General features: G+C 41.3%; 5 protein-coding genes, 1 long non-coding RNA gene and 2 other non-coding genes across 17 annotated transcripts; 5 read left to right on the forward strand and 3 right to left on the reverse strand.

Annotated features, from left to right (window-relative positions):
• Positions 1-69,029: 69,029 nt before the first annotated feature.
• On the reverse strand, positions 69,030-129,771 carry gpam (glycerol-3-phosphate acyltransferase, mitochondrial). Of its 8 annotated transcripts, none has more exons than XM_052027420.1 (24): positions 129,594-129,747; positions 126,223-126,324; positions 118,685-118,762; positions 101,417-101,538; positions 98,914-99,036; positions 96,618-96,691; positions 95,365-95,478; positions 92,781-92,930; positions 90,175-90,274; positions 87,107-87,243; positions 86,155-86,254; positions 85,378-85,590; positions 84,605-84,718; positions 83,924-84,009; positions 83,147-83,262; positions 82,124-82,194; positions 81,062-81,326; positions 79,425-79,561; positions 78,762-78,839; positions 77,470-77,595; positions 76,252-76,372; positions 75,516-75,584; positions 74,487-74,545; positions 69,030-73,888 (listed from the first exon to the last, which is right to left on the reverse strand). In XM_052027420.1, exons 4-24 carry the CDS (start codon positions 101,516-101,518, stop codon positions 73,775-73,777), a joined length of 2,469 nt encoding a protein of 822 aa, XP_051883380.1. In that variant the 5' UTR covers positions 101,519-101,538; positions 118,685-118,762; positions 126,223-126,324; positions 129,594-129,747; the 3' UTR covers positions 69,030-73,774. The 8 variants fall into 8 exon arrangements, with proteins under 8 accessions (XP_051883380.1, XP_051883381.1, XP_051883385.1 ...); XM_052027421.1 differs by having other exon boundaries at positions 126,219-126,324; XM_052027423.1 differs by lacking the exon at positions 118,685-118,762 and having other exon boundaries at positions 69,036-73,540; positions 73,760-73,888.
• A 2,159-nt stretch (positions 129,772-131,930) lies between these two features.
• sfxn4 (sideroflexin 4) lies at positions 131,931-148,091 on the forward strand. 2 transcript variants are annotated; one of them, XM_052027378.1, is made up of 14 exons: positions 131,931-132,260; positions 134,121-134,186; positions 135,400-135,474; positions 136,959-136,985; positions 138,329-138,383; positions 138,764-138,789; positions 139,583-139,636; positions 140,581-140,643; positions 141,365-141,433; positions 142,712-142,802; positions 144,456-144,571; positions 145,438-145,523; positions 146,526-146,643; positions 147,951-148,091. In XM_052027378.1, exons 1-14 carry the CDS (start codon positions 132,222-132,224, stop codon positions 148,026-148,028), a joined length of 963 nt encoding a protein of 320 aa, XP_051883338.1. In that variant the 5' UTR covers positions 131,931-132,221; the 3' UTR covers positions 148,029-148,091. The 2 variants fall into 2 exon arrangements, 1 of the variants encoding a protein (XP_051883338.1); XR_007957275.1 differs by lacking the exon at positions 144,456-144,571.
• A 7,024-nt stretch (positions 148,092-155,115) lies between these two features.
• Positions 155,116-169,936, reverse strand: dennd10 (DENN domain containing 10). Its single transcript, XM_052027377.1, has 10 exons — positions 169,720-169,936; positions 169,517-169,599; positions 167,144-167,340; positions 165,049-165,128; positions 159,563-159,711; positions 158,603-158,714; positions 158,080-158,180; positions 157,723-157,830; positions 156,261-156,355; positions 155,116-155,286 (listed from the first exon to the last, which is right to left on the reverse strand). Exons 2-10 carry the CDS (start codon positions 169,554-169,556, stop codon positions 155,116-155,118), a joined length of 1,053 nt encoding a protein of 350 aa, XP_051883337.1. The 5' UTR covers positions 169,557-169,599; positions 169,720-169,936.
• Positions 169,937-172,853: 2,917 nt separating this feature from the next.
• Positions 172,854-205,737, forward strand: eif3s10 (eukaryotic translation initiation factor 3, subunit 10 (theta)). Its single transcript, XM_052027244.1, has 22 exons — positions 172,854-173,000; positions 176,890-177,080; positions 177,962-178,098; positions 179,931-180,094; positions 180,904-181,103; positions 184,453-184,661; positions 186,391-186,562; positions 188,199-188,303; positions 189,107-189,205; positions 190,932-191,048; positions 191,610-191,795; positions 192,201-192,548; positions 193,347-193,451; positions 194,803-194,916; positions 195,072-195,194; positions 195,374-195,527; positions 195,619-195,803; positions 196,650-196,750; positions 198,786-199,045; positions 200,273-200,405; positions 201,360-201,547; positions 202,245-205,737. The coding sequence occupies exons 1-22, from the start codon at positions 172,952-172,954 to the stop codon at positions 202,442-202,444; spliced, it is 3,540 nt and encodes a 1,179-aa protein (XP_051883204.1). The 5' UTR covers positions 172,854-172,951; the 3' UTR covers positions 202,445-205,737.
• Positions 184,715-209,359, reverse strand: LOC127576659 (nanos homolog 1-like). Of its 2 annotated transcripts, XM_052027245.1 has the most exons (3): positions 208,568-209,359; positions 186,249-186,279; positions 184,715-184,756 (listed from the first exon to the last, which is right to left on the reverse strand). In XM_052027245.1, the coding sequence occupies exon 1, from the start codon at positions 209,340-209,342 to the stop codon at positions 208,578-208,580; it is 765 nt and encodes a 254-aa protein (XP_051883205.1). In that variant the 5' UTR covers positions 209,343-209,359; the 3' UTR covers positions 184,715-184,756; positions 186,249-186,279; positions 208,568-208,577. The 2 variants fall into 2 exon arrangements, with proteins under 2 accessions (XP_051883205.1, XP_051883206.1); XM_052027246.1 differs by lacking the exons at positions 184,715-184,756; positions 186,249-186,279 and adding an exon at positions 197,078-197,162.
• On the forward strand, positions 188,776-188,906 carry LOC127577043 (small nucleolar RNA SNORA19). The gene has a single exon (XR_007957312.1). It is a non-coding gene; the product is annotated as a small nucleolar RNA SNORA19 (small nucleolar RNA).
• Positions 190,347-190,477, forward strand: LOC127577044 (small nucleolar RNA SNORA19). The gene has a single exon (XR_007957313.1). It is a non-coding gene; the product is annotated as a small nucleolar RNA SNORA19 (small nucleolar RNA).
• Positions 209,360-209,650: 291 nt separating the features above from the next.
• Positions 209,651-211,325, forward strand: LOC127576660 (uncharacterized). Its single transcript, XR_007957263.1, has 3 exons — positions 209,651-209,929; positions 210,330-210,390; positions 211,191-211,325. It is a non-coding gene; the product is annotated as an uncharacterized LOC127576660 (long non-coding RNA).
• Positions 211,326-288,358: the final 77,033 nt, after the last annotated feature.

The raw sequence follows: 288,358 nt of genomic DNA on the forward strand, positions 1-288,358 counted from the left end.
TGGTGGAGTCTTGGGGGGGTTGATGGGAATATGGAGAGAATAAAATGGGTTAGGGTAGCTTTAGTGTAAAAATGGTGCTCCATGGGCAGCACGGACTCCGTGGGCTGAAGGGTCTGTTTCTGTTCTGTGTCTCTCTACAAATCTATGACTCTATGATCCCCATTCAGTCCTCAAGTACATCCCCGAGCTTCAGCTCGCCTGCCGTTTTAATTCTCCACTCACCCACTCTGACCTCTCTGACCTTGGTCTTCCATACTGTTCCAATGACATTCAATGCAACCTCATGGAAAAGCATCTCATCCTTACTAAGCACATTACAGTCTTCTAAACTCAACACTGAATTCAACAATTTCAAATAATCAGCATCACCAGTACTTTTTGTCCTATTTCAGATTCTTGGCATCTGTATCATTTCAGATAGTATTCTGCTTTTCCCACTTATCTGCCCCATTACCAGCCTCTTTCACCTTGCACCACCATCCCTATTGTAAGTTACTTTCTCCTGCCTTCTTCCCTACCCTTCTCTTTCACTGAGCCTTATAACCTGTTTATCTCTAAAACTCAGCCAATTCTGATGAAAGGGGATCAAGATGATTCATCAATTCTGTTTTCATCTGCAGAAACCATCTTGGTGCAGTTAGTTGTTTCAGAAAAGGGGATGCAACACCATTTAAGGCAATGCACAAAATTATAAACCATTCCTGGAGTTCAGAGAGAAAAAGTGGTAGATTTGATTGGAGCTCTGTTATTACCTGAAGTACAGCCAGCCAAGTCTGGTGGAATCCTGCCAAACTCAGCATAACAGTGAAGTAAGTGAAGACTGAAGGTAGTCTGCCTATCATTTTACCCAACAGATTTAACTTCGTCCTCATCCAATTTATGGATATTTTTACATAAAATTGTGAGGAAGAAATGTTTCTTTCGAGTGACGATCTTCTCTGCAAATGCTTGCAGCTAAAAGCATGGGGTGGAAAAGAGTAACTCAGAGAAAGAGAATCTGAAATGCTCATAACAATTACATCACAGTGAAATATTTACTGCAATGTATTCTATAAATCTCAGCTGAAGTCCATTGTAAGCTCAAAGCAAAAAAATTTCATTTGCTGGAATTTGATATATGAACAGAAAAATCTTAAAGCACACACTCAGCAGTTGGGAATCTGCTTTGCACTAGCAGATTCCCATTAGTCCTGAGTGCATCTCGCTCATCAAAACGCACTAATGTATTAACACACCAGTTAGGAGCAGAGGTAGGTCACCTGGACCCTCAAGCCTGCTTCGCGATTTAATATGGTCATGGCCATATTCCCATCCACCTGTTGTGACACTTCACCATGTACTTATTAAGTATCTGTCTACTTCTGCCTTTAAAAAATTTCAATGATTAACAGAGTTTCAAGGATCCATGACTCTCCGAGAGAGAAAAAATTACCCCACCTCTGGGTGACCTTATTTAGAAGAAAGAACAGTACAGCACAGCACAAGAAAAGGCCCTTCAGCCCACGATGCCTGTGCTGAATACAATGTCAAATTAAACTAAATCTCTTCTGTCTGCACATGATCCATATCTGTCCATTCCCTGCATATTCATATGTCTATTTATCAGCCTCTTAATGCCACTATCGTACCTGTTAGCCCATTCCAGGCACCTACCACTCTGCATAAAAAACTTGCCCTATACCTCTCCTTTAAACTTTCCCCTCTCACCTTAAATGCATGTCCTCTAGTATTTGACCTTTCTGCGCTGGGAATAAGATTCTGACTGTCTATTTCTCAACATCCTCTCTATACCCACTCAGTCAAAACTCTTGAGGATCTCAAATGTTTCAATCAAGTACCCTCTCACTCTTCTACACTATAGTGGATATAAACATAGCCTGTCCAAATTTTCCTCATAAAGACAGCCCTCTCATTTCAGATATTGCTCTAGTAAACCTCATCTGAACTCCTTCCAACACATAAACAACCTTCCTTAAATAAGGAGAGAAAGATTGTACACAGTCCTCCAGACATAGCTTCACCAATGCCCCACATAACTGAAGCAGGACCTCTCTACTTTATATTCAATCCCCCTCACAATGAACAGTAGTATTCCTAAATATTTGCAAATCTTGCACCAGGACACCCTGATTTCTCCACATCTCAGAACTTGGAGTTGCTCAGACTGACATTCTTCATCCGGTTTATCAATAACCTTCACTCCATTGCAAAAATACAGGTGGAGCTATTTACAGAATTCCTCCATTAATAAAGCTAGACTACAGCAGGAGCTTGATGATGTCTAGACTTGGCCTTTCAACTGTTACCTAGCAGTTGCAACAAGATTTCATAAGTGTCATGTCAAGCAAAAAAAATGTTAACCATTTCTCTCTCACCATCGAAGGAACCACCATCTCAATTTCCCATAATTAACTCTTTGGGGTTCAGCATTGATATTAAGTTTAACTGCATTGGCCAAAGGAAGACCATGGGTTCAAGAGCAGAGGAGAGGTTTACAGCTGTGAAGTTCAGCTCACTTCGTGGCCCCACAAAGCTTCTCCATCACTCACATGACTAAGGATAGGAATCATATACCTAACACTCACCTGGATGGATGCAATCACCTTTTAGCACCTTTCAACAGAGAAAACTTATTTGGTTGGTATCACTCCCCCTTGACCCAATATCTAACTCCTCAGTATGTACCAATTACAGCATGCAACTCAGCATTTCACCAACAAGTGGCAATCCTGCAATCAGTACCATCTGGAAGGAACAATAGCAATAAAATCATGGAAACACCGAGATTCACTAATAGGAGAAGGAAACTGCCTTCCCTACCCAGTTTACCTATAAGTGACTCTAAACCATTACTATAATGGTCGTCCCAAATCATACATTACTCTCACTTGGCCATAAACTGATCCTCTTGGGATGCTGATGGAATCCCTGAAAACTCCAGCTACAGTGATCACATAGTTAAAATGCCAATAGCAACAGTTCAAGCCCTACAACCAACAACAACATCTGGTGTGGACCATGACCTCCACAACCACTAGCTGGGCCAATTGGCCTGGTTCTGTGCCGTTACATTCAGTCTAACTCTGTGCATCAAATTGGTTGTTTATTACTCTCTCCACCTGGTAACTGTGTTCCGTTAAGTACAATAGGACTGAGTATCAGTGTGGGTGTATCACAGACAGACAATAAGATCCTGCACATCTAGTGCAATGTCCAGAGTGAATTTCTGCCCCATAAGATTCAAAAGGTTTTAGGCTAATTTCTGAAAGAGCTCTCCTCTTAAGTTCCTGGTAGAAATTTGTTCTCTGTTGAATGCACCAAACACAAGGTAATGTGCAGGAACATACCCAGCCCCGAGCTAGAGATTATCACAAAGCATCAGCTTAAGAGCTTCACAAAAACAGGCTCCAGAAACTTTGCCATGGAAAGTATTATAGAATCGTAAGTGATACCATTAGTATTAAAATTAATGGAAGAGGAGCCGGGATCTGTGCTGGAAAGAGGAAGTACCTTTGCAGGATGCTTTGTTTGTTTATTTCAGGCATTTGTAACATACACATTTTGGAATTCCATTGACTTCATTGGAACTGAATTTAAGAAGCAGGGTTCAAGATGCATATGATGCACATTTAACACATAAGGATGAATGTCTACTCTTCCTGTATAGTTCCAATTTTCTTAGAAAATATATATCCATTTGACTTTAAAACCTAATGAACCCTGCCTCCACTAGAATTTCTGGTAAAGCATTTGGTTCAAAAGAAAGATTCCATGACCAACCTTATCCTTCGTTTGATCCTTCCTAAACAAACCTGCAGCAAGGATTTGTAATGAGCTCATCCATTCAGTCAGTCTGTTCTCTCGGTAAGGAAAGTGTTATTCATTTTTTACTCAATGAAACTGCCAGGGATGACACATATGTGTTCTCTAATTATTGCCCCTGTACCACACACACAAACCAAAGTTATTTTCCCATCACACTGCTCACATGGTGATAGCTTTATTAAACAACTCACATCTCCATGAGCCTAACCATGTATTTTTTCTGTCAATCTCTCCAATCTTGTACTAATTCACAACATCTCCATTTCCAGCTTTTCTTACCACTGCTGGATGTTTCTTGCCAAATATGCCTCTCCCAGCCTATCCAGAATTATCTCATTCTTTCTTCCCTGTCTACCTTCCCAACTCCTTTCCAGGATCTCTGAGGTATACAAAATGTCATGTTGGACAACTCACTGAGCACCCATTCATAAATCTTAATGTCCTCTCCCCTTTAGCAGGCCAATGATGCTCCAATGTTGACTATAATGGGCTACAGTGCTGAAGTATATGAGATAATGTAACACATAGAAATAACACAAAGAATTTACAGCACAGAAGTTGGCCTTTCAGCTCAAATGTTCTATGTAAATATAAGAACATATAATAGTTAGCCATGCAACTTCTCAAGACTCCTCTGGTATTCAATAACATCAAAGATGATTTATCACCTTGCCACCCAGTCCCTATATCCTCATATTTCCTTCGCATCCAAAATCTGTCAATCACAGAATATCCTTAAAACTGAGACTCCACAGTACCCAGTGCAGGGAATTCCAAAGACTGGAGCTTGTAACTTGGGGAAATGGAACAGAATGGATTACTCCACAAGACACCGGTGCAGTTGGGCTAAATGCCCTTGCCTAGATTCTGATTCTGAGAAAATAAATTTCTCACCATCTCAATCCTAATTAACTTATCCTAAACACATCTCTCCCTGGTTCAAGGCTCTATGCTCAACATAAACCCTTCTCCTACAGAACCTACTGTCTGATAAGGATAGGTTGAGCAAGCTAGGGCTTTTCTCTTTGGAGAGGAGGAGGATGAGAGGTGACTTCATAGAGGTGTACAAGATGATAAGAGGCATAGATCGAGTGGACAGTCAGGAATTTTTTCCCAGTGCGACAACGGCTAACACGAGGGGACATAATTTTAAGGTAAATGGAGGAAGGTATAAGGGAGATGTCAGGGGTAAGTTTTTTACACAGAGAGTAGTGAGTGTGTGGAACGCACTGCCTGCAGGGGTTGTGGGGGCAGATACATTAGGGACATTTAAGGGACTCTTAGATAGACACATGAATGATAGAGAAATGGAGGGCTATGTGGGAGGGAAGGGTTAGATGGATCTTAGAGCAGGATAAACTGTCGGCACAACATTGTGGGCTGAAGGACCTGTACTGTGCTGTAGTGTTCTATGTTCTAACATGTGGTTTGTTGCAAATGGATCAAGAATGAAGATAAGGTCCATCCATGAAATGAGGCCCTGTGTGTATTTTGCAGACAATGACTGACTCACTAAGAGTTTCAGCACCTTCATCATTATACTCCTCCCCAACGGTCTACCTTTAAGAAAATCACATGTTTAATATATTGGAATTTGGGTCAATACAATATCAGGCTACACAATTCATTTTATTTTAATTTTGTGATCTGAAGCTACTCTAATTTATTTTCATGGCACAAACTGCTTTTTCTATTTACTGCTGATGATGCATGTATGGGTTGGCCAGGTTATGAAAATCAAAACAATACTGCAGATGCTGGAATTCTGAAACACAGTGGAAGCTCTCAGCAGGTCAATTAATGCTTCAGGCTGAAGCCCCTTCATTGCACTGCTCCGAGCTGTGGCTCACTGAGGGGTACCTTCACCTGTGAACCAGACAGCTCCACGTCGAAATCCCACTCCACACAAAACTCAAGGCTAAAACTCTGGTGCAATATTGAAAGACCAATCGAAATATTATTTCTTGGCTGAGTCAGAGTCAGAGAGGGATGCAGTCTTGGCCTGTATCTCTCTATGATTTTAGCCTACTGAGTCCACACTACTATCAAGCACTATTTTTAAACTAATCCTACTCTAACCCATTTTATTCCCATCAACTCCCACCTTGCAGATTCTACCACTTACCTCAACACTAGGGATAATTTACAGAGACCAATTAATTTGCCAGCCTGAGGCCCCTTCTGCTTTCTCAAGTGGATGTAAGAGATCTTGTAACACTATGTTAGAGAAGAGCAGGGAAGTTTGTGTCCTGGTGATAAAATGTCAGTCACTCAAAAATTACTGCAGAGAGGTTTTCTTGACACTGTGTTTTTTGCTAGAACTTATTATTTTCAAATTGCTTTCTGCATTCCCTGAATTACTGGACAACAGTTATTACATTGGAAAAGTGCTTCATTGCTTTTAAAGTACTTGGGACAGACAGAGTCTTGAATTGCAGTGTATAATTGTAGGAATTTCTACTGAATTCATGGAGATTGTTGTAAAATCAGATAATGTCTTATATCGTAATATCTATGAAAGACAAGGTTTTCACTGTACCTCGGTACACGTGACAATAATAAACCAATTTACTAATTTACCAATTTACAATTAAGATATATGAAATTGTACAGCACAATACCAGCAGGGATAAATTTTGATAGATTTTAACTGTGTAATTTTTAAAATGGGTGATAGTGACCCAGTTTATATCCCTCCTAATATTTACTTCTAGTTGCAAGATCAGAGTGCTATTTATTAGTAATAAATTCTCTTTGGTTTCATATGAATTTTGTCTCATGTTTCAACAGCTGAATTGAGTAATTCGTGGGCCAGAGATTTCCAGCTCAAAACTTTGGAAGTACAATCATATAGCATAGTTCAGCTCATGAAGAGAATAAGTACAGGCATGTACCCTCAGCAATAAGTCATTAATGTTGCAAACTGCATTACACTGAAACCTTCAAACCAACATGATAGGTTTTATGGGGGAGCTGTTTATGGAAGTATTAGACCACCTGGGCACAGTGCGCAGAGGCAGTCTGTCACCACCATGCTATGTTGCTACCCAGTTTTCCTCTATGGTCTGCATTCAAGTGATTCATTGTTGGAAGTCTGCCCTGTCTCTGCCCTTGTCGATGAAGCCCATTCACAGAGGGAAAGGGAGGTAACCCAGTCCCTAAACTTTTAAAAATTAAACACAAAAACTGTATTCAGAAATTTACAATATACCACTCGTAAATGCCACAGCTTTCACTACAAACTTCAACTAAGTTACTACAATGGGACCCTTAGAGAGTTAAAACAGATCGTATGAATTGGAGTCGTGATTGCATGCTCTGATTGACTGCATGAGTGAGTAATTGTGTGGGAGAGATGGGTATCAGAGAACTGTAGGTGGGAGGTTTGCCTCCCACTAAATGCTACCTAGTTATCTTAGCAACAGGGAATGGCCCATTATTAAATCATTGGCATAGCAACAGGTAATTAATATTATGATATGCTAACTGACAGGTATCCCAGGTGACTGGCACCAACCCAGCTTGTTAAGGAACAAGTCTGAAACTGAAGGTGCACATTTGCAACTGTCCTCTTTAATGCAGAGGTGAATCATGATAATTATAATACGTCTTAATCAGGCAATCGTTCACCTCTGTTAATGTGCTTTAGCACATTAAAGCTGTAATAAATCGCAGCCCTCCAGTCAGTGATTGATCACTCAGCAGTGCTGGTAACATTGATTTCCCACCTATTAAATGCAAGAGGTGGATGTGCATTCCAGGACTGCCAGAAGTACAATCTCCCACTGTAGAGTTCAGCTCTTCCCTCTGTATCAGCCCAGATCTTTTAAAGTATCTCTGCCAAAGGAGTTCTAAAAGATTCTTGCACAACAGTTAGGAATATTAACTATTAAGCAACACACGTAGAAAAAGTGGTAAAGAAGGTGTATGGCATGCTTGCCTTCACTGGTCGGGGTATTGAATATAAGAGTAAGGAAATCATGTTGCAGCTGTATAAAACATTGGTTATGCCGTGCTTGGAGTATTGTGTGCAATCCTGGTCACTGCATTATATGAAGGATGTGAAGTCTTTGGAAAAGGTGCAGAAGAGGTTCACCAGGATGCTGCCTGGATTAGAGGGTATGAGCTATGAGAAGAGGTTGGACAAACTTGGGTTGTTTTCTCTGGAGTCTTGGAGGCTGAGGGGAGACCTGATAGAGATTTATAAAATTATGAGAGGCAGAATAGGGTAGACAGTTAGAATCTTCCTCCATGTCAAATACCAGAGGACATGCATTTAAGGGGAGAGGGGGAAAATTTAACAGAGATGTGTGGAGCAAGTTTTTTGCACAGAGATTGGTGGGTGCCTGGAAAGGGCTGCTGGGGGGGTGGTGGAAGCAGATACGACAGTGGCATTTGAGAGGCTTTTAGACAGACACATGAATATGCAGGGAATGGAGGGATATGGATCAGACAGAATTTGGCATTGTGCCCAGCACAGATACCATGGGCCGAAGGGCCTGTTCCTTTGCTGTGCTGTACTGTTCTATATTTCATGTTCTAATGATAGGGCTAATTTTGTTTACATTTAGAACAAGACCAAGCCACACCTTACTTGTATTACCATTTCTACAGAGGCAGATAGTTTCTTTCCCAACACCCTAATATATATAGGGCTGTCTGCCAGTCAGTGGTTCTGAGGAGAACTGCTGGCAAACTATGGCACGTATGTGAAGTCATTCTGGGCTTCCACTGTAGTGCAGAAATATGGAATGCACTGGAGATCAGCCTCCAGCACATCTGACCTCTCCATCATACGTTGGCGCCGGAAGCGTGGTAACACTTGCGGGCTGACCCCAGAACACTCTACTCAAAAGATGCATTTCACTGTGTGTTTCGATATACATGTAACTAATAAAGATATCTTATCTTATCCATCCAAAGCCTGGATTCAGCATGGAGCCCAGGGCGGTTCCTGATCACACTGAGCTGAGCAACAGGCTGAACATCATATCTAACCCCTCAGCTTCAAGCCATCAGAAGCTGGTACACTGAATGTGGCCCATACATTTGAAGAAAGAAACCAACTTTAATTAAAAAGATCAATGATTGCAAGTGGTTTTCTTACACAATTTTAACCAATGCTTTTAATTGAGTTACATAAGCTGTTTATAAAGTTGATCAAATTTAAAATGTATTAACTTGATTAATGTTTTTTAATTGTATATCAATTAAATTGTTTATCAATTTATCAATTGTATATCAACTAAATTGTATACCAATCAATTGTTCTGAAACATCTCCAATCACTGGAGGCTTTGCAAAGACAGTGGTAAAGCTCTGGCAAGTGTGAGGTGCCACAATGAGGAGGATCAAGTTTCCGCTGCCTTCAGCTTGGTCACTGATCACAGCCTACTGTGCCTGTCCAAATGGCCAGTGGGGCCGATGGGAGCCACATGGGTGCAAAACGTGACCCCAAAGAACCACATTTGGAATATTGTGTGCATTTTTGGTCACCTCACTACTGGAAGGATGTGGAGGCTGTGGAGACAGTGCAGAAGAGGTTCATCAGGATTTGCCTGGACTGGAGAGGATTAGCTATAAGGAAAGGTTGGACAAAAATGGGATTGTTTTCTCTGGAGTATCAGAGGCTGAGGGGAGGCCTGATAGAATTGTGAGAAGGATAGAGAAGGTAAGTCAAGTCATGTCTATTTATTTTCATGTGCACAAGTAAGGTGAGGTACAGCTACAATGGAAAACCTGCTTGCAGCAGCATCACAGGTAGGTAGGTTCAGTGGAAATGTTTAAATACTGGAGGGCATAGGATTTAAGTGAGAGGGGGAAGGTTTATTCACAAAGCAGGTTTTTTTTTAACAGAGAGTGTGGTAGATGCCTGGAACGTGCTGCCAAGGGAGGTGGTAGAGGCAGATACAACAGCAAAGTGTCAGAGGCATTCAGATGGACACATGAACAGGCAGGGAATGGAGGGATACAGACCATGTGCAGGCAGACGGGATTAGTTTAGATTGGCATCATGGTCGGCACAGACATGGTGGGCCGAAGGGCCTGTTCCTGCGCTACACTGTTCTATGTTCTGTGTTCTAGAGTGAGCTGTCCCAGTGAGCTTGGGGTTGTAGTAATTCGTTCTCTGCATTGGTCTGGTGTGGACCTTCCAGTGCCCAGATGGTGCCAATTGTATGTGCCACAACCATGCTGTTTCTTCCAACATGGTCCTAGGCACAGTCTTCCACCAGAAACCAGCTTCCAGCCTATGGCACAGGGCACAGAGTACCACCCAGTACAGGTGGCTAACAAAACAACACGACCACCCGATGAGATACACTGGCTGTCAAAGCTGTCGTCATTGAATGTTTGTGAAATAACTTCACATTTACAAACATTAAAAATTCTTTCAGCCCTACTCAAAAATGCTAAGAAGGTTAAAGCATTTAAATTCTATGCACAGAAAAATCCACACACAAACTTAAAAACAATGCAACAATTAAGTTAATTGGATTAAATTGAATTAAAGGCTGTAATTACCTTTCCCCTGGTGGCCTGCCCCTCCCAGTTATTTCAATGGGATCAGCGTGTTCCCTTGTCAGCAACAGCATAAGTGGCCCAGGGTTGATGCTCTGCTGAACAGAGGGCTGTGTTTCAGTCTGTGTCTGGGATGAGCTATATAATAGTTTTTTTCTGCCAAAAACACAGTGGTGCAGTTAGTAGAGATGCTTCCTCACAGCTGCGGTGACTTGGGTTCAATCGTGACCTCAGATACCGTCTGCATGGAATTTGTACGCAGTGTGGGTTTTCCCCCGAGCAGCTTCCCCTCCCCACAAGATCCACAGTTTCTTCCCACATTCCAAAGACAAGCGGGTTTGGTAGATTAATTGGCTGCTGTAATTTGTGGGGGCATAGGTGGCTGGTAGAATCTGGAGGGGAGTTGGTGGGAATGTGGGGGGAATGAAAGGGGATCACTGCTCGATGGTCAGTGTGGATTCATTGGGCCGAAGGGCCTGTTCCTGCTCTGTGAGACTCTATGACTCTACGAACACAGGAAGACCTCAGGGGGAGATCATTAATGTACCCACGTTGTTCCCCGCTTCTGAAATCCATCTGCACTGACTTCAGTGGTGTGGGTTCAGAAGCAGAGTAAAGTATGCAGACGCTAATCTATCCAATGTTTAGCACAGGTGAGCAAGGATGTTTTTCTGCGGATGGCCTACCACAAGGTACAGAGATTGAAGGATTTTTGGGTATTAAGTGAATCAAAGGATGTGGGGTTAGTGCGGGTAAATGCTGCTGAAGTTAAAGATCAGCCACTGTCTCATTGAATGGTGGAACAGGCTGAGGGGCTGAATGTTTCACAGTGTTCACAGGGCAGGCACGGTAGTGTAGTGGTTAGCGTGACGCTATTACAGCGCCAGCAACCAGGGTTCAATTCCAGCTGCTGTCTGTAAGGAGTTTGTACGTTCTCCCCGTGTCTGCGCGTGTCTCCTCCGGGTGCTCGGGTTTCCTCCCACATTCCAAAGGTGTATGGGTTAGGAAGTTGTGGGCATGCCCTGTTGGCGCCGGAAGTGTGGCGACACTTGCAGGCTGCCCCCAGAACACTCTATGCAAAAAAGATACATTTCACCGGGTGTTTCGATGTACATGTGACTAATAAAGAGATCTTATTTTATTCCTTGTGGACGGTCCTTTCCCCCAGCTCCCTCCATCCAACCCCACAAATCCCTCCAGCCTTCCTCTTTCCCCCACCAGAGTCAGAGAATCTGCAACTCCCCCCGTTCTCCCAAAATAAATCACAAATAGTTGCTCCAAAGGTTTTCCCGTGATCTAAGGCTGCATGTCAGACCACCCATCAACCTCTCTGCTTACTGAACAGCAAAGAAACTTTCTAAAGAGGCTCTGCTGCTAAATTTATCGGGGCCTTTGTGTTCCAGGCCTTGTAGAATTTCTCCCCACATTGCCATCAACCTTGAGAATCTCTTTGGCCTTGGCCCAATTCTCTGGTAATTTATTAGAATTGCTCGATCTACAGGAACTGTAGAGCAAACTCTAGGGCACTTTGGTCAGAGATGCTCCTTTCACTGCCAAAAGTGCTGGTGATTGCGCTCTGTATTCTGTGGTCTAACCAGAGTTTTATAGAGCTGCATCATTACCTCGTGGCTCTTAAACTCGATGCTTTGACTTATGAAAGCTAACACCCCATAAGCTTTCTTAACTACCCTATCCACCTGTGAGGCAACTTTCAGGGATCTGTGGATATGGACCCCCCAGATCCCTCTGCTCCTCCACACTACCCACAATCCTGCCATTATCTAGGTGGTCAAGGTGTGCTGTAGAACCAGTGTATGAGTCAGTGAGCGAGTGCAGTGATATGTCCACTTGAGACAGAGGGTGAGTGGGACAAGAATGGGGACAGAATATCTTCGATTTGTGAGTGAGTGAGAAAGAGTGAGGGAAGGTAAGAAGGGATGGGGGTGCAGGGAGCAAATAAATAGGAAGAGACTCTCTCAATGAAAGTTTGAGGGTATTGTAGAATCTTCTTGTCCTGAAAGTCATCACTTGCTTCAGGGAGAATCTCATTAATTGACAGCCCTAATTACCCTTCTGAAGGCAGTGGTGGGCCACTTCATTGAACTGCTGCAATCATTCTGGTGAAGGTACTCCCCCAAGGGGAGAGAGTTCCAGGATATAGACCTATCTCTAGATATTGCTATATCAGGAGCTTATTGGATCAATAATTGGGATATTATTAAAAATGATACTCGTGGATCATGGGGCACAGGATAGAAAGGTAGAAAGACATATGTGGAACAAGCTGCCAGAAGAAATGGTAGAGGTGGGTACAATTACAATATTTAAAAGGCATTTAGACAGATATGTGGATAGGAAGGATTTAGAAGCATATGGGCCAAACATCGGCAAAAGGGACTAGCTCAGGTAGGCAACTTGGTCGGCATGGATCAGTTGGGCTGAAGGGCCTGTCTCCATGCTGTATAGCTCTATGACTCTAAATACAGGCATTGTGGAGAAGAGATTTTGGGAGAGGAATATGAAAGCTTTTATGAAACACACAAATTACTCTCTTGGATAGATCTAGAGATATTTTTCTCATGGAAGATATTGTTGAAGCCTCTTAATTAGTCATGCAGGGAAGGTGAGTGAGTTTGTGAAAAGCCATGAAAGAGAGAAGATTTCCCTGAGATAAACCATAGCCCGACATGACTGCTGAAAGTGCCTCAGATGAACAAGAATATTTCAGAGCTTAAAGCAGCCTGGAGTGATGTGAATATATAAAAAAACACGGACAGCAGCAGAGTGAAATCTTAATGAGCTGGTGAGAAGGTATCTGTGTGGTATGGACTTTTCTATCCTCCTTCCTAAAACCTCCAATGAACAGCGATAGTTATGCATTAGTTTCAGTAAAACACACCAAAAGATCTTGCAGCAGAGCGCGAGAAATTTGTAATGATGGAACGATGAACAAGCTGCTGGAGGAACTCAGCAGGTGAGGCAGTATCTGTGGAGGGAAGTCGACAATTGACGTTTTGGGTCTAGAACCCTTCACTTCGACTGAAAGAGTAGAGGGGAGATAGCCAGTATATAGAGGTGAGGGGGAGGGGTGAGCTGGCAGTGACAGGCAGATGGAGGAGGGAAGTACAGAAGCAGTGACAGAGGCTGGGAGATGATTGGTGGAGGCTGCAGATGATGAAATCTGATAGGAGAGGCAGGGGGAGCACGGAACCAAGTGAGGAGGTGGGGACAGCAGATGGGACCAGTAGGGGGAGAGACCCAATGGGAGGAGTGTGTGGGTGATGGGCAGATGGACCGGGTGGAAGAGGGGAAGAGGGTAAAGGAGACAGGCTGATGAGCGGGCAGGCTGTAAGGGGATCTGGGTAGAGGAAAAAAATGGTCAGAGAGGGAGCAGTTTATCTGAAAGTGGAAAATTTGCAGTCTGCAGATTCTCCAATTTCTGCCATCTCTCACATATCTGTAATTATGGACTACATCCCTCATAGACTCTTGTGTCCACCACTGGGCCTGTAAGCCTATGGTGCAAACTGTGAACTCCTCTAATGAAAGGCTCATAGTCCTTTAAATAGACTGAGCTGAAGAATTCTCCTTTCGTTACTTTTAAATAGGAGGGGAAGAACCGTCCACATTAATGGGAGAAAGATTAGTTAGTGCTAATTCAGTGACTTCCACAAGGTTTGCTTATAAGGTTAATCCACAGAAAATCCAACCAACAATCCTTGACACACCTTCCTATCACACAACCAGCACAAATTCAAGTCTCCAAACACATTGTACTTTTACATTCATTTTCTCAGTATCTGAGTAATTTCATAGTGGCTCAGCTCATGTTGTCCATTCCAGTACTTTACAGATTGGTAATAGCATCATCATTATATTTAACTAAGTTGCACTTCTAACTGGTTATTCATCCAGTTTGCAATTTCCATGTCATATTAAACTTGCTTAGTTGGTTAGGGCTTAGAACGTGCTGCCATGTGCAGTGATGGATTCGAGACTGGCCATCAAAGGAGAAATGGATAATTGCTTCAGGAAAAGAAATTGTAGGGACTGGGGGAAAGAGTGTGGAAGCTGAACTAATTATTTGAATGAGTTAGCCCAGATTCAATGGGCCAAATGATTCTCTGTACTATCCTGTTCTATGAACAGAAATGGCAATATGTGGCAGAGTAAATCATTGCATGGCCCATATCAGACTGAAAGTAGGATGAAGAGCTACAGGTTGAGATGGTGAAGTGGTGACTGGTTGATTTTAAAGTGATGTTATAAAGGACAGGGAGAAACTAAAAGCATAGCATCCAATCGAAAGGTGCAAGGACAGCAGGATACACAGAAGGTCAGAGATTACAGAGAGATGAAGGATGAAGCCATGACGTCAATACAAAATCATTAATAAGCCACGAACCTCATTGTTGTTTGGGGGATCCTGTGGTACTCAAAACAATAGTCATAGGACCTCAAAGCAATGAGTTATAAAAGCTTTATAAAACTTTATTTATACAGCATGGTAACAGGCCCTCTCGGTCCAATAAGTCTGCACCACCCAGTTTTTTTTTAAACCCATGTTAACCTACCCGTACGTATTTGGAGTGTGGGAGGAAACCGGAGCACCCGGAGGAAACCCACACGGACACGGGGAGAACGTACAAACTCCTTACAGACAGCGACGGAAATTGAACCCCAATCGCTGCACCATAATAGCGCCACACTAACCGCTACGCTATGTTCTGTACGAATCAACATGATGGTGATGTGATGAGGTGTTATGTCACTGGAATTATTTATTACATATCACACAGATGGTCAGGTGGTAAATTTTGCTCAAATGTTTTCACTTTTTGTAAGGATTGCAATCTAAGAATAGGCCAGGGAAAGGTGTAATTTCATTGCAATTTTAGATTTGTTTGAATTAAAAACAGAAAATGCTGGAAACACTCAGCAGTTCATTAGAACTGGTTCATTATTTCATCACCTAAGATAATTCCCTCTGTTTACCTTTCCACAGAAGTTGCCTGTTCTGGCACTCACTGTTCTTATTTCATTTTTCCACCCTCCACAGTATTTTGCATCAGATTTAGGTTCATTATGTTCAGGTTATGGTGAAAGAAGAGCTATATATGAATTCCAGAAGGTTTTTACTTAGTGTTGACTAAACACCAAGGTACTGATATTGAGCCTGGGATTGGTAATTAGTTTATTACTGTCACATGTACCAAGATACAGTGAAAAGCTTTTGTTTGCATGCCATCCAGGCAGATCATGCAACACTGAGGTCGTAAAAAGGAAAACAGAATGCAGAATATAGTCTTACACTTACAGAGTAAGTGTAGTGCCCATAGACAAATTAAGTGCAAGGGCCACTATGAGGTAGGTTGGGAGATCAAGGCTTCATCTTTTAGCATATGAGAGGTCCGTTCAGGAGTCTGATGACAGTGGGACAGAAGCTGTCCTTGAGCCTGGTGGTACGTGCTCTTACACATATTCAATGAGCTTGAGGACTTATTTTGTTCCATTAACCTGCCACAGTGAATTAAAAGCAATGTTTCCCCATATATTTTTTCATGCAAACAAAGTTGAGTTGTCATGCATGTATATTTTTTGAAGCTCACTAAGGCATTTAACTTTACCAAGGCTGTCCTTTCCAGTACAACCTAGGCCAATTTGCTACCATATCCCTAAATCCTCTTTCCTTTATTACAGGGAACAATCTGATAATCTGAATTATCTGAAGCCCATATAATGGCTGCTTTATGTGACCAACTGCTCCAACGGATATACAATCCTGTCTGCCAAGATTTAGTCTGCATGCAAATTTTCAGAACAGAAACTTTCATTTAAATTTCCAGTAATAAATGCTGGCCTTTCCAGCTATGGTTGATGGATATTTTAAAATAAACAGCTGTTTGACCCAACGGGTCTGTGCTAATGTTTACACTCCACAGGAGTCTCTGCCAGTTCGCGTCATCTAAACACTACCTACATGTTCTTCTATTCCTTTCTCCCTTGTGTACTTCATCAGTTTCACCGTGAAGGTATCCGTGTTATTCACTCCATGAGGTAGCCGTTTCCACTTTCTCAAACCCCTCACAAAGTTAAGCAAAAGTTCTCTTCACTAAGTTATGCTTGTGTGTTATTAACATGTACACTATGGTCTTGTCATGGACGAATTAAGCAACATAGTGTTAATATAACAAGTCAAATAAATGCTTGTCTAAGCACAAAATGGGCAAGAGGAAACGATACCTTCTAGATGAAGGAAAATAGGTCAGGGTATGGAACAGGTGGCTGGATCACTAGTGTCCATTTCCACACACCCTCACACTCTACCCATCCAAACTGCGCTTTTTTAAAATGTTGTTTGCGCCTCTCATTATTGTTAAAGATCCACCATACAGTTTGGTCACAAAAATGCACGCACGCACGCACACATACACGTGTGTGTGTGTGTGTGTGTGTGTGTGTGTGTGTGTGTGTGTGTCTTTGTATCTCTGTGTCTGTGTGTACCTGTGTATATGTGTGTGTGACCAGAATATGGACAAACCTGCTTACACATCATAACCCAAAGATTGTTATGCCTGCTATTTTTCTGTTGTGTACTTTTACCTACGTTTGTTTACTTCATATGGTTCTATATAAATCCTGCTAAAGTTGCAGTTATGCAGTTAGTGCACATAAGTATCTATAAAAACCTGAGGGTACATGACAACTCAGTCAAATGACTCCCTGGTGGCTAGGTAAGTACTGTGTGCTAGTTTCAAATGATCCAGACTACATAGGTGCCAGCTTTAAATTCACAGAGGGTGTTACGTTAGCTGAAAGCTTCAGCATCCCTGGATTGGGGTCTTGGGAGATCTGCACGATTTCCCTCATGACTGCACCTTCTGACTCTCACTTCATGCGTGTGCATGTGTGTTTCTTGTGTGTATGTCTGTCTGATGGATGAGAGCAGGATGTGTTCGTGTGTGGAGGAAAGGGGGCTGATTGAAAAGATGCTGAGACTTCCCCTGCCCATTGATGCGTTTGTGATATTCTCTAATGAGGATTGCCACATTCCGCAACTCTGTCCTCATAATTCAATGCTTTAAGTCCCAGAACTATCTTCACAGCTCTTCTCTAAACTGCATAACATAGTCAGGTGGTAACAGGACTAGTGTGAGTTTCTTCCTTAATAGGCAAAGCATTTGAGCCTCCTTAATGCAGACTTTCCACTCCCCTGATGCACAATAGGAAATGGGAATCCAATGCAAGAAAAATCAGGAACTATAGTCATAGAGCAATACAGCACAGATACAGGCCCTTCAGCCCAACCAGTCCATGCCAACCACAGTGTCCACCCAGCTAGTCCCAATTTCCTGCGTTCAGCCCATATCCCTCCAAGCCCCACCCCTCCATGTACCTATCCAAGTGCTTCTTAAGTGATACTGTTGTACCTGCCTCAACCACTTCCCCTGGTAGCTCGTTCCATATACTCACAACCCTCTGCATGAAAAAGCTGCCCCGCGGGTCCCTTTGAAATCTTGCCCCTCTCACCCTAAATCTATGCCCCCTAGTTTTGGACTCCCCTACCCTGGGGAAAAGTCTGTTATCATCCACCTTATCTATGCCTCTCATAATTTTAAACACTTCTATAAGGTCGCCCCTCATTCTCCTATGATCCAAGGAATGAAGACCCAGCCTGGCCAACCTCTCCCTATAACTCAGGGCCTCCAGTCCTGGCAACATCCTCATAAATCTTCTCTGCACACCTTCCAGCTCAAAATTACTGAAAATTGTCAGAAAAGTCTTATGCTTTAACATTTTTGTTTCTGAATAAGATTGCTATCATTTGAGAAGCCCAATGGTTATAGGATCTCAGAAAAAGGTTTCAGCTACTGAAGACTGAGATAAAAAGCAGTTTCTTCATTCTGAGAATGAATCATAACCCTAAAGGACACTGGATGCTCAGATGAGTATATTCAAGGCAGAAATTCAAAAGATTTTTTGGCTTTCTGAGGAATCAAGGGATACGGGGAAGGTGAGGTAGAGAGATGAACAGTGACAGACTAGTAATGATCAGCCAAAATGGTGTGAAAACTTTATGTAGCTAATGGAAATCTTTACTATAGGTGAGTGTTGTGCAATAAAATACGACATTTTAGTACATTTCCTCTGCACTTAGCTTTGAGCTATAATCTAACCTTTAATATATAATACTTGCATTAGCAAACTTGAACATTCACTGATCAATTTTGTGACTATTGGAGAAAGTGTTCTTGATATTAAGCACCAGAGATGGGATTTTGTGCTTTGAGTGGTTTAACATAAGGTGCATAAATCACAAGTTGAAGCAGAAACTCATTTTATTCATTGAGTCGTTTGATCAGGTATCAGTGAATGAAAAGGTTTCTACCTCATTTACTTGAATAAGGAGAGTAGGTCCCGTTAGAATGTATAAAACTCTGGCAAGGATCAACAAGATGTTACCCCTTGCTGGCGATCTAGAACTACGAGGTCCCAGGAGGTCCCAGGATACGGGGTAAGTCAATTAGGACTGAGATAAAGAAAAATTTCTTCATTCAAAGTGTGGTAATTCTGTGGAATTCTCTACCACAGAGGCTGTGAAGGCTAAGTCGCTGAGCATATCTAGGAAGGAGATAGATTTCCCTACACAAAAGGCATGAAATAGTATGGGAAATGAGGGCTAATTTAGTATTTTGGCAATGGATCAGCCATGATTGTATTGAATTGTAAAGGCCCAAGCCGTCTACCCTTACTCCTATTTGTCAAGGTTCCTATTTGCAATGAAAATACTTATGAAGTGTCACCATTTATATGGTTCTGGACAAAATATAAACTATCAGCCCTCAGTAAGAATTGGAAATTAGAAATAAAGAAAACCAGGAAATGGAATAGGTCATTTGATTCCTGAAACCAGCTGTGTCGTTCAATAGATCATGGCTAAACTGTAGACAAAAGTGTCTACAAATGCTGGAAAAATAAACAAACCGCTGGAGAAACTCAGTGTGTCAAGCAGCATCTGTGGAGGGAAGCGGACAGTCGATACTTCGGGTTGAGACCCTTCATCAGGAATGAAAGAGAAGAGGGGATAAAAGAGTAGATGAAGAAGTCCCTTCTATTCCTTCAGTCCAGATGATGGGTCCCGACCTGAAACATTGGCTGACCATCTCCCTCTACAGATTCTGCCTGACCTGCTGAGTTCCTCCAGTAGTTTGTTTTTATGGCTATAGTGTAACACAGTCTTAAGGTCAGTGTTACAGAAATAAATCAGAAATTATCCCTTGATTCCCTTAACCAATAATACTCTATCAGTTCCACTTTGTAAAGGACCAAATGGCCCAGTAGCCAAGACTTCTTGAGGCGGATGTTTCCAGATTCCCACAAAACCTTTCTGTGAAAGTATGAATTGATGAAAATGTGACACAAGTAGCCCTTGAACTCATTTTACTCATTGCTTGTTGCAAAATTGACAACTTTCCTCAAGTAGAGGTCTCAACCAGATTAACTTCCAATTGTATGCCTGGTATTACTGTGGGCATTACACGGCCTAAAAATATGGTCAAAAACCATGGACATCCATGAACACCAACAAATAACCAGAGACTGTTTGCCATTGACGTCCATGTCAAGTGGTCAGGTCTATGTGCTATAAAAACAATGCTCTATTTAATCTCAGAATGATCAGAATGTGTGTTGATCTTTCGACTGAGGAAGGAATCAATGAAGCCCAGAATTGTTCTTGTAACCTCTCTAGCCATATTTAGCTACATAAGCACAGCTAACCATATCTATATTACTGGGCCAGATCGCAGCAGAGTAAAGGCATTTTGATAGAATTTAATATTGCAGCGCATCATGGAAGAACTAAGAACTGGCACATTCCAGGCTGCAGGAGAACCTGCTCAGGGACACACTGAATCTCAGTGCAGCCAATGCAAAGGCTCTGTGGGGAAGGATCACAGTCTGGGCTCCTTCTGCTACTGTACATGGAGGGGCTGAGTCAGGTGGGGAAGCCCCTCAAACAATAAAATGATGTATCACCACAGGGGGTCACATGAGTGGCAACGGTGCCTTGATGTCAACACTACTGAATGTATTGACCAAATGACATGAAGAATGTAAAAAGTTTTTTCACAGTGTTTTTCTTTTCGTATATATATTTTTAAATGAATAAAGTTTACTTTAAAATAAAGAAAAGATGTTATGTCTCATCAGAAAGTTGGCAGATTGGCCCCTGGGACAGTTATGATTCTGTGGGGCTCAATTCATACCAGAGAGGGGCAGGGAGGGAGAGGGGGAATTGTGGTGTCAGCTATTACAGATAGGACATTGTTATCCCTCAGACTCAAATAAAGCACATCAAAATAAGGAAATCGGGTCCCTTGCTATTTGTTAATCCATGCCTTGGACTCTTGCAAAGACAACAATAGTTCAATCACTGATCCACTCTCAACATAAATAGGCAGGGGGAAACATCAGTCCTACTTTCCCCAGGCCACACCTCATTTGAGGAGTACAACAATCCTTGGCTAGTGGCCAAGCTAGCCCAATATAGGAGAGGGAGGGCACACAATCTCCAGGGCTCCATTTCTGAACCCTGTTTAGCACCCCACAGCCTACCAACTGGATGCTGATGAAGCCAATGCCATAGCTACCACTTCACTGTAGGTGTGAGCAATCAGCTGGAGCTTGCAACCAATCAGCTCCCTGAAAGGCAATTGACCCAGGTAAATGAATTATTTATCTTTAAATAAAGGGCTCCAGAATAAGATATACATTCAAAATTACATGCCCAAGATTCCTGTTCACCATTGAATTATTGGGTCAAGCCCTGTATGTGGATACTTTCAGTTCCAATTAGACTTGGCCTTCAGAGAAGCTTTATTTTATTTCAATATCCTGAAGTTGCAACTTGATGATTATTGATTAAATGTACAGGTTTGCTTAAGGGGTAAAAGATCATCTGCCCAGCATTGTGTGGGACATCATTCATTTATGACGTTCTCTCCATCAGGAATTTCCAACAAAATTCAGAAATGCCAACAGCATCCGTGATGAATGTTCAAAACTGGTCCAAGTTTCAGCGTCCGGACTCATTTCACCATCGCCTCTCTATTTCCTATTAAAGAGAGATTTATGCCAATCAAATATCTTGTGATAAAAATCTCTCTTTCACGGGACCACAGAGTTTTGAAGCTTCATCCTATCTTAGTTCAATGTAAAGTCTCTTGCCTGTGGAGTCCTGGTGAGAAATGATTATAATGGGTCTCTACATGTGTTTCAAATTATGGTCTGCTTCATGTCCATCTCTTCTGACTTATTGTTTTTACACTCAGGTTATGTACACCAGAGTATTCAAGCAAACCTGCGTCACAAGTTCAATTGATCTGGGCAAGAATGAGTGACTCACTAAAGTACAAAGAAACATTCATAAAACACCAAATTTCCTCAAACCCCTGCAATTATACATCCTGCTGATGATTCATCCAACCATGGTCATCAGCCAAGTATTCTGTTGATAGACTTTGCCATCTGGGTTTGCTACTGTATGTAGGTCAAAAGCATCTGACATTATGGATTGCCATAGAAAGTTGCCAGGATACTGGACAACACCCTTCATCAGTTCCTGCATTTGGTCATGTACCATCTGTGTTCATATGTGGTGCCTCAAGTTATGTGTATACAGTCAGTGGCACTTTGCACCAAAGGGAAGCCTGCAGTCCCACTAAAAGTTCTTTCTTCTTCCTGGTCTCCATATGGAAAGAATAGAACGCACTTACTCTCCGTGAACAGAGAGCCACAGAGATCACCCTCGGTTACGAAGCATGACAAACAAGGTGAAGTTGCAATTACCTCCAGCTCTGGCCTAGAAGAAGTCCAATCTATAAGATATTTATCTCTACAGTAACCTTGGCAACTCCTGGCAGTGCATTCCTGGCCCTGCTCTCAGAGTGCAGTGCAGCAGGTAATAAATTTCAGTGTCAACATCTTTACCAAAACACAGAACCTGTGTTCCCCGAACACAGAGCCCTTCTGACACTGGTGCTGCAATTCCTTCTCCTCCTCATTCTCCTCCTCCCCTCACAACTTATCCTTCTCCTCATGCCCTTTGCTTTCTCTCCAGCATGCAAGAGAAGTGCATACTAATACTGCAAGCATTAACCTGCAGTAATCAGCCAGTTCCAGCAATAAATAAAGGGCACTTCGCCTTTCAAGAGGAAAGGGATTTCCCACAGTCCAGTAGGCAGGCTGCCAATGACCAGTACAAATAGGTCTAGCATATCATCCATCATGTGGTAAAGAGCTACGGTTTGTACCTGTAACAGGTGACCCATTCACCTTGTGTCCATTTAGGAGCAGTGTTGAAAATTGCAACCAATGAATTGATGTAATTCACATCCCTTCAATCAAGATCACAAGACAAAGAAGCAGAAGTAGGCCATCCGGCCCATCGAGTCTGCTCCATGAGCTACACTAAAACTATTCCTATCTAGCCCCAATTTCCGGCCTTGTCCCCATATCCCTTGATACCTTAACTAATTAGATACCTATCTATCTCCTCCTTAAACACCCCCAATGATTGGGCCTCCACAGCTGTACATGGCAAAGAATTCCATAATTTCACTACCCTCTGACTAAAGAAATTTCTCCTCAAATCAAATCAAATATTTTAGTGTGCAGGCTTGAATTGCGTTGTGCACACAACCATAACTGTACAACAGCAAATTACAAAAGGATAAACTAATAATCAAATTAGATTTGTTTGAATGATTGGAGATAAAGACAACTCAATCCCCTGTTGATCAGTTTCTCTCGAAGGACAAGCAAAAGTTTTTGCAAATAACAGAAAGTACTAAAACATTTATTGCTAATGCCTCCACTTGAGCAGTTTCTGTTTTGTGTAGTTTCTGTAATCCCAGCACAAATGGACCAAGATAACTCTCTCATCAAATAATGGCTAATTGTTCTGCTCAATATGATGGGGACTATTGATCTATTTTTCCAAGAAAAGAGAATTCACTCTCCTGAAATGGAATGAAATGTCACTGTGATTCTGGTGTTCATTTGTCCAGATGACCTGTAGAATGAAAACATCTCAATTCCTTCTGCGTGTCCTTTGAATTCTAGTACATAATTCCCCTATTCTTGAGCTTTTAATTAATAACCTATCTATAATAAACTATGAGTTGAAAAGCAGATACAAAATATTACTTGGTAATTGGTTAATTATTGTCACATGTACTGAGATACACTGAAAAGCTTTTGTTTGCGTGCCATCCAGAGATATCATTCCATAACATAAGTACATCAATGTAGTACAGAAGGAAAAACAACAGCAGAATGCAGAATATAGTGTTAGTATTGCAGAGAAAGTACAGTGCAAGTAGACAAATAAGGTGTAAGGTGTAATATGTAATATGATGAGGTAGACTGAGAGATCAAGAGTTCATCTTTATTGCACAGAAGGTCCATTCAAGAGTCTTATAACAGTGGGACAGAAGCTGCCCTTGCGCCTGGTGGTACGTGCTCTCAACTTTTGTATCTTCTGCCTGATGGAAGGGGGGAGAAGAGAGAATGAGAGAATGACCAGGGTGGGAGGGGTCTTTGATTATATTGGCTGCTTTCCCAAAGCAGTAGGAAGTGTAGACAGAGTCAATGGAGGGGAGGCTGGCTTTCGTGATGGACTGGGCTACTTTCACAATTATCTGCAATTTCTTGTCGTCTTGGGCAGAACGGTTGCCGTACCAAGCTGTGATGCATCTGGGTAGGATGCCGTCTGTGGTGCACCTGTGGAAGTTGGTGAGGGTTATTGCAGACATGCCAAATTTCCTTAGCCTTCAGACAAAGTAGAGGCACTGGTATGCTTTCATAGTGGCCATAGTGTCTATGTGGCTGGACCAGGACAAGTTATTGGTGATACACCCGGAAACTTGAAACTCTCAACCATCTCCACCTCAGCACCATTGATGCAAACGTGCTCTGCCCCTCTTCCTGAAGTCAATGACCAGCTCTTTTGTTTTGCTGACATTGAGGGAAAGGTTGTTGTCATGACAACATGTCACTAGTCACTAGTTACCTTGTTCCATGTTATTAGCTCTAACAATTCATTTTGACATTGGTTGCTTTACAAATTTATAAACAAAACAAAGTCCTTGAGGGGCAAGAAATTCTGTCACGCAGTGTACACCATTCACAGGATTTTAATCCTGGAACCAATCACTAAATCCTCTTTGTTTGCAAGTTAAAGGGTTTCCAAAATTCGTTCTGGATGATGTGCATGCTCACTGAGATTGCCGAGCACTTGCAGTGATCTCAAACCATGTCATTGGCACAACATTTATTTGTATGTACAAGGTTTGCACATAATGGAGGCCCTGCAGCCCAAACATGTCTTCAAAGAAAATTTGATGTCTGCTTTGAAGTTACTTAAAGGGGAACAAACTTCCTGGTGCGTGACCATGAGTCTAATCATCGTTAGCTAGTTCCTGCTTTAAGAACCCTGCTTAAAGATTGGAACCACACACCCCCTCGCCTCCCCACTTTCTGCTGATACTGCTTAGGTTAACCCCAACCCAGTCCTGGAACTCCCTACCCAACAACACCGTTAGACCACCTACCACCTACCACCTCCACCAGAAGCAGTACAGCAGTTCAAAAAAGTGAGTCACCTAGAATCATGGAATTGTATATTCCACTCACCACATCCACGTGAGCACCCTCCTGCATTAACTCTATCACCCAGTATTTAGTCCATAGCCCCCTTTGCCTATGTGATTTAAGTATTCATCTAGACACTTCTTAAATGCTGTCAACATCCCAGCTTCAACCTCAGGCAGTGCATTCCGGGTGCTTACCACTCTCTAGGTGAAGAAAGTCCCCTTCATATCCCCTCTGGATCCTTTCCCCCTTACCCTAAATCTATGTCTGCTTGTTTTATCCACCTCTGATGAGAGGAAAAGTTTCCTGCAGTCTACTGTATAAATGCCCCTCATAATATTATATACCTCGGTTATGTCAGCCCATAATTTCCTTCGTTCCAGGGAGAACAGATCTAGCTTCTCCAGTCTCTCCTCAAAACTGAACTGTTCCATCCCAGGCAACATTCTGGTGAATCTCTTCTGTCCCTTTCCAGTGCTATCAGATTCTTCCTATACCATGGTGACCAGACCTGCACGCAGTACTTCAGGTGAGGTCTGACCGGGTTATATAAAGTTAGGTCATAACCTCCCTAATTCTGCATTCAGTGCCCAGACTAAGGAAGGCCAGTATTCCGTATCCCTTCCTAAGCACATTGTCTACCTGTGCTGCCACCTTCAAGCATCAATGGACTTGCACACCAAGGTCCATCTGTTCCTCAGTACACCCAAAGACCCTACCATCCATGGTGTATGTCCTAGCCTCATTAGTGCTCCCACCTCACATTTGTCCAGATTAAACTCCACCTGTCATTTTTCAGTCCATTTCACCAACACATTGCCCTCTCTCTGCAGCCTTAGACGTAGAACATTAGAGCACAATACAGGCCCTTTGGCCCACGATGTTGTGCCAACCTTCCACACTATCAAAAACTCCACCAATCTTTGCATCATCTGCGAACTTACTGATCTTGCCTCCCATATCCACATTGAAGTCTTCTCAAGGGCATTAGGGACTGGAAGCAAAAGTTGTCAACATCTCTTACAGTCCATGAGCCAATAAAATGAATGCGAAATTCTTCATAGCTTCAGTTAGCCTGTTCACATCACTGGAATTTGAAAGCAGTGAGAGGGCTCTTTATTTCTTCCAATTTGAAAACTCATACCTTTTCACTTTCTAGTGCTGGTCTTGAGGGGTGCAACTTTGCCACAGGTCTCACCCACTGTTTCAAATCCTTTGTAATAAAGAGATGAGAGACCTTATGCCTTTCCACATCACTGTTATTTCATTGCTTTGCTAATCCATGGTAATAATGAAGCTGAAATTACTGAATACATTTTCCTTCCCATCTGCAAAGAAAGCACACTGGGGGAGAAATTCATCTCTGGTCTCAATTATTAAATATATGCATGAATATTGTCTGCGGGTTGTACTGGGCTCTGTTGACTGGAACTGAAGACCCCAGAAAGAAGGATATGAATTGAGGAATAACAGGCATATGAACACAGAGGCAGATCCATTAGTACATGAAGAAATGACCGAAGGCATTGGTCTTGAAAAGTTTGTACAAAAAAAGCAAAGTCTCAAAACAATTCAAAATACAATAGAACATTCTGATTCTTCTAAAAAATATCAGTTTTATAGATAATTCTGTGGCATTACTCTATCATACAAAAGAGAAGACCACTCAGCCCCTCAATCTTGTGCTGCCATTTATAAGATCATGACTGATCTATTGTAATCTTAGCACCCCGTACCTCTTACCCATGATTAACCCCATGCTTATCAAGAATCTATCTATCTTTGTCTTAAAAATATTCAGATTTTGCTTCCATTGCCGTTTGGGGAAGAGTGTTTCAAAGACTCATGAGTCTCTGAGACAAGCAATTTTGCCCCATCTTTATCATAATAATGGGCAACCCCTTATTTTCAAACAGTGACACCTGCTTCAATCTCCTCCCACAAAAGGAAACATCCTCTCCATAGCTACTTTGTCAAAACTTCTCGGGATCTCACATGTGTTAATTGTCCCCTTTCACCTGTCTTATCTCCAGTGGATACAAGCCCAGACTATCCAATCCTTCCTCATAAGACCAGCCAACTTTTCCAGGTATTAGTCTGGTAGACCTTCTCTGAATAGCTTCCACACTTTAGCATCATTTCTTAAATAATGCCATCACTCTTGTACACAGTACTCCCGGTGTGGTCTCACCAATATAACTGAAGGATTCCATGCAAATGTTATGCTGGACTGTAAACACATTGGGTACAAGATGCCAATCGCACAACCACACCATACAAGTGATAAAATGTGAGCAAAGGAATTGCCAAATGGAACAGAACTTACAGAAATTTGTATAAACATTTGCAATAATAGCAGACATTTTAAGTTTTATTGTTCAACCATTGGGGCAATTTATAAATTTAGATATGGATGCAGAATAAGATGGAAATCTAGAGATGCACTGGAGAGATTTAAATGAACGATTTTCACAACATGCTCGAATGCAAAATGTACCATTTGGTGTAACTTAATGCAGCCTTGTTTATCTTGCTCAGAAATTCATCCCCTGGTGTCAGAACTAAATCTGCTACTGACTTCAATGGAATGAATTATGGAAGCAGAGTAAAATGTGGTGGAGCTATTGTATTTACCAAGTTAATTCCCATTGATAGCGCAAGTTCTATTCTGCTTCCAAAATATATTCCTTTGATTTCAATGAAACCAAGTTCCAGAATCAAAGTCAAGTGACAGTCATTCGTTTATGTTGCATCCAGCAGGGATGAACTGTGACAGCTTTGTAATCCTTTAGCAGCACAAAGGGAAGCATAACCTTTCTTGTCATTTGTAAAAGATGCCTTGAGCACTATATTTAAATATCTGAGTTGAGCAATGTCACAAATATGCATAAATGTTCGCTCTGGAGCCAGCACTCAAATCCAGGCCAATGCTGTGAAACAACTGTTCATCACATTGTGGAAAATGCATGAATCTCCCATCCCTAGCCTTGGACAACTGGAATAAACCTTGGGGCTACTTCCCCAACATTCCCCCCACTGCATCCAACTGAAAGCTGCAACAAACTTGTAGTTTAAAGCTGTCAAAAGCCTTGAAAGGAAGTAACTACATATAAGAAACAGAATTCTCTGTCACTGTTACACTGCATACAATATTTTTACTCAGCAAAGATTATTCCAGTTTTTATTGGTTGTATCAATTATCTAAAATTCATCTTGGAGATGTAGGGGCCTCACCTAATGCATCAAGCCAGATTGGTTACCCCAGGCAACCAGCCATCACACATTTGTTGACATCAAGTGTCGCAGAATTGGGGAGCTAATTGCCAACAGTCCCCTTCATTGCAGTGTGTGCAAGATGTTTGCCTAACAATCCCAAGCCAGTATGACCAAAATTCTAATTCCTGCCCATTTTCTGGACAGCTATCGTGAGACTAAGAAGCTTCTTAATATATTATACTGTCTTCCTGCTCATTATTGTCCCTGGGCATAACGATGATGGCCCCTGCTTCATTTGCACAGGTAATGAGATGCTTCAGATGGTTATGATGCCCGTAACAGAAATTGCTTTTGCTATTATGAAACAATCTGATTCCTCTCAATGCAAAAGACTTTCCCTGATGTTTTCTCCTTCTCTCAATTTCCACAGACTCAGTTTCTGCTGAGTTCTGTAAGTGTTGAAGAGGTGATAAAGAGGGGGTTTTAAGTAGGAGAGGAAGCAGAATACTGCAGATTCTGGCAATCTGACATAAGGACAGAAAATGCTGCAAACAATCAGGGATCAAGTGTGTAACAGAAACAAGGTTTACAAAAGCCTTTTGACCCAGGGTAGAATCGTCACATACTAGAGGACTTAGCGTTAAGGTGAGAGGAGGGAAGTTTAAAGGTGCAGGGTAAGTATTTTACACAGAGAGCGGTAGGTGTCTGGAACGCGTCTTCAGGGGTGGTGGTGGAAGCAGGCACGATAGGGTCAGGCATGGTAGTGTTGCGGTTAATGTAACGATATTACAGTGCCAGCAACCCGGGTTCAATTCCAGCCACTGTCTGTAAAGAGTTTATACGTTCTCCCCATGACTGCGTGGGTTTCCTCCGGGTGCTCCGGTTTCCTCCCACATTCCAAAGATGTACGGGTTAGGAAGTTGTGGGCATGCTATGTTGGCGCCGGAGGCGTGGCGACACTTGCGGGCTGCCCCCAGAACACTCAACGCAAAGGTGCATTTCACTGTGTGTTTCGATATACATGTGTCTAATAAAGAAATCTTATTTAAGAGGCATTTAGAAAGGTACATGAGTAAGCAGGAAATGGAGGGATAGGTTCTGTTTAATTTGCCATCATGGTCAGCACAGACATTGTAGGCTGAAGGGCCTGTTCCTGTGCTGTACTGTTCTATGTTCTATATTCCAAGAGTTAATATTTCAGATTGACAAGATGTTGGACCATTTCATGATGGACTGAGCCCATGCCTCGCACACCAGCATGTGACAGTGGGAGACTTCTGGAACCACTCACTTGTTCTTTAAGGCAAAGCAGACAGTGAGTGGAGACACATGAGAGACTGCAGATGCTAGAATCTGGAGCAGAAGAACAAACCGCTGGAGGGACTGCACCACCCCACATTCTGCTGCTGGTTTTACTCCAGCAGAGCTTTGCACATGAATGGGCTTCACGGTCATCACCATTCATGGTTCCATCATGGTCTGGTACGGTAATTTGAATGCGCAGGAATGTAAGAAGCTGCAGTGGACTCTGCAGTACATCTCGGGCACATCCCTCCCCACCATCAGTAGTATCTACAGGAGGCGCTGCCTCAAGAAGGCAACATTAATCATCAAAGATCCCCACCATCTGGGCCATGCTATCTTCTCGCAGCTACCATCAGTGAGGAGGTACAGGAGCCTGAAGACCCACACCACCACATTCAAGAACAGTAACTTCCCTTTAACCACGCAGTTCTTAAATCAACCAGCACAACCCTAATCATTACAGTTTAGCAACACTTATGGCCACTTTGATCACTTTGCACTAATGGACTTTGCTTCTTTTTGTGTTCTTTCTTGTAAAAATTGTGTATAATTTAAATTTAGTTTATGTTTTTCTTGTGAATGTTGCTTATATGATGCTATGTGCCTGTGACGCTGCTGCAAGTGTTTTTCATTGCACCTGTGCATGCATGTACTTGTGCATATGACAATAAATTCAACTTTGACTTTGACTTTGGTACAGCGCAAATTTGGGGAGAGAGCAGAGAGGCAGCAGCTGAAGGAAAAGGCAATGATTCAAGACAGGGAAAAGCAACTTCAACTAAGTTAAAGAGTCAGTCTCCAGATCACTGAGCAAGTATGTTCCTCAGCAATGGGACCCTGGTGAAGCAGTCCAAGTTTGCAGTGTGGATAGATACTTTGACACAACAGAAATAAGGCCAGAAATGTCCATGTCAATCATTGGACTACAGCAAGAGATGTAGTTCCAAAGATCCCGAAGTAACGTGTGATGATGAATTTATCCCTGATATTAACATAGACCTAGGTACTAATGCAGGGCGACAGTATAGCAGAAAGTGAAGCTAAAAGGTCGCAAGCTCTTGAGATCAAGGAACTAATGCAACATCACATTCAAGCACAGAGCTGAGAAAATCAAACCGACTAAAGAAGTCAGTCAACAGAATGAATCTGTAATGAATGTGTGCAAATGTTTCCGAACAGGGAAAGCCATGTGGTGCATTTATATATAATATATAAAGGTCATATGGTTCTAGAATATAATTACATGATTATACGTATATACTGTATGAAGTAAGCATCTTGTGTTGGCGTGCCTTGCTCTTCCACTAGAATAGAGTACATATCCCAAACCCTGAAATCTATTTCAAAAGGTGTTAAAGGGAGAGACGTACAACCTGAATTATTCAACCCAGTCAAAGAAAATTAAAGTGGTGATAAACAGACAGCTAGCAATAGATTTTTTGAAAAAACCTTTCAAAATGAACATTATTACATTTTATTTAACAAAAATAACCTCGGCAATTCTTAATTCAATAAAATTACAAATGCTTTTAAAAGTGAATCAGGTGCCCTGGCAATCAAAAGATGGACTTGAGAAATAACTATTCCTCAGTTGCTGGGGAACAAAGACAATTATTTGCCAAGTTCCTCAGTACATTTTAAACAATGAAAGCAAATTATTTCACATAGCAACAGAACTTGTGCGCAAACACCAACCGTAGTATGTCAGGGTTTATGGATTTTGTGTACATTTGCAGTATTCTCCATCATGTTAAGATAATATGTGTTAATTCAGTCACAAGAGGTATTTGAGAGAACAGATAATTGTATTCATCACTGAATGCAGCTACACTTATATACACATATCCTAACAACTGGAATATAGTTTTGTCTTCTGTTATCTCTTGCTTTGTTCCAATATATAGCAAGCCAGAATGTTTTTTGTGAGATGTCTTATTTATTTCTTTTATCCATTTGGATATATCGATGATTGTTCTACATTGCAAGCTATTTGCCATTTGTTATTATACAATTGAAAGGCGGGGGTATTATTAACTGGACTAACAACCCGAGTTCCAGACTATTGATTTAGAGTTTATTGAGTTCAAATGGCAGGCAAAAATTGCAAATTCAGATCATAAAATAAATTTGGAATTTTAAAAAACCATCTTGATCTCAATAATGGTAACCATGAAATGATCAGAATTGTTATAAAATGTTTATGGTTCACTAAGGTCCTTCAGGGAAGGAAATCAGGCATCAACATCGATTTCTCTATCTTCTGGTAACCCCTCCCCTCTATTTTCTCCTTTCCTCCCCTTCCTGCCCCCCCTTTGTTTTCCCCCGTTCCTGTGGCCCCCTCACCCTTTCTCTTTCCCCTATCCCGCCCCTATGGCCTGCCCATCACCTCCCTCTTATTCCCCACCTCCTTCCCTTTATTCCTAATGTTCTCTTCTACCGGATTCCTTCTTCTTCAGCCCTTTGCCTCTTCCACCCATCACCTCCCAGCTTCTCACATCATTCCCTTTCATCCCCCCTCCCTTCCCCACCCACCTACCTTCCCCCTCTCACCCAGACTCACCCATCCCCTGCCTGCATTGTGTTGCTTCTCCTCCCCTTACCTTTTTTATTCTGGCTTCTGCCCTCTTCCTTTCCAGTTCTGATGAAGGGTCTCGACCCGAAATGTCAACTGTGTAGCGGTTGCTACCGCGGAATAAAACAAGACTCTACTCGGAGGATTGCCAAACAGAACTGGTTTCATTTTCCCGCCTTGCGTGGGCCCTTTAAGGGAGAATGTTCCCGCCCAAAACAACCGGCAATGAGGTAAATCCTACGTCATCAGGACTTTCCCGCGCGCGGGTTCTCCCCGTCGCTCGGAAAGACGAGGCCCGCCGCCATCTTGGGCCTCGTCGCTCCGATGCCGCGCGACCCGACTGCCGAGCCGGTTCGCCCGACTAGACGGTGAGTCGCCACAACTGTTTATTTCCCTCCATAGATGCTGCCTGATCTGCTGAGTTCCTCCAGCATTTTGTGTGTGTTGCAATCAGTTGTCCTTACCTGGTCTGACCTCAGACCCATTAATGTAGTTGGCCCTTAATTGCCTCTATTGACTTTAAGAATGGAGATTAAATGCTGCAATTACCGCCAACATCCATATCCCAAAAACATATATGTTTTTACAAACTATTTTCCCAAACATAACCACCAAACTATCTTGGTTTATTTTCTTCCTTTACGATTTGATTCTTTAAGGAGTATTTTTAGGTGACACAAAATTTGGCCAAAGGAAAAGAAAGCAAAGGAAAATAACACTCCCAAATATTTACAATCTCTTGGAGGAACTCAGCAGGGCGAGCAGCCTCTAGGGGAGGAAAGGAAAAGTCAACGTTTCAGGTCAAAACCCTGCATCAGGACCTCAATTCCTTTCATCCCACAGATGCTGCTCATGATAGTGTGAACCATTAGGGGAGAGATGAACGGTAGATGGAACCAGGTGGGGGAACGGTGGGGTGGGGGGGGGGGTGCGGGGGGGAGGTAGCCTGAGGGTGAACTGTGTGCTTAGTTGGTGGATGGAACTTGGGGGGGGATGGGGTTAAAAATGGGTTATTGGGATCTGAAGGGGGAAGGGGGGCTGGCAGCCTTTGTATTCCTGCTTATCACACTCTCAGCTGTCTCCACCTTCACCCTCCCCGCCCCCACCTCACTCCATCTGCCTCCTTTTTTGTTTCTGCCTCCATCTGTCATCTGGATCCCACTCCTCTCCCTCCCGTGTCTGGCTCCATCTGACCATCATCCTTCTCCCTTCCTTGGTCCACCAATCACCTCTGGCTCATGTCTCATCACTCCCCGTCCCCTCTTAATACCGGCCCTCTCCCCTCTCAGTCCTGATGCAGGGTCTTGACCCGAAACGTCGACAATTCCTTTCCCCCCACAGAAGTTGCTCAACCCGCTGAGTTCCTTCAGCAGATTGTTTGTTACCCCAGGTTCCAGCATCTGCAGTCTTTTGTGCCTCCATCTTTTACGTGCCATTTGGGTCAGATTGCAGCACATGCACCCTAAGGAGAAATGGTTGACCTTAGAGGCAGTGTAGATAGACCACACTCCAAGGGTTTAATGATGAGAAGAGATTACATGAACAAGTTTTGTGTTCCCTGGACTTTAAAGCTTCAAGAGGAATTCAATGAAACTTCCTAAGATATGAAGGTGAATTGATATGGTGGACATCGCCATATTAATTCACCTTTCAAAACAGTAAGAGAGAATTTTTTACTGTTTTGGAGACTGGAGTGGCAGAGCCCAAAGATTATCGCCAGAACCTTCAAGAGTGAAGTTAAAGAACACTTGTACATAGAGAGGATAATGGAGGTTGGGACTCTCTTTCAAAACTTGAACTGATTTTCAGTCAGTTGTGAAGCTTGACATTGATAGATCTTTGCTAACCAGGGGTGTTACAAGGATTTTGAGAAAAGGCAGGAATGTGTTATTAGGTTATTGATCAGGCAAGATCTTATTGAAAGACAGAACAGGCTCAAGGGTTTGAAGTGTCTACTCCTCTACCAATATTCCCATGGGCCTGTTTACAGCATGTATAAATAAATCAAAATCAAAAGTATCCTGTCCATTTTACTGGCAAGCTTGGCTTGTTGATAGCACCCTCAGCTCTGTGTTCAGACAGTCTCACTCTAGAGACTTGACCACTCAACCTGAGACTTTGATGCAGTACTGAAGAGAGACCACATTGCGGTTTATGCCAACTTTTAATCCGAGACCTCCTTTGCCCTGTTGGGTGAATGTAAAGGATAGCATGGCACTTTTCCAAAGGCAAGCAAGCTAATGGCTTCACCAATCCCTCAGTTGACACCAGCAACACCGACTCAACAGCTATCCCTTCAACCATTCCGTTCTTGAACCAACCTGCACAACCCTGATCACTACCTCAGCCTGGCAACACGATTATCACTTTGCTCTACAATGGACTTTTTTCTGTTCTAATTGTGTTCTTTGTTGTATAATTTTGTATAATCAGTATATTTTATACTTCTGTCATGAACATTGTGTCTCTAATGCTATGTGCCTATGATGCTGCTGCACCTGTGTACACATATACAGTATTTGTGCATCCAACAATAAACTCGATTATGACTTTGCTTGTGGATCTTGCTCTGCACAAATTGCATTATTTGCTTAAACACTGACTTCACTTTAAAAATAATCCATTGGTCAGAAAGTGATGAGAACATCCGGCAAAGTACTAGAATCAGATTTCCTTAATTAACACAGAATACAAATAGCATGTAGTTTGTCCAGTGTGTTTCTGAGTTTGACTTGTTCATACTTGCTTTGAGCCACCGATAGCAGGAGATCGGAGAACCGGGGAGAGAAGCGGGTCTGTGGGAGCCAAGAGGGGATAGAAGAGGGAATGGCCAATCAGTAATGAAGGGAGAAAGAGCTGAGGGAGATGAGGTCAGGAAAGTGAGAAGACTGAGGGAAACAGACAGGCGAAAGGGGTCAATGTCAAGAGGATGGATGGGTGGAGGAGCAACGTGTGTGCGAGATGATGTGTTCGTGCTCATGAGAAGCAGGGGGTCAGGGTACCTCGTTATTCCTTCTTTTTGCACTATTCATTTATTTTTGTAATTCATAGTAATTTTATGTTTCTGCACTGTACTACTGCTGCAAAACAATGTTTCATGTCAGTTAAATCAGTGATGATAAATCTGATTCTGATCTGTTTGTACTTAGAGTTTATGTGCATGTGTGTGTGCATGCATGTGTATGCTAAGTGTGTGCAATAGAATAAATAGGTACATAGGAATAATAGTAGATTATTCAACCCCTCAAGTCTTCTCCTACAGTCAATGGCATCATCCATGACCTACCCACTTTTTTGCATTTACCCTGTATTCCTGAAAACCTTCGGTGATCAAAAATTAATCAATCATAGATTTAAAATTAACAGCTATTCAAAACCAATTTTGCAGATAGATCATTAAATGTATGCAAACATTCCCAAACTTTATTATGTTAAATATTGTAACTGCTAAGGTGCATGAAACGTTGCCAAAGAAAACGTCAGCTTACCCCTGAATTCTTGCAATCTGCTAACTACATCATTGACATTCAATCATTTTCAGTAACCCCACATCAATCAATGGTCCGAATTCACTCCCCTCTTAACTTTGGTTTGTGTGGATGAAGGACACTTTCTAAGAAATATAAAAGGGGTAGCTCTTTTAGAGCAGCAGGTCTTATATATCTCCATGTCAATCTAACGCGTTACTACACATCACACTACCATCTATTTTTTAGTGTTATTTTTGCAAATCTGGATGTTATTCCTGATTTTTAAGCGTGCAGGTGCCTGTGAATGTGTGTGGGGATGGGGAGGGGGCAGGAGAGTGAAGGTGGCAGGTGCTGGAAAGGAATCCCATGCATTTCATTCTGAGCACATTCTTTTAAATGATAAAGGAATGAACTCTTAACTGAAATAACGGTGCGTAAACTGGATGTGAATGCTCCTCCCTTCCTGCATCACTTTCCTGATACACAGATACTCACTTTTTAAATTGCAACATAATTTTATCTGGGTGACTAATCTCAGTTACCTTGTACTGAAGATCAATAACGTCATTACTAATTCTCATTCCATTGTACAGATGTTTCTTTTTCCAGTAATATTTAGGCACTCATCTTTGTCTTGGGAATGTCGCGTTCCATGGGTGAAAAACTTCGCTGGCTCATGACTCATCTGTGAATAAAAAGTCTACCGTGATAGTGTGCTTCTGTTCAACAATTCCTTTCAGTTCCTTAGTCCTGCTCAACGTGATATCCTTTCTTCTTAATGTTGCCTGCTGCCAGCCAATAAAACGTACGTGGAGAGGCTAGAGAAGTAGCGGTTGTCCTCTTTAAAGCAGAAGCTAAAGGGGTGACTTGAAATGTCAAATTCACATAGGAGTTTGACAGAGAAAATAAGGGCCACAATGGCAGAAGGATTGGTAAATGGATTAAAGGTAAAGGTAACATGAGATGCGGCATTCTACATAGTGAGTTATTATGATGTGAAGGTGATGGAGATAAGGATTTTGGAACCAAATTGAAGTGTAAGTTGAAAGTGAGGAAACTAAAGAGATGTGCGGAGAGAGTCACGGGAAGGACTGACTGGATCACTTTCTCAAAGAACCATCATGAACTGGATAAGGTAAGATAAGATAAGGTATCTTTATTAGTCACATGTACATCGAAACACACAGTGAAATACATCTTTTTGTGTAGAGTGCTCTGGGAGCAAACCAGAAGTCTCGCCATGCTTCCGGCGCCAACATAGCATGCCCACAACCTCCTAACCCGTACATCTTTGGAATGTGGGAGGAAACCAGAGCACCTGGAGGAAACATATGCAGACACGAGGGGGGAGAATGTACAAACTCCTTGCAGAATGCGGCCGGATTTGAACCTGGGTCGTTGGCGATGTAAAGCATTACACTAACCGCTACACTACTGTGCCTACCTACATGGAGAGGATTAGCATCTGAGGACACAACCTCAGAATAAAGGGACGTGCCTTTAGAACTGAGGTGAGGAGGAATTTCTTCAGCCAAAGGGTGGTGAATCTGTGGAATTCATTGCCACAGAGGGCCGTGGAGGCCAAGTCATTGGGTGCAACTAAGGCAGAGATTGATAGGTTCTTGATTGGTTGGGGGGGGGGGGTAAGGGTTAAAGTGAGAAGGCGGGAGAATGGGGTTGAAAATAAAATCAGCCATGATTGAATGGCGGAGCAGACTCAATGGGCCGAATGGCCTAATTCTGCTCCTATATCTTATGGTCTAAGCACACTGGGATGGCTGTCCTTTGGTGCTGTAAGAGGACACCTGATTCTATTTATGTGGGAATAGCTGTGACTATTGTCCATCAGGGTAAATGACAACATAAAAGGTCACATGATGTAAAAAATCAACAATGTACATCTTTTGTTTCATCACTCTACAAATCTTTCCGAACCTGTGAGATCATGTGTAATAAGATGAAAGCTATTATCAGCATTGCCTGCAACCTGATAAAATCTCTCCTTCTTCCTTAACGTAACTTTCACCTATTCTGGACCTTCCAGTACTTTGAGGGCAACATATATCTGTGACAACTAATCCAGAGTTGTAGCTCAAATCAAAACCAAGGCACAGAGAATATATCTAATAGGGTGAGGACAAGACTGCTATGGGGATAAGTTGTAGTGGTTAACTGGGAAGTGGGTTAACAGGGCTCCTTTTCCCTCCTCTTCTTACTGCACTTTCCCATTCTCCCAAAGGAGATGCCGCATCTGACCTTTTACCTCTTTCCGACCCACCATCCAGGGACCTAAATGGCCCTTCCAAGTGAAGTGATTTGCTTGCACTCCTTCCAATCTAGTGTATTGCTTTTGATGCAACAAGTAGTCTGCTGGAGGAACTCAGTGGGTCAAGTAGAATCTGTGGGAGGAAAGGGATTGTCAATGTTTCGGGTCGAAAACCTGCATCATAATTCCTTTCCTCCCACAGATGCTGCTCGACCCACTGAGTTCTTCCAGGAGATTGTTTGTTGCTCCAGATTTCAGCATCTGCAGTCTCGTGTCTGCATTGCTTTTGATGTTCACAATGTGGTCTCCTCTTCATTGGAGAAACCAGACACAGATTGGGTGACTGCTATATGGAGCCTGTGTTCAGTCCATAGAGGTGATCCTGAGATTCTTGTTGCCTGCCAACCACTCCCACTCTGACCTATCTGCCTGTGGCCTCCTGCACTGTAATGAGGCCCAGCACAAACCTGAGGAACAATACATCATCTTCCACATGGGTGTATTGCAGTTTTCTGAATTCAGCATTGACTTCCACAAGTTCAGGTAACTCACTTTCTCTACCTGTATCAGAATGGTCATTTCTACTGTAAGTTATCCATCTGTGATATTGGGTCAGTTTTACTCCCTCCATCAAACAGCCTGATCTGCTGGGCACGTCCAACAGCCCTGCACTTTGAAACATTATTATTCTCACTCTCTAACTGCCCTCATCTCATAGCTTGCATCCAGATTTTTTCTCTTTAACTGCCCCATTAACCCAGTTCCCAGTTAACCACTACAACTTATCCCCATAGCAGTCTTGTCCTCACCCTATTAGATATATTCTCTGTGCCCTATCCATCCCTCCCCAACTTTTCTGCAACTTAAAACTGACTTGTTCTCTCTCCTTCCCAGTTCTGACGTAGGGTCTTCAACTTGAAACGTTAACTCTGTTTCTCTTTTCACAGATGCTGCCTGACCTGATGAGTGTTTCCAGCATTTTCTGATTTTATTTCAGATATCCAAATCTGCATTTTTTTTGAGTTTCACTCTCTCCTAACAGACTAATTGGGTGTAATAAACCATCATGGCTGAGGATTTCAACCCATGCTCACGTTTTCTTGCTCAATTACTGAAATGGACTTTTGATGCACATTAAGTTAAATTTGGTGAAATGTTGGGAGACACCAATGAGTGGATGGGAGGGTTTGAGTGAGAAGAGAGGTGTAGTGATGGAAATTTATTTTTTTCTTGAACTATTAGTAAACTCTGAAACAATATTTTACTATTTTCTCCAAAGTAACACTATATACCATTATACTCCATTATATAAGTGGGTTATAAGTCCATTATATACTCCATTATACCATTATATAAGTAACACTATACTCCAAAGTAACACTATATATACATTATTGTGTTTAAGACACACAAGGACAGAACAATATATGGCATGTTCACACACTTACACATGGATCTCACAATCTACTTTGCAGGAAAAGTCCCTTTTACACCTATTTTCATGACTGCACATAAGAGAAGGTGATAAAAACCCTGTTAGTAGTATTTTTAGAAGATGAAAATGGATTTATTTAATAGAGCTTTTATTGACTTTATTTTAAGAAAATTAGGACTGAAGGAACAGAAGCCATGTCATTAACTAACATCATGACTGATCCTCCAACTCATCCATTTCTTGGCCAAACGCCACGCTGCTGGATTCCACTAGTAATAAAAATCTATCAATCGGTGTTCAATATACTTTATTTATTGATTGTCGCTGCTCACTTTTCCCTTACAGTGGCTCAATAATTCACTTTACCATCAGTTGCATGGACCTAAGCCACTGTCAGCAGTGGGAGGGAGTTGCAGTTCATTGTTCCCTGACAAGAAGATTGGTCTAATGGTCAGGCACCACCCTGTGTTTAATGTTTTGCAAAGAGATGCCATTAAAAGTACAATGACTCCAAGAAGAACGTTTAAGCAAATGATGCATAGGAAGGTTTGCTTCTGAATAAATTGGCCTTGACAGAGACCATCCAAGGGATGCAGTTATCTAGAGCACAAGAAAGCCAAGGAAATACCATGTACTTATCAAGCCAAACCTATGAATTTGTTTCCATGCTCCTCTGTTCGACATCTGTCACTGTATCAATGCACTAACCTTTAACCTTTGTACTCGATGGAGTTCAAAAGGATCAGGGGAGAATCTCATTGAAACCTACTGAATACTGAAAGGACTGGATAGAGTGGATGTGGAGAGGATGTTTCCATTATAGGAGAGTCTAGGATCCGAGGACACAGCCTCAGAATAAAGGGAGGTCACTTTAAAACTGAGATGAGGAGGAATTTCTTCAGCTGGAGGGTGGTGAATCTGTGGAATTCATTGCACGGAGGGCAGTGGAGGACAAGTCATTGGGTGTATATAAGACAGAGATTAATAGGTCCTTGATTGGTGAGGGGGTTAAGTATTACGGGGAGAAGGCAGGAGAATGGGGTTGAGAAAAAAAATCAGCTAAGATGGGCCAAATGGCCTAATTCTGCTCCTATATCTTATGGTCTTATGGATACAGGTAATCTCTAGTGATAATTTCAATGATAAGGTTGGATCCATTTATCCTGTCAATTTAAAAAGGTCCTACAAGGATTAAAACAAATAGATTTCCTAAAATACTGGCGGCTGTTAAACTCCATAACACACTTATCTGGCTTCATAAGTCCTCATGAAAAATGGTGCAAAAGTCAAACCACCAGACGAACTCAGCAGGTTGAGCAGCATCTGTGGGGGAAAGGAATTGTCAACATTTCGGGTCAAGACCCTGCACCAAGATTCTTTGTGTCTCCATGAAAAATGGCTTTTAGTTTCAGGCAAATGCTTGCATTGGCATTGTGTTTAACGTCAGTTTTCCTGCAGCTGCAATGAATTTCGGGACTTAACTGATGGATTCTGTGGTGGCACATCCATCAGTTCAGTCCATCAGTGGACTCCATGGTGTACAGTCAACAGCTGCCTGTGCCTATGGGAACCTGACAATGCCAACAAGTCCCACTGCACTGCCAATCACCTGTCCAACAACTGGAGTCAAAGTAGATGACATCACTTCTACATGAACACACATGTGACCTCCGCGATGCCAGCAAGATGATCGCGATGTGGCCGAGAGCTGCTTGGGATGATGCCATGGCAAGGAACATGAGAATCAATATGGCTCAAGTGACAAAGAAGAAAGTAGCATAGAACATAACCAAAATGTTCATGTTTCACATTGAAGGTCTTCCATCAGAACCTGTTCTGATGAAGGATCTTTGACCTGAAACATTAATTCTTGTTTCTCTCTTCATAAACACTACCTGACCAACTGAGTGTTTCCAGCATATTCAGTTTTTATTTCAGAGTTCCAGAACCTGCATTGTTTTTTATTTTCATTTCCTGTGTTGGGAACTGGCATGGATCCAGTGGGAAGAGTGGCCTTCTTCTGTGTTGTAATAAGTGGGAATGAATTTCAGAGGCAGAGTGCAATGTGTAACGATGAGCACTACTGACCAGGAATTAATGTCTAGGCACCACTTACACAGAGTGACTCATTCAGAGGTGGCACAGTAATGTAGCGGTTAGCGTAACGCTATTACACTGCTAGCGACCCATGTTCAATTCCTGCCACTATCTGTAAGAAGTTTGTACATTCTCCCCGTGTCTGCGTGGGTTTCCTCTGGATGCTCCAGTTTCATCCCACATTCCAAAGACGTAAAGGTTAGGAGCTGTGGGCATGCTATGTTGGCGCTGGAAGCGTGGCGACACTTGCAGCCTGCCCGCAGAACACTCTATGCAAAAGATGCATTTCACTGTGTGTTTCAATGTACACATGACTAATAAAGATATCTTATCTTATTACAAGGTGAGAACCATTATTTTGTTAATGGTATCATTAATGCCCGGAGTGGGAATCACTGTTCAACCAGTGTTGCCACTGTTTTTGGAGGGGTCCGCACCTGTACTAGTTCCAGGTCATTCTTAAACCTTGTGCCACAGTGAAGATGTAGCCATCAATTCTGCAATTAACTGTAATCAAGTGTGCAGGGCTCAGCAAGTGCCTCTATGGGCCCAGTCTCTCCTGAAGCAGTGGTGTAGCATGCTCCCTCGAACCTGGAGTGGTGGTGAGAGGGTGAGCTGAGTGAATTTGGGATTTGCACTCACACACCGGTTGAAAATTCCACAACTGTTGAACAAGCTGACATTATTGGGTTTTCTGACCTGTTGCTTTGCTGTAACCCTTTGGGGCAGGCAAGGTAGTGTAGCAGTTAGCATGATGCTATATTACAGCGCCAGCGACCCGGGTTCAATTCCAGCCGCTGTCTGTAAGGAGTTTGTATGTTCTCCCCGTGTCTGCGTGGGTTTCATCCCACATTCCAAAGACATACGGGTTAGGAAGTTGTGGGCATGCTATGTTGGCGCCAGAGGCGTGGCGACACTTGCGGGCTGCCCCCAGAACACTCTATGCAAAAAGATGCATTTCACTGTGTGTTTCGATGTACACGTGACTAATAAAGATGTCTCATTTGATGAAGCTACAGTGGGTGCAGAAAGGATTCAAAAGGATGTTCCCGGGACTAAGGCTTGAGTTATAAGGAGAGGTTGGATGGGTTGGGACTGTTTCCCTGAGAGCAAAGAAGGCTGAGGTGTGACCTTATAGAGATTTATAAATCATGAGGGGCAGAGATAAGATGGATGGTCACAGTCTACTTCCCAGTGTAGTGGAGTCTAAAACTAGAGGGCATGGGTTTAAGGTGAGAGGGCAAAGATTTAAAGGGGATCTCTGAGGCAAGTTTTTCACACAGACAGTGGTGGGTATATGGAACAAGCTGCCAGAGGAAGTGGTAGAGATAGGTACAATCACAACGTTAAAGAGACATTTGGACAGGTACATGGATAGGAAAAGAAGGATATGGCCAAGTGCAGGCAAATGGGACTAGCTCAGGAAGACAACTTGTTTGGCACTGGAAGGGTTGGGCCGGAAGGCCTGTTTCCATGCTATACAACTCTAAACATTAAAACATCATCTTACCTCTCAGGCGGATGTAAAAGATCCCAATATGTTATTTCAAAGAAGGAAAGAGGTGTTATCCATGGTATCCTAATTAATATTTATCCATCAACCCAAAGTATTGTGGGTTTTTTGTGGCCTTACTGTGCATAAATTGGCTCTTGTATTTCCGGCCTTACAGCAGTGACTACATTTTCTGAAGTGCTTCAATGGTTGTTCCTAAGCCCCTGAAAGGTGTGATAACAAGAGGAAACCTCGCCTTTTAATGCACGCCTTTTCCAGGGTGAGGGAGAGCTCAACAAATCCTTTTCTGAGAGACAAGCAATACAGCAGAACTCAATAGTTCAACTATACTGTATGCCAAGAGTAGACAGTGTGAATGGATTTTCCTCTGCTCACTGAAATAAGCTCTGCAAGATTTACTGGCAAACTCTACCTGATATTATAACATCATTCACTTCGTTTTCATGTACTTAGAACACAAGAAATATGGCCAATTTTTTCACTTTTTAATATTTTAATTTATTTCCCTGTTTAGAATATGCTTAGCTCTCAAAACTTTATTAAAAAATGTTGATGAATGTCATTTTATTCTGTTCCTCAATTGTAGATTCTTAATATTTGTTTAGCATTTCAGTAATAAATATAAAAACAATCTTTGAGACTGAAGGATTTTATCTCAATGTTCCCTCACAGTTATGTAAAATGGACATTAAAGTTATTTTGAGGTAAATTGCTCATGAAATAAAGTAAATATCATTTTTTTGGTGGGCATTTTATTCACGCTGAACTATGTTTCTGTCCACCCACTGCCTTGGATATAAATAAACCGAAAAATAAATCATTAACTATATGATGCAGTACTGGAGTGGTGAAGTTATTTAACAAACAGCCAGGGTTCCAGCCCAATGATCTGGATACATGGGTTTGAATACCACTCAATAACTGCTGGATGGTTGTTAAAAACTTATTCGACTCATTTATATACTTCAGAGAAGGAAATTTGCCCACATCACATGGTCAGGTCTATATATGACTCCAGATCCACCAATATGTGGCTGACTTTTAACTGTCTCCCCAATTCAAGGCAGGTTACGGACGGATAATAAATGTTGTTGAATTGCCAGTGAAGTCCACATCCTGTGAACAAATCAATGAAAATAGAAAAGGATGGATATACACAGCTGGTCAGTCAGCATCCATGTATCTTGTTTATTAACCAGCTGCAACACTTTGTTGTCCATTGGGTGAGTGAGCATAAAAGATCCCACAGCATACTTCAAGGAAAGAGAGACAATGTTTCAGGTCAAAGGCCTTTCATCAGTTCAGAAATATTGACCATCTTCCTCTTTCCACGGATGTTGCCTGACCTGCTGAATGTTTCCAGATTCCCAACATCGACATTCTTTTTTTTAACTTTTCAGCCACAATAACATGTTCCGCAAGTAGCTGGTAATTGGTTTATTATTGTCACATGTACCGAGATAGAGTGAAAAACTTTGTTTTGCACGCCATCCATACCAATCATTCCAAAACCTAAGCATATTGAGGTAGCACAAAAGGGAAAAACAATAACAGAATGCAGAATAAAGTGTTACAGTTGCAAAGAAAGTGCAGTGCAGGCAGACAGTAAGGTGCAAGGGTCATGACAAGGTAGATTGTGAGGTCAAGAGTCCATCTTATTGTACTAGAGGACCATTCAATAGTCTTAGAACAGTGGGATAGAAGCTGTCCCTGAGCCTGGTGGTGCGTGTTTTCAAACTTTTGTATTTTCTGCCTGATGGGAGGGGGGAGAAGATCGAATGACCGGGGTGGGAGGGGTCTTTGATTATGTTGGCTGCTTTCCTGAGGCAGCAGGAAGTGTAGACAGATTCGATAGAGGGGATGCTGATTTTCATGATCATGCTTGTAGTCATTGCTCGAAACACTGGAGAGAAGAATTCCTCTATTGTTGGCACACTTTCTCTAATCTATAGTATTATTGGAAAGCAGAACGATACTGGAATCAGGCTTCATGTCTTGTGATATTCCTTCAGTGATCAAACATGACATTGCCCGGATGATTGATCACAACCAATCCCTTGCTCCAGTATCTCATTTGGCATTCCATCCATTCTTGTAGCTCTTTGATGAAGTAGGCTTGTGACTGCCAATCTAAACTCATTAATAAGTGGCTTAGATTTTAGTAATAAATATAAAAACAATCTTTGAAACTGAAAGATTTTATCTCAATGTTCCCTCACAGTTATGTAAAATGGACATTAAAGTTATTTTGAGGTAAGTTGCTCATGAAATAAATAAATATCATATTTTTGGTGGGCATTTTATTCACGCTGAACTATGTCTCTGTCTACCCACTGCCTTAGATATATACAAAATGAAAAATAAATCATTAACCATATGATGCAGTACTAGAGTGGTGAAGTTATTGAACAAACAGCCAGGGTTCCAGCCCAATGATCTGGATACATGGTTTGAATACCACTCAATAACTGCTGGATGGATGTAAAAACTCATTGGATTCATTTATATCCTTCAGAGAAGAAAATCTGCCCATATCACCTGCTTGGGTCTATATGTGACTCCAGACCCACCAATGTGTGGCTGACTTTTAACTCTCTCCCCAATTCAAGGCAGGTTACGGATGGATGATAAATGTTGCTGAAATGCCAGTGAAGTCCACATCCTGTGAATGAATAAATGAAAATAGAAATAGGAAAGGATGGAAGTACACAGCTGGTCAGTCAGCATCCATGTATGTTGTTGATTAACCTGCTGGAACAGCTGCTTGATAGCCAAAAGCTGGAGAGGTCGCATTTAACCTTGCCACAGAAGCAGTAATTTTGCGTGAATAAAGTTCACAGTAGTATTCCAACCAAATGAATGCCCGTTGTCTCCATCATGGACAGTGCACCCAGTCTATTGTAATTTTGACAGAAGCATCAGAAGTTTTCTTTCTTATTCCATTATACCTTTCAGTCAAACAAAAGAAAATTAACACCAATTGAAAATCAAAAAAAAAACTGCAGATGCTGGAAATCTGAAATAAAAACAGAAGATGTCAGAAATACTCAGCAGGTCAGGCAGCATCTATGGAAAGAGTAACAGAGTTGATATCTCAGGTGGAAGACCCTTACTCAGTTTGAGTTGGGCTTTCTTACTCTGAGTATGGGTCTTTCTTACCTGATTACAAGTACAGGTCATGAGCGTCTCTGAAAAGGGAAAAAGAGTCACAGTCAAAGACCTTTTGTTGTTTTAAATTCCCACCATTTCCAGTTTTATGGTCTTCAGCCACATCAATAAGTACTTGTAATGGTGTAAGAGTGACTGATACGTGGATAAGAAAACCCAGCAAAATCTTACGAAAAGTTAACTCGATTTGTCCTTCCACAGATGCTGCCTGACCTGCTGAGTGTTTCCAGCATTTCTGACTTTATTTACGAAAGGAAATTAATCCATTTTTTGACTGAATGGTGCAACTAGTTCTCCAAAGAAAATTCAAGCATTAGTCTTGCATTCTTGTTACGTCAATGAACCAACGCTGCTCAAACTGTATTACCCTCACACATATCCACCTTGCCATTCTGGCTCAGCAGTGCCGAGAGATGCATTCTATTAATCCCATCCAACGTTAATTAAATCTGCATTCCAACAATTATCCAAAATTAAAACCACCTTGAGCTACAACTGGCTTCAACAGCAAACAAATCTTTGTAAAAAATGTAAAAAAAATCCATATCTCTACATTTGTTTTAGACACATTCAGGTAAACACGTTGAGATGTTTGGATATCATTGGGAATAATGGGCCAAGTGGCCTCTGTCTGTGTTTTATCATTTAATGACCTGTGCCAACTGGATATTTGAATTTGCTTTCTGTGATAACTATTTTTTTAAATAAGGTTATTCTGAAATTCTAAGTTTGGATCTTTCGGTTTATAATCCAGCTGACTAATCCTTTACATTTTAAAATGCATTTTTGTTCTCTTGGACTTTTGAATAGATATTCTTCCACTGCACTAAATCGTTTTCATTTTGTTCTTCCAAGCATTGATCATAATAAAAGTTTCAATGCCACATAAATAACATACAGCAAGCATAAAGGATGAAAACACCATCATCTTTTCCTTCAACTATTCTGCTTGCAGGAAATATTATCTTTGCTAATTAGTTTAGCTTTACAACAATTGAAAGTACATTCTGAGAAGTTAAATCACCTCTGCCCTGAGTCACGTGCTGAGTGATAAAGGCAGAGCTTTCTCTGACTGCAACTTGCAAGCCCAATGCTGTGATTGTAATTTGATAAGTCAATCAACACTGCCAGCCCTTGAATGCATAATTAACTTCACCGATTGCTATTTCAGAGGAACATTTTGCAGCGATTTATTTGACTCAATAAGGGTAAAATAAAAGAAGTTTCACTTCAGGCAGCAGAGCAGAAAATCAGGTCACATTTGTAGAATGATGCCAAGTACTGCAAAATGGGATATGCGTTAATCATGCAAGACGGGCTTCAGTACTCCTTAATATAGAGGCTTTTTCAGGATTGTGGTAGGAGGAGGCAAAAGCACAGGCAAAGTTATCCTAGGTTCAGGGCTGACGGAAACCTTAAATGGGTAAAGGGGCAAGGGAATTTTGGAAGAGAGTTACAGGGGAAGACAACACGATGAAAGAGTCATTAAACACCTAGAAAGGATTGTGTATCCAGCAAACAATAAATCCATCCATCCAAGGGAAAGTGCAAGAAGAAACTGCAGAGGTAGGTTCTTTACAACTTTAACTTTATTTATACAGCATGGTAATAGGCCCTTCTGGCCCAATGAGCCTGCACCGCCCGATTACACCCATGTTAACCTACTACCCCGTACGTCTTCCTTATGTAGACACAATAGACTTGCAGATGCTGTAATCTAGAGCAAAAAACAAACTGCTGGAGGAACTCAGCAAGTCAGGCAGTATCTGTGGAGGCAGAGGGATGGTCGATGTCTTGGGTTGAAACCCTGCATCAGCATAGACCACCCCTCTGCCTCCACAGATGCTGCCTGACCTGCTGAGTTCTTCCAGCAATTTGGTTTTCTGGTTCTTTATATTGCTACATACAAATAAACAGAGTTAGAGTTATGAGCAAAACATCCTTAACTGAAAACAGTAACTCTCAGCCAAACTGCAGTATCTGGGTATGAGAATGTATCAAGTTTTTTAAGTGGTACAAACCAGCTGTTAAAGACATTCTACACATGTGGTGTATACACTACAGCAGGGTAGGGGAAGGTTGTGACCTGGAGGATGAGAATCTTGCTGGTGATTTGTGAACCATACTGAATCCAGTATGGTTAGTAGAATAAAGACAAGGGATTAATGAACTGAAATGAATGAGATGTGATAATTGATTTGTATTTTGCAGAAATGTATCAGTTGGATGGAATAGCAAACTCTTGGCAACATGCAGCATCTTAAAGGGAAATTTATCAATGCAAAGTGGGTGGGGGAAATGTTACGAGTTAGCAATTAGGTCAACACATATCAGAGTGGCTGGCTCTCGCTTCCGGGGACCCAGGTTCGACACTAACCTTGGGTGTTGTCTGTACAGTTTGCGAGTCCAAAAAGAGCTACCAGCCTAACCCATCAGCCAGTATTTGGTCTGTAGCCCTGCCAACCCCAACTGTCTGCACACCCAAGTGCTTTCTAAATATGTAGAGGGCTTCTGCATTAACTGTCCATTCAGACAGCAAGTTCCACACCCCTGCCACCTCCTGGGTGAAAAGATTTTGCCTCTTGTTTTTCTACCAATACTTTAAATCTATACCCTTTGATTTTTGAGCACTTTGATAAAGTAAATTTATCCTTTTTATTTACACTATCTTGGTACTTTATAACATTATAAAGTACCAAGATGGGGTAAATAAAAAGGACAAAGTCGAAAACCTCAGGTATGAGAAAAGTGGGATAGTTTGAGGTGTTTACTCTGGAACACAAGGGCTGAGGGGAGACAACTGAGGTGTATAAATGTTATAAATGTTATACACCTCAGTTGTCTCCCCTCAGCCCTTGTGTTCCAGAGTAAACACCTCAAACTATCCCACTTTTCTCATACCTGAGGTTTTTCAGACCTCACAACATCCTTGCAAATCTTCCCTGCAGCCTTTTCAATGCAATCACATTCTTCTTGCTATATGGTAACCAGAACTGTATGCAATGCAGTGACCTAACTGGTATTGCATAAGTTCACTCTTAACCTCCTTGCTCTTATATTCTGTATTGATTAATAGAGGAAAGCACCTTGTTTAACCACCTTGCTGATCTTGTGGATCTATGGAGGTACACTTCAGGTCCCTTTGTTCCTCCACACTACTCAACTACTTTATAGTATACTCCCCTGCCTAATTGAACCTCCCCAAATGTATTACCTCACACCTTTCTGGATTAAGTTCCATTTGCCGGTCAACTGACTGGACTGTTTATATCTTCCTGCAGTCTAAAGCTTTCCCCTTCACCGTCAATCACATGGCCACCTTTTGTACCATCTACAAACTTCTTTATCATCCCCCTTACCTTTGGGTCTAAATCATTAATAGATACAGAAAAGAGGACTGAGCCCTATGAAGCTCCATCGGTAACAATCCCCTAATCACGAAAATAACTGTCAGCCACTGACACTTGAACCAATTTTGGATCCAATTTACCACCTTCCTATGGATTCCTTGGGCTTTTTTTTTAAACCAACCTGTCACGGGGGATCTCATCAACAGTGCTGGTCAAATCCATGAAAACAGGGCAGGCATGGCAGTGTAGCAGTTAGCGTTAACGCCTTACAGTGCCAGTGACCCGGGTTCAATTCCGGCCACTCTGCCTGTTAGCATCACTGAGATCCTCTGGAACTTACAGCAACAATAGTTTCCAATAGTGACAAGGCAGTGTTTTTTTAAACAATTATATGAGTTGAGGAGGCCAAATTTAAACCGTACCGTTTAATACTTCAGTTACAATGTGAGTGCAAAAATACAGGGATTGAAGGTCAAAGCTGCAACTGCACAGCCTATATAGCCACTTTTATCCAATAGATCAATTTCCTGGGTATTATGTGCCAGACACATGATTTTTTATATGATAGCTTCCAAAATCTTACACCTCCTGATGCAGCCAATAACATGGAATTAAAGAACAATGAAAATCTGCAGCATTTTCTACGTGCCTTGAATCAAAGAGACTGCAAGGAAAACACGTGATTCAATTTTAGAACAGCTTCCTTTACTAAAACAGTTGCAGGACTTATCTTTAAAGAATAACTTCTGCGAACTCTCTTTGAGTAAAGGCATTTGAGATTAAACATAAGATTAAAAGACCGAATTACAATGCAGGCAGATTCTTTACTGAAAGCAAACATTTCAAAGGCGATGTGGAAACCTAGAAGTCAAGGAGCAAAACAAACTGGAATAAATTTCTCGACTGCGATTTATAGAATATTGTTAGGTGAGGGAATGAGCGGTGTGACGGGCAAACAGGTACAGGTCAGCTGTTGGCTTTTTGGGATTGAATGGGCAATTCCTCTTCCTATATATTTACTAAAATACAATCCACTCTTGTACAGGTAGCCTGCAGGAAAGTGTGCCCTGGGCTTTTAGGCAATGAAACCGCCTGAATCCTTCCCTGAAGCTTGGCCAGCAGAGGCACCTTCGGATGTTAGTTGGCACAAGCAAAAAGAGGCAAATCATTCTGATCAAGGTTTAGAAAGAAAATAAAGCAGTCAGTCAATACGGGAAAGTTTCAGCCACTAGGGAAAAGTCTCAGTCACCATCCAGTAATGACATGATCTCATGAACTGAATCACTCAAATAGAATAATACAACTTTCACACACCCGTTTCTGTCTTGCATTTGAAGACAATTAAATCCTGTTCACTTGGGTGGCTGGGATGAGTTCTACAGTCCCGACTTTGGCTCTTGTGAGTTACACAAGTGGGGCCCAGGGAGCCTGAAAACCACTCAGCACTTCTACAGCATGAGGCTCAGGAGATTCTAACAACTGCGTCAGTCTCATTCTCTGAGGCGCTGGGGATAATTGTAAATTAATCCAACAATGTGCTTTATTAAACAACAGGATTCATAGTTTTGTCAATAGCTCTTCTAACACCATGTATCAGTATCACTCACCAAGGTGCTGGAGGATGGCACTAAAGTAATTCCACAACATATTTTGTTAAACAATAGGATTTTATTAATCAGCACTTCTGAGACCACATATCAGTATCACTCTCCAAGGTGCTGGAGGATGGCCAATAAGTTTAATAAACAAAGTGCTTCATTAAACAAATGCTTGGCTCCACACTTGCCCCAGTAAGAGGTAAGAATGGAGGAGATCTTTACAAGGACAGGAGGTACTGAGCACCCACTGGATGGAGCACTTCAAAGATCTCCCCAACCAAGACGCTGCTTTGACATGGGTTTCCCTGACTCCATCCCACTGCTCCATTGTGTCACAAGGTTGAAAAGGCCATCCAATAGGTTAAAAGTACAACAAGGCTCTGGAGCAGATAAATTCTCTTTTGGCAGGAGTTCATCTGGGAAGAGGAGAGCAGGTCAGGGACTCAGTGATGCCAGAATCGAGACCATCTCAAGAAAAGTAAGAAGTCTGATGGGCAGGCACGGTAGTGTAGCAGTTAGCATAACGCTTTACAGCGCCAGCGACCCGGGTTCAATTCCAGCCACTGTCTGTAAGGAGTTTGTACGTTCTCCACGTGTCTGCGTGGGTTTCCTCCGGGTGTTCCGGTTTCCTCCCACATTCCAAAAACATACGGGTTAGGAAGTTGTGGGCATTCTATGTCGGCGCTGGAAGCGTGGCAACACTTGCGGGCTGGCCCCAGAACACTCTTCGCAAAAGATGCATTTCATTGTGTGTTTCGATGTACATCTTAAATCTTATCTTAAATCTTAAATTACAGAGTGGTTCTCTTGCTGTCTTTCACAGGGAAAGTGGTCAAAAGAATCCTCCTCACTCTCCTCCCAGAGATGCAACCCAGATTCTACCCATCAAGAGCTACAATGGATACGATCTTCAGAAAAATATAGAGAGCATCACCATGAACTGTCGGTGGTCTTTCTGAACCTTGTAATGACTTTCAACTCCATCAACCAAGAGGGGGATTTTGTGACTACTTATGGTGATGGTTTTTCTTCAGTAAATGTGAGCAAAATGGACGGTCAACACCAAACACTATCTGGTCCTGTGATGAATGATTGGGTTGCTGGCAGACACCCCCCTGAGACTGGGCACTGAGGTCCAGTGTGGGGAGAGAATTGAGAGAGCCTGACTCTGTTTAGAGTCACGCAGAGCTTGTCCTGGGACATTCAGGGTAGCATGGACTCTGAAATCAAAAGGCTCCAGTTCTACACCCCTCGCCACACCAAATACATCTGAAGGAAAATGTCAGAAGCACCAGGTTCAGAAGGAAACAAGGCATTTTTTTTCCTTCTTTGATATTGTGGGATTGGAATAAACTTTTGAAATCTGAGGCACTACTTGGTCTTCACTTCAAGAATTGCTGAAATTGTCCTTAATTGTGCAACTTAAAAGCCAAAAGTACAAAGGAAAATGATACCAAGAAATAGAAAAATGTAAGGAAAAGGCTCAAGCCCAAGGCTAGATTGGAGTTACATATTAGATTACTGCCCATTCTGAATTTAATATGACAGAAAACCCTGTAATACAGAGCTGCCAATGGCCAGACAGCAACATGAATTCACAGTGCAGGTTTAGTAATTCTCTTTAAAATCCTGCAAAAGTAACTGCCATCATTTTCTTAAAGTAGAAAGAGCTTATGCTAGTTTGAACAGTGCTGTTGCAGTATGGTTCGGATACAGAGTTTTCCACAACCTTATCGTCCATGGAGTCTTAGCTCCTCTTACAGAGCCCTGAGCAATTGTGATTGAAGTTTGTGTCCATGTGAGCATTTTTGTTTGTTTCCAGGAGCTGAGCATCACTGGCAATACCAGTGTTGATTACCCTTGCCCCACTGCCCTGAACTGAGTGTATAACAAAGCTGTCTGAGAGGACAGTCAAGAGTCAACTCATAGAACAGTACAGCACAGGAACAGGCTATTTGGCCCACAGTGTCTGACTGAACACGATGTGAATTAAACCAGAATCAGTATCAGATTTATTATCACTGATATATGTCATGAAATTTGTTGTTTTGCGGCAGCAGTACAGTGCAAGACATAGAAATTACTGTAAGTTAACAAAATAAATAAATAAATAAATAGTGGAAAGGAAGAATAATGAGGATTCATGGACCATTCAGAAATCTTATGGCGGAGGGGAAGAAGCTGTTCCTGAAATGCTGAGTGTGGGTCTTCAGGCTTCTGTACCTCCTCCCCGATGGTAGTAACGTGAAGAGGGCATGTCCCGGATGGTGAGGATCCTTAATGATAGAGGCCGGCTGCCTTATTGAGGCATCACCTCTTGAAGATATCCTTGATGGCGGGGAGGGTTGTGCCTGTGATGGAGCTGACAGAGTCTCTGCAGCCTCTTTCGATCCTGCGCATTGGAGCCTCCATACCAGGTGGTACGCAACCAGAGTGCCGTCCATTGTCCCTCTATAGAAATGTGTAAGTCTTTGGTGACACACTAAACTTCCTCAAACTCCTAATGAGGTAGAGTCGCCAGTGTGCCATCTTCACGATTGCATCAATGTGTTGGGCCCAGGATAGATCATCCGAGATGTTGACACCCAGGAGCTTGAAGCTGCTCACTGCTGACCCCTACTAAATCTCTTCTGTCTGTATATGATCCAAATCCCTCAATTCCCTGCATATTCATCTGTCTAACAGCCTCTTAAATGCCACTATCATATCTGCTTCCAGCACTACCCATGGCAGCCTGTTCCAGGCACCCACCACAGTCTGTGTAAAAAAAAACTTGCCCTACACATCTCCTTTAAAATTTCCTCCTCTCACCTTAAATGCATGTGCTCTGGTACTTGACATTTCTACCCTGTGTTGCTGTGGATCTAGAGTGATTTTAAGTCTAGACTGGTTAGAACAGCAATTTCCTTATTGGACATTAATGGACCCAAATGGTCTTTTAAGCTGCGGTAGGTTCATGGTCACCATTACTGATGCTTGCCTTAGCTGCATTCCTAAATCTCTCCATCTCTTTGCCTCTCTCTTTCCTCCTTTAAGACAGTCTTTAAAACCTATCTCTTTCATAGAACTATTGGCCATTTGTCCTAATACCTCCTCATTGCTTTGCCATCTATTGTTGCTTATTAACACACCAGTGAAAGATTTTGGGTCGTTCTTCCTCCCTTAGATGTTCTGTGCATCAAAAAATACATAAGAACATCGGAAATAGCGAGCAGGAGTAGGTTATTCAACTCCTTGAGCTTAGATGCTATTCAATAAAATCATGGCTGATCTTTTTCCTTAACACCACCCTTATGTCCCAGTCCCCTATCCCTTGACTCCCTGAATGCTCAGTTTGGATTGCATACAATGAATAAACTTCCAGACCTCCCACACCCCCAGGATAAAGAAGCCCAACAATTCACTGCCCTCTGCGTGTAGAAGGGCTCACACTTCCAGTGGAAACCACAGCCTGAACGCTAGGTCTTAGACACACTGGTCCATGCTGACATGCAGGAGATGCCAGGAGGTTTCACACCATGCCCAGAATCTGCCACAGTGGGATGGGAGGGGGGAGAGAAAGATTCCATTAAACGGCACTGTCACTCTGTGCCAGGCAAATCTGAACTGATGGAAAAGAAGTCCCACATGCCAACTTCTGATCAGTTTTGATTAGATACTAAAGGAAGAGATGTTATGATCTGGTTTTGATTATTTCAATACTTCAGCTCCATCACAGGCACAACCCTCCCCACCATCGAGGACACCTTCAAGAGGCGGTGCCTCAAGGCAGCATCCATCACAAAGGACCCCCACCATCCAGGACCTGCCCTCTTCAGGTTACTACCATCAGGGAGGAGGAACAGGAGCCTGAAGACCCACACTCAACGATTCAGGAACAGTTTCTTCCCCTCCGCCATCAGATTTCTAAGCGGTCCATGAACGCCTCCTCATTGTTCCTTTTTTTTTGCACTAATTATTTATTTTTGTAATTTATAGATTTTTGTGTCTTTGCACTGCACTGCTGTCGCAGAACAACAAATTTCACACCATATGTCAGTGATAATAAACCTGATCCTGAGGTTCCTTGCACCAAGCTTAAACACTGCTCTATTGCCCCCCTGTGCTCCTGTGTTGGAACTGCGTGCTGGCTCACCCTGCTGCTCTTGAGCTGGAGCTGCAAATGCTGAGTACTGCCACCTAGAACCAGAGCAGGTACTGCAGACAGATCTTCATGGTAAAATAAATAGAACTTCACAGAGCACTATCTGGACCCATCTCGCTGTCACCCAGATTGACAAGAAATCAAAAAGGTCGTATGCCAACTAGAAACAACAAAGTCTTTGGAGCAGACGGTACCTTTACTAAAACTTGCTGGAGAGGAACTTTATTCACAAATTCACAACCTTATCTTCACACCTGTGAAGAGGACGACACACCAGGGGAGCTCAGAGATGTCGTATTCATGACCACCTTCATGAAAGGAGACAAATCTGGGCACTGGAGCTCGATGCAGCCAATGCAAAAGCTTTGTGGGGAAGGACTGCAGTCTAGGGTCCTTCTGCCTCAAGACAGCGAGGGGTTAAGCCTCTCAAACACTTGAAGTTTGTGTCATCCCAGGAGGCCACAAGAATGGCGATGGTGTTATGTACACAAAATCTGCAAAATCCACCAAGGTATAGAACCGATAATTACCATGGATGTATCGACTGAACAACACTGCGGATGTAAACTGATGCAAACTCTGATTTTTGTAAAGTTATTTTATGAATAAAGTTTATTTTTTCAAATAAATAAAAACTACAGAGCCACAGGGAAAGTCACTGTCAGGGTCCCCCTCAACTGCTCCTCCCAATGTCTAAACAGCAGCTCTCCAGATGACAGTGTAGATTCTGTCTCTCCAGAGGCGTGATCTTCAACTCCAAGGGAAATACGAGGATAGCATCAACCTCTATACATTGTCTTTTCAACCTCACAAAAATCCTGTCAATGGAGAGGCACAGTGGAGCATTCTTCTCAAATTTTCTGTGCATAAAATGTTTTCCCATCTTACATCTGCTACTCAATGGCAGACAAGCCACAATCTCAACATATGGATCTCCAACCTCAATGTAGTCTGGCGTCAAGCAAGGCTCCCTCATTGCCAGCAGGCCTGGGCTATAATAGTCCTACAGGGCAAGTCATTCAGGAATCTCACTTGAACAGATTGACCATGAACAGCTTGTTCAGGGTTAACAGCTGGTCCAGATTCTCCCACTTGCTGTCATCTAAAATCTCAGAATCAGAACCATTATCACTGACTTAGATAAGGTGAAATTTGTTGTTCTGCAGCAACAGTACAGCACAAAGACAGAATTACTATAAATTACAAAACAACTAAATAATGGTTCGATAGGGGTTCGATTCCCGTCGCCGTCTGTAAGGAGATTGTACGTTCTCCCGTGTCTGCGTGGGTTTCTTCCGGGTGCTCCGGTTTCCTCCCACATTCCAAAGACATACAGGTAGGTTAATTTGGGTTTAAAATGGGCGGCATGGACTCATTGGCCTGGAAGGGCCTGTTACCATGCTGTAAATAAAATTTTTAAAAAATTTTTAGAATTTAAATTTTAAAAAAATTTACGTTTTAAATGCAAAATAAAGGAATAACAAGGTAGTGTTCACGGGTTCATGGACCATTCAGAAATCTGATGGTGGAGAGGAAGAAGCTGTTTCTGGAATGTTGAGTGTGGGTCTTCAGGGTCCTGTACCTCCTCACTGGTGGTAGTAACAAGAAGAAGGCATGTCCCAGATGGTGAGGGTCCTTAGTGATGGATGCCACCTTCTTGAGGCAACACCTATTAAAGACGTCCTCAATGGTGGGGAGGGTTGTGCCTGTGATGGAGCTGGCTGAGTCTACAACCCTCTGCAGCCTCTTGCGATCCTGTGCATTGGAGCCACCATACCAGGTGGTGATGCAACCAGTCAGAATGCTTTCCATTGTCGCTCTATAGAAATTTGTTAGAGTCTTAGGTGACATACCAAATCTCTTCAAATACCTAACGAAGTAGAGCCGCTGGCATGCCTTCTTCATGAGTGCATCAATGTGTTGGGCCCAGGATAGATCCTCTGAGATGTTGACGCCCAGGAACTTGAAACTGCTCATCCTTTCCACTGCTGGTGTGTTCTCCTAACTTCCCCTTCCTGAAGTCCACAATCAGTTCCCTGATCTTGCTGACGTTGAGTGCGAGATAGTTGTTGTGACATCACTCAACCAGCCGATCCCACTCCCACACGCCTCCTCATCGCCATCTGAGATTCTACCAACAGTGGTGTCATTGGCGAATTTATAGATGGTGTTTGATCTGTCCCTAGCCACACAGTCATGAGTGTAGAGAGAGTAGAGCAGTGGGCTAAGCATGCATCCATGAGGTGCACCTGTGTTGATTGTCAGCGAGGAGGAGATGTTACTACCGCACTGACTGTGGTCTCCCGATAAGGAAGTCGTGGATCCAGTTGCAGTGGCCCAGGTTTTAAAGCTTATTGATTAGTACTGAGGGAATGATGGTGTTGAACACCAAGCTGTAATCGATAAACAGCAACCTGACTTATGTCTTGGGGTTGTCTAAGTGTTCCAAGCAAAGTGAAGAGCCAGTGAGATTGTATCTGCTGTAGACCTGTTGCATTGGTAGATGAATTGCAGGGGGTCCAGGTCTTTGCTCAGGCAGGAGTTCATTCTAGCCGTAACCAACCTCTCAAAGCACTTCATTATGGTAGATGAGAGTGCTACCGGGTGATAGTCATATCTTCAAAGTAGAAAACAGAAGACTCAGGGAGGATGTGCTGTCTGTGACCTTTGGATCATATAACCCGACACAGAAAGAATTGCAGATCCTTAATATATCAGGCTGCAAGGACATTATTAATCTATCCTCTTGCATAAAGCTATGGATCACAGAGGGCTTAACACAACCTATAATGCTCCTATAATTACAATAAACTTTACAGTGCTGTAGATGTCAACAGAAACATCAGAGATACTGTAAAATGTGCAGAGTGTTAGCAAATGACAATTAATTTATGTGCAAAAGAAATGATACTTCATTTTACTTGATCAGTGCTAATTAAATAGTTTTTAAACCCGACACAGAAAGAATTGCAGATCCTTAATATATCAGGCTCATGTACAAAGAGGGTTTTAAGTTGAGACGTATGCAATGGCAGGAGATCATGAGCTAGTGAGCTGTTTTTCATTTCACATAATTAACACTGCTGCATTTGTTTTTAAGTGAGCACCAAGTTGTTGCGTAGTGAAGTTTACTAATGGTTTCATTCCTGGTTCTCTAAAACTACAAAGGCAGATAAGAGGATGTAGTTTATTATTAACTACAGAAACCAGCTTGAAACAATAAACGCCAGTTACATAGAGCATTACAGCACAGTAAAGGCCCTTTGGCCCACGATATTGTGCCGACATTTATCCTGCTCTAAGATCTATCTAACCCTTCCCTCCCACATAGCACTCCATTTCTCTATCATTCATGTGTCTATCTAAGAGTCTCTTAAATGTCCCTAAAGTATCTGCCTCCACACCCTCTGCACGCACCCACTACTCTCTGTGTAAAAAAAACTTACCTCTGACATCCCCCTTATATCTTCCTCCAATCACCTTAAAATTAGGCCAGTTGTTAATAGAAACATTTCATTTATTTAAGCAACCTAGTTCTATTATTCACTCATGAATTAATGGGAGAGAAAAAGTATCTGTTGATGTAGCTGAGGCAATAATTTGTAATCCATGGGCATATGTAGATATGGTAGATACAGAGCTGTAAAGAACTATTCCCCAAAATGTGAGCCAGTGCAACAGTGCTTTGCGTGGGACTGAGCCTGTAATTTGTGTTTCGGGCGGAGACCCTTCATCAGGACTGGAAAGGAAGATGGCTTACTCTGCAATGGGATAAATTGTTTTCTTTAAAAATGATAACACACTCTATTTTTACTTAAACACAAAACATAAATGGGGAGCATAGTAAGTTGCTTGTTATATATCCATGAGGATGACTGTGAATGTACAAGATGATTTGCAGGCTGTGTTCTATAGCAGAGAGCAAACAAAATGCATAAATCAAAGCTTCTGAGGATGCTAGCAAGATTAGGTTGAGGGCAAGGAGATTCATCAGTCGGACTCAGCAAAACTGGCCTGCTATCACCCAATGTAGAGGGAAATATATCATTCTCCTTGTAAATCTCTCCCCATGGAAACAACATCCAGGAAAATGATTACTGCCGGCCATGTTTCACAAACAAACAACATCTTCTGATTCACAAGAAATTCTGCAGATGCTGGAATCTGGAGCAATACACAAAAAGTGCTGGAGGAACTCCGCAGGTCAGGCAGCATCCACGGAAGGAAATAAACAGTTGACGTTTCGGGCTGAGACCCTTCATCAAGACTGGAAGAGGGCAGAACGAAGAGCTGGAGAGCAGACGAGATCACGGAAGCCATCTTCCTTTCCAGTCCTGATGAAGGGTCTCCGCCCGAAACAAAATCTTCTATTGTAGGGGGTGAACGTGTACATTGATTTATTAACTTGCTTCTAGATAGCTGACATTCAGTACACATTTAGTTACCTTGAAAGCAATAAAGGTGTCTACTACTACTAGCAAGAGAAGACAGAGGTCACACTTGATTTACATGCATTACAGCTTGTGTTACACAATTCACAATCCAGCAGTGTGAAAGACCAATAGGATGGCACTCTGGGACCAGGAATTCAAGTTACTGCTGGTTCCAAATCTTCCTGATTCACCTCACACTCTTTGAAAGAATTGCACCTGAGACATTGATAATTTCTCTCAAACATCACAAGGCTGACTAATTTTTAATATGATTCAACTCTGCCAACTGAAGGTTTATACTTAAAATTGTTTTTTTTCCCGCAATACTCTTGAAAACTTCATCATGCTCTTGGTGAGGGAAAGGGGCAAGAAAAGCATTCCGAAACTTTGTCTGTTTATTTCCCTCCATAGATGCTGTCTGACCTGCTGCGTTCCTCCAGCATTTACATTCCAGAATTATGGCTTTTTAGGAAATGGCAAAGCCAGTGTTTATTGCCTGATCCCAAATGCCCCTTGAGAAGGTGTTAATGAGCCATGTGTAACTGAGAGGCCTGTCATCTCAGAGGGCAGTTAAGATTCAATGACATAGAGCTAGTCTGGAGTCACTTGTAGGCCAGACCGGGCAAGAACAGCAAATTACCTCCCCTAAAAGACATTAGTGAACCAAATGGATTTTTATGATAATGTGAAAATTTTACTAACACTAGCTGTTTTTCCACGTTACTAACAAAACTTAAATTCCAAATATACCATTTGACCTCAGACTTATTAGTCTAGGCCTCTGCCTTACCAGTTCAGTAATTTAACCACTTCACCACCATCATACCCATACATATAGGTGCTGGAGAAGGCTACATGGCCCATCACAGAGACAGAAGAGATTCTGCAGATGCTCGAATCTGGGGCAACACACACAAAATGCTGGAGGAACTCAGCATCTATGGAGGGAAATAAACAGTCGACATTTCGGGTCTAACTCTGCTAACTAATTCAACTAACTCTAGAAGCCAGAGCCAGAATAACATTTAAAGCAGTGTCTGTATGTATGCTATTGCCAATGAATCTTGGGAGAATAAAATGGGATTTGTGTTGGAATAACGTAGAGGGTTGTTGGAGGACTGGCATGGACTCAATGGGACAAAAGGGCCTGTTTCTGTGCTGCGTGACTCCCTGAAACAAATGTATAAGAACAGCAGGGGTTCTTATAAAGATTTTTCAATGTAGATATGCAGGGTCAGGAATATACTTGTGAGGGAAATTTGCATGATATTTTATGTCTAATAAATGCAGTCAGAAAATTCTGGCTTACAGCTGGAAACTTCACATTTCTGGCACCGTTATTACGTCAAACACAATGCCCAGACAGGAATCAATGGCAGTCAGCAGACTTCTTGGAACACCCTGCACTTCTAGATTACCCTCCTGGTCACACACTATCCTGACTTCAAAATATATCGTCGGTTCTTCATCATTGACTCTAAATCCTAGAACTCTCTAACCAGTAGCAATGTGGCAGGAACTTCACTGCAAGGACCGCAGTGATGCAGGAGGCCAGCTCACCATCACCTTCTCCAGGTCAGTTAGGGATGGGCAGTAACACTGGCCTTAACAACACCACCTACATCCCATTAAAAAATTTAATATCTTTGAAGTAACATTAGAAGTAGGATCTTCAGAATACAAAGACTAATTCCAGCAGCTCTATTTAAACTCTTCACTAATTATCCTGCTGAATAATTTTGGACTGCAACAAATAACTGCATCAATTTACCATCTCGTAACAAGTGATGAGTTAGAACTACTTCCAAAACTCTCCATATTCGAACATTACAGTTAAAAATTTGAACTGCAAATGTCAATTAAACCAGGTACTGAATTAGATCCAATATGAATAAATCAGGCTGCTTATTCAGAATATTCGAACAGCACACTTCTCATTGGGCTAAAAACATCCCTTCCCCACCCTCTCTGCAACTTAAAACTAAGCTCCTGCCTCACCATTTCCCCCTCCCCTTTATACTGGCTCCCCTCTCTCGATACTCTCAGTCCTGATGCAGGGTCTTGACCCAAAACATCAACCATTCCTTTCCCTCCACAGATGCTGCTCGACCCGCTGAGGTCCTCCTGTAGTTTATTTATTACTTTCTCTCCTTCCCAGTTCTGACAAAGGATCTTCAACTTGAAATGTTAACCCTGTTTCTTTCTCCACACCTGCTGCCTGACCTGCTGAGTGTTTCCAACATTTTCTGTTTGGAAAGAGAAGCAGAGTTAACATTTTGCCTCAAGATGTCAGGACCGGGCAAGAGAGTTAGTTTTAAATTGCAGAAAGTGTGGGACAGGTAGGGCAGTGGGTGAATCTCTGATAAGGTGAGGTTAGAGATGTCATGTGAATAAGTTGCAGCAGTTACCCAGTTAATGGGGGCAATGAGAAGAATAAATAAAAGAACAAAAGCAATGAGATGAGGACAGAGAGTGAAAATACAGACAATGGAATAGGAAATAGTGCAAAATGCAGGGCTGTAGGATGTGCCCAGCAGATGTGCTAATGGAGAGAAAGACTGCAGCAATGTCAAAGAAGGATGAGTTACAGCAGATGTGGCCAGTTCTGATACAGACAGAGAATGTGATTTACCTGAAGTTTCAGAATTTGTTATTTAGTCTAGAAGTCTGGAATGTGCCCAGACAGAAGAGGAGATGCTGTTTCTCAACCTTACGTTAGGCATCGTTATAGAAGGAAGCCACTGGGAGAGAGGTCAGAGTGGGATTGGGATGAGAATTGAACCGACAGGCAACAAGGGGGCTCTGAGCTGCCCTTGTGGACTGATTGCAGGTGCTCCACATGGCGGTCACCCAATCTGAGTTTGGTTTCTCCAGGGTAGAGGAGACCATATATTGTGAATACCCAATGCACTACATTAGATTGGAAGAAATGCAAGTGAATTGCTGCTTCACTCGGAAGGTTTGCTTGGGTCCCGGATGTTGGGAACAGGTAGAAGGATGTATGTTGCATGTCCTGTGGCTGCATTGGCAATAACCATATGAAAGGGAGAGGTTGGTAGGTACAAGAAGGGTGGACAAGGGAGTCATGGTGGGAACATGCTAAAAGAGGAAGCAAGGGGAAGACCTGTCTGTTGATGAATTCTTGTTGAACTTGTGCATTCTTGTGGCAAAGGTATAGCTGAAGTGCTGGTGGATAAGGAGTGTCAGTGTTTAGACCCAGTGACAATGAAGGAATAACAATATTGGAAAATGTGAAGGACTAGTAATCTCCTATTCCCACAAATTCAAACTACTCTCAAACTTAAATACAATGATCTAAAATTCCTTTGAGAACAAAAGGACTACTGCAATTAATATGAGATGCACAAAAAATATTCACCTGTAAACTTATAAAGCAAATATCCTCAGGAAACTGAGTGAACTAGATGTGTAGCTTCATCACATATTAGCTCTCAGTGCTGTTGCAAAGTAGTTATAGTCATGCTGTTTCCTATAACAAACAACTTCTTCTGACCCCTCAACCTCTTATCACTGGAAAGAGACCGTGTGCATTTAATTGACTACTGACAAACCATTCTGACTTGGAAACATATTGCTATTCAGAAACATATTGTTCCTTCATTGTTATCAGATATAAACATTGGCACTCACTGCCAAACAGTACTGTTGGATTACTGTCACCACACAAAACGCACGAGTTCAAGACAACTCATCTCCTCCTAAGGACGGCTAATGTTATTCAGTAAACGTTGGCCTTGTCAGTAAAACCACAATTCAAATGATTTAAAAAAAATAAATAACAATCGCTGACCCCGAAACAGAGTCTCAATATTGCTGGGTTCCATGGCTTCCATCAGGGTCATTCTGAAATAATAGATTATCTCAAAATGATAAACTTGGAAATATATGGTTTGATGGCCATTAACAGGGGTATTAGTAACAAATTGGAGTACCTCCCGGGACCTAATCAACCATTGTGAATCAGCAGCCTTGTGAAATGCAGCCAATCTTCTGTCATCTGAGAGTGTTTTTTGATGAGATCCCAATAATTGAATCATGTCTTGGCTGTTTATGCAGCCCTTACCTATCTGCTAAAATTGGGAATACAAGGTGTTCTCACTTTCCATTAAGTAAAGTCAGGCAAACTTCCAAAGAGTTTGAAAGTTATTAGACCTACTTGAGCAGTTAATTGGGAAGAATTCCAGTTAATTTTCTTTGGCTCAGTTTTCTATCGTTAAATGGTCCCATTATATAAAGATATGTTGGCTTGTGCTTCTAATTGGCCACAACATTACTAATTGGTGTTCCAATGGACCTTCTATTAAGCAAGTCTTAATTTCTCCTTCTGTGGATTGGTATCAAAGTATTTTTTTATATAACACATTAAGCTCCTGGGACATTTCAGATGTTAGAGACATTGGGTAATTGCAAGACTTTAATCATTTGTATATTTGGAGTCAGTTGCAAGATGATATCTCAACTCTGAAGCTAAAGAGTATATTACAAGGTAGTTTTATCTTTGGTTTACATTTGTGCACAATTAGCTCATTTCCTTGTGGGGCTGTATACAATTTTAACAGAAATGGGAGAAATAATGAGATTTTGTTTTTGCGTTATTAATATTATTTCCTTTCCCAACCAACTCCACCTCCGAACCTGCCCATCCCTGCTGCGTCACCTGTCAATCCCATGCACATACTGCCTTTTACCTCTTATAAGCTGGAGAATGCCACCAATGCCATTTGACCACCAGACGTAAAGACTCATCATACAAGACCCTCAACAAGTAGGCATCAACAGTCTCTTGGACTGCAGCACGGTACATTTCAAACGTTCATATCCACGCATTTAAAGGCATCCCCATCAGAGGTCATTCAATGTGGAGGTTAAGAACAACAACCCTAGGTAGAATTCCCTGGTAAATCATCACACCATCAATAGTGTCCTGCCAGAAATTGGTTTCCTTCACCCAGACCAGTGATTGATATCCTCCTCCTTTATATATAAAACCACAACATACTGACTATAAAACTACTGATTGAGTTACCTTTTAAATATTCACAGTGGAAACTCAGTTTCATTTCAATCATTGCATTATTGAAAAATCTGCAATGTTCCCCAAGTCCTAAGACTGATCTTTATTGCGCATAGCTGCTTCCAATTGTTTCATGAAAAATTTGAGCATTTTAATCTCTACTCCTCTATCTGCAAATGTCCATTGCAGGTACTGATCATTTTTTTTTGCATGAAGAACTACGCAGTTTTGTTATTTACATTTAAATTTTGTGTGGGTCATTCCCTGAAATGTCTTTGGCCAAAGTGCAGTAAATTTAATTTTCTGCCCTGAATATTGGTTTTCTATTCAAAATGTTATGGGCAGCTTTAGCTCACTCTCAGTAGATAGTAAATCATGGCATCAAATAATTTTATTAAAATATCACAGAAGGATTGATGCAAGTGAATTTCTCTCATGAGCCTTTGATCAAGAAACGTCTAACAGGCTTGACGTGCTCAAACTTTCCTCATAACACAATTCTTTTCTCCCAAGAGTCAACCAAATGGAACTTCCCTATAAGTACATCCAAGTGCTGGTAAGTTAATACAGATAGGTACTTGATGATCAGCATAGATATGATGGACCAAAGGGCCTGTTTCTGTGGTGTATGACTCAATGACTGTACCCTCTCCTTAAATAAGATCAAACTGTAATGACTATAGTCTCACCAATATCCCGTACAGTTGCAGCAAAACTTTGCTACCATTACACTCCATCCACTTTGTGAAGACCACCAACATTCTACTTACCCTAATTACTCGCTGCACCTGTGTGCTAGCTTTGTTTCACATACAACGACATGCAGATCCCTGTACCATGCCATTCTGCAGGCTCTCTAATCTACTTAAAGAAAATTCAGCTTTTCTATTCTTCTGACCAAAGTCACATTTCCCCACATTATACTCCATCTGCCAAATTTCTGCTCATTCACTTAACCTATTTATAGCCCATTTTAGATTCTTTGCATTCTCCTCACAATTTGCTTTCCCGCCTATCTTTGCACTATCAGCAAATTTGACTGCAATGCCCCCAATCCTTTAACTACTTACAAGCTATATTAGTGACATAGATTAATGTCCCTGCACTGATGCTGGGAGCCCAGTTTGCCAAAGTGAACATCATCCATTTATCCCAACTTCACTTTTTGTTGATTGGCCAATCCTGAATCCATGCTAAGATATTACGCCCAATGCCCTGAGCTCCCCAGCAAGCTCAGTACCTTTGAATCTTCCTACAAAAGCAAATGTATATTCTACCTACGTTGATTGACAACCAGCTTGGCATGTTCTAGTCTGATACTTTGTCATTTATGCCAAGGTTGACAAAAGTGGAGTCTTTGCAACAGAAGAGTCTGGAGATTTTCTCCCTAGATTTCTGCAACTGAAGAACCTCTTCAAAACATTTTAATTTTGCCTACAGGCATGTTCTTGATTCACTTAAGATGTGATCACCAGTAAATTTTCCAGCTATTCTACATGATCAAGAAGGGAAACATTACTCCTGTGGGTGGATCTCTACTTGGTATTATCAAGGTGGAGCATCATTGGATGGTTAGGCAGCATTTACTACATGGGGCTGTGCAATAAGGTCTACATTTGATACCACAGCCTTCCCCACCCCCTTCCTCTCACATGAAATAGTTCAGAACTCCAAACTATAATCTAGAATGGTTAGCAGCCCTATTGCACCTGATGAGGCTGCTCACTGAAATCTGCCATTTAACAATAAAAATCAAACATAAACCCAACATAAATGACCCAGAACGTTTTGAATTTTCAAGTTGTACTTGCCCCTGATGTAAATGGTAATGATCTGGCAAAACATCTGATGGAGTGCAACAAATAGCTTCCTTTTGCAGAAGTGTAAAGGGTATTTCTCAGTTTTTCCTTAAGTACACTTAGACTAATAGTCCGCAGTGCAAAAGACAGCCAAGTACCATGAAGAGCATCATCTACAACCTGATTAGACCATTTATATTCCAGTGGATAGTTTGACTCATGTACCTGAAAATGTTTCTTCTTCAATTGAAATGCTCACTTTAAACACGAATTGAATTCTAAGATCAGCTGATAATAGACGAAGCATATTATGGAATGTAACAAGTTCAGTGAATTAGGTGACCATTTCTTCAGGAGGCTCTCGAGGTCCACTTCAGAGGAAAGTCAAGAGGTTTTTGGCAGTGAAAGGAAATGAGAAGTATAAGTATGTAACTCAAAATGAGATAGCTGATGTTGAAACAATCCATTGGCCTGACAAGCTGTCTCTGTTAACATCTTGCCAACAGCACGATGTGTGAACCCAGAATCACCCTCAGACTTGGTGCTGGATATGTAACCCTCTGTGCCAAGTACAGATGTCACTTCCTTTAACAGAAGGAATATGCACTTTCAAAAGGATAAAATGGTTCTGTCAGCTCATTAGAGAGAAGAACATTATTACTGCGGACACACCAGGATAAATGCAAAAGCAAAATCCATGCCTATGGAAACAATATGTCTCATTATTCAAGTGTGACGCCTTTTCGCAACGTGGCTGAGATGGCCTGAGTGAAAGTTTATATATCTTAACGTGTTTAGAAAAGTTTAGCAATCTACTTGGTCCATACGCAAGTGTACTTCCAGGGTTACCACACTGCATATTATACTGTACTTTGGGATCTGGTGAGTAAATTCCATTGCCCAGCACACTTGGTGATTTTAAATCAAGATCTAATGTGTTAATGCCACAACTGTGATATTTGTTATCTCCATTGAAGCCGATCATGAAAGACTGATGATGGGTGGGTAGTTTGAGAGATGGTCTGTGCCTTCTGTGCATACTCAGGGACTCCATGTACTCCCGATGCATGGCTTCAAGGTTCTCAAAATCATCTCAAACGTTCCTTCTCCACCTTGAGTGGCCATGGGCTAGTGGGGATATTATATTTCCTCAAGGAGGCTGAGAACATTCTGAGATTTCCTCTCTGCCCTGTAAACTCTTCCCATGAGAGCTCAGAATAGAGTATCAGGTTCAGGAGTCCGGTGCGGGGCAGTGAATAACATGGCCTGCCCAACACTGCTCAACGAGTGTAACTAGGGGCTCAATTCCAGGGATTTTGATCTGGGTTCACATGATCTTCCATTGAATTTGGAGGACTTTGCAAATGCCGTTACTAGTTGTCAAGTATCTTGAATTTTCATTTCACTTTTTTCATGTTCTTCACTGGACAAAGCCAGGTTTTGCTCGCCCTTCAGAGGATGGTGGCTAACAACTGAGTGATTTGCTGGGTCATACAAGACACTCAAGTGTCAATTATATGAGGTGGGTCTGGAGTCACATATAGAGCAAACTAGGTAAATTTGACACATTTCCTTCCATGAAGGGCATTCGTGAACCAGTTGTATTTTAAATAACAATCTGGTGGTTTTTGTGGTCATTGTTTCCCAGGCTGGTGGCTGTTGCAAATTCAAGAGTAATAACTGAATTTAAATTCCACAGCTGCAATGGGGAGATTTCAATTTGGTTTCTGGATTACTTGTGAAGTAACTTAACTGCTGTGCCACCACCATTCCAATCATTTTAAAATGGATAAGAAAAACACATGGCATTGGGAGGCCAATAATTAAGCTGCTTTAGCTCTTAGTGGATGAACGTACAGAATGGGTATGCTTGGTGCACATTTCAATGAATGAAATTTGCCTTTGCATAATCGAGGTTATTGAACAAGGCAGGCTTTTTTATTGCTTTCAAAGGGTTTTCTTGCTTGAGAAGCAAAATAAAAAATGAACTTGCAGCAAAGCTGATATTCTGAGCCAAGAAAAGTCCTGGTGAAAAATCTTGAATGTAACCTTGGTTAATAGAGGAATCATTGTAACTAATCCAAATCAGTTGGTCAATATTTATGAAATCTACAACAGTGTCAGAAATGTTTGAAATAAGCAAACTTGGTCCATCTTACGAGTGTCATTGCTCTTTGAATGAAGCTATCCAATTCTCGACATTATTTTGCATTGTTCCTTTTCAATTATCTATACAAATTGTGGTCTCTGCCTAATGATCCTATTTCTTTTATTCTTCGAGTAACAATCTTCCTCCATTATTACAGATTTGTCCACCAATGAAAAAAACCCTAAGTATAACCCAAATATTAACTAAAAGACAATTACATTAAGTTATGGCTGAGAAATTTTCTTTTATACTTCATTCCATTATATATGAAACTTTGCATTTATCTTTCCCCATTTTATTTGAGCTCCAGTCTAGGGAGAATTGGAGCTGGATACCATGGAGTAGACTTTCTCTCCTGTGTACATGTCCTGAAAAGCATAGTCCTGCACAGCAGACTGTTTAACTGAAAACCAGTAATGCAGGGTGTATTCAGACATAAATCACCACTCAACCAAAACATTGAAAACAATGCATCAATCTGTTTTATATTTATTTTATAAAAGTGACAAAACAGTTCTCCTCAAACCAGATATAGGATCTTTGAGATCAGTCTCCTGCAATTTGCATTTCAGACAACACAACACAATAGTCACAGAAAAAAAATGTTTTAGTGCTTGCACATTTAATCATTCCCCTTTTCCCATTCCCATGACAAACCCTACATACGGATAGACAACAGCTCAGAACCATACAGAGAAAAATGATAGTGCCCTCTTTGGCTCTGTGATAATGGCGGTATCTTGAGCAGAACATGGTTTGGACCACATTTCCAACCATTCTCAAGGCAACTATCAAGGGCAAAAACAGCTTTTGCTTTGTACATTTGGCTTTAGTGTTAATAATCTTCAAACTGCATCGCATTAATAATTTAAATAAATATTTTAGCACAAAGAATTAACCAACTATGCTTGTATTATAATGAATAATATAATTAAAAGGTGTAGATCTGATAAACAATATATATTTTAGTCCTAAATAGCCTCAGACCTTCTGCAGACATTTGTTATAGACAACTATTCAGACCAACACTGTTGACTATTGCAGTTATCAGCACTGGCAGCAAAATAGGCCACCGATTCAAAGGTACTGAGACTACAACCTAAATATCCGATCTTAACATTTCACTTTCTACTGCCAATCAGTTTTGCAGCTTTCCAGGACTGAACTAAATACTGTATTAGACTATCACCAGTTTGCTTTAGAAAGGAAGCAGTAAACTCCTCGATTAAACTTTTATATCACAAAACAGAAATTATTAAGCATTTCGCTAAAGCAATATGTAGGAGATTGACCTGTTAAGGGAATATGCAAGAATGTTTTGCCCTTGAAATTCACAACCGTCCCAAAGTCATTCACCAGAATATGGACAAGACTGCTTACACATAATAACCCAAAGATTGATATACCTGCTATTCTTTACCTGTTTTGTACTTTTACCTACATTTCTTTTCTTCATATGGTATGAAGTAGATCTTGTTAAAGTTGCAGTAATGAAGTTAGTATACATCAGAAACTATAAAAACCCAAAAAGGTATATGACAACTCTGTCAGATGTTTTCAAATAATTCCCCTGTGGCTCAGAAAGTACAGTGTACTATTGTGTCAAATGATCAAGGCTGCATAGGTCCCAGTTTTAAATTCCTGAAGGGTGCTACATTAGCTGTAAGCCTCAGCATCCCTGGATTTGGGTTGGGGCATTGGGATTTCTGCACCTGATGTCCACTACATTTTCTGGCTCCCACAGTGGAGCACGCACGCTGTGTGTCTCTCTGTGCGTATGTGTGTTTGCAGTTGCTATTATCAAGCAAAGCCAGGACTTCAGCTGGGATAGCCAGCGTGGATGAAACACAGCAAGCCAACACTCATTAACCAGATATTCACGAGGAAAGTATTGGAAGGCTGATGGAATTGATGCTACTTGGATCCTGGCAAGTTAATCTTCAAGAGAGCATGACAGGAAGTTGGTGGTAAGAAGGGGCGTGTTATTTCAGGATGTTTACTGGTATTACCACACAATTAATCACCCCATAAAGCTCATTGATTGGTTGAAAGCAGATACCAATTTTAAAAAAGTGATAAGATCATCTCTAGGAGACCATTCATTGCCACAAAATGTAAAACATATTAAAATAGATTCAGACTTTATCAATGTTTCAAAGAAACAAAAATCACACTACACGGTTAAGAAGACCTGTGAACTGTTGTTAATATTTTGTGTTTCATCCATGAGATTTATTCCTTGTATGGCTTTAATAATGGTTTAAGCTCTCTCTTTCTCTTTTGGAAGCACCATATAATTAAGGCTTCTTGGAATCTAGGTTATTTCACAGTCCTGAGCTTAGCAGATCAGTGCAATTGTTGCCAGCTAATGCTTTTCAGCTCATTAAAACCCTCTGTATATTCATTTCTTTACATAAAATGTTTTAGTTTGTACCACAGTTTAGAGAATTTCACTAGACACAAGAAAAACATGTATAACCCAATAGTTCTAAGCTACCTGTACAATTAAAATTTCATACCCCTTGGAAAGAAAGCTTTCCCCTTTTTGAACCACAGTACTATAGATCAAAAACAGAGTTTAAAATCCTGAAACAAGTCAAATGAAGAAAAAACTCATGGCATAAAACAATTTACATGGCTGATCAAAAGCAGTTTTCAAAAGAGAAAATACAAGATAAAGTTTCTGTTTTTATTCTGCAATATATGTTTTTGTTTACTTCCAACTGTATTCCACACCTGAAATTTATGATACGATTACTCCCCACCACCATCCCCTCTGGAGATCTGTGACCCATGAGGCAGCTGAGTCATTTACAGGTTCAGCAGTCACAGAACCAAAATATCAAATAATGCAGCATGTAGCATCGTCTTTTTACATACATTAAATAGCGTATATTAGAAAGGGAGACATTTAGTTTTAGAATAAAAGAACAAATACATGTTAAAATACAGTGTGACTAACATGGGAGGACTCTTTGGTGTAACACAAAGACGATGAGTGATTTGAGTAGCTGTTCAGGTATAATATGGGACATTGACAATATGACTCACAGTTTAATTTAGCTCAAGTTTGCTTTAACGCACTTAGGGGAGGGGCAGCAGCAGAAACCTTGAATAAATTATAATGAAACAAAGTATTAACTGTTAATGCCCCAGAGTATTTACGGATTTTACAGTAACATAGTGATATCCTAATCTCAGCCTTAATAAATGATGCTGCAGCACTTTATTTCTTTAGGTTTCTAAAGTATTAGGTGGCACATCACTGAAATTTATCATTCTTTTGCTACAAATATTCAGGGTGGAAATGCAGCTTATATAAATGATCTTCTCTTACTGAAAGCTCTTGATATTCCTGGTGTAAAATTTATAAATTACCAAATCCCCCATTTTGGACGAGAAAGATAAAATATTGTCGTTATGAATTTTATATCCATGAACAGGGAAACACTCTAAGGGATTAGTGTGTGAAGTCGGTCACATGAAGAGCTGAGCCTTAGCTCATCCTTTCAATGGAAGAAAAGTCAAAAAAAGAGTTCAATTCTCTAGCACAAGTTTTTCCAGTATTTTGTAAACAGTGGTAATGCTACTGCACACTTCACAGGTACAAGGGTTGATCAATGATCGTCTGACAGCAGATGCCCATCCAAAAGCCAGGGATGGTTTACACATTGTACATCTCCTCTGATACAGTGAAATTATTTTATTAAACAGTGGCTAGTCTGAAAGCAGTGGGAGAAGTGTCAGGTTAGCTTCAATGCCTGTTAGGGCTGGATTTGAATTTACAATGTTTAGATTAGAAGTCATAGATAACTGTTGTCACAGGACACCGCTTGCCACAAAATGGATATAATTTTTCCAAAGGATTATCTTATTGCCAAGTTACAATCAATGCCTATCGCAAACATATGACCTTCTTGAAATCATATGGCTTTTGTTTGGTTGCTAAAGACATCTATTAAACTTCTTTTTCAGTAAACCTAAGGCCATCTATAATTTAAGACCCAGCACACACAAGATTCAGACTGAATAACCATTAATGGAATTTTAGTCATCAATGCAAGACTGTGAGTGTGGATCAGCAATTTTGACTCACCAATCAGCTCAAGAGAGGAGGATTGAAAGAGAAAGCAAAAGGGAAAAACCCACAGATTGAGGGGGTACAGAAGAGCCTGGATTACTTCTACATCTCTCTTTGCAGCTGAGGCACATCAACTCACAGCTTCTGGGCATAGCTGCTTCATACAGTATTGGCCGACCAGATCACATGCTCTCCTACATTTGGGAATCATGCACGGAACTGGATGTCAGCTAGATGGAGGTTAAAAAAAAACTTTATTAAGATTACCATTCTGCAGTTTGAGCAACTTTACCGAACGGGGGGGAAAATCAGAGCCATGCTTGGTAACATCCCTTCTGAAAGTAGCAACAATCCTCCAATCACAATCATTATCTCCTTCTATAGACTGGTGCTCTACAAATGATTAAACTTTAGATTGTGCTTGGTGTTAGATCTTACAAAGCTCGTCGCCAAGCATCTGGATACCCTCCTGATTGAAAACAATCAATCCGTTTTGAAGGTACAGTAATGAAATCAGGAGGATGGCACATTACCAAAAGAATTGTTTTGTGCAGATAAAAATCCATATCTTAATGACACAGAACTCATGATGTCTGATCAGTCAAATTCTAGCATAGAAGAATCTCTTAACGTATGACTTTCTCACATCACAAGTCTGTCCAGAGTACCAACTCAGGATAATTTGATACCCCTTTCATTTTCACTGAATTTGGAACTCCAATTCATGGCCAACAACCACAGCCTAACAGGAATAGAGGAGCCACTTCAAATTAAATGAGCATATATCACATAAGCAGTACAGGTGAGACAAACTTCTGTAGTTTCCATATCTATCATAACATATCAGTGTCATCAACAAGCCAGCAGCAATGATGGCAATCACCTTTTCGTGGCTTACTCTTCCACATGCCTGCATCAAAAGACACAGATGACAACACTAAATGGAATGGTACACCAGTTAAATTACTTTGAGGGAAAGCAGCCAAACCAGTCAGCCATATATCTTTCACTAAAACAGTGAAATAAATCATATTAGAGAATGCAGCAAGTAAAATATTCATTTCAGTTCTTAAATGTCAAATAATTGATTCAAATGGGTTAATTAGTCCATGTCAATAAATTACCACACCTTGTCCAGCATTCTCTATAACACAGTAAAATTAAGAATGTACTCCAGCAACTTTTGTCGATTGATGAGAGGTAGAAAGGCGCTGCTCAGTTCTAAAGTTGTACTCCCACTCTTCTGTGCTTTAAAAACCTGCAGAAGTAGAATTGCTACAATTTAAAATAATCACTATTTTTACGCCAGCTTATAACTTGCAGTAGCCACGGTATAGTTCTCTTCTTGCAATTACATCTTGACAAATATTTCAGAAAATAAAAAATTGGAGCTCAGTAGGCCACAGTCTTTTGAGTCTGATCTGTCATTCAACAAGACTATCAATAAAGAATTACAAGTCCAGCAACTACTTTCAAGACTAATTTTTGTAGAACCACAATTTGACAAGGTAGCCGTGAGGAGGTACTGACAGACAGTGGTGATAAAATTATTTTGCTAACCCATAATTAATGATTGTTAATGATACGTCTGCAAGGCTAGTGCCAAGAATTGCCTTTTTTGGTGAGTATTTCTGTTGCTATCAGAACCCCTAGATTAATATAACTAACATTATCTTTTTGATGGACCACACTGTTTCTGAAAGTTCGTGGGTCATATTGCTATCGTAACAGCAAAGTATTCAGGTATAACTTTGCAGCCCTTGCCCACATTTCACACTCTGAGATGGCTGTTTTATAACTTAATAGCCCATGGTGGCTCAGAACTCAAATGGAAGACATCAAAGAAAATATCTTACCCCAAGATCCTTAAGAGTTTTCACTGCATTTTTTGCAAGACAGAAGGTCGCACTCTCCCCTAAAGAACAAAATATATTAAACAAGACCTGTTGTGGTAATGCAAATGATAAATTTGAAGATACATTAATTTATAATTACAAGAATGGGACATCCTACGTTATTTTGTTGCTAAGACCACAAATCTAAATGCTACGAAAAAAAAGTCTAAAGTCAATCTGGATTTAATTACTAAGTGGCGAGTGAAGTTTGCAATGAGAATTTTGTATTTCCAGCTTTAGATCAAATGGGGGGGGGGGGGGGGGGGGGAGAAGCTGGAGGAGCAGCAGAAGGTATGAAATGGCCACATTTTGTTTAATACTTTTGACACTTCTAATATCTGAAGAGGGCCAAATGCTTTCAAACCTTTTAACATTTCCAAGTAGATATCCCATGACATAGGCAAGTTGTACCACGGAATGCCAAATGTGTTACTCCACTATCAAAGTAGATTTGTTGTGCTGGCTTCTTTCAGTTAAAATACTGAAGTCTAATTGCTGCTCGAGGCTAATTAGCAATCAAATCACTTAGAATTTTGTAAAGTGGGAAAACTTTAAAATCTTTTGGTCTGGGGTTATGTTTCTTTTTTCCATACCCTTCCTTCATGGGGTGATCCTTTCAGTCACAGACCAGACAACATCCGAGTCAGAAAACTGGGTTCAAAGCTTCAGTCCAACATAAGGCACAATATCTGTGTCCTTGTTTCACTGCAGCTCAGAGACTGCTGTATTGCCAGAAGTGCTATCCTCTAAGTTAACATCCACTGGATTAAACGTCTACCCAAAAGGCCTGAAATATTATTACTGCATCCCTTTAAAAACTTTGGAAGGAGTTTTATTTTGACGCACAAGCATAAATCATGGAAAAAAAGGAATCTGAAATAGTTGGAGCTATGAATAATATTTGTTTACCTTGCAAGTTCACAGATGAAGTTTATAAACTTAGTGCAAAGGAAATTTGATTTGAAATGATATTATTTACTCATGACTCACCAAATACTGCAATTTTCATTTCGGTTCGGGATAAAAGATACTTGTGAAACTTGCTGATGTATTCATTTTCTGAAAAGTAACACATTTCTAAAAGTTGTTGACCAATAAAATGCTTTTATTGAGTAGAATATTGAACAGTGCTTTTTCTTTTCTAGATTTTGAGCCAAGTTCAACCACTATAGCAACTTTGATTCAGTAACTGGTTTTATTGGTGCTGAAGATGCCTTACATATAAAAGCAGCACAAATTCAGCAAACCTAGGATTCGGCATGCACAGTTGTATTTGGATGTTATCTATTACGGCTGATGTTTAAAAATGGCTTGCCACAAACCAGAATTTCAGTTATTCAGGTTAAATACACAGCAGGAGGTCTCGTTTCCGTTCATTAAGGCGATTCACTCATTTATTCACAAAGGCAATTACACAGTGGAATACAAGGATCAATTCTTTCACAAATAAAACTGAGGATAGCCCCTTCAAATCATGTGCCATCCCATCTTGGAATTATATTGCCATTCCTTCATCGTCACTATGTCAAAAGCCTGGATCTTCCAACCCAATAGCATTAGCACCATGGGATGACCTTCAGAGCACACGTCACAGCAGTTCAGAAGGACAATTCATGATTACTTTCGCCAAAGCAATTATGATTGGACTATAAATGCGACCCTCATCAGAATAAATCTTAAAAGTCACAACTACGAAAGCACGTGTGATGTGCTCAGTCAAACCTACCTTCAACTTTAACTCTGAAGCTTTGAATATAAACAGCAGCTGAAAAGTAAGCTTCCAATAAAGGGCCCAACAGTCTTTGCAAGAAAATGATGAACTCCTGGTGATTCTGAGACTGGCTCACCTAGAAAAGATAGTTTAAAACAATTCACAATTTTATATTGAACGGTTCCCTAGTACAATGAGATGGACTCCTGACCTCACAATTTACCCTTTTGTGATCTTGCACCTTATTGTCTGCCTGCACTGCACTCTCTCTGTAACTGTAACACTTTATTCTGCATTGTTTTCCCTTGTACTACCTCAATGTACTGATGTGATGAAATGATCTGCATGGATGGCATGTAAAACAAAATCTTTCTTTTACTATACCTCAGTACATGTGATAGTAATAAACCAATTTAAAGGAAGCAAGAAAGAACTTAACCAAGAAATTAGGAGCGCTAAAAGGTGGCGTGAAATAACTTTGGCAAGTAGGATTAAGGAGAATTCCAAGGCACTGCTGGCAGAGGTTGTGGGGTCAGATACATTAGGGACATTTAAGAGACTCTTAGATAGACACATGAATGATAGAGAAATGGAGGGCTACATGGGAGGGAAGGGTTAGATAGATCTTAGAGCAGGATAAAATGTTGGCACAACATTGTGGGCCGAAGGGCCTGTACTGTGCTGTAATGTTCTATAAATATTTAACTACACGAGCTATGTGTGGCATTGCTCACATGCAATTATTTGAACACTATAGAACATAGCTAGAAATACAGCTTGCAATCTTCTGCTTACAAATGGTGAAAGCCACCTAATAGAAAACCCATTCAGTTTGGTATTATTTCTCATGTCTATTTATGACACAAATGGTGTTCATTCAGCCAACTTAGTCCATGCCAGCTCTCAAGGCAATCCCAACAATCACACTCCCTCATTGATGTCCCTGTATTCTATTCTCTCTCACATGCCCATCAACTTCGCCTGATTCCCAGACTTTCTTCTGCACAAGGAGTAATTTACAGGAACAATTAACCTCCCAACAATGGACAACTTAGATGGGAGATTTAATTCAATCTATTGCACTCACTTTGATTGAGAAAAGGTAAAGAAGCAACTTAGAATTTTCCACTGAATGGCACAGTATTATGAGCAAATAAACCATCCTTGCCTTTGAGTACTTTTTTTTTAAGAATCTGGTAACTAAATTTGCCTGAAGTGTTTTGCTTTTTATACCTTTAGGTAACGATCACGCTGCTCTTCCCCATAATCACTATCATCTTCTTCATCACTTCTCCACGACAAGCCATCTGGGTACTTATTCGCCCATGTCTCCTCTGTAGGACTGGGGCTGAGATCCTCCTGTCCAATCAATGAACAAAGACCCGGTATTATTTGGGAGATACCTATATTATTCACTAGCTAAGGCTGTACTGCATTATAAATAAGGAAGATGACAGGATAGCAAGGGCATACCCGTAAGTACATGTAGAGAACTTGCAACATGACACTATGTTCATTCCTTTTAGTTTTGGCTTGTTAAATCTCACGAACTGAGCTACCGTTGAAAAAGAATTAGGTGTAATAATAGAGGTGAGCCCAACTTCTTGTTGCTTTGCAGTCTGTTCAGTGAATGTACTCCTACAGTGCTGTTGCTTTGGTAGTTCCAGGATTTAGACATAGTAACATTGCAGAATTGTGATACGTTCTCAAATAAATATAGTGTACAACTTAAAGATCAGATCCCTGTGCATGGCCTGATTCCACACTACAAGTATTGGAATAATCTTCATTTCAATAGAAATACTTTGGCCAAAAGTCATCAAGCTTCAGAAAGATATCTCAGGGATTAATAAAATTAAACTTGTAGAATACAGGAAAAATATCGAGAAAAGTTGACGTTGCAGAAGACTGGAACTAAAAGACCATGCATACAGCACTGTGGGAGCAGAAATACAACAAAAAAAGTGCTAGAAACATTCTTCAGATCTGGAAGTATTTCCAGAAAGAAAAAAGTTAATTATTTGGGACAATAATCTTTCACGAGAACTGAGTATTTCCAGCATTTTCTCTTTTTGTTTTAGTTTTACAGTATCTGCAGTATTTTGCTTCTATATTTTGAAACCTGAGTGTTTTTTTTGGAAAACAATTTGTTCTAGATATTGGCCTTGCTCAGCAACTTTTTAAGGACATTACAACTCTCTTAATCGATTCTGGATAATAATAAAGGAATAACCTATGCATTCCATGTGAAAACCATAGCCGAGAGAGAATAAAACTAAATTATAAACTTTACTGAGTAACAAAGAACACAGAACATGATACTTGTATGTTTTTCTTTTGTAGTTCAATCAGGTTTCTTTTAAATGTAACCTCATTGGTTCCCAGTGAATACTACAGGCTGAGAAAGCTCGACTTGTTTTGATGGGTTTAGCATTATGTAGTTCTTATCTTACTTCACACCTGTCGTTGAGCCATCAATGGTGCAGATTTTTAAGCACTTAGAGTTCAATGAGTTGGTTTCTCACCTCTGCCACCAACAGGATGCCGTATTGAATGAACTTTCCGACAGCATCATTGAAAACCTGGTATACTGCCTGACAAGGCTACAAATGGAAATAGACAGAATTAGATTAATTAGATCAATTAATATGGGATTAACAATCTCATTGCTACAAAATCTTCTAAATATAATGAAGATATTGTGGAGTGACACACAAAATGCTGGGGATCTCAGCGGGTCAAGCAGCATCGATGGAGAGAAATGGACAGTCAACATTTCAGGACTTGAAAGAAAGAGGGCAGATAGCCAGTATAAAGGGGTGGGGTGAGGGGGTGGAGTGAGCTGGCAGGTGATAGGTGAATCAAGGTGAGGGGGGAAGCTATCACCTGTCAACTCTCGCTCCCCCTGCCCTTTTTTTTACTGGCTATCGCCCCTCTTTCTTTCCTGTCCTGAGGAAGGGTCTTGACCCAAAATGTCAACTATCCACTTCCCGCCATGGATGTTGCCTGACCCGCTGAGATCCCCCAGCATTATGTGTGTCGCTCCACGTTTCCAGCATCGGCAGTCTTTCTTGAGTTTCCATGAAAATATCGTGGCTGTGTACCACATTACATTCCATAAGAATTCTTCAATTACCAGTTAAATCAAGATTGTATAATGAAAGTTTGTGCACTCATTTTGCACTTACCAATCCTACAATCACCTCATTGGAAAGGAGGTGACACAGATCAGCAGCTGTACGAATGAGCCTTTCCTGACTGACTGCTGAATCCAATTTGCCTGGTCCTGAAATCTTCTCCTTTAGTATAGCATAGAGGGAACAGGCTGTAATAGAATGAAATAACATACAGCAAGAGGAAATAGTGAGATTATCAAGTTACAGTGAAGGATAGTTAGGTTTTTTTTAAAAAAACATTCATGGTCACCTTTTAAATAGCATCTGCCCACCCTGCAATTACTATATACCCAAAACACATTGCTCGTAATAAAAATTCTTTGTACTTCATTTTGCATTAGTTGACACCTAATCAACCAACAAAACAAAGACAAATTTACAGTTTACCCATTAGATACTGTGTGCTGAAATGACTGATGCTTTGACATCATGTTGCTTATAGATGATACAATCCCTAATAAAAATATCAAATGTCTAAAAATAAGTATATTAACAACCAATTTCTAACAGTGCAGTGGGAAAAACAAAACTTTTTCCATCTTTCCTTAGTATGTACTTGTAAGGAACTCCTCTGGAACACTGTTCTTTTTTTATTCCAAAATAAACTTTATCCATCATAAAAAACAAACTATATACAACAATAAAACAGCGCAAACCTTTACATTTGTGTATGGATCAATCATTAGTGTTACCTTTTTATAATAAACAAAACCACAGCACCTATGCCACTCATGTGGCTCCCTGGGGTGCTACCCCAATCCCATATTTACAATATTTAAGGGGCTTCCTCACCTGTCCCCGCCCCTCCCTCTCCAGTGGCAGAAGAACCCTAGACTGTAGTCCTTCCCCACTGAGCCCTTGCATTGGCTGCACCCAGCTTCAGTGCGTCTCTCAGCACGTACTCCTGCAGCCTGGAATGTGCCAGTCGGCAGCATTCCCCTACGGACATCACGCAGTGCTGGGAGACCAACAAGTTTCGGACAGACCAAAGGATGTCTTTCACCAAGTTGATGACCTTTCAGCAGCAGTTGATGTCCGTCTCTGTGTGTGTACCCGGAAACAGCCCGTAGATCAGAGAATCCTCTGTTAAACAGCTGCTGGGGATGAAATGCGACAAGGACCCCTGCATCTTTTGCCACACCCTCCTCGCAAATTAGTCTATGTACATTGGCATTGCAGCAACATTTCATGAGGATGGTCGGTGTGGAAAGGGACTGAGCAACGATGATATTCTTTAAATATGTGGAGATCAGCCATGGAATCTTACAAGGTGAGGAGACAGTTTCTAAGCTGAGTGTTTGAAGGAGCCATCCAATTATTTTCATTCCTTTGGTACTTCAATGCAGCTCTGCAAACCTCTACTTAAGGAATGAATTAGGGATTCTAAAATAATGAAAGGAATTGACAAGGTCATTAGCTAAGTCTCAACTATTGAATATCAGTAGTTTAATTCTGTAGCTTGCACATTGACATAATGCTCCACCTGGCTAATAATAAGACCCCCAGGTTCTCCTGCACAAAGCTTGAATATTCTGTTTAACCAAGTGGCTTAATTAAAAATTAAGTTGAAATAGTCAAATGATAAATGGAAATGCCAAAGGATATCCTAATCAAGCCCAAGCGCCAACATGGATACGCTAAGCACTTACCAACTATTGCTTCTGTGAGAAAAACCTGGAAAATGCCATTGCTGTAGAAATTCAGCTCAAACAGGGCTGGAATTGTTGTGGTTGGGGCAATGAAGAATTCACTATTTCGCCGGGAGCTTCTGACATTGACGCAATCACCCAGTAAATGTAGGGCATGCATTACAACATCTTCGGAATTTCCAGAAAACCCCAGATCAAAATCCCGAGCCAGCACTACCTCCTTCATACAGAAAAAATCTTCTACTAACTTTGATAAGTGGACACCCTGAATAAAGAAAAGTGAAATTAATGTCATACACATTCACTTTATAATCATTCACTTTATATCAGGTATAATCACATTCACTTCTTACGACTGCAATTATTGAGAAATTTTTGAGAATTATTAAGCGACATTGCTCATACTATTGCATTAGTCAGGTAGAATGTTGATTGCAAATACGAAAATCTGTCACTGCCTACAGCTCATGCTTCTTCCAAGTCAAACCAGGAAATACACACAATGTATCCTGAGGAAAGGCACAAAGCCATTTTAGAAAGGGATGCATGACCCCTGATCTTGTGTGTTTTTCAACTGTTGCACTGTGACAGGAAAGACAATCTACACAGCAAATATTCAATTACCACTCAGGGCTAAGTCAAATCCAAGTAAATTAGTGGCATTGTCTTCTCAAAGAACCATCATTATAACTATCTTGAGAAAATATTATTGAAAGATTGTGTTAGAGTGAATTTATGGAAAAAAATTATATTTCATACATGCATAAGCTTTTTTTGAGAAATGCTGGGATTTGTTTCATGTAACTGTCGTAAACTGTATTGCAGACTCCTCGCAACAAGCAGCCAGCGTGATGCACTAAAGCATTTGTTGCAAATTACTGGCAGCTACTCATTATATTTTCATATGTTAAACAACTTTAAATTGGTCACTCCCACAAGCTCAAAGTGGAACTTTCATCTCCCTAAGTGCTGCAAAGAAACAAACACGAAGTAAACACTGCACCTTTCACCACGTTGTTATGTGCCAGCTTTAAAGGTAGCTCGCAAATTCAGAACTCTCACCTCTCTATGCCGGTAAAGCAGCAAACATGCAACAATGTGAGTGGACATCACAGCAGAACATCTACTGGCAGCTGGAATATAAAAATTAAATAACAATAAACAACAAGACAACTTGTAGAAGACTTGGACAATTGATCAATTATGTTATAGTTTTCCTTATGTTTTGCTAAAGCTTCCTTTTCGAAATAAACCAGAATTTTGTAACCAACTAAAAGATTTGCTGAAATGGTGAAATATTACCACTCAAAATGTTTGCAACTTTGATTACATTTCTTTCCTTAAGTTTTTCACTCTCTCTCATGAGGGCAACAACTCATGCTAGAACATAGCAGGCATTAGCAGCTCTCTGATACTTTGATCAAATCTCAATTTCCAGTCTGAATTGAGACTGTACATCAGTAGGCATTTTAACTGTGAAACCGTTGGGGAATTGGGGGAGAGGTTGCGTGTAGACTGCATGGCAGGAGGTAGGGAAAGTGCATGACCAGCTGAGCCCAATTCTGTCCACACACTTTCCTGTATGACACTAACCTACAACTGGAAAGGAACACCAGAATGATTTTTTCCCCACTCTCTCATCCATGAGACTCAAGTATACAAAACTTGCTGCTACTTTGTACAAGATTGGAGAATATACTGTGAATTACATAGAATTTACAATGCAGAAACAGCCAATTCAACTCAATTAGCCTATGTCAATGACTATGTTCCACATGAAACTTCTCCTGTCCGTCATCTAACCCTATCCGCATATCCTTCTATCCCTATCTACCTCATGCACATGTAGCTTTCAGTTGAAATCACCTGTGTTATTTGTTTCAATTACTTCAAGTTCCACATTCAAGTTGCATTTGGAAGCACCAACTAAAACATAGTCCGTAACTTCAGCCATTGCCTTGATTAATTTTTTAATTGTATTGTTGATTTATAAAAATAGCATTATTTGTTTCACATAAAAGTGAATGCTGAATTTGAAATCAACATAGAAAATTCACAATTTAAAAGGATTCCACCCATACTTACTGTAAAGTGCATGTCTGGCTACATTGGAGATCAGCTGCCGCCTGTATTGTTCATCTGAGAAATCTCTGGAGTTTACAATTGGAGCAAGATCTTGCTCAACATGGTTGAGACCTGGTCTATGTGGATAAAGCAGAGCGGAATGAAACATTATCGGATTTTTTAAATTATAAAATCCACTCAGATATATTAAAAATTATGAAAATATTGCATAGCAATTAGTCTGCAATTAAAGTGCATACACTTAACTATGATAAAAGGGACTCTAAAATTTTGTTTTAATTTGGCATTAATCCTTTGAGGTTTCTTTTTTTGGAGAAAAATTTCTTCCAGAAATTCAGTGATAATGCAATCTTTACAGAAATAGAGAAATGCTTTCAAAAGATTTCTTCATAGATTATTAACCAATGCATCACAAGGTGTGATGCTGTGTGATAAGATTTTCTATCAAAAAGCTATTTGTTTCATGCTGCTGGAGGTGTGGGTTGGAAACTCACGTGATGCAAAATACTTCCTACAGTTGTTCCATCTGCTACCAGAATCAGAGGCATCATCTGAATCTTGTATGCATATCACTTAGAAACACAGTAAAGCTATGCAAACTTGCACACGTGCAGTTTTTTTAAAAATGTGTGGAACACCACCAATTCCTCAAGTGTTCACTGTTATAAGTGAAAGTTCTTGAAGGCTACTGTGTAAAGATGCTCAGCAAACCTCAGCTATTTGTTGTATAATAATGCAAGCACACTGTGCGCTTCCTTTCACAAACCCAGTGCTTACCTTTCCGTGATAATAGTTGGAAGAAGAATTTCTTCCAAGGAAAGGGTTGCAGGCAATGGACGGTTCCTCTGAGCATCAATGTATTCCTAAGAAACAAAGATTACATTTTTGCATTACCATCTTCACCTATGTTCTAAACCACTTTTAAGCGTATGGACAGTGAAGTTAGTATTTACAACGGAGAACTGAGATACGAGTTTTGAAAGCGCCAATTAACAAGGTGTCAAATAATTACAAAAATAAGCTACGTTTTGTTTGGCTATGAAGACAAACAGGGACTTGACTCCAAAACCAACATATCAAATCTCCTCAAAGGAAAAGGAAAACAAATTGGCTGATGAAGACATGGGGAATAATATCTAGGTGGAAGAGGGTCTAACACTCCCACTGGATATTCAGAAGGCTCACAAGATACAAAAAAATTATGGGAAATCAATGATCCATTCCATGAAAGTAAAACAGTTCCTTAATTCCAACATCAATTATTTGTCTTTTATATCACAAGACCCACTTCTACGAATCAAACCATATATTTGAACTGCACTATTAAAGTGAATCACAATATAAACATGCAGTTAGCCAGAAAGCACAAATCAGTCAGTGAAATGATTAGTTTGAGAGTATTGAATAGGTTAAGGCTCTAAGTGCTAAAATCAAGAGATTTTCAGTTTTATCACTCACCTTAACAGAAAATGGCTGCCCAAAGTCTACTCGGACGCAGCCAAAGTTCTTGCGAAGCATTCTGAAGACTCCTTGTGCAACACCCCAAAGGCTTTCTTTCTTCTTGGGCTTCCCCTAGAAAACAACATCTTTCAGCATTACTTCATTAATTTTAATACTGAACCAGTGACTGAACTTTTTAGGTTAAAGATCACTAAAGTCTGCTTGGCACAAAAATAAGGTGTTAAATATTGTTAAGTACTCCAAATAAAAGTCAATACAGAAAGAAGAAATTATGTTAAATTATTGCTTGTGTATATTGCCCTCAATGGTTATAAAGATTAGGCAGTTCCAGCATCTTCCATTCACTTAAACAAAACGTAAAATTTCAAAAGTACTAAGCAGGTCAAGTAGCATCTATAGAGGGAATCAACATTTCAGGTCAATAAGCTTTCGACACTGGAAAAGCGAGAAAATGTATGTTTAAAGTTGCAGAGAGGGATGGGGATGGAGAGGATTTATATGTGATAGGGTACAAACCAAGGATCTCCAGGTTACACAAACTTTAATGAGTCAAGAAAACAACTCATCACCACTTTCTTAGTGTTATGTAGAGATGAGCATTTAAGTTAATCTTGCCAGTGACCTTCCCACGAATGAGTAAGAAGAAAACTAAATAAGCGATACTCCTATTTCCAGACTTTCTACACTACAGCAAAACAAACATAATTCAGGAAAGCAACAGGACGTGTGTCTATCATCAAAAGAGAATTAATGTTAAAAATGTTACCCACCAGCTGTTCACTGTTGTAATTGCCTTCAATGATCCGGTCATAGGAAATTCCCACTGGAATAATCATGACATCAGTAACAATATTCTCATACAGACTGTCAATCACAATAGAAAGAAGTCCTGTCATGGCCATATATGGTTTACCACTGCGAGACCGTGTGCCCTCCAGGAATATTTCCATAAATTGCCGCTGACGCAGAAGTTCCTCAATGTACTGTCAAATGGAATAGATATCACTCATGTAAAAATTAATCAGTCATGCCATTATTTACTGGTATCCTATTAACTGACTGTACAACTAACTTCTTGCACAATCCAATTTTGAACATCTAATTTGATCTAATATATTTAAAAAAACTATCAGCACTCATCTACTGATACATTGGCATTGAACAGTGGAATGCAGTACAGACTCATGAAAACTCAGAGTTAGAAAGAAATAGTAGCAAACGTATACCAATAAATAAAGTTAAAAAGTTATTGTGATCCAATGAACTGCCCAGCATCATCTTAAACACAGCTTCTCATGAGGCTCATTCAATGAGCCAAAATACAAAGTAATGCCTCCAGAAGGCTATATAATGACACAGATGTAAAACTACTACGCAACATAAAGGAATGAGTACAAGTGTAAAACTGTTTCAACTGAGATTGAAACAAATGAACCTGTGATACCAAAAACTAAAGATCAAGCAATTGTATGCCTGCAGAAAGTGTGCACTGGCAATATTTCCAAAGATTTGCTTCCAGTCTCCCAACTAATCCCATCACAACCTACCACACGCAGGACAGATCTATACAGAATATCCTTCCTTCCATCTGCACCAGTATCCAATTTTCGTCGAATGAAGAAGCCACCAAGTTTTCTTATGAGTGTGCTGTAAAACCAACAGATAACATGTTAAAATGCCATGGCCATTATCTGTTCTATTGTACAAAGTCAGAGGTCATTTTCATAACCGCCAGTGACAATTACAATAAAATGTAATCTGTCTGCCACTTTATTTTTTTTAAGGTTTTGATGTTAAAACTGCAGAGCTGGCCCGAGCAGGGAATAAATTCATAACTCAACCTCTTCCATTCAATCCAGAACCACACAATAGATCTATTATATGATGTTTGGTGGCAAATGGAATAAAAACAGAAAATGCTGGAAACACTGAGAAGTCAGGCAGCATTGTGGAAAGTGAAACACAAGTAACTTTTCAGGTCTGGGACACACTGAACACTGACTTGTTTTCTCTTTTCCCAGTTCTGAAGGAGGATCTCAGACCTGAAACATTTCTCTTTCCACAGAAGCTGCCTGACCTGCTGAGTGTTTCCAGCATTTTCTGTTTTTGTTTCAGATTTCCAGCATCAAGTTTAGATCACATCAATCAAAGGCTTATTAATTCCAATTTCATGTTCTTTTCTCACATTGTCTAATTGTCTTGTTTTCTAATTAAGTACTTATCTCCATTTTAACTACCAATTGATTCTGCACCCATGGTTATCTAAGACACAAGATTTCACAATCCCACGTGCATTTGATTGAATATTTATTTTCTGTAGTAATCAAAAATAGTATAAAAATAGAAGTGAATCTTATAGTGAATAAAATAGAGTTTCACTGGGTTTGTGAAAGTACTGTTTAACTACAGAAAGGCACAAACAAAAATACAGGAGCTGATACATTTGCATTTAGAAGGGACTTGGATAAAAAGAAACGGGCTTGACTTCATTCCACTCACCTGAAAATGGGGATATTCAGATTATTTCCAGCAGCGATGTGGGGTGCTTTGATGTTATGACAGAAGAGAATGAAAGTAAGCAGCAGGTAGTCAATGTGAGATTTGTGAACTGGTAGAAAGATCAGTGGGACATTCTGCTATAGAGAAAGCAAAAAAGCAAAAGATCAATGAAAACATAAACTATTGTTTGAGGAATGCACAAGTTCCTTCCAACATCTGGCTGAAACTTTTCCAAATGAAATGACAATCAAGTTGAAGAGAGGAATCCCTGTCATATTGTTCCGTATTTGCATTATGCTTTCTAAACAATAATATAAAACAAGTATTGAAATCAGTATTGTATCTTATTCATTTTAACTATCTTATGCATAAGCTCTCAGTACCACAATTGTTCAATGACAACATGTGCGTCTATAACATGCAGTCATAAATAGATAAATTGTATTTGCATTGCAAAATATCTGGAGGAGATGATTTCATTTTATTATCTCAGCTTGGGGTTCACATGAATAATACCATTCTCTGAATTCCTTTCACTTGCTCAACATCAAATATTCACCATTTAACATTCTTTTTTAAACTTACAGTACAGCCATTGTATAGCATAACATAGCAATGATAAATCTCATTAACCAATATAAAATTGAAATTTAAGAGTCAGATCAACCATGTACAAACAATGGGTGCAAAGATCTACGCTCAGCAGCAATGATGCCAATTTGAAGGAAGAAAAAGCAAATGAATTGAATGTGATTTTAATCAGAAACAGAGTCGAAAGATAATTTAATCTTATGAGTTCAGATGATTGCAACAAGACATTCAACCTCTTGTGCTCAATTTAATAAGGTTAGTTAAAAGCCGAATTAGATAGGAATGTTAAACAACTACCAGCATCCAATGTTCTAAAGTTAACTCACACTAACAAAAAAATTAACCATCTCCTATCTCCCTAATGACTGGAACAAAATGAATGCATAATTTAACAGGTGATCTAGGTACAGGAGGAAAAAAATCATTCTATGCCAAGAGCCGTAGGGGCAAGTTGGTACACGATTTCGTCTGCTCAAGTTTTTGTGATGCCTTAACCAAACCTGTCATAAGTTAAAAATAAACAATTACATTTTTTTATTTTGTAGCTCATTATAAGACACTTTCTTTTACTTCAGAGCAATTCAGTGTACATGGTCGTGTTCCAAGGTACTACAAATGAAGACAATGCCACTAATCTGCCAAGAATACACTTTAGTCAGACAGTTTCATAAATATTTAAATTTCTCAGTCTATTGGCATTATGCTTGCTCTCCTCTTCCACCAGCCCCACAATCCTGCACCACCACCCACCCCAGATAAAAATGGGGACTGATTTCATTCAATTGACAGTATTCCCTGCCTCACTGCTCATTCTTGGTTGGCAATGATCTGTCCTTGGCAACAATGAAACTGCATTCCACAGATAATCTTCCAAATAAAAAATGTCAATCTAATGAAACAAAATAAAGGAACTAATACAGACAACCCCCACACTACGAGAGGGGGGTTGTGTTCTTAGCAAATGATCCATATATCAATCTTCCATAATACAAAGAAGTGTCATCTGCACATGCATCTAGAAACGCGAGTTGAAGGAAAATTAATTTTGAGATTATTTATTTTTTCAATTAAATTTCACAAATGTTTTATTCTGTATCCCAAATATTGGGGCAGTGATCTGTGAATTCCACAAGGATGAACTTCCGTAACTCAAACGGCCGTAATGCAAGAGTCTCCTGTACTTTGATGATGTGCCCAAAGTAATTTCAAATAGGACATAATGGCCTGGCAACTCAGACAGTGGACTCTTATATTGACAATGCAACATAAGATGTGATGTGGAAGGGGATGGGGTGGGGATGGTGGGCATGGGATTCAATAGCTTGTAAAACTTCAACAATCCAGCACCCTTGGATTTTGATGGTGTCAGACAGCAGATTTTCTGGTCTAAAAATCAAATAAAATACAGGTGGTGGAAATCAGAAATAAAAATAGAAAATGGAAACACTCAACAAGTCAGCCAGTATCTGTGGGAAAAGTAGTAAAATTTTTGGGTCTGGAACTCTTCATCAGTTCTAATGAGTGCGTTGATCCGTTGATAACATTCAGAAGAATGAGCCAGAAGCTAAACCATTGGGATTTCCAAATAAACAGAGACTGGATTATTGGAGTTTTACTGTACAGACTGATTTTGCAGTTCCTTTCACTCTCAGGGAAGCCTTTCTATTTCCAGTCAGACCAGTAAATGGAAGTATTGCACAACAAAGGCTGCAAAGAGACAAGGCAGGGAGAGCAGTCTGATTCAGTTCCATGCCATACAAGCACACCTCATGCCAGCCAATATCAAAATAACACCAGAGGCAGATAAGGAGACTTGGGCCTCCACTGTCATATCCTCCAGAACTAGGATTGGTGTAATTTAAAAGGAAGCATTTAAATAAAGAGGCCATGTAAGAAACTGAGTAAATTCCTCTCTACACCAAGAAAGCCTCTTATTTCTGCTACTTACCTAATTGTTGTTATTTCATAACACTGGTTTCCATCCAGATTAGCACAGATAAAAAGTATTTAGGTCACATGCATGCCCTATCAGCTCTATTCCACATCTATATTTCTCTCCACTCTCAGCAATTAAAATAATACTTGTAAATTGTTTCCAATCATCACCAAAGTTAAGCAATCATTTGTGCAGCATTGTTAAACTTTACACTATTGAAAAATGAACTTTGGCCGCGCTTAAGTTATTTGGGAGTGATTTTATTTTGTTTACCCTCAGTGGTTGTCAAAGTGTTATAGCACTGTCAGAGTAATCTGAACAATAACATGCTAAAAGTTAATTCCCCACAGAGCAAGTGAGCAATAGCAAACAATTCATTGGGAGTCAGTGAGCAGGATCCAGGTGTTTCCCAACAAAACAAATTAGTCTAATCACACTTGCTCTTCTCTTAGCAACTGACTTTAAAAGCAAGGGAAGCAGATGTAATGGCCTATTCCAAGCACATTGCACTTCATTAAGTTGCTTATTTTTAATTGCTTACCTCTGCAGCAGCTTTCTTAACCATCTCAAGCTGCCCTTTGTGAATCTGTATGCTCCAAAAAAAGCCATTGAATAGCTTCAGTAGCACCCAACCTGTCAGTCTAAGAAAACAAAGTTGTGGGTATTTAAACAAATGTTTAAGGTATATAACTTAAACCTCGCATTTCTATTCCTTTACTGCATACAAACTGAAGCTAAATGTCTAGGGTATGGCAATGACTTTGGTGATTGAGAGCCAATAAGATTTTAAAAATTGACATAAAGAACACTTTACAATGAAAAATGTAACAGAGCCAAAACAAAGAATGTCAACCCACCAGTATTCCACATTTTATTTTTAATTCATTCTTTGCAAAATGCTTCACTAGCACAGTCAGCATTTATTACCTACACCTGATTGCCCTGGAGTCGATGGCGATCAGCCAGCTTCTTGAGCTTGTATTGGAGCAGCAGTTCAGGATTTTGAACTGGTAACAATGAATATTCATTGTACTTTATCTATCCTATTTTCTTTTGCATATTACATACTGAATCATGCACCTGAATCTTGCTAATGTTGACAGTTCTATTTAGAACCACTGACATATAGTCATTTAACATGACAGTAAGTTCTTAACTTTATGCATGTGATGTCACAGATTAAAAGACAAAAAGGAAGTACCTTTCTATTAATTATTTCAGTTTCTCATAATGTTTTTAAGTACTGTGCTTTTAAATAGTTTTTTATTTATAAAAATAATTAATTTTAATAGCTTTCACATATATCAAAATGTCAGACTGTTTTAAAAACTCTTAAATTATTCTCAGCTTTTACAGCTGGCAAAGTGGTGGCAGGGTTTTCTGGTTGTCAAAGGTTTCAGTGGCATTTTGGTTGTAATGTTTATAATTAGAAATGATTTTATGAATCCAAATGCCAATATATTGTCAATAAGAAATGAATTATGGATAATTGAATTCTTTTGTCCTCCAGCTAGTTGCTGAGCAAGATTAAAAAGCCAGAAAATGGGAATAAAATAAATGTGAACACCAGCTAGATTGCCACCCACCAAAACAGACTGTTCATGATGACAGTTGTTGTTAACATCATTTGATGTGTTGAGCATATATTAGAATAATAAATGTCAAATATATGCAGTTTAAGTTAAATCCGCAAGAGTAAATAATAAGTTAACAATATACCTGATTAAAAAATGCAACCATGCATTAAAAAGCAGCCATAATATAAACCAACTAATGAAACAGTAAAATACTAAAATATTATCCATAAAAGAAACATAAAATATTAATAATACCTAGGACTAGCAAATATGAATAGTACCCGAGACTTAGTTGCGAGTTATTTTGCTTTCTAAGGTAACTAATCAGAAGAGTGTATAATGTTGTGCAATTAGGATTATCTGTTCCATTCAGCTTATATTGCTAATATCGCAATTTTCTGTAAATTTTGTCACAATAGTCTTCCACGTAGCAAGTGAGGAAGGGAAGCTGTGGTGAGAGTGCTGGTGCTTAGAAAGAAGCTGATTGTGCACAGTTCTGGTTGCCACACTATAAAAAGGATCTAGTTGCGCGGGAGAGAATGCAGAGTAGATTCATCAGGATGTTGATTGGATTGGAGGTTTTTAGTTATGGCGAGAGATTGGGTAGGCTGGGTTTGTTTTCCCATCAGTGAGAGAGGCTTAGGAGTGCCCTGACAGAGGTGAATAAAATTATAAGAGGCACATATAGAGTAGATAATCAGAATCCTTTTCCCATGGTAGATGTATGAAAAACAGAGGGCACCCATTTAAGCTGAGAGGAAACTGCTTTAAAGGGGATTTAAAGGGAAAGGTTTTTCTACACAAAGAGTGATTAATATCTGGAACTCGCTGCCAGAGGAGGTGACGGATTCAGATGCAATCACAATATTTGAGAGTGACATTTAGACAGGTACTTAAATAGGCAAGGCACAGAAGGATGCGGGCAAATGAAGTTAGTGTAAATGGGCAAAAACATCGGCATGGATGTATTTCTGTGCTTACAACTCTGACTCTATGGGGAGGAAAGGTCTGAAATAAATAAAGAACAATGTAACATAGGCATGAACTTAGGAACAAGAGCAGGACAGAACAAGCCTGTATGATGAATACCTATAACCTTGAATTCAGAATTAACACTTAACTACACAGCTAACATGCACTGTTTTCTTCAGTTTAATAGTTGTCAAAATAGAGAGGTGAGAATCAATTCTATTCTTATCCATGAATTCCTTCCCCCAAAATCTTCTCAAAAGAAGTTCCATCAACTCTGGATTTCAGAACTTGAAAATACAAAGCTTATGTGATAGCTTGGCTTACTTGGTTGCACTCTTGCCTCTGAATCTAAAGTTGCTGTGATAAACTTTATTCCAAGACTTTGAAACAGGACACAGGCTAACACTTCATTGAAGTGCTGAGAAAGCGCAATGTGTTCAGAAGGACAGTCACTGAAATCAGATATTCATTTAAACAAGCATTTTCAATGGAAAATGACAAGCCTCCCAAATTTAGTTCAGATGGTTTTGCAAAACATTTTTTTGAAACATTAACGTTGGTTACTAGTAATAAAATTGATGAACAATTTCATAACTACCTGATCACAGCTGGTGAGATGTTAGCTACCATTTGCTGAAGGATTCCTCTAGCTTTTCGCTTTACTTTACTCACAGCTTTGGGGTCTGGCTGGACAAGAGTTTCCACAGGCATCCGATCAGTCACCGTATCTACAATGGCCTTTTGCACTCTGCAGTTCACAATAACAAATAACATTTGATAAAAGTACATTTCAAAGCAAGTCTGCTCTACCCTGCAGTTTTCACCATGGACTTGTCAATACTCAAGATCTCTTTTTATTAAATGCTTCCTAAAAGACTCGCAAATTTAACCACCTGAAGATGTATTTAAAATTTCTTGGGAAGGAAATATTGTAGAAACTGAAAAACTAAAATAAAGGAAATGCTCAGCAGACCAGGCAGCACCTGTGAAGAGAGAAAAAAAAGTTAACTTTTCAGATCTAAAAACAGAAAAGAGAAACAGAGTTAACATTTCAGGTTCAACACACAAAGCGCTGGAGGAACTCAGCGGGTCAGGCAGCATCTATGAAGGGAAATGGACAGTCGATGTTTCAGGTCGAGACCCTTCATCAGAAGATCTCAGCCCGAAATGTCGACTGTCCATTTCTCTCCATAGATGCTGCCTGACCTGCTGAGTTCCTCCAACGTTTTCTGTGTTGCTCCAGGTTTACAGCATCTGCAGTCTCGTGTCTAACATTTCAGGTTGGTGACATTTCAAAAGAACGCAAAAAAATTAGAAAATAAGCATGTGTTAAGTTGAATGGAAGGAAGAGGAGTGGAGAGGAGACAGGTTATGTCCGTGATAGGGTGGATTCCAAGAGAGGCTGATTGGCACAGATGATGCTGGTACTGTTTGATGCAGAACACAACAGTTGCTGGAACTGTGTAATAAAAGAGAATGCTGGAAGTATCCAGCAGGTTATGCAACAATCTCTCTCCACCGAGTTCACCAGAATATCACGTCAAAAATATCACTTGCAGGGCAAGTTTTGTACACAGAGTGGTGGATGCCTGTAAAGCACTGCCAGGGATGGTGGTGGTGGCAGATAAGTTAGAGACGTTTAAGAGGCTCTTAGATAGGTATGTGAATATGCAGAGAATGGAGGGATATAGACCATATACAGGCAGAAGGGATTAGGTGTCATTATCTTCATTACTTCAGCACAACATCGTGGGCAAAAGGGCCTGTTCCTGCGCTGTTCCATGTTAGAGTTAAATTTCGGGGACAGTTTGATTTGTACCTTTGAAAGGTGAGAAGTAATCTAAGCAAGTTTTTCCCATGTAAATTGTATTCAAAACTTGGAACTCTTACCCATATGGGTGTGGCTGCTTTGTATTTAAAACAAAACTAATAGGTTTTGTTAGCTTAGGGTTAACTTAACCCTAACCCTAGGGGTTTGGAGTGAAAGCAGATAAGGGAGATAAGACACATGATGGTTGTGACCTAACTGGATGGCAGAACATCCTTCTGGGGCTATCCCAGTTTCAATGTTTCCACCTGCAATTAGTTATATGAAGCCCACCACGTCATCAACACAATTATAAACACAACAATTAATTTAGCCTCCTCTATAGGTGCATCAGTGCTAAAGTCTGTACTGATCTCTAGTTGGTTATTGGTCACTTCAGGATTGAAAACACTGTGATTGAAGGATTGCAGTAAGCACTGTTAAAAGTTTAACATAAAATTATATATAATTTCACATTTTTGTTCGGCTTCTTCCCATTTATGCTCAAGAACAGATGGCTGCCAATCAATTTTAGAAAAAAAATTATGTCCCTTGGCTGCTCGAGATCTGCCCATCTTGACTGTCCTCTATGCCTCAACTGAAAACTTATCACAAGATTACAATGGCAAAGTCCTTTGATGCACCAATATAAAGTACTTGTAGAGATCACAATAGAACCCCAATCCCAATTTCTGTGGCAGGATTCCTTGCTTAACCGCAGAAAATAACCAAAGCAACCATTTTAATTTGCTTGTTTCACATAAATCCACCAGAGATCTTACATCAGTTTAAGAATATCTCTGATGTGACACTAAAGTATAACCATTAACATGACATGCTAGTGTCTGTACCCATTCCATCAAATCATCCGTGCATTATGATGGCAGAAACAAAGGATCTAAAGGGCAAATGCACTTCATTTCAAGTTGTTTTCCCCTTTCATAGTAAGCAACAACAGCTGAAAATCTTAATATTTGTTTAATTTAGTCATTATGATCATATCTGAGATAAGGATTCACTTCTTTTGTTCTATGAAGAGGTTGATGGGAGTTTCCTTGTGCAGCCCTCTGCATTTGGGGTACAACTCTGAACTGATCTAAGAACAGACATGCTTCAGAAAACAGAGCATCAGCTGAATATTCCACAGCCCCAGCTGAGTTGGAGGTAAATATGCATGAATTTTCGATCTGGAGTTTGTTTTGTCTTGTCACTGTCCCCATTACTTATGTGGTAATGTTGACAAGTTTGTTGCAGTTGATGAATAAAAATCAGACATTGTAAACAGGGGTAATGGCGGGAGAGAGAGGCCAACGTAGTATGTTGGGTTCTGTACCGTTTGTAAATTTTCCAAACAGTAATATTTAGCTCTCCATACCTGTTGCTGTTTAAAACATTCTCAATCACATTCCTTGGAAACATATCACGATGCACATCTCTTTCCTGAATAAACAAGACGTAGCAGAGACGTCGCGCCAACCAGCCTCGGTATCTAATCAATAAATAAATATGGAGTAAACACTGAACAATGTAACCACTGCCTCAACCCAGCAGATAATTAATGCACTTGCTCACTGATAACATGTAACATTTCTTCCTGTTGGCTTTTAAGGGTTCAGTTTTAAAAATGATTTTAATAAAAGTATAAGTAACAAAAATTCTGCTGGGCCATAATTTAAAAAATATTTTTCACGTTGCACGCTGTAAAATCCCTAAGTGCCGTTGGGAACAAGTACACAACAGCTGTCTGTTGTAATTCAAGTTACTTTCTTCCCATTACTGGTTGTTTTTCTGCTTTCTTTAGCTCTCACAGCACTACGCACCATTTCCCATTCAAGGATGCAAATCGGATAGGCAACCTGTTTTCAGGAAGTGATAACATCACTTCCAGCTAACAAGGAGTAACTACCATTCCAACTGATGCACCTAGTCTATAAGAAACAGCTGAACGTCTCACTGGGTGCCATTGACGAGCTGGTCTAATGGAAAAACCTCAGATGTTAACCACTGTACTAACTTGTAAAATTCCAACAATTTTAGCACAAATTAGTAAAGATCTGTATCTTAGGTCATTACTGTGGAGATCACATTTCTCTTAAAATGTTGTCATTGCTTTGACAATTTAGACTCGACAAAGACTTGGTGGTAGAAGAAAGTCAACCCATTTTCAAACTTCTCCAGCAAACAAGTTGGGACCTGCTTATCAATTCAAGAAAACCTGATGCAATTTTCTTGCACAGTTTAATATGGGTGTTAGCTCAACTGACTTCAAATTTTAGAAACCCAAATATTTATCTTTCTGTGTTATACATGCCCACTGCTGCATTTTTTTCGGACCAGGAACAAAATATAAAATCTCCTTTAAGTTAATCAGAAGACTTTTCTCCGTAAGGGGTGTTATCTTATTGAGTTCAATGATCTATTATTATACACCATATATGATAACATTGAAAAGACATCAGGATGAACTTAACTATGTTCACACAATCAAACATGTGCTGTTTCTGATGACGTGTATAAATAGAATGAGGCAAAATTATGCTGGATCAGTCACACAACCAAATTATCCTAAATTATATCAATATGCTTGATAAACACCAATTTATTAAACAGAGAAAATTCAGATCATACCTGGTGTGGGTTTCATTAATATAAATAACATTCCGTAGTCCTTGGGAAGGGATGCTGGTATTGAAAAGTTTATCCTAGGTAGCAAGAGGACAAAACACTGAAGTCACATTTATTGTGTGTGTGCGCAAGGTGCATAAGCAAAAGTAATTAATTTCAATCAAAAGTATTTCTGTAGCCACAGCTTGAACACTCTGAATAGTCCATTAACACACATTGATATGATTAAGATATGGTACACAAGTCTTTCACTACTGATTTGAGTTAGAATCCAGACCAGATCTTTGGGATAACTTTCTCCTCTTTGCTGTCTGAATGAGTTCCAAGTGAAATGAACATGGCCACTCTTCAATTTTCAACAATTCAGTATTATATTGGCAACTTCAATCTGAAAGGGTAACAACAAAACTAGCTGGTGTATCCAATAAAGAGATAATATTCCTCAGTAACAATCAAACAAACTTTCATTCACAGTGCTATGATAAACTATCAAACTTGAGTGATAAATGTACTAGTGGCTCTATAATGGAGTTAGTTTCATAGATTAGGGAGGCAAAGATTAACCAGTGCTTCTACAGGTGAATGCTATCCACCAAAATCTACTTCAAATGCAAGTGTGCACATCAAACTAGGGCAGAATTAGGCTCAACAATGATATTCCTTTCATTGAACAGCCTGCTAAGACTATCTGGGTGTCAGCCTACACATGTTCTATCCAGTATTGCTCAATTTATCTTCCCTTCTCAATGACTAATGTAGCCTTGGCAATATTCTAACCTGTAGCCCTGAACTTCTCATAACTTTCTGAATTAGAGGGGATAAAAGATCACATGTTTGCAAAGGATTGAAATGGTCATCATTCAGGCAACGTCCCAGAAGCAAAGAATCAATGTCTGCATGGGAAAAGGAGGGGAAAAAAAAAACAAAATGACAAGGAAAAGATGTGTAGGTGAGGCAATATGGGCAATTTTACTCTGCATTTACCCTATCCTGTACTTGTCCTACACTCTGGCAGTGGGTAAATGTGGAACTTATTCCATTTGTTGGCTCAGGCATTACTTACTTCGACAAGCACAAAGTCTGCAGGATGATGTAATACAGTAAAATTCCCACAATCCGCTATCCCATCGTTCAGAAATCCTGATGGTTCGGCATCTGACTCACTGGTCCCTGGTTCCTGTGCTCTTTTTAAACTCACCAGGACTCTAGTTCCCATGCTGCTTTTAAATTCACTGGAAATTTTATTATACTGCTATAAAATATTTGTACAACTATTGCACAACTTTTAAAAAAAACAAATTAAAAGTGTGTTGGAGTATTAATAGGAGGAATATCCAATAGCCTGAGAAATCTGTCAGTCTGACATCAAAGTCCTAAGGGTGCTGGGTTATTGGAGCTTTACTGTATAGAATAAACCTGTAACTTTCTCCTTCTGCTCTTTATAATGAAGTTACTTCAAAATTACCACTTAAAAGTAGTCACAAGAAAAATATTAAACTAAATACATTCATCTATAAAATTACTCTATCCCCTTAAGATAAGAAAATACCAAAAAAAAACCAGATAATTAGCGAAAGTTACCTCATCCATTTGCCAAAAATTCAGTGGCACTTCTTACACAGTCTCCTCTCACTTTTCACCCTCTTCATTCTAATTCAATCTCCTACCTTCTCAGTGAAGCTAAATGATATTTTTTTGCATTAGAATTAAGTCAAGACTTCTTTGGAAGGAAATCTAAAGAAGCACTGACGTGCTGTGTGTCAGCCTGCAAAACATGTTCGAGCAGTTTATTTTCCCTTCTCTATGACTCCTGCAACCTTGGCAATGTTCTAATCTGTAGCCCTGAACTTCTTATAACTTTCTGAATTAGAGGGAGAAAAAGAAAATCACATGTATGCAAAGGATTTCATTTTATATTCCTACTTAATTCTTAGTGTTATCATTATGCTCCTCTCTGAACCATATCCCATACTCAAAAGGTAGAATTCTTACTTCTACGACACTAGGAACCAAGCTTGAGAAAATGTGTAACAAAAATCAGACAAGTTCATGTTCTAATTTTCCAGAATTTGGCTCCCCAGTTAAAGCAAGCTGATTAAATCAATGCACATAATGGATTAATTCTGCTTCAATGGTCAAAAAATGCTTTCTGGCGAGTCATTTCAAGTGAATGCCAATGCCAAATTAATGGAGCTAAGCAGCCAATATATTAACTACTTAACTGTAATACAATTCACACATGGTAAAGACGCAAAGGTATTTTATCACTGCAGTTTGCCTAATACGGCACTACAATTACCCTGCTTAATGGAGAGCACACATGGCAGCACCGTCCAACAAACGGCCGCTTTCTGCTCAGAATTGACTCCTTTCCGGTAGCAGCTGCAGACTGAAACACACCAGAACTAGAAGAGTATTCTACCTATAAAATATTACAACAGAATAAGAAAGGCATGAGAGGAATTCTGATGAATAATGCAACTGAAATTAAAATGCCCTCAAGGACTTAAAAATGTATTGTAAGTGCCAACGTTTCAGACACACCTGATTTTTTTTTAAAAAAAGGAAAGCCAACACAGGTACAATTTTAGTCAATGTATTCCCCCATAACTGTTTGAAACATACAAACATATTAGAAGAATGCTCCCCACCACACCACCCCCCCCCCCCCCCAATCTCTGCCCAACAACAGATTTTTACTACCACTGAAATGGACTTTGATAGAACCTTATTACCTCTAAACTACCTTGCTGTCTCAGTATTAGAGCAGGGTAGACACCTAGCTAATAAAATTCAAACAAGGTATCCTGGGTAAGAAAAAATTTATTTAACATGACTGGAACACACTGCCAGCAGAGGTGGTGGAGGCTGATACATCAGGGACATTTAAGAGACTCTTAGGTAAGCACATGAATGATAGAAAAATGGAGGGCTATGTGGGAAGCAAGTGTTAGATAGATCTCAGAGCAAGATAAAATGTCAGTACATCATGGGCTGAAAGGCCTGCACTGTACTGTAATGTTCTATCACAATTCATTATTATTAAAGTCACATCTGTACTGGGGCCCTATGGCTTGGGATAGTGAAAAATCAGCTCAAATTATCCTGTGTCAGATCCTCCCCAGGTTACAAACGCCCAACCTGTACAATCCGTGCATATGAATGAGTGTTTGGGAGACCAGTGGGATGGATTTGCCAGCTGCTGCAGGGCTGCAGTTCCAACTTGCGAACTGTTTGGGTTAACAACAGTTCTACAGCAACAGAACCCTGTCATAACCTGGGGAGGACCCATTTACCAGTCTGGTGACAAAATCAAGGCCCCAAGCAATTAGAGAAATGTCTTCTGAACCAAGGGTTCCTTTAGCCAGCAGTGACAGGGAATATGCCCAAGTATACTATTTTTATGTAAAATGTGTAGTAGTACCAAGAACAAACAATTGTTTTTGTAGGCTTCAAAGAATATTTCAAAGGAGTGGAGGTAGAGGCTGTGAAGTTCTGAGAGGGAATTCTAGACCTGAAGCGCCTTGGCAGCTGAAAACAGTTGCAACTGATACAGCAAGAATGATCAAGGTGTCAGAATGAGATGAGCAAAGTTTTCTCAGGAGTTAAGAGGACTGGAGAAGGTCAGAGAAATAGGGAGGGGCAAAAACAAAGATTCGAATTTTAAAACCAACACAGTGCTTATCTGAGCCAGTGCATGACAGCCAATACATGAGTGATGAACTGGCAGGATTTAGTATCATAAAGGAAATGGTAGCAGAGTTTTAAATGACCTCAGGTTTACAAAGTATAAAGAAGGAGGCCAACCAGGACTGCACTGCAATCGTCAAGTCTAGAAGTAAAAATGGCATGGTACAGGGTTTTAAGTGCAGACAAGCTGAGGCATGACTGAGGTTGCTCAATGTTATAGAGGAGGAAATTGGTGGACTTGGAGATGGTACAACCACCTTGGGGCAAAGGTGCTGAACAACATGGTTCTATTTTAATCAGTTACCAGGAAGAGAGATGAAGTTGTTAGATAGGAGACAAAGTTGAAGAAGCTGGTTAACAATGATGGCTTTGCACTTCCCTATAATTAACTAAATGGAAATTTCTGTTCACCCAGTACTGGATGCTGGATGAACAGTCTGACCAGGTAGAGATAGTAGAGAGTTCAACAGGGATGGTGTTGAGGTAAAGCAAGGTCAGTACAGCATGTGTGGACACCAATGACATGTCTTTGGATGACCTTGCCAGTGGATAGCATGTAGCTGAGAAATCGGAGGAGCCAAGGAAAGATCACTAGGGAACTCCAGAGGTCTCAGTGCAACACAAGAACAGAAGTTAGGACTGGTGATTCTCCTAGATATTCAGCTGAACAACAGTAGTGAGGCACAGGAGGAGGATAGTGTGGTCAACTCTGTCAAAGGCTGTCTGCAGATTAAGAACAGAGAAGGATAGATACCTTTGTCGCAATCAAACAATATGTCACTAATGACATCAGAACTGCTTCAGTATTGTGGGAGGGATGGAAACCTGATTGGTGGGATTCAAACAAGGAGTCCTGGGAAGATGAGAACCATTTTACCACATAACTATCACAAAGTTTATGTTGTAAAATGAAAATGTATTCCAGATTTTAAACAATGTGAGGAAGAGGGAAAAATAATTACACGAAACACGTTTGCCTTTCTAGAGCCTCCTAAATAAAGTTTTCTTCTTTTGCAAATTCCAACATACTTTAAATTGCATACATTTGTATTGAAAACAGACAACTTAATAGAATAACTGTAAATTGGTTTTACATTTGGAAGTTTGCTTACCAGCTCATCGCTGGAAATCTTCATTCCATTGCCAGCCTGTGCTCGAGAGTTTGACAAATAGGCATTGTCAATCACTGAAGTTATCAGCACTGCATCAGCCATGCCCCCCGTTTACTCGAGTACTGCAAATAAAAAGTAAAATACACCTTTTAAAAACAGGTAAATCTTCAGCAATAAAAGTATTAAAAAAAAAATTAACCTAACTTCCATATATTTGCGTATAACTGATTCCTTAATTCCTGAAGGACAGCAACTTTAGCTCAGTGAAGGCACGTTACCGCCAAGGCTGCAGATTCAAGCCCCACTCTGGAGCCTGACACTGCAGTGCAGTAGTGTGGGAGTGCTGCACGGAGCAGTAACATCTTTGCTTAGTCGAGAGGATGTATAAAATTTTTCAAGGACAAACAGAGGAGCTCACATGTTGTGGACTACATTTAATCCTCAACCAACAACAGTAAAACAAATAATCTGGTTACTGAGCTCACATAAATTTGGAGTCACAGGATTATACATATGGAAAAAGGCTCCTTGGCCCAAGTCTACTTGGACCACCAAGCACCCATTTACACCAATCCCATTTTATTCTCCCCAGTAATATCAAGTAATTTGCAAAACTAAACTGATTAAAACTAAAGATAACACATCTCAGAATTATTGTCAGGCGTACAATGGAATACTTTTCACATGCCTGGTTGAGTATTGCTTCAAATCATTTCAGAATTTCAAACCATTCAGAACATTGCAGATCATTTGATCAACACGCCATTCAGCACCAGAGCAGTCATTCCCTCTTTCATTTAGCCACACTGTGCATCATCTATTTAATGTACAAGAACTCAACGTTTCCTTTAACAGAACATTCAAAGACCTCAACTTTTACCACCTGGGACAAGGGCATCAAGTGCAACGGGAACACTGACATTTCCCAAGTTCACATCTCGTTCCCACTTGACAATACATTGTTCTTCTTTCTGTGTCACTAGGTTAAAATCATGGAACTTCCTACCTGACAACACTGTGGGAGTGGCTTTACCATTGACCAACCGAGTTCAAAAAGCTGTCTCTCAACCATCTTAAGAGGAACAGATATTAAATCTGGCTTTGCTAGTCAAGACCATATCAAATAAATGAATACAAGGACAGCTTTCTCCTTCAGGAAAGGGAAGAGGAAAATTGTTTCTCAACAATAAAAAAGCCCGAATTCCGTAGTGCATTGAGGATATTTTCTGTCAGCATTAAATAAATTCAATGCACTCGCACTCCGTGAGACATTTATCCAAAACAAGCAAATGAATCCTAAATACAGTCCGCTAACATCGATTTAATATTTTGTTTGTGGGCCTATCAATTCAACATATACAGTAACAAACCTTCTTATCAAAATGTTACTTGAAACACAGCTGGAATTTTTATTTTGCAAAAACTCCTGTGCAGTGTACAGCTAAACCATGGAAGCCAGAAATCCCAGGTTCAACAGTTCTGCCTTGACGTCAGTTGAGCTGGCAATAACTTGCAATGTCCCTGACTGATGCAAATTAACTTAGCAAAATCAAAAAAGCAATTCAAAATCACCTTTATCTGCATGACTTGGGATTGTGCTGATGGATAAGTAATATAGTTTGATCATTAAATACGGTATTAAGTGAGTCTTGCATTACCACAGATGATAGTCCCAATTTAGTGGCAGGGAAGCGGAAAATGGAGTAGAGACAGCTTTGTGGTCAGGAAACCAGAAAAAACAGGTTTCTCATTGGGCCTGCTGAATTTAAGCTCAATACTCAAAAGGTGAAAGGGAGCAATCTTGTGCTTACCAAACCCAAAACAATGGGTTTCCCTCAGGACTTGCTTGATTTAATAGCAGGAGCAGGTACAGGTTTCTCATTGGGCCTGCTGAATTTAAGCTCAATACTCAAAAGGTGAAAGGGAGCAATCTTGTGCTTACCAAACCCAAAACAATGGGCTTCCCTCAGGACTTGCTTGATTTAATAGCAGGAGCAGGTTACCATTGATCTGGTTGCAGCCAACCAGATTGAGAGAATATATCTTCAACACCAAGCTGCATCCAGGAGGTGGAGAGGAGGAAGGGACAGGATTGGGGTTGAGAGAAGAGAGATCAGCAATGAAGGGGAGACACTGAAAGGGTAGGGGCAAGGAGGAAAGAGACAGAGAAGAATGTGGGAGGGGTTGTTGGGGGAATTGGGAAGAGAGTCCGTCTGGTGACACACAGGAGAAGGATAGATGCGTATTCATTCATGGGACGGAAGGGTAAGCAAAACAAATAAATTGTATCCAGCAGGTAGGTGAAGCAGCACTTGCTTCTCGAAACCAGTACATCTCATTATTCTTTAGCTCCAAGCCAGAGCCCAAGGGACACTGAGCCAAGGTTGAGTTTAACATGGTGATTAATTCTGAGGCATACAGCCTCATCATATTTACAAGACCAACACGCCTTTGTAGAAGGACTAGATTCCCTGCACACACCTCCCCAGCTTGGTTAATACCAAAACGAGCAGGTTGAAGACATCTTCACATTCTTGTCAGTCCAAATGGACATTTTTTTTCAGGAATTAAAATTCGCTCTTTCTAATCAAATGACAACACGAAGCCACTTTCGCTTGACACAAATTTCCAATGACATTAGAGCTATTCCTTGATTTTAAATATTGATATGTTTACCAGCAATGAAACAAGTGAAATCAGGAAGGCTGGGCAAAATTTGCTATATGAGATTTGATACAATGCAGATAAGGTGGTGCGCTATTTGTAATAGTGAAGAATAGCTTTGCAAATTAGACATATAATTATATTTGAAGAGCAGGAAAATCATCTGGTACTTTATCAATACGATTGACACAGTTTTAACATGATTCATCTCTTTTACAGTTTGTGGGACATTGATATCGCAAAGAATTTGTTGTGTTATTTTTACTTACCGATGAACGGCACTTCATTGGCTATGAATTGTTTTAGAATATCGAGGATGGCAAAGGCAATATATGAATAGATATATTTTCTTAATGTCATTTTTATCAACTCAGCCAGCCCTGAGAAAATATATTCCAAGAACACAAATGTTGGGGCAAGTATCCTGCAATTCCTCAGAAATTATTTGGAATCTGACAACTTAAAAGGTCAACAGTACATGATTAAAAATAAACTTGTTATTGGAGAATGTAACTGAAACAAAATTTGCAGCCTCTGGAAATTAGACACAACAGAATATAATGTAAGCTTTAGGCAAGGCCATTATTTACAAACATAATGCTAAAAGAATTAGTGAGTGGGAAACAGATGACCGCACAGAGGGTGTTGGCAGTTTTATAACAATGGAGTAAACACCCAGTCATCTGCATTCAAAGTATCCTCAGTGGAAAGTCTGGTGTTCTCTGGTCAAGATCATGAGCCTAATCCAAAGTTTAATGCATACTTAGCAAAAGGAATCACAGATTTGTTCGAAAAATACTACTTTTAAGACGAGCTCTTCCAATATTTCAACAGATCATGTCTGATCGTTACTGAACAAAATTATCTCAAAAATGCAAGAGCAGACTTTCATTCTCCTTGACTAAACATAAATACACTGGGTATACACTAATAATTACTAATGTGTGCTTGCTGTTGAAAATGTATGGGTATGGATGACAGTAGAAGACAAAATTTGGATCATTTTATACATCCTTAGTGTTTAGACATGAGTGAAGAGGGTCACCCGTCCACGTACAGAAGATTATTGGTATCAACCCATGGAACCATACCCAACACAAGGAGACATACCCAGCCAACTACACTACAGCTGATCTGTATCAGCTGAATGAAACAAAGACTGTAATAATTATTCACTGCACACCAACTATTCTTCCGGTGAGGTTGGTGCAGTCTTCTACTGGGAGGTTGGCCCTAGGAAGCACAAGGCCTCTCCCAGTGTAGGTGACCAGCTGCACACACAGATTGGTTTGAACAGCAGGAAAGGCCTTGCCCGCCCACCTGCTCATCTCCCAGCACAAGACCTTCCACCATCCACGCAGGTTCAAAGCTGCCACTGAAACAGAACATTTGTAAATGCTTTTGGCATTCAAAAACACCCATGAACTATGAAAATGTAAATTACAATTAATAGTAACCACCAAAACACTGTCACATTGAAAAACAATAATATAGTTTTAAATAAAATGAATTAAATTAAACATTATTCTCTTGGCAGCTGTTTCTTCCCATTGATTCCAATGGCATTGCTATATTAGCACAGGCTCAGTAGGGTGATTTCCCAGCTGGAGAAGTAAGAAGTCATTGGATTTCATGAAGAGCCTGCTGATGGAGTAAAGGTTGGGTAGCCAGCAGAACAGGCAGCAACACTTAAGGTGATGCTGCCGGCTGAAGCTGAACTAAAGCTGGACTCCAGGACATCTCTGGAGAAATGCAGGTAAACCTGACAGAAACACTGCTGCCTTGGTGAAAGAACTGCCACAACAAATCACTTCCTAGTGCTTTATCAGTTCCTGCAGTTTCTCAAAGCATTTCACAGCCCATGAGTTACATCTGAAGTGTTGTGTTGGCAAACAAAGCAAGTTAATTAAGATAAAATATCTTTATTAGTCACATGTGCATCGAAACACACAGTGAAATCTTTTTGTGTAGTGTTCTGGGGGCAGCCTGCAAGTGTCGCCACGCTTCCGGTGCCAACACAGCATGCCTACAACTTCCTAACTCGTATGTCTTTGCAATGTGGGAGGAAACCAGAGCACCCGGAGGAAACCCACGCAGATACGGGGAGAACGTACAAACTCCTTACAGACAGTGGCCAGATTTGATATTACAAAGAATAATATCAAACAAAACAGATGGTAGATGGAGAATCTCCTACCGCACTGTCATGGAATTAATAAGGCAGTCAGAGAAAGATCTTTGAAGTTTTTTTTGGAGGGGTCAAGGTTCTGTGGAGAGCGAATTTACAGCAGAAGTTAATTCCTTCAGCAGAGGGAAACTTCCATCTTAAAACTGCTTCTGTTCATTGTCCAGTTTTGAATTACTAAAAAGAACAAATTTAGAAAAGGCATTCTCAAAAGTTTTACAACAATGAATTGTTTTGCAAAACACTTATTGCAGCGAGTTCTTCCTCTAAATCTTGGACTCCATTCCAGACATACCCAACATCGGTGAACACACACAATTATCTAATTACATTTATGTAGGTAGGGCCACACCCTTATGACAAAGATAATTCCTTAAAATACATAATATTTACTCTTCAAAATACAAAGGCTCATTTTGATCTCTATTTGCAGAACAATGACACCACCATTTGAGATATGGAGTCTGATGAGGAAAATTTTCAACAAATTTAATAGATTTGTAGTTAAACAGCAGAACCCTTTGAAATGAAATCTTGCCTCCTGTCAGAATGTGTCACTACTTGCAGCCAGCTATACAATTTGGCAAAATAAAGCACCACTCTATTTGGTGCTTCATTTGATTTGAAACTTGATAAAGCCCAATTCATATGTAAAAAACTCTCCTTCAAAGAGGAAGTGGCACTCTCTACACTTTCAGGGAGTGACCCAGCCTGGATTATAGCCTCAATGCCTCCTGAAGTAGCTATTAATACTTTTTAAGGTAGGCTGACGTTATGCAATTACTTGATGATACAACTGGGGACATACTGTTTCAACTCGTTTATGTTGCAGGTTAAATTTCACTTTAGGAACACTGCCATGATCTCAGAGGGGGTGGACTAGGACAACTCCACGATTGAGGAAACTGAGTTACGTGCAGAGATTGATAAACTGGGATTGTTTTCCTTGAAGCAGAGAAAGTTCAGGAAGGTTCATAGATGCATTCAGAATTATGAGAAATTTTGGCAGAACAATTAGGGAGGATCTGTTTTCACTGAGAAGTGGGTTGGTAATTAGAAATCATAGATTTAAAATAATTGGTAAAAGAACCTGACCTTTTTCCCCTCGTTAAGGATTACAATGATCTGCAATATGCTACCTGAAAGGAAGGTGGAATCAGATTCAACAGGAACTTTTAAAAGACAATTGATCATATATTAAAAGACCAATTTGCAGAGTGATGGGGAAATAATAGAGCGTGTAACTCAATTGCTTAGCTGTAAGCCCTGGCAGGAATACGACAATTTCAAAGGCATCCCTCTTTCCTGTGAGGATCTTTGATCCTCTATACTTTGCCCTTTACCTTGAATTCTCTGCATTTTTCTAGCCTTCCGTAATGGCTGGATATGGAGAGAATTAGTGACACCAGCAAGTGAATATCAAGTCTGCAAATGGGCCAAATGCAGCACTCTCCTGATGTCAAAAAAATTAGATTAGACTTGGACACAGCATCAGAAACTAGAACTGATAAGCGAGTCAAAGTGAGCTAAATGAGGCAGGGCAAGCACAAGCAGGAATTTTATGACTTAATACTACGAGTTCCAGGCTTTCTATCAGCTGTGTAACCATGTTCTCTGCTATAAAACTTGGATAATGGACATTGTTTGGAGGTGCTCAGATTTCAAAGACCACAGCAGAACTACTTCTAAGCCAAGTTCTATCTTTAGAACAGTTTCCACTCCCACTTTTGACCAAAGGTTCCTTCCTCAACTTGCTGTCTTCTTTAAAATTGTTCACGTTAGTATCCAAACAAGATTGTACCTACAAACTGATCGACTCTTCCAAACTGAAGTCCAGAACGTATAGAAACCACTCCCCACAACAATCTCCTGGTCTACCTCATCATTTTAACACTGGTTAAAAAATGCAGCTTCATTTAACATTTAACAGATTAGAAACTGTGTTACTCATTTTTCATCCGATAAGCATTTTGCTTATAAGCACTGCAAGGACATTCCAGTGGTATTTTTCAGCCAATGCATACTGCATGCCAACTACAAAGAAAGAAAAGAAATACATTTAAATACTCGTTTACAGATTTCCCAAAAATGTGACAGCTTTTAACCCCTTCAGCATTGCTCACTTGCTTCTTCTTAGGCAGTCCTTCACAATCAGGGGTGATAGATTTCCACTCTGGTTTTGTGGCTTGAGGTGACTGATCAGGCCAATGTGGGAACCACAAACTGTGGTGGAAGAGGAGAGACCTGATGGAGCAGGCAGGTGTGTAGTTTATGACAAAATGTGCTCCTTCCACTATTTGCACTGGGTTTCAACGTGCACCTGTTGCAAGTTCTTGCTGTTCTCAATATCATTGTGAATTACTACAACCACTATTATTCCACTGGGTCCACAACTTAACTCAATATATAACTCAATATTAAGAGCAATAGAGTAGACAGCCAGCACCTCTTTCCCGGGGCACCAATACTCAATACAAGAGGGCATGGCTTTAAAGTAATGGATGGGAAGTTCAAGGGAGATATCAGAGGAAGGTTTTTTTACCCAGAGTAGTTGGGGCATGGAATGTGCAGCCTGGGGCGGTGGTGGAGGCAGGTACATTGGTCAAATTCAAGAGATTGCTAGATATGCATATGGAGGAATTTAAAATAGAGGGATATGGGGGAGGTAGAGGTTAGATAGTCTTAGGTGAGGTTTAAAGGTCGGCACAACATTGTGGGCCGAAGGGCCTGTATTGAGCTGTACTGTTCTATGATAACTGTACATTGCTATAAACAATCATACAAGAGCACATATTATACAAATAGATGTCAAATAGATGCAAAATCTAATTCAGGAATGCCAATAGCCCAAGAGACACAGGACAGGGAACCAATGACCTTGGACTCACCAAACACAATTTTGATCATGCAAAGCAATGATCTGCTTCATTTTTTCTTGTCATCTTTTACTTAGAGCCTACATTTTCAAACAGAGCCTGGAAAATTGAAGTGTTGGGGATGGGTTGGTTGGGAGCTGCAATTATAAAAGCAAGCTGTTTTATTCATTGCTTATAATTAAGGTGGGGGGGGTGGGGTTACAAAAAAATTCTCTGATGTGGCAACAAAAAGAGTTTGGTAATCTGACTTGCAGCACAGTGAAGAGGTTATCTTAACTGTGTGCCATAGAGCGTCATAGACAAGATAACTTATGTGATGGTATTAGTGATGTATGTGACATAAAAAATGCATCACAAGTTTATCTGGTCTTATTTCTAATGTTACCAGATTAACCTTCGGGCCTTGACCTCAATAGCTTAGAATTAACCAGAGGACAATTGACTCTGATGTACATGCCACATTACAAATAGACAGTGGATTCCAAGACTTAAGTGTTTGAAATTATTCAGGTACAGAACAAATTATCAATAAAGAGAATGGAATAGTAAGTTGAGAAAGAAGTAAAATCATGCATCTTTCTTAGAGTATCACTAAGCATTGAAGGCTATGGACCAAGTGCTGGTAAATGAAATTAGTATAGATGGTCAAGTGGACACAGTGGGCTGTTTCTGTGTGATATGACTCTACATTTTGAATGAAATAGAGATTACGTCAGTGGAATAAACTTACTCCCTTCATATCAGTTCTGGTAAAAGGAAATTAACCCAAAATGTTAAACTGCTTCACTCCCCACAGACACTGCTGAGCATTTTCATCATATTGTTTTTATGTCAAGCAGCGCCCACAGTATTTTGGTTTTGTAAAGTTATTCTGAACTTTGGAGAAACGTTACTTTTTCACATTTAATTTTTAATTTAGTATCAACATTAAAAATCATATAGTAATGGATTAACAATAAAAGTTGATCAAAGGAGAGCAGAACTGTCTGATCTTGCTAGCAGTTTGGATAAATGTAATTAACTAGGATTGCTATCGTCACTGAAACATTGCGGAGTTAGAAGTTTGCAGGTTCTCGAATCCTTCTACATCACGTACACAGGTCCCCTGCCATTTTGGACAAATCAAACTCTCACAAGCAGCCTCTCTCACTCAACTACCCCCATCCTAACCATCATCCCCAGCCCCACACTCCCACATAACTGGTAATTGTTTAGAAGGCAAAGGGTCATTCTTTGGATAGTGCAACAATGAATGCACTAATGCAGGCATATTTAGCATTATTTCATCTAAATGTTAGATGGAAACACAAGTCTACAGACTCAGGTATTTGCACAGCCTGGTATAGTACTCCATCCCAAGGTCAACCACTTTGTTAAGTAACCTCAACAGTGGAGACTCTATAGCAGACGTAACCTGGTCATGGTAGTCGATGGGAGCTCCCGTCTGCTAACGGGTGAACTAAGTCGGCAAAACAAAGCATGAGCAACCTCAGTTCATTGAGCACTTACAAGGTTGGACTCATATAAGACAATCAAGCCATTGTGCCGGAGACTGGTGACTGTGACACTGCAGTGCTACACAAGTTACCACCTGCAAAGGGAAGAGGAACAAAAAAAATGTAGTTTCCCTTTTCTGCCACAATAGCCTCCATACAGTTCAGTGAAACCTCCAAAACCAAAATGCAAATAATCTTCACGAGGTTGAGAAGATGATTTGTCAGATAGGAAATGACTGCCAATAAGCCTTGCAATAATGCCATATCCCACACAATGTTGGAAACAGAATCATGGAATGATAAACAGGAAGTAATTCACTCATCGTGCCTGTACTTCGGAAGAGCTATCGGATTAATCTCACAACATTTTTCTCTTCCTGTGGCCTGTAATTTATTTTCTCTTTGAGCAGAGTCTGTTTTCACTATCCTTCCAGGCATCCATTCTGGATCACAACTTGCTGCACAAAAAAATGTTTCCTGTCATCTGTGGCTCTTTTGTCAATTGTAGCTCTCAACTCTCCTCCTAAACTCCTGACTTTAGAATCTCAAATCGTTTTCTTCCCATGTCATTGATTTTCTAGATGTACACAATATCCAGCAATTTTCTTTTCCACATCAACTCTATCTGCACTTTCTATGTGACATCTTTTACCCAGACATCACGGAGACAACAAATCCTAACAGACACACCTCAGTAGGTGCCGAAACACCTGTTCATCCTCCTATTATTGGATGCCCTCAAGCACTGCATTTCTACACTTTGCTGTGCTTCCCTGGAGAGTCATTTGGCCAAAGAGCCATGGAGATGCTTCAGGCTACAATGTTCCTCTCATTCTCACCAGAACTCAGCTAGAAATCTGGTTCCGAGTGTCAGGCAGCTGGATAATTCTTGCACTCTCTCTTCCCACCTTACACAACAGCAAGCTACTTACTATTCTCTTGAATTCTCTACTGTTGCAGATGACCAGCTCATAAAGGTGTATTCCAGGAAATCCTCAACCTCCCCCTATGCCGTGCAGTTGGTGTAGGCGTCCAGGTTCAGAAACTCCGAACTCGAATTCAAACAACCAGAGTCAACTCCACTACATTTTAGCCAGGACTTGTGAAATCTCCTGGACTTCTCATATGGCACAGGAATTATAAGCAAAGCATCTCCCATGTGCCTTGCAGTGAGTGCAAATGGTCAGGTTCAAGAGCTTGAACTTAAACAACTGGAGTCAATTCCATTACATTTTAATCAGGACTAGTGAAGTCTCCTGGAGTTTCCATATAGCACATGAATGACAGGCAATGTGTATCAACTGCCACATTAATTTGCTTAAACTCTACCTTCTTATGTAATGTGTACACATTTGGTTTGCTATCCACTTATTCCCATTTACTATCTAATTCCATTTGATAACAACACTAAATCTGTACCACTTACCAATAAATTCCTGCTCTCACCAACTCCCCATTGTCACTCAGTTTAGCAGATGCTCACAGCTTAAAAGTAAACTTTATAAAGGTGAAATACTATCTGTTCCTGATTCCAGGCATTGCTTCATTTATTACATCACACCAGACATTATTTTAAAATGTTCTAACCAAGGTCATTTCTTGGAAGGTTGTACTCTCAGTGATAAGAGTCAACCTCACCAGATAAAAGTTCACACCCGATTGGCTGACACTGATAACATGACAGATTGACCTGAAATAGCTAGGAATGGGCAGTTTCATGACCTGCGCTTTATCAGATTATTATTGGATCAGTAAATCTTGACTATTTTAGGTGGCTTCACTTGGCACCCAATCCCTGACCACACTGATTATAAGATTCTAATTATTTAAAGATCTTTTCATGGTCACATTTCAATCTATGCCTGTAATCTTCCTCAGCATAACAATCCAAATTGTATCTACCACTGTCCTGAGGTTAGACTACCACTTATCCTCCTCCCTATGCTCCCCATTATTGATAGAGACTGCAGCTATCACTTGCATTCTGGTATTTCCTTCTGAATCTCCAAGTCTGATATCAAGGAGGTGAATTGGCTTACCCATCCCCTTGACTAGCTAATGCCCTATTTCTATATAAATTTGTATCAACTTGTGCCATCATATGCCCTGCAGTCCACAGAAGTGTCCTAGATTCCATTCCCCCAATGTGTTGTCACCCTTTAACCTTCATTCCTCTTCCCGATTCTGCCATCTACCCAATTGAGCACCTTGTAAAGCATTGTTTTTTTTACCTAAAAGGCACTAAATAAATTCCAATTTACATCACAGTTCTCACATGTCCCACTGTTCTTTTCCAGTAAGGCAGTGAGTCTATTGGTGGGTAAAAGATGCACTTAAGATCCCAGAGGTACCAAACATCAGCAAAGAGCTGTTGTTTAAGTAAAAAATGAAATTTTGTTCAAATTCAGCACAATCAAATGTTTCAATGAAAAAAAACCTCTTTGTAGTGGTAAGATAGGGTTGCTTTGGTAATTGGGTTAAATGTATGACCCTGGGGCAGACTTCAAATTTGCAACCTCAGGAACAGTGCTGCCCTAAGAGATAAACTAGAATAATCTTTTGCTTGCGTTTTAAATGAACTGCATTAGCCTATGCTCATTGAATCTTCATTGGCTCGTTCTCCTACGTATGACACTCATCCCTCAAACAATCTGACATATTACCAAACTCAAATTTTAAAGCCAAACGTACTTCCAGACAGTAATTAATTGCATAATTGTAAACAGATCATGTTGAAACAGAGTACGATTACACTCCTGCCATCTTGTTTGTCTCTTTATAACTAATACATTTTATTCAGTTATCAATAATTTTTTGGATTCCTTTCAATTTATCAAACTAGACTGAACTACTAGACAGTTCATTACCATGCTTAAACATTTTGTGAGCAATGTTACTTTGACTTCCGAATGACCTGACAAGGGTGGTGATGCAAATTCATTGGGAACTTTCAAAGTAAAGTTGCATTTATATTGAAAGCAAATATTTTGCAGCATTATGGGGAAAGATCATAAGACTAATTAGATAATCCTTACATAATGCCAGCACAAGCACCAAGAACCCTACAGCCTCTTTCTGTTTTGTAAGATTCCAAGATTTTAAGGAAAAGACCTGCACACAAATCTCTTTTCATTAGGCTCTTTTTCATGTCATTTGCACTCTACTAAAACCAGTATGTCATCTATTTGATGGAGAATATGCTGCCCTTCTGATGTTAAACACAACCACCTAATGAACTTCTTCACTGGCAGAGCAGGCATCAGTCAAAATACAGCCAAGAAACAATATTTTAATGTTAATGTGACAGTTCAATAGATTTCTAATAGTACTTCACTAGCACTGATCAGAGTTGAGAAAGAAAAAGAGCAAGGGAATAACAGGTTCTCTCCAAGTGGATTTCGATGAAAGATATACAATTTGAAACACCTAGCAATTTTGCTTGGTCTATTTGAAAACTTACAATTATAGAATCTAGAATTGCATTTTAAAAGCTAAGAAAATGCTGGGGCCAGGTTATATTGAAATATTTTGTTTTTATCCTTTCCCACTCGGGGAGAGAAAAGTAAGACGTACACTTTAATTTTGAAAAGAAAAATCTTGGTAGGAAAAGATGCAAGTCACACTATGCTTAGAGCCTACACAATGGAATAAAGAATTAACTGCTCACCTGCCAACAGCATAGGCAGATAAGGTGGTGAAGAAATCTACGGTATACTTGCTTTCATTAGCCAGGGCTTAGGACCTGGAGATTATCATAAAATATTGTTTATAATAATCAGTTAAGCCACAGCTTGAGTACTGTGAGCAGTTCTGCTCATCACACTATGGGAAGGAAGTGACTGCACTGGAGATAGTGCAGAGGAGATTCACCATGATGTTGCATTTCAGTTATGAGGAAAGATGGGATAAGCTGGGTTTTGTCTTCCTTAGAGCAGAGAAGGGCAAAGGGAAACCTGATAGAGCTTTAGAGTCAAATTCAAGCAGGAAAGATATCAGAGAAGTGAGAAACATTTCAAAGCCCAACATAGCTCCTTCAGAAAGAAACTATAGCTTCCAAATGCAGTTCCAAACACTTGCTACATTAATGGCTTACCCATATACCAAAGTTTATGTGAAAACAGAGTAACAAAGGACTGCAGATGCTGGAATCTAGATGAAAAAACACGATGATGCTGTAGGAACAGCAGGCCAGGCAGCATCCGTGGAGAAAACAGACCGTCAATGCTTCAGGTCAGGACCCCTCCTCAGAACTGAAGATAGGAAAAGGGGAAGCCCAACAATAGGAGGGAAAAGCAGAGCAGTGATAGGTGGACAAAAGAGGGGAGGTGGGGTGGGCACAAGGTGGTGATAGGTAGATTCAGGTAAGAGATAGTGTTAGGCAGGTGCAGGGGAGGAGGGGTGAGGGAGGTGCAGGTGAATCTCTGTCTCACTTGAAAGGACTGTTTTGGTCCCTGGATGGAAGTGATGTAGGAGCAGATGTTGCACCTAAAGTGGGGGCAGTGGAAAGTTCCCGGAGTGGGAGCAGGATTTTGGGTGGGCAGGCGGGAGGGGTGGGAGTGAACTAGGGAGTTGCAGAGAGAGCATTCCCTGCAAAAGGCAGACAGGGGTGGGGAAGGGAAGATATGCTTGATAGTGGGGTCTCGTTGGAGATGGCGGAAGTGGCGGAGAATGATGTGTTGGATATATAGGATGAAATGCAAGGACAAGGAGGACCCTATCCCTTTTGGGTCTGGGAGGGGTGGAGCTGAGAGCAGAGCTGCAGGAAATGGCAGAGATGCGGTGTGAGCTCTCTTGATCACAGTAGGGGGGAAGCCATGGTTAGAAAAGAAGTTGGACATTTTGGATGTCCTGGAGTGGAAAGCCTCATCACGGGAGCAGATGCGGCACAAAGGGAGAAATTGAGAAAAAGGGATCGCATCCCTGCAAGAGACAGAGTAGGAAGAGCTGTAATCGAGGTAGCTGTGGGCGTCAGTGGATAAGGAATCTCCTAAGATGGAGACGGAAAGATCGAGGAAGGAGAGAGAGTCCGAGTGAATTGGAGAGCAGGGTGAAAGTTTGTAGCAAACTTTATGAAACCGTTGAGTTCCACATGGGTGCAAGAGGTGGCACCAATGCAGTCGTCGATATAGCAGAGAAAGAGTTGAAGAATGGGACCGGAGTAGGCTTGGAACAGAAGAGACTGTTCAACGTAGCTAAGGGCATAGCCATACAAGTGCCCATAGCTACACCCTTGGTCTGTAGAAAGTGAGAGGAAGCGGAAGTGAAGTTGTTTAGGGTGACGACAGGTTCAGCCAAGTGGAGGAGAGTTAGTGGAAGGGGACTGGTTCTATCTCTGGTCAAAAGGAAAAGCATACAAAAGGTACAGAGAGCTAGGTAATGTTAGCGATCTGGAGGAGTACAAGGCCAAATGGAAGGAAGTTAGGAAAGAGATTAGGAGAGCCAGAAGGGGACATGAGAAGGCCTTGGTGGGCAGGATTAAGGAAAACCCCAAGGCATTCTACAAGTATGTGAAGAGTAAGAGGATGAAATGCAAAAGGATAGGGCCTATCAAGTGCAGCAATGGGAAAGTGTGTATGGATCTGGAAGAAAGAGAGGAGGTACTTAATGAATACTTTACGTCAGTATTCACCATGGAAAAAGATTTGGGGGATCGTAGTGGGGACTTGCAGCAGCCTGAAAAGCTTGAGCATGTAGATATTAGAAAAGAGGTGGTGCTGAAATTTTTGGAAAGCATAAAGTTAGATAAGTGGGATTAGAATAGTTTTTTTTTCTTTTTTTTCTTCCCCCATTCCCCATTTCTATTTCCCTTTCCTTGGAGCAGACTCGATGGGCCGAATGGCCTGCTTCTGCTCCCTTGTCTTGTGATAAGTCGCTGGGACCGGATGAGATGTACCCCAGGTTGCTGTGGGAGGCGAGGGAGGAGATTGCGGAGCCGCTGACGATGATCTTTGTGTCGTCCATAGAGACGGGAGAGGTTCCAGAAGATTGGAGGGTTGCTGATGTTGTTCCCTTATTCAAGAAGGGGAGTAGGGATAGCCCAAGAAATTATAGACCAGTGAGTCTTACCTCAATGGTTGGTAAGCTGATGGAGAAGATCCTGAGAGGCAGGATTTATGAACATTTGGAGAGGTATAATATGATTAGGAATAGTCAGCATGGCTTTGTTAAGGGCAGGTCCTGCCTTACGAGCCTGATTGAATTTTTTGAGGATGTGACTAAGCACATCGATGAATGGAGAGCAGTAGATGTAGTGTATATGGATTTCAGCAAGGCATTTGATAAGGTACCCCATGCGAGGCTTATGGAGAAGGTGAGGAGACATGGGATCCAAGGGGATATTGCAGTGTGGATCCAGAACTGGCTGGCCCACAGAAGGCAAAGAGTGGTTGTTGAAGGGTCGTCTTCTGAGTGGAGGTCAGTGACCTGTGGTGTACCTCAGGGATCTGTACTAGGACCTTTACTCTTTGTGATTTTTATAAATGACCTGGATGAGGAAGTGGAGGGGTGGGTTAGTAAGTTTGCAGATGACATGAAGGTTAGGGGTGTTGTGGATAGTTTGGAGGGCTGTCAGAGGTTACAGAGGGACATAGGTAGGATGCAGAGTTGGGCTGAGAAGTGGCAGATGCAGTTCAACCCAGATAAGTGTGAAATGGTTCATTTTGGCAGATCAAATATGTTGGCGGAATATAGTACTAATGGTAGGACTCTTCGCAGTGTGGAGGATCAGAAGGATCTTGGGGTCCGAATCCATAGGACGCTCAAAATGGCTGCGCAGGTTGACTCTGTGGTTAAGGCGGCATATGATGTATTGTCCTTCATCAATCGGGGAATTGAATTTAGGAGCCGTGAGGTATTGTTGCAGCTATATAGGTCCCTGGTCAGACCCCACTTGGAGTATTGTGCTCAGTTCTGGTCGCCTCACTACAGGAAAGATGTGGAAGCCATAGAGAGGGTGCAGAGGAGATTTACAAGGATGCTGCCTGGAATGCGGAGCATGCTTTATGAAAGCAGGTTGAGGGAACTCGGCCTTTTCTCCTTGGAGAGACGGAGGATGAGGGGGTACCTGATAGAGGTGTATAAGATGATGAGAGGTATTGATAGGGTAGATAGTCAGAGGCTTTTCCCCAGGGCTGAATTGGTGGCCACAAGAGGACATAGGTTTAAGGTGCTGGGGAGTAGATATAGAGATGTCAGGGGTAAGTTTTTTTTTACTCAGAGAGTGGTGAGTGCGTGGAATGGGCTGCCGGAAACGGTGGTGGAGGCTGATACGATAGGTCTTTCAAGAGACTGTTAGATAGGTATATGGAGCTGAGTAAAATAGAGGGCTATGGGTAACCCTCGTAATTTCTAGGGTAGGGACATGTTCGGCACAGCTCTGTGGGCCAAAGGGCCTGAATTGCGCAGTAATTGTGCTATGTTCTAATAAAGAAGTGGAGGGCCCCTAATTGTGCTCGACTACCTTGGCCATAAGCTATAACATTCTATTTGCTTTGACGATTATTTCAGATGAAGTTACACATGAACATCATAATGAATCTTTTAAATTTTCAGGTCAAGATGAATAAAACTGATGATCCCCACACTGGCCACCTTCAACCACAGTTTTAGAGTCCAAATGGAAAAAAATCCTTTAAATGTTCCATTGACCTTCTGGACTCACCGCTCTAAGGAACTTGTCTGTTAACATTTTAACATAACTACACAATTCTGTTGCAAAAGTTCAGCTGTACAAATATTTAACTCTGAAGAAAGACATCCCCTGTCAAAATTCAGAATTAAAGTTCTACCAAAGTTAGGCTAGAAGGATTTTGTTTAACTAGAAAGCCCCAAACTTGTCTCCTCATTACGAAGTCCCACACAATCCCACATGCAGTGTATCGAGGATACAAAGGCAAAGCTAATACTTAGGATTTCTGGATTTTATCTGGTTGTTCAATAACGAAACACCCCAGCTGAAGCACAAAGTACAGATGTGTGAATATGTTGTAATAAAGTTATTGTATAGAAGTGCTGAAATCTGGTCTTATTTACATTAGTTTATAGATACCTAATTAGCCCTCAGAACGCCTTGGCAATAGGAAGAAAATTCAGTCAAGGAGCTTCGTAGTCCTGATCCACAGATTTCCTGGATAACACAGATACAAGGAGAGAATAGGCTTGAGCTGTGAAAACACTGCAGTTGAATAATCACCTGGTGTTAAAAATCACTCATGAAGCTCCCTTTTCTGAACACTTAGAAGGAAGTTCAGGATTCATCGATGAGGTATTTCTTCATAAGTGATGTCCCCGAACTCCACTAATGGCTCAGTTAGTGCATAGCTGCCAATGTGCCATGGTATGTATGGTTCAGGAAGGTTATGAGTTCATAGTGGTTCATACTAAGGGAAGATAACTGAACAAGTGAGGTGTAACTGGGCACAGTAATCTTGGATAGAGAGCAAACAATCTGCCAGTGGCTCCCACTTTCTTGTCTATAATCATCTTGCATATGCCCACAAATGAAGAGTGATCAATCAAGTGAAATACTGAAGGTCACCCGGCTACCATCCACCAGTCTTATTCAGTGGCAACACAAAGAAATACTGATATAAAATACACTTTTTGTTTAGAAATATGATTTAAATATACATAAAATCCAACAGTTGTTTTACCTTCAACATAAAGTGTAAATTTTAGTAACTTAACCAGAAAAGACAAGGGGAGCTGAAGAGTACATAAGCCATCTGTCATGCAGTGTATAACTTGCTGATGAGGAGTTTCCTGCTGCAGAACTGAGTGTGCTGAGTCTACAGAGCCTGTATCAGCTCCGCAAAAAGTCACCAACTTCCCTGCCTTCCATCCTAGCCTTACAAAGGTTTACTGAGGCAGTCAAATGGAAAGTAACTATCGTCTGCCAACTGTGTATATTTATTTATGAACTGACACACTGGGTATCAGCATACATCTCAACATAAAGGCAATCACAACAAAGCTACACTGCGTCTTCACCTACACAGGAAACACCTTCAAATTCAGATGGCAATTAGGAATAGGAGCCATTGGTAGATTTTTTGCTCTGTCCAAGATTGCTGTGCCTAATTACACCATCCCTTTCATCACTGGTCCAGGTGTCCTCAACTAATATGAACAATTTTGAACTCAAAACCTTCCAGAACCACATCATGGCAGAGTGGCCATCAGTGGAGTTTGGGGACACCACTTGTGAAAAAACAGCTCACAAATGATCCCCGAAGCTCATAAGTACATGTTCAATAAACGGAGCCTCATGAGTGATTTTACACATCAGTTGTCAACATCAAGTATTATGAAAGTGTTACAATCAACCTCTGAACTATATTCCAACCATCAAAACTAAAGCAATTTTACATCATTCCTGGTGAAGTAAGTTCTTATAGGTTGAAATCGGAACAGCTCAGAAAATTAAGTAAAGAAAACTACACTGTTTATTCTAATGTGATGTACAACAAAAATGAGATGGACCCAAATTAGAGTGACAACTATGAAGGCAGCAGGCAAAACAACCTCTTTTGACAGTGTGGCACATGCATCTGAAAAATCAGATTAGCCGAGTATCACATTCTCTGAGGTGAACTGACCACAAGCTTACTTATGAGCTAATTATAAAAGTGTGTTAATAACTGACATTTGGGCAGAACACAAAGCTCATTGTCAGTTCAAACAATAAGAAGTCTATTCCAAGTACTGGGATGTTCAGTAACAAGTATCTGGAAAAAATCCGAAAGAATGGATTTGGCCAGGATCAATCTTGTGCGCCTTGGTAAAACAACTTCTCTTGTACCCAGTTCATCTGCTTGTACATTCCAGAAAGGGAACTTAGAAAATGGCCCTTAAGATATACAATGCAGCAGTGTTGCTGAAGATAAGCTAAGATATCTTTATTAGTCACATGTACATTGAAATACACAGTGAAATGCATCTTTTTGCACAGAGTGTTCTGGGGCAGCCCGCAAATGTCGCCATGCTTCCGGCGCCAACATAGCATGCCCACAACTTCCTAACCAGGTTACAATTCCACTGACAGTCCTGCCACATACAATCACCATTCCCATCTGAAGCTTCTACTATACATATTCCAATCAATTCTAGGGTTGTTTCACTTCAGAATGGGGAAAACACAATGATCAGCCACAATCAGTACAATTTTCAGAACATGCATATCATCCCATTTTATGACACTGAAAAGGAGCTTAAGAGGAAAAATATTGTATAAACTGGTACACAGGGATATTTACTTTGGCATTTTTTCCATGATTTTAAGGTTAGTGAACCTGAAAATAGGGAGTGGAAAACCCTGCCAACTGTTCCTGCTGTGATCATCTGAAACAGCGTGGATCAAAATCAACCCTGGAGCCGCTCTGGGTGAAATGGCTCAAATATTCAGATACTCACTTTTTTAACTGGCTGATCATTGAAGACATCTACTAAAAAGTATTTTATTTGAACCACTAGGCAAATTTCAGAACAATTTAGAATGAAAATGGTTCCAGGTAGTGAGGATTTCAGCTACGAATGAGAGAAGTTAGGGTTAATCTCTAGGGTGAAAAAAGGTTGACAGAACTCAATAGAGACGGACAAGATCATGACTGATTTATATAGGATAGAAAGAAGCCGACAATTCAAGGACCAGTGAAGATTCAAAGTGATGGGCAAAAGGTATGGGAGGAATGTGAGGGGAAACCTTTTTTCAAGCAGAGAGGGGCTATAACGTGAAACTTAGGGTAAAGTGGTGATAGAGTCAATTAGAGCTTTCGAAAGGAAGTTGGATAGGAAGTTGATGGAAAATAATTTGCAGGGTTACCAGGAAAAAGCAAAGGTATAGGAATGACTGGGCTGCTTGACGAGGTGCTGGCACGAATCAACAGGTTGAGTGGTATCCTGCGCTGTAATGATTCGTAAGGAGTGCTAATAGGAGAAGGGCCTCATATACTTGGCACTACTTCCTCTACTACTTGAAAGAAAGTAAAGTGATATCCACAAGTAAAGATTTTATGAAGAAATTTGGAAACTTCCACCCAATTACCCAAAGTAGTCACATGAAATTCCAGGGCATCGATCCAACATTCCACAAACCACTGCCCCAGAGGTAGGAGCCACAGGCTCTGGAGAATATCTGATCCCAACTTGGACTCCATTACGACATTCAGCTTGATTTTTTTTTATTTTCTTTAAATTTGCTTCTCATGAATGTGCCCACTCCCTGCTTGGGTGCAGGTCTCTGGGTGTTTCCTGATGGATCATCAAGTTTCCCAGGTAATTTTAGTGTTTTTTCTGGCTATAGATTAAATTTTAATAAGAGTGAACTTTTCCATTAAATATGCAAATCCCAATTTATAGCCAATTACCTTTTAGATTGGTAACTGACTATTTTATGTATTTAGGTGTTAAAATTACTAAGAGACATAAGAACTTATTTAAAGCTAATCTACTGCCTTTAATTGACCATGTTAAACAATTATTTACTAAATGGTCCCCACTGTTTCTATCATTGGTAGGCCAAATTAATGAGGTTAAGATGAATATTTTACCAAAACTTTTATATTTATTTCAAGCGATTCCAACTTTTGTTCCAAAATCTTTTTTTGACACTATTGATTCTAAAATTCTTTCATATATTTGGCAGAATAAAAACCCAAGACTAAGTAAGAAATATTTACAAAAACTTATGGCCTTGCCTAACTTTAGATTATATTATTGGGCAATCAATATTAGATATTTAATTTTTTGGATACAAGATTCAGATGTAATTCAATGCCCCAAATGGGTACACCTCGAGTCCCAATCAGTACTTAAATTTTCATTAGTTTCTATTTTAGGAGCTCCACTCCCTTTTGCACTTAACAAATTAAGTAAACGTATGATTAACCCAATTGTTAAACATACAATACGAATATGGTTTCAATTCCGTAAATTTTTTGGATTGAATAAATTTAATCTACCAAGTCCCATTCAATCCAATTTTTTCTTTCATCCATCCAGAGTTGACTCAGCTTTTTCCATATGGAAAAGGAAGGGAATAGTACATCTTCGTGATTTATTCATTGATAACTGTTTTTCATCTTTTGAACAATTGTCTAACAAATACAATTTGCCTAGATCACACTTTTTCCGATATTTGCAAATTAGAAATTTTTTAAAAGCTACTATATCCTCTTTTCCCACACCTTACAAAACTGAAATTACGGAAAAAATTTTTGGTTTTAATCCTTGTCAGAAGGGCTTGATAGCAATAATTTATGATTATGATTATGATTATGACAAAATTAAGAATGAATAGGAAAGTGAACTCCAGACACCTATACCTACAGAGATTTGGAAGAAAATTCTTCATTTAGTTAATACATCTTCAATGTGTGCCAGACATTCTTTGATACAGTTTAAGGTAGTTCACAGGACCAATATGTCAAAAGATAAGCTAGCTCGTTTTTATCAACATATAAATCCTATATGTGACAGATGTAAATCAAATGTGGCTTCTTTGACACGTGTTTTGGTCCTGTCCTCTTTTGGAAAAATATTGGAAAGATATTTTTAACATTATTTCAAATGTATTGAAGATTGATTTACAACCTCATCCTATCACTGCAATTTTTGGTTTACCAGGGATAGAATCTGGCCATCTATCTGCCTCCGCTAACCATTTGATTGCCTTTGTTACATTAATGGCCAAACGATCCATTTTGCTTAAATGGAAGGATTCAATACCCCCTACTACTTTTCAATGGTTCTCTCAAACTATATCATGTTTAAACTTGGAAAAAAAATTCAGAGTGGTAGTGTTGATCCTTCGCTTAAATTTGAGGAAGTTTGAGTCCATTTATTCAATATTTTCACATGATATAGATCCCCTTATAATAACCTTTCAATTTAGAGGAACGGAGTTGACGACATAATATTGCTCTGTTTCTATTGAGAAATTTTAGTCCAGCTTTTTTTTTTGAATTTTTTTTCTTTAGCCTAGTTTGGTTTGATATATCATTTAAGTTCTCTTATTGTTTTGGGGATTTTTTTTCTTTCTTTTATATTTTATAATAAATCTTTTTCTTTTATATTATATTCCTTCACTAACAGATAGTTGGATCTACAGATTTTTTTTATACTTTATTGTTCTTTATGATTATCCATGTCACGATTGTTCTCCTGATCTCTTTGTATTACATGTATAAACATTGATATATTAATTTGTATTAATTTGAAAACTAATAAAAAGATTGAAAAAAGAAAAGTTTCCCAGGTAAATTAATTAAGCAGAAAGCCAAGTTCTCAGTAATTTCTCAGCCTTTTGCCCAAGGCCAAGTATATTGAGAAACAGGTTGTTCCTGAGAAATGGGTTTTTCGAGTTAGCTTGAGTTGGGAGAATGCCTTTGATAGAATATTGCAAATGTATCTGATGAGTGCATTCTCCCAAATGTGTTTGGGGAGAGAATCTGTAACTGGGTACAACTGCTCTACACACTACATCAGTAGCACAGTCTTCCTTAACAGGTGGGAGGATGGGAGCATCTCAAACAAATCTGGAGTCAGATAATAATACTGCCCTCTCTGATTTGAATTGTTTTGTGTTTCCATTGAACCTTTTGCTGAAAAGAAAACCGGGAAGAACACGGGCATAGGAAGGGTGATGATCCCAGACAGCTGCTCAAAATTAAAGCCTCCTGTACATGGATGCCTTCTGCTCTAACATATTGTCCATCCACAGTTGGATGAGTATCTGCAATCAATCTGAACTGGACTCGGGGCAGAGTCAAATGTGCCAAAAGCGAGGCCATGTTCTTTAGCAACCGGTCCAAGTGATCTTTCGTTCCCTTTGTCATCAGGCCTGATTACCCGAAGGTGCTGGAAATCTGGTGTGGAGGAAGCTGGGCACGCAACCAAGGTGAGACCACAGTTGGGAACGTGGGAGCGGCACTCCTTCTTAATGGTGGGAAAAAACTGGATCAACAAACACTCTCGGTGTTGCTGTACGTGGTGCAGGTGTGCTCCACGTTCCCCTCCTGTGTTGCAGTGGCTACCCGAGCCACCTTTCATTTGGAGCTCCAAAATGGATTATGTCCACAGAGAGGTGATGTGTAGACAGGTCTCCAGGGGAAGTGGGGAAACTTTACATCCAACGTTGTGTGACTGCATCGAGCCAAGTCTGAAGTGCTGGGGTTCCACCTGCAGTCTGTGTTACAGAAACTGGGCCTGGCCTCATTGTTGTGGAATGTTCCGTTCGTTTGGACCTTGCTGTACTAACTGTCCTTCATAGGAAAATTTCTGCAGGAAAACACCTTCACCCACACATCAAAAGCACAACGGTCTCCTTGGAATGTCCTCGAGGCCCGGTGGGAGAAGGAGATGGTGGATCCTATTGGACCCTATTGGACAGTTGCCCGAGCAGTCTGTCAAAGTCATTTGGTATAAAGTTTCATCACCAGAACTTTAATACAAGGATCAAGGCTTTACTTGGTTGGTGTTAAGCAGCGATCTCCCTGACATGCAAGCTGGAGTGTCTATCCTACTGCAAGCTGCCCTCGAGGTGGCTGTGGAGTGAATAAGACAGTCAACCACCTCCTCGTGGACTGTGTGCTTGTCAAGGTCTGGGAAGGGATACCGTGATCTTTGTCGAGGTTCACCCCGGGAGCTGCATATAGCAGGACTTTGTAATCTGTGAGCGGTTCCCAGGGAGACTCACTGAGGCAAACACTGACTGCTTTTGGATGATCATCAACTCAGTGAAAGACGCATTCCCAGTTGCAGGCCTACACGCTGAGAGATACTTTGAAGCTTGCTGCAGCTGCTGTAAAGGCTGTTTAAGGGGAAACGTCACTGTCTAGGGTGTTCCCGCCACTGGATACAGAAGGGCTAGGCCCTGTTTAATAACCTCTCAAAGTCACTACCAACAGAATGCCTGGGACTTAAAATATAATGACATGTTGACATTTTGTCAATATTATAAATGACTGCAGAGATAAGCTTGGTACAATGAATGAAAATGATGCAACTTTCCTTATTCTACCACTGCAGATCTTATGAATAAGGTATATCTTTTGGGGAAAAAAAGCATGGCATACCAAATACCAGCCAGGACCACTGGTGTATACGGCAGCTCCCTGCTGACCTTCCAAACCCACTCAAAGGGAGATAAACTAACAAGATTGGATCTTTGGAGTGTCTTGACACACTGGCTTGGCTATTCACTTGGGGGTGCATTCCAGCACCGATTTCTGAATTTGGCAATGATTTACACGACACACATTGTTTCAGATATAAATAGGTTTACAGTCTGAGGCAAGAAAGTAGGTCAGGGAGCACTACAGCTTTGTTGTAACTCAATGTGATCTTGCTCTGCTCATTAACGTACTCAAAACATTCAGAGAAATAAAAGGAAATGGAATTCCAAAAGTTGTACCTTCTAGTTTCTAATATTTAATATTGAGAAAGACAACATTACCCTGCTCCTGCCCCCACCAATCCCTATTATCAGTGGCACAGCCTTTAACCATCAAGTCCTTATAGTCTGGAACTCTGTCCTTGTTCCATACACCTTCAGAAGCTTCCACCAAACCCAGCCCTTTCACTACCTGCCTGTTATCTTCTTTCAAATCTGCTGTGGTATCCAGTCCTCAGGAAATTTCAGAGCTGCAGCATTTCTTTCTTCCCTCCGGCGCAGTGCCTTGCTACTTTTCACTGCAATACAAACACAAGGAACTGGTGTTGGAAGGTCATCACCTTAAGACAAAGCTCTTTTTTTATTTACATATTAACCGTATTTTGAAAATGCAAACAAGCATATTTAGAATGGGTCATATTTTCAACCTTCACAGCAGACCATCTGAGCCAACTAAAAGGATCAATGATATCAAATATGCGTCACTGCAGAACCAGATTAATTGGATATGACAGTAATTTTTATTTAGAGCGCAAATAGGACACAGGTCTAGCGATGAATGAACCTTGTTTTCAGTGCCAAGTTATAGTTTCCCTGAAGAGACCTTCTACTCACGGGGTATGCAAGTAATACACTGTGCTACTTGCATAGAATGCCACTGAGATAGAAGTGGCACATGGTCCTCCCCAGCTCATCACCTCCCACACACAGAAATCCAAGGGATTCTGTTAAACTTTCATGAAGTTTAAAATATTCCAAATTCTTCCAAGAAGCGTCAAACCAGATCTGGCAGTGAGTCACAAACTTACACACTATGAAACGATTCTGTACATCTTACAGAACGCAATTTTTGAAACATTGTAAAAATTACATTTTTTTTTAAAACAGCAAATCATACAGCTAAACCATACAGTTTATTTTCCAGTGAAATGTATTTTAACTGGTATTTATCATCCCATAATTTGTGGCTATAATGACAGTGTGATCCTGTATAAAACTAACTTCTGGAGAAAGCGTGTGTTTGGTTAAACACAGGAATCCAAGGTTGTTGTTGATGTAACTGTGCCTCCACATCCAGCGTGTTTGTAATATTCACAGATCAAAGCAATATCAGTGAACTTCAAATTTTTTTCAAACTATTCTTGCTGTAAAAACTTGGGAAATGTTTGGCTAAGTTAAAAGAGGTGTTGCAGTTGTTAAATGGTCTGGTACGTTGTTAAATGGTCTCAAACAATTTGAATGCACAGGAATGTAAGAAACTAGTAGTGAAGTCTTCCCAATACATCACAGGCACATCCATTCCCACCATTAAAAGTATCTACATGAGGTGCTGCCTCAAGAAGAGAACATCTATCATTAAAGATCCCCACCATGCCATCTTCTCGCAGCTACCAGAAGCCTGAAGTCCCACACCACCAGGTTCAAGAACACACACTTCCCTTCAACTATATGGTTCTTGAACAAACCTGCACAACCCTAATCACTAACTCCTTAATAACAACAGTATGACCACTTTGCACTACAATGGACTTTGCTTTTTTTTGTTCTAATTGTGTTCTGTCATTAAAAAATCAATTTAATTTATGCTTTTCTTTTGAATGTTGTGTATCTGATACTATGTTCCTGTGGTGCTGCTGCAAGTAAGTTTTTCGTTGCACCTGTGCACACATGTACTTGTGTATATGACAATAAACTCGACTTTGACTACCACTTTGTCCTTGTAAGATTAAACGTTACAGGTCCGGAGTCTCAGTCCCTCCATTTGCTCATAAAAACTGATTTCTTCTTTCATTCTGTGCCTAATAATGAAGTCTTCACTTTTTTTTAATCCCCCCTCCCTATTTCTGACATACACAGCTGCAATGTTGTTCTTTTTCTGAATTTCTCCACCATTCCCTCATTACGGCTCCTCTAACCCCAGACCTCTCTACTCTGACAGCCACTCACCCTCCACCATCACCACCGACGGTCTCAACAACCACCTCTTCCCTGTTCGGAACACCTTATATTCTCTCCATAGTTCTAGTGCTCTTAAACCCTCTCCTTGCCCGAGGATGTCCCTCTACTTCTCGTCTCCCGAGGGGTTCGCACAATTCCTCTTTGTCTGAGTGGTGCCTCACTCTTCTACCCCCCCCCCCCGAGGCGGTCCCTCACTCCCCACCCCCCTCCGAGGCGGTCCCTCACTCCCCACACCCCCCCCGAGGCGGTCCCTCACTCCCCACCCCCCCCTCCGAGGCGGTCCCTCACTCCCCACCCCCCCCCCCGAGGCGGTCCCTCACTCCCCACCCCCCCCCTCCGAGGCGGTCCCTCACTCCCCACCCCCCCCCTCCGAGGCGGTCCCTCACTCCCCACCCCCCCCCTCCGAGGCGGTCCCTCACTCCCCACCCCCCCCCCTCCGAGGCGGTCCCTCACTCCCCACCCCCCCCCTCCGAGGCGGTCCCTCACTCCCCACCCCCCCCCCCGAGGCGGTCCCTCACTCCCCACCCCCCCCCCCCCTCCGAGGCGGTCCCTCACTCCCCACCCCCCCCCCACCTCCGAGGCGGTCCCTCACTCCCCACCCCCCCCACCTCCGAGGCGGTCCCTCACTCCCCACCCCCCCCCCTCCGAGGCGGTCCCTCACTCCCCACCCCCCCCCCCCGAGGCGGTCCCTCACTCCCCACCCCCCACCTCCGAGGCGGTCCCTCACTCCCCACCCCCCCCCTCCGAGGCGGTCCCTCACTCCCCACCCCCCCCCCTCCGAGGCGGTCCCTCACTCCCCACCCCCCCCCCCTCCGAGGCGGTCCCTCACTCCCCACCCCCCCCTCCGAGGCGGTCCCTCACTCCCCACCCCCCCCTCCGAGGCGGTCCCTCACTCCCCACCCCCCCCCCGAGGCGGTCCCTCACTCCCCCCCCCCCCAGGCGGTCCCTCACTCCCCACCCCCCCCCCCCCGAGGCGGTCCCTCACTCCCCACCCCCCCCTCCGAGGCGGTCCCTCACTCCCCACCCCCCCCCCCGAGGAGGTCCCTCACTCCCCACCCCCCCCCCTCCGAGGCGGTCCCTCACTCCCCACCCCCCCCTCCGAGGCGGTCCCTCACTCCCCACCCCCCCCTCCGAGGCGGTCCCTCACTCCCCACCCCCCCCCTCCGAGGCGGTCCCTCACTCCCCACCCCCCCTCCGAGGCGGTCCCTCACTCTCCACACTCCTCCAAGGCGGTCCCTCACTCTCTCCACACTCCTCCGAGGCGGTCCCTCATTCCCCACCCCACCTCCGAGGCGATCCCTCACTCCCCACCCCACCTCCGAGGCGATCCCTCACTCTTTCCAGCCGCTGTCACTCTCCTATTTCTGGGGGGTCTCTCCTCCCCTCTGGTGCAGCCTGGCCCATTTCTGGGGGCCTGATGTCTTCGTCCAGGCGAACAGCCCGCGGCTCCAACAGTGCGACGCGGCGCGGTGCGGCCCGCCGGGGAGCGGGAGCCGGGGCCGGGGCCCGACCAGCCGGCGTGCTGCGGGACCCACCCCCCCTGGCCGGAAGCGGCGCCGAGCCGGTGATTCCCGGGCCGCCCGGCCGCATGTGACACCCACCCACCCACCTCAGGACATGGTGAAGCTGCCGGCGCCGAGACCACAACCTCCAGCCCGTTGCATCGCTGACGACGACTGACACCCACACACGCTCATTCACAACAGCCACCGACGCCGACACATCGAGAGCTCCCACACTGGGCACACGCCGTACCGCATGGGGGCGGCGCTGCGACCTCACCTCCCGGCCGCGCGATGGCGCTGTCTCAGGTCCTCCCAGCGACTCTCCACCTCCCGGCCGCGCGGTGGCGCCGTCTGAGGTCCTCCCATCGTCCGGTTAAATAGAGCTTGAAGACCACCCCCCCCCCATTCCCTTCCTCCCTCTATTCCCCTCTCCTCCCCTCCTCTCCCTCCTCCTCCCCTCTCTCCCCTCCCCTCTCTCCCCTCCCTCTCTCCCTCCTTCTCCCCTCCCTCTCTCCCTCCTCCTCTCCTCCCCTCCCTCTCCCCCCTCCTCTCTCCCTCCCCCTCTTCCCCCCCCTCCCCCTCTTCCCCCCTCCCCCTCTCCCTCCCCCTCTCCCTCCCCCCTCCCCCTCTCCCTCCCCCCCTCCCCCTCTCCCTCCCCCTCTTCCCCCCCTCCCCCTCTCCCTCCCCCTCTTCCCCCCCTCCCCCTCTCCCTCCCCCTCTCCCTCCCCCTCTTCCCCCCCTCTCCCTCCCCCTCCCCCCTCCCCTCTCCCCCTCCCTCCCTCCCCCCCCTCTTCCCCCTCCCTCCCCCCCTCTTCCCCCCTCCCTTCCCCTCTCCCTCCTCCTCTCCCTCCCCCTCCCCTCCCCCCTCCCCCCTCCCCTCCCCCCCTCCCTCCCCTCCCCCCTCCCCCCTCCCTCCCCCTCCCCTCCCCCCTCCCCCCTTCCCCTCCCCCCTTCCCCTCCCCCCTCCCCCCCTCCCCCCCTCCTCCCCCCCCTCCCCCTCCCCCCCTCCCCCCCCTCCCCCTCCCCCTCTTCCCCCCTCCCCCTCTTCCCCCCTCCCCCCCTCCCCCTCTTCCCCCTCTTCCCCCTCCCCCTCTTCCCCCTCCCCCTCTTCCCCCTCCCCCCTCCCCCCTCCCTCCTCCCCCTCTTCCCCCCTCCCTCCTCCCCCTCCCCCCTCCCCCCCTCCCCCTCCCCCCCTCCCCCCCTCCCCCCCTCCCCCTCTTCCCCCTCCCCCCCTCCCCCTCTTCCCCCTCCCCCCCTCCCCCCCTCCCCCTCTTCCCCCTCCCCCCCTCCCCCTCTTCCCCCTCCCCCCCTCCCCCCCTCCCCCTCTTCCCCCTCCCCCCCTCCCCCTCTTCCCCCTCCCCCCTCCCCCCCTCCCCCTCTTCCCCCTCCCCCCCTCCCCCTCTTCCCCCCTCTTCCCCCTCCCCCTCTTCCCCCCTCCCCCTCTTCCCCCTCCCCCTCTTCCCCCTCCCCCTCTTCCCCCTCCCCCCTTCCCCCTCCCCCTCTTCCCCCCTCCCCCTCTTCCCCCCTCTCCCCTCTCCCCTCTCCCCCTCTCCCCTCCCCCCCTCCCCCTCTCCCCTCCCCCCCTCCCCCTCTCCCCTCCCCCCTCCCCCTCTCCCCTCCCCCCTCCCCCCCTCCCCCTCTCCCCCTCCCTCCCCCTCTCCCCCTCCCCTTCCCTCCCCCTCTCCCCTCCCCCTCTCCCCCTCTCCCCTCCCTCTCTCCCCCTCTCCCCTCCCCCTCTCCCCCTCCCCCCTCTCCCCCTCCCCCTCCCCCCTCTCCCCCTCCCCCCTCTCCCCCTCCCCCCTCTCCCCCTCCCCCCTCTCCCCCTCCCCCTCTCCCCCTCCCTCTCCCCCTCCCTCTCCCCCTCCCCCCTCTCCCCCTCCCCCCTCTCCCCCTCCCCCTCTCCCCCTCCCTCTCCCCCTCTCCCCCTCTCCCCCTCCCTCTCCCCCTCCCCCCTCCCCCTCTCCCCCTCCCCCCTCCCCCCCTCCCCCCCTCTCCCCCTCCCCCCCTCTCCCCTCCCCCCTCTCCCCCTCTCCCCCTCCCCCCCTCTCCCCCTCCCCCCCTCTCCCCCTCCCCCCCTCTTCCCCCCTCTCCCCTCCCCCCTCTCCCCCCCTCCCCCCTCTTCCCCCCCTCCCCTCCCCCCCTCTTCCCCCCCCTCCCCCTCCCCCCCTCTTCCCCCCCCTCCCCCTCCCCCCCTCTTCCCCCCCTCTCCCTCCCCCCCTCTTCCCCCCCCCCCTCTTCCCCCCCTCTCCCCCTCTTCCCCCCCTCTCCCCCTCTTCCCCCCTATCCCTCCCCCCTCTTCCCCCCTATCCCTCCCCCCTATCCCTCCCCCCCCCCCCTCCCTCCCCCCCCCTCCCCCCCCCCCTCCCTCCCCCCCCCCCCCTCCCCTCTCCCCCCCCTCCCCCCCCCTCCCCCCCCCTCCCCCCCCCCTCGCCAAACCGGCATCGCTCCTCTCGACCGTGCGGTGGCGCTGTGTCCCCGCCTTGTTCGGAGGCGCGACGTCGGTGCGACAACTCCTCCCAGCCGCCGGGCGGCGCTGTGAGCGGGCCAGCGACGCTCAGTGTGATGACGGATGTGTGTGTTTACCCGGAGCACCACCTCCCGGGGACGCACCACCTCCCGGGGACGCACCACACCGGTGCCACCTGGAGCTGTGTCCCCACTGCCTGAGTTCCGCAGACAAATGACTCCGGGCGGGCACAGCTGAGGTCCAGTGTTGGTCTGTCCAGGATCCCATGGCAGTGGATGTAGATCGGTGGAGAAGGGAAGGGCAGGTAATTGATTATCAGTTAAGCTCGCTGGATCATAGCTGCTGCTTAGCATTTTGTGTTTACTGGATGTATTTATATTGCCATTACTCCTCCCTGCGTCCTGTGGATCTTGCTCACCTGAATCCTTGTCCTTCAATGCAAGGAATTCAAAGTCAGCATCTTCATCAATAAATCCCTCCATGGCTTTGAGCTCTTCCTTCTCAGCTCTGCAGCATCTTCCAGGGCAGTCCTCTAGGGCAGAGGATGGTTTGTGGGTTCTGAGAAGGCTAGTGAGGCTGATGTGGAACTGGCAGACTTTTCTTCAGACAGATTAGGATGTAGCTGATGGTATAGGGGGTTGGGTAGCTTGTGAGGTGATGTGCTCCTGCCACCACATTCACAGACTTCTATGACCCCCCAATGTATGGCATTGATATTCAGAATACTTCCTCAATGCTTATTCTCAATTTTGAATATTAATAGGCCAGAAGTTCCTAAGAATCAGTGGGGAGGTCTTGGGTAGATGATGTGGCCTGCCCAATGAAACCAACTAGGGCCTCCATGCTGGGGATGTTAGCCTGGGAGAGAACACTGGTGTTGGTTTGCTTATATTTCCTGTGAATCTAAGGATTTTGCAGAGATAATTTTGGAGTCATCTTTCCAATGCCTTGAGGTGCCTGCTGTAGGTAGTCCAGATCTCAGAAGTATGTAGGAGGACAACAATCACCACTGGTGCTTGGTCCGCCAGGGTATCCTCCCAGTCAAAACTTGTCCAGGTCTTGTATTTGTTTCCCTACTGGGGAAAAAACACACTGTAACTCTTTGCGATTTCCATATCCTTGCTTTAGCCCCTCCCCTTGCTCTATTTCCATCTCTTGCTCAGATTTACAAGCTTACTTTACTAATGATGTCTGTTACTTGGCAAGGTTCTTGTAATTGTGAACTATTCTATTTGATACAGATTATTTAAAAGATTCAGAGGTAACAATGTAAACAGTAAGTATTTGGAGACAACAACTTATAACTAAAAAAATACAAGAACTGGCTGCAGGACACCGTCAGAGATGAACAATGCACTGTCTTTTAGCATATGATTCCAATTTCACTAAGACTCATTAAACAGGAAATTATTTTTGTATACTTGTTGAAAAGACGTAAGTAATAGAGCAGTGTGAATTTCTGCTCTGTCTTGTGTAGATCTGCAAATCTATAATAATTTTTGAATAGTTAAGAGTGAACTTGATTAAAATGGGATTGATTCCCAAGTAGTGCTTGCATGTACTAAACAATAGGAAGGTTAATTTTTAATATCTGTGTCTCTAACGTGGGCAAGGCTGCATTTTTATTGTCCATCCTTGGTGCCTCTGAGATGGTGGTGGAAATTTCACTTGAAGCAATGGGAGTTCCAATGTTTTTGACCAAGTGGATAGGGACTGTTAGCAGTTAAGGTGATATGCAGCTGAGGGGAACTCGAGTGTTCTTTACTGGTAGAGGGTCCACGGAAGGAAGGTGCTATTGAAGGAACTTTGGTGAGTTAGTGCAGTGCATTTAGTGGTGGTCCTTGATGTATAATCCCAGAGCAATATTTGGCTAAATGCTGCTTTAACCACCAGCATCTCTCTTTCGATTTAAGAAAATAGCGTTGCTTATTCCAGAGTCAAAAAATAAGGACAACAAGGAAAAGATGGTGTTGGTAACAAAATTTGCATCCAACAATAAAACCTTGCTGCAAAAATAGTGAAAATAATCCGGCAAACGGTTGCCAAGTATATCATCAGGTAAAGAAGCTTCTAAATCTCCACACTAATAAACAACTTGCCATTTTGTTAATACACGTTTGCTTATGTTATTTTGTTTCATTTGTTTAACAGTTGTGTTCTTTAGTCTTTCCTCCGTAGGTTTCTTCAATGGCTGGATATTCTGGATCCTACAATCTTACTAGCATCAAATGTAAGCAGAATTTTATTTGAAACAATCAAATTTGGAGTTATGAATAATTTTTATTTTACTCAAGTGTTTGAATTACATTGAAAACCTGTGAAATTAATTATATGGTCAGAGGTCATCAGCAAACAAGCCTATTTTTGTTTTTGCTAACTGTAATCCTCTAATTGTTTGCCGATAAAACACACAGTTGTGGGATGTTGCCAGAGCTGGAGTTTGCTGCCGTCTTCTGTTTCCCAACTGACAGCGAGAGAGTAGTAGAAAAGGCAATTCTGAACTGCATGGATTCACAAATGTCCTGCTACTCTACGAGCCAGTGGGTTGTTGGCATGTAACGGACCCTCACACAACCCTGGCATTCTGCAATAAGCTCTCCTTGATGCAGAGAAGTCTTATGTACAGAAACTTAGTCGTTTAAAATAATTATTGATATAATATATAGTTTTCCTTTTACTGCCCAGGAAGTCCAGAGCACTTCTGATGTGAGTTTTAATTGTGGTAACTTATGCTGTATGGAATTGCCTTTGCACACAGCAATATCCCACGTAGATTAGGGTGATAAGTGATGAGATAAACTTTTTTTTTAATGTCGTATTTCAAAGGAGCGTTTATGAGGAAGTGAGAAACAATTTCTCATTTGGAGCTGAGAAATCATATAGCAATATCATTAGTAGCAAACAATCTAATTCATTCATGAGGTGTGTTAACAGTGATTAAATTTAGTGGCCTTAAAAGGACTGCCCAGAGTAAACACGTCCCCATCTCAGCAGCAGAATGTGGTTTTGCTTGTTATGTGGAAAATGTTCCTGTCATTATGAAACAATATTCATCTCGTTCACTTTGAGCAATGCCATGGGAGATCGCCATGCATTGGAATGCAAGAGTGGATTTTCCATTAAAAGTGGAATTGAAGTTGGCAATAAGGTAGATATTTTTTTGTATGATTTCATTCACTTTGCAAACATGAAATGCTTCTATTTATTAGTTTATGCAAGTTAATCACAAGGTTAGAATAGAGTTGTAGGAATTGTACCTGGCTTATTGAAGTAGCATCTGTTTTGTCATTGGGTAATTGGACATTCCAACCTGAAGGTTAAAATCCAAACTGGGAGCAAATTCAATGCCTTTCTTTTATTTCCCACATGTAGTGGTAAGGACCACGAGCAAAGCCCATGTTTCCTTCGAGCTTATTAAATGCTTTATTTCTCACTTTCAACAGAAGGAAATAGAAAATGCTCAAACTCTGCTTCAGAGCACCCACCGCAACCTAGAGGAGCAGGTGATAGATGAAAAGGTAAGTCACACTCTCAGAGCAAAAATAACCTGTTGCGAAAGGCAGCTGTACTCTTTGATGTGTCATTTTATAGTTGGTAAATTGGTTTATTATTGTCACATATACTGAGGTTCAGTGAAAAACTTTGTTTTGCATGCCATCCATACAGATCATTTCATCACATCAGTACATCGAGGTAGTACAAGGGAAAAGCAATAACAGAATGCAGAATAAAGTGTTACAGTTACAGAAAAAGTACAGTGCAGGCAGACAATAAGGTGCAAGGCCATAATGAGATAGATTGTGAGGTCAAGAGTCCATCTTATTGTATTAGGGAACCATTCAATAGTTTTATAACAGTGGGATTGAAGCTGTCCTTGAGCCTGGTGGTACGTGCTTTCAGGCTTTTGTACCTTCTGCCCTATGGGAGGGGGGAGAAGGGAGAATGTCCCGGGTGGGTGGGTCTTTGATTATGCTGGCTGCTTTACTGAGGCAGTGAAAGGTATAGATAGAGTCCATGGAGGGGAGGCTGGTTTCCATGATGTGCTGAGCTCTGTCCACAACTCTGCAGTTTCTTGTCGTCTCGGGCAGAACAGTTGCCATACCAAGCCATGATGCATCCAGATAGTTAATTTACTTTAAGTTATTTGGCTAGTGTCCAAAACAGAAGAGCTGGTCATTGACTTCAGGAAGGGGGGGTTGGCACACATACTCCTGTCTACATCAATGGTGCTGAGGTTGAGACGATTGAAAGGTTCAAGTTCCTAGGAGTGAACATTGCCAATAGCCTGTCCTGGTCCAACCATGTAAACGCCATGGCCAAGAAAGCTCACCAGCACCTCTACTTTCTCGGGAGGCTAAAGAAATTTGTCATGTCCCCGTCAACCCTCACCAATTTTTATCAATGCACTAAAGAAAGCATCCTATCTGGATGCATCACGGCTTGATATGGCAACTGCTCTACCCGGGACTGCAAAAAACTGCAGAGAGTTGTGGACACAGCTTAGCACATCACAGAAACCAACCTCCGCTTACGGACTCTGTCTATACTTCTCACCACCTCAGTAAAGCAGCCAGCATAATCAAAGACCCCACCCACCCGGGACATTCTCTCTTCTCCCCTCTCCCATTGGGCAGAAGATACAAAAGCCTGAAACCACGTACCACCAGGCTCAAGGACAGCTTCTATCCCGCTGTTATAAGACTATTGAACGGTTCCTTAATATGATAAGACGGACTTTTGACCTCACAATCTTCCTTGTTTTGACATTGCACCTTATTGTATACCTGCTGCCCTTTCTCTATAACTGTAACATTTTATTCTGCATTCTGTTATTGTTTTACCTTGTACTACCTCAATGCACTGTGTAATGAATTGATCTGTGTGAATGGTATGCAAGACAAGTTTTTCACTGGGCCTTGATATATGTGACAATAATATTCCAATTCCATGTGTTTAAGCTGTAGTTGTGCATATTTTAATAATTACCCTTTTCCTCTTTCAGATTAAAGGAGCCTTGAAACTTACTCTGGTGAGCAAGCATTAGTGAAAACTAGTGGAATACATCATGAGCAGACTGAGTCAGTAACTTGATCATGCTGATTACTAATCAGGAAAATACCTTTGAAAATGTTAATGTGAAAGACAGAACGTCAACGTGTACAAGTTAGGCTGGACAGTTTGATTCCACATTCTAGTTCCTGTGAGCTGACTTTCATGTAGAACTGACCTTTCACATCCTCAGAGTGTCCCTTTAAGACCAATTAATTATATTTGAAGTGCATTCACTGGTGGGTTACAACTGAAAATGGGAACTGGCCTCAACACAAGATCTAAAAACAAGCAAGATGAATGATCTCTTCTTGGTTTCTCACACTGCAACAAAATCTACTCCTTGAAAGAACATCATTTGGTATAAAACACTTTGAGATGTGCTGAAAGGGATGTGAAGGGTGATATGTAAATCTTTTTTTCTCTGGAGAGAACAACTGTAGAATTCTTGTTGGATGCCCCCAAGCAATGGCCATCATCAGCTTGCTGATCAAAGATTAATAAGGTGGTTTGAATTTAGACCAGAACTCTGAACACATCAATAGCTGCAAGGAAGCCAGGAGAAGATGAACTTCAAAATCATATTGGCAGCTTGAGTAATGGCACTTTTGCTCTTGTAATTCCCACACTTAGGTTTCCAGTGTTGCTGAGTTTGTTTTGGTCTGTCAGAAAAGACATGTCAGCTAAAGATTGGATGTTTCTTCATCACTAAGGGGATTGTTAAATGTTGGGCTATGATGCTTCAGCATGTGGCAACTCCACTGCTCCCCACACCTGAAAATCCCAGTCACTCTCCAACCTTATGTGCTCAGAAATAGAAACTTTAATTTGTACAGTGTACCCTCCCAATGCAGCTCTAATATTTAACCCTCAAGGTTCATCCTGGTGAACATGTCCTCCACCATACTTCTACAAGATTATTGCATCCTCCCAGAGGTTCAGCGTCTAAAACTGAACACTGCGCTCCAGTTAGGGTATAACCAAGGCTCCACATAAACAAGGCATACTGTGTACTCCAGTTTCCTTGAGCCAAAGATGAACATTCCAATGTCCTCAGTGATTACACAATGTCTCTCTCTGAGACACCAGCCACAGTACTTGACCATCTATTACCTGTGTGCAACAGTTGTTGGTGCAGGCGAAGACTCTTGTGACTTCTTACATTGTGTGCATACATTTGTCTGTCTTTAATTGTAACTGTAGAGAATATGTTCACTATGATCACATAAACTAATTGATTTTAATCTCTAGTTATTTCTGTCAGTGCCCAGTGGTGACATAGTTAAAGTAATACAGATTTCTCTACCTCACTGTCCCCTTTAGTCTTCAGTTCATCCAGACACAGGTAGCGTGCTGCCGACAGTGTTCCGTGCTTCAGGTGAGCATTGTTCACATCATTCACTATTTATTCATCCCCTTGCTTTAAAACTAGCAGTGATTTCTTGTGACGTTGCCCAGGGGTAGTCTGGAACACACTAATGGTGATTCGGTGCCAACCAAAAAGTTGCTGCAAGTAAGTATAACCACAAGACCAACCAGATAGGGTTTTTCTGTTGGTTGGCTGCTCCTTGTAAATCCCAGGCTGCCTGCCAAGGTTAAAGAAAAAATAATTACAAAAGACAGACTTTCCTTTTCAAAACAATTTGCATGCATAACGCAGTGTGATCATGTATATCAAATGTTTTGAGATGCACAAGATGTAACTTGGGGAAAGAAGTGTCCATCTATTCATGGTTTCTCTTTTGCTCCCTCCTCCAGCATTCACACCACTTGTTGCTCCTCTGGTAGGTACTGAAAGCCCAGTGGGTCAGTATTTCATTCAAAGCCTCAAATTGTCATGAGCTCTTTTTCTCCCTGCTTCCAAGATAGTTTTACAATTGAAAGAGCATAAGCCAATTGACAGATTTGTCTAAGCTGATCTAATAAAGCAGTTTCCAAATTCTACAGTAAATGGGGTTGCTTTGGAGAGAGTGCAGAGGAGATTCGTCAGGATGTTGTCTAGGTTGAAGGACTTTAGTTATGGGGAGAGATTGGATGGGCTGGGTTTGTTTCCCCTGGAGCGAAGGAGGCTGAGAGGTGACCATTTACAGGTAGAAGAGGCATAGTTAGGATACATGGTCAGAATCTTTTTCCCATAGTAGGCATATCAAAATCATGAAGGCATTGGTTTAAGGTGAGAGGAAAGAGTTTTAAAGGGGATTTGAGAGGAAAGGTTTTTTTTTTACTCAGAGAGAAGTTGATATCTGGAACTTGCTGCCAGAGAAAGTGTTGTTATTCAGACAGGCACTTGAATAGGTGAGGCAGAGAAAAATACAGACCTAATGCAGGCAAATGAGATTAATGCAGATAAGCAAAAAGAACCCGTTTCTGTGCTGTACAACTTTGACTCTAAATAACACTCTTATTTTAAGATGTTATGGCAGATTCTTGTCAACCTTCCAAAGAACTTATTACCCACACTCAAAGTATTTTAATACTTTCCTTGTCAGCAGAGTTAGACTCTGAATACTAAACTTGTGTAACTTTGCAAGATCTTTCACATTAATTTCTCAATGTTTAATTCTCCCTTACTTTCAGATTCTAGCTATGCTTCTGCCTCACAAAGGGATGAAACCAGCTCTGTTTTGGCAGGTAATGATGTTCCCAGATGGGCTGACTTTGCTTACCTTAAAGCAGTCCAAATAATGTGAAGTTTCAGTGGGAGCTACTAACTGGAACTAATCACTCACCACTCACACATGATCTGGTCAAAGTGGTGGCTGTCAGAAAGTAGGTGACATAAACTTGTTTCTTTAAAAAAAATATATTTGACAGGTGGCAAGAAGTGGAAAGAAATGGACAAATGAGCATTGGGAAGTGAAATTTAACCCTGGGTTCTCATTAGATGTGGCATATGTAGACAGACACAGAATTTTGTAATGAGTTGCGTTCTTCCCGCTTCTAAAATCCATTGGGTTACTGCCTTGGCTCACATTTGGATTGCATGTTCGGAACCCGGCTGTGGAGCCTAGAACCAGAGGTCACAGTTTCAGAATAAGTGGTAGGCTATTTAGGACTACTAGCACAAAGGAAAAATTTCTTTATGCAGAGGGTGGTGAATCTTTGGTACAGACATTGCATTCATTCAAAACCACAAGTGATAGATTTCTGGATATTAAGGGAATTGGGGTTGTGGAAACATTGAAAGAAAGTGCTGTTGAAGCAGAAGATCAGCCACGTTCTTGATGAATGGCAGGGCAGGCCTGGAGGGCCAAATGGTCCACTCCTGCTACATTTAGATATTCTGATGAAGAGTTTACACTTTGAACATTTTCTTATGTGTTGTTTCAACCCATGGTATTTGACCTGCTGAAAGTGTCTCGGTTTCAGAATTCTTCATTACATAGGCCATCAATTAGACCAATAGATTAAACAAAAATACCAAACCAGGAATACACACTGTTTCTGGATGTTTCCCACCAGCCTGCTGGCTCTGGTTATACGTAAAAGGTATATTTAATGTGATGTTTGTTGTATAAATCTTAACAAAGCTTGTCATTAGGATATGTGGTAATATTATTTTCTGCACTCTGTAGCTCCTCTTTCAGTCATACACTGCAGGATACAACTTAGCAAATGGAAATAAAACCACCTGTAAAGTAAGTGTCATTCCTTTCAACTTGGGTTGTATATGTTTTCTTTAATACATACATATGTACATTGACTTCAGAATGTGTTGGTTACAAATAATTGGGAAAAAGTAGTAAAACTCCAAATTATTGTGTTAATGATAGAATTCTGCCGTCCTTGCCAAGTTTGGTCTGTATATAATTCTAATGCCTCATCACCATATTGACTCTTAACTATTTTCCAGAATAGTATTAAATCTCCACAAAACATAGGATGTGACAGATCTCTTGCCTGTGACCCAGGCATCAAAATGTGGTCATGACTAAGGCATACTCCACACTATCAACTTTGCAAACTCTTTGATAACATCTAAGCAGTAGTGCATGAACAGTTAGAGCTGCTCCCCAGACAGGGGGGAATCTAACTTAGATGAGAGCAGATGGCAGATGAAATCTGAAGAGCTTGGGCAAGACAAAGTGCTTGGGAAAAACAATACACTGATGTTGAATAGAACCTTTAATTACACACATGGTTTTTCACTTTATCTCATTCCTTCAGTCTTGAAACAATTGATCCTTCAGATCCCTCAAATCTTTCTTTAAACATTTCTGAATATGGAATTGCATATAGTTTTGGAAATAACAGAGATTTCAATAGCAAAGATACTTCAAAAGTAATATTTTGTTAATTATTTTCTGTATTATATTTGAACCAATGTCATGCTTTTCAACAATGTTCTATTTTTTTTAGGATGACAAGATTCCTCTAAATAAAGTTCTTCTCCTGATCGGAGCTGTGTCTTACACTACATGTTTGGGAGTATGTGATAAGAATAATATGTTTGAGGAATTATCTAATGAATTGTTTTAACAATTATGATATGGAGGTGTGCCTTAGCACATTTATATTTCATGCAAAAGAATTACTTTATCATTACTTAATCTCAAAAATAGTTTCATTTTGGACTACGAGGAGCAAGAAGCAAGCAAAACCATTTCTGGCATTTAGATTGCATGTGTTTCGCCTGCTTTCCCAGTTTTTTTTTGTTTGAAGAAATGCTCTGAGCATCAGATTCAATTACAAAATGCAATTTCAATACCTGCTTCCTGCACCTACCCTATGTTCTTGAAGTATTCACTTCACCAAAATTCAAATCGGCATTTAGCAATTCTTAATTACGCTGAAAACATGTACATGCAGTGAGGGCTGGTGATCACATGGAACTGGATGTATATGCATCCAATTCGTTTGTGGCCTTGGCCTTTGAATGATCTGGTGTCATTCTGCTAATAACCCCACATCTTCCCCCATGTGTTATTTTTCTCTGTTCTGAAGGTGTAAGTGTGATATGATCTGGTTCCACTGTTGAAGGGAAGGCTTTCAGTGGTCAATCAAATCCATGCTCTTCATGTCCCCCTGCTCTAGAAAAGATGCCATTAAGCTGGAAAGAGTGCAGAGGAGATTTACGAGGCTTTGAGTTTTGGAGAGCAGTTGAGCAGGTTGAGACTTTTTTCAATAGAGCATAGGAGGATGAGAGATGATCTCATAGAGGTGTATAAAATCATGAGCGGCATAGATAGGGTCAATGCACACAGTCTTTTTCCCAGGGTTGGGGAATCAAGAACTCGAGGGCATAGGTTTTAGGTGAGGGGGAGAGATTTAATAGGAATCTCAGGGGCAATTTTTTCACACAGAGGGTAGTCAGTATATGAAATGAGCTACCAGAGGAAGTGGTTGAGGCAGGTATATTACCAACATTTAAAAGGAATTTGGACTAGTACATGGATAGGAAACGTTTAGATGGGTGTGAGCCAAACACGGGCAAATGGGACTAGCTTAGATGGGAATCTTGGTCTGCATGGACCAGTTGGGCCGAAGGGGCTGTTTTGGTGCTGTATGACTCTGCCAAGTTGAATGGTTATTAAACAATTTGGGGCTCTGATCCTCACCTGGTACCCACATACACTTTCAGCAGGGATTGCAGATGAGTAATAATTCCAAAACTACTGTGGGTCTTTGACTGTCACTCACTCCTACATTCTTAAATGAGTTTGGATTTGTACATCATTTAGAAAGATTTTCTGTTCACGTTTTTAGGTCTTCCCTCAATTTATGGTGTATCGCTATAGATTAAACAGTCCAGCAATGTACACTCTCTTCAGGAAGGTGCTGCCAGTTCCTGTATTTGGTAAGTGTGCTGTTGCTACTTGGGATAAGATAAGATGTCTTTATTAGTCACATGTACATCGAAACACACAGTGAAATGCATCTTTTGCGTAGTGTGTTCTGGGGGCAGCCCGCAAGTGTCGCCACACTTCCAGCGCCAACATAGCATGCCCACAACTTCCTAACCTGTACATCTTTGGAATGTGGGAGGAAACTGGAGCACCTGGAGGAAACCCACACAGACACGGGGAGAACATACAAACTCCTTACAGACAGCGGTGGAAATTGAACCCGGGTCACTGGCGCTGTAATAGCATTATGCTAACCACTACAGTACTGTTCTCTATTCCCGAGGGATTGCCTGACTTGCTTCCACTCCGGTTCTGTGCGTTCTGAGATGGCTGATGAGGCCAATGTGGGACCCACGGACCACCACCACTAATGTGCAGGCCATGCCTGCTGGGATGAGCACTTTGGTAGGTGGTGCGCTCCTTCTGCTCGCAGTGGGTTCCTGATTGTTCCCTGCAAATGGACTCAAGGTGCTCAATTCATCCCAAATGCTCGCCGTTCATTTCCAGTGGTCGTGGGCCGGGGTTCCCATGAGCTGATGGAGATGTTTTCACTTTCTCTTGCAGGCTTTGAGAACATCTTTGAATCTTTTTGTTTGTTCATTTGGTAGTCTCTTGCCATGGTGAAACCTGGAATGGAGCTTGGGTGTTTGATGGCTAGCATGCAACGATTATGGCCTATCCCTTGGATTAGAGCTGGTGTAATTAGGTAGTCAATGCTGGAGCTGTTGGCTTGGGAGAGGGTATGGATGTTGGTTCATTTATCCTGCCAGTAGATATGGGAGTATTTTGCAGACCTTGTGGTCATACCTATTACAGTGCTTTGGTTAGTCCATAACTGGTTAGAGCAGTCAGACAGGCCACTGGGGTCAATGTTCTTGTGAAACAGAATGAAACATGGGTGCTATCAGAGATTGAGGAGAAACTACACTGCTGATGGGGCCTTCCCTCCGCACCAGCACTTTGTCTGCCTGTAGCATCCATGGTAGGCAGAGAAAGAAGTTTCGCATTCTTGTATTATGGGTACATAATAATATTCACCCAACAAAATGGCACAGATGCTAGCTTTAACAGGAGTGTTACATTTAACATTGAAAATCAGTATTTTAACATGGCAGTTTATGTTACACTCTATGTCCCTTTTACATTTAGGCTTTGTGTTTCTTTTCTGCTGTAGTCAGACTGTGAAGTATGACTTCCCACAAATACAGTCAGGGAGTTTGTCAACTGGGATCCAATTGTCTTGCTGCCTTTGAATGTTGACTGGAAGGAACTAGCCATGTGTTTGAGTAAGTAGTTAAATTGCCCAATGTCTCATTGCAGGGATTTAGGTGGAAGTTGTTTGATGGCCAGGGAGTGATGTTTCTGCTCCTCTGCCTTTTAGTCATTACTAGAAAGCAGGAAAAGCCAATATAATTCCCATATCAGTTTTTTTTCCAGGGAAGTACTCAAGCTTGATTAGTTGTATGTTATTGGTGTCTATCACTCTTATAAGATTTTAGACTCAAGAACGATTCAAGGAATGAGGTAAACTGTGTCAACTGCTGCTTCAGATTGTCATACTTGCTCAGGGCCAGTTTTGATTTTGGTGCTCTCTTTGCTAACAGCAATTGCAAGTGCTCTCAATGTGGCTGCAGTTAGAGGATCTGAATTTGAGAAAGGCATTGAAGTTACAGATAAAAATGGAAATGTTGTAGGAGTCTCACAAACAGCCGGAACTAAGGTAAGAGTGCAGTGGTTGTGATCCTGGACCAACAACATTTGTGAGTTAAACGCTCGCCGCAGTTTCTTGTAAAGTTGCAGTCAATTTTCAAGCTTGAATCAGGGAAAATATGCTGTCAAATTAACAAAGAAAAAGCAGTTGTTCACTTTGTGTGCAATTTCCAGCCATCTACGTTCTTTAATGTCACATTACATTATGTAAACCAGAAAGAACAAAGTTCCAGGTCTCAAATCCATATTAAGTCAATAATACTTGATTTGTTTCCTGGGATAAAGGGGTTGTCTTGTGACGATGGATTGCATAAATTGGCCGTTCTCCTCTGGAGTTGAGAAGCATGAGAGGCAAACTTAATTAAGCATGTAAAATTCTGAGGGGCACGACTAAACGTGGTGCATGCTGGTGGAGCATTAAACTTGGGAACATGGATAAAAATCCCCATCTGAGACAGGGTGAGATGAGTGATTTCTTCTCACAGAGTTATGAATTCTCTACTCTGATGAGCTGGGGATGCAGAGAGAGGTATTTCATCTCCAAGGAATTGAGGGTTATGGGAATAGGCAGTGAAGTTGTGATCAATGATCAGATCAGTCATGATCTTACTGAATGACAGACCAAGCTTGAGTAGCATGACCTACTCTTACTATTTTATTGTGTCTAGATGATGGTTTTTAGCCCCTTGAATTACAAAAAGGAAACAAACCAGAGATGGCCTGATTACGGTCTGGTGACATTGTTCACAAAAAGCTGCAGATATTGCTGTGTCTGAATATTGTAAAGAATTAAGTGATCATGTGGATCAAATGAAAGAGACTTTAAGAGTTGCATCCTTGACTATAAGAATTTTCAAGGTTTATTTTTCCCTCTAGGCTGTAAAAGACACAGCAGTTTCCAGAGCAGTATTAATCGGAACCACAGTTGCTGCACCAAACATGATTGTCAGCTATTTGCAAAGGTATGGAATGTTTCTGAAAAATTTCTTCTTCTATTTTTGAGTTACAATATAGTGTGTATCCCCGCATTCTTCTCCTAACAGTCATGTTACAGTTACAATTTTGAGAAACTTGGGGGGGGTGGAATCTGCGTAGTCCATTCAAATGGTCAATTTGATTTGATTTTCTACATTTTGTGCTACCTTCACTTTTTTTTAGCTTTTCTTCAGAAGACAAAAAGCAACAGGAATATGACCCAGTCTCCCACCACTGTTATGAAGTGGCCTGGAATGACTTGCTCTCTAATTTTCCATCCTTGCTTGCAAACATATTCCTAGCTGGGATATGGTATTCCCCAAGAAGGTGTGGTTGACATCATAAACTCCCATTGTGGGGATTGATAACTACAAACTCATTCTGTCAATTGATGGTGCAGAATTTGAGTTCCAAGTGTGATACCACTCAGTAACTTTCTTTGTAATCTATTCTTCAATGTACCAACCTATCAGCTTCACATGTGTTGGTCGATTAAGTAAATGTTTATTTTAAATAGTGTCCATAAAAATGATACAGAGTCACTTGGCAAGTTCCAAACCAGATTACAAGTGTGCAGTTGCCATCATTGGGCAAGGTAAATGGGAAGAAGTATATAGGAAGAGACAGAGACATGGTTTTAGTCAAAGAATCAAAGTTGAGTTTATTGTCATATTCACAAGTACATGAGTGCACAGGTGCAATGAAAAACTTACTTGCAGCAGCATCACAGGCACACAACATTAGACACACAACATTCACAAGAAAAGCATAAATTATACAAAGTAAATATACAGAGCAATAGATGTGGTGCTTCAGCTGCCTTAATATCAGATAAGACTGACCAAATAAATGGACTGTTAATCATTTAAATATATAACAGATCATTGGTCAGCAAGCTTGATTAGGACAGGGTAGGTAGGCATGGCAATTGTATAAATTGATCTTTGAATAATACATTTTTGTTACCATTAAGTGCTCTTTCACTCTAGGACAAATTTCGTACGAAGATTTCCATTTGCTCTAGCTCCTTTTAGACACGTAACGACTGTCTTGATCCTAGGATTAATGGTACCTGTTTCCTTCAGCCTGTATCCTCAGATGGGGAAGGTATGTCCTGAGTTTAACACTTGCCATTTGTCCTGTTACTTCATGTATTTCCAACTGTTGTATTAGTCCTTTAGAACTAATATTTTCCTGTAATGGTCACAGATAGTTTCTAACAGGGTTTTCTTGGGGATCGATGAGTTCATCAGATTCATTCTCCACATTAGATTCGTGTTCTACTATACGAGTTGATTATTGTTGTTATCTGTTCACTTTGAGACACATAATGGCTTCTTGCTGTAATCTGAGTACATATTTTACAATGATCTAGTTCTAACACCCCCATGACATGTCCATATTTACAAAGGGTTTTTGGGACATTAGCAGTTTGCAGCCTCTTTTACTCCCCTACTGTGCTGCTGAAGGTGTTAGCAGCTGCAGAGAGTGGCCTGGACAGAAAATCCTGGAACCTGCTGATGTAAACCCATAGCATGCGTCGGGGGAGAGGCAAAGTTGAAAATTTCCAAAATTTCTTCTATTTGGCTGAAAGATTGTCTTTAGTAATAGTAACTCTGAGAAAGGTAAATGTCAAATCCACAGATCTAACTGCGAAATTTGTACATACTTCATGTATCTAAAAAAAACACAACATAACTTGATAGGGACAGGAATACCCAGTTGAAGGTAGGATGGAGCCTTGATTATTATGAGGCATTTCCATCTAATAAGGAGATGAAAGCAAAGATGAGATGTTCAGAAAAGAAAGAAGTTGGATCTGGTGTGTTTTACGCGGCTCCCGATGATAGATTATGTAGCAGCATTTGGTGTTTGGGCTCGGATAGTGTGGCACAGGGGGATTTAATGTGGACACTTATGCATTTTGAGTTTGAAGAGTGAAGTTTGCAAATTTAGAAATGGGATGTGTCTGTTCCAACAGCTCAATCTGTATCAGTTCTTTGCTATTTGCATTGAATTTTCTGGGTCGAGGAGCACTCAAGTTTGACCCCTTGCCTGTGTTAATATTTTCGATAGCACTTCAAATGATACTGAGGTAACTGTCACAGATTTCAGTATCCCTTATGGGAAAGGAAGAAAGTGAGCTTGGTTGACACCCTTCCAGTAAAGTGCAGATGTCACAAGATTGGCAGATGTTTTGCTTCATCAGTTCATACCTTGGCTCAGGCATTAACCAAAGCTTGCTGAGTGAGGTAGCAGAGGGGTGCCCATGCCCTTGGATCCATACATAATCCCAAATGAGAACATGGAATGGGGGCTGGTGAGAATCGTAGCAGGGAGTAAAGGGGAAAAACCCAAAATAATTAGAATTGCACTCTGCAAACTAAGTATATTTTGTTTTGATTTTATTTCAGATAAACAGGAACAAACTGGAACCTTCGATTCAATCAGCCACAACAGAAAATGAACTTTATTACAATAGAGGCTTGTGAAAGCAGGGCACAGAATCGGATTGCTGGGTTGCTTTCTGCGGGACGATTATTTGTTCATCTGCATAACATTGTTAAGCATAGATGTTGGCACACAACACGAGTACCTCAGAAGCCTGATCATTGTGAAAATTTTACTTTATGGTAAAGAGCTTAAAATAATGAATGCAGAACATTGAAATCTATTGTTATACTTGTGAATTAAATATTTTGTTTTAATATTTTGCTTCTCACATTATTGGTTGTATTTTCTGACATATAATAGTTAAAGAACCATTCAGAGATCAGACATTTCTGCTCATAATGATGCTTTATTGGCACCTTTTATTGTGATGGTGTACCAGTGTTATCCACTGAAAGGTAGTGACTTCCCATGCATGGAGTTTGCATACCAATGGGAGTGAGCATTGTTCATATGACAAGATTAGTTTTGACAAATGTTCTACCTGTGGAGACATCACATTTCCAACCATCTCCCTCTCTCAACATCCAATAGTATTGGGTGGTGATAGTGCAGTATCCATGCCTGATTCCCACCCAATTCCCTGAAATGAGAGAGGCCTATCAGATAGCACTCACAACTGTTCAGAATGTAACCAGAAGTACAGACCTAACCTGGGACCCTTGTTCTGCAAGTGTAGATCAGCACCACACTAGTTGGTATATTTCATTACTAAATCATTGAGAAATTTACCATATCCTTTCAGGGGTCAGATAGATACATACCTGCCTAAAATCATCTGACGTGGTACTATCTTCCACCTATTCTTTTGGTAAATGTGGACCTTGGGCAATTCACATCTGCAGATAGCAGAACAAATGTTTACCTTGCCCAACATCCCTAATAGCCTCCCTCATGAACCCTTTCTTCCCCATCTCCCAGGAACCTACTATCATCAGGAACACCACTGGCCTAGGTTCATCCTCTTGATACCAATGACCTGGTTCTAGATCCCCAGGTGTTGGCCACAGATCATTGACAATATGTTGATAGGGCCTGCAGCCAAAATACAGATGAGCTCAGGTTTTCACACCAAAATGGCTCAAAGCTAATTCAGCCCTCACTCATAAGTGCTTATCCATCATGCATTCTAATAACAAGCATACTTAAATTTATTTCTTTTCGGGTTGGTAGTTTCACTGTTCATTGGAAATGATCCGACTTTGAATAGGTGCCTGTTCTGATTCTAATACTTGAATGGGTTAAAACGGCCAAAGTGTTTGAGAACCCTCCCATCTATGTTTTTCCAAGTCATTTGATGCATTGCAATTAACAAGTCTGGAATGGGTTTATTATTGTCACATGTACTGAGGTACAGTGCAAAAAAAGTCTTATTTAAAGAATAACACATCATTTACACAAGCAGTACTAACTCAACAGTTAATGAGGATTAATGAATCCAAACATACTATTTCTCTGTTTATTGAATCTTTTTCAAAAGATGAGTTTGAAAGTAGCTTCCACTGAAATTAATTCAAATCCTCAATATCATCTCCTAATCACAGTCTGTGTTCTATTAAAACGGTAATCAACAAGTTAAAAAAATGTGACAAATTATACAAATCTCTTGTTTTGAGCTGATTTAGAGCACCAGCCACAATACTGATGGAGCATGACTCAAGAATTGAAAAATATCAAAGGTTTAAGATGTAACCTAGTAGAATAAAAAGTCTGCTTTTCAGTTTGGAGGTTCATTATATTTTATAGCAAATAAGGTTGGAACTAGCCTGATCTGGCGCAAGATCTCTGAATATGTATGATAATTTTCCATCTGATACTGAGCTTGCTTCCAGCTAGCATGGAAGTAACGTTGAATCCAGCTGGCAGCTGCTCTAGGTCCAAGTAGGCATAAGCATTCAGCATCTGTGGTTTTCTGATTATCGTTACTGAAGTTTTCCTGAACCCTGGTAAAATTTACGGGAAACTAACCAACACAAAACAGTACTCTCCTTATATACACCTAGTAAATATATTGCTTTATGCTTTAAGTTTATTATGGATTATTTTCTTCCTATTCCTGGTTCCACATGCTACATTATTTCCTAACATCTTGCTGTGTTAATGCTTGCTTTACTAATTATTCCTTTATTGCTTTATTAATTATACATGGTAATAACAGTTATATTTATTTCCACCACACATTTCCGACTTGGCTCTCCCAATGGCTTTCTGTAAATTTGTTTTCGAGAATAAGTGAGAGTCATTTTGCAAAGGATTTTCCAGGTTCTTTTCCACAAATAGTCATTGCAATTGATGTTAATTAGTAAGAAATGTTTGTGTGAAGACATCATGTAAAGCTAGCATTAAAAATTGGCTATCACATACATGTGCTAAAATAACCCTGCCAATATCAATGCCTGGAAAGGGAGTGAAAGAATGGGCACTTGCCATACAACCTGAAAAACTCCCTTCGGTGAAGAAAAATTGGAATAATAATAAAATTCTTTAATGGAGAACAAAGTTCTGCTTTAAGAAAACGGTTCATTTAAGTTCTTCTCGAGGAAAATGTGCAACAGTGCAGTTAAACAGATGGAAACAACGAGTAACATTAGACGGATTGTGTTCCAGGAATCATTTTCACTCATTTGCTATAATTTCTACTTGAAATAGTTTGTGGAAACTGAGCACTTTTTCTCTTTGTGTAGATTAACAATAACTTACGAGTTGTAATGCTAGGTTATAAAACAAGTACAATCATGGAAAAATAAAATTAGCTAAGTTTTTCAGGAAATACTAGACTTTTTTTTAAAAGCTGGTGATATGGAAAAGCAAAGTCCTTGTTTTGGATGTTACTTTGCCAATCGCATATTGGCATGCTTGAGGCATTAAGTATCAAGTTTAATATGGTTCTTACTACAGTTGTCCAAGTCTAAACATTGTTTGAAAGGCAGGATATTTGTACAAATCAAACTATATCAACATTGAAACCATTCCCGTATTATCCTCAGGACATTAATGGTGACTACCATTAACATTCATATATTTCAGAACCCTTCTAGTTCTGCTGCAAGATTGAAAGGCAGGATATTTGTACAAATCAAACTATATCAACATTAAAACCATTCTCGTATTATCCTCAGGACATTAATGGTGACTACCATTAACATTCATATATTTCAGAACCCTTCTAGTTCTGCTGCAAGATGACATAGAATTTACAGCACAATATAAACCATTTGGCCAACCTCATCATGTTTAGTATTTACACTCTTTATGAGCACTCTCCACAACCCACTTTTGTTTAACCCAGTTAACACGATATCTTATGCTTTTCCCCTCGAGCACTAACCTAGCTTCCCCCTTATATAAAACAAAACTTCCTGTGCTAGATAGGACAAGCAGACACTTAAAAGCTTAAAAATGCCAAAAATCTAAGATTTTGAGAAGTCTTAAGAAAATGGACCTTTAACTTGCCTACAATTCAACAGATGGATGGGTTCTGATTCGGTCAGTCCTGGAAAGAGCTTAAAGGCTTGATTTATAATTTCTCATCCTCACCGTAGGCTTCTCATTTCCTGCCCCAATCCTGATTCACTGAATTTAAGAAGCTGAATCTGCTCGGATCCTCTTTGCCTTTGCAGATCAGTTTTTGATGATTCACTGGGCTTCATGCACTATATTAACTCACGGAAGATCATTGAGAGCTTCACTGCCAGGAAACATCTATCAGGAAAGGCAGCTGAATCCAAGCATAGCCAATAAATTGAGCTTTATGTATATATATATTAAAAAAATTCATTTTCTTATGGTCAATATGGAGGAGTGATATTGGCCCCAGGTTAATCTCAGCTCATTGTGTCTTGGCCACACACACACACACACACACAACTGTGTCCTTTGGGGCTCTCTGGGTAGAATTTGTACATCCTCCTGTGACTATGTAGGTTTCTGATGGATGCCCTGGTTTCTTCCAAAGATGTGCTGGTAGTTTAAGTGACCTCTTAGTGTAGGTAAGTGGCTAAAAGAAACAAGAGTGTTAATGCTCATGTGAGAGAAAATAAATTGTAGGGCTAAAGGGGGGAGCAAAATAGGTTTGATGGGATCATTCTGCTGGGAGCTAACATAGACCCAATGGGCTGAAAGGCCTCTTTCTGAGCCATAACAACTCACATAGTGTGCTGCATCAACAGATTTTACTGTCCAACTTCACAGCCAGCTAAGCACTTGCCATCAATACCCTGGCTGCTTTATCAGGGGGTTGAGACACAGCAATGCTAATAAGACACAACTTAAAAATAAGCCCAATCTGCCTTTGATTTTGCCTTACTGCCATTCTGTCTTAAAGTTAAAACTGAGCTCCAAGTGTCCAAAAAGGAAATATTTGCTAAATAATGTCTTCAATGTTTTATTTTGGTTAGATTGGACTTGGAGTATTGTGTGCAGTTCTGGTTGGACACTATAGGAAGGATGTGGTTATACTGGATAGAGTGTGGAGCAGATTCACCAGGATGTTGCCTGGATTGAAAGGATTAGAGGGGAAAGAGGTTGATATCTGGAACTCAATGCCAGGGAAGGTAGAATCAGATACAATAACTATGTTTTAAGAGACATTTAAACAGGCACTTAAATAGAATACAGTCGTAATGCAGGCAAATAAGGTTGCATCACAGCCTGGTATGAAGGCTCCAATGCACAGGATCACAAGAGGCTGCAGAGGGTCGTAGACTCAGCCAGCTCCATCACGGGCACAACCCTCCCCACCATCGAGGACATCTTCAAGAGGTGGTGCCTCAGGAAGGCGGCATCCATCGCTGGGGACCCTCACCTGGGATGTGCCCTCTTCTTGTTACTACCATCAGGGAGGAGGTACAGGAGCTTGAAGACCCACACTCAACAATTCTTTCTGTCTGCCATCAGATTTCTGAACAGTCCATAAACCCATAAACACTACCTCATTATTTCTTTTTTTTTGCACTACCTATTTTGTAATTTGTAGTGATTTTATGTCTTTGCACTGTACTGCTGCCGCAAAACGACAAATTTCACATCATAAGACAGTGATAATAAATTTGGTTCTAAAATAATGTTAGTAGGCAAAAAGGTCAGCAGGGACATGATGGAACAATGGGCCTGTTTCTGTGCTGTACATCTCCATGACTCTATTCAATGTTGAGAAATATATCAAAATGGTTCTTAGACCTTTCTCAGCTTCTTCCAGAATGATATGTGTAATCTTCAATAACAATCTTTTTGACACTAAGAGCATCACAGCTCATTTTCAATGCATTTACACAGCGCTCACACCTCAGCCTGATCCTATCTATACAATTACAATCACTTGTCACTGAAGAAGAGATGGGGCTCTGTATCTGATGAATCACAAAAATGCATAGCAAGCTTGAGCATGGAAAAGAAATAGGGTCAGGATACATCAGCACTCTGTCAAAAGACTGTGTTCTGTGATGCACATTTGTGCATGTAATCTTTAACCATTTTATTCCAAGGAGCAGATAATAATTTATTCACCCTAGAGTTCATTACAATTAAATTAACTAAATTAGAAATATGTTCTTATCAGTTCTGATCCCGGGAGACGGTTTACATGCATGCACCTCACAATTTATTTTCCAGCAATGTGACAAATAAACAGATACATAGCTCAAAAGGTGAATCATTTTAAATGTAATATAGCACAAGTCATATATTGACTTAGTCATAAAGTCATATGGCAAAGAACAGGGAGATAGTTAGTCTGGAAGGAGGGTTCTGCAGATTTTGATTGCCAAATAACATGGAGAGCTACTGACCAATTAGAGAAAAGATATGGATGCCACCGGTGACCCACAATGAAAAATGTCTATCATGTCGCAGTCAAGGTATTCAGCATAGGCACCAAACCTCTGTGGGACGTGGTTGCTCAGAAGAAGCTGATGGCAAGAAACCTCGTTGAACTGCTGCAGTCCACATACAGGATTTTGACCCAGTGACAATGAACAAATTGATCAATTTCCCAATCCGGACTCTGCATGCTTTGGAGGGGAAGGTGGAGATGTCAGGACCCCCTCTCCTTCTAGGTGGAGGAGTTCATGGGTTTGGGAGAAGTTATTGAAAGAGGGGACAGGTAAGTAACAGGCACAAATTAGAAAGATGAATCCTTATAACAGTAATCCTTATAACTGTAACCCAAAATTGTTCAAAAGCATGATTTCAAAGAATCAAACAATCTGCTGACGGAATTCAGCGGGTTGAGCAACATCGGGGTGGGGGGACGGCGAAAGGAATTGTTGACATTTCAGGTCAAAACCCTGGACCAGTCCTGATGCAGGGTCTCGACCCGAAACATTGACAATTCCTTTCCCCCGGCAGATGTTCCTCAACCCGCTGAGTTCCTTCGGCAGATTGTTTGTTGTTCCAGATCTCAGCATCTGCAGTCTCTTGTGTCTCCACAACTTCAAATAACTTCTTACTTAGTTCATAACAATTTGTGGAGCTTTTTTATTTCCCAAAAGAGCTGTTTATGTTTTGGAATATTTGGACCTACAGGTATTACTATTAATTAAGACTGAATATGAATAACAAATGCACCCACTGACCTAGAAGTTCTTCAGTGCTAGCAAAGGCATGTTAGGTTGGTGGTGTGTAATGCTCCACAATTCTTTTTCAAGGTCTCATCATGGCAAAATCCTATTCTGCTGAAGATCCAAACCATGGTGTGCATTAGATAGGCCATTTGAAGATCTTTCTTCTGTGTGATTGGCTGCCAGGGTAAAGTTCAGAGAGTGTTGAGGGGCAGGGGTTCCAATTGGCTTGGTGGGTGGAGGTCATGCTCTTGATGGTGTTGGGGGACCCGAGGGAGTGCTGCCATGAGGGGTAAGTTTTTAAACTTATTAAAATCTTTGTGGGCTTCAGAAGAAAAATCTCTTTTTGATCAAAGCAGAAGGTGCCCAGTTCTTTTAACAGAAATATTTTCATCGGAAATCAGTGGCCATACAGGAATTCCATTCACCTTACGTTACTGAGAAGGCAGGAGTGAAATGCCTGGTGCAGGTTCAGTTTCAATCAGGTATTCATTTTGCTACCATTGTTGTTAGTTTGCATAGTACCTCTTGGTCCACTTTATGAAAGGTAGCACAATGTAAAGAGCAACAGTCAGATCTGCAGCATTTGCTCAGCAGCTGCCAAGTGATACAGGAAGCTCTCGGTTGCTGGTGGGAAACGCCTCTCCTTTAGGATCTCCAAAGTGATCTTGGATTTCCCCTCCTTATCTGGTGCGATGGAAGCTAAATTGGTCAATATTTCCTTTGTTTTCTGTGAAATATCCTGGATAAAACAACAGAATTTGAAATCATCATCAAGGTGAATAAGTCTGGTGTTTATTATGATCATCTTTTGCTATTTCTTTATCTTTAGCTCCACATTGGCTATCGAAGTGTAGTCAGTCTGCAACCAAGTCATAAAAGAAAAGCCTGAAGTCTAGTCCTCGAACAGTGCTGATGTAGCTGATCTTGATTGGGGCATCGATAGGTGAGTCACAATTGATGACAGTGTCTTGACATGTGACAAAGGAAGAGACTAGAGCTTCCTGCTCATGACACCAAAGCTTCCTGCTCATGTCGGCAACCCTCCTGGAAGTATCAGTATCTCAATGCGATTTAAGGCATTGACTGTGCCATCGACTTGTACCTTGATGGCCCAGCAATACTAACCATTATGATCCTTTATTCTGAGAAACAATTGATAGGGAAGATGCTGAGAGCAGAGCCCAGAAATAGGGGGTATAATATTAGAATAAGGGAGCTGCCATTCGGGACTGTGAAGCTTTGGGGTTCTGTAGTCCAGGGAGGACTGGAAGCTCAATCATTGGGTGCATTCAGGGCTGAGACCAACAGTACTTGAGGCACCTGAGAGAATCAAGGGATATGGGGACAGGCAGTAAAGTGCACTTAAGCCACAGAATGAGTCATGATTTTATTGAACAGTGGAACGTGCTCGAGGGGTCACGTAGCCTTCTCTGGCTTCAGTCTTATGTCCTCATTCTCATTGAATGCCAGAATGAAGCAAAGACACAACATTTACCCCAGCATAAGAATCAATACCTTCAGAAGAGGGAGAAAAAAGATAGCATGCAAAGATAGCATGCAATCTGAAACAAACTAATTGCTTCTAACGACATTGCCTATGTAGACAATTAAGGAATAAATTAGTTATGAGTAAATGTGAACTATTACCAATTGACATGATCATCGTAGACTCACAGAAGTTCTGCTGAGAATGATATAACATCAAATAATCACCTTGATCACTTGCCCATCTGATTTCTCTGGGTCACCAGCTGACTGGACAATAAGTTGACCGACGTCTTTGTGCAGCTTACCCATCGCCATTGCTTCTGTGAGTGAAAGAGTGAAATAATTTCACGTTTTCATCATAGAGTAACAAAATAAGATAAGGTATCTTTATTAGTCACGTGTACATCGAAACACACAGTGAAATGCATCTTTTTGCGTCGTGTTCTGGGGCAGCCCGCAAGTGTCGCCACGCTTCCGGCGCCAACATAGCATGCCCACAACTTCCTAATCTTTGGAATGTGGGAGGAAACCAGAGCACCCAGAGGAAACCCACGCAGACACAGGGAGAACGTACAAACTCCTTACAGACAGTGGCTGGACATTTTACATGTTAGCATATCTTCCCTGAGAGTACTCAAAGTAAGTCAATCACTTATAACATGAATATTCCCAATTAAGTGTGACAGTGAAATGCTTTCGGAGAGGTAGACTATGCATAAAAATTGTATTGTATTAGTTGAATAAAAGTTAATTTCCCATTTCTATGATTATCTTCACATTGATGGCTGTTGTTGTATCAATAACCGTAAGTTGAATAAACCTAAAGCAAAACAGATTTTTATGGACAGTAACAGGGTTATATCATCATCCAACAGAAAATAAATCACACTTGAATCAATATAGTTTAGTATTATAGTGATATGTTTCTTCTGTGCTTAATTCATCAACTTCAAATTGCTTCAATCACTAAAAGAGCCGATAACAAAACTGTACCCATTAAAACATCAAAGTTTGATTTTAAATGCTCCATTCAGAAAACATATAAGCTTGAATGGCAAATTTGATAATTACACTGCTGCAAGAAATCTCAGTGCCAACACTTTGTACAATGACAACAGTGATTTGCATTTATGAGGCAATTTTAACAGGGTAAAACCTGACAGGGCACTTCACAGGAACATATTGAACACAATTTGCCACCAAAGCATAGATAAGATGGAGATGCTGGAATCTGAAGCAAAAAACAAGCTGCTGGAGGAACTCAGTGGGTCAGGCAGCACCGTGGAGGGAAATGGACAGTCAACATTTTGGGTCAAGACCCTTGACCTGGACTAGACCCTTCATCTAGACTAAAGATAAAATACTAAGGCAGGTTTTAAAGCTGAACTAAGGAAGAAAACCTTGAGGTTGATTATAAAGGAGAGAGAGGTTGAAAGATTTGGGTAGATAATTTTAGAACGTAGAGGTTAGCATGACCACAACGTAAAATCTGGGAATGCACATCATGCCAGAATAGGAGTAGACTTTATAGGTTTGGAAGAGGTTACAGAGATAAGGTCAAGAGAGGGGGCATGAAGGATGAACATTTTAAATTTGAGGTGTAGATGTCCCAGGAGTACAGCATAAAAGGGAAACAGGACTCTGCTGAAACAGGAACGTTACTGAAGCATGAAAATGCCAGTGATACCTTTTGCATGGGGCGCGATGATGATTTCACTTTCCACCAGGTTCACAAACACATCGTATATATCTGGCCGGTCAGTCACCTTTAAGTCTGTGAAACCAGCCACGTAACCTGAGTGTGAAATGAAAACAGCTGTCAGAATTGTTTCCAAAGTGTTGGGATGTTTATTGTCCATAACAGAGGAAACCACGTCAATCTTTATTGCTAGATAAATGGACAGTTAGAAACTCGAAGACACCTGAAAATATCCAAATTTGGAAAATGAACTTTTTCTTTTAAGGTACTGCTTTAAATGCATTTCAAAATTCGAGTAACTATTGCAAAACATTTCATGCACATTTTAAAAAAATGTACTCCTACCAGTGCAAGTTTTCAATGCCTCTAGTTCATCTTGATTTAAGTGCATGTAAGGATGGAGTATGGACCAATCCTGCCTATGCCAAACTAATGTGGGCAAAGTCCTGGAGTATAAAATATAAAAAGTAAAACGAATATCTCTTGCATCTAGCAAACATATGCAACATTTCCACCAATGTGTCAACTGTCATGCTTAAAAGGAGAAATAAAACCATATCTTTTCCTTTGGTTTTCCTAGCCCCTCTACAATAGCAGGAGTCAAGATTCCATAAACATTACCTTACAGAATTTTCCCAGCCTACTAGTTTTTACTTACATATACTTCTTCTCCACTTGGAGTGCCTCAGCAATGTCTATTAAAATTGAGGGAAGGGAGCAGGGTTTAATTATCCATAGATAAGCAAAGGCAAAATAACCCCAAATGGTTCCGATAGCCAAAAGAGGAAGACTTGATGGTATGAGATATAAATTGCACCCACTGAAAAGCACAGCCTGTCTTTATTTGTACCCTACATGTTGCTTTTACCTGGTAAATTCCTGCAAAGCTTCTATGCGCAGGTGGTAGACAACAATCCTCTTCTTCAGCATCAGTCCCGTGTACAGGATAATAGTTTCCATTCCAAACTGACTCACTATATCTGGAAAGAAAGTGCATTTCATTGAAAACAAAAACTTTCTCATCTGTCTTACACCATCGATAGAAGGCGGCTTGTTTATGTAAAATATTTAATTGTCAGAAGGACCAAAACACCTGGGAACTATATAAATCTTCCACTGTGATCCCAGGTTTGAGTCCCATGTGTGACATCTGGTTTCAGTTGAGGTCATGGCAATCCTGGGGAAGGAGGATATATTGGAAGGTTTGAGGGAATAGCAAATATGCTCCCACTTTCTCAGACCGGAATTTACATATACGGATGCCAAATGTGAATTGCAATATAAACTTCAAAAAGTTGTACCTGAGTTGTAGACAAGACAGACAAAATTATGGAACATAAAGCAATATTTGATTTAATTAAATGTTATAATATACAAGATGTCATAAGCATATTCATTCCTGTGGGGGAAACAGCTTAAACTACATAATTGCTTGTTACAATTTTTTCCCACATATAAATCATGTTTTATCCTCAGTAACTCTTCCAGCACACATCCTTAGGTACACTCTGCTTCACTGCTCCATCAGGGATGTTAGGTTTAGTTTAGAGGGTCAGCTGCAGAAGCAGGTGAGTCTGGGCTCTGGGATTGAGTAGACAGAAGCCAAGCTTTAGGAGTAGCTGAGATGGAGACCAGAGGCCCTAAAAGTGAGTGAGAGAGCCCCAGAGGTGCTGAGATGGAGGCCAGAGGATTGAAAGCAGAAGTGGGTCACATGATCTAGCTCATTACAGTACAAGCCTGATATTGCAGATTTCCCAATTTCCTCAATATTCGTGCTTTAGGTAGGGTCTTACTCTTACCATATTCTACACTAATATACTGCATTTACCTTTGATAGATCCAGCAAGATATGCCTTCTTAGCATCATAGTCCTTTGTAAAAAATGACCCATTCTCTTCACTTTGACAGATGCCATTTGTTAGAACAGAAATGTAGCCTTCCGTTATTTTGGCTGGATTACCATATTTCATGTATGTCCTTCAGAAAAATCAAAATGATTGGATTTATCAATTACATTGATCAATTGATTCCTTAGAAGATATATTACTTTTTAATGACTAGTGGAATACAGAAAGATAATACTCTCTCTTATTCAAAACAACCTCCTTTGAAGTTAGAACCATTTTCAGGAGCTTCCAAGGCTATAGTTCTAAACTGAAAAAGCCAATTAACTTTTGGGCCTAGGTTCTTGACTTTGATATTGAACTTTCCCTACATCACCAGAGAAATGCATTTCAAACCGGGTTTTATCAACCATGCACTATCTATTCAACCACAAAAGTACTAAATGCTAAAATACTAAAGAGGAGGCCTGTCAGCTCATTGAATCTGCCTCATCTCTTTTGAAGAACAATCCACTCTCCTGTCTTTCCACAAATTCACCCATTTTTTCTCCTTTAAGTACTTGTCCAATTCTCTTTTGTTTGAGTCCTATAACTATCACCTTATCAGGCCATGCACCTGGATACCTAATCACCCAGTTCGACAATAAATGCTTCAATCACTTTCTCTCATAACTTGACAGCAAGCAAGGCCACAGATGCTGGAATCAGGTACAACAAACAGAATGCTGGAAAAACTCAGGGTGTTGAGCAGTATCTGTGGCAGCCAAAGGTGTAGGTCACTGTTTCAGGTTGAGATCTTGCATCAGGTCTCGACCTGAAACAGCTACCTACACCTTCTGCCTCCATAGATGCTTCTTGACCCACTGACTTTTTCCAGCATTCTGTAGTTGTTCTCTTATAGCTTATTCCAATAATCTTGTTATCACTTGGATGAATAAGTATTGCCCAACTTTTTCTCTAACTCCTATCTACCTCTTTCTTCAAAAATTTGCATCACAATAATTCAATACTTTGTTACATTACACCCAAAGAAAAAGTCAAACAGAATAGTCAAATCTCCTGTATATGATTCAAATGCTCCCAATGTTATTCTATTAGAGCACATGATCCAGTATAGAAAGAACAAAGCTGGTGACTATTTGGCAGGGCTGTAATACACAGTTGCACATAGTATACAAAAAGGACTCTATGATTATCATGCCTCTTAATCTCAATTATTGAAATTGGAATTGGTTTATTATTGTCACTTGTACTGAGGTACAGTGAAAAACTTGTCTTGCATACCGTTCATACAGATCATTATACAGTACATTGAGGTAGTACAAGGTAAAATAACAGAATGCAGAGTAAAGTGTCACAACTACAGAGAAAGTGCAGTGCAGGTAGATAATAAGGTGCAAGGTCATAACGAGATAGATTGTGAGGTCAACAGTTCATCTTATCATACTAGGAAACCATTCAATAGTCTTATAACAGCGGGATAGAAGCTGTCCTTGAACCTGGTGGTTCGTGCTTTCAGGCTTTTGTATCTTCTGCCTCATGGGAGAGGGGAGAAGAGAGAATGTGGGGTCTTTGATTATGCTGGCTGCTTTACCGAGGCAACGAGAAGTATACACAGAGTCCATGGAGGGGAGGCTGGTTTCCATGATATGCTGAACTGTGTCCACAACTCTCTGCAGTTTCTTGCGGTCCTGGGCAGAGCAGTTTCCATACCAAGCTGTGATGCATCTAGATAGGATGCTTTCTATGGTGCATTGATAAAAGTTGGTGAGTGTCAAAGGGGACATGCCAAATTTCTTTAGCCTCCTAAGGAAGTAGAGGCGCTGGTGAGCTTTCTTGGCTGTGGCTTCTACATGGTTGAACCAAGACAGGCTGTGATGATGTTCACTCCTAGGAACATGAAGCTGTCAACCCTCTTGACCTCAGCACAGTTGATGTAGACAGGAGAATGTGCAATGCCTCCCCCCCTCCCCCCCCATCCGGAAGTCAATGACCAGCTCTTTTGTTTTACTGACATTGAGGGAAAGGTTGTTGTCATGACACCATGTCACTAAGCACTCTATCTCCTTCCTGTATTTCGACTCAACATTATTTCAGATATGGCCCACTACGGTGGTATTACCTGCAAACTTGTAGATGGAGTTAGAGCAGGATCTGGCCATGCAGTCATGAGTGTATAGAGAGTAGAGTAGAGGTCTGAGGACTCAGCCTTGTGGGGGTGTTGCTGCCTATCCTTACTGATTGCGTTCTGTTGATCAGGAAGTCAAGGATCCAGTTGCAAAGGGAGGTGTTGAGTCCCAGGTCTTGGAGTTTGGAGATGAGTTTGCTTGGAATTATAGTATTGAAGACAGAGCTGTAGTCAATAAACAATAGTCTAACGTAGGTGTCTTTCCTGTCCAGATGCTTCAGAAATGAGTGTAGGGCCAGGGAGATGACGTCTACCATAGACCTGTTTTGGCAGTAGGCGAATTGCAGTGGATTGAGGTTGTCTGGGAGGCTGGAGTTGATGTGTGCCATGACCAGCCCCTCGAAGCACTTCATGATGGTGGATGTCAGAGCCACCGGGTGATAATCATTAAGGCATGTTACCTTGCTTTTCTTAGGTACTGGGATGATAGTGATCTTTTTAAAGCAGGTAGGAACCTCAGATTGAAACAGGGTGAGGTTAAAAATGTCTGCAAATACCCCCGCCAGCTGATCCGCACAGGATCTAAGGACACAGCCAGGGACACCACCCGGGCCAGATGCTTTCCATGGGTTCACTCTCCAGAAGACTGATCTTGCGTTCTCAATGGTGACTGTGGGTTCAGGTGCATTGGAGGCTGTCGGGGCAGCTGGTGACGTACCAATCCCCTTCCGTTCAAAATTTGCATAGAATGCGTTAAGCTCACTGGGAAGGAAAGCGCTGTTATTGGTGATGCTGCAGAACTTTGTTTTGTAGCCTGTTACATTATTAGTCTATCACAGTGACAGATGTGAGCTCAAGAAACACTCATTGATGGAAAGCTTTGAGAAACATTAGACCCAAGTCACCAGCTCCTGCCAGTGTTACATTTGCCAAACCCTCATTTCAAATAATTATATAACATATTCTCATATTATTTTCTGACCGAAATCTATTTAATTTGTATTTGAATGGACAAGTATGACTAATGTTTTCCCTAGAATGTCTGTTATATCACTTGCGGTCTTAAGTCATAGAACATAAAACATTACAGCACAGTACAGGCCCTTTGGCCCAAAATGTTGTCTGACATTTTATTCTGCTCTAAGATCGATCTAACCTTCCCTCCCACATAGCCCTCCATTTGTCTATCATTCATGTGGCTATCTATGAGTCTCTTAAATGTTCCCAATGTATCTGCCTCCACCACCCCTGCCAGCAGTGTGTTCCACACACCCACCACTCTCTGTGTAAAAAAACTTACCTCTGACATCCCCCTTATACCTTCCCCTAATCATCTTAAAATTATGCCCTCTCCTTTCAGCCATTTTCACCCTGGGAAAAAGTCTCTGACAGTCCACTCGATCTATGCCTCTTATCATCTTGTTCACCTCTATCAAGTCACATCTCATCCTCCTTTGCTCCAAAGACAAAAGTCCTAGCTCACTAAACCTATCCTCATAAGACATGCTCTCCAATCCAGGCAGCATCCTGGTAAATCTCCTCTGCACCCTCTCTAAAGCTTCCACATCCTTCCTTTAGTGAGGCAACCAGAAATGAACACAATACTCCAAATGTGGTCTAACCAGAGTTCTATAGAGCTGCAACATTACCTCGCGGCTCTTGAGCTCAATACCCTGACTAATGAAGGCCAACACACCATACACCTTCTTAACAACCCTATCAACCTGCGTGGCAACCTTGAGGGATCTATGGACGTGGACCCCAAGATCCCTTTGGTCCTCCACACTGCTAAGAGTCCTGACATTAAGCTTGTATTCTGCCTTCAAATTCGATCTCCCGAAGTGTATCACTTCACGTTTTTCCGGGTTGAACTCCATCTGCCACTTCTCAGTCCAGCTCTGCATTCTATCAATGTCGTGTCTTAACCTGCAGCAACCTTCTACACTATCCACAACACCACCAACCTTCGTGTCATCTGCAGACTTACTAACCCACCCTTCCACATCCTCATCCAAGTCATTTATGAAAATCACAAAGAGCAGGGGTCCCAGAAAAGATCCCTGTGGAACACCACTGGTCACCGACCTCCAGGAAGAATATGCTCCATCTACAACCACCCTCTGTCTTCTATAGGTGAGCCAATTCTGAATCCACACAGCCAGGTTTCCCTGGTTCCCGTGCCTCCTGATTTCCTGAATGAACCTTCCATGAGGAACCTTATCAAACACCTTACTAAAATCCATGTACACCACATCCACTGCTCTACCTTCATCAATGTGCTTTGTCACATCCTCAAAGAATTCAATCAGGCTCCTGAGGCACGACCTGCCCCTCAGAAAGCCACGGTGACTGTCCCTAATCAGCCTAAGCTTCTCCAAATGCCCATAAATCCTGTCTCTAAGAATCTTCTCTAGTAATTTGCCCACCACTGAAGTAAGACTCACTGGTCTGTAATTCCCAGGGTCATCCCTACTCCCTTTCTTAAACAAAGGAACAACATTTGACACCCTCCAATCATCTGGCACTACTCCTGTGGCCAGTGAGGACGCAAAGGTCATTGCCAAAGGCGCAGTAATCTCTTCAGTATGCTTTGCAATCCTTCCTGGACACTCCTAACAGACTCTGCCCCATCTAGCCCCTTTACACTAAGGAGGTGCCAATCAATCATAATATTCACAAGGAGGGTGAAGGAGAGGCTGAAAACAGCTGATGAGCCAAGAACAGCCAAGACGTCCTGTCCATCTCAATGAAAAGGCTTCATCTGCATCTTGTAGCTCCACCTACAAATCAGGCTTGGGGCAAACTGATGTGCTGCCAAAGGGTGGCATGGGTATACTACCATTAGAAAGCCATTTTAGAGAGAGTAACTACACGATCAGGAATGGGTGGGGAGGTTACAATTAGTCGTAAAGGATGGGCAGAGAAGAGGAAAAATGTTCTAATTACAAATCAAAATTTAAAGAGAGTTGGTGGATATTGATGAGTATTACTTTATAAAGGCGTATTTTAAAGCTAATGTTTCCTCAGAGTTTTAAATGTTACTATAGTATTATTCTATTTAATATTTATCCCTCAACTTACAGCACTAAAATATCATTGTCTCATTACTATTTTAGGACTTTTCCATGTGCATTTTGGCTACAACTATTTCCTTCATAGAAGCAGCAAAGAAAACATGTCTTCAGCTGTAAATGTGTTTTATGATGTTCCATTATTTTTGGTCTTAACCCATTAATAACAGGAATTGTGCCCAGCAAAGTAGGAGACCGCAGCATTTGCAAAACTCATACTGATTCCATTAAGCTCATAATGTGCACAATTACCAAAGAATTTGAAACTTACCTACATAGAACTCTCCCAAATGCTGCATATTTTTCTGGGTTAAAATCTTTGGCAGTTAACACTAAAGAGAAGTGGGTCACCTGTGGTAAAAATGAGGAAGAAGATGATGTTTGATGAGTATCATTACTGGAAGTTCAAGACACCATTATTTCCATTCTCATGTTTTCTGCAAAGTAGATCAGGGTTTGGGAGTGAAAGCTAATGTAACTAGTGCTTCTGTATTTACATTATTTATTACATAGCATTTACAATACAGCACTCAAGTAGGCCATTGAACCCAAAGGACCCATATTGGTGTACATTAGAAATTTCCCAGCTTAGTTGTGACACTTATTCTTTTGTCAGAATTTCTTTATTCAGCTACTGACAGGAGCAACGGGAATATTTCCATCAATGGAAACTCTATTTAAGGTCTTTCTGGATTAAGGTGCTCTGCTCATGGTGAACTACAATTTTTTTGTAATTCATTAGCATTTGAATGGCAAACTTAGACCCACACATCACTGTCATTACGAACTACAATACCCAATTTGCTAGCCCACATCCAATCTATCAGGATCACCAGCCTCCACCTTACTCACACTGACTACCACTGAAACCCTTATCCATATCTATGCCACCTTCATGTTTGTCTTTTTCCAGCATGTTCCCTCATTCCCAAATTCTAACTGTTGTAACTTCCAACTGTTTCAAAAACTGCAAAATGTTTACTGCCCTTATCTAACTCCAACATGGGTACCCAGTTGATTTTTTTCCTTAAAGTTTTTCAGAAGAGACCTCTAACATAGTGAATTCTGTGCCTTTATTCAGTTGGACAGCAAACATATCCTAACAATCTAGGATATTGAATCTTAGATCATGACAAAGCAGTTCTGTGATCATCTGAACTATATTCCAGTAAACCAATAGATTACCAAGGACAATTGTAAAAATGCCTGCATCCTTCTGTATAACAATGAGGCCTTGAAAACCAGCTTAGTAAATGCATGAATACTATTGTGTCCACCACCATTTTTATGCTTCCTTTACAGAAGTATGCTACAAAACAAAAATGAAATGTAGTTCCACATATGTAACCACACTTACACCATTCATATTCTCTCCTCCAAAGTTATTTTCTGGCAATCAAAGAGGAATAATCCATTTTCAATTGCTGAAAATGGGCAGAGTTTCAGAGTTATTATTTTGAATTGAATTTTGTTTTACAGTATGCTGTAAACTAGTTCATTTCCATCAACATACTGAACTGCATTGATAGCACTGAGAAAGATTCCCTGTATCTGCAAGATGTGACAAAGTTTAAAAAGAACAGGTTTACAATTTATTAAACATCATGCACTGAGAAAACTTCTCCTTCCCCAACAACAGCAATGACAACAACTTCCATTCATATAGCACCTTCAATGAGCCTAATGGACTTCGAGTGAGCATTATCAGACTAAAATTCACGTCACACCACGTAATTAAGTATTAAGGCTTGGTTTGGTTTGGTTGATGACTTAGGTTTTAAGGAGCAATTTGACAGAGAAAAATTAAAGAGAAGGTTTAAGGAGGTATTCCAGAGCATAGGCCCTTAATAAGTAAAGGCATGGCCACCAGTGATTGCACACTTAAACTCAGGGATGAACAAAGGCCATAAATGAGAGGTACAGATGTTTCTTGAAGTTTTTGGGCAGGAGGTGTTTACACAGATAGATAGGAATAAGAAGAATTCAGAAACAATCGAAAATTGTCAAATCATAGCAGTGCCTAACAGACAGCCAATGTAGTCAGCAAGTTGCTTGGTGACCGGTGAATGGGAGCTGATACTCCACAAAATGAGTGCATTATTGGTATTGGTATTGGTTTATTATCTAAACTGGTCTCTAGTAATTCCGTTCTTCAACCAGTATCTTAGACATGCACCTGTGCAGGTTAGTTCAGCTTGCCTGACTCTCTGAAATCTGATTCTCATGCAGTTCAAAATTCTACCTCAGATGCCTTCAGTACCTCATCTGAGTGATAACAAGAATGCCCTGAGGGTAGGTCAGTTGGCCCATTCAAAGGAATGCTTTTTTTGTATCATATTGAAATAAATCAGGACAACATTACATACCTTTGATAACGCAGTGGGATCCTGGACTTGTGTGGTTGTGATATAGTACCAAATTCTTCGGAACTGGCCAAAGACAAAGGTGTGAATAACGTCATTTTCACCACTGAGAGAGCATTTCCTTAAAAGCAGCTCTCGGAGTTCTGCTGTAATGGTAGGGTAGCACCACACCCACAGTGCATCACCATTGGTGTCTTTTTCTAAGTGGAAATACAATATCTGTGAGAGCATTGAAGAGCAACCTTGAAGTTAGAAAGATGTACTTAACAGGGTTGATAGTCAGGAAATTAGCTGTTGAGCAAGCAGTCTTTGCCTTTTGGTCACACCTTTAAAAATCAATATGTTGCCAAAAACCAAATACTGATGACAATGGTTTGATGTTTGGAATTATTATTGGAAGAATTATTAACTCAATTTTCAGATACAACTGTGAAAAAGCACACAGCTTAACTTGTCCCTCTATACTAAATTAATCTCTACACCTTAAGCGTCAGGCTCAATATAATTTACTGTTTATCTTCTCTGGTATTGAATGCAAACACTTCAAATGAACTATGAACACACACACACAAAAATAGGAATTTTCATTTGTCCAATCACAATGAGCTACAATGATTGTAATTCTATTGCAAACAATCTTCCAGTTTCTAGTACAGAAATGCTGGAAATATTCAGCAGGTCAGGCAGCATCTATAGAAAGAAAAACAGGAGTTAACATTTCAGGTTGAAAAAAATTCATCAGATCCCCTGGCATAGGAGCACAGCTAGTAGGACTGCTGCCTCACAGCTCCAGTGAGCTGAGTTCAAGCCTGTGACCTCAGGTGCTATCTGTGTTGAGCCTGTACATTCTCTCTGTCATTCCTTCAGGTAATCTGGTTTCCTCCTACGTCCCAAAGAGGTGACAGTTGGTAGGTTAATTGACCATTGTAAATTACTCCTAATGCATAAGTGAATACAGGGGCAGTTGATGGAAAAATGTGGAGAATGAAATGGGATTACAAGCAAACCCTAGGTTAAGACAGGATTCCGTTCCTGTATATTGTTGGTATCCCAAACTGTTTGTAAGTCGGAAATGAACAAAACATTGTGTGGGAGAGGATCACAGAAACAGTTGTGTTAGAAGAGTGAGCAGGCACAGGAAGAGCGGCCTCACTGACTCAGTGAGTGAGCCCACTCAACGTTCCCGGCTCTGCTCCACTCAACCCAGCTCCCGATTGTTGCGGATCGGGGTGGGGGGGGCAGGGGGAGAGAGAAGGCCTTGGTCCCACCTGGCAGGAGATGCCAGCAGCCAGCAAATCCATCCCCATCCATCCCGCCAGTCTCCCAAACACCCGTCTGTGTGTATGGGGAGTCCATAAATCGGGTGCTTGTAACCCAGGGAGGGAGGACCTGTATTGGAGGGTCAGGCACGGTAGTGTAGTGGTTAAAGTAACGCTATTACAGCACCAGCGACCCGGGTTCAATTCCCGCCACTGTCTGTAAGGAATTTGTATGTTCTCCCCATGTCTGCATGGGTTTCCGCCCACATTCCAAAGACGTACAGGTTAGGAAGTTGAGGGCATGCTACGTTGGCGTCGGAAGAGTGGCGACACTTGAGGGCTGCCCCCAGAACACTCTTTGCAAAAGATGCATTAGACTGTGTGTTTTGATGTACATCTAATAACAAAATCTTATCTTAGTGTAAATGGGTTCTTGCTGGGTTGAAGGCCTGTTTCCCTGCCACAGAGCTCCAACTACGACAGATTCCAGCATCTGCAGTTTTTTAAAAAAAATGATTTTCACTCTTCAGGTACAGTTGATTTGGATACTGTAACTGAGTTGAGGGGAGATGGACACAAATAAAAACTTTGGCTATAAATCCTTTACAGCTTCCCAGGCAGAGGTGGGAAGGAAGAAGGAATAAACAACAAATCAACCGACAAGAATGAATAAGCGTCCGTCTACGAATGTGTCGGGTTGTAGCAGCTTGAACTGCGAATCTGAGCACGGGGGCCTAACGTTTCCTTGCAACACAAATGGTTTCTCCAACGGCCGTGTCAGCAGGCCCGCAGCCCTCGGCACAACCTGCTTCATGTGGCCTGTTGAGAAATTTGGAAATCCCGAGGCCAACATATTAATGTATCAACAGCATTCCCCTGGAAATCAAACGCTCTCCGATTACATTTGAATCCAACCGTGATTATAGCACTTGCATTACTCGGCATTGAACTGGAAGTGAATCTGATGGGTTCCTTTGCACTTAATGATGACAACATTGTAACGGGGCTGAGACAGGCCGGACAAATGCAAGCTTTGTACCGGCCGATCCTCTATAGTGTTCAGCAGCGTCCAAGGGCAGGGGAAGGGTCCGTGCAATAAAAGTTTAAAGATTCTTACCGACAAGCCCCACACTCAGCATCAGAGACGTTCCAGCCATTGTCTGCCCAGCTCTGCTCCGTAGCAAGTCAATGAGTGAATCACTGTGAACAAAGTATAGCAACTGACTGTAATTACCGCCGTGCTGTCACTGATATAATGTAGCCTGTAGTATTGCAATTAGTAATACTAATGAAATCACTGTTAACTTTAATTATTGTTACCATTACTGTAACTTTACTGTTACTTAACGTAGATCTTTCTGCATCTGTTGCTCCTCCAGCTGTATTTCAGAGGAAGTAACTTTTCGCTGAGAATGCAGAGAACATTTCCGCATTGTGATCTGTCAGGACCTCCAGTGTCTCCGCTGCCTCCGGGCTGTTGCACAGGAACTGAGGGAGGCGTGTTGCGGAATGGCACGTTGTAGATTTTCCAGGGGATCTGTCATTAAAGTGAAACCATTTTACAATATCGTTGCAAAGATGTAAAGAGTGATGATATTAGAAAATAAGCAGATTAATGACCAGAGACGAAAAAAAAGCTGGTAAACAGCTAGAGGTTAAAGGTGACCTTTTGCCACTGTATGCATTGACATTGTAACAAATGTTAACCACAGTGATCCTCCGGACTAAAAACGAGTTCCGACAAAAAAAAAGTCCTTTAATAGTAACATGCAACTTTTTGGGTGTTTCTCCCTAAAATGCGGAATGAAAAAAATAAGCGAAGCTGAGAACTTTTAAATTCTTTTTATACATTATTTTTTGTATACTTCATCCGTTTACTGATGTGAACTTTACTTTTTTCAGATGTTTCAAAGCTGAATTCAAATACCCTTTTACCATAATAACCTTTGAACTCACATTCTCCAGAATATTAGTCCTGTAACACAACCGCGGCACGTCGATGGGTTTGCAGTGTAGATTGGTAGGTAACATATGATTGTTTGCCCAAGAGATCATGCATGATATGGTCTCTTGCTTGTCACATGCTCCGTCAATATCCTGGGTCTTAATCCTGGTGTTCTGAGTTGGGGATGCAATGTAAAATGTATAGATTCTAAACACCAGAGAGTGGTCAGTATAATAAATAAAAAGCAATTTAACTCATTAAAATCACTTACCTGAAATAACACGCCTGATTCTCCAAAGCAAATCTATTTGAACATATCAGCCAAATCCCACAGGATCTGAGTAAATGAAATAGGCATCAAAATGGATTCTTGAAAAACTATGCACAGATTTTTGAAAAAAAACATTGATAGTTTTTTGGATATTAAGATTATCGAGGGATGTGAGGGTAACATGGGGAAATTGAGCTAAAGTAAAAGATCGGCCATTGTCTTATTAAGTGGCAGAACAGCCTACTCCTGTGTTTTCCTTCTTAATTATTTAAGAATTACCATGTAAACCACTGGAGATACTTCAAGGTTCAATGCTGCAATATTAACTATTTTCCATTATTGGAGCCACATTTGGACTAAGTATCAATAGTCTCTCATGCATCTATTTGAATTGATAACAGCAATGAAGGGATAGAACAGTGAAATTCTCATAACTTTTAAATGTAACAGATTGGTGCTTCAAAGTAAAATATTTATTTTAGAATATACAGAAGAATTGAGACAATTACAACTATTTAAGTTCAAGTTGGTAATTTGAATTAAAGGAACGTTTTGCACCTTTTTTGAATTTTAAGGGGATATTATCTCACTGAAAATATATGTTTTGACAAATAATTTTAAAACTTATTCTTGGGATGTAAAGAGGTTCAGTATTTATTGTTCATATCTATTTGCTCTGTAAGGTATTAATAACTATTGTATTCCAAGGGATGTCCTGTTTAATAGAATAAGTGGCTTCTACAGCCTAACAATGACTAAACTTCAAAAATATTTCAATGGCTATATTTCAGGTGGTAAATTCCATTTAAGGTGGTAAAAAGTCTATTCATGTGAAAGTTATTTTTCTAACTGAGGACATAAGAATGAAGCTCGCTGTGTAGGACTAGAGTCACAAATAACCCAATGCAGGTAAGGACAAAGGTTTTTTTATACTTAATCAGTTAAGCTTAACCACTTTTACTGATGTGAGCTTTAATTTTTTTAGATGCATGAAAAGTGAATTCAAATCTCCTTTTTGCCATAATAACATTTGAACTCATATTCTCTGGAACATTAGTTCTGTAACATAATCACTACACCTCCATAAGATTGCAATGTGGATTGGTAGGAAATATGTTTGTTTGCCCAAGAAACCATGCATGTTAAAAAAAATTAGATGTTAAAAGTTAATTCCTTAGTGTAACCAAAGCATATCTTGATGGTATGTTTATTTTTGTTTCAAAATGACAATTCTATCGGTAAGTATTTACCTATCTGTAACCTGTACTGGACTTCATAATTACAGTAAATTTTGGTGCAGGCAAAAATATATGGTACCTTTACAATGTACTAATCACATTCACACTGAATATAAGTTATAGTAACAAATGAAAATATTGCTATTCTTTATGAAGATTATGACACCTGCCCAAGCATCACTCATTAAAAATGCAATTTAGATCTATGCAATACATATCAAACTAAGTGAGATAAATTAAGGAGAGCCGAAGCTGAAAGAATGCTCAAAGAATTAAGATGTTAGGAAGTTTTTGTTGGAAGTGACAACAGCGGCATTGTATAAGAATTCCAGGAGCAAAATGACCGAAGTGTGAGGCAATGATGGAACAAAAAATAATTATATTTATAAACATAGCTAAACACCTTCAAGACATCAGAAAGCACTATACAAAGGACTACTTTTTGAAGAGTAGCCATGTTGTGATGAAGAAAGCACAGCGCCTAATTTGCACAGCAAACTCTCCCAGACATGTGGCAAGGTTGGAATAAAATATTTCTGTAATGTTGGTTGCGTGACAAATACGAGCCTGACCCCTAGGGGTAATCCTCAAAAAGTAATGTCATGGCATCTTTACATCCACTTGCAGGAACTTGAACAAACTTTGGTTCAGTGTATCATTCAAAAGACGGACTGAGACGCAGAGTGAAGGAAATACTAGAGGAGATATAAACCTCCTGTCTCTTTCAAAGCAAGGCACTGTTCTGGTTAGAAATGGGTCTAGTTTCCTGCAGTCGAAATTATCCTCCTTGCACGGTTCTGGTGCACGAATGCATCTTGTTATTACGCCCCTCGATGGAAAGATCCATGGTTTGAGTGGATGGAGAATGCATAGAGCACCGTAGCCTGCTGCTCCTGCGCCCAGTCGCAGGGCGCGCTCCCGCACTCCGGGGACGGCGCTGGCCGGCGGCGGCGCGCGCGCGCGCTCCCGCACCCGGGGGGGGGTGGTTGACGCCAGGGCGGGCTGGGATCACGTGGTGCTGACGGCCTCCATTTTGAAGCGGCCGGTTCGGGGGAGTCGGGCTGCCGAGGCGGGGAGAAGAGAGCGGAGTCTGAAAGCATGCCTGCCTACTTCCAGAGACCGGAGAATGCCCTCAAGCGGGCTAACGGTGAGAGGCCGGGGAGAAGGGGTTGGAATGAGGGAAGGAGGGAGAGCGATCGATCGAGCCTTGGGCCCAGGCCTTGCCATATGGCCACGGTGTCGCTGGCCTGCGAGTGACAGGGCTGCGGGCCTGTGGCCGGGCCTCACCCATGCACACGCTGCCCTGACCCTCCCAGCTGCCTCCTGCCTCCTTACTTAAGTAAATAAGTCATCTAAAATATATGTGTACATAAAAAACATCAGACGCCTGCTTAAAAATGGTTTGTACGTCGTACAAGGGGGAGAACGTCCCTTCCGCCCCCGTGGAATCAGCGATCGGTTCTTATTTGACTATAAATCTGTCTTCATATTTAATTAACATTTGATATCTTGACTTTGTCTTGTATTTGTGCGGTTTCCGGATGCACTGATGTTTCCTGCAGATTTTTTTTCTTTCATTTTATTCCTGGTCCTCGGATCACTCCTGTACTTGGTCACGTTTATCATAGTCATTCTGGTCCTTTATTTCTGATGAATCCGTCTTTGAGGCTGTTTGGATGTTCCTGAAAGTACCTCGGGTGAATTGGAAGCTTTCTTTCGGCCTTGGGTGGGGTGAGCGGGGGTGGGTTGGTTGTCAAGGGTGGGTGGGGTGTTCGAACCAAAAAGGATTTCGTTGCTCTTGCTGGAGTGGCCAGCATTTAATTTCCATTCCTCAGGAATGTTTGGGGAGCCTCACTAACCGTTGCTTGATTGGTTTTAAATCAATTTTCCCTTCTGTATGATTCGGCTTTTACTTAGCTGGCAAATTTTGATAAACTTTCCTGTGACCATTCTTGTCTTTTTTTTGTTGCACTTTGGTTCGACTTGCATATTCTGAGTACTTTTCACTTGAAAGTTTTAAGGAGTATCATAAGAATTGGAGATATAGTTTGAAACACAGAGGGAGAAGGATCTGTGTGACAATCTAAAGTAAAAAGGGGAATAAATTTTAAATTCGGTAAGCTATGGGGGGTGTTACCAATAATCTTTACAGACCTGTCATTAGTCACCATTTCTGGTCAGATAAGATCATTGGTAAGACTGTCGAATATTGTGAATTATCCAAAAGAGAATCAGCATGAAGTTCTAAAAAGATGTATTATGTTAATCATGTTTTTAAAACTTTGAAGGGGTCACTAAGGAATTTGTAAGAAAGATAATGAGATTCTGATCCAATGATCAGCTAAACAGGATTGGTAGTAACCTTGCAATAAATATTATAATTTAACTAGAGAGTTGAAGAGTAGTCAGAATGTGGAACTTGCTAACACAGGAAGTGGTTCACACAACTGAGTGGATAATTTCTGAAAAAAATGAATACAAGAAAATCTGAAGAAGGGGTGAGATAAAATGGGTAGGATGGAATTTGGAGTATAAAGACAATTACAGGGTCAAAAAAAATCAAAATATTACAGGTGTTGGAAATGAAGTAAAAAGTGTCACAAATACTCAGCAGCTCAGGCAACATCTGAGAAAAGTATTTAATTCTTCACACCACAGATATTGCCTGATTTGCAGCATTTTCTGGTTTTATTCTTAAAACTAATTGGAGGCTAAAAGCACGAACTTTTTTTTGTTCTGGGCAATGGTGATTGACATTAAATAGCAAGGGCTGAAAACTGCGTTCCATTGTACAGCACCTTGGTCGACTTCTGTCTGGAGCACTGCATTTAGTTTAGATCTCTGTGTCCCAAGGGTGTTATGTGGCTTCTGAGAGGATCCAGTGCCAAATTGTCAGAATGATATTCGAGCTTAAACTGGTCAAGGGCAGGTTACATACCTACATTACATGTCACCTGTCTAAATTCAACCAAGTTGAGTTTATTGTCATTACACAAGTACAGTGAGGTACAGGTACAATGAAAAACTTGCAGCAGCATCACAGACAAATGGGTAAAGACAACATAGAATATAAATCATACATAAAATTAGAGTTTTAAGGTGTTGAAAGTGATAAATGGATTTTCAGTTTCCACGACTGTGAAGAATACATAACAAAGGTTGCAATTTCAAGTATGGCTGGGCTGTTAAGAAACTAGGAAACTTTTCTTTTCCAGGGTGTTGGAAATCTGGAAATCTTCACAAAAGATATTATGCTGGCTGGGTTTGTTCACATTTTCAAGTCTGAAATAAATAGATATTAAGTTAGGGTTTCGAGAGGTATGGAATAAAAGTGGGCAAATTGGTGCAGTTTGATTGGAAAAACTGTTGTTACTGGCTAGTGCACGTTAAGATTTAATTCATTTTTTGGGAAGATAATGAATAAGCTTTGTCACAGCCAAGGTGCCTCTCACTCTTCTAAAGTTGGTACAAACTTGCCCTGTCCAGCAATTCCCCATAAAACAACTACTCCAATTATCAGTCTAGTAAACCTTATCAGAACTGCTTCCAATGCATTTACATCCTCCTTTAAATAAGATCAGCTTTTGTGCGCATAACTCCAGATGTAGTCTCGCTGATGCCCTATGTAACTGAAGCATAATCATTCTACTTTTGTATTCAATTCCTCTTGTAATAAAAACAAGATTCTATCAGCTTTCCTAATTTCTGAACTTGCATACCAGTTTTATGCAAATCGTGCACTATGACACCCAGATCCCTCTGCATTTCAGAGCTTTGAAAGCTGTCCTCATCTTTGATGTTGTTGAGCACAGTGTGTCTGAGGTGAAAAATAAGGCCAAGGCATCCTAGAGCAGTAAATGTGGCGATTCAGACAGTTGCTGGAGGTGAATTGAGTGGTCAGACAGTTGCTGGAGGTGAATTGAGTGGTCAGCTACTTCAGAGGGGGTAGTGAGGTCAAGAAGGATCAATATTCCAAGAGTATGTCATTTATGACTATGATTTGAGCTAGTTCTGTGCTATGCCAAGACAGAACTTTTGCTTTTGGAGATACTTTCTGAATTGCAGCAAGGATGGGCAGTTATTTGGGAGTGCAGTAAGGACTTGATCTTTTTTGTTAAGATGGAAGCAGTAATGATTTTGAAATAAAGTGGGACAGTGTCTGATGAGAGGGAACAATTTACCATGTCATGTAGAATGGAGCCTAAAAGTGAAGTGGGGATTTGCAGGTTCAGGGCTTTGTGGGTAGGGAGGAAATGTAGCAGAGGTAATTAAATGGATGCTATAAACTTCAATGAAAATGCCAACTAAGTTCTTTGCATTTTGTGAAGATGGGTGTTTAATGATGGGGGTTAACTGATTTTGTGCACCAGCTACACACAGATCTCTCTCCCCTTTTGGACTTGAAAGTGCAAAGGTGGGGAGGGGTCACTTCACAGTAAGTGACTTCAATGCAAGAGTAAAGGATTTGTTGGAGATATGGGAACAAGTTTCAAAATCAGCGGTAGCATGAGTATAATGGTCAGTAGTAGGCCTAAAGATAGGCAGTTGGGAATTTGAAATTGCAGTTATAAATAAAACAAAAATAAAATAAAAACGGTATGCTGAAGATGCTCTGCAATCTTATCCTGCTAAATATTGGAAGAACTGAAGTTATTGTTGCTGGCCCTTACTGCAAACTTTATATTGTTCTCCCCATTTCTAAGCCTTCCACAATTATCATTGAGGCAGAAGCAGACTGGTTGCAAGTTTGAAATATATGGTTCATTTAAGACTAGTTGGAGGAGTGTAAACGAATTTGAAGGAGGATTTTGTTTGCAGTGCGTGCAATTATGATCTGCTTGGGAGAAATCTGAAATTTTAAAAATTAACGTTTAATATGAAAATCAAACGGGTATATCAATAGATGTGTTATTGTGCTTTGAATAAATCTGGAAGGGACAGTTTTATTAGTAAACATCTAAATGTTTAAAATTGATTGCTTTTATCTTAAGTTTGCAATATGGCAGTGTTTAATAATTTGCCTCTTTAAATTGCAGAGTTCTTGGAGGTTGGCAAGAAACAGCCTGCTCTTGATGTGTTGTATGATGTCATTAAGAGCAAAAAGCATCGAACATGGCAGAAAATACACGAGCCTATTATGCTCAAATACCTGGAGCTGTGTGTGGATCTCCGGAAGAGCCACCTGGCGAAAGAAGGATTGTATCAGTACAAGAATATCTGCCAGCAGGTATGCTACATTTCTCGAATATCATGCATGAATATTAAACTTATGGTCAACATCAAGAATCGTTAATCCGGTCATCAAGTTTTCTTGGCATTTTGGAAGTCAGCTGAATAAATTTCTGCCAAATTTTTCATGCTTAATTGTTGATCCTTAGACTCCCCTACTAATGGAACCATCCCCTCCACATCCACTATCCAGGCCTTTCAGTATTCGGTAGGTTTCAATGAGATATGAGAATAAAATTGGTGCTGCATGCAAGTAGAAGGTACCAGCATTCCTCTCAATTAATCAGTTCAAGTAAGGCAGACCTCTCATCAATATGGGTATTCATGTTTTATTTCTAACTGCTTATACTCAAAAAGGGAAGGGTTGATATACCCCATAGCAAACACCTGGGGCTAGTAATTAACCACAGTGTTTTAATTTCTTTTTCTAACTTTGACTCCCAATTACAGAAAAAATTGTTAAAGGCAGCATATTTTCGTGCCTATCCTGAATAGATGTTGAGGAGCTGGCGGTGAGCCACATTGATGATAGTTCCACAGTAATACTTGGAGAGAGAGCTCCAGGATCTTAACAGCAAAGGGTTGGCAATATTTCAAAGTCAAGGTGGTGTGTGACATGGAGAGGAACTTGCAAAAATTAGTGTACCCAACTGCTTGTGCCTTAGGATCCTGTGGAACCAGATTTGGAAGATGTTTAAATTAACTTTAAATGAAGCTTTAATCTAGTTTACTTCCCACACTCCAAGGATCATTTTATGGATGTAGTGAAGTAATCCAGACATGGATATATATTCTGATTGGCTACTTTGTGATGTAGATTCTGCTCTTCCATTAGAACATCCAACAAAGTTGCCCTTTTTTTTAATCTGAATTTTACAGGTGAATATCAAGTCTTTGGAAGATGTGGTTAGGGCTTATCTAAAATTAGCTGAAGAAAAAACTGAAGCAGCTAAAGGGGAATCCCAACAAATGGTACTTGATATTGAGGACCTGGACAATATTCAAACTCCAGAAAGGTAAGCAAAATTTAAGCTTTAGACCCAAGTTATTCACAGTGTAAAAATAACTGAAATTTGCCATGTGTGGATCTTTCCTAGTGTTGCTCAGTATAAATTTTGTAAACAATTAATACACTTATATAGTAAACTTCAACCTCTGTTTAAATTGACCTCTTCCTTTTTGTCAGAGATTCTTTAAGTACAGATTGCCAACCTTAGTTTTGTTTCTTCGCCACACTCCCTGCAACTTAAAATAGTCTTCTCACTTTCCTGGTTCTGTTGATAGTTCTTGACCTGAACCATTAGCTCTTTTTTTCCCTCTGCGCAGATGCTGACTAACCTACGTTCCAGCATTTTCTGTCTTCATTTCAGTATTTTTTGCATTTTTCACCTGCTTTTCATCATTGACCATGGGATCTTAAATTTAACTTTATGTCCAAGCCCATTTAAAAGAACATTGTGTGGGGATATAGGATAGCAACTGATTAGCTGTTACCCAAGGTAAATTAAAATACCCCATTCTTTCAAAATGGCCTGTTGAATTGCGTATGTTACTCATTTATGCTGTTGTATATAAACGGTCTACTCTTCAAATTCTATTGTCTAATGCCAATAAAAAACCTCCTTGTAAATAGAACTTGTACAATTTTCTTGCTGTTGATCAGTGAAATCTGTAGCTTAAGTAAAAATTCAAATTTGTTTAAACAAGCTAGTTCCATCTGCCCATCATTCTTCCCTTATCTGGTTCTCCCTATCACTACCAGCCCATGTCTTTACCTTTCCCAGCTCTGTTCCATCTATCTAATATCCCCCCCCCATCACCCTTGTTTCTACCAGTCACCTACCAGCCTCTGTGCCAAAACCCCCTCACTTCTATATATTGTTTCTCTTCCCTCTACAGTCTCATCCTGACCCGAAATGTCATCCATCCCTTTGCCTCCACAGATGCTGCTTGACCCACTGAGTCTTAGATTAGTTTATTGTTTGCTCCAGATTCCAGTAACTGCAGTCTCTTGTCTCAGTGTAGTTAACTTGTCTTGTGTCTTTGATCTTGTCTAGCTGGAAACAGTGGTCTAATTCTTCAAAGAATTTGCAACCAATTCCACTGCTGCATTATTGTTCACCTGCATAAACAAGTATTGTGTAAACCAGCAAAGGTTTGATGGGAGAAATGTTGCATAATAGCAACAGAATTTTTGTTTTGCTTCAAGCACAACAGTATGTTTAATACTGATGAAGATAACTCCTTTTAAATTTTAAACTGTTTAATCAAAGGAAAATATTCAGGTGAGAATAAAGCTAAGCAGGGAATTACTATCAAGGCATATGCTAGCATGACTTAAGAAGAATAATATGAATTAAGAGAAGAGGTGAAACAACTATAACTATCTTTGTGATTGCTGGACAAATATATCAATTACAAAGCAAAGTTTCCAAGTGGAGTTCTGCATTGATAACTTTGTGATAAAATGATTTTGATGGGAAGCAAATTATAATCACAAGTATTCACAAAATGATTGGATTTTGTTTAGCGGTAGTATTGCATTTAACTACTGTGCAGATGTTTTTAGTGCTCTTTGCAATGCTGCTGTTACTTTTCAAAAAAATTACATATTAATATTTCTTTTAAAGTGACTTGGAGGTGCTTGAGTAAACTGCATAATAGTTTCCTTTATGCAAGTTCATTTGTCTTCCCTGTTTAAATCTACTCATTTTGTTTCCATAGCCATGATGATATAATTTGTGCCATCAAAAGGAATTGGCTTCATTCTTATCTTTTGGGTTGCTTAAATGTATTTCAGGCTCGATCGTTTAAGGCATTTACATGGAATATTTATTTATCTTTTCAGTGTGCTGTTAAGTGCAGTTAGTGGAGAGGACACCCAGGATCGCACAGATCGCCTTTTGCTCACGCCTTGGGTCAAATTTCTTTGGGAGTCCTACAGACAGTGTTTGGATCTGTTGCGTAACAATTCTAAAGTGGAGCGTCTTTATCATGACATTGCTCAACAAGGTAGTTTCCTTGGTGAATATATTCTATGCGTCTCCCCCTTCACCTTTCAAAATCACGGTACACAGTAAACAGATACTGTTTTATGTGCTCTATCCCCATATTCCTTCATTAACGCCTCTGCTAACTTATCCAAAAAAATTAGTACGGTCTCTATTATCTGCTGTAATATAGCCACAGAATGAATTAAATGTTTCTTTTAGTCTCTGAATCAAAATTTTTTTTACATGACTGTCTCCTCATCTTTCAGTTACAGACTAAGTCTCTATTTCTATCTGCCCTGTTCAACCCTCTTCAAATATTATATCTGAAAGCCTATTTCTTGTTCTTGCCCCACTCCAGAGATCAACACAAGATCTAGGGAATTGATGCAAATTTTGTAAGCAAGGAAATCTTTTCCTATCCCACCCACTCCCCATTTCACAATCATTGATGTACACAGTGAACAGAATCTGTTCCAAAACAAACCCACAAAGTATCACTATCTGAAAAACTGGCTTTAATTCTTTATCTTCCTTCCCTTCTAACAGAAGAACCTTTATATCAAAAATAAAATGTTGTCAATAATGTGTTGTTAATCTATGAAATTAGACCAGTGATTAAAAATGTTTGAACCTTGTTCCCACCAGTATATTGTCTCCTTTTGTTGTTTGTGTTGACTCCCTGGATTCTTAATTTCTTGTCATAATCCACAAGTTAAATGTACAGGAGCAAACTTGGGATAGACTGTCTTTGTTCTCGTTTAGAGATAAAGTCTGCATTTAATGTGTGAGTTTAATTTTAATGAAGTAACAGTTTGCCTCTTTTCACAGCTTTCAAGTTCTGCCTGCAGTATACTCGTAAGGCAGAATTCCGCAAGTTATGTGATAACTTGCGTATGCACTTGGGACAGATCCAGCGTCACCATAACCAAAGCACAGCAATCAATCTTAATAATCCTGAAAGCCAGTCCATGCATCTGGAGACACGACTTGTACAACTAGATAGTGCAATTAGTATGGAGCTTTGGCAGGTAACAAATAAAATTTATAATGGATGTATGATATTTGATGTAAAATGTAGCTATAAATTAACCTGTGTTTTTTTTATTTAAACATAAGCAACATAGTGCCATTGTGGTTAATACACAATACACTCTGGTAGACCTTCTCTAATATAAAATGAAATTAGATGTGAGCGTTTCTCACTTGTGAAACATTACAGAATGCTCATGTAGCTGCACAGAGGAAATTCTAGAGAATGATGAGCACTTGCAGTCCTCCCTGGTATTCAGTGATGATAAAGGAAATATCTTTTAAAAACTTTTACCTGATGCTTTGCATTGGCATTTAATGTGTTTTGTCTTGGACCTTGTACTTAAGCAATGGGTTGGATTTTGTGTAAACACTGCAGTTTGACTGGTGTGCTCGCCCTTTGCTAACAGTGTTGGATGTAGAGTTGTTAAGCTAACAACCTTATCTTCACCATCCCTATATACCATCATTCCCCATCATGATGGCCTCACCACCCTCTTCTGCTTTCTCGACCAGAGACAGAACCAGTCCCCTTCCACTAATCCTCCACCTGGCTGAACTTGACCTTGTCCTTAACAACTTCACTTTCAATTCCTCTCACTTTCTACAGACCAAGGGCATAGCCATGGGCACTCACATGGACCCCAGCTATGCCTGCCTTTTCATTGGCTATGTTAAGCAGGCTCTGTTCCAAGCCTACTCCGGCCCCATTCCTCAACTCTTTCTGCTATACTGACGGCTGCATTGGTGCCACCTCTTGCACCCTTGCAGAACTTGACCGTTGCATAAATTTCACCACAAATTTTCACCATGCTCTCCAATTCACATGGACTCTCTCTGACACCTCTCTCTCCTTCCTCGATCTTTCCTTCTCCATCTCAGGAGTTTCCTTATCCACTGACATCTTCTACAAACTCACAGACGCCCACAGCTACCTTGATTACAGCTCCTCCCACCCTCTTTTGCAAGGATGCTGTCCCTTTTTCTCAATTTCTCCACTGCATCTGCTCCCATGATGAAGCTTTCCACTCCAGGACATCCAAGATGTCCAACTTCTTTTCTAACAATGGCTCCCTGCCCCCCACCCCTGCCCCTTACTGTGGTTGAGAGAGCTCACACCCATATCTCTGCCATTTCCTGCACCTCTGCTCTCACCCTGCCCCTCTCAGACCCAATAGATAGGGTCCCCTTCGTCCTCACATTTCATCCTACCAGCCTGCATTATCCAACACATCATTCGCTGCCACATCCACCATCTCCAGTGGGACCCCATTACCAAGCATGTCTTCCCCTCTGCACCCCTTTGTGCCTTTTGCAGGGACTGCTCTCTCCGCAACTCCCTTGCTCACCTCCGCTGCCAGGAGAATCCCAAGCGCAAATTGGAGGAACAGCGCCTCGTTTTCCATTTTGGAACCTTGCAGCCTAACAGCTTGAATGTTGAATTCTCCCACTTTAAGTAATCCCCAAACCGCCCCCCCACACCCATCCCCAACCATGCCTCTTCTTCTCTTCCCTTTACTAGCTTATCTCTCTCTTTCTTCTACCCCCTGCCCCCTTTTTTTTCATACTTGCCTTTGATCCATCCCCCGGTGGAGCTGCTCTCCCCTCCTCACCCGCACCTGCCTATCACCATCTCTTACCTGCATCTACCTATCACCACCTTGTGCCCACCCCACCTCCCCTCTTTTGTCCACCTAACACTGCTCTGCTTTCTCCCTCCCCCCCACACACACCCAATATATTGGACTTCCCCTTTTCCTATCTTCAGTCCTGAAGAAGGGTTCTGACCAGAACCGTTGACCATCTGCTTTTCTCCACAGATGCTGCCTGGCCTGCTGAGTTCCTCCAGCATCTGCAGTCCTTTGTTTCTCTGTTAAGCTAACTATCCATCTCTCTCTTTTTGGGACAAATGTACATAATAACTTAGGAAGCTTGGTTATTTTGTTAAATATTTTAGGGAAACCATTGGGATCACTTGAGCTGTGATGAAGAGTAATGTACACTTGCCATTTTTAAAAAATTTTAGTTCTCTCAATGTCCCTTTACACAGTGTTGCAAAGTAATTTTCAAAAAAAAATACTTCATTGGTTATAATGTAGAGATGCAGTCTATACTTGGCAAGCTTCCATAAACAAGATGATCAGATAATATTGATTTGGGGGATAAATATTGGTTGAAGTGTTGGTGATGACTTCAGAATTGCTCTGTACAATTGACCTGCGGATGTCTTGCATCCACTAGAGAGTGAAGGCAGCTCCTTTGTTTAGTATTACACAGAAATACAACATCAGCAGTGCAGCACTCCTTAAGTTAGCCAATGATGTGTGCAAATTTCTGAAGTGGATTTTGAATCCAGTCTTTTAATTCTGATAGTGGTTCCAACTCGTCCACAGCTGACAATCCAGGAAAATCTTTGATGTAAGGTGTGGTATTTACTTAAAAGGAGGAATAATGCATGTGTTTGTAAAGGAATAGGAAATTCTGTATAGTATTGACTGCTTCAGAAGTCAAACTTTTATGCTTTTCAAAATAATTGCATAGCATTTCATCGCAACATTGGCCCTCCATTGCATCAACCTCAATTTTGTTAATTAGGCTTTTAGATGGTACCTCGTTAACACTTAAAATCCATTTTGACAACACTGCATTTCCTTTACCAGCCTTCCCTATTACTACCTCAAAGGATTCATTTAGGTTTGATTTGTTGTCTTATAATTTCATGCTGCTGCTACTTGATAAGCATTTGAAAAGATTTGAGTCAATTAAGTTTCCCACTCTTGGTTCTAATATCTTACTCACTTATCCCTAAACTGACTTGCCTGTAGTTGCTAGGAATGTCTCAGTGCCCTTTCTTGAACAAGAGTGGCATATCTTCCCCTTGCCAATGCTCTGGAATCTCCTGGATACCTAGGGAAGGTTGGGCCATGGCAGACCCACTTAGCAATGTGGATTTGTCCATTTTAAGCAAAGCCATCTTTCCAGTGCATCTGTCTAACAGTTTTCACCCCACCCATTGCCTCTAACACCTCTGCTTCTACCAATAATTGTCAGTACCCTCTTCATAGACACTCTGCAAGTCCATTAGCTCTTCCTGCCTTGTTCTGCACCTCCTAAGCACATAATTGTTGTCTTTGTCCCTAATTAGATTCTCCCCCCCACCCACCCGTATTTGCAAGCTGGTAAAAGATTTGGGTTCCCTTTTACGTGAGCCACCTCACTTGTATTGAAAGCGTGATTTAACTGGGTGGTCAGCAAACTACTGACAAAATAGCTATCAAGCATTGTTCACCTTAATCAATTACATGGGAATTAAAATTGAGGGTTTTCTAAAGTATGTTTATTTTATAGGAAGCTTTCAAAGCGGTTGAAGACATTCATGGATTATTCTCCTTATCTAAGAAGCCTCCCAAACCCCAGTTGATGGCAAACTACTACAATAAAGTTTCCACAGTATTCTGGAAGTCGGGAAATGCTCTGTTTCATGCATCCACTCTTCACCGACTATATCATTTGTCCAGAGAGATGAGAAAGAATCTTTCTCCAGAGGAGATGCAGAGGTGCAAAAATATTTACCAATATTGATGAACGGAGAGATGCTTTCTTTAGTTGGTAATCATTTGGATTGAAGACATCATACAGATCCAGGGGAACACTGCAGTAATAAAAGGAGATGTTGAAATGCAATTGGTATGGTAATATCCTACATCACAAAGTGACACAGTGTAGGTTTACACCTGCAATTTTCCCTTGGGTGAGAGTTATCAGTCTTTAGGACTCTTGGTAGGTGCTTCCCTTGGATGCTAATGGCATGATAAATACAATGAGTGAATTCAAATTAGTCAAGGTTGAGAGTTGCAGAGGAGCTTACCTTTTCAGGCACTATACTTAAAGTGTGTTCACAGCATCGTAGAGAGCTGTATTCTTAACTACGGTTAAATTTGGTTGCCTAATATAATTTTGTTCTGGAGGCGTAAGTATAAACTATCATCCATAATGTACATTAATCTAAATTAATATTTCAATCTATTTAAGTCTGACCAGATCTACATAAATGTGAGATTAATTTGCATCATGTTGCTGATTGCATCCTTGTCAAATGCACAAATTCATTTTTAACTTTTATAGCACTGGAAACCTTGGCACATTGCCCAATCCATTTTTAAATTGTGAACTATTGAAATAGAAATAGCAATAGGTTCCCATTACTGTTCCTTTAACATGTTCTTGTACTAAATTTTTTTTTAGGATTATGTTTTACTCCATTCATAAAGAAACATTTCTGCAGATATTCTAACCATTTCAGGGACCGAAGGGAATCAGGAAGTGAATTATTAATATGCTCTTTTATTTTCTTTACAATATTTATTAAATCCACAAAAAAAATACAGAGTGCATGCATCAAAAAAAGAAAGTAAAACTACTACTGAATATTGTATTAAGTCGTACTTAGGATTACAATACTCTAAATCAATAATCACATACAGTAGTTAATAAGGAAAGAAAAAATTGAAATATTTTATTACAAACAAAAACTACCCCCACTATCAAAGCTGGAAGCTGTTAGATAGAAGAAACAGCAAGGAAAAACCTTAAAAAAAAATGTAACAGTGTCAGCCACTATCTGCATTTTAGTCCCCAAATCAGAGATTTTGAAAATAATTCAAAAAGGGTCCCCACAGGGTTTGAAAGTCTAGGTTAGATTCAAAAACTGAACAGCGAATCTTCTCTCGATTCAATTATGACATAACATCCCATAACCATTGAACATACGTAGGTGGAGTAGCTTCCTTTTAAGCAATACTGCTCTCCTGGCTATAAGAGAAATAAAAGCCAGAATATGTAAATCCGAAGCCTTCAAAGTTATATCTCTATTATTTAACATAATTCAAAAATAGCAAATGATAAAATAGTTAAAATAAAGATTAGTTCTTTGTTGTAATACACAAGCATATTGTTGAAAAGCACTGACGACTAGCTACGCTGCTGGGATTACAGGCACCTCCAACACGGCAAAGTTTAATTAATGGCATGGTATAATTTTTAATGTTCCTGTCTTGATACATGGAGTAAATGCTATTGCTATTTAGGTTAGTAGCAGCATGTGTCTGTAGAGCAGTTTCTGCTGGAGTACTCCAGAGTCTTACCAGTTTCCCAATATATCAGATTTGGAATTTTCTGAAAAACAAAAGGTTTTGTCATTTAGTGATTATGTAAAATACCCATTTTATATTGTAAAATGAAGACTGTATTTTTTACTTTATTCATTTTTATTTGTTATGTTTACAGGATGTCTACCAGAGTACTTTTGGCTACTTTATCAATTCCTATTACCCCTGAAAGAACAGACATTGCCCGGTTGCTAGACATGGATGGTATCATTGTTGAAAAGCACCGACGACTAGCTACGCTGCTGGGATTACAGGCACCTCCAACACGGCAAAGTTTAATTAATGACATGGTATAATTTTTAATGTTCCTATCTTGTTACCCTACAAGAGAAAACCATTTTTCCTGATTTTGTTTTTTAATTTGTCCTTGGAATGTGGCACAAAGATCTAGCATTGCCTGCTTGTAAGATGTATGTATACATCAATTGGGCATAAAGACAGTTATTTTCTTGCTCTAATGGGTATTAGTGAACTATTTTGGTTTTTATGGCAGTGAGCCAGCTCATTACCAAAAAAGGCTATGAAAAAAGTAATTTAATATAAATTTTCTGACTCACAGTTGGATTTAAATTTTCAGTTTCTGGCTTACTTTCATATTTGGGTCTTATTTCAGTGCTTAAAATTTTAATTGGGTGCATGCTGGTTAATGGACAAACGTGAATAAACCAGATGCTTCCCAGAGAACATGAGAGATTCTGCAGATGCTGGAGTCTGGAACAATACACTTGAAATAAACAGTCAACATCTCGACCTGAAACATCAGCTGTTTATTTCCCTCCATAGATACTGTCTGACCTACTAAGTTCCTCCAGCATTTTGTGTGTATTGCTTTCTAGAGAACATTATTTTTGAGTGCAGAAATTCCTTCAAAATGACTTCAAAGACTCCTGTAACTCTTTTTATTTGCAGAACGTTCAGTCTGGCTGAAATACTGTGCTGTTATAAAATTTATCCCGGTCAAATGGTGCATCACAGTACAGAAACAACGCCAAAGATATTGGAAGTCTGAATGTGTGTCAGAAAATAGTAGAAATGTTCTTGGGCTTTTCACCCAGAGACTTTCGTACTTCCCTTTTCTTGGAATCTTAAAACTTTGCAATTTGATTAACATTAAACATTAATTTTGCTTCTCTGACCTCATACTGCCTGATATACGGAGTAATTGCAGCATTTTCTGTAATGCATAGTAATAAGCACATTTCATTGCCTTGTTCTCTGTCTTGGTGAGATTCATGGTATTTCTTGTGTGCCAGAATAAGAATTGAGGGTAAATGGTAATGTGGCTGGTTCACACCTGTAGCCACAGTTGTCAGTCACCCTCTGACAGAGAGCTCTAGAATTTTGTGAAGCTTAGTAAGCCAGTTAGTTATATTAAATTCCAAATGAAGATGACGTTGATGTAGTAGTTAGCCAATTACTAATTGGTCTCCGTAATTGCTTTCCAAAAGTTAAATCTTAATGCAGTATGTTTGAATTTTGCCTGTCAGGCAGAAAAACGTTTTTTTAAAAAAAAATTACTGGAGTGAAAATCTGACTGTCTCCTACCAATTATTTCTGTTGCCCATGTTCTTTCAGTTTCATGAATGCCAATTAAGTGAGACTATTCAAGCAGTGTTGAGAGTTATTCTCTATTTAGTAGCGATTGGGATTTGACATTTCTGTTAAATGACCAATGAGATTTTTTGCAGTGATTAAAATTAAGCATTTGCTATCATCAAATTGCTTGAAGGTCTTCACAAAATGAAGTCATATTGTTGATTTGGTATCGTGATGCATAGTTAAAAGAGGAATATAAGATCCCATCAAAACTTAACCTTTGTGTGATTTTTCTCTTTGTAAATATGTTTTAATGCTTCTTGACATGCCTCTTGAGAAGTGTGATTAAAATATCAATGTCATTTGAGCCCTTTTTTTTACAAATACAAGGTGAGATTCAATGTGATGCAGTATGCGGTACCTGAGGTGAAGGATGTCTACAACTGGTTAGAAGTGGACTTCCACCCACTCAAACTTTGTGGGCGTGTTACTAAGGTAATAAAAGACGCTTGACTTCCCTATTGCGCATTTCAACATATGGAAAAAATTTCTTGAAAGAGTAAGAGGTGCTCTCCATGTTGTGCTGTTCCAGTTAAATGTTTTTCCAACCCTTTTGAAAGTAGGATGCTTTAATCAAGATAGCAAAATTAAATGAATGCTATGGTGTAAATACAAACATTATTCCCTATGAGGAATCAAGGACAAGGGGAAAATAATCTGAACTGCCCTAGGTTTAGTTATTGGAAGTGAAATCGGGAAGTTTTCCTGATGTCAAGGGTTTTAGAAATCCTAAAATTCTAATCTGAAAAGCTGGGAATTTTGGGCCAATTAGTGTTTCATTACAGAGATAAAAAGATTTTTGAACAAGAGTATCAAAAGGATACAAGTAAAGATGTTAAATGGAGTTGAGATATTTTGAAGATTGAGGGTGGCAACCTATTTTCATATAATTTGTTTCTGTATCTAGCAGCACATTTTCATATCTTGCTCTCTGACCCTGAGAGCAGTGATATTTTTAATGTGCTATAGTAAAGCTGGAGGTTAATTAGCAGATGGTCTAACCACATTGCCATAACTGCCAGTCCCCTCCATACATTTAGAATCCCAACCTGGTTAACAACAACAGTGCATCCTTGATGATCGTTTAAATAAATGTCTGAGTATTTGTTTAAAAAAGTCACTAGTTCTTTATTGCCAGGAGTTTTATGACTTTATTTTTGTTTATTTCTTTGTATAGCGCATGATACTCTTAGTTATTTGACTGGGTTGATCTGATATTCCCTTACTTCATTCTTCAGGTTCTCAATTGGGTTCGAGATCAGTCAGAAAAAGAACCTGACCTTCAGCACTATGTGCCTCACTTGCAGAACAACACTATCCTTCGACTTCTTCAACAGGTGCGTATGTGGTTAGGTTGATCTATTTAGGAATTTGGCTCTTTTGAATTATAGCTGAATGTAAGTCACCGGAGTTAAAAGTTGATTCTTTAAGATTTTGCAGCTGTCATTCTAATTTTGCATTGCCAAAGGATAAAAGGGTATGGATTTAATGTGGGTAAATGGGATTGTTATAGATGGGCACAATGGAGATAGTGGATTGAAAGGTCTGTTTCTGTGCTGTATAACTCTGGCTATACATTCATGTTGTCATGTGCAGATTTGCGTCTATATTCTCTTGCTCCCGGTAGTACTTCTACTTGCGTCTGTTTTCCATTTAAGAATTTTGAAATTAAGGTTTGTTTACGCTGCATATAATTTCAGGGCTATTTGTCACAATGGGAATACTGCTGATTTTATGGAAAAAGATAATAAGCTGAAATGGTCAAGCTGGTCATTTTATATTCGCATTTGAGTTTGCTATCTCCAATTCTTTTCCTTGCCCCACTTGAGTATGCATTATTTGGAAACTAAGCAAAAAAATTCTCATCTTCAAAGAACATCAACGTCTTTTTCTAAAATATCAGAAATCTCCCCTTTAGCACATTTGAACTGGTCTCCAATTTGTCATAGCATCAAATGTTCTTTAGAATCTTGTATTCTTGCTATCATCTCGTTACTAAGGTAATAATACTTGATTTTTCTATTGTACATCTGAACTTCTAGAAATAATTTGTTGAAAGTGTAAGATGTACTTTCCATGTTGTTATTCCAGTTAAATGTTTTTCCAACCCGTTGAAGGTTATGGATGCTTTAATCAAGACAACACAATTAAATGAATGATGTAGTGTAAATACAAGCATTATTGCCTCCTGAGGAATTGAGTTCAAGGTGGAAAATAATCTGAACTGCCCTAGTTCTAATTTTCAGGGGTGAAATTGGTACATTTGTTTTTCCCTTATGTTCAGTGTTTTAGAAATCCTACAACTCTAATCTGAAAAGCTGAATCTTGGGCCAATTGATGTTTTCAGTTCGGAGATCAAATGATTTTTGGGCAAGGGTTTCAAAAAGATATAGACAAAGATGTGCTAAATGAATTTGAGATATTTTTATCTAGTGGATTCAGGGTAGGTTGCCTGTCGTTTTCATCATATTTGTCTGGCAGCACATTTTGATATCTTGCTATCTGTCCTTGAGAGCAGTGATATTTTTAATGTGCTAAAGGAGAGCTGGAGGTTAATTAGCGGATGGTCTAACTACATTGCCATAACTGCCAGTCCCCTCCATACATTAAGAATAGATGTTTGCAACCTGTTTGACAACAACACTGCATCCTTAATGGTGATCGTTTAAATGAATGACCTTGAGTATTTGTTTAAAAAAAAATTGTTAGCTCTTTATTGTGTGGGATTTTATCACATTTTCTGTTTGTATCATTGTACAGTCGATAATTCTTTTACATATTTGACTAGGTTGATATTATCAGTGATAGCCATATGAGCTGTAGTGCATCCCCCAAAAGTTTTTTTGATACTTCAGCTTTGTTTCTGGGATCAGATGGTAATGGCATACATTCCAAGTTCATACTAAGAAACTACTCAAATACCTAATTTGTTTACACAGTTACTAACCACAACCAGTTAAATGTTAATCAAAGCATAAATCTGCACCTGGTCTCTGGAAAGCATGCAGAAAAAATCTTATTTGATCCTGTTTGTTTTTTATTATATATTTTTGCTTGCCACAGGTTGCCCAAATATATCAAAGTATTGAGTTTACTCGATTGGCTTCCTTGGTTCCATTTGCTGATGCTTTTCAGTTGGAGCGTGCTATTGTTGATGCTGCCAGACACTGTGATTTGCAGGTAATCCCAGCAGCTACAGGTATTGATTGATGTGCTAATGTTAAAGTTCTGTTAGATTTCAAATATTGAGTTTAGTTTTTAGGCTGAACTATAAAATAACTAAGCATTTGTTCCTGTTTGGAGCAATTACCATTTTCGTACATTGGAAATCAATTGAAATTACTCCTATTGGTGATTACAATAGTATTTAAAAGATTGGGAATTTACACTGCTGATCAAACAATTTATATAAATTTATGTTGCTCTCATGCAATATATTCCACTCAATTAATGCAGTGCCAGAAATCTGACTGAGCGCTAAGCAACTTTAACAACCTTAGATGTGCTTGTAGCTGAATTAATTCTAAGCAAAAATTGTAAATGGGTGATGTGCGTATACTGGATTCTGCTAATCTATTGTCAACAGGAGATTGGGAGAATGCTCAGGAAGATGTACAATTGTCATCAAAACTGTAAATTATCAAAACCATACTGGACTAAAGTTTTATACCACTGAATGTTACTAAAAGTACTTAAGAGAAAGAGATTTTCTGATTTTTTTTTTGTTCTCCCCTTTTCTAGGTTCGCATAGATCATTCTACCCGTACTTTGAGCTTTGGCTCCGACCTTAACTATTCTCCACGAGAAGATTCACCAGTGGGTCCCTACTTGCAGCCGATGCCCTCTGAACAGATTAGAAGCCAACTCACTGCAATGTCTGCTGCATTAGCCAGAGCTATACAAGTTGTTAAACCAGCACATTTGCTTGTAAGTAATACAAGTAGATTACCATGCAAGTCAATTCCATTATCTGCCCTAATTGGACAAGCAGTAGGAAGTTTAGTAGTTCTGTATGCTTATAACCTAACAGTTAATCTTAAGTAAGACGCATACATTGACAAAATATCATTGCACTTTTTAAGCTATTATTCTGTTACGTGTGCACAATTTTCAGCAGAAATCACCAGATAACCAGTCACCTTCCTTAAAACTATTCCATCTGAGATCCACAGACTTGGCCTGGTCTGGCAGGCTGAGCTGTTTAGAGGCTCAAGGGTTTTGCCTTGAAGCCGTCCTCTGTATGTGCACACTTAAATATCAGGAGTTTATGGTCTTCCGTAAACATTAGCATTTGTAGGTTTACGGTTTTGCTCCCTGTGTTTTCTGCATTAGAGTGAGAAGGAGGAACAGCACCAGCAAGCTGTTAGTGCTTATTTGAAGAATGCCAGGAAGGAACATCAACGTATCCTTGCCCGTCGTCAAACTATTGAAGAGCGAAAGGAGCGTTTGGAAAGCCTGAATGTTCAGCGGGAGAAAGAAGAAATGGAACTGCGAGAGGCAGAGCTTCAGAAAGTCCGTAAAGCTGAAGAAGAACGTTTGCGTCAAGAAGCTCAAGAAAGAGAGAAAGAGCGCCTCATGCAAGAGCATGAAAACATCAAGCGAAAGCATGTGCGGGAAAGGTTGGAGCAGATCAAAAAAACTGAACTGGGTGCTAAGGCATTTAAAGATATTGACATTGAGGTAAGATGCTGCTCTGCATGTTTACATTTTTCCAACTTTAATTTTTGTACTGACAAACAGTTTTGCATGGAATACTGTGTGGAAACAGGCCATTTGATTCAACTAGTCCATGCTGGCATTTATATTCCTCGGGTGCCCCACTCCTTCATTTATTCTTGCTCATCTGTATAACCCTTTTCTCTCTTGGTTATCTAGTTTCCCTGTACAAGCATCCATAATTTTGCTTCGGCTATTTATGGTAGTAAGTTCTGTGTTTACATCACTCAGAAAATATGAATTCTGAGTGTCTTTTGCTCTGCATCTCAAGTAAGAATACTCTAGCTATGTTATCAAAACCTTTAAAGGGTTGCATTTAAAATGTCTTTGGTAACATCGGAACGTTCTAATACACTTTTCAGTCAACTGAAGTTCTTTTGAGGCGTCATTTTTGTGTGTTTAAAAAAAAATTCATGTTGGCTTTTTACTGATGATGTTCAATGATACTTTAAGTCTTTAGAATTGCAGTTAATAAAAACTTATTCCAAAATGGCCCAATATGCAAAGTTTCTCCCTTCTGTGTTTATAGACTTTAAACTAAATTCTTTACATTCCTGTACCTTCATGCACAATAGGTTTGGGAAACCTTTTAGTGTGGTGGTTCAACTTTGATCTGAAGCTGTGTACATTTTGTAACTTTTTCTGCACTCTGTTTTGGAAATTTGGAACTTGATGGTTGTATAAATGTTACTGTGTTTCTGACAATGAGGGCAATTTATGATTGTTTTGTTGCATGATGTATGATCCCTTGTTATGTTACAGGACCTTGAAGAATTGGATCCAGATTTCATAATGGCCAAGCAGGTTGAACAACTGGAAAAAGAAAAGAAGGAACTTCAAGAACGTCTGAAAAATCAGGAAAAAAAGGTGAGCAGCCACCATTGTGATAAAAGAAAATGGTGATATTTACATGAGACTTTGGAATGTGGCACTGATGATGCGGTTTACATGGACTTCAGTAAGGCCTTTAAGGTCCCATATGGGAGACCAGTCCAAAGGGTTAGAGTCCATGGGATCCAGGGCAAGTTGGCAATTTGGATCCAAAAATTGTTTGGCAATGGGAGAGAGAGGGGGTTATGGTAGAGAATTGGGTACCTGTGATTAGCAGCCATTTCAGTTATAAGGAGAGACTGGAGATGCTAGGTCTGTCTTCCATGGAGCGGAGGCAGTTGTGGGGGATAGATAAGGTACACCACAGGAAACCTTTCCCCTTTATCAGGTTGAATAAAATTAGAGGGTATCGATTTAGCCAAAGGGTAAGAAGTTGAGGGGATTTGCGGGGGATCTTTCTCACCTGGAGAATGGCAAGTACCTGGAAAGCACTGCCTGAGAGAGTGATAGAAGCAGGGTCACCGACAGCATTTAAATGTCTAGACAAGCACCTGAATTGCAGGGCGTAGAAGCCAAGGGTGCTGGAAGATTGATGCAGATGGTGCCCACTGGTTGTTGCGGAAACAATAGGCTGAATGACTGACTGAGCTGATTACTAAGGATGAATAAAGACAAATTGGCCTTTTGTTGAGTCTCTGACGGTGGTTGTACAATGGGTTAGGATGTAGCTTTTAGTACTTTGCATTGTGGCATGGTTACCACTGTTAGCTGTATAATTGTGGAGCATAACAGTTCACGTAAGAACCTTCTGCTTTGTAAAGGGCAATGGAGGTCTGTAACTGAACTCTTTATAGCGGAATGTTGTTGATGAAAGTACTGTCCCTTTGAGCCTTTGAATGATCAATAGTCCCTTGAGCTGGGAGGGGGAGATTAAAAATCGGCATTAATGACATGCAAGACAAAATTTTGAAATTTTTGAGCCCCTTGTTAATGGTGAGAAAAAAGAATTCTTGCATTGTGCCAGGAGAAAGATAAAGCATCTTCCTGTGCTTAACTCGTGTATTGGACATATTAATAAAAATCTGTTTCTTCTGGATGGTTCTTTTAATGGATTAAAAACTGAAAGCTAGATGTAGTCATGGGTAAATATCTCCCAGATGTTGTTGTCTGTTGGAAGTGGTAAATTAAACATCTGCTCTTGGTATTAAGAACATAATTAAATTTATCAAACAAGCTACTACAATTTTAAATTTATGCGGTAATATATATTAGGCTATTGTGTTTTAAAAGCACAGGATTTAAAATTGTCAATTTCTTTTGAATATTGTATGTTCATAAGTGAAAGATCAGCAGAACACACACATCACCATTGTTTTTGTTTGCACAGATTGATTTTTACGAACGAGCTAAACGATTAGAGGAAATACCTTTGCTCAAAAAATCTTTTGAGGAACAGCGAATAAAAGATATGGAATTGTGGGAACTTCAAGAGGAAGAAAGGGTGGGTGATATAATTTGAAAACAGTTGAAGTGTTTCTTCGCTTCAGTACATTGTTTTGAAAATTTTGTTCATGATGTTGTAATCAGAGTTCATTGAGATTTAGGTAGCTAAATTGCATCTGTATATAGTTGATTGTAAAGTTCTTTTATTTACAGATCACCAATATGAAAGTAGAGCGTGAGAAAGCACTGGAACACAAGAATCGGATGTCAAGAATGATGGAGGATCGGGAATTGTTCCTGGCGAAACTTATGGCTTCGCGGCGCACTGTATACGAGGTCTAATTTTTTTTAAATATAGCAATTTCTTGCTGGAAGATATTCTATTTGAAATTTTTGTAGGGTTACCAAGTTGTCTGTAGGAAACTTCGCAGTAGTGAATTGTTTAAGTTGCTACTATGTGACTGGCCATAGATTTTTTTTTCCCTTATTTTGTGTTTTGATTTTCCTGATAAAAGGAAAAACTAAAGAATTTCCAAGAGAAGCTCAATGAAGAACGGCACTTGCGTTTAGAGGAACGCAAGCGACAACGTAAAGAGGAAAGACGCAGGATTTACTATATAGAAAAAGAGGAAGAAGCTCAGAGACTGGAGGAGGAAAAGCTTAAGAAAGGTTTGAATATGCATGTGCAATATGTTTATACAAGTCAAGCTATGTGAATTGTTGCAAAGCACAGATTCTAATTTGGTGTTTCTTGATGTAGAACGGGAAGAGAGGGAACGTGCTGAACGTGAGAAACGGGAAGCAGAAGAGCGCGAATACCAGGAAAAGCTAAGAAAATTGGAAGAAACTGAAAGGAAACGCCGCCAAAGAGAGATGGAAATCGAAGAACGAGAACGTCGAAAAGAGGAAGAGAGGAAACTTGCTGAAGATCAGATTCGGAGAAAGGTGGTGGCTGTACTTTGTGTTTGTTCACTGTCACCTTTCGGATATTGAGAGATGCCATAGATTGTTGTTGCTACTTAGTGTTACAGCAAAAAAAAATGGGACTCCTAAGAGCTCAAGATGAGTGATACCTGTTTTCTTCATTGGTAAATGCATATCTCAGTCTGTCGAACAAGATTGTACATATCCCTTGGGTTCTCTTGGAGCAGTCTGTATTTATCCATTTGAAATGGTATCAAAAACCTGACTCTTATGCTTGTGATGTCAAACATGCAAACCTCAAATTTGCAGACATGGAACTCTGGTTTTGTCTGTTTACTTAATGAGATTTCCTAGAATTTACAGTGCGGAATAGTGTCTTGGATCTGTCTGTCGGCTTTTATGATTGAATCGGGGTGGGGGTGGGGGGCAGGCGAGGTCACACGCTTTGATTGTCAAAGTATGTGGGGTGTTTTGGTGAATAAGGAAAATTACCATCTCTGTGAAGGCATTTCAGGTTGCTTTTTGACTAACCTCTTGAGGAATTGTTTGTGCTAATTGGAAAGATGTGTGGTCTAATCTCTGCAAGCACTTAACCCCAAAGTATTATTAAAACTTTTCCATTTTTGCAGTAGTCAGAAACTTAATTCCATTGGTTTTTTAAATCAACTCGGGTCTTGGAGGCTCTAACCCACAATTTTAAGTTTCTTAGTAGAAAACTGGTTAATTTTGAACTAAGTTAGTGTTTGTATGCAGTAGGACTCTGCTGAAGAATTATCAGAATTGAAATTTATGAATTTGAAAGAAAATATTTTTATTTTGAAAGGAAACTGGTTCATCAATCTTGACAGTTGCATACTTTCTTAACAGGATTTGCATCGCTGGAGTGACAGAGATAGTGATCGAGATGGCTGGAGGGATTCCCGTGTTATAGAAAGAGACTCTGAATGGAGACGTGGTGGAACTGATGCGTATGTAGTTGTAATAAAATAGAGACTTACAACCAAGTTATCAAATTGAATAGCACTGAAAAAGGCCATACCCTACTAAACTTATGTCTGCTTTTTGAAAAACTTATCCAATTAATCTCACTTCTGTGGCCAGGCAAGTTTTCTCTTTTAAAATATTAGACTTTGAGTGTTACTCTTAAATTTTTCCTGTGGCTTTTTGGACATTGCATTACCAATTACAATTTGCTGAAATGCAGTTAAAAATTAAAGCTCAACTAACTGCTTTTTCCATACTATTTAATTCTGTATTGTGTCACTGATAATAGGAGAAGGGCATAGAGTTTACTTGACTCTGGTCCTGTATCATGTCCACTTTTGCAGCCAGTCTCCATATCCTCTAATTGAAGAGCAAAAATCTGCAGATACTGGAAATCTGAAATAAAAACAGAATGCTGGAGGTACTAAGCTGGTCAGGCAGGACCTGTAGAGAGGGACACGGTTAATATTGCAGGCCAATGACCCTTTAGTTCTGTTTCTCTCTCTCTGTAGGCTTCCCTTGACCTGTATTATTTCAGCATTTCCTGGTTTTTTTTGCCTCATTTGTTTCCCATAAGGTACAACAATCCATTAATCTCAGCTTTGAAAGTCCAGGATACAGAATTTGTAAAAAATTTATGGCCTTCTATGTAAATTTCTCCTATTCACGGTTCGAAATGGTCAACCTCCTGTCTTACTGCTTTCCCCCCTTTTCCAGATGGAAGAAGCAGCCACTCAGCATCTACTATGTCAGTCCCTCAAAGATCTTAATGTTTGAATGAGATTCCCTCATTCTTCTTCTAAACTGCAATGAGTATACACTCATCTTGGTATCTTCTCGTATTTGGAATCAATCCAATGAATCTATGTTCATTAACTCCATGACAGCTCTGGGTAAGGAGACCAGGACTGCAGGTAGTACTCCACATGAGATCCTGCTAAAGTCCTATACAATCTCAGCAAGGCTGCTTCACTTTTGTATCCTAACCTCATTGCAAACTATGGCCTGTTGCCTTAATTTTCTCTTTTGTGTGTGCGTATATACACACACACTTCGAGTCATAGTCGTGTAGCACAGAAATGGGATCTCTGGCCCACCATCTCTGTGCTGACCCTTGACACCAATCCCACCTTTCTCTCATTTCCATTAATTCCTCCCACCCCTCCACTCAAACCATGGATTTACCTGCCAGCCATTGCACTGGGGCATTTCACAGTAGCCATTTAACCTATCAAACGGCATGCCTTTGGCATGTAGGAGGAAACCGGAACACCTTTAGGGGAAGCATATATGATCACAGAGAGAATGTGCAAACTTGTCAGGATTGAACCCAGTTCCTAGAACTGAGGCAGCAGCATTAATCACTGCCAACTGCATTTGCATTCTGCATCAAATAAACCAGTGCACCAAGATCTCGCTGCACTGTGTGCTAACTGATGTCTTCCTATCTATCCTATCATCGCCCCTCATCAAAAATTTGCCTTAACTCCTTTGATTTTAAGAATCCGAGCTTCTTTTGTCTTTAATGTAACTGTATTTCCCATCCTTAATACTTGGTAAATCTCTACCCCCTCTTTTAAGATCTTGTATCTTAAAAGTATGGGCCCATAATCGGATGCTGTTTTTGAATATTTTACCTTGGCTGAGATCAAAATAGTGATTTCTAAAGGTTTGCCAATATTTTCTTGGTTTCACGCCTCTATTCATAAAACCATGCAACTTCAAGTTCATCAACATTCCCTACTACTTTCAAAGATGTCATGTGTTTGAATCCTCCCCATTCTTGCACTTCAAAATTACACCGTTTGGTGTACTCTGCATCTCATTCTTTCACATGTTTGAAGTTATTTTTGGCATCCCATTTTACCAGTCCTTTCCCCACTGGAAGGTCTCTACTCATTCTTTCTGCTGGTCACCTTGAAATTTTTCTCTCCATGCTGTGGTTCAAATATTGCTTTTTACAGATGGCTATGATTATCAAATTTCCTAACAGTTTGTCCCATGTTTTTCCACATTTAGAGAGTGGCGCCGAGGAGAAAGTCGAGGCTTTGATGATGAAAGGCCTGCGTTCCGCCGAGGAGAGGACAGAATCCGACGGGATGATGATAGGGAACCACTGTTCAGGAGAGGAGATGATGATCGGGGTATGCTGTTTAGAAAAGGTGATGATGACAGGGGATCTTGGAGGGATGATGACAGACCTCGCCGTGATGATGACAGGGGCCCTCGACGTGCCGATGATTCAAGACCTGGCCCATGGAGACCACTTGAGAGACCTGGTACAGAATATTTTATTTCTGGATTTGGCTTTGCTGGGGCATTTGTGGTTTATTTTAATTCCCTCGGGGTGAGGGTGTTGATAAGGTCAAAATTTAATGTCATTCTGCGATTGCCCTTGAAGATGTTGTGGTAATCTACCTTGAACTGTTGCAAGGTGCATGCTGTGGGATAGGGAGTTTCGGGATATTGGCGGACACTAGTAAAGAATTGACTAATAAAGAATTGTGTGCCTGGGAGAAGATGGAGGTGATGATTCTTCCATGAATCTGCTGCCCCATGTCTGGTCAGAGAGCTTGCAGGTTTGCAAAGTGGTGATGAGAAACCCTGAGTAGTTACAGCACACTTTGCAGTTGATCCGTATTGCAGCCATGATATGCCAGTGGTGAAGGAAGTGAACGTTTAAGGTGCTGGATCAGGCACCAGTCAAATATGCTATTATCTTGTATAGTGTTGAACTTGTGTAATTAGTCCTGCATTTGTCCAGGCAAGTGGAAGGTTTTCTATTGCACTTTTTTTGACTTGCACATTAAAGGTGGTGAAAAGTCATTAGTGAAGGAGTTAGGAGACGTGATTTATTGTGGTCTGCCCATTTTCTGGACCCTTAGCCACAGTTTTTATGTGAAGAGTCCAGTTACGTTACTTATAATGGTGTTCTTCAGGTTGGTAGTGGATTTTGTGGTGATAATATCATGTCAGAGGAAGGTGGTTGGACTCTTGGTAGCTATTGCCTGGCACTTTTGTCATAAGGCTTCTTTTGCCATTTATTAGCCAGTTCCTGGACTGTCCACATATTTCTGCATGTGATACAGACTGCTTCGTTACCCAAGGAATTGCAACTGAGTACTTTGCAGTCATAATAAATATTGCTACTTCTGACCTTGCGTGAGTTACACACATTGAAAATCATTGAAGATTTTCTTTGGAGAGAGGAACTGTGGAACTTTCTTCTCTGAATTTGAGTGATGCAGGGAAGTCCAGATTTTTGTCTATCCTTTGTTATGTGTAAGTGGTCTTTCTATAAGCATTAGGAATTTCTTCAGAAGTTTTTTAAAAAAAAAATTGCATAAAGTTTAGTGCTTTTGAAACATTTCTAATTTGCATACTAATTTTGCTTAATCAAGACAGGCTCTGATTTACACAAGTTGGGGTAATTTTTATACCTATTTAAGCAAAATTGTGTAATACCATACAAAAAAGAAAAATATAGTTTTCTTTTTGAATCTGAGGTGGTGGATGGCGAGAGAGAGAGAGAGCACGTGAAGAAAGCTGGGCCCCACCCAGAGACATCAGGTCTTCAGAAGATAACCGGGATAGAGACCGTGATTTGGATCGGGATCAAGATCGACGTACAGCATTTAGGTTTGTAGCTTGAAGATTAATAACAAACTTTCTTGTCTTCCTGGACAATTCTGAAGTTCTATTGTGCATATTATGACAGATTGCTTTCATTTAAGTCTTGAGCACATGTTTGTTTGGGTTTTTTCATGATTGTCCAGATGCACCTTTGCCAGATAGTTGTATATCCCAATTGTGTTGCTGTACAATCTGCATTTTTGTTTCAGATTTTAAGACCTTGGTTAAAAATGGTTCCTTTTCTTCCTCCTTTAGTTCTATTTTCCCATTGTTAGAATTCAGATGAACATCCCCTGGTGCAGTGGCTAAATGGCTGTTATTTACACATGAACCTTGAAAGCAAATGCAGCAGGTTGTTCTGTGTAGGCAGGAAAGCCTGGTCCTGCTCTTGATCACTTTCAACAGAAACACTCTTCCAGTTGGGAACCACCCAGAGCAAGCAGCTCTGACTTTTGTCAAAGCTGTTTTAACCTTTTGTATACAAGGCCTGTTCCAGCGTTGTTGTTATTAACCCAGCAGAGGTTACTTAACACAGGCAAGATATTAATTCCATAAAGAGTTAAATATTTGAACTGATCAACACATTGTATAAACTTGTGGTGTGGAGAAAACTAAACTTTTTTTTTGCAAGGTACACTTAATTTTTTACTGTTAGATTGGGATTGTTTTTACAAAATGATCATTAGCCATTTTTGCACCCATTGCTACAGTGCAAACAAGATGTTGCAAACAAGTGATAACAGTTAAATTATCAACCTCTAGCTATTTGCAGAAAAAAATAGTTTCTCCTGGAACCATACTGCATTTTTGTTTGAATGGAGGCAAAAGGAAGTGCAAAAGCATTCAGAGAGGAACAGACAAGGACTTACAAATGCAAGGGCAACAAATTATTTGCACTGTTACAATGTGTTTCAAGTGAATTTTCATGAACATCAGTAATAAATGCATTTGCTATTATAGAGACAAGGATGAAGGCCCTTGGAGACGTGGTGGTTCTGAAGAGACTAGTAGCTGGAGAGAGATTCCTCGGCGTGATGACTGGGATGGTGACCGCGATCGTAGAGACTTCCGTGAACGCCGAGACATAAGGGATCGTAAAATTGAGCCAGAACGTCGTGCTCCACCTGTTAGGGGTGATCGAGATGAGGGTAAAAAAAAAAGCAGAATAAGATTACTTGATACTATATTCCTGGAATTGTTTAAGCAAAGTTGACCGATTTTATCCCCACATTGTTTTCCTTGAGGGGATTTTTTTTTAAGCTCTGCTGTACATCTGTCCGTGAAAATCTTAAATGCATAAATGTAAGTGCTTTAATCTGAGGTGCAAATTTGATGTTCAGTTTTCTTTCTTGTAGCATATTGTGAGGCAAGTCTAGTTTGGAGTTTGTAATTAGAGCAGTGAAAAAATGCAAGTGGTCAAGTGATAACATTTTTATTCATCATGATGATGTGAGTGGACGTGACTTTTCTGTGTCTTTCACATTGCAACCTGTATGGGAAAAACCTTGAGCTAAAAACGGCTTGATTTTTTTTGTAAGGGGTGGGGATTACAAGTAGAAAAAGCAAGTACTTGCCACAGTTAGAGGCTTCTAGTTGCAAAGATTGAGACACCTAGCTGATTTGTGAATCAGATTGTGCTTTGAAATATTTTGATTCTAGTACAATCAAGTGAACATTTGAATTGAGTAGCAGAATTACACTTTCAAGGTTGAGGGTAGATAGTCAGAGTCTTTTTATGGAATTTAGAACAAGCTTGCTTCTGGTGCATATCAAATTTTAATTTGTAGTAATTTGATTCCTGATTTTTGCATTCTCAATCAATGATGCTTACCTCTATTTTTTTAGGTGTATGGCGACGTGGTGGTGAGGATCGAAGAGCTGAAAGCCAGGATGACAAAGAGATAAAGGGTACACCCGTAAAAGGTCCACCACAAAAGGACAATGATCAAGAAAAATCAGCCTGGCGAACTGATAAGGATAAAGAGGCATCTCGTCGCATCAAAAATGAAATTGATGAAGAAGGTTGGACTACAGTGCGTCGCTAAAAGTACATCAATGTCCTGTTCACCAAGACACACGGGCTGAATTCTTTTGAATCTGAATTATAGTAACTTTATGGCAAACTCTTAATCTTTTCGAAGTTAATTAAATTGCCATTTGCTAAACTGTACGCATGTACCTATTTTAGTACAGCAAACTTAATACAAGCTGATCATGCAACTAAAATAATAGAAGCCTGCAAAGTTACACCTGTTGCATGTCAAAGCATTTCCTCTACTAAGTCAGCCTGTTAGTTGACAATGATAGTAAGGGAATACAATTCACATCTAGTGCAGCAGTAAAGTGAAAAGACAATGCCTTCCCTTTACTTGTCAGCCCGTCACTTTGGTAACATTGATGGTAAATGAAGAGCATTGACATTCTGCACAGCTGTAATGTGAAAGGAAAATGCACACCAAACCTCTATCTCCAAATTTTATCAACTGATTTGGATAAAGTTAGCCTTGCTGTATGATGTGGATGTGATTAAGGCTTTTAATATACAACTATTTGGTACTTGTGTTGCCAGTACGTCTGCTGCCATCATACTGTGGATTGTGTGAACATATTTTTAAAATGTCACATTATTTAAACCTTGCAGTTTGGAGAATTTTTGGTCAGGTTTGCTAATTCTCTTTTCATTTGGATGATTAAATAGAATCAGATCTAGTTTTCTTCCCATCTTTCGAATAAAGGTTTTCCTCATCAGATTTGTCTTTCTAGTAATTGTGTTGCATACTATCACACTAAGTTGGTTTCAGGGGGGAAAAAGTCAAATAACTTGTGCTTAGTGGCTGTTTTTGTTCATTTGAATTAAGTCCTAGATGTTGCAGGTCAAAATGTATGAAACATTTATTTGTTTCCTCTATGGGGTTGGAGCTGAGAAAACTGCAGATCCCATATTTTGTGATCAAACACTGAGACAGACTTGATCAGCTGAGGAAAATAACAGCTGAGGGAAAATTGTGAAATTTTATTTCTCTGCTACCAGCAGCCGTAGACTCTTCATCAGAAAACAGTCAAGATTGAAAGTTTGTATAGGGATGCTAACCAAAATCATTTACATTATTCATGGAAATAAGTTCCAATATCAAATTTGGGAGTAAATAACATTTTAGAACTGCTTAATTCTGGAACTAAATTAATCTCACTTCTTTCATTACTTCTATAACTGTTCACTAGCTTGCTGTCTGCCATTCAACTGCTACTGCAGTTGGTTTCTTGATGTGCTAATTTGAAACATTTGTCAGTTTTGTAATTTGCATCTGCAGCTAAGGTACACAAGCTTTTTGCTAATCTTTTTGTATAATGGTATCAAAATGCTGTGAAATACACAACCCATCCATTGCCAATGTAGCTTGGAAACTAATTATTAAACACTGCAGCTAATAAGAGTTGCTATAAGTGTTGGCTGCTGTGCATATTATCAGAACATTTGATGCTCTTGAAACTTTTCACTTTTGGAAATAGACTTGCCTTCTACTATTATCATAGTGTTTTCATTCAAATATATGTTATCCAGTTGCTGAAGTATAGTAGAAAACAACTTTTGGTTGGACTACTCAGTGCATGAAGATGAATTAATTCTCTTCTGCTTTCATCTGCTTTGAACTTTTTGCAAGCTTTAACTGTGCTGCCTGAGAAAATTATAAGATTAACCTGACTGAAGTAGAAAAATAAATTTGTTTAATGTGAAGCAACTTAAGTGACCTTTTGTGCCACCAGTAGAGGGAGCAGATACTTGCAGAAGGAAGAAATGGAAGTTGCACAAATTTGGTTTGCTGGGGTTTAAAATTGAGCCTTAAATGTAACAAACTTTTTTTTCAAAAAAAAATTGAATGTTTTGCCTTTCTGATGTAGCACCTAATGTTCTGTAGTAGCTTGAATTTCTATTTCTCATAACCACTATCTTATTTGATTTTTTTTTAAAACAAGCAGCATTGATCACTTTCCTGGTTATCTACCATCAACAGTTAAGTTAGTAATCCATTTAAAATCACTTTAATGAGCTGGGTTATCAAAAGTTCAATGCAATGTGGGTAAGGTTTCCATATCCATCGCTAGGCTTCGATTAGTGCAATCATTGGCCCGAAGTAGTGAGAGCTTGCCAAAGCTAGTTTATATTCCACTAGGATCCATAAGGCTTCAAAACTACCTGTTATCCAAACAAATGTTCTGAATTTGAGCTGAACTGAGAGACAATGCTCAGGCTGTTAAGGGATCCTAGTGAAGTTAAAATCAATGGGAATCATGAGTTTATTTTTTTAAAAGGAAAATCAGCTTAGCTACCAGATGTTAAGTAGGAATAGCTTCACACAGACTCAAACAGCGCTGAGGCCTGAACTGATGTGTTGTAGAAGTGATAGTTACAACTTGTGTGTAAATCAACAAAGCAGTCACTGGCCCATGACATTCAATAGCATCACAATTAGGAACCTTTGTATCAACAGCCTGGGCATTTGCCACATCTTCATAACACTTAATTTATTCATGGCATGGGTATTGCCAGCAATCACTACTCATTACTTGAAGGTGAAGAATTGTTTGATTTAACTGCAGTGGTGTAGGTACTCAATATTGTGTGTGGTAATATGCACTGTTCATGACTGAAGATGTAATTATGCTGTTCTTGTACTTGGATAAGGGTCCTAATTACAGTTGGGGTAGCACAGTAGCACAGTAGTTAGTGTGATGCTATTACAGTGCCAGCGATCAGGATTTGATTCCTGTCACTGTCTGTTAGGAGTCTGTATGTTCTCCTGTGCCTGTTTGGGTTTCCTCCAAGTGCTCTGGTTTCCTCCCACATTCTACAAGACCTACGGGTAGGTTAATATGGGGGTTTAAAATGGGTGGCATGGACTCATTGGGCCAGAAGGGCCTGTTACCATGCTGTAAATAAAATTTAAAGATTTAAGTAGCTTGATTTGGTGTTTATAGACACTAATAAATTCTGAAGGAATAACAGGGTGGACAGCCATTAGAACTGGTTTATTCTTTCTGAAAAGTAAGTTCTTCAGGGGGACAATAGCATGTTATGCATCCACCAGGTCTAGATTAACAATTCAAACAACTATCCCTACTCAAGGCAATCAGTAACTTGGGTTGCTATCCAATGCCCAGATGCCAGCTCTAACCAGGGATAGAAACCTAAAATAGCTGGAATGCTTGGCATCTACCAATTAACATAAGGAATGGATCACCCCATATTAGATCTATGTGGTCTTATAGATTGTTACCATTTAAAATGGGAAAAAGTTAAATTTGTTTAGAGATACAATAAAAGTAATGTATATATGGGTATGATTGTGCTGAGTTTTAGATTATTATTCAAATGTATAGCTTTCCTGATAACTAATGCCAAGCAGTGACCTGTACAACTGATGAGTTAACATTGAGTTAGTCACATCTATGGACAAATAAATGTGGCATCTGATGAAAAATCTTAGAGAATGCAATGTATTCACATACATCTTCCCTTGACACAACTGATCAAAACCAAAAGTATCAAAATTATATATCAAATAATATAAAGGAGAAGCAGCCTTTTGATCCATTGTGGCTGTACTGGCTAATCAGGAACACTCCTTTGAACTTCAAATATTTGTCAATAGAGTCCACTAACATCAGGCTAGGGCTTTCATACAATTATGTGAAAATCAAGTTGCAGGAAAATTAGTTTTCTGCTTTAAAAAAAACCTCCAAGCCAGTAGAATATCTCCACAACTAAACCAAGTACTTTCTGACATGTTTCCACAGAAGAATGCCACAAAACTAAACTTAAATGCAGTGTTAATTTATTGTATGACATCACTTATTATCAGCAACACACCCACTCAATCGTGCCTGGTGCTCTACAAAGCCTTGCAGAGTCATGTGATTTTGGTCCAAGGTCATCCAGCCATATTCAATAATCTTATTGCTTTTGATATTTGGAGAAGGAAAAACTGATATCACCCTTAATGTCTTCAGGGTACTTCAAAGTATTCCACAGCTAATTAATTGTCAGAGTACATGGGGGAGATTGGTAGTCCATTCCCACAGCAAAGTCTCTCAACCAACAAAGAAATTAATGCCTAATAAATTCATTTACTTGTGCAATACTAATTTGGAGATAAATAGTCCCAGGAATAATGCTGCACAGTTATATTATGAACAGGCAAATAGAGCCCTCTAATACTACAGCACTTCCCTGGTACCGCGGAGATGTAGTACTGTAAACTATTTGCCGGAGTTGTGCAATAGAGCTTTAGCCCATATCCTTTGGACAGGAATGTCAGCTTGGTTCAATGCTACCATTGAACCAAGATGACATTCAAAGAAACAGATGAAAGTTGCAGCATAATCCCACAATATTTAATATGTGTTGGTTCCTGCTTCTTCCTGGCTCATAAGGGTGGAATTATTGTAAACATTCACACTTGCACAAAAAACTTATAGATGAGAAACACTATACATGCCATCCGAGTCCAGCCTCCACGATGAAGCCTTGCCTCCTCCCAACTCAGCAGCTAATAATTTCTCTATTATTTGATGTGAAAATCCAAAATAAATTTTATTCTTAATCGTTCAATAAATACTTAATTTGAAAGAACAATAAAATGCGGGATGTTTATGGCATCTCTTCACAACTTTTACTGCAATTAATTTTCTGAACACGCCTTCAAGTCTTCAGCTACCACTTACATCAACAAGATCACCTCAAAGCTACAGCATCTTTTCATAACTCAATAGAATTGCACACAGTTACTGAAAGCAATAGAATACAAGTCGTACTAAAGTCAAATGCTAGTTCTGATATTCGATATTCTATTGTTACTTGTTGCATCTTACAGGTTAGACACTATTTTGGTTTACCTTTGGGTCAAGAGAAGGACATCGACCAAAGCGACGGTGAACTTTGTCACCGCGGCTGCCGTTTGACCGGCTGGGAATCCGTTTTTAAACTATTATATAATTTAACCGGATCTATGATTATTTAAACATTTTGCCGCTGTTTGTATTGCACAAAACCTCAGCTGCTGCTGTTCCAGCCATTTGCATATTGAGTCCCACTCAGAAGTGGGACACATTTTCCAAAACCACTGCAATTGCTGAGTTCTTGGAATTCCCCAATCCAGGTCAGATTATGCAAATTGGAGACAGAAGCGATTCCAATATCCAACCCGAATGCTCCTTTCTCTCCTCCCCACCCCCTAATTTACAAAAATATGGAGCATGTTTTTCTGGAAGAACGCATCCAGAAGGAAAGCACAAATCTTCAGTTGAATGAATACAACTATTCGCTCCAAACGTTCGGTGGAGTGGTTGATATATTCGTAAACATCGGATAGCAAAAGAAATCGCAAACTCAATTGTTTATGTTGGGTAGGCCTTTTATGAGGTAATAAGGTAGTTAAATCATTCGGTCATTGCTATGATGTTAGCGATAGGATGCAATCGAAATGAATCACAAGCAATTATATCAACCTTCGGTGGCTCGGTTTTAAATTCCGAGTGCGAAGCCACCAGAATGACAAGGATGTCCGTAGGTTACACGAGGGGAGGGTAAAAAAAAAGTAAGACTGGGGGGGTTCTACCGTCTGTAGACAACTGAATGCATAGTCTGCGATTCGACCGTGGTCCACAGCCAGGCGGCGCCCGAGGACAGACGGAAACAATTGGCTTCCAACCAACTTGAAGGTTCATTGCAAACAAAACAGACAAAAGAGCTGCTAAAACGTGAAAATTTATTGGCTCCCCGTACTGTTAACACAGTTACTTATTAGTAATCTTTAGATCTGTTTTACATATCACTTTCGAATGCAACATTTCCTACTTTTAAGAATTAAATCAAAATACATCTACAATATATCACTGTTCAAGTTACCTTAAATTTTCTGAAAACGAAATGCACATAGCGGATTTAAAAACAAAAAATTGATTATGGCGTTCTCTTATTTCCATAAACTATTTATATAACTGAGGTAGATTTCTGGCCTCGATTTTCCACCAGAAATATTAGATTGTAAACAAATTTAGACAAAAAGAGTATACATTCAGTCACTATAAAACGTTTATCCCGTACTCAAAATAGTCTTAATAGAAGTCCAAATATTAGTCTACGAAGCTTGCTCAGGGCATGAACTCACGCTGTCCTTATTAACGGACCCTCTTGCTAACGCAGTTTCTGGTCTTCAGTTTCGGGATGGCCGGCTGCAGCTTGGAGAGGGGGCAATATTTGATGGTGTGCGCGTTGTCCCCGTTGGCACCGCACAGGGGGCAAGTGTACCTCCTCAGGATGGGGCAGAGCACTCTTCCATCGGGACTTTTCAGGATGTGGGTGGTGTAGAGGGTAACAGACTCGTTGTTGTTCCTGCAGAACACGCAGATCTGCAGGTCCGGCTTGGCTCTGGCGCCTCGCTGGTGGTGCCCAGTTGTCTGGTAATGGTGGTGGTGGTGAGAGTGAGGGAGCTGCTTCTCGTCCATCATGATCACGTCCACTCGGTTCCAGCCCACCTGCTCCCGGTCCAGGCGCTGCTGCTGCCTCTGCTGCCGCTGCTCCTCGCCTGCCCCGGAGTAAGCCAAGAGGGGGCTCGAACCCGTCGAGAAGGGGCTGAACTCGGCGAACCTCTCCTCCAGGTCGGAGCCCAGCAGGTCGCCGTGGTGAGAGCACAGGGGCAGGTGACTCAGCTGCAGGGATCGGGCGAGGTAGGGAGCCCGAGACTGAAGACCTAGCTCGCCGCCCGGGTGCAGCCCACTCTTGCCCGCCTGGTTGACAGCTTTGCTCACCAGCGTGGTCAGACCCAAGTAATCATTCCACGAGTTGAAAGTGTTCTCGCAACTACTCGCGTATCTCTGGTGCAAATAATCCACCGGGCTGGTATGATTCTCCAACCGGTTGTCCAGTGACCCAAAACTTTCCATTTCTCATTTACAACGAATCTTGTGTTCTCCTTTCCCCCCCACCCCCTCCCTCTCCCTCTCCCTCTCCCTACCCCTCCACCCCCTCCCTCTCCCTACCCCTCCACCCCCTTCCCGTTGCAGAATTCCTCGACGATGCCCCTTTTGAACGGTGCAGTTTTTTCCCGAGTCTTCCAACGCAGGCACTGCAATTCAAATAGGCATACACCTCCTCCGCACCAAACTTTGCAGCCAGACGCCCGAGGAGCTTCCGACGCTCTGCAAACACCCTTTAAATCCTGCAAATTTCACACAAAGTCTCCACCGCCATTTCTCTTCTGATTCCCCCCCAAACAGCCCATTATCTCTTTAGAAATAGCAACTCAGCTGCTCGGGGTCCGCCCGCCGCCGCCGCTGATTGGAGGATCTCCGGGCTAACCTCGCCATTGCGACTCTGGTTGGCCGGCCGAGCCGTCAGTCAGCCGGCATCCACTGGCCATTCCTGAATGGCGAACGAGGGTCAACAACAGAGGTAGAAGAGGCATATTGGTCACTGTCATCTGTTCCTCTTCTTGTGGTTCCACGTTAAACGTGAAGCAAATTACATACAGGTTAGCTTAACCGGAAGGTCTTAGGCAAAACTACAAGGAGCGAGAAGACGTTTTATTTAAGAGATTACCAGAAGTTTCAGAAATCCAAGCAGTCATTTGTTTAAAAATGGATTTTTATCAGTTCCAATTATAATAACGTTTGATATAGCTGCGGAAATAGCCTGTTAAAATATGAAAAACTTTCAATAAAAAATTGCTTCAGCCTACCACATCGCCATTACCTTTGCATTAATGCTAAAACAGTGGAACTACTCAGTAGGTCAGGCAGCATCCGCGCAGAGAGAGGGAGAGAGAGAGAGAGAGAACAGTTGTGATGCAAGGACGTTGACCTGAAACATTAGCTCTGCTTCTCTCTCTGTTGATGCTGAGTATTTCCAACATTTTCTGTTTTTATTTTCAGATTTGCAGCATCTGCTGTCGTTTGGAGGCACAAGAGGCCTTTCCACTGGATTGGGTGAATGGTGAGCCTTCATTTGTTTATAGAGGGATATGGAAGAGAAATAAAGCATGCAAAACATTTTTGAGCTGAGATATTCTAAGATAATTAAAGTTAACGTGCTCTCCCAATAACATTGCTCTTCACCAGTTTAGATAATTGATAAAAGAACTGGGTTGGGTATAGAAAGATTTTTTTGAGAAGCCAAATTGCTCCAGTTTACAGAAATTGTTATAGTACACTTCCCATGATGGCGCTGGAAGTTTAACATGAATCAGATAAATATTTGAATTAATTTGTTTTGCAAGGTAATGGGGTAAGTGGGGACTAATGAAATTGCTCTGTAGTGAGGCAAGGACATGATAAGATAAGATTTCTTTATTAGTCATATGTACATTGAAACACGCAGTGAAATGCATCTTTTGCATAGACTGTTCAGGGGGCAGCCCACAAGTGTCACCACGCTTTCGGCGCCAACATAGCATGCCCACAACTTCCTAACCCGAACGTCTTTGGAATGTGGGAGGAGACCGGAGCACCCGGAGGAAACCCACGCAGACATGGGGAGAACGTGTGGCCCCATACTGTCCTCTCACATCCAAATGCGAGCATGTTTACTCGTTTTGGCAGCTACTACAAAGAACTTGGGATGATTTTTATTGGAATCCAAAAGGTCTCAGCATCCATCTTGCACCTTAAAATATATGGTCTTGTCACCCCAGATGTTGAATTAGTAGCAGTAAATAAATACCAGCAACCATACCCCTTTGCCATTGCTGAAAATTACACATGCCTGTCTGTACCCATGTGCTTAACCTTCACCAGTGTGACTTCAACTGAAGCTCAGAAAGCAAGTGGGATTTGCGAGCAATTTCAAGCCAACATCTTCTGATGGACTAACAGCAGCGAGTCGCTGGCTTTGACCTTCCAAGATACTTGTCTGGCAACTCTAAACTGGACCCACACTAACTCAAGGGAGATGCAGACTCTTGATTCGCAAATGGAAAATTTAAATAAAGTCTGCTACGCAACTTTGGTCACCCAGAATATACCATGGGATACATCATAACTCAATGCCCAATCCACAAAGGAAGAAGTTATCACAGTGATACTGCCTGCTACTTAAGGTCATAGAATTATACTGCAGAGAAACAGGCCCTTCAGCCCAACTCATCCATGCCGACCGTGGTGCCTATTTACAGTGTTCCCATTTGCCTGTATTAGGCCCATACCCCTCTATCCCTTTCCCAACCAAGTACGTGTCCAAATGCCTTTTAAATGTTATAATTGTATCTTTCTCTACCACTTCCTCTGGCAGTTCATTCCATATAACCACCACCCCCTGTGTGAAACACTTATGACACAATTGTCTGGTTGAACCACCTAATAGTAAAATTAGTTGCTGCTCTAGATTTACATCAGCCATTTGAAAGAAGAATGAACTATACCATTTTACATGTTTGAACACTCATTGTCCTTTATATACCTTTAAAAATAACTTCTAAGTATAAGAACAGAAAAGTGTAGTTCAGTGATTGTATTTGCCTGGATTCAGGTGTAATTATCCAGATTTTGTGGATATAATTATTGAGAAACTCTGGAGAGAGTTAAATCTACATTTCAGATAATTTCAATATATTTGGAGACACAAGAGACTGCAAATGCTGGAATCTGGAGCAAAAAGAAACTACTGGAGGAACTCAGCAAGTTGAGCATCATCTGTGGTGGGGCAAGGAATTGGAAATTAGTCCTGATGTAGGGTCTCAACCCAAAATGTCCACAATTCCTATCCCCCACAGATGCTGCTTGGCCCACTGAATTCCTCCCGCAATTTGTTTTTTAATACCAAAATATCTTCCTGTGTGAGAGAACTTTACATTGATTCTGTAGAATAAATGCATACTCAAAAGAAAATTAAAATTCAGGATGCAAACTAGGTTAATTTCACAACATCATACATTTTCTTTTAGTATGATTGCTTCAAATGATTACAGCTTTGTTCACTTGATAATTATATATTAACACCAGCTTTTTTTTTCTTTTTTCTATTCAATGAGATTGAATACCAGCAATATAAAATCTATAAACTACGAGGATTCATCATTTTCAATATTGTTGTGCTAGGCCGTGGGTTAAAGTGTCATCTCATCTCTGGGGCTTTGGTTCAAATCAAGCCGTTGACTGATGTCATTGAAAATATTCTCTTCTGATTGTAATGAATGCTTTTGAGCAAATTTCAACCCTATTCCTAGCGATCATAATTTTACAGGGCAAAATCTGTTTGAGTTTGTTATTAAGGTGGATAACTTACTAAAGCTGTAAGATTAGTGATTCGTGTGGAAAATGGAAATGGATGGAACTATTCTATCCTTCTTGGGGGTTTTATATTTAATTTTTAATTTGCTCATGTACTGTGGGTGATGATGGTCAGGCCAGCATGAATTGCCCATAGCTAAAAGCCATTGAGGAGGTGACAGGATTGCTACAGATCAGTTGGTGGATGTATGGCTCCAATGTTGTTAACTAGAGAATGCTAGAGCTTTGGGCCAACAGCAATGAAAGAACAGTGACGTAGCACCAGTGCGAATGTGTGGAAAGGAGAGTATTTGAAGGAGGTACTTCTCCCAATGAACTTGCTGCTCTGGTAGAGATTCTGGGATTGGGATTTGTGGCAAAGTCAAAGTCGAGTTTCAAAGTGGAGTTTATTGTCATATGCACAAGTACATGTATGCACAGGTACAATGAAAAACATACTTGCAGCAGCATCACAGGTACATAACATCACATAAGCATCATGCACAAGAAAAACATAAATTGAACATAAATTATACACGATTTTTACAAGAAAGGACACAATTAGAACAAAAAAGACAAAATTCCATTTTAGTGCAAAGTGATCAAAGTGGTCATAGTGTTGCATAAGGTTGTGCAGGTTGGTTCAAGAACCGAATGGTTGAAGGGAGGTAGCTGTTCCTGAACCTGGTGGTGTGGGACTTCAGGCTTCTGTACCTCCTGCCCAATGGTAGCTGCGAGAAGATGGCATGGCCCGGATGGTAGGGGATCTTTGATGATGGATATTGCCTTCTTGAGGCAGCACCTCCTGTAGATACCACTGATGATGGGAGGGATGTGCCTGTGATGTATTGGGAAGAGTCCACTACTCTCTGCAGCTTCCTACCTTCCTGTGCATCCGAATTGCCGTACCAGACCATGATGTAACTGGTCAGGATAGGGAAATAAACAAAAACAGTGTGTGGGAGAGGATGACAGAAGCAGCCGGTACTGAAGAGCAAGCAGGCACAGGAAGAGCGGCCACCAGCCGGCCTCGCTGAATCAGTGAGTGAGCGAGTGAGTCTGCTCAGAGCTCCCAGCCCTGCTCTGCTCGACCCAGCCTCCGACGGTTGCGGCTCAGGTACGGGTGTCGGAGGGGCGGAGGTAGGGGAAAGAAGGCACATGGAAATGCCCTGTCCCCACCCAACAGCCAGCAAATCCATCCCCATTCATCCTGCCGGTCTCCCAAACATTCGTTCATATGTATGGGGTGTCCATAAGTCAGGCGTTCGTAACCCAAGGAGGACCTGTACCTTGGGCCAAGTGTGTAACTGCAGTCTGCTGTGCGGAAACACAAGAATGAACGGTTGTTTGTACCGAGCTGCATTACCAGCCCAGTGTCTCAGATGGGTTCGCTAAAACTGCTCAGCTGTGATGTATTAAGACTATATCATTTCCTTTAAGCATCCGGATATATTTGAAAGGCCTACAGTCAGTCATTGGTGTGCATCTCACTGTGCACAACTGACATGGGGCACACCCACATTGAAAACTCCCAAAATAGTAGCCAAAGTTGATCATCCCTGGAGTTTTCATTAATAATAATTAGAAATATATCTAATGTGAATTCAGTGTGCAAATTATTGATGTTATGAACTCAAAGACATCAAACATCTGTTGAGTAAATGGAATTTTTAATTACAATGCAGTTTTTTTGTTTCATGTAACAAAGACCAAATCCTGTATTTGTCTTCAGAGTTTGTACCTTTGATTTTCACTCAATGTTTCTCCCTCATAGTCCACTTTATATTTCAATCTTCCATCTCCTAATGTTCTGAGATTGACTTCATGGGACTCACTCTAGAGTGCACTCACATTTTTATTATTGAATGTATCCCTCTACATAATACATTCAGATCCTTGTATGTGTTCGGTGTGTCTTTCAAGCAGTGATCAATGCACTTCATTATACATCAGAAGTCAGTGAATCAGGTACATACATTCTGAGTTTCAAACCTCCCAATACTTTGTAGTTTTTTTTTAATTTCCACTACAGCAACTCCCTTCAGAAGAGGTAAAAGCTATTCTACAACCGTTGCTACAGAGGTCTGTGGATTGGAAGGGTCTGAGTATATTACATGGAAGAAAAGAGAGGGCAGTGAAGCAGAGAAACAGCCTCCATTTTGTCCAAGGGGCTGAATTTAATTGTTCATAGATGTGCATGACTGCACACCTTGTAACAACCAAATCACTACTCTATCAGTGCCAGGGATAGTTCCAGATTATCAAAGTGAACTTGTTTGCTTGAACAAACACCATGCCTGCTGGAGCTATGCATTAGCATTCCAGAATCTGGATGATATAACCTCAGAAGAATCTTTTCTTATATTTATAATGTTCCTGATAAGTAATGACTTATGCCGAAGGACTGTAGAAGAGTCCTTTTTTTACCATGTACTTCAAATCCCCATTGAGTATGTTTCTTTGTCATATTCTTCACTTAAGAAATAAGGAAATGTCAGTGGAACCACCTTGAGCAATGCAATAATACATCACAGGATGCTACTGTTTAAATGTGCGTTGGGAGGAGAGAAAGATTGCAGAATATGACCCTCCAAAAAATAATTTTGCCATCCCACAGAATAAATACAGTTTTGTTCAAATTTTAATTTTTGCCCAGGAAGCCAAATTTAGTAGGCCTCAGTACCTCAGCTGAAAATCCAGCCCAAGAGACAACTATGGGGATGCAGAGGGCTTGAAAGTGCCTTTGGGAGTTGCAATCCTTTTGAAAAATTTTACTGAGGTGTTTCACCGCTGAGAATTTATAGCTGTTGCATTTTACATTCAGAACACATTTATTAAAACTATCTTTCATTTTTACTGGTAAAACTGCAGTAAACAAATAACAGCTAGTAAGTAAGGATATATAAAAAACAATAATCGCCAGTAAATAAATCAAATATATGTCATCCCATTGCATATATTGTGTGATAAACTATTGTTTGAAGAGTTTATTAAAAGGAGGCAATTAGCAGTATGGGTGCAGTTTCTCAGAGTTCACCTTTACCTGTTTGGAACAAAACTTCATCCAAATGATCTAATCTTGAGCTTGCAAAATAGAAAGTCTTAGAACGAACCCATCTTACGTTATTATTGCAGAGTGTGGTCCATTTCTCACACTCAGAACTCAGGTACCCAATCATTACGAACTCACTTGGTTGGGATTAGAAGGTTAGATGTTCGACTCCTAAAACTGATCATAAGGCCATAAGATTTAGGAGCAGAATTAGGCCATTCGACCCGTCGAGTCTGCTCCGCCATTCGATCATGGCTGTTTTTTTTCAACCCCATTCTCCCACCTTATGCCCCCTTTACCGATCAAGAACCCATCAATCTCGGCCTTAAATATACCCAATGACTTGGCCTCCACAGCCCTCTGTGGCAACGAATTCCACGGATTCACCACCCTCTGGCTGAAGAAATTCCTCCTCATCCCTTTATTCTGAGGCTGTGCCCTCGGTCCTAGATTCTCCTACTAGTGCAAACATCCTCTCTATGTCCACCCTTTCCAGGCCTTTCAGTATCCAGTAGGTTTCAATGAGATCCCCCCTCATCCTTCTGAACTCTATCAAGTACAGGCCCAACACTCCTCATACATTAAGCCTTTCATTCCCAGAATCATTCTTGTGAACCTCCTCTGGACTGTCCCCAGGGCCAGCACATCTTTCCTTAAATACGGGCCCTAAAATTGCTCACAATATTCCAAGTGGGGTCTGACCAACACCTTATAAAGCCTCAGCAGTACATCCTTGCTTTTATGTTCTGGTCCTCTCGAAATGAATGCTAACATTGCATTTGCCTTCTTTACTACTGATTTGTCCTGCAAGTTATCCTTCAGGGAATCCTGAACTAGGATCTCCCAAGCCCCATTCTATTCCTCATGCTAGAAGATATTACTAGGTAGACAGAAGAAAGGATTCAAGGATGTGCTCAAAGCCTGCTTGAAGAAATGCAATGTCCTCACTGACTTCTGGGAATCTCTGGCCCATGGCCAGAGTGGAGAAAAAGCATTCAAGATGGTATTAGAACCTTTAGGCATTACATGAGGGTCACAAAAAAGTCCTGTGTAAATGGCGGACAGAGTCCACCACCTCTAAAACTTTCCAACTGCATGTCCCGCCAGACACCTCCTGGCCCATCTGTAGAAGAATCAGTGGTTCCTGCATTAGCCTCATCAACCACCTCAGAACCCACAAACCCAGAAGTTCTCCTCAGTCCAAAGTGATTGTCTAAGAAGAAGAAGGAGTAAGACTCAATCACTGAGGCCATGTGCAATACCAGGACCTCAAATGATACAAGCGGGTCAGAAAGTCAGGCCAGATCCAGGGGCAAAGCCACATCTACCCCAGACATATCCCCTTGTTGGACAAGGCCTACACCCTTCCCATTACACAGCGCATTACACAGACAGAGAAGTTCAATATCATTTTAGCAGCCCCCTAACTGCCACATTAAGGCACCAAGTCTCACCCTATCAGAGATGTTCCCTTTGCTTCACCCATCCCATCCCCCCACCCCCCCTATACACACACACACACACACACACACATTTTCTCTGCTACCTAAAATAACTTGTTTGCTCTCTTTCCCAATTCTGATGAAGGGTCCTGAACATGAAATGTTCCTTCCCCCACAGATGCTCAGATGCTGCCTGACCTGCTGAGTATTTCAGGATTTTCTGTTTTTATCGCCCCCCCCAGTATTGCCATTTGTTAAAACTGCTGAGTTTTTGGAGTGATTCCGAAACTCAAAAGCATTCTAAGACTAGTAAAAATGAAATAAACAGTTTAAATATTTAGAAATATATTAAAAATTATAAAAAAACTATGGACACTAAAAACATTTTTAAATAATATTCAAAACATTGCACCTTAATTATATTTCTTCCTCACAAACACATTTCCATTCATCCATGTACACGTACTCTGCTGTAAATGGACAAATATCTCAGTAGGTTTGTCCTCCCGCGACTGGACTCCATGTGGAGTCCAGTGGCAGAGCTCACTCACAGAGTAGCCAGTCAGAATCAATCAGTGAGTTAGTTTCAGATATTCATGCACCAAAATCCTGGTCGTTCTTCATGGAACTGCTGGCATTTCACAGGAAGACTTGGCCCATGTTGTCACTTGTGTATAATAGATAGACTAAAATCAAATCTTCTTCCTTCTTCTCTGCCCTTAAACACCATAAAGGATGCAGAACTCTCAAACATACTTCAATTTAAGGTAATCATTTACAGTTCTTCAGGATTCATATGTGCATTTTTAAGTTAAGTTCTGAATAGCTCTTTACAGAAGAGGTGAAATTACACATCATCGTGCAAAAAATTGTAAAATATTAGCAACAATAAATTGAAGGCTGACAGAAATGCCATTGATATATCCATTGTTGTCAAGTGTTAAACCTCTACTGTGTAGGATAGGGATTGAAAGATTTTTTTTCCCTTTTATTTTGTTTTAAGAAAGTAAAGTAATTGGTCAAATAAAAAGTAAGGTCTGAAGTGCACAGGCATACCCTTTTTGCTGAACTTTCCTTATAATGTCACTTTTAGTTTAAAATAGATCTCTGATCTATGTTGAGTTAACAAGTCTCAGCTGGGGTGATGTAAGGTTACAACAGCTGCCCTTGGGTCAAAGAAGTGGAGAAACCAGGCAAGGTTTTCACACCTAATTCACCTGTGCCTCCCTTAATATCATCTACTGCATTCGGTGCTCCAAGTGTGGCCTCCTCTACATTGGTGAGACCAAACGCAGACTAGGTGACCATTTTGCAGAACACCTGTGCTCTGTCCATAAAGGCGACTTGCATCTCCCCATTGCCAGTTACTTCAACTCCCCCTCCCACACTATCACTGATATGTCAGTCCTCGGCCTCCTCCATTGCCAGGAGAATTCCAAGCGCAAACTGGAGGAACAGCACCTCATTTTCTGTCTTTTTTCTCTCTTCTTACCTTTGACCCATCCCCTGGTGGATCTGCTCTCCCCACCTCCCCTGCACCTGCCTATCACTGTCTCTTACCTGCATCTACCTATCACCACCTTGTGCCCACCCTGCCTCCCCTCTTTTGTCCACCTATCACTGCTCTGCTTTTATATTTGGCTTCCCGCTTTCCTATCTTCAGTCCTGAAGAAGGGTCCTGACCTGAAACGTTGACCGCCTGCTTTTCTCCACGGATGCTGCCTGGCCTGCTGAGTTCCTCCAGCATCATCGTGTTTTTCACACCTAATCTCTCCCCAGTAACTGCTGTGAGTGTATGTGACTGCAGGCTTGGACTGCCTAATGCTAGAGACCTGGAGAACTCAAAGGACCTGTGGACTGGTTTCTTTGTGAAAAAAAATCAGATGATATAGTAAATATAATCAATGTAAATATATTACATATGTATCAATGTAAATACAAATATAATTAATAGTAAATATAATCAAATAATCAACACTTTATCCATTCCTCCTTTTAATTTATTTTTATTCACTATGAATTTTCTGTGATGTTTAAAGTGTGCTTTAAATGCCAAGGTCAATTTTTAGTCCCACTCCGTCAATTGAGTAAAATATTGAGCTTAAAAGCTTAAAGAACATTTTAGAATCAGATTCAGATTTATTATCACTTACTTATGTGTTATGAAATTTGTTGTTTTGTGGCAGCGGTACAGCGCAAGATGGCAAATTACCATAAATTACAAAATAAATAAATAGTGCAAAATAAAAGAATAACGAGGTAGTATTCATGGACTGTTCAGAAATCTGACGGCAGAGGGGAAGAAGCTGTTCCTAAATCGCTGAGTATTCTGTACCTCCTCCCTGATGGTAGTAAAGAGAAGAGGGCATGTCCCAGATGGTGAACGTCCTTAGTGATGGATGCCACCTTGTTGACGTAACCCTCTTGAAGATGTTCTCGCTGGTGGGGAGGGTTGTGCCTGTGATGGAGCTGGCTGAGTCTACAACCCTCTGCAGCCTCTTTCAATCCTGTGCATTGGAGCCTCTGTACCAGGTGGTGATGCAACCAGTCAGAATGCTCTCCACTGTACGTCTGTAGAAATTTGCAACAGTCTTTGGTGACATACCAAATCTCCTCAAACTCCTAACAAAGTAGAGCCAATGTAAACTATGGCACTGATTCAGTGTTTGCATGTAATTATGGAATTTGAGGTGATACTTAAGTCCGCATTTCCATGTCATTCCATTAGAATGTGATGTAAAGTACACTAATTTTGGAAAAACTTCAACACACTAAGGAATGCCAGTTGAGACACACATCATAAATAGAAAGTCATTTATGTATATATCTTCTACTCTTCATATTAGATACTTTTTTATCATAATTAGTTACAGCCAAATCTATTGTGGACATGTTTATTACAACTGTTTTGCTTAAAAGCAATACTACAGCAAAGACAAAAATCGAACCAGTTACTTGGAATATACTTCATTAACACAGAGAGCAGGATGTCCACTGCTTATGGAGACACAAGAGAGACTGCAGATACTGGAAATCAGTTTGAAAAAAGAGGGGAGATAGACAGCATAAAAAGGTGGGCGGGGGGGGAAGGGAAAGGGGTGGAGAAAGAGCTGGCGGGTGATAGGTGGATCCAGGTGAGCACGTGATAGGCAGGTGAGAGAGGGAGAGAGTGGGAATAATGTAAGAAGTTGGGAGGTGGTAGGTAGAAGTGATAAAGGGCTGAAGAAGATGGGATCTGATGTGACAGAACAGCAGACCGTGGAATAAACAGAAGGAGGTGAGGAGGGGAACCGGAGGGTGAAATGTGTGGGTGACGGGCAGATGGAGAGGGCAGGGGAGGGGAAGGAGAAGGGGTCATGGGGCCCGTGGGATAAAAGAAAAAGGGGGAACAGAGGAGAGTGGTTACTGGAAGTTAGAGAAGTTGATGTTCATGCCTTCAGGTTGGAGACTTCTGAGGCAGAATATGAGGTGCTGTTCCTCTAATCTGCACCAAGCCTCAACTTGGCAGTAGAGGAGGCCGAGGACAGACGTGTTGGAGTGGGAATGGGAAGTGGAGTTAAAATGGCTGGCCACTGGGAGATCCCGGATGGTACATCAGACAGAGCGAAGGTGCTCGATGAAGCGATCCCCCAACCTGCGTTGGGCCTCACCGATGTAGAGGAGGCTCTATCAGATGCAATAAAGGACACTGATGGATTCACATGCAAAGGACTGCCTCACCTGGAAGGACTGTTTAGGGCCCTGAATGGTGGTGAGGGAGGAGGTGAAGGGGCAGGTGCAACACTAAGCACGGTTGCAAGGATAAGTGCCTGGAGGGGGATTGGTGGGGAAGGACGAGCGGACAAGGGAGTCACAGAGAGTGCGATCCCTGTGGAAAGTGGAGAGGGGAGGGAAAGATGTGCCTGGTGGTAGCATCCCGTTGGAGATGGTGGAATTTGCAGAGAATGATATGTTGGATGTGTGGGGTGGTGGTGAGGACCAGGGGAAGTCCATCCCTGTTATGTCAGGGGCAAGGGTGGGGATGGGGTGAGAGCAGACGTACAGGAAATAGAAGAGAAGCGGGTGAGGGCTGCATCAACAGCAGTGGGAGGGAAACCCCATTTTCTGAAAAAAAAGAGGACATCTCGGACGTCCTGGAGTAGAAAGCCTCATGAGTCCCGATGAAGGGTTTCAACCCAAAAGATTCCAGACGAAGGGTCTTGATCCGAAATGTCAACTGTCCATTTAAGATAAGATTAAGATATCTTTATTAGTCACATGTACATCGAAACACACAGTGAAATACATCTTTTGTGTGGAGTGTTCTGGGGGCAGCCCGCAAATGTTGCCACGCTTCCGGTGCCAACATAGCATGTCCACAACTTCCTAACCCATGCATCTTTGGAATGTGGGAGGAAACCAGAGCACCCGGAGGAAACCCACGCAGACACGGGAAGAATGTACAAACTCCTTACAGACAGTGGCCGGAATTGAACCTGGGCCACTGTTGCTGTAATAGCGTTATGCTAACCACTACACCACCGTGCCTGCATAGATGCTGCCTGACCTGCTGAGCTCCTCCAGCATTTTGTGTGTCCACTACTTATGCTTTACAAATAATTCTTAAAGGAAAGGCAGGTTGTTTATATTAGATTCTGATTTTAGCCTAACCCAGAAAGAATTTTTTTTTGTATTTTCTGTTTTTGTTTCAGATTTCCAACATCTGCATTAAAAAAATTTACTAAACCTTTCCTTCATTTTTTGAAAGCCAGTATTTATAACTCATTATTGTTTCCCTCTTAAGAGGTGGGTGGGCCCTTTAAGAGGACAGTTAAGTGTCAGCCACATTGCTGTGTATCTGAAGTCTCAAAGACCGGATAAGGATGGCAGGTTTCCTTCCCTGAAGGACATCAGTGAACCAGATGGGTTTTTTACAATCCAGTAGTTTCACGTTTGCCGTCACTGAGACTAGCTTTAAATTCCAGAGTTATTTAATTACCTGAATTTAAATTCCCTGGCTGCTGTGATGGGATTTAAACTTGTGTCTCCAGACCAATAGTTCAGACCTCTGGATGTTAGCCCAGTAACTTAACAACTTTGCAACCACACCACATTGACCTCACACTGAATCCAAATTTCTTATTTCACTCTTATTGACTTGGGGCAATGTTTATGTAATAACAGTTCCATGTGAACTTGAGGGGCCACATAAGTGCATTTTAATAGTGGAAAAAGCATCATAAATTACATGGTTTAAGGTTCCTGTCCTCAGGAATGACATGTGTTCCAACTAACGTTGAGCAATGCTACTTGAGATTTCTGGTGAACCACAGTATTTTACCACAAAACTTAAATATGCATATTTTCCGTTGCACTTAAAAGAAGAATAGTGAAGGAAAATCACATATGTCTTCCGCAATGTGACTCTGAGGATCTGCTTCAGACTCAGTCTCTACTTGACCAGAAAGTCATTACAATTGCTCAACCTGAGAGTGGCAGATTAAGAAACCCACAGCTTCACTTTAGCAGTTTAATGCATTAAGTAACACATTCCTACACGTTTAAATCCATATACTCTCTGATCTGAGTGAGTATTTTATGTAGAATAAGTCCTGAATGAGTTTGGAATCACAATTTCTTGAGGTTAATTGCTTGAGTTTCATGAAGTTAGTTTTTTTTTAAAATTCTGCTACTTTTAAAATGTGTTCTGCTTCAAATATTGATTTTCAAGCATTAAGCTGTGTATTCCAATTCAGTCTTTATTGAACCTCGGTAGCAGCTGTGTGCTTCCAAGCCTCAGGACAAAGGAGGAGATAAATCATTTTTCCCATACATTATTCCATGCAGTGATGCTTTACTGTGGATGCTGCAATGGTAGATGTTGGGTCAAGTTAGGAATAACCTTGACTGTGATTGCTGTTTTAGTGGAATAACCTGCCAGTGCCCATTGTTTCGGCTGATGTATGAAGAATAATCACACAGGTGATGGACCAGAGAATTGCTGTTACATGTGAAATTATATCCCAGCAGGAGAGAAGGTTGTGGGTGAGAGTGGTGGAGGGGATGAGGAGGCATTGGGGCAGGGAGAAGGAGTATAAATGGAGCTAGCTTTAGCTTCTGCTGCATTGGCTCTCCAGTGATCCTTGCGCAAAATGCCTGTGTAGGTATCAGATGGGCCCAGAGTACACTGGCTCTCAATGTAATGGGCTAAATGTAGCAAGTTATGTGCAGAGTGAGCTACCACCTTCAGCAGTGGAAAAGTAAGAACGTATAATTTGTGGGGAAATTAGAGAGGTATAACAAACAGAGCCAGTGACATTTAATGATTGGAAAATGAGACTCAGTACATTGTGATGTTTTCCCCGAGCTTCACTTCACTGTTGTTGAATACCGGGAGTGTTATTGAATATACACTTTACATGTGTTGAACAAAACCTAGATTTGTTAGAAATTTTATAAACATTTCTATGTTACATGCAAGATGAAATAACTGAATATCTTAATCCAAAATCTGTTTTCCTCAAAGCAGACACACACACACACTGTTGACAGTGAGTCTCTGGTTGACTGATGATTGCATTTCACTAGTATCTGGTTATGATACCACCTCAAAGCTTAGAAATTCTCTTTGGTGTAGATTTACCGTAAGTTCTTAGTTTAACCTTCTCTTTCCCTCCCCCCACCCTTTATCCTACCTGTGGACGTTCTGCATTCCTCAGAGAGTTTGGATTAATCGTATGTTAGTCTGCTGTTACAATCCTTTCTCTGTGTGTATGAATGTGGAGTTTGAAAGACCCTGTGTCTTGCAAAAGCTGGTGTAAAGTGACACACCCTGTGACACTCTATCCTTCTGCAGGAATACCTTACTGAAAGGGGGAAAATCCTACAGATGATTTGTAATGCCTGGGTGCTGATAGTTTTATTTTGGCTGTTTACACATTTTACAGAGAGGTTGGCCTGGGAATGCCAAAATCACAATCTGAAACGAGTCAGCAAGTTAAAAGGGAAACTGCCTGTCTTATGCAATATATGCAACTAAGTTTAAACTCAAGAATTCTGTAAACAGAGGTAATGATTTTTCACATGACTGGCTGATGTATGGTAGACTGTGATATATATTGCACATGGTACTGCTGTCAGTGTATTTTCATTCACTTGACAAAGAGACTGCAAGTTCCCAGATCTTTTCAATCCATTGGTTAAAGACTAGAGAGAAATATATGTAAGCTCTTCTCTAATCAATGGAGTTTGTACTAACATTATGTTTCATCCATAGGGACAATACTGCATTGAGACACTAACTGAGCACTAATGTTTGAATGGGAGACTTACGTTCCTTCCCTTGCACTAACAATGATGAACAAGCAACACAGGGTGCAGTGTATGCAGTTCCCAGATCAGTTTAATCCCAAAAAAGGCAACAAGTAAAATGGACATTTGATCCCTGACTCTGTATGTGCAAATTGTTCAACCATTGAAGTGTTCTGTGTTCTGAGTGATAAGGATACCAAAGGACACATGGGATTTCAAGGGCCATTCTCTGCCTTAGGTTAAACCCTAATATCCTCTTCTGTTGTGGGCAGAGTGTTCATGCACTTGTGTTACTATGAGTAATTTTCTTGTAAGATCCACAAAGGTGCAGTTAGTTGTGCTGTTGCTTCACAGTTCTAGCGATCTGAGTTAAATCCTGACTCCTTGTGTTGTCTATATGGAGTTTGCATCTTCTCCCTGTGACTGTATAAGTTTCCCATGTGTGCTCCGGTTTCCTCCCACATTCCAAAGACCTGTGGGTTGGTAGGTTAATTGGTCACTGGAAATTGACCCCAGTGTGATGGTGAATTGTAGAATATGGAAGGGATGACAGGAATGCAAAGAGAATAAAAATGAGATTAGTGTAGGATTAATGTAAATGGTGCTTAATAGTCAACATGGACTTGGTGGGCTGAAGTGCCTGTTTCTGTGCTGTATGACTCTATAGCTCTATCCAGTCTAAGCATAGGACTCCCTATGATAACTTACCAGTAGAAATAATTTGAATTGTGACAAGAACATGTCACAGTTTTTAAAAATAAGCCTCTGAGGATGAAATCAAACTCCCAATTATTTGTTAAGAGATTTCAATTGACTAGGAAAAAGTAATCTGCAGCAGTTGCAGCAAAATGCCTAGGTAGATGGATTGAAGTGAAAGCTTGAGTTCCTGCGAATGTAAATAGGATACACTGATAGGATAGGGTAGTGAAAGACAGATCCTGAGATGTCCAAAGTCCTATGACCTGAAGGTGATAAAAGATGCCTGCCCAAAAAGTTCCTCTTCTTCTTTGGCACCACTACCTTGCCCTGCTACACAGCTTTCAATCCTTTACCTACCATGTAACAGGTAACAAACCTGTATTTGTCAGCAGGGCAGTTCTCTTGGTGCCAAAGCCAGAATGGAAGCAAACTGGGACTGCAGATATTCTTGGGTTTTAAGTGCAAGGTATCCAAGGAAGAAACTTTTATCTTCACCACCTGGCAGAAGCGCACTGTGGTCAAATCGCTCTAAAGCCATCTTTGGCAAGGCTTTCCAGTGGCGCATATGTCTCCTGAATTAGGCAAGAGCCAGTTAATCTACACAAAGCAGCATCCGATAATATACAAATCTGATACAAGCCCAGGTTCTTTAAGGAGGTGAAGACCGTGAAGGTCTCCAGCTTCTGATAGCTTGCAGATCCTCATTATTAGAGCTCAGAGTTGGAGGGAAACTGTTTCCTGTTGAAAACCACTTCAGCAAGAAAAATGCAGGAGGGGGTGGAGGGAGAAAACTGGGAAAGTGTGATTCTCACGATTGTACTACACTTAATACACATTTTCATATTGAACATCAATATTTAAAAGGATATAATTTATGAAACTGAAGGACATTCAAAAAATGATCAGACAAAAAAATGAGTTATCCTGGTGAATCTCAACAGGAGATGTCAACTCCTGAATTTTGGAGCAGAGTACAAAAAAAAGATCATTTTTTTGTACTCTGCTTCAAAATTCAGGAGTTGACATCTCCTGTTGAGATTCATCGGGATAACTCCTGGGATAAGAGGATTGTCTTGTCAAGAGAGGCTAAACAGGTTGGGTTTTTATAAGAATGAAGGATGATCTTATTGAAGCATAAAAGATGCAAAGGGGGGCTTGACAAGGTAGATGTTGAGATGTTTTCACGAGTGGGAGAGTCTCGAATGGGAGAACATAGTTTCAAGAAAAAGGGGCAGTCATTTAAAACAGAGGTACATAGGAATTTTTTTCTCGCAGAGGGTAGTGCATCTCTAGAATTCTCTACCCTTTGCTAGTTGTGGAGGCTAGATCATTGGAAATGTTTAAAAGTAGATGCATTTTTGAAATATCGGGCGATTGAGTGCTATGGGGATCTGGCACAGAGAAGGAGTTGAGGCCAGGGGTAGATCAGCCACAGTCATTGGCTGGTGGGGTTGGCTTGAGGGCACCAACTGGTGCTCCTGTTTTCTGGTGTTCTTGTGTTCATTCAGCCCATCAAACCTCCCCAGAGCAACCTCATCAGCACCATTCCCCTTCCTCTTGAATCTTATCAGGGCTCAAACAATACTTCAATTTCTTTCATGACCTGTGCACCAAATTATAAACACATTTTATAAAAAATTGAACTTACAACTAAGAGGATTTACCTGTTTTACAAACCACAGAGAAATCAAATTATTATTTTCAATCTAATTAAATGTAGACTAATAACAGTGTAAATACACTTTAAGTACTCTGGAATGGACAACAAGCATATTGTTAACCTGTCCAACGAAGGACCTTAATAAAAATGAGAATTGGTTTTAGAAAAGAAGGCTTAAAATTTCACTTGTAAGAGTAAATCAAAAAACTGCAGATGCTGGAAATCTAAAATAAGAATAGAAAATGCTGGAAACACTCATTTTTCTTCTTCCTGGTTCTGATGAAGGGTCTTTGACCTGGAACATTAACTCTGCTTCACTTTCCACAGATGCTGCCTGACCTGCTGAGTGTTTTCAGCATTTTCTGTTTTTATTTCCAACTTCACATGTTAGTGCAAGGATTTACTGTGCTGCATGAGTGAACTTTATCCAAACCTTTATCACTAAATGCATTCAGGCCCTTATTTAAATGTGAAGCACACTCTGTAAGCTTAACCCTCGACCATTACACCCATGACCCACACATGTACAGAGGTTGCTGGTCATGAGCAGTGATGTCAAACAGTATCCAGCAGAATAGAACTCTAATTAATGGCACAGGCCTATCACACTGAAGTGAGCTTTAACTAGTGAGTTGAGGGCTACTTCAGTGTCAGTTAAAGAAGGTCCTTCCCCACAGGTAAGTCCATGCTTGGAGTTTGGTCCCAAGTGACTCCCTTACTGCTGATATCCTTGCACCAGCATCCCATCACGTGTCTGACCCACACCGTCCCATGTCTGACCCACACCATCACTGCACCTGATCACATGGCTAACCCCCTTCCCCCACCATCAGATTATCCACCCCTCCACCGCTGAATTGGACTATATGTCCAAACACCACACACTGGCCCGTTGTCATACTGACACCTACTACCTGACTGCTTTCCTGAGTGTGTGCATTATCATCCACCCCACACGTGAAATGAGTATATGTCAAACAGCCAGCGCCGCTGGTCATTATTCCAAGCCCCCACCAGCTGCTCTGCCTCATTCCTGATCCCCTATGTTGCCCTACACGGATGATCAGACCCTACCCTCCATGATGAAGCTGCCGTCAAAGGAAGGGCTTCGCACAGAGTGCACAAAGCCTGATCTATCACCCATGCCACCTTTCACCTCTTGACTGATGCATTCCTGCTGCTTTGGGCATCATATAAATCTGGTGCAGCCACCCAGGGATCTGCTTCCCTATCACACTCTCCCCAAGCTGAACAAACCCTAGTTGTGATTGTATTGTGAAGATTATATTGTGATTCTTTGCTCACAGGACAATTAGCTGTCCCATTAGCATCATCCTCTTCTGCATGTTCTGCATCTTTGACATATAAAGTGCTATTTCAAGGGAAGGTTTTGTTTTGTGTGTTGTTTGATTTCAACTGGAATAGAAGCCAGATGAAGCATTCTATGTGCCTTACAGGGCCCCATGGCATTCCATGTGACAGCTGTTAATAATGATTCCAAACGTGCGCTGTGCTGAGCTGTGTTGTGCTGTGCTGTTATAGACTGGTACACGACTTATTTCTAAGGCGTGTTTTGCGCTGATTGTATTCACCTGGCGATGCAACGCCATCCTTCAACCCGAGCCAACCTGTGCTATAAACAGGAGTCAGTACAATAATTCAATAATTAAACGGAGTGCAGCCTGCAGTCACAAGATAAAAGTCCACTCTTTTTATTTTATAGACTGGTTCACTTCTAGGGGGCTGCACGATGCTTCAAAGTTAACTGCATTTTGCCTCTGGAGTGCAGCTGTTGTGTATGGATGACCTTTTAAGTCTGCGCTGTCCGTGGGCTGGGTGGGGTACTAGAGCTAACTGCTGAGTAGCGAAGCCAAAGGCTAAACTCTTTCTGGAGAACATCAGAGACACTCAGCAGCTGGGTTGTGTGAGCTACTTGCTCCCAGCAATTGCAGCCACTGTGTAGGAGCTCAGCCACCCATCTGCTGTCTTACCTCCCGAAATACCAATTATGTGCTTGTTGCAATGAGACGTTGGCAAATATGTAAGAAGTGGGGAAAGGCAGTGGATCGTCCAGCAAGGTTTGAATTCCTCCCTCTTTCTGCAACTCCAAACAGGTTTTAATTTAGATTTTTGTATCTTTGCTGCAGCCTCTTTACCTCCACCCACTGCCTCAAGCTACAGTGCTCGAGATGACAGATAAAATCACTAACATCTTACACATCTGCAGTGGGAAATCCCTCCCCAACGGACGGTAATTACTGAGAAGGCAGGCTTCTTCCTGAGGTGAAATTTGTTCTCAGGCTGGTCAGTCGGAGAGGGACCGAACCTACTAATTGTCTGCCAAGCTGGGACTTGGTCAATATTTCTGGGGCCACAATAAAATGAAGAAAACACCAGTGCTGTTTGACTGGATGCTTTCTGAACCAAGATCTGGAACTGATGTGAAACAAAAGCCAAGAGATAAACAAATTCTCTCCACAATCATAACTAATAGAAAACAGGCTAGAACTAAAACCACAAATAACATTACTCATGTAACGTAAGAGTGAACCTGCATTTAGCTAATGCATTTCACAAACATAGGACAACCCAAGATGCTTTTCAGCTAATAGTTTTTAAGGAGTCAGTGTGGTTAAAGGTAACAGTCATATAACATTTATATTTCCAACAGTAATTTCTATGGGGCGCCACGTGGTAGACTCGTGGCTAAGCTCAGAACCGGTGGAGTCGTTGTTCAAGTCAACCAGTTCAGAGTGTGATGGTCAAAGCAGTCACTCAAATCGGCAAAAGGTGGGAGGTGGTGTACCATACAAATTGGTCCACTGTTGTTCCCCGATTGGGTTCAGAATCAGTATTTCAGCTTCAAAATTTGAGAATGGCACCAATTAATACAGAGGAGGACTCTGCCTACAAAGACAAAGATGGAATGTGCATGTAGGAGGCAAATGTTAATAATACTTATGTGTGAGGTGGTAGAGAGAAAAGTGAAGTCACAGCCACTTTGGAAAATTTGTTTAAATGGGGAAGAGGAACAAAGGAACACAGGCACCAGTCAGATCAATGTTATTCACATCCTTTTGGAAGAATGGTCATTTTAGGACTCCATCTCAGGTCTTCCAAGGACAGGCAATGTCCTCAATGGAACACGGCCACTGGTGTCAGTTCTGTGTGGATATTTCTTCCAGATCCAGCTGGCAGGGGACTTGCTTTCACTTCCCTCATTAACCATCCTCTGGACACACATGAAAGTGCCTTGCCCTGCTGTTCACCAAGTTTCTTTCTCCTATATGTGAAAACAATTTATCTCCATCTCCGTTCACCTCCTTTACAACAAGCTCAATGTTATGATTTCAATATTATTGTGAAAAGAATAAGCAACATTTTTGGCAGAATCAATGCAAATGAGATTGTAAGTTTATAAAGTGAGTCACCAAACCAGCAGATAAACACAACAAACTACTTCATATATTGAGGTTAATAAATCAAAGAATGCATTGAATCATTCCTCTTGGATTCTTCGAATGATAAAAAGCACTACAGTTAAACTCCATAGGCCAGATGTGTCTGTTCTACTTCAAACATTGGGCAATTAATCTCACCATCTAGCACATATAAGCTTGTTTTACAAAATAATGAAAGCAATTTTTCATAGTTTCTCAACTGGAGATTCACACACATTCAAGGTGAGTTTGTTCTGTGATATGTTTGTGTGCAGGTTCCAAATTTTCACATTCTTAAATGTCACTCATACTCCTTTTAATTGCCAGGATTGCTCCCGTCTTTCAAGCAGCTTTTGGAGAGGTCAGGGCTTTTCTAAGCCAGTGTCATGTGAGATCACAGATTCAAACAAACAAGGGACGCTGAAAATAGCAACTGGAGAGGGGTGACATGGAGAAACAGTTCCAGAGGTGGATCAAGAAGGGAAGAATTTATACATTGCTGCCTTGCTGTGTAAATGCCTACAAAGCTCCGCTTTAAAATGTTGAATAAGGGATGACCTTATAGAGGTTTATAAAATCACGAGGGGCCTAGATAAGATGAATAGCCACAGAATTTTCCCCAGAATAGGGGAGTCCAAAACTAAAGGGCAAAGATTTAAGGTGAGAGGGGAAAGATTTAATAGGGACCTGAGCGGCAACTTTTTCACACAGAGGGTGGTGAGTATATGGAACGAGCTGCCGGAGGAAGTGGTAGCGGAGGGTACAATTATGATATTTAAAAGGATAGGAGAGGTTCGGAGGTACCTGGGCCAAAGGCAGGCAAATGGGTCTTGCTCAGTTAGGCAACTTGGTCGGCATGGATGAGTTGGGCCGAAGGGCCTGTTTCCGTGATATTATTGCTCTGTGACTCTGTGATTTGCACCTCCTAGCCCTGTCACAGCTTTAGAAAACTGAACTGTCCTCCCGTCCCCTTCAATATTTTCTTCTGAGTGGAGAATAGTTCATCCTTTTCAGAAATGGTTCTGCTTCATAAACCCTTCCACATTACATCCCTTTTACCATCAAATCCTGACTCCTCTCCCATCTATAGTCTCCCTTCTTAACATGTTTTCTTCTCCCTGCTTGGTGTCTGATTTCTCACTCCTTGTGAAGCACCTTGAGGGCATTTTGCTGCATTCATAATAAATTTTCTTGCCCTTTACCTATTGCCACTTCTGATCCGAAGAGGATCACTTAAAGGGGCCACGGCCTGGGAAACCAATGGTCTCCAGAAATTTACTTCCCAACCTCTTAAGTAAGGGAATGAATAATCAGGAGTATGTTTCTGTCTTCCTGACCAGTGCTCCCTGCTGTTCCTTGCTGAAAATGTAGAATCAATCCTGTTACCATTGAAAGAATGTTCAATACATCAGAATCAGGTTTATTATCACTGACATATGACGTGAAATTTGTTGTTTTGCAGCAGCAGTACAGTGCAAAGACATAAAAATTACTATAAGTTACAAAAATAAATAGATCGTGCAAAAGAGGAATAATGAGGTCGTGTTCATGGGTTCATGGACCGTTCAGAAAACTGATGGCAGAGGGGAAGAGGCTGTTCCTGAAACGCTGAGTGTGGGTCTTCAGGCTCCTGTACCTCCTCCCCAGTAGTAGTAATATGAAGAGGGAACGTTTTGCAAAGAGTGTTTCTTGTTTCATTATTATTTTGCATCCAAAACCGAACCACTATATATGTACTTTTGGTATCTGCTCTGATTGAAGGCATGAACAAAGTGGAAAATTACTGAAGTTTTGTTCTTATAAGACAGCTTTAAAGAGGAACATGTCACTTCACATTATCCCGAGCAGTGCGGAGCACTTTGTGGCTGGAAGGAATTTATAAATGCCTTGTACTTAGAGCGTAAGCAATTTCAAAAAGTCGGTTTTAACGAGAGGTTTTCTGCAAATGAATAAAAGATCAAAGATTATTTTGTTCTTTGTATAGTTGGGAAGCATTAAGGCAGTTCAGCATGACTATGTTGGAGAACGTATCTGTGCCTATTGACTACACAGGCTGGGTTGGAAAACAAAGACCTTTTCTTCTTTAAAAAAAGTCATTTGAGGTATGACCATTTAAGGATAATCTGCATTGCTGAGAAAATAGTTGGATAAAAGGAAAAGATCATTACTAATTTAATCTCTGAAGCATTTGTGTAAATTGAAGTAATTTTAAAGCTCCTTGCAATCTTTTTGAATGTCAAACTGTTCAAACTATGATGACTTTGTTTATTACCACACAAAAAGGCACTTCAGTGATCTGTGCAATTTATGCATTTATATTGACTTGACTCTGTTAATAGGATTGGTCAACATTCATGATGTAAATTAAAATATACATGCCAAAATCAACAGAAATATTTCATATTTCCTTCCAATTTAAAAAGAGGCCATTCAGACCATCGAGTCCATACTGGATCTCATAACAATCCATCAATCCCAACCCCCCCATATTTCCTTGAAACCTATTCTCCCCCCAACACACACCATTAACACCCCCTTTGATTCTCCCACCAGTCACCTACATAAGGGGTAATCTACAGGAACCAATTAACCTGACAACCAGCACGTCTTTGAGACGTAGGAGGAAACTGGAGAACCTGGAGTCCAAGGGTGACCTACTGCGTCACAGGGAGAACATACAAACTCCACACGGACAGCACCTGAAGTCAGGATTGAACCTGGGACCTCAGAGTGCTGAGGCAGCAGTACGACTTGCAATACCATAGATTGAAGCGCTCTAAAGAGATATTAGGATTAATAACAGTGACCATTAAATTGACCTTGGTTAATTTTGGAGTGTCAGTCTCCACTTTTATCTGAAGCATGGTCTTGTTCTCAGTGCCATCCCAAATGCTCCTTCTCCACTTTGAATGGTTCCTGTTGTTCATGGACCCACAAAATAAAGATGGAAAAATATCCATCTTCTGATTTTAAAGTCAAATAGTTTCTTATTTTAGATGACCTCCAGAAGATTTTTAACCATCACTGGTTCGATCTCCTATTGCCTGCTACAAGTGGTACTAAGTCTCTGGTCTTGATCTTCAAACATCATTTTCTTCATTTGGCCAAAGGCACATTGAAGACTGTGGTGAATTTTAACAACTTTTATGGTGAATTGTAAACGTGGTCTAAAGTTGAATAGATCCTGGACTTCAGCTTAGAGTGTCTCAATGGGTGGAGTATCCATTATATGCATGTCAAATGTCTCCCCATTGAATATATTTCAGATTTATATCCCTGGCCCTCAGATAGAACACTCTGACATTTACTTCTGTTTATATTTTGGGTATAGAGGAATTTCTGGTGCAACAGACTGTGAAGTCATTTCTTTCACAACTGTTTGTGTGAAAGTCTGATTAGATAAGTGTCATAGCTTTCTGCAAACTTGTTTATGAAGAGAATCTATTTGAGAATGACTTCATATCAAAGTCATTAGGTTGATAGAAGGGAACAAGAAAAAGACTGCTTAATATTTTGAAATAGTATTTCTACAAACTGTGGAAAGAGAAACAAGAGTTAATGTTTCAGGTCGAAGAATCGTTAACCCTGTTTATCTATCCACAGTTGCTACCTGATCTGTTGTGAGTTTTCTGTTTTTATTTTAGGTTTCTAGCATCTATATTTTTTTGATATTCATTTCCTCAAACTAGTTCTGAAACACATCAGTGTAAAAATGGCAGCCTAGTTTGATCCGCACTGGTTACTTGATGTCATTCTACTTTTTCTTCTTAGGCAGTCTGGCAATCTTAGTTTTGGATATAATAAACCCAGAGGGTGCAGGATGGACTGCAGCAGCTTCTCAACACCCAGCATCACACGGATGCAGCATATCTCCAGTGTTCACATTTCATCAGTAAACTTTCTAAGGCCTATATCAACTTGATAAGAGAAGTGCTACTTTGATCTTGAGGGCACAAATTGCACCAAACGTGCATGGTTGAAAGCAGAATAAGGAATAGGCATCAGTTTAACTCTGGACTGACGGAATTCTACAATGCATTTCCTCCTTTGAAAATAGTTTCTGAGACCACAGCTGATTTTAACCTAACATACCTAGTTTCCATCATGTGTCCAGCTTAAATGCAGTCTGATTATACACTTTATTGAAGTCGCGTTTCCAAGAATATATTTTAAAACCAGAACCCTACAAGAAGTCCAGGTATGACCTACAGAAGGCTATCGTGAGAGCGAAAAGGCAATTCCATGTGAAGTTAGAGACACAGTCAGATACACGACAGCTGTGGCAGGGTTTGCATGCCATTACTTCCTATAAGGCGAAACCTAACTGCATAAATGGCAGTGATGCTTCACTCCCTGATGAGCTCAACGCCTTTTATGCATGCTTTGAAAGGGAGGATAACACTACACCTGTACGATTCCCCACAGCGTCTGGCAACCCTATGATCTCTGTCTTGGAGGCCAACGTCAGAACATCCTTCAATAGGGTGAATACTTGCAAGGTGTCAGGCCCCGACGGTGTACCTGGCAGGGTGCTGAAAACCTGTGCTGACCCACTACTCTACTCTCTCTACACTCATGACTGTGAGGCTAGGCACAGCTCAAACACCATCTATAAATTCACTGATGATACCACTGTTACCGGCAGAATCTCAGAGGCGATGAGGAGGCATACAGGAGTGAGATAGATCAACTGGTTGAGTGGTGTCACAAAAACAACCTTGCACTCAACGTCGGCAAGACCAAGGAATTGATTGTGGACTTCAGGAAGGGGAAGTCAGGAGAACACACACCAGTCCTCATTGAGGGGTCAGCAGTGGAAAGGATGAGCATCTTCAAGTTCCTGGGCGTCAACATCTCAGAGGATCTATTCTGGGCCCAATGCATTGAAGGCACGCCAGTGGATCTACTTTATTAGGAGTTTGAGGAGATTTGGTATGTCACCAAAGACTCTTGCGAATTTCTACAGACGTACGGTGGAGAGCATTCTGACTGGTTGCATCACCGCCTGGTATGGAGGCTCCAATGGGCAGAATCAAAAAAGGCTGCAGAGGGTTGTAGACTCAGCCAGCTCCATCACGGGCACAACCCTCCCCACCATTGAGGACATCTTCAAGAGGCGTTGCCTCAAGAAGGCAACATCCATCACTAAGGACTGTCACCACCCGGGACATGCCCTCTTCACGTTACTACCATTAGGGAAGAGATACAGGAGCCTGAAGACCCACACTCAACATTCCAGAAACAGCTTCTTCCCCTCTGCCATCAGATTTCTGAATGGTCCATGAACCCATGAACACTACCACATTATTCCTCTTTTGGACTACTTATTTATTTTTGTAACTTAAGGTAATCTTTACGTCTTTATGTCTTGCACTGTACTGCTGCTGCAAAACAACAAATTTCACGATGTGTGTCAGTGATAATAAACCTGATTCTGAAGCGCTCACTAATTATATTAGATGCTCTAGATTCCTAATGGGGCTTTGCCCAAATGGGGGAGGTAAATTCTTGTCACCTTGTATCCTAATATCCATGCTGGCCTCGAGCAGCACCGGTTATTTGATGTCATTCTTCTTTTTCTTCTTAGGCAGTCCCTCAGGATTGAGGAAGACTTGTTTCTACTTTAGTTTTGTAGGCTGTTGAGGCCAGTGTGGGAACCACAGACTCTTCCACCGAGTGTGGCTGTTTGGTTTGTGCTGAGTTCCAATCCTTCCGTGCTGACACAGGATTTCAGAGTGCTTCCAAGGTTTACAATGAGGGGCCTAGAGATGACCAGGAGTCAGTGGGAATGTTGCATTTCTTCAAGGAGGATTTGAGCACATCCTTGAATCTTTTCTGCTGCCTACCTGGTCATCTCTTCCTGTGACAGAGCTTTGAATGGAGTGCTTTGGGAGCCTGATACTGGGCGAAATGACCTGCCCAACAGAGCCAGCTGAGAGTAACCAGGGCCTCAGTACTTGGGCTCTTGGCCTGTGAGAGGACACTGAGATTGGTTTTGTCCTTCGAGTGAATCTGGGAGAATTTTGCAGAGACATTATTGGTGGTAATCCAGGCCAGAAGGATAGAGGAGGACACGGATCACTGCTGCCTGACGGACCGTGAGTTTTATACCCTGTTCCTCAATTGACCAAAGGCTGTGCTGACACATTCAATGTGATGGTGAATTTCATCTCAATGTCCCCCTTTGTCCAGAGGTAGCTCCCCAGATATGGGAAATGATCCCTGTATTCATGGGTCTTGCCATGAACCTTTATTGGTGGAGGGTAGTGTGATGCAGCAGGGACAAGTTGGTAGGGGATCTTCATCTTGTGTACGTTGAGTGTAAGGCCCATCCTGCTTCAGAGAAAGTGTTGATGATGGCTTGATGAGCCCAGACACTCAGCATGTGCCAAGGCAAGCATTGACTACATACTGCAGCTTGACCACAGAGGTTTGGGTATCCTTGGTTCTATAGTGTATGTCAATACAATTAGTGCAAAAAGGTTGCAAAAGCACTTTGCCAGAATGAGACCTCGCCTACAAAACGGACCACACCCACAGAATGAAACATTCACTAATAAGAGTTTCTGCTAATGGTGCTCATTTCTAGGCTCCAAAGATTCCTGGTTCTTTTGGGGACAAGGGCATCAGCAAATGCCTTGCCACAGTTTTTGAATTTTGCTTTGAGAAAGCCCCCTAAAAGACTGACTACCCTCCCCTATGTAACTAGAAAATAGTAAATGTTTCCTAATTCCATTGGTTCACACAGATTGTTCATTCCACTCTATGCAAATGCACTTCGACATATATTTGAGGGAAAATTAATGCATAGAACATAGAACATTACAGCACAGTACAGGCCATTCGGCCCACAATGTTGTGCCGACGTTTTATCCTGCCCTAAGGTCTATCTAACCCTTCCCTCCCACATAGCCCCCTATTTTTCTACCATTCATGAGTCTGTCTCAGAGTCTCTTATATGTCCCTAATGTATCTGCCCCCACAACCTCTGCCGGCAGTGCGTTCCACGCACCCACCACTCTCTGTGTAAAAGACTTATCCCTGACATCACCCTTCACCTTCCTCCAATCACCTTAAAATTATGTCCCCTCGTGTTAGCCATTGTCGCACTAGGAAAAAGTCAGTTTTCAAAACTTGTGTAACTCTGGATGCATTTAGCATCAGAACCGTTGATTATATCCAAAGCAGCAACTCCACCTTTTGGGTTTTTTTTTAATGGAATTTAGGGAATTAGTTTGTCAAAATAAAAGTGTTGCCTTAATTTTTTTTTTAACAATTCTGCATTTGAAAGGCTGGGTAACAAAATTGCAGATTGTCACTGATGTGTGACAGTGCTGAGGCTGTTCTTTGAAACCACAGATGCCTCCGTCAGGAACTGTAAGGTGCTGAAACCCATGGGGATGGAAGGAGCAAGTCGGCGAGTTGGACACTCAGCACAGGAGGTGTCCATCAGAGAGCACCCAAAGGACTCTGAAGTGTCAAACAATCTGCTTTCAACAGCTGTGGAAATGCTACTTGAACGTAATAAGGTAAAATACTGCACAGTAACAACAGGGGAAAAGGTTCACATAGATCCTAAGCGTCCAAGTGCAAAGTAGCACAGTTGCAGTAATTAACGAAAGCAGATGGCAAATGATTCTCTGATCCATCTGAGATGAATGAAGTATTTGCAAATGTTAGCTCCTTGGAATCTCTGCAGACACATTCTTCTCCAAGCAAGCAACAAAGTAATGCCTTTGTGGATTAACTCACAAAAGCTGTGCTCCCTGATCTTGCAGAATCTGCTCCAAAAGCACAAATTTTGGTTTCATAGCTTGGACGTGAGCATCCTCGGCAAGACCAGAATTTATTGCCCGTCCCCACCTGCACTTGAGAAGGTGATGCCTTCTCAAACCCTGGCAGGCCTTCTGATGAAGAGGCTCTCTCCGTGCTGCTGAGTAGTTTGATCCAGGATTTAGAACCATAATGAAGGACTGGTGATCTATTTCCAAGTCAGGATGGTGCATGACCTGGAGGGGAACATGTTCCTACTGCCCTTCTCCATGGTAGCATCATGCCTTGGGAAGGTTCCATTGAAGAAAACTTGGCAAGTTGATTCAGCACTTTGTAAGTGCTTCACACTGCAGCCAAGCAGATGGAATGAAAGTTTAGGGCAGTGGACTTGGAACCAATAAAGTGCCAAGCATCAGAACCAGCCACAATCAACGCAGCAACTCCACCTTTTGGGGGTTTCTTTGGGTGGTGGGTGTGTGGAACGCACTGCCGGCAGAGGTTGTGGGGCAGCTACATTAGGGACATTTAAGAGACGCCTAGTTAGACACATGAATGATAGAAAAATAGAGGGCTATGTGGGAGAGAAGGGTTAGATAGATCTTAGAGCAGGATACTTCTAGTTTAGATGTAGATGGTGGAAAGGTTTTGCAGGGCATCCATGGGAGAGCCATTAACTACATGATACCCAGCCTCTTGTAATCACAGTATCTATGTGGCTGACCCATGGTACCTCCCAGCGTGTTCATAAGGGAACATTTGGTGATAGGAAGGTCAACAGTAGGTGGCCGGACTCCGTCTTGTTGGAAATGGTCATTGTATGTTACTTGCATAGTGTGAAGGTAACTGTCACCTACCTGCCCAATCCTCAGCGTTATCCAGGTTCTGATCCTTGCAGGCATAAACTACTTCATCATCCGAAGAGCTGCAAATGAAATTGAACTTTACGCAAGTATCTCCACTGCTGACCTTATGATGCTTGACTATATTTTTGTTTATTGCAGGATGTCTTTTAAGTATTTATTACAAGCAGAGAGGAAGTAATCCACTTCCTTTCTGCCTTGTGGCCAATAACAGTCTTAAATCTAATGAACAAGGATGGGCTTCAGCTGAGCCTGACCTGGGCCTGTAGTTCAAACCAACATTGTAAATTTGTTCAAGATGTAGAGGGCTCAGTCAGCCCCCAGGCTCTGATAAGAAACAACCTCACTTTATTTTGATGACTTAAGGCAAGGGATATTTTTTTTTGCCTAATGAGTTGCATGTGGTAAATGCTTAAACACATTTTTTTTTAAACTTACATTTCTCCCATTCCACAGCAGAACCCTCTTACGGCACGTTTTATTTCTATTGTAAGTATTATCATCCAGAGAAAGATCGCGAGGATAGAAAAAGGAACCAGATTTTACACTTGGGTTTAGATATAGATCTGCCTCAGAAATATTAATTTTAATGACAAAGGAGCACTTTGTACAGTCCTGCCCTGTTATTGAGTCACAAAGACTAGGCAGGTCCCAAGTTCAACTCTTGGCTGTTCAGTGTCCAGATGACATCTGAGTTGATGGTGAAATTGTTAAACTTGTCTTCATGTCTCCAGGTTATGAAGGGATGAAAATAAACCCAGCAAGGGGCATACATGGTAATTCTGTGAAGCCATCATCTAGGATTACAAATGCTGAGAAGATATTTAAGTGAAAAATGGGATTTGTGTCAACACCTATGCAATTGTGGAGGAATCAGGGCCTTTAGGAGAGGAAAAGACAAACTAGGGGAAAAAAAAGCTTCTTAATCACATTGTCAATGATTACTTCAATGCATCAAAGTGACAAATAAATAACGTTTTGAGGAAATTTCTTCTCCAGTGATTTGTTTTCATACATAGTCTCTGTTCCATAAATTATAGAAAGCAGAACAGAAATAGGGGGCCTGGTGTTTTGCTGACGAGACCAGATTTGAGTGAGCTCATTGCTCACACATTCAATGGAGAACTGACCTTGCCATAAATCCTGGGGTCAGTCCATTTAAATATGCTTCCTGCATGCTCCAGTCGGTGCCAAGGAAGTACACTGTTGAAGGAGACAGGATCTCTCTTTAATCTTTAAGGGAATTTGAACTTATAAGAGGCTGTGTACGTGGCTAAAGATCAGTGAAATATAAACATCAAAGTGCATTCTGAGCAGTTTAGTACCACTGTGTGAAAGTCATGGAAAAATTGGTAAATTGGTTTATTATTGTCACATATACCGAGGTACAGTGAAAAACTTAGTTTTGCATGACATCCATACAGATCATTTCATCATATCAGTACATCGAGGTCATACAAGGGAAAAGCAATAACAGAATGCAGAATATAGTGTTACAGTTACAGAGAAAGTGCAGTGCAGGCAGACAATAAGGTGCAAGGCCATGACAAGGTAGATTGTAAGGTCAAGAGTCCACCTTATCATGCAAGAGGTCCGTTCAATAGTCTTGTAACAGCAGGATAGAAGCTGTCCTTGAGCCTGGTGGTACATGCTTTTAGGCTTTTGTATCTTCTTCCCGATAGGAGGGGGGAGAAGAGAGAATGTTCTGGGTGGGAGGGGTCTTTGATTAGGCTGGCTGCTTTACCGAGGCAGCGAGAAGTGTAGACGGAGTCCATGGAGGGGAGGCTGGTTTCTGTGATGTGCTGAACTGTGTCCACAATTCTCTGCAGTTTCTTGTGGTCACACACAGAGCAGTTGCCATACCAAGCCGTGATGCATCCGGATGGGATGCTTTCTATGGTGCATCTATAAACATTGGTGAGGGTCAACGGGGACATGCCTAATTTCTTTAGCCTCCTGAGGAAGTAGAGGTGCTGGTCCACTTTCTTGGTTGTGGCATCTACGTGGTTGGACCAGGTGACTGAAAATCAGTAACAGTTAGAAATAAATCCAGTGTGGAGATACCAAGTGAAGTCCTTGGGTAAGAGTGTTACTGGGTGAACTAACATTCTATTGTTAATGGAGGTGAATGCGTGTTAAGGTACTCCTGGGCACCGTCACCAAAAATGGCATTATGCCATAACTATGTGGGCAATGATCTAACAAAAAACTTGTATGCATGCAGGATGGGATAAAAGACCAGGAAACTTTGAACCATCTATAATCCTTTGCTCTTTACGTAGACTTGTCTGGCAAAGGTCCTCTGCCTTCTCCTTCTCTGGGAAATTGGTGAAAGAGTTCTGAAGCTGACAAAGCTACCCAACTGGCAAGTGTCAAGTAGTGGCCACTTGGAACGGTCCAATGTCATTGGCTGTCAGCCCCATCAGAACTGGGAGGTTAGCTATCTAAACTAAGTTCTCCAGATTGGATGAGCAAGCAGCAGCAAAATTGTTTTTTTGTTGTTCTTTAGCTAAAAATATTGTAAGGGCTCAGGAAATAAAAATACCAATCTGAGTATTTATTCAAACAACATTTAAGAAGTGTCTAGATGAGCACTTGAATCACCTAGGCACTGAAGGCTCAGGGCCAAGTGCTGGAAGATGGGATTAGTATGGTTGGGTGTCCACCGGTTGGTATGGACGTGATGAGCTGAATGGCCTATTTCCCTGCTGTATGACTCTATAACTCTATAGCAAGGGGGAGATGCCTTTAAGTTTTCCTGCTCTTTTGGACCTTTGTTAAAAAAAAATACCCCATGGAAGTGTTTGAAATCGGAGCTCTCTGCAGCCTGAGTCTTTGATAGTAAAATTCACCCTTAGTGGAAAAAAACATGTGGTTGGGGTTGGAAACAGTTGCATTTTGCAGTTACCTATTTTGTGTTTTGGCCAAAGTCAGATTTAAGCCACTTTCTCCTCCGTCTCTCAAATGTTTTCATTGTTGAGCCGAAGGCACGGTAGTGTAGCGGTTAGCATAACACTATTACAGTGCCAGAGACCTGGGTTCAATTCCCGCTGCTGTCTGTAAGCAGTTTGTACATTCCCCCTGTGCCTGCTTGGGTTTCCTCTGGGTGCTCCGGTTTCCTCCCACATTCCAAAGATGTACATGTTAGGAAGTTGTGGGCATACTATGTTGGCGCCGGAAGCGCGGCAACACTCGTGGGCTGCCCCCAGAACACTCTACGCAAAAGATGCATTTCACGGTGTGTTTCGATGTACATGTGACTAATAAAGATATATTATAAAAAAGGGCCTGTTTCCATGCTGTATGACTATGACTCCATGACCTTGTTCATGCTGCTTCTTCCACCAAGGGTACAGAAGTAGACCAGGTGAACCCGAGTGGGGGAACAAACACACTACAGACTCTGACAGGGAGTCCACACTGAACTGCCGGTATGAGTGTCGGCAAGTTTCAGGACTCCCAGCTGGATGAGGAAGTCCCGAGCTGTGGCAATGATGTTCCAGCTGGGCTCTTCCACCGGCCTGCACAACAGAGCAGGAGTTGGCTGAGATTTCCCAGCACCGATAGCAGGGAAACTGCTCTCAGATTCTGCACCCTTCATTTGAATGGGATTGTTGATCTGTGGGAAGAAAGGGTACGATATGTAAGGTACTTTTTTTTTTTAGAAAGAGTTGTGTTTGATTTAATACTTTTAATTATTTTTAGTCAATTTTGTTGTTTTTGGCCATTTAATTTTCTTATGGCAAAGGTTTTCAGAAGATTTGATAAACTTTGACAGCTTTGTTAGACAGGCATCTCTACACAATGCTTTGTCCTCTTTCAGAGACTTCTGCTGGGATTTGTCTTGTCTGGTCTGTCCAGGACACTTGATTCTGTCACTGCTCAGGGCTTTGCTGTTTGGTTCCCAGGATGGACTTGACCACCAGGAGTAGCCTTCCAGATCTGGAGAAGGTAGGGATAGCAGGAGATGGGTGTGGCTGACGGACCCCACTTAGGAAACTCCAGGCCTAGATATCGGGACAGATTGTCCAACGATGATCTTGCCAAGGTCCTGACTAAGTCCCACTCTGTAGCATATCCCACACCCCTCGCTGCCCACCAGCATGCAGGGAGGTCGCGTGACCAGCCCTCACACACACTGGTGATGTCACTTCCGTTGTTTAACAAGTGTTTGATGTGGAAACCCTTATTTCTCAGCTGTGTCCTGTGTTGGGATGGAGAGTGGGATCATACCAACACTTGCCCCACCTCAAAATGGATCCTGCTGAGAAATTGTCACTGGGGTTTCCAGGTCAACCATCTGGAAGAAGCCAAGTGGTTTGAAATGTTTAGAGCTATAAAGGCCAACTTCTGAGTGTAGCGGTTAGCATTAATGCTTATTGCAGCGCCAGCAACCTGGGTTCGATTCTGGCTGCTGTCTGTAAGGAGTTGTGTACGTTCTCCCCGTGTCTGCGTGGGTTTTCCTCCGGGTGCTCCGGTTCCTCCCACATTCAAAGACGTACGGGTTAGAAAGTTGCGGGCATGTTATGTTGGCGGCGGAAGCGGTGGCAACACTTGCGGGCTTGCCCCCAGAACATTTACGCAAAGATGCATTTCACTGTGTGTTTCGATGTACGTGGTTGACTAATAAAATATCTTAATTGTTTACCCAAACTAACTGTTTCTCATTAGCTGGTATTTTGGGTAAATGGTTATATGTGCAACATTCTTCAAATTCACTTCCACCTGACCTATTTCACTCAGGCCTCATGCGATGGTGCCAATAAATGTCGGTGGAGGTGAATTAGTAGACGGTCAGAAGGACAGCCAGTTCAGGGGTGGGATGATCCAATCGTCACCAGGGCAATGTATAGTGTTGGATCTGAAATTATCTTTTTAGCACTTCATATTGTGGAAGTGCTTGTGGTAATTTTGCATTGCATGCTATGATCACATGTGTTTGGGTGGCAAGTCTAGATACCGAGTCACAGAGAGAGGCAACACAGCATGGAAACAGGCCCCTTCAGCCCACCAAGTCTGTACTGACCATCAACCATCCATTTTTACACTAATCTTAAACTGACCCATTTTAATTCTCCCCACATTCTCATTAACTTCCCCCCAGATTCGACACACTATGGACAATTTACAGTGGCCAATTAAACTACTGACCCGCACATTTTTGACATGCGGGAGGGAACCAAAGCACCTGGAGGAAGTCCACATGGTTACAGAAGGAACGTGCAAAACTCCTCACGGACAGTACCCAAAAGGTCAGGATTGAACCCCGGGTTCCTGAAGCTGTGAGGCAGTGGGTCTACCAGCTGTGCCACCATGTGGCTCTCAACTTGTTGCCTTATTTCTTCATTTAAGCAGTGTAAAGATGCAATAATTCTGAAAGGATGCAGGAAAAAAAATCTATAGGTTCTTCAGTTTCCATAAGAAGAAGATAAGCTAATGTTTTGACGATGGAAATCCAGGGCAGTGAGGAAACGATTGCTCTTGGAAATGGTGCCTGTCATACACAGGCCGAGATCAGCCTGAAACTGAATCGTCAGAGAAACAGAACAAAATGTGGGCTTTTAGAAAGAGTTAAGGATAAGGAAAACATCACTCATCCGTATCGAACATAATTGAAAGGAGCAAGAGTAGGCAAAATAGTCTTTCGTACCCTATTCAATACGATCAGAGTGATCTGACCACTGGCCTCACCTGTGTTTCCCTGCCATTTGATTCCCCTCTTGGCTTTGAATAAACCTAATGGTTCAGCATCCACTGCACTTCATGCTAGAGAATTCCCATGACTCACAACTGTCTGAGAAAAGAAAGAGGCCAGCTATTCATGCCGAGACTATGCTCCCTCATTCTACTTTCCCTCATCAGGGGAAATTCCCACTGCACTTGCCCCTGTCAAACTCCCTCAGAATCTTCACTGAGAGTAATCAAACATCTCTGCTGATCCAACAAATGTCCTGGGATAGACAATATGAAGGCATAATATCAGACTCATTCGTGGACGCAGATACAATAAAGGCACAAGAGGCTCACGATAGGCACGTGAATGTGCAGGGAGTGAGGGATAATAATTTGAGAGAGAATAATTTGCATTAGAAAATCCAGTTATTGCTTGTCTTAATTTGGCAGTTTCATTCTGTAGAGTAGGTTGAGAAGAGTGGAAAATCTACTTTGATATAGGTCGGAACTCTCATGGTTGATGTAGTCAAAGTCAAGTATTATTGTCATACACACAAGTACATTTATGCACAGGTGCAATGAAAAACTTACTTGCAGCAGCATCACGTAGCATTGGAGACACAACGTTCACAAGAAAAAAACATAAATTAAAACATACATTATACAAATTTATACAAGAAAACTATGAAACAGAAAATGTTGGAAACACTCAACAAACCTGATTCTCATATTTTTAAATTCTATTTTGTGCCAGAACCCTTTAAGAAATTCATATTGAAGTTATCATTTGCTAGGAAAAAAACCTCTAATGTGAACACAGGAAGAGAAATTTCAACACTGGCTCGGGTAATGATTATGCATCCAGCAGACCTGATGTAAAGTTTTATTTACTCCTTTGAACAGAAGGGAGCACTTATTTGGCTCAGACTTCCTGAACATATCTTAAAACTTGCTTGTAAATATTTGGATTTTGTTTGATGAGAAGTGCGTCAAGCCTTTTAGAATCAAACACAAACACTTCTAATGCTGTCCTTTTACTGTTTGTAATATCTATGTGCATGGAAGAAGTGTTATGATTAAAGCTGCAATGAAAAGTAATCAGGACATTTTCTTCTGCCTTTTGGCTAGCAGGCACACGTGAAAATCTAGCCACAAAGTAAGCCTCAATTTTAATTAGGTGCATGAACAAAGCATCAGCAGATCAGTGCAAATGGAATATATTCATGACTCCAACAACGTAATTGTTTTGTGTCTTGACTTCATTAACTTTTATAAACCTCATCGGCCTAAGATAAACCTTCAATATTGGCATGAAAACCCTTTATTTAAAGACTGTGACACTGATTGAGTCTCAGCTCCAGCATTGTTTTCCACTTTCCCTCAGTTATCCACTTCTATCTTCACCCCCTCCAGAGAGGTCAGCTGCAGCAAACAAGCCTTCACCCACCCTCTCTCAGCCAGCACCACCAACACTTGTGACATTCAGTTTCTTTTCATTTCCTTCCTATTACAGACGTTTTCCTTTGTTCTCTCCGCCTCCTGTGCAACTTAAGACACACATGGTTGCTACACTTTTGCCAGTTCTGATGAAAGGTAAATGACCCTATTACATAGAAACAGTACAGCACAGGAACAGGCCCTTCGGCCCACAATGTCTGTGCTGAACACGATGCCAAATTAAACTAAATCTCTCCTGCCTACACATGATCCATATCCCTCCATTCCCTGCACATTCATGTGCCTATTGTGCTTAAATGCCTCTGTCGTATCTGCTTTCTGTCGTATTTGCTTCCTCCACTACCCAAGGCAGCCTGTTCCAGGCACCTACCACTCACTGTGTAAAAAACATGTCCCGCACATCTCCTTTTAAACTTTAAACTCTCCCCCCCCCCACACACCTTAAATGCATATCCACTTGTATTTGATCACCTTAAATACATGTCCTCCAGTATTTGACACTCCCTTCATAGATGTTGCCTGGCCTGGTGAATATTTGTAATAGCAAATACTGTGGAAGTGCTGAGGAACAGAGAGACAGTGTATATTTCCAAAGATCCCTGAAGGCAGTGGAACAGGTAGGTAAGGTGGTTAAGAAGGTATATGCCATACTTGTCTTCTCTACCTTGGGCATACAATGTAAGAGTTTCTGGTACAACTCTATAAAACATTGATTAAGCCGCAGATGGAGTACCACATGGAGCTCTGATCACTGTGTTATCGCAAGGATGTGATCGCACTGGAGAGGGTCCAGAGGAGATTCACCAGAATGTTAGAGAAACAAAGGATTGCAGATGCTGGAATCTAGACGAAAAGCACGATGATGCTGGAGGAATTCAGCAGGCCAGGCAGCATCTGTGGAGCACGTCCCAAAGAAGGGTCCTAACCCGAAACATTGACTGCCTGCTTTTCTCCACAGACACTTCCTGGCCTGCTGAGTTCCTCCAGCATCATCACGTTTTTCACGGAATGTTGCCTGGTTTGGAACGTTTCAGCAGTGAGGAGAGGCTGGGTTCGTTTTCTTTGGAGTGGACAAGGCTGAGAGGGGACCTATGAGGTACAGAAAATTACAATGGACGTAGATAGGGTAGATGGTGAGAAACCTTCCCCCCTAGCATGAACTCACTGAGTGGTTGGTGGATGTAAATACTCTCACAATGCTTAAGAAGTATTTAGATGTGCACTTGAAACACCATGGCACAGAAGACCACTGGCTCGAGTGCTGGCAAATGGGATTTGTATAAGATATCTTTAGTGAAATGCATCTTTTGTGTAGAGTGTTCTGGGGGCAGCCTGCAAGTGTCGCCATGCTTCCGGCGCCAACATAGCATGCCCACAACTTCCTAACCCGCACGTCTTTGGAATGTGGGAGGAAACCGGAGCACCCGACGGAAACTCACGCAGACACGGGGAGAACGTACAAACTCCTTACAGACAGTGGCTGGAATTGAACCCGCTTGCTGGCGCTGTAATAGCATTATGCTAACTGCTACACTACCACTTGAAGGTCAGAATAGAAACAGTGGGCCGAAGGGCCTGTTTCTGTGCTGTGCAACTTCATGACTGGACAACATTTTCTATTTTTATTTCAAATCTCCAACATCTGCGGTGTTTTGTTTTTCCAAACCAGGCCTCTGTAGAGGTTGGGCAGGGCCATGAGTATCAGGGAGGGCTGGAGTTCACAGTGCTGTCTGGCGGGCAATTAATAGGGTCAGATCACAATCTGCCTTAACTTACTTTCATTGATTTCAGAAAAAAAATCATCAGGCAGGTGTGAAATGGACAGGAGATCTGTACAGTTTTCCTGCCAGGCTGTCTAAGTTAAATTGATCACTTAACAGGTCATCGAAAAGATGTTGCAGATTTGTGCTACAGTGTCAGTGTAAGTTACATGTCTTGAGTCAACACCAATTGATTCAGAAAGCTACTACCATTGAGTCCAAAAACAAACTGTTAGAGGAAACTCAGCGGGGTCAGGCAGCATCTGTGGAGGCAAAGGGATGGTCAGCATTCAGTCCTGATGCAGGGTCTCGACTCAAGCATGTTGACCATCCTCTGCCTGCCACAGATACTGCTTGACCCGTTGGAGTTCCGCCAGCAGTTTTGTTTTTTGCTCCAGATTCCAGCATTTGCAGTATCTTGTGTCTCCTCTACCAATGAGTCAAGCTGACATTCAAATGTTCATGTACATTTGGACTAAGCTTCATCAAATAGAAACACTTTGGTGCATTAATCTCACAGCAATCTCAGTGGATACACTTCAGAATCAAAACCTTACCAGGGGGTGGCCACAATGGTACAGTCATCGAGCCGTTCCTTCGCAGTGCCAGGGACCCAGGTGTCAATCCTGACCTGTGTGCTGTGTGTATGGAGTTTGCACATGCTCCTTATCACCATGTGGGTTTTCTCCGATGCTCCAAGTTTCTTCCTTGCATCCAAAGACATGGCAGTTGGTAGATTATTGGCCAATGTAAATTGCCGCTATTGTGTAAATCTGGGGGGAGTTGTTGGGAATGGGGGAGAAGAAAAAATGGGATTTATGTTGGATTGGTGTAAATGGGTGGTTGATAATTGGTGTAGATTCAGTGGGCTAAAGAGCTTTTTTTACCACACCGGGTCTATCTATGACTCACTTACTTCTTAGGACGCAGAAGGAGGCGATTTGGCCTATCAGGTCCATGCCACCTTATAGGAGAGTAATCCCCATTAGTTCATGCCCCCCCCCCCCCAGAGCTAGGTCTCTCTCACATAACCATCAACTCCCCTTTGATTATTTTCAATGTCTGTCACAAAAGTGAGAAAAATTTACCAATGGAATGCAAACTTAAAGCAAAAACTAAATTTTGAGGATATTTTAAATAATCCAAAGTATATATCCTTTAATGGGGCATCCCAAGTCTTCATTAATGGCAACAGGATGACCCTTCATAAGGCAAAAACTGGAAGGAAATCTGTGGATGAAAGAAAGCATGTGATTCTGAAAACCAGTGAAATTCAACAAAGAAACCTTTAGGTTTGCTGATAACCTATCATTTCCAGAACACTGATGTGAAAAATTGATTGCTTCAGAACAATAGAAATACAGCACTTGTTCTGCCTCAGGCCCTGGTGAGTATTGATCAAGATAGGTCTGGGGAACAACGTGTGAAATTCCATTCGGGTGCTGAATAGAAGTAACTCATTAATCTTAGTTCCTCTCACTTTTCCTGCCTCTTTTGTCCGAAAGAAATAAAAGGGTAGAAATAAGTATTGGTGAGAAGAGTACCAGAGAAATTGATGAGATTCAAAGGTGATAAATCCCAAGGGTCCAATGACCAAGCAGTGGCCACAGAGACAGTGATCATTCTGGTTGTCATCTTCAAGAATTCTATAGATTTTCGAATTATTCCTGGGGATAGGAAGGTGGCAAATGTGACCCCAGTGTTTAGGAAAGGAGGGAGAGGAAATACAGGGAACTACTGGCCTGTTGGCCGAACCCCAGTGGAAGAGGGAATGCTGAAATCACAGCAGCATCACTGGCACGTAGGTTCAGACAAATCTAATGTTTGACTAATCTACTGGAGTTCTTTGAGGATGTGACTAGCAGAATAAATAAAATGGATGTGGTGCATTTAGATTTTCAGAAGGCTTTCGATAAGGCCCTACACAGAAGATTGGTCACCAAGGTCAACACTGACTTTTGATAGTCAGTAGAGACTCAGTGGGCTGAAGGGCCTGTGCTGTATCTGTCCATGACTCTGTGACTCCTAGGTTGGAACGCACAGAAATGGAGGTATTATTGATAGAATTGAGAATTTGTAGCGGCTGCTACCGCGATGTGAAAGCAAGACACTAGTCGGTGGGCTGCAGAACAAAAACTGATTTATTTTCCCACCTTGCGCAGGCCTTTAAGAGGAACAGTTTCCGCCCACCGAAAATGGAAATGACGTATGTGCTACGTCATCAAACTTTTCCCCCGCGCGGGTTCTCCCGGTCGCTCAGGGAAGACAAAGGCCCAACACCATCTTGGGCCTTACCGCTCCAACGACACGTGACCCGACCACCAAGCCGGTTCGCTTGCTCGGACGGTGAGTAACTACAAATTGATTATTGGGCAGAAAATAATGAGTGGACATAAATTGGTCTTTCTCTGGTTTGCAGGCTGTGATTGGTGGGGCATTGCAGGGATCAGTACTTGGGGCCACAGCTATTCACAATCTGTATCAATGATTTGGCAAAGGGGATGAAAATGTCATTTTCTCAAGCTTGCTGATTGTACTTACCTAGGCAGTATTATGAGTAAAGAGGAGACTGTAAAGAGGCTAAAAGCACGCTGGGTGTGTAGGCAAAAACATGGCAGATGGAATATAATGCAGAAATATGTGAAGTTATCCAAAATGTGCACAAAATAGAAAATTAGCGTATTTTTAAAAATGAGTTATTCGATAATGTTGATATTAAAAGGACCTAGTTACCTTTGTATACAAATCACCAAAAGGTCAACATGGATGTGAAGCATGGTATGGGGCAGACACGGTAATGTGGCGGTTAGTGTAACGCTATCACAGCGCCAGCAACCCGGGTTCGATTCCAGCCGCTGTCTGTAAGGAGTTTGTACATTCTCCCCGTGTCTGCGTGGGTTTCCTCCGAGGTGCTCCAGTTTCCTCCCACATTCCAAAGACGTACGGGTTAGGAAGTTGTGGGCATGCTATGTTGGCACCAGAAGCGTGGCGACACTTGCGGGCTGCCCCCAGAACACTCTACGCAAAAGATAAGATTTCTTTATTAATCACATGTACATCGAAACACACAGTGAAATACATCTCTTACGTAGATGCATTTCACTGTGTGTTTTGATGTCAAATGGTTTGGAAGGCAAGCGGTACTTTGAGCTTCATTAGAAGAGAATTCGAGTACAAGAGTAAAGATGTTTTACCTCAGTTACGTAGGTCTTGATGAAACTACTCCTGGAATGTTGTGTACAGTTTGGTCTCCTTACCTAAAAAGGGAAATGCTTACCATAGAGGGAAGGTTCATATGACTGGTGAAAGATCAAGAAGGCCAGGTCTGTATTTCAGTGGAGTTAAAAGAATGAGAGATTTCATCGAGACTTACAAAATTCTTACAGGGCGCAACTGGCTAGAGGCATGGCAAATGTTTCCCCTGGCTGAGGAATCTAGAAGAAAGGGGTCGAAATTTTAGGATAAGTAAGTTTATTTAGGACTCAGATAAGGAGAAATTTTTTCGCACAGAGTCTGGTAAGTCGAAAGTCAAGTTTATTGTCATATAAACTCCCCATTTGCTCCATTTCCCTCTCCAATCATGAGCATCCCAGAATAGACCTGCACACAACATCCCAGGGTTCTATATTATTGCAGTAATGACAGTATCTGCAACACATGAGGGCTATGGGCCAAACACCGGCAGTTGGGACTACCTCGCTGACCAACACAATCGGCATGGACAAATTGAGCCGAAGGGCCTGTTTCCATGCTGTATGACTCTATGACTCCAACACCCTATAACATCTGGAGACCCAGGAAAGATTGGGTCTATCCTGAGGCATGCAGAATAATGAAGGGCCACACATCTGGAGTTGATAGCAGCACATTAATGGAAACGCAACTTTAACCTCCTAAACAGATACTGGTTTACATTAGTGATGTTGTGCTTAAGACAATTGTGAAACGTTTGTAAATTGTCTAGCTTATATAATTCAATCATGAATGAACATAATCAAACTGAAAATTTGATTTGTTGAAGAAAAGCAAAACTAAAGTCAATTTTGGTGGCATTGCTGAAGTTTCATTTTTGGAATACTGTCAGGGCTCAACTGCATTTCAAGCACTGCACTAGAATCTAATCCAGTTTTAATTTAGTCATTCCTTTGAAGTGAAGTTGCATTTTCTACGTTCCCAACCCAAACCATCAGGGTAGCAGGCTCTTGTGTACAGGAGCAGGAAGACCAAAGAAGGCTTCAAGACTCATGTCTGACCAGCTGGCTCACAAAGGAAAAGTTCTTTGCTTTATTTTGGCTTTAGATCACTGGATTGTTACTGCACAGAAAATGTCTTCACTGGCTGTCTAAAGAGAGCCCCAGGCCCCGATCACTCCTGGTTTTTGGCTCCCAGGATTTCAGAAAGAACATGCACAAAAAGTCATAGAGGAATACAGCAGGGATACAGGCCTTTCGGCCCAACCAGTCCATGCTGACCACGGTGCCTACCCAGCTAGTCCCAATTTCCTGCATTTGGCTCATATCCCGCTAAGTCCCGCCCCTCCATGTACATATCCAAGTGCTTCTTAAATGATACTATTGTACCTGCCTCAACCACTTCCTCTGGCAGCTCATTCCATATACTCACCACCCCTCTGCGTGAAAAAGTTGCCCCTCAAGTCAGTTCTAAGAACATATATGCTATGGACAGGGTGCTTCACTGCCTGTCCAGTACCTTCTGACATGATGTCCACAGGTCCTTCTGACCCACTTGAACACTTTCCCGTTCCTTAACATCATTGCAGCATCTATTCATTAAGTAGCAACAATCTGGAAGCATGCTGCCTGTATTGTGCTATGTCTCTTTAAGAGCTGGCTGCCAAGAATGCAGGTGTAAGGCTAAATGCTGGCAGCATTGGAATACTTTGTTTCCTGGAGGAAATTTGTTGGAATTTGAAATTTATTGGTTGGAGTCTAGAACGTGCTGCTTGAGGAGGTGGTGGAGGCAGGTATATTCACAACATTTAAGAAGCATCTAGATGAGCATTTGGATCACTAAAGCAAAGGTGGCTACAGAACTCTGGTTAGACCACACTTTCAATTCTGGTCGCCTCATTATAGGAAGGGTGTGGAAGCTTTAGAGAGGGTGCAGGGGAGATTTATGAGGATGCTGCCTGGATTGGAGAGCATGTTTTATGAGGATAGGTTGAGCAAGCTAGGGCTTTTCTCATTGGAGAGAAGGAAGGATGAGAGGTGACTTGATGATAAGAGGCATAGATTGAGTGGACAGTCAGAGACTTTTTCCCAGGGCGACAATGGCTAACATGAGGGGACATAATTTTAAGGTGATTAGAGGAAGGTATAAGGGGGATGTCAGGGGTAAGTTTTTTACACAGAGAGTGGTGGGTGCGTGGAACGCACTGCCTGCAGAGGTTGTGGGGGCAGATACTTTAGGGACATTTAAGAGACTCTTAGATAGCCACATGATTGATAGAGAAATGGGGGGCTATGTGGGAGGGAAGGGTTAGATAGATCTTAGAGCAGGATAAAATGTTGGCACGACATTGTGGGCCAAAGGGCCTATACTGTGCTGTAATGTTCTATGTTCTAGACCAAATGCGGGTAAATGGGACTATATAAGATAAGATAACTTCCTAACCTGTACGTCTTTGGAATGCGGGAGGAAACCGGAGCACACCGGAGGCAACCCACGCAGACACGGGGAGAACGTACAAACTCCTTACAGACAGCAGCCGGAATTGAACCCCGGGTCGCTGGCGTTGTAATAGCGCCATGCTAACTACTACACTACTGTGGCCTGACACATAAGTACAATGGTCAGTATGTACATGGTAAGCTGGAGGGCCTGTTTCTGTACTGTATGACGTTATGAAGATCTTGATCTTTATGGAACTTTCACAAAGAGCTGTGGGGTGACTCACAAAGCCTTTTAATGCCATTAAATACCAGTAAAGCAATTTTTTAGGTCAGTATGCTTTGGTGAGGTAGCTACTGTATTAGAAGTTATCATTATTGAAAACCATATTTTCCTGCACTATTTGGTAACAGGTGAGGAAATTTTGAAATAAAGACACAAAATGGAGAAAACACTCAGGAGGTCAGGCAGCAGCTGTGGTGTGAGAAACAAAGGTAATGTTTCAGTCAACAATCCTTTATCAGACTGAGGAAAAGCTGGAAACACACTGTGTTTAAAATGAAGAGGAGTGAATAAAAGGGGAGAATAAATGACGAGAGGGACGAAGGAGAATTAATAATATTGGGACAAATAAAGAAACTGAAGATTGGTCTAGAGGGAGGTATAGATGGGAGAAGCAGAATTATTTTCTGAAATTACAAAAGTAAAATACTGCAGATGCCTGGAAAGCTGAACTGTAAATGGAAAGTGCTGCAGATGCCAATTATCCATGCTGAGTGCAGCAGGTTGGAAAACAGCTAATCCGAACCTGTGATGGTGCTCACTGAGCGTGTGCTAAGCTTTACTGGAACAGTGTATGACAGAGAGATCAAAGTGGGAGTGGGATGGTGGATTAAAGTGACAGATAACGGCAAGAGAAGTTCCCCCTGTGCTATAGGGCAACATTAAGTACAAGGAATCCATTTATGATTTTACCACATATTGTGAAATCTTTTGTTTTGGTTGTCTTGATCTCAGCAGACATGAGAATACTTTATGTTATAAGCAAAAGCAGAGGGAACTGTTTACAGATTCAGCAGTGTTTAGAATCAGGACAGATGAAACTGCAGAATCTGCAAAAATGGCTCACATGAGGGGGCATAATTTTAAGGTGATTGGAGGAATGTATAAGGGGAACGTCAGAGGTAAGTTTTTTACACGGAGAGTGGTAACTGTGTGGAACGCACTGCCGGCAGAAGTTGTGGGGGCAGATACGTTAGGGACATTTAAGACACTTTTAGATAGCCACATGAATGATAGAGAAATGGAGGGCTATGTGGGAAGGAAGGGTTAGATAGATCTTAGAGCAGGATAAAATGTCGGCACAACATCATGGGCCAAAGGGCCTGTACTGTGCTGTAATGTTCTATGTTCTATGATTGAGTAACCAGTTCTCAGGTGAGTAACCAATGAGTAACATAACAGTTTGAGGCAATATAATATTGAACAAAGCACCATGACTGGGAATCACAACATTGAAGCAACATAGCCTAGAAATTCCCCTGCAAACTCAAAGTAAATGGTGATGTGCATTTGAAAATCATGTTAACTCCACGCAGACCAATACTTAGACAACTCTCTTGATGCTGGCACCTGTTGGGTAATCTGACCCCTAACTTTGGCAGGAATTTCATTTGCCCTAGTGTCATTTTTTTTCTGCTGTGAAACTTTCCCAGGCAATTGGTCACATGTACCGAGATACAGTGAAAAGCTTTGTTTTACATGCCATCCAGACAGATCATTCCAAACACAAGTACATCGAGGTAGTACAAAAGGAAAGCAATACAGAATGTAGAATATAGTGTTGCAGTAACAGAGTAAGTGCACTGCAGACAGACAAATAAGGTGCCATGACAAGCTAGATTGAGAGATCAAGAGTTCATCTTTATCGTACAAGAAGGCCCATTCAGTAGTGAAAAATGGAAAATTTGTCTCCAATGTGAATTTCAACTCACAGGTCTGAAAAATTTACCCACAGAACAGACTGCTTGCACTAACCCTATTTCCCCTGAGGAAGCACTCAAACTGCATCCATCTGTGACCTCCTGCGACTCAACTGCAGCCTCACATGTGTGCCTTGATACCTTAGCCTCTGGAGATCAGGGTCACCATCACGCTCAGCTTCCTCACCTCAGGATCACTCCTGGCTGCTGCTGCTAATCTCTGCCATGGTTTGGTGCATGAGGGAGATTACCTGGATTCCACACTCAAGGAGGCAAGACTTCATCTACTTTTGCAGAGTGCAGAGTGGACATGAACCGCAGTTTGCCCAGAATGAAAAAATAAAAAAAAAATTGAAAAGAAGCATCTTACTTAAATGGTGAGGGATTGCAGAACTCTGAGATACAGAGTATGTGATTCACAAAAGGAATGTAATCAGATTGGAGCAACAAAGATTGCTTTAGATTCCAGTCTCTTGTGTCTCCAGATAGAACAATGTATTCAGTTCTTGGCTTGAGTCCTATTTCCCTGATTCTCTTATAGAGTCGTAGCTATACCACATAGAAACATGACCTTTGACCCTACTCATCCATGCTGACCATGTTGCCTAACTGAGCTAGTCCCATTTGCCTGCCTTTGGCCCATATACCTCTAAACCCTTCCTATCCATGTAACCATCCAAATGCCTTTTAAATGTCATAATTGAGCCTGCCTCTACCATTTCCTGTGGCAGCTCGTTCCTCAGTGTGAAGGTTTCCCCTCAGGTCCCTTCTAAATCTTTCCCCTCTCACTTTAAACCTATGCCCTCTATTTTTGGACTCCCATGCCCTGGGGAAAAGACTTTGGTTATTCACCTCATCTATGCCCTTTGTGATTTTATAAACCTCTGTAAGGTCACTTCCCAGCCTCCTATGCTCCAGGGCAAAGAACGTCCCAGCCTATCCAGTTTCTCCTTATAACCCAAGCCCTCCAGTCCAGGTAACATTTCTTGTGCACCCTCTCCAGTTTAATGACATCCTTCCCATAGGAGGGTGACCAGAACTGCACACAGTGCTCCAAATGTGACCTTACCAACATCTTGTACAACTGATGATAAAATGAAATCTTCAGTGAACTACGTTGCATAATGTTTGGATGTGTTTGCTCCAGAAGTGATCTCTAACTGGTCAGAAGCACTGGCTGTAGAGTCAGCCCTGTTGTGTTAAAACTTTAACTCCAATTCACATCCCTCTCCAGCAAGTTCTGGCAATAAGAACCCCACTTCACAAAATGTGCCTTTAAAGCGTTACACAGTTAAATGGCTCATCAAGTGGAAAAGAGCCATTTGACTGCTAATGACAGGTTTGTTGCATACTGCTTGTAAATGTTGGAAAACAGAGTTACAAAATTAGAATGTAATATTAGGAATGAGTGGTAGTTTAACATTTTAGTGAACCAACCCTTCGCAAGAATAGCACTGATAATCAGCTGCAAAATTAAGTTAGCCCCAACTGCTGACTGTTGGAGTTTCTGGAGGAAAAGACTCCTGAAGAATCTAATAAAACATAGAAGATGTTTGGTTGACCACTTTAGTAGCAACCTGCAATCAAACCTAGAAAAACATGTCCAATAGCCAAACCTAGAAGAAAATGATCGGTAGGATAATCTATTCAGGATCCATCATTTGTTCTTATAGTGTTGCACAATACAGAAACAGGCCCTGCTGCCCTCTGGGTCTGTGCTGCCCTCTACACTAGTTCTATTTTATTTTCCCTACAGTCCCGATCAATCACACCCAGACTCTACCACGCACTTACACATTAAGGGCAGTTTACAGTAACCAATTAACCCACATGTCCTTGGGATGTGGGAGGAGACTGGAGCGCCTGGAGGAAACCCATGCGGTCACAGGGAGAACGTGCAATCTCCACTCAGAGGTCGGGATTGATGCCAGGTCACTTGATGCCATGCACCCTTCTGTTGTTCAATGGATAAAATCTCAGGCTTTCATAGGCTGATATCCTGGATGCCAGGTATTGTATTAGTCATGGGATGTGGGTGTGGCTGGCAAGGCCAGCATTCATTGCCTATCCCTAATTGCCCTTGAGACTGCAGCGGACAGCTACCTTGAAGAGCAGCTGTATATATACATGCAGGCATCCGAGCGTATTGCAATCGCAGCACAACTGTATGACTTGCTGAATGCATGTGAAGGAAAATGCACCATTCAGAACCCTGCTTGAGAGGTGGGATAGGGGCAGGGCTGTGGGGGAGAAAGGGTGGTTGCCAGTCAGTTACTTTAGAGGTGTCATCACTGTTGCAATGCCAACAAAGCCTCCAATTTGCCCACTGTTAGATCTGACAAACAGCAATGAGATGACTGACCAAGCAGTCTGTGGTAGTTAACGCAAGGATCAATGTTTGCTGGAGCTTTGAGAGAATATCCAATAATTCCTTGAAATAGTTCCCTGACATCTTAACACCCACCTTGGCTTAAATCATCTTCATGCCACCCCACTTGCTTATCACTACACTGAGATATCTGCTTGGAATATGTGTTCAAGCCATGGAGTGAATCTTGAAACCACAGACTGAGAGGCATTGAACCACAGAGTCATAGAGAGATACCCCCCGGAAAAAGGCCCTTCAGCCCATCTAGTTCCTGCCAACCATCTACCACTCATTTACACTAATCCCACATTAATCCCGTTTTTATTCTCCCCACATTGCTCATCAACACCCTCCTGAGATTCTACCACTCACGCACCCAATAGGGACAATTTACAGTGGCCAATTAACCAACCGACCCACACGTCTTTGGGATGTGGGAGGAAACACCCGGAGGAACACCCCAAGCAGAGAGAACGTGCAAACTCCACACAGACAGTGCCAAGGTCAGGATTGAACCCAGGTCTCCGGTACTGTGAGGCAGCTGCTCTGCTAACCACACCACTGTGCCAAACCACATGAGTTCTACCAGTGAGCCAAGGTTACCACCTCAGAAGAAGGCCATACCATTGCCATTTCCTGCAGCCATAAAATCATCAGCATAGCTGTAGGGCAGAAGTTGTGACTGTTCTTTTCATTGGCATATGTTCTTTAAAGGAGAGTTGGTGGAGATGAGAAGTTTGTGATTTATCACTGCATTACTGAGGTAGCAGATAGCCTGTTCCTACGTGCTGATGTCTAAGTTCAACAGCCCTTGCAGCTGAAGAGACTTACAGAGGTTACTGAAAACATAACATGCTTAAAGTGCTGTCAACAGCACCCCTGAGACAATTCAAGCACTGCTATCCCCTGGTGCTGTCAGTGGGAAAGGACAGCACTCTGTGAAAGGCCAAGTGTTCTTCAACCATTGCCAGATTGCTCTGTCTGTCCAGGAGTTTCCGTGAAGCTAATGCTCTAAAGCTGCAGAAGCAAGATCACTGAGAACATTGGTGGAAGTAGTCACCACAAATGGGACCCATTTTATTTGTGAACCATTAAGCCATAGTCAGAGAGTCATATAGCACAGAAACAGGCCTTTTGGCCCAACTCATCCATCCTGACCAAGATGCCCATTTGTTAGTCCCATTTTTGACCCATATCACTCTAAACCTTTCCTATCTATGTACTGTCCAAGTAGCTTTTAAATCTTGTTAATGTACCTGCCTCAACCACTTCCTCTGGTAGCTCATTCCATATATGCAACATCCTCTGTGTCAAGAGGTTTCCCCTCAGGTTCCTCCTAGAGAGGGTGCAGAGGAGATTTACCAGGATGTTGCCTGGACTGGAGAGCATGTCTTATGAGGATAGGTTGAGCAAGCTAGGGTGACTTGATAGAGGTGTACAAGACGATAAGAGGCATAGATCGAGTGGACAGTCAGAGACTTTTTCCCAGGGCGACAATGGCTAACACGAGGGGACATAATTTTAAGGTGATTGGAGGAAAGTGTAAGGGGGATGTCAGGGGTAAGTTTTTTACACAGAGAGTGGTGGGTGCGTGGAACGCACTGCCTGCAGAGGTTGTGGGGGCAGATACATTAGGGACATTTAAGAGACTCTTAGATAGACACATGAATGATAGAGAAATGGGGGGCTATGTGGGAGGGAAGGGTTAGATAGATCTTAGAGCAGGATAAAATGTTGGCACAACATTGTGGGCTGAAGGGCCTGTACTGTGCTATAGTGTTCTATGTTCTATGTTCTAAATCTTTCCCCTCTCAGCTTAAACCTCTAGTTCTTGATTTCCCCAACCCTAGGAAACCCAACCCTCCACTCACTTCAGTGGAGTGATGTCTTACCTCTGAAATAACCTAACAAACATTGACTATTGCCAAAGGAAAAGTAGTCTTTGACGCCTCGCATTGAGTGATTGCCTCTTTGGAAGTATGGGGTATCTGCAGAAAGCAAACTATGTTTACATTCTATGCAGCTCTGTCAATCTATTCACCAAAGGGCACATGGTATGTATGTATGGTGCAACAACTGCACTGCTGCATTGTGATCTGTACAAGTGCGTCAAGCAGTGAATGTGGGATTCCCAAATACACTCTAACAATAGATTTAAGTACAAACATTGGTATTGGTATTGCTTTATTATTGTCACTTGTACCAAGGTAAGGTGAAAAACTTGTCTTGCATACCAATCGTACAGGTCAATTCACTACACAGTGCAGTTACATTGAGTTAGTACAGAGTGCATTGAGGTAGTACAGGTAAAAACAACAGTACAGAGTAAAGTGTCACAGCTACAGAGAAGGTGCAGTGCTGGTAGACGATAAGGTGCAAGGTCACAACAAGGTAGATCGTGAGGTCAGAGTCCATCTCATTGTATAAGGGAATTGTTCAATAGTCTTATCACAGTGGGGTAGAAGCTGTCCTTAAGCCTGGTGGTACATACCCTCAGGCTTCTGTATCTTCTACTTGATGGAAGAGGAGAGAAGAGAGAATGACCCAGATGGGTGGGGTCTTTGATTATGCTGGCTGCTTCACCAAGGCAGCGAGAGGTAAAGACAGAATCCAAGGAGGGGAGGCTGGTGTTTGTGACATGCTGGGCTGTGTCCACAACCGTCTGCAGTTTCTTGTGGTCCTGGGCAGAGCAGTTGCCATACCAAGTCGTGATGCATCCAGATAGGATGCTTTCTATGGTGCATCAATAAAAGTTGCTGAGTGTCAAAGGGGACATACCAAATTTCTTTAGCCTCGTGAGGAAGTAGAGGAGCTGGTGAGCTTTCTTGATCGTGGCATCTACGTGATTTGACCAGGACAAGCTATTAGTGATGTTCACTCCCAGGAACTTGAAACTCTCAACCCTCTTGACCTCAGCACCATTGATGTGGACAGGTGCATGTACACCACCCCTTTTCCTGAAGTGAATGATCAGCTCTTTTGTTGACATTGAGGGGAAGGTTGTTGTTATGACACCATGTCACTAAGCTCTCTGTCTATTTCTATTTAACATTTCTGTTCAATGTATTATTTATATGGAAGCCTATGGTTTCTTTTGGCTTTGACTCTTTTGGTTATATTTTCCTGGATATCCCTCAAGCATCTCCAAGGACCCAGCCCCTGTACTGAAGCCCATGACAGCCCTTGTCCTGATGAAGGGTCTCGACTCGAAACATCCACTGTTTATTTCCCTCCATAGATGCTGCCTGACCTGCTGAGTTCCTCCAGTTTTGTCTGTGTTGTTCCAGATTCCAGCCTCTGCAGAATCTCTTGTGTGTCTCTCCCAGATCTGGTTGCTCCCTCTGGGCACTAGTAGATCGCATGCCGTGCTAGCACTGTGTAATTGTGTGGTCTGCAATGAGCTGCAGATCATTATTGCTGAGTCCGGTGTTTCCTCCACTGTCTTGTGCCACTCTCCAGCTCATTTAAACGTGCAGGTTTTCCAGCTCAATTCAGTTGCCATGTGTTAGCCAAACCCACTAAGCAGCCTTTCAGCTAACTGACGTGATAATGGGTACTTCTGGATCAGGTTTTCAGTTGTTTCAATTTTTTACTACACCTACATTTCAAGAAAGTCACAGAACAAAGAAATGCATTCCTGCTCCCTTGTTTTCATAGGAGCCTCGATCCAATGAGCTCTATTTAATGCATTTTGTGTAATTACATTTTATTAAAATAGGATTTTGATTTGTATAAAATTTAGCATTGTCCTGTTAAAGAAAATTATTGTGTGGTTATTGCAAGCACTTTAGAAAACTGACATTGCTTCCAGATTCTGCAATACAAATATTGTAGTAGCAAATTCTATGTCAAGTATCAGTTGTAACACAAAATGTTTAATATATAATATTGAAGAAAATAGTAACAGGCCTGATTTTAGTTGGGTCCAGATCTTTAATTACTGGTGTAATTGGACTTCGGTCATTGTAGACTAATCCAATGCAGCTGGGTTTAATTCAAAGGGAGAATGGCGGACTGGTGGTAATTAGCCTGGTTTACCTCACCAGTGGAAACAATAAGCATGCAGTAATATGAGCAGACATGAGATGGGTTTGACTTTAACCATTTCATTGACACCTTACAGGAATTTTGATGCTGACCTGAACATAATGTGTGGAGCTATTGGTAACATTCTGAAAAAAGAAATACAGGCTACATTTTGAAAAGTCCTTAGTAGCATTCGTGGCTTAATATAACAAATATGTTTAAATCAATCACAAACCTTAAAAAGATGTACTGGATGATTTAAAAATTAAAGCTTTCATTTACATAATGGCTCGCCACATCTCTTAAAGTCATTTAAAAATGTTTCATGCTCTATGCACTAATCTGCAGTAAAATGACAGTCATTTTGCACACACTGACGTTGTCTGAAATAGTTCTGTGATGAAAGGGTATTCTTTTTCTTAAGCTGTCCCTTGGGATCGAGGGTAATCTGCCTGCACTCCAGTTTTGTTGGTTCTGAGCGGGCTGAGCTCCACTGGGGCAGGGGGTGCCTAATGGGGAAGTTTGTGAGGAGGTGCTGTCCATTCACTAATTATGCTGGGCTTCCGTGCGCTTCCAACCAGGTTCCCAGTCCCTGAATCCTCCTTCTGCACTTCCACAGTCTCTCACCCCTCAGACTGATGAAGTCAAAGGCTTTAGGAGGGTTGTAAGGGCCACATATAGTTGGTGCTACTCCTTGTATTTCTTTTGGAGGTGTTGCGCAGTTAAGATCATATCCAATGTATCTTGAGATGAATGGAATCCATGGTGTTATTTGGGGAGCTGTTGGTTGGCCAGTGGGGTGGGGGGGGAGGGGAGGTGGTTGAGGAGGACTCTGGTGATGTCTTTCCCTTTAGCAGACAGCAGGATTTGCTTCCTTTCTTGAAGAAGGTGATGATTATAGCAGATCTGAGGCCCTCTGGCATATCCTCCTCTCCTTGGATGCAGAGGTCAGGTAGTTGTGACTGAAGATCTACACAGCCAAGTTTTAGAACTTCAGCAGAGATACCATGCTCCTAAAGCCTTTTGCTTTCAGTTGGCATTTGCCTTTTTCGTCATTTTGTCAATCAGAAATGGTGACCAGGCTGAACGGAATAGTCTGTAGTGGGTTGGAGTTCAACCCGCTTGTGTCAAGGCCAGAGTGATGGAAGAGGCCATTATTCATTCTTTGGTGGCAGTGGTAGTAGGAACGTTGGCCAAGATGTCTGGTGAATGTTCTTTGTTCCCTCTTCGTAGTTGATACTGGGTTATATTTTCTTAATTATTTTGCTGCCTTGCCAATGATTACATACAGAAGAAACTAATGAACAAAGTTGTTTTAATATAATGTCAAGGTTAAAAGAGAAAAAGATAAATATAGAAGAAATACAGCCACTATTAATTATCCAATAGCAGTGAGGTTGTGGTTGTACAAATTTAATTATTAATTCTGGTTTTATTTGAAAAATATAGTCAAGGTAACTTAAATGAATAAACTTCAAGGCCCAGAGATAGCTCCACGTTTCTGCTTTAAAAAATAGCTGTTTCATTGCAAGGGAACAAAGCTGTGAGTATTATGCTTCACATTCTTGGCAATGCAATGACAGAGAATGTTTTAATGAACCAATTACAAAGAGCTCCATTGCTCTAGGGAGCAATTTACCCCTAAGTGGATTGTTTTGGATTTGATGGTGACATTACAAGGATAAAATCGATGAAAATCACTCCCTTGCTGGATCAACCACTTTACTCTTTGATTAATCAACTCATCCAAGCCAACAAGGTTGTGGGTTTGATCTCCTGTCTCAGGCTGTTGGAGGATGGCTACAATTGCTTTGGGGAACGTCACCTCTCTTTTACACTCATAATTACATATTAGTTATGAACATGTGAAAAACAAGCAAAGTGATACTTGGTGATTTTTCATTTCCCCCCTAAGCTGAGCAGTGCCATTGCCACCATGCACTGATGGATAATGGACACTTGAAGTGAAATAGTGTAAGGTCTGTAGTAGTAGCAGAAGGACACCCTCTGCTCCTTTAGAAGAGGTGGGTTTCTACATTCACTGATGCGGGTGGGGGTGTCTGTAATGTGATGTCCGGTGGCCATTTGGCAACAGTGGCATCTTGAAGCAGAAAGGCACCAACAGTTAACAGGAGCACCACATAAGGATTGTGGCCTTGCTCCATCTTTAAATGGGAATGAGGCAAGCCCCAGTATGTGATCACTCAGCTCAAGCAATGGTGCACCTCACCTCTGAGCATCCTCTTTTTTGTCCTCTTGCTGGGGATCTAAAGGCCATTCACTAGCTTGATGCTGGCTATCCAAACCAGATATTGCTATATCTATAAGCCATATATAAGAAAGGCAAGACAGTGGAAAAATATTCAAGAAATATTTAATACAGAATTATGAAGTGCATAGATGGACAGTAGTAAACTATTCCCATATCAGAACTATCTATAACCTGAGGGGATAGATTTAAGGTAAGAAGTAAGAGATTAGAAGAGATATTAGGAAGAATTTTTCACCAAGAGGGTGCTTATAGTTTGTAACACACGGCTTGAAAGGGGGATGGAGATGGAGACCCTCACTACATTTAGGAAGTATCTAGACGGACACCTGAATTGCCAAGGCATCACGGGCTATGGACCAGATGCTGGTAAATGGGATTAGAATAGATGGGTACTTGATGGATGGCATGGACGTAGAGGGCTAAAGGTCCAGTTTCTGTGTTGTATAAATCTCTGACTCTTAAACTGGCACTCTTATGTTTAGAAATGCAAGTTATGTTGCATTTGCAAACTACCTAGTTATACATGAATCACTTACACTTGTGAGATATAAGTCAATGTCCATTGAACTGCAAAGGAGATCAGCACTTGCAGAGTTAACCAGGTTTTGAATAACCCTGAGTTTATGGGCAATTTAATAGTTATTTGCACAGCAGCCACTACCAATGTGGTGATTGTTAACAAGCACTCAAGCACTTCACTTATCTCGATCAACAAAAGAGAGAAAGAGAATTGTTTCTGGCATTGACTGGATTCCAACAGTTAGTGTTTCACCTATTTAAACAAAGCCTTGGGCTTTGTTTTATGACCTGAGCCACCTAGCACATACCCCACAGGGAGCAAGTTTATTTATACCATTTCTAATTTCTGATTTATTTCCCAAACATCTTGATCTCCACATGGAGCAATCATAGCGGTGTTAATGGAATGCAGTCTTGTTAAGAGTTACAGAAGATATGTATTTCTCCCCGGAGTATTCAGTAACAGGCCTTGAAGCTAAAGTGTAATCTCCAAGGCCGACATGAGCAAACTGATTATTCTAACCTACGATTCATTGACAGGCACCACGTCTCGGGGAAAGCGAGTGGGGGTGGGCAAAGAAGCTCTCAAAGGTTTAAAGAAGGTGATGAAATGGCTGTTCAGTAGTGAACAGAGCCTTGTGTGTAGTTCATCAGATGAGTAAGCACACAAGTCTCCCCACCTTAAGATGTACTTGTGGTGGTAATGCATTCTTTGAATGTTTGTATTGCTTTACGCAACTGCTGTTTGCATTATTTTTCTATGAAGTGTGGGAGAATAAGGTGAGAAAACTGGACCAGCAATGACATGTTTTAAAGATGGAGATGTGTCTTGGGCTTCAGTTCCACAGATCACATTCACTCTCAATACACTTACCTTGGCAGCCTAACCTTGAGTGAGGTTGGAGTCTTGAAACAATAGTGTAACAACACCGTGTTGAAATACAAAATGCTGAAATTTTCGCCTGTTATTTTTGCAAGTGTGATAACCCATTTAGTTGATGCTTTTGCTAAAATAAGTATCAGTACAAAACTAGTCCATTGCATTCTGTCATGGGGGGCTCTGGATACTGATCAGGAGCTGTCATCTAGTTATAAAATAGATCTAAGCTAATTAACTGTCAAGCTGGAAGGCAAAGTACAATAAACCCCATAGAATGCTCCCCGGTCTTTGATGTTATGAGCTTACATTTGGGCAGGTGATTTACCATGGACCAAGTATGCCAGAGTTACTCATACATTGGTCACAAACAACAATGTTTCCCTCACCAATGCTTAGCAGACAGCCTCAAAATACTGAAAGCGATCCCATGCATCGTCTTTCCAAATCCCCTGAGCGTAGGCATTCAATTTTAGAAGCACTGCATGTTCCAAGTTATTTCAAAATGCTGGACAAGCGCATACATTTATGATGTGCAGAGTTAGAGGGTTTAAATTGACTTGCTTGGGAAACGTATGATGTGTGATTCATCGATAACTGGTTGTGTATTTTCATGAATTTTGGTGAGCATCCGGTTCTGATGCGTCAGCTGTTTGCCTTGGGCCATCACCGGGGTGTATAGTTTTGAGACCAGCTAGCGCCAGCTCAAGTCAGTTGACACTGATTAAAGCTGGCATATGTTTCATAGGCCAGGTGCTTTGTGAATGGAACTACAAGTGCAACTCTGTTCCATGGGCCTTGGCAATGGTAGAAGATGGGTGAGAGTGGGCCCTGCGGTTCTTCAGTCCCAATGCTGGATACCTTGAGCAATTTAAAAAAACATTGGAGGTCTGGGAACAACAAGATGCAGCATTGGAGTAAAATTCCATAAATCATGAACAATGTGAATACTGAATTTTACTTGAAAGAAATTAAAGTCAAACCTTGCCCATAGAGCATTGGTATTGGTTTATTATTGTCACTTGTACCGAGGTATAGTGAAAAACTTGTCTTGCATACCGATCGTACAGGTCAATTCATTACACAGCGCAGTTACATTGAGTTAGTACAGAGTGCATTGAGGAAGTACAGGTAAAAACAATGACAGTACAGAGTAAAGTGTCACAGCTACAGATAAAATGCAGTGCAATAAGGTGCGAGGTCACAACAAGGTAGATCGTGAGGTCATAGTCCATCTCATTGTATAAGGAAACCGTACAATAGCCTTATCACAGTGGGGTAGAAGCTGTCCTTAAGTCTGGTGGTACTTGCCCTCAGACTCCTGTATCTTCTACCTGATGGAAGAGGAGAGAAGAGAGAATGACCGGGTGGGTGGGGTCTTTGATTATGTCACACAGCACGTAAAAACAGGCCCTTCAGCCCAACTGGTCCACGCTGACCAAGATTCCCATTTTAAACCTGTCTCATTTGCCCGTGTTTGGCCCATATCCCTCTAAAGCTTTCCTATCCATGTACTTGTCCAAGTACTTCTAAATGTTGTTATTGTACCTGTCACAACCATTTCCTCTGACAGTTCATTCCATATACTGACCACCCTCTGAGGTGAAAAAAGTTGTCCCTCTGTTTCTGATTAAATTTCTCCCCTCTCACTTTAAATCTACGTCCTCAAGTTCTTGATTCCCCAACCATGGGAGAAAGACTGTGTACATTCACCCTATCGATGCCCCTCATGATTTTATACACCTCAGTAAGATCACCCCTCATTCTCCTACGCTCCAATGAAAAAATCCCAACCTGCTCAACCTCTCTCCATAATCCAGTCCCTCAAGTCCTGGCAACATCCTCGTAAGTCTCCTCAGCATTCTTTCCAGCTTAATGGCATCTTTCCTATACCAGGGTGACCAAAAGACCATGTGAAAACTGAGTTGTATAGTTGTCAGTGACAGCATACAATTCCAGCCCATGCTGAACTGGGAGGTTCAGGAGATTGTGAAGGTATTTGGAAAACCTAAATGACATTCATCCATTATCTAAAAGGCAAAAAATGAAGAAGAGCTGAATCCTTTTGCAGACAGGGAAACAAGGATTGATTCTTGTCAACAACTGTGAAATAGAGAAGTCCAAGATTAAAAAGAGCTTTGACAAATTCACCTCACACCTTGAGCTGAACTCCCAATGGATTCACAAATGTGAAATAGAAATAGAACATTACAGCACAGTACAGGCCCCTCAGCCCACAATGTTGTACCGACATTTTATCCTGCTCTAAGATCTATCTAACTCTTCCTTCCACAAGGCCCTCCATTTCTCTATCATTCATGTATCTATCTCTCTTAAATGTCCCCAATGTGTCTGCCCCCACAACCTCCGCTGGCAGTGCATTCTATGTACCCACCGCTCTCTGTGTAAAAAACTTACCCCTGACATCCCCCTTATATCTTCCTCAATCACTTTAAAATTATGTCCCCTTGTGTTAGCCATTGTTGCCCTGGGAAAAAGTCTCTGGACTGTCCACTCGATCTATGCCTCTTATCATCTTGTACACCTCTATCAAGTCACCTCTCATCCTCCTTCTCTCCAAAGAGAAAAGCCCTAGCTCACTCAACCTATCCTCCTAAGACGTGCTCTCCAATCCAGGCAACATCCTGGTAAATCTCCGCTGCACCCTCTCTAAGCTTCCACATCCTTCCTACAATGAGGTGACCAGAACTGAACACAATACTCCAAGTGTGGTCTGACCAGAGTTCTATAGAGCTGCAACAGCTGCTACAGTGTGAAGCTCGGTTGTATGTAAGGGGGTGTCCATAAGTCAGGCGTTCTTAACCTGGAGACAGCCTGCAAACGCGATGTATGTAGTGCATGACATATATGTATGACAGATGCACCATGCACCATGTAATTGGAGAGGATGAAATAAACAGCTGCATATGTATCAACCACTCAATGCATTTCTGAATGCTTCATTATATTGCTGTCAATATATCCAATTAGAATATGAAACCACATATACATTAAAATTGGCAAAGAATATGTAAATAACAGGCCTTGCATAAAGAGGGAAAAGACAGACTTTGAGTCAAGCAAGAAGATTTACCGGGGAGTTGATAAGATTGGTGACCATGGAGCAGTGGCAGTGTTGCTGACAGACTGCAGTTGTTTTAAATCCCATCAAGGGATACAACCTCAATGGCTGTCATCACACATGCGCAGAAGAGGAACAAACAATAAACGTTTCCACTGATTATACATGACTCCATTTTGTTGAAAGGGTCAAATGGAAAAGAATTTTTAAAAGTCTAAGGTGAAAAGATTGGTATTTTTGTGGCCGCAAACATGACTCCAGGATGGTATCTTGTCCTCCTAATGCTGGGGTCAAGGATGTCACAGAGTAGCTGAAGGGGGGTAGTGTGAGCAGCTGGTGGCTGTGGTACATATCAGTACCAGGGATAACAAAAGGGACGAGGTCCCTGCAAAATGAATCTGAGAAGTTGAAAGCAGAATCTCCAAGATACTGATTTCAGGATTACTTCAAGGAGAATGGACCAGGTGAGCTCTGGGAAGGAAGTTACGATGGTGGGGTAGTCCAGAACCAGAGCTCACTGTTTTAGAACGCCACTTCAGACTGAGATGAGGAGAAATTTTCTTCACCCAAAGAGTGGTGAATCCACAGAATCCTCTACCGTCGAAGGCAGGTTGAGGGCAAATCATTAAATATGTTCAAAAAGTGTTAGATACTGTACTCATGACTACAGAAATCAAGGGATAGGAGGAGAAAGCAGGACCAGGCTACTGAATTTCGATGATCAGACATTTATCATATTGAATGGCAGAGCAGGCTTGAAAGGTCAACTGATCTACTCCTGCTATTAATTTCTATGTTAAAGGGTCAAATCTGTCTGAACTTTACTTCATGCAGATAAATATGAAAGCATACCACATATTATGGGCCATGGAGCTGGTTCAGTCTCCTCCCCACCCCCATCTAATTGCACATAACGCATTCTAAAACCCTGCAGGTGGCTTATAATATTGTAGCTACAATTTTAAACAGGGCACACTCTGTCACCCACCTGGGGTAATCATGACACTAACTGCAAACAATGTAGGGCACATGTAGTAAAATATTCATATTAATTCCTTATACCAGTAACAAATGAACACTTCTAAAAAATCAAAGAGAGCTATTTGTTTGATTACCTCGGGGTGCAATTATGTTTATTAATAATTTATGATTTGGTTTGCATATCAGTTATCAAACACAAGCACTATATGGTATCAGTTCAAGTGGGTAAAACAAATCTCTAATAATGTGTTAATAAAATATGAAAAGGAAGTACAACATTTCTTTTCCTATGTTTAGAAGGCAGAGATTTAATTGTAAAACGTTCATTTTAGATATCATCCTTGTTCCTGCCGTTTATAACTAACTGTAGTTTCTATCTCAGTGAAAGGCACTTGAGTTTCATTATGAGGTTTTGTTTTCCTCAGTTCTTGTCGAAGGCCAAACTCTGCTGAAATAATTCATTTGAACACACACTAGTGTGGCTGGAGGAGTCAACACTGAGGAATGGTTTTATTGTGCAATCATGTTGTTTACGGAAGCTTCATACTTGAAGCCTGGATTGGAACAATGCAGAGACCTTGCAAGGATGTAATCAGGCAGTGAATAGGATTTTTCTTAATACAGTTTCTCGGTTACACCCAGCCACAAGATTGAGTGAAGATCTGGGCAGACAATACCAAAGATTAGAAAGCAATCAGTCTTCTTTCTCATGTATTTTCATTGGACTCGAATAGGTTTTTCCCACATGGGAGGTCATGCTCCAATGGAAAGGCATTATTGTAACCATTCACTGTGTAGATATGTTGCTGGACTAGTGATAATCAGAATAGATGACTGCACAGCACAGACTTTAGGGATTGAGGGCAGATGTGTTCCATTCTGCGATCTGCTCGTGTTCCTAAAATACTCTCTGATGCAAAGGAATATATTTATACCCTTCTTTTATATCTAGAATGCCACAACATTTGGACAAAGTTATACTCCATGAATAACAGGAAACAGATCTATTTTGTGTGTATAATTAAAAGTGCAATAGAGATCTTTATGTCATCTTTAATAAAAGAGAAAACCTGGAAGCTTGCAGTATTGTGGTCTTGGTTTCTTTATGTTATTCTCCATTTGAAAGCCATAAGAGACAAGGACATGAACCAGCTGGTGAATGAAATCCATCTCAACCTTCCCCTCATGCCCTCCTTGATATTAAGTCAAAGCACATGACATGGTAGCCAGTGCCTCAGATTCATTTATTTAACAGTAGGATAAACAAATGTGGAATATGTTTAATGGCTCTGTTTGTTATATATACAATGGAGTCATAAATTTCAAAGTTACTGAACACTTAGCTCAGCGAGTTGTACAGGGCTGGGGTAGGTTTCATTGTGGAACTGTCAGACTTGGAGAGAATATAATGAAGTCTAGGACTATCTTTTCTCCACATTTCTCTGACTGCTACTTGACTCCACTCTCTGAGATTGTACAGGCAAACAGTCCCCTGCAGTGTTACCAAAAGGCAAGCGAGACTGGCAGCTGTTATATCACTTATTCACACCACGTTCCCTTTTAAATGATTACTGTCAACACCAGATGGACCTGGCAGTCACTCCAGTATTCTGCAGCCGGCGCTGATGCCATCTGCGATCTAATTTAGTCTTTCAGTAAGGCTCAGGCCACTCTGTGTGGATGTAATTATTATACAATACTCATGACATTTTAAACAGAAATGATGGAAATCAGTCACCCCGTCCAACGGTAACATTCAATCATTCTGCGTCAGCTCTTCAACATGTCAGAACAAAAAGCCCATTAATGCTTAAAATATTTGTTCATTCATATATCTAAGAACTGCATACAATATGTTTAATTTTCCATATCTTAACTGCATGCTGCTATCATAGACTGAAGCATACATTACTTCAGTAAGCATACATTACTGAAGCATCTTTAATCCTTTTATACATGGATTGAGGAGATTGCAAAGCCAAATTTCTTATTATTAATTATCTTCTTGCCAGAATAAAATAAGATTATATTTTCAAAGTATGGCATAAACACTGTGGATCAATGTGTCTGTTGTAATTTTATAAATACTTCTGTCAAAAATTGCATTAACATTTTCAGTAACGTTCAACATTATGTGCAAATATGTATAATTTCTCTGTAGTTCTTTTCATGAGCACTTGCACTTCAGTTTGTGACAAGTATTAATGTAACACATCAGATACCAATTCACTTTTTGCCCTGTTTGTGTATTTATTGGGTCACCTGGCTCGACCTCGCCAGTTAGTAGACAAGTGCTGTTGCACCATGTGGCATACCTCCACATTTATCTTTTCAATAAAAGCACAGACTTAAATACGAGAGAGTGGATTCTGCAGCCAGAGAGGAGTTTGCATTTGAAAGGAGTGTGTCTGACTGCTACAAAGTCAGTGATCTGCACTGGAAAGTGCCAGATTGTTTTTGTCACCATTACAATTTTGGATTTCAAAAACAAAGCACATTTCTGCCAGGTCCTGTTCAAGTTTGCTGAGAAATCTCACCTGCATATGGAATTTATCTTAAAGCAAGAAGAACATTTTCACTCTGGCTCAAATAGTCAGAAGTCCTTTCATGAAGACTTCATGTAGCAGGCATTATAATGAGGAAACGTTAACGATAGTTTGCATTTATGAGGCATCTATAACATATACAATAATAAATACACTTCAAAGCCACTTCACATAGGCAGAAGTAAAAATAAAAGCTGAGCCAAGAACAGATTAGTGAAAATACCTAGGTCTAGAAATTCTATCAAGTGGCACAACATTTATTTAATCAGAAAGTCGATCACATTCTTGCTACATCTTCTGAATTGGTCACCAAATTGTTTCCCAGGCTCTCAGTGCATAAAGCATGTTAATGCACTGTGGTGCACAGACACACAAGGTGCTCTCCACCACTTTCATTATGTACATCCCTCACTGGAGGTGTACCTTGGGTCATCTGCCACTGGACCCAAGGACAATTGTGACCCTGACCCACCCCATTGCCAGATCTCTACTCTGACCGTCCCCAATCCCACAACTCATTGTGACTGCAGCCAGTAGTGGTCCTCAGAGTGATGCTCTGAGCCTCCACCAACCACTCCAGCCTCTCCCCACTGCAACCCCAGCTGCCTCCTGAGGCTTACTTAAGTTTCTTCATCCAGTTTGCAATGGTGAGAGGGGGGACTTGCCTTTACACGAGCTTCCTGCACAAGGTTTGTTCTACTTCACATGCTGCCCTCGGCCTTCCATCCAGTCAAATTTTCAGTAGCAGGACCATAAACAAAACTTGAAGCTGGCAAGAATTTTGAAGCTGGCAAATATGTTTGAGTATGTCAAATACTGTGATGCGTCTGATTGAGAAATGGGGCCTTCCAGGACAAGTTCATCATGATCGGTGGAATGGTCATAACCGGCATCATCATGGTCTTGGTGGTTAAAATACTTGACATGAGTGGATGCTTTTGTGAACTTAACAGCACTAAAAGAGACCAATCCTGCTCTAGTATCCTATCTCAGTGTTTATTCTTCATGAACAAATAGCTCTGTTCACATTTACCTTCTCAGTTCCCATATTTTCTTCAATTCTTTTTCCCTGGTGTACCTATGGTGAAAGCCGGGATTCAGATTCATCCCAAAGAGAGCAGGTTCATTGAGGTTGTTGGCTTTTCTTGTTCCTGATATTCATTTGTCTCTTGAACTCTGAGTCAGTTTACCTCAAGCCATTGGTTTTAAAATAACACATGAAGAAATCCATTAGGTGCAGTAAATGCCAAGTGTAGGGTCACGGTCACACTGAAGTATCTCCAGTAACTTCACATAATGATCTCCCAATGTAGAGTAATGACTACAGCCATGTCAGTATCAGCACATCCATTCGATGCTGGTAAGTTTGCATAGGCACCAAGTGAGATAAATGAAGACAAGCCACTTTTATAATCTTTAGTTAATAAAGTGTAGGATAGCAGAAAATCCCTGTGCCCTTCTTGGAACAGGTATTTAAGGAGAGGTGGGGAGATGTTTGTGGGAAGAAACCATACGAATGTCCTGCTGAATTCACTGGCAAGTCCTACTCACTTCATCACTGTCACTCCTGCTCAACTCCTGGCAGGAATGAACTGCAGTCAGGCAGCCAAAGCTCAATGGGGACAACCCCGGCTACTTTGAAATTCTGCAGCTCAGAGTGAGCCATCAGATGAACCTGGGTGAAGACTTGCTTGACGGATCCTGGGGTTGGGGGTTTGGTGGAGGTTGGTATAGGGAAAGCACTCCTGCTCCTTCAGGTCCACATGTAGTTCTCTAAAATGTATCTGTTGTATCCACCTTCCCCTAACCCCATGAACCCCACCCAGTGCTCAGTTTTAACAAGAGACCAAATATCAAGACTAGAGTCTCATTTACTCTTGTACTCTGAGGCTCCCACTTCCACTGCGGCAGTAATGGAAGCAGGTCAGTTTGACCCTGACCTTCTCATGATATCATAGGGAGTATTGGGTGTTGTACAACTCGAGTAAATCTCCTCTCAGTTCTACATTCCAAAGAAAACAAGCCCAGCCAAAATAATCTTTCCTCATAACTTAAATTCTCCAGCATAGACAAAGCCTCGTCAATCTCCTCTGCACCTTCTCTCGTACTATTGTGCCCTTCCTGTAACACGGTGACTTGAAATGTGCCCTGCCTAATGCTTTATAAAGACATAAGAGATTATAGATGCTGGAATCAGGAGCAACAAACAATTTGCTGGTGGAAATCCACAGGGCTTACCTGGCATCCTAAACTTATATTCTATTCCTCTGCCAATGAACTATTTAAAAGAATTCGTCTACTATTAATTGTAGATTACTTGTTGCCTGTATTTTGCTAATCTTCTCCATTGAACAGCAATTAATCCTGCTTCTCCCAGCACAGTGCCCTTGAGTAGACTGAGAGCTCCTAGGTCTCTGGCTGAAGGTGTGCACCATTAGGACCATTCCACTCACTTCCAGTGATATGTTCTTTGTTAGATGTTGGCACGGGCTTGAGCTAAGTTGGGGACTCTCCCCAGCCCTGATACAGTGATTCACAATAGGAGTGAAACGTTGTTCAGTTGGTGTGTTTCGTCTACATTTTACCTCTCATCTACCAGGTGCCACCCGGCTCTTGACTTAGCTCCACTGTAGGTGCATGTACATGTTCTGCCCCCAGAAGAGGCAGCTGGAGCACTCACCACAGTGTGCCAAGTGGCACTTTGGCCACCCATTAACGGGCCATCATCCATCTCCCTAGCCTTTCTGCAGACTAGATTTCAGCAGGTAAAATAATATTTTACGTTGTGTTAGCCACCTGCCTCTTTCTGCGCTATATCAAGCAACTTTATTATATTTAAATGCACAAGGAGTAGGTTGACTGGTTTCTGTGCTGACCATATGCTCCAGATTCAGGGGTACAAAATGCAGTTCGAGACCTCGAAACACATATTCTGTGACCTGGATCATTCCACGTCATGCTTGGTCTAGCTGCTTTAACGTGCAAGTTGGTTTCTGTCAGATGTCCAGTTATAGACACAAGTTGTGACGTCTAAAACTGAGGAACAGAAGGTGGTAACTCTTTTAAACACGGAGTCAGTTTGAATGGAGTGAAGTCTCAAAGCTTACTGAGACACCCGGTCTGGGACGTCTGTCAACAGTTGGCCTAAGAGAAGGAATTAATTACCTAAAGGAAAACTAATGATCTCTTGGCCCAGGATGGTCAGAGGATACCTGTGACTGTTAACCCTCGAACATCCAAACACAATCTGTGGAATTTGTTGCCCCAGAGGGCTGTGGAGGCCAAATCATTGGGCGTATTTAAGGCAGAGGTTGATGGGTTTTTGATGGGTAAAGGGGGTTAAGGGTTAAGGGGAGAAGGCAGGAAAATGGGGTTGAGAAAAAAATCAGCCATGATTGAATTGATGGAGCAGACTCGATGGACTGAATGGCCTCATTCTGCTCCAATATGTTATGGTCCTATGGTCTTATCTAAGGAGGACTATCGCTCATGCAACTGCAGGGAGGCTGGCTTTTTCTGAAAACCAAAGAAGTAATCCAACAAAAAGCACAGGCTTCAGAAGGATCGATAAGGCCTTAAAAAAACTTAAAGGAATTTAAGAAAGATTTTCAGTAACAGAATTACAGATTACATTAATTTGCCTTGAAGCAGAATGAGGCCATTCGGACCATCGAGTCTGCTCCACCATTCAATCATGACTGATACAGACAAATCCTTTCTGAGTATTAGTCAAGTGTGTAGCTGCTGAAGTCATGGGACTGGGATCTGAGGAGTGTTCCTGATGAAAATCTCTGCCTCGGTACATTTATTTTTCTCATCAAGGAAACACAGGAACACGGCTGAGATAAAATTCCTAAATCCCAATTGTTCAGCCTAATTAACTTTGACTCTTTCTGTTGCTATGTAATGTTTCACATCGTTCAAAATTTTTGGTTTTATGTTTTCCTGCCTTGAGAAATCAATTAGTTTATCACTTAACGTACTTCCAGCACTTTCTGCTTTTATTCTGATTTCCAGCGTTGACAGTATTTTGCTTTTGTAAGAGGATTAATAATCTGGCTCCACATTGCAAGGGCAATTAAATTCACAATACTACATGCTAATATTGTTAGTCAACCCAACCTTCACATCAAGGGACAGACAAATCTCCTGAATGGTGTTTCAGTCATGCAGTGAAGGAGTCTGTAACTCTCCCAATTCCACTGTTTACAGGCATCATCAAGTACAGATGAACTCTTAATGGGTCTTCTTGATGATTTTTTGTGTTGTGAGTTGGAGTTCTGGGAGAAATAACAGAGACTATACATTTAATACTGGATTACACTGAAATATTAGCATTGGACTTTATAACTCAGATGTAATCACCGGAAGAGATGTAATAATAAATATACAGGGTCTTTGTTTTTTTATCTATTAACCCATAATTCATGAAAAGTGGAAACTTAAATGTAAGAGAAAGAATTTGTCTTAAAGTGTTGGTGCAAAGTAATTCAGTTTGATAGGTTTGGAATTAATCATCCAAACTGTTTCAATTTCCTGGGCTATTCTTATAGGTAATATATTGAAGGATATCTGGAGAATTCTTGTGGGTTGTGATTTATATCCAATGGGTTCGTAACTTATAGGCAGCAAGTCTGTTATGATAGAATTTCATTAACAGGACTTAAATCATATTTGCAGGTGCTTGTAATATACTATTTCAAATTATTTATACAAACAATTAAGGAAATAATTTTTAAGCAAAACACTTTTATTACCTGTGTCCTGTAACACTTTCCTGTCTATGAATCTGTGTAAATGATGGGGAAATAGAGTATTCTTTTACAAGCTCACCTAATAGTTTAGGGATTTGAGTGCTGCTTGTAGGCTGCAATGTCCCACAAACTCAGTTTAGATTGCTGCGCAGAAAGTTAGCTGTTGTGATGGTAGAATTGCTCCAACTTAGCCTCGGTATATTCCTGATATAAAATACTTCTGGGGTCAGCGAGGAAAAAATAAACAAAGGTTCAAGTTAAAGTTTGACATTTTCTCAAATTATAAAAAAACTACTGCTGGTGGTAAAAAGTAAGATGGATGATCACACTGGTGATATACACTTACAAAGGAATGGTCAGCCATGTAATGTTAATCATTGAGGAGGTTATGCTAACAACCCATCTGTCACCCTTCATTGTTCCCTGGATCACACTACCAGTAACCATGTTACCTTTATATTCTTGGTGTCTCTGCACCTCCGCTGATACAGTTACTGTGAATTTGATGAATAATTGGCTTTGTATGGAGAGTAAAATGAGTTTTGTTCCATCTGTTCTTCTATTTTGATTTAAAGTCTTTTTTCTTTCAAGGGTATGTATTAAATTACAGTTTAATTGTGGGGGAGGACAAGTAATTGCAAATGTGGAGCATTATTCCTGTCATTCACTTAAAAAATTCCTTGCAATATAAGGTGGCTTTTTCGGGGAGGGGAGGATGTCTGCTTATTTGGTGTTTCTTTGTACATAATTACAAAGTTATTATAGTATGTAAATTTTTAAAATCAGACCATGCTTTATTCTCTGAAGAATGCAATTACTACCACGTTGAAGATGTTGGGATCATCCAATATGAGTGAAAACGACTTACTGAAGAACAAGCAGAATTTTGCCTGTATTATTTAAAACATGGAAGCATCTTCCCCATGCTGCTGAGTTGATTTGAGAATAACAATAATGTTGATGATATGGCGAATCTTAAATGACTTCATTTTGAAAATGCGGAGTGAAAATTAATAACATGATTCTTAATTTGATTTTCTTGTCTCTTCTGATGATACTTACTCATGCTGAAGCATGGTTTCCAGGTTTCAACCTGAAAGGTTTGTCGCTCCAGGTGTGCTGCCTATTTTCTGCTTTGATTTCAGATTTCCAACATCTGTAGTTTTTTTTATCTTTAATTATGGTTTCATGTTATAGGCTGCTCTCTGTAACCCAGTCCAAACGTCAGTCTGCATGTAACCCCAGTCACTGCTGAGGGACATCGGCACAGCGGGAAGTGCAGGCTAGGTGACCACTTTGCCGAGCACTGCACTCCATCCGCCTTGGCGGTCTGGAGCTCCCGGCTGCTAACCGTTCTAATTCTCCTCCCCATTCCCACACCGACATGTCTGTCCTCAGCCTTCTTCACTACCTGGGTGGGGCTATATGCAAACTAGAAGAAGCAGCACCTCATATTCCGCCTGGGTAGTCTACAACTCGACGGCATAAAACACTGGATTCTCAAACTTCTGGTGAACTGCTCCCCTCTGTCCCTTTTCCTCTCTCCTCCTGATTTGCCGAGTTCTCCCTACACCCACCTCAGCCCCCCCATCACACTGCCTCTTTCGCTTCCTCCATTCTCTACATCTACCCATCACCCACATAGTCCCCCCCGCCACCGTTCCCCTCTGCCTTCCCCCACCTCCCTCCCTTGATTCAATGCTCCCTCTTCCTCTCCTATCAGATTCCATCACCTTCAACCCCTTCAGCTACCTATCACTTCCCAGCTTCTGTCACTGTTTCCACTCTCCCCCTCCCCATTTACCTGTCACCTATCGCCTGCAGCTCTTGCTCCACCCCATCCCTCCACATTTTGGGCTGTCTCCCCTCTCTATATTTCAGTCCAGATGAAGGGGTCTCGACCCAAAACATCAACTGTGCATTTCCCTCCATAGGTGCCGCCTGACCCGCTGAGTTCCTCCAGCATCTTGTGTGTTGCTCCAGATTCCAGCATCTGCAGTCCCTTGTGTCAAAACTGATGATCAGAAACAGGAATCCTACCTCAGTATTGGTTGTGCCAAGAAATAACAAAGAACAAAAATACTACCAGTGGGGATAGTTTATAAATCACCTGGCAGTAATAACACCATTGGAGAGGATATTAATTATGAAATAAGGATACTTTTAAACAAATATAATAACAGCCATGGGAACTTTATCTTTTTTATAAACTAGACAAATAAAATTAGGAAAAGGTAGTTTACGTTCATCAAATGCATTTTGGAAAGTTTTCAGAAATAATACTTCATGGAAAGACATGGGGAACAAACTATTTTAGACCTGGCTTATGGTATGACAGAAACTTAATTAGTAACCTCATTATGGTGACCTAAAAGTGGTATTTAAAACTATAAGAGGCATAGATGGGGTAGATAGAATCATTTTCCCATGGTAGGGGTATCAGAACAAGAGGCAGAGGGGGAGTAGGTTTAAGGTGAGAGAAAGGAGCTTTAAAGAGGATCCGAGGGGAATTCTTTTACACCCTAAGGATTCAGTCCTTCACTATCAGCCTACAGTGGTTCTAGTGTGTAGCTTCTGCAAGCTATGATCCAGTTACTTGCACAGGCTAAATCTAGCAACACCAAGAAGAACAAAAGAAGCAGGTGCTTGGGAACACCACAACCAGCACATTCCCCTCCAAGTCATGGTTCCTTGAAGCCGTATCACTGGTCTTCAACTGGATCTAAATACTTGAACTCCCTACCGAACGGTGATGTGGCAGCACCTTCAACAGAAGGAACGCAACCTTTCAAGAAGGTGGGTCACCACCGTCTTCTTTGAGGGCACTTGGGAATGGGCAATAAATGCTGGCATTGCCTGTGATCCCCAGATCCCAAAAAATGCTATGAGGGGATAAAGTGGTGGAACAGCCCTTGAGAGAGAGAAGGGAGGTAAGGGTCTAAATACATCAGAACAGAAAAATTAAGGATTTCAGCAATCTGTGATTTTCCCTTGGCAAAATTGCTGCCCTTTGTAATAATGAAATAAATACACATAAAAAAAGAAAAATATTAATACAGAAGTATTTCTAACGAGTTGTGAAATGCTATTTCTTCAGAGCTTTTGAATGTGAACAGCTGGTACACCAAAAACATTAAGAACATTGCAAGCCAAAATATGGGCCCATGGGCAAACCAGAAAGCTGACTGGAAACATCACAGCTTCTGATTGATCTGGAGTTCATTCATTGGTAGTTTCGACACTGCCTATAGAAAGTTGGGCACAATTGATCAGAGATGTAACGGGATCATTCAGAGAAACACTTTGGCCACAAGAGCAATTCAGAATTGGATATTCTGTACTGGGTATGAGTAACTCATCTGATATACTTCACAATCGTGTGTGCCAAAGACTACAAACACAATCAGACATTAAACACCATTCCGGACAAAGCAGCCAGTTTACTTGGCACTCCACCTCATGGCCAAGGAAGCTCACCAGCGCCTCTACTTCCTCAGGAAACTGCAGAGAGTTGTGGACACAGCCCAGTATATCACGGAAACCAGCCTCCCCTCCTTGGACTTTGTCTTTACCTCTCGCTGTCCTGGTGTAGCAGCCATCAAATCAAAGACCCCGCCCACCTGGGACATTCTCTCTTCTCTCCTCTTCCATCAGGTAGAAGATACAGGAGCCTGAGGGCACATACCACCAGACCTTAAGGACAGCTTCTACCCACCATGATAAGACTATTGAATGGTTCCCTTCTACAATGAATGGACTATGACCTCACAATCTACCTTGTTGTGACCTCACACCTTATTGCACTGCACTTTCTCTGTATCTGTGACACTTTACTCTGTACTGTTATTGTTTTTACCTGTACTACATCTATGCACTCTCTACTAACTCAGTGTAACTGCACTGTGTAATGAATTGACCTGTACAATCGATTTGCAAGACAAATTTTTCACTGTACCTTGGTACATGACAATAATAAGCTAAATAAATATTCACTCTTTCCTCCACAGGCTTACTTGAGAACCCTCTGAACTATAAGCCATGTTCAACGTACCTTTCCAACATCTTTTAAACTTATGACTTCTACCACCTAGAAGGACAAGTGCATGGAAGCAACATCATCTACAGGTTCCCTCCAAGTCACCCAACACCTTGACTTGAAATGAGTTAACTGATCCGTCAGCATCATTGCGGACTGGGACCTCCCACCCAACACCTCTGTGGGAATAGCTTCAAGGACAGCAGTGCTTCTTAAAGCCAAACCTTCCCTCCTTCTAGACAATGTAGCATACGATTCTGTGTATTGACGAACAAAAGGGTAGTCAGGAAAAATGGACACCAATTTCTACTGAAAAGAGAATAAATTGTTCACTAATATGTTTTGGATCATTGTCAAGGGGAATGTCCCAGTTTCCTTCTCTTGTTCAAGCCTGAGAAATTGGAGGACCAGCTGGTAATTTAAACTAACAAAGAGCCTTTTAAAACAAAGCAACTTAGACAAGCAAACTTGTTTGGCAGAAGGTACATTTTCTTGAACTCCTACACTGAATCTAACCCTGTGTCTGTCCCTGCATGGCTCCACCTCATCCACACTGTATCCTCATCATCACGTACTATTTATAGAAGTACTTTTACGGTCGTCATAGTGTACACTTTTTCCTATACACAGAGCATTTCTTTTTCCAGCAATTCCTGCTACTGCCCACAATATTCGCACCAACTAAGCCAGATTGGCCGTATTTTCCTATTCCACACCTCACTGCAAGTATTTACTACTGTAGGTTACCCAACATTCTGGCCTGGCTTTGTTTGGCTCCATAGATTAACATATCTTTTCTGGACTTTTCTGGAGTCAATTCTGCCTCACGTATGCGCTATTCCCTCAGGAAGGGCTCCCAGATTCCTCATACTGATGAACAAGTCTTCAAATTTGTGGAACTGCAGTATTCTGCTAATAATCTGAACACTGGTATGCATCAAAGGATTCTCCTTCTCCTGCTTGTATTTTGTAAGGGTCAACCATTTCACTCCTTGGCAGGTGTTTGTATTGGACCAAAGCATTCTCCAGGATTACACTGATGACTTTCTGACATGATATCATTCTCTCCTCTTGTGACAAATGAGATGCAATAACTTTCACCTGCACTGGTTAACTGCAATAGCCCACCGTAACAGAGAGTGTAACTACTGTCAGCAGTCTTAAAACAGGTTATTTGCCTGGAAATCCGACAGCTTAGTCACCTCCCAGCCTCTGTCACTATTTCCACTCTTTCCATCCTCTATCTGCGTATTTCTCCTCCTCACCTGGATCCACCTATTGCTTGCCATCTTTTGCTCCACCCCTTCCCCTCACCTCAAGGTTGCCGCGCAAAGTCGATAGGGTTGTTAGAAGGCATATGGTGTGTTGGCCTTCATTAGTCGGGGTACTGAGTTCAAGAGCCGCCAGTAATGTTGCAGCTCTATAGAACTCTGGTTAGACCACAATTGGAGTATTGTGTTCAGTTCTGGTCGCCTCATTATAGGAAGGATGTGAAGCTTAGAGAGGGTGCAGAGGAGATTTACCAGGATGCTGCCTGGATTGGAGAGCATGTCTTATGAGGATAGGTTGAGTGAGCTAGGACTTTTCTCTTCGGAGAGGAGGAGGATGAGATTGACTTGATAGAGGTGTACAAGATGATAAGAGACATAGATTGAGTGGACAGTCAGAGACCTTTTCCCAGGGTGAAAATGGCTAACACGAGGGGGCATAATTTTAAGGTGATTGGAGGAAGATATAAGGGGGATGTCAGAGGTAAGTTTTTTATACGGAACGTGGTGGGTGAATGGAACGCACTGGCCGGCAGAGGTTGTGGGGGCAGATACATTAGGGGCATTTAAGAGACTCTTAGATGATAAAGAAATGGAGGGCTATGTGTGGCGGAAGGTTAGATGGATCTTAGAGCAGGATAAAATGTCGGCACAAACATTGTAGGCAGAAGGGCCTGTACTGTGCTATAGTGTTCTATGTTTGTTCTTTATACTGGCTATCTTCCCTCTATCTCTCAGTCCAGATGAGGAGCCTCGACCAAAACATTGACTGTCCATTTCCCTCCACAGAAGCTGCCCGACCCGCTGACTTCTTCCAGTAGTTTGTTTTTTTTGCCTCAGTGATTACATTGTGTTCAATCTCAATTAATCACATAGCTCACTATCTCTCATCACACATTCAAATGTACAAGGATTCCCCACCTCCTACTGATGACCCCTTTTCCCGCCTTAAGCTCCCTTCCTACTCTTGGACACCTCGTCCTGACCTTCTGCCCTCTCTAGATATCTTCATCTCTAACTGCCGATGGGACATTAACTGCCTCAACTTTACCACTCCCCTCACCTATTCCACCTCACCCCTCTGAACGCACTACCCCCCATTCCCTCCGCACCAATCCTAATCTCACCATCAAACCTGCAGACAAGGGTGGTGCTGTTGTGGTCTGGCGGACTGGCCTTTACCTTGGCTGGGCCGGAGGTCAGCTCTCGGACACCTCATCTCACTTACCCCTCTACCTGGACCCCACCGAGGAGCATCCCGCACCGTCACAGACCTCATCACCTCTGGAGATCTCCCCTCTACAGCCTCCAACATCAGAGATCCCCTACCCCGCACCGCCCGTTCCTACCTCCTACCCAAGACCCAGCCACAAACCCAACTGCCCAGGTAGACCCATTGTTTCTACCTGCTCCTGCCCCAATGAACTTGTCCTCGTATCTTGATTCCATTTTGTCCCCCTTGGTCCAGTCCCTTCCCACCTACGTCCGTGACACTTCACATGCTCTCCATCACTTCAACAACTTTCAGTTCCCCGGCCCTGACCGCCTCATTTCACCATGGACACCGAGTCTTTGTATTCTTGTGTCTCCAATTGTCCTCTCAATTGGGCATTTGGTATTTGGATTGAGGTGTGAAGTCTGAATATTATAGTTTCATAAACCAGTGCTTTTGATAATCTCAGTACCTTTCTCCCATTGACTATCTAAGATGCCTGGGGGGTAGCTGTATGTTCAAACCACTTTATTGAACAACAGAACTTACGGAGAGACAAACAGCACCTTTCCTGTACAGTTCCTCCCATACCGGCAGATCACTTCTGCCCATTCGACAATGAAACATTTATAGCAACACGTGGCGAGCAGTTGATCACATGTTGCAATTTTTAAAGGGACACACACAGTCACAATTATATATGTTGCATGGCAGGGTGCATAGAGTTTTGTACCTTTCAGTGTACTTGAGTGTGTGCCTCCATGGATTGTACAGGAAGAGGTCAGCTGAGAGAATGTCAGGAAGCAATAGTGTCATCTACACAGAGTCCTCCACCAAGTTTCTTTAATGTATTCATTTCTGGAATGGATGCTGTTGTCAGGGCTACCATTTATGGTTCATCCTTCATGGCTCTAAATGCTGGTGAGCCTTTTTTTGAACGGGTCATGTGATGAAGCTACTCATACTGTATTCTAGATTACTCTCAGAGTGTTGGGGGTTTAACACACAGTGCTCATTGAGATGGGATCGCCATTCTATTCCAACTTTAATTGGCCGCATTTGGAATATTGCGTGCAGCTTTGGTCACCCTGTTACAGGAAGGATGTGGAGGCTTTGGAGAGAGTGTAGAAGAGGCTCGCCAGGACGTTGCCTGGATTAGAAAGTATTAGCTATAAGGAGAGGTTGAACAAACTTTGGTTGTTTTCTCTGAGAGAAAAGCTGATAGCAGATTATTAAATTATGAAAGGCGTAGATAGGGTAGATAGTCAGAGACCTTTTCCCAGGGTGAAAATGTCAAATTAAGATAGATTAAGATAGATAGATTAAATTAAGATACATTTATTCGTCACATGTACATCGGAACACACAGTGAAATGCATCTTTTGCGTAGAGTGTTCTGGGGGGGGGCAGCCCGTGAGTTTTGCTACACTTCTGGCGCCAACATAGCATGCCCAGATACTTGAGGGCATGACTTTAAGGTGAGAAGGGGAAAGTTTAAAGGAGGTGTGCAGGCAAGTTTTTTTACACAAAGGGTGGTAGGTGCCTGGAACATACTGCTGGACGTTAGGGGGGGTGGGGTGGTACATGATAGAAGCAGACACAATAGTGACATTGAGGCATTTAGATGGGCACATGAACATGCAGGGAATGGATAGATATGGATCAAGTGCATGCAGATGGTATTAGTTTAATTTGGCATCATAGTTGGCACAGATATCAAGAGCCGAATGGCCTATTCCTGTGCTGTACTGTTCTGTGTTCTACGTTTTCTATGTTCTTTGTTAGTGTTATGTATAACCAGTAGCGTGACAGTGTGGTATGCTGGATGCCCTTATCCTGTTAAATGTTAGAGCTTGTGGTTACAGCAGCTACTATCAAAGAGGTCTTGGTAGTTGCTGTAGTACATTTTGTAGCCATGGTGCTCCAGTGGTGAAAGGAATACCTGTTAGGGTGGGAAATAGAGTGATAATGAAACAAGCAACTGTCAAGTATCTCTAATGCTAAATTCATGCATCCGGACCAGTATTACTGCCCAGTGGCTCTGATATCCACCATCGTGAAGTGCTTCGAGAGGTTTGTTGTGGCATATATTAACTCCAGCCTCCCGGAAAACCTCGACCCACTGCAATTCACCGACTGCCAAAACAGGTCTACGGCAGACGCCATCTCCCTGGCCCTACATTCATCTCAGGAGCATCTGAACAGTGAAGACTATGTTAGACTATTGTTTATTGACTACAGCTCTGCCTTCAATACTATAATTCCAGGCAAACTCATCACCAAACTCTGAGACCTAGGACTCAGCACCTCCCTCTGCAACTGGATCCTTGACTTCCTGACCAACAGACCGCAATCAGTGAGGATAGGCAGCAACACCTCCAGCAGGATTATTCTCAACACTGGTGCTCCACAAGGCTGTGTCCTCAGCCCCTTCTTTACTCCCTGTACACTCACGACTGTGTGGCCAGAGTCTGCTCTAACTCCATCTACAAGTTTGCAGATGACACCACTGTAGTTGCCGAATCTCAAGTAACGATGAGTCAGAGCACAGGAAGGAGATAGCCTAGTGACTATGGTGTTAGCACATCCCTAGTGACATGGTGTCATGGCAACAATGTTAGTAAAACAAAAGAGCTGGTCATTGACTTCAGGAAGGGGGGGGGGTGATGCATATGCTTCTGCTTATATCAACAGCACTGAATTTGAGAGGGTTGAGAGTTTCAAGTTCCTAGGAGCGAACATCACCAATAACCTGTCCTGGTCCAACCACATAGACACCATGGCCAAGGAAGCTCACCAGCACCTCTACTTCCTCAGGAGGCTAAGGAAATTTGGCATGTCCCCTTTGACATTCACCAATTTTTGTAGATGAACCATAGAAAGCATCTTATTCGGATGCATCAGGCAGAAGATACAAAAGTCTGAAAGCACATACCACCAGGCTCAAGGACAGCTTCTATCCTGCTGTTATAAGACTATTGAACTGTCCCCTAGTATGATAAAATGGGCTCTTGACCTCACAATCTACCTCATTATGGTCTTGCACCTATTGTCTGCCTGCACTGCACTTTCTCTGTAACTGTAACACTTTATTCTGCATTCTGTTATTGTACTACCTCAAAGCACTGTTGTGATGAAATGATCTGTATGGATGGCATGCAAAACAAAGATTTTCACTGTACCTTCATACATGTGACAATAATAAACCAATTTACCAATTTAAATATTCCAACACATTCTTGCCTTGTACTTAGTACCAGGATTGCAAAATGAGACACCACATTTCACAACAGTATTAGCATTTTAATTATATTCGTTTAATCATGTTTTGAAAAGATTTCTTGTAATGCATGTTCAGGATGTGGATGTCACTGATAGCTTTATCACTGTCCTTAATTTCTCTTAAACATGGCGGTTTGCAAGCCGAATTCAGAGGGTAATTAAACATTCTGCAGTCACATGGAGGCTGCTGAGGACATGACAATTCAGGTGCTTGTCGGGCATGAGATGAGCTTGAGCACACCACAACTAGTGTCCCATGAGCTTCAGTAGATAGCAGGGCAGTCCACAGGAAGTATCCATTGCCCCAAGATATTTTGGCAATACCACGGGTAACTGCAGGCTGAATTGGTGTGAATAGCCATAACACGTAACACATAAGCTCAGTCTTAGCATCCTGAATGAATTTTCAGACTGTTCTTGTAGACCAGTGTGCCAGGCAGAAAATCACTGGTAAATACTGTAGGACAGCAATGAATCAATGGCCATCACAGGTACAACAAATTTCATGGATATATTGTGCAAGGAAGTGAATGTAATTTTAAAAAATTACATTAAAGGCAACAACAGCTCTTTTATTAAGGTACTTTGTGTTGTAACTAGAAGTATAAAGCAGTGTTCCTTTTGGAAGCAAATCATTTTGTTTATATACAAAGGTTTAGCAAATCTCACTAAAGCTGGCAGATATCAAACTTCAATTTCTTTTCCCAGCTGCTTTGCCTAGTGTCTGAAATATTTCACATTGCTCATGCCACAGTCTATTTCAGCCAAGCACTCGCTGGTGTATCACCTTGCAAGAAATGACTAGGCTTCTGTTCTCATTAATGTTTCAGCAGAATGACCTTTTATGTGTTTGCGCACCTCAAATGTCAGATATTTCACAGGAGACTTGCACTTCACCACACAACATCAGGCATGTTAAGTCTGCAGTTCAGTGAATAACACTCTGGCTGCTGCTATCTTTTACCATTTTGCTTTGTTTATAATTTTCACTTCTGGCTTCAATTTGGTGAGATAGTTGGATAAGCATCTAAAAAGACTTCAGCTGTTTCATTATACGCATTTCTTTTCATTGTTGATTTGTGGTTAGGTCATAATCTTCCAATTATCAGCACACCACACATTAATTGAACATTACCAATCATTTACCAAGGTATTTGCCCCAGGCTGTGATGTCATTTGATACGGGGAGGACGCAGGATTGATGATTTATTTTCCTATTTGTTTTTCCGATATAATTACATTCCCTATTTTCAAAGTTTTCAGACACCAAATTCCTTTGGAAATATACTGCGATAGTGATGTGATACAACATGCAAAGAAATACTTTGAGACACTGGTAAACACATTTCTCCTCAGAAAAAGTGAGAGTTTGGCCGTACGTTTAACTGCAGCTTGCCAGAATATTTGGGTCGATTGCTTTTCGACAAAAGGAATTTAAATCTCTTCAGTTTGTAACATGGCTTACTTTCTGCTTCAAAAAGATATGGCAGTCTTAAATCCCGGCCAATAGCAGGCAAATGCTTTATTCTAAGCTCCCACAGCGTCTTCCTCATTGATAAAGATTTCAGAAATCCCAGCACAGCTGATGGAAAGAGGCTTGTGGCTATTTTGGACTGTTTGGGCTACATTTTTGAGCTGGACACATGGTGTGGGAATATGTGTAGTTGAGACCCTTCTGCCTACGAGCTCTGCAGAAACCAGCCACAGCAGAGGAAATAAATAGTGGATTAAGGCTGAAACCTCAGTAACAAAAG

The sequence above is a fragment of the Pristis pectinata genome, chromosome 12 (assembly GCF_009764475.1).
Source record: "Pristis pectinata isolate sPriPec2 chromosome 12, sPriPec2.1.pri, whole genome shotgun sequence".
Taxonomy (NCBI): domain Eukaryota; kingdom Metazoa; phylum Chordata; class Chondrichthyes; order Rhinopristiformes; family Pristidae; genus Pristis; species Pristis pectinata.

What these genes read in the sequence shown, in the direction of transcription:
- gpam (XM_052027417.1), bottom strand. Translation starts at nt 101,518, where the DNA reads ATGGCTGATGCAGTGCTGATAACTTCAGTGATTGACAATGCCTATTTG. An exon ending in TGTGCTCTCCATTAAGCAGG is followed by an intron (nt 96,692 to 98,913) that starts GTAATTGTAGTG and finishes CTTGCTACCTAG; the next exon opens with GATAAACTTTTCAATACCAG. An exon ending in ATTACAACAGTGAACAGCTG is followed by an intron (nt 84,719 to 85,377) that starts GTGGGTAACATT and finishes GTTGTTTTCTAG; the next exon opens with GGGAAGCCCAAGAAGAAAGA.
- sfxn4 (XM_052027378.1), top strand. Translation starts at nt 132,222, where the DNA reads ATGGCAGTGGATGTAGATCGGTGGAGAAGGGAAGGGCAG. An exon ending in AGCAGGTGATAGATGAAAAG is followed by an intron (nt 135,475 to 136,958) that starts GTAAGTCACACT and finishes TTCCTCTTTCAG; the next exon opens with ATTAAAGGAGCCTTGAAACT. An exon ending in GACAGTGTTCCGTGCTTCAG is followed by an intron (nt 138,384 to 138,763) that starts GTGAGCATTGTT and finishes TCCCTCCTCCAG; the next exon opens with CATTCACACCACTTGTTGCT.
- dennd10 (XM_052027377.1), bottom strand. Translation starts at nt 169,556, where the DNA reads ATGGCTGGAACGTCTCTGATGCTGAGTGTGGGGCTTGTCG. An exon ending in GCTGAGTGTGGGGCTTGTCG is followed by an intron (nt 167,341 to 169,516) that starts GTAAGAATCTTT and finishes ATTTCCACTTAG; the next exon opens with AAAAAGACACCAATGGTGAT. An exon ending in CATCGCGCCCCATGCAAAAG is followed by an intron (nt 156,356 to 157,722) that starts GTATCACTGGCA and finishes TTTCACTCACAG; the next exon opens with AAGCAATGGCGATGGGTAAG.
- eif3s10 (XM_052027244.1), top strand. Translation starts at nt 172,952, where the DNA reads ATGCCTGCCTACTTCCAGAGACCGGAGAATGCCCTCAAGCGGGCTAAC. An exon ending in ACAAGAATATCTGCCAGCAG is followed by an intron (nt 177,081 to 177,961) that starts GTATGCTACATT and finishes TGAATTTTACAG; the next exon opens with GTGAATATCAAGTCTTTGGA. An exon ending in AAAGTTTAATTAATGACATG is followed by an intron (nt 186,563 to 188,198) that starts GTATAATTTTTA and finishes TACAAATACAAG; the next exon opens with GTGAGATTCAATGTGATGCA.
- LOC127576659 (XM_052027245.1), bottom strand. Translation starts at nt 209,342, where the DNA reads ATGGAAAGTTTTGGGTCACTGGACAACCGGTTGGAGAATCATACCAGC.